The sequence below is a fragment of the Musca domestica genome, unplaced genomic scaffold, assembly GCF_030504385.1.
Source record: "Musca domestica strain aabys unplaced genomic scaffold, Musca_domestica.polishedcontigs.V.1.1 31, whole genome shotgun sequence".
Taxonomy (NCBI): domain Eukaryota; kingdom Metazoa; phylum Arthropoda; class Insecta; order Diptera; family Muscidae; genus Musca; species Musca domestica.
Window position 1 is genome coordinate 2,842,384 of NW_026712309.1, and position 239,815 is coordinate 3,082,198.

At 34.5% G+C, this 239,815-nt stretch overlaps 10 protein-coding genes across 15 annotated transcripts; 7 read left to right on the plus strand and 3 right to left on the minus strand.

The window, feature by feature from the left end:
* Positions 1-24,215: 24,215 nt before the first annotated feature.
* LOC131803614 (serine/threonine-protein kinase pakD-like) lies at positions 24,216-27,425 on the plus strand. The gene is made up of 2 exons (XM_059125009.1): positions 24,216-27,014; positions 27,079-27,425. The coding sequence occupies exon 1, from the start codon at positions 25,504-25,506 to the stop codon at positions 26,812-26,814; it is 1,311 nt and encodes a 436-aa protein (XP_058980992.1). The 5' UTR covers positions 24,216-25,503; the 3' UTR covers positions 26,815-27,014; positions 27,079-27,425.
* A 4,678-nt stretch (positions 27,426-32,103) lies between these two features.
* Positions 32,104-34,711, minus strand: LOC131803606 (uncharacterized). The gene is made up of 2 exons (XM_059124997.1): positions 32,876-34,711; positions 32,104-32,806 (listed from the first exon to the last, which is right to left on the minus strand). Exons 1-2 carry the CDS (start codon positions 34,673-34,675, stop codon positions 32,534-32,536), a joined length of 2,073 nt encoding a protein of 690 aa, XP_058980980.1. The 5' UTR covers positions 34,676-34,711; the 3' UTR covers positions 32,104-32,533.
* A 1,012-nt stretch (positions 34,712-35,723) lies between these two features.
* On the minus strand, positions 35,724-39,947 carry LOC131803607 (uncharacterized). The gene has a single exon (XM_059124998.1). It carries the CDS (start codon positions 39,692-39,694, stop codon positions 35,885-35,887), a length of 3,810 nt encoding a protein of 1,269 aa, XP_058980981.1. The 5' UTR covers positions 39,695-39,947; the 3' UTR covers positions 35,724-35,884.
* Positions 39,948-89,886: 49,939 nt separating this feature from the next.
* LOC101894487 (leucine-rich repeat neuronal protein 1) lies at positions 89,887-105,741 on the plus strand. Its single transcript, XM_059125006.1, has 6 exons — positions 89,887-90,284; positions 100,484-101,029; positions 101,099-101,286; positions 104,624-104,718; positions 104,792-104,904; positions 104,964-105,741. The coding sequence occupies exons 1-6, from the start codon at positions 90,105-90,107 to the stop codon at positions 105,408-105,410; spliced, it is 1,569 nt and encodes a 522-aa protein (XP_058980989.1). The 5' UTR covers positions 89,887-90,104; the 3' UTR covers positions 105,411-105,741.
* A 10,523-nt stretch (positions 105,742-116,264) lies between these two features.
* LOC101894323 (long-chain fatty acid transport protein 4) lies at positions 116,265-216,918 on the plus strand. 2 transcript variants are annotated; one of them, XM_005181256.4, is made up of 6 exons: positions 116,265-116,799; positions 188,976-189,118; positions 191,682-191,879; positions 211,794-212,417; positions 212,475-212,676; positions 215,310-216,918. In XM_005181256.4, the coding sequence occupies exons 1-6, from the start codon at positions 116,770-116,772 to the stop codon at positions 216,249-216,251; spliced, it is 2,139 nt and encodes a 712-aa protein (XP_005181313.2). In that variant the 5' UTR covers positions 116,265-116,769; the 3' UTR covers positions 216,252-216,918. The 2 variants fall into 2 exon arrangements, with proteins under 2 accessions (XP_005181313.2, XP_011291575.2); XM_011293273.3 differs by lacking the exon at positions 116,265-116,799 and adding an exon at positions 186,685-186,921.
* LOC109612159 (uncharacterized) lies at positions 147,485-151,337 on the plus strand. Of its 2 annotated transcripts, none has more exons than XM_020035937.2 (3): positions 147,485-147,654; positions 147,725-148,616; positions 150,937-151,337. In XM_020035937.2, exons 2-3 carry the CDS (start codon positions 147,876-147,878, stop codon positions 151,057-151,059), a joined length of 864 nt encoding a protein of 287 aa, XP_019891496.2. In that variant the 5' UTR covers positions 147,485-147,654; positions 147,725-147,875; the 3' UTR covers positions 151,060-151,337. The 2 variants fall into 2 exon arrangements, with proteins under 2 accessions (XP_019891496.2, XP_058980884.1); XM_059124901.1 differs by having other exon boundaries at positions 147,744-148,616.
* A 2,017-nt stretch (positions 216,919-218,935) lies between the features above and the next one.
* LOC101894153 (probable asparagine--tRNA ligase, mitochondrial) lies at positions 218,936-220,755 on the plus strand. The gene is made up of 4 exons (XM_005181255.4): positions 218,936-219,217; positions 219,276-219,483; positions 219,550-219,776; positions 219,836-220,755. Exons 1-4 carry the CDS (start codon positions 219,128-219,130, stop codon positions 220,694-220,696), a joined length of 1,386 nt encoding a protein of 461 aa, XP_005181312.2. The 5' UTR covers positions 218,936-219,127; the 3' UTR covers positions 220,697-220,755.
* A 1,896-nt stretch (positions 220,756-222,651) lies between these two features.
* Positions 222,652-230,572, minus strand: LOC101893857 (protein transport protein Sec31A). Of its 4 annotated transcripts, XM_020035938.2 has the most exons (13): positions 230,415-230,572; positions 229,979-230,228; positions 228,955-229,924; positions 228,650-228,893; positions 228,481-228,596; positions 227,986-228,045; positions 227,713-227,824; positions 226,211-227,643; positions 224,275-224,436; positions 223,910-224,023; positions 223,467-223,847; positions 223,330-223,401; positions 222,652-223,248 (listed from the first exon to the last, which is right to left on the minus strand). In XM_020035938.2, exons 2-13 carry the CDS (start codon positions 230,173-230,175, stop codon positions 223,060-223,062), a joined length of 4,050 nt encoding a protein of 1,349 aa, XP_019891497.2. In that variant the 5' UTR covers positions 230,176-230,228; positions 230,415-230,572; the 3' UTR covers positions 222,652-223,059. The 4 variants fall into 4 exon arrangements, with proteins under 4 accessions (XP_019891497.2, XP_019891499.2, XP_019891500.2 ...); XM_020035940.2 differs by lacking the exon at positions 227,986-228,045; XM_020035941.2 differs by lacking the exon at positions 224,275-224,436.
* A 7,558-nt stretch (positions 230,573-238,130) lies between these two features.
* LOC101893582 (far upstream element-binding protein 1) lies at positions 238,131-239,256 on the plus strand. The gene is made up of 2 exons (XM_059125012.1): positions 238,131-238,480; positions 238,609-239,256. Exons 1-2 carry the CDS (start codon positions 238,394-238,396, stop codon positions 239,137-239,139), a joined length of 618 nt encoding a protein of 205 aa, XP_058980995.1. The 5' UTR covers positions 238,131-238,393; the 3' UTR covers positions 239,140-239,256.
* A 66-nt stretch (positions 239,257-239,322) lies between these two features.
* Positions 239,323-239,815, plus strand: LOC131803615 (far upstream element-binding protein 2-like; the record flags this gene model as incomplete). The annotated part of the gene is given in 2 exon segments (XM_059125011.1): positions 239,323-239,738; positions 239,793-239,815. Coding segments are annotated over 2 exon segments (98 nt in total), but the record flags the coding sequence as incomplete, so codon positions are not given.

Below are 239,815 nucleotides of genomic sequence, written 5' to 3' on the forward strand. Positions count from 1 at the left end.
AAAAAACCCCGACGAAATGTCAATATTTAAGGAGTTATGAGCGTTTTTAAATAGGCTATTTTCCTCTTTAAATATCTGCCATAATTAAAACGATGCCTAAAACCCCGAAATGTCACATATTTAAGGAGTTATGAGCGTTTTTAAAATAGGCTATTTTTCTTTAAATATCTGCAATCAAAACGATGCTAAAAACCCGAAATGTCCAATATTTAAGGAGTTATGAGCGTTTTAAAATAGGCTATTTTTCCTCTTTAAATATCTGCAATCAAAACGATGCTAAAAACCCGAAATGTCAATATTTAAGGAGTTATGAGTGCGTTTAAAATAGGCTATTTTTCCTCTTTAAATATCTGCAATCAAACGATGCTAAAAACCCCAAAGGTCAATATTTAAGGAGTTATGAGCGTTTTAAAATAGGCTATTTTTCCTCTTTAAATATCTGCAATCAAAACGATGCTCAAAAACCCCGAAATGTCAATATTTAAGGAGTTATGAGCGTTTTAAAATAGGCTATTTTTCCTCTTTAAATAAATGCAATAAAACGATGCTAATAAAAACCCGAAATGTCAATATTAAAGGAGTTATGAGCGTTTTAAAATAGGCTATTTACTCTTTAAATATTGCAATCTCAAAACGATGCTAAAAAACCCGAAATGTCAATATTTAAGGAGTTATGAGCGTTGTAAAATAGGTATTTTTCCTCTTTAAATATCTGCAATCAAAAACGATGCTAAAAACCCCGAAATGTCAATATTTAAGGAGTTTATGAGCGTTTAAATAGGCTATTTTCCTCTTTAAATATGCAATCAAAACACGATGCTAAAAAACAAACCCGAAATGTCAATATTTAAGGAGTTATGAGCGTTTTAAAATAGGCTATTTTCCTCTTTAAATATCTGCAATCAAAACGATGCTAAAAACCCCGAAATGTCAATATTTAAGGAGTTATGAGCGTTTTAAAATAGGCTATTTTTCCTCTTTAATATCTGCAATCAAAAACGATGCTAAAAACCCCGAAATGTCAATATTTAAGGAGTTATGAGCGTTTAAAATAGGCTTATTTTTCCTCTTTAAATATCTGCAATCAAAACGATGCTAAAAAACCCCGAAATGCAATATTTAAGGAGTATGAGCGTTTTTAAAATAGGCTATTTTCCTCTTTAAATACTGCAATCAAAAACGATGCTAAAAACCCCGAAATGGAAGATTAATGTTTTTTTTTTTTTGGAGTATGAGATTTTAAAGGTATTTTTCCTCTTTAAATATCTGCAATCAAAACGATGCTAAAAACCACGAAATGTCAATATTTAAGGAGTTATGAGCGTTTTAAATAGCTATTTTTCCTCTTTAAATATCTGCAATCAAAACGATGCTAAAAACCCCGAAATGTCAATATTTAAGGAGTTATGAGCGTTTAAAATAGGCTATTTTTCCTCTTTAAATATCTGCAATCAAAACGATTGCTAAAAACCCCGAAATGTCAATATTTAAGGAGTTATGAGCGTTTTAAAATAGGCTATTTTCCTCTTTAAATATCTGCAATCAAAACGATGCTTAAAAACCCCGAAATGTCAATATTTAAGGAGTTATGAGCGTTTTAAAATAGGCTATTTTCCTCTTTAAATATCTGCAATCAAACCGATGCTAAAAACCCCGAAATGTCAATATTTAGGAGTTATGAGCGTTTTAAATAGGCTATTTTCCTCTTTAAATAACTGCAATCAAAACGATGCTAAAACCCGAAATGTCAATATTTAAGAGTTATGAGCGTTTTTTAAAATAGGCTTTTTTTCCTCTTTAAATATCTGCAATCAAAAACGATGCTAAAAACCCCGAAATGTCAATATTTAAGGAGTTATGAGCGTTTTAAAATAGGCTATTTTTCCTCTTTAATATCTGCAATCAAAACGATGCTAAAAAACCCGAAATGTCAATATTTAAGGAGTTATGAGCGTTTTAAAATAGGCTATTTTCCTCTTTAAATATCTGCAATCAAAACGATGCTAAAAACCCCGAAATGTCAATATTTAAGGAGTTATGAGCATTTTAAAATAGGCTATTTTTCCTCTTTAAATATCTGCAATCAAAACGATGCTAAAAACCCGAAATGTCAATATTTAAGGAGTTATGAGCGTTTTAAAATAGGCTATTTTCCCTTTAAATACTGCAATCAAAACGATGCTAAAAACCGAAATCCGAAATGTCATATTTAAGGAGTTATGAGCATTTTAAATAGGCTATTTTCCTCTTTAAATATCTGCAATCAAAACGATGCTAAAAAACCCGAAATGTCAATATTTAAGGAGTTATGAGCGTTTTAAAATAGGCTATTTTTCCTCTTTAAATATCTGCAATCAAAACGATGCTAAAAAACCCCGAAATGTCAATATTAAGGAGTTATGAGCGTTTAAATAGGCTATTTTTCCTCTTTAAATATCTGCAATCAAAAACGATGCTAAAAACCCGAAATGTCAATATTTAAGGAGTTATGAGCGTTTTAAAATAGGCTATTTTTCCTCTTTAAATATCTGCAATCAAAACGATGCTAAAAACCCGAAATGTCAATATTTAAGGAGTTATGAGCGTTTTAAAATAGGCTATTTTTTCCCTTCTTTAATATCTGCAATCAAAACGATGCTAAAAACCCCGAAATGTCAATATTTAAGGAGTTATGAGCGTTTTAAAATAGGCTATTTTTCCTCTTTAAATATCTGCAGCAAAAAAACGATGCTAAAAACCCCGAAATGTCAATATTTAAGGAGTTATGAGCATTTTAAAATAGGCTATTTTTCCTCTTTAAATATCTGCAATCAAAACGATGCTAAAAACCCCGAAATGTCAATATTTAAGGAGTTATGAGCGTTTTAAAAATAGGCTATTTTTCCTCTTTAAATATCTGCAAAAACAAACGATGCTAAAAACCCGAAATGTCAATATTTAAGGAGTTATGAGCGTTTTAAATAGGCTATTTTTCCTCTTTAAATATCTGCAATCAAAACGATGCTAAAAAACCCCGAAATGTCAATATTTAAGGAGTTATGAGCGTTTTAAATAGGCTATTTTTCCTCTTTAAATATCTGCAATCAAACGATGCTAAAAACCCCGAAATGTCAATATTAAGGAGTTATGAGCGTTTTAAAATAGGCTATTTTTCCTCTTTAAATATCTGCAATCAAAAACGATGCTAAAAACCCCGAAATGTCAATATTTAAGGAGTTATGAGCGTTTTAAAAAAGGCTATTTTTAATCTTTAAATATCTGCAATAAAAACGATGCTAAAACCCCGAAATGTCAATATTTAAGGAGTTATGAGCGTTTTAAAATAGGCTATTTTTCCTCTTTAAATATCTGCAATCAAACGATGCTAAAAACCCCGAAATGTCAATATTTAAGGAGTTATGAGCGTTTTAAAATAGGCTATTTTTCCTCTTTAAATATCTGCAATCAAAACGATGCTAAAACCCCGAAATGTCAATATTTAAGGAGTTATGAGCGTTTTAAAATAGGCTATTTCCTCTTTAAATATCTGCAATCAAAACGATGCTAAAAACCCGAAATGTCAATATTTAAGGAGTTATGAGCGGTTTTAAAATAGGCTATTTTTCTCTTTAAATATCTGCAATCAAAACGATGCTAAAAACCCCGAAATGTCAATATTTAAGGAGTTATGAGCGTTTTAAAATAGGCTATTTTTCCTCTTTAAATATCTGCAAATCAAGACGATGCTTAAAAACCCCGAAATGTCAATATTTAAGGAGTTATGAGCGTTTTAAAATAGGCTATTTTTCTTTAAATATCTGCAATCAAAAACGATGCTTAAAACCCCGAAATGTCAAATTTTAAGGAGTTATGAGCGTTTTAAATAGGCTCTATTTTCCTCTTTAAATATCTGCAATCAAAACGATGCTAAAAAACCCGAAAATGTCAATATTTAAGGAGTTATGAGCGTTTTAAAATAGGTATTTTTCCTCTTTAAAATATCTGCAATCAAAACGATGCTAAAAACCCCGAAAGTCAATATTTAAGGAGTTATGAGCGTTTTAAAATAGGCTATTTTTCTCTTTAAATATCTGCAATCAAAACGATGCTAAAAAACCCCGAAATGTCAATATTTAAGGAGTTATGAGCGTTTTAAAATAGGCTATTTTTCCTCTTTAAATATCTGCAATCAAAACGATGCTAAAAACCCCGAATGTCAATATTTAAGGAGTTATGAGCGTTTAAAATAGGCTATTTTTCCTCTTTAAATATCGCAATCAAAACGATGCTAAAAACCCGAAATGTCAATATTTAAGGAGTTATGAGCGTTTTAAAATAGGCTATTTTTCCTCTTTAAATATCTGCAATCAAAACGATGCTTAAAAAACCCGAAATGTCAATATTTAAGGAGTTATGAGCGTTTTAAAATAGGCTATTTTTCCTCTTTAAATATCTGCAATCAAAACGATGCTAAAAACCCGAAATGTCAATATTTAAGGAGTTATGAGCGTTTAAAATAGGCTATTTTTCCTCTTTAAATATTGCAATCAAAACGATGCTAAAACCCCGAAATGTCAATATTTAAGGAGTTATGAGCGTTTAAAATAGGCTATTTTTCTTTTAAATATCTGCATCAAAACGATGCTAAAAACCCCGAAATGTCAATATTTAAGGAGTTATGAGCTTTTTAAAATAGGCTATTTTTCTCTTTAAATCTGCAATCAAAACGATGCTAAAAACCCCGAAATGTCAATATTAAGGAGTTATGAGCCGTTTTAAAATAGGCTATTTTTCCTCTTTAAAATCTGCAATCAAAACGATGCTAAAAACCCCCGAAATGTCAATATTTAAGGAGTTATGAGCGTTTAAAATAGGCTATTTTTCCTCTTTAAATATCTGCAATCAAAACGATGCTAAAAACCCCGAAATGTCAAATTTAAGGAGTTATGAGCCTTTTTAAAATAGGCTACTTTTCCTCTTTAAATATCTGCAATTAAAAACGATGCTTAAAAACCCCGAAATGTCAATATTTAAGGAGTTATGAGCGTTTTTAAAATAGGCTATTTTCCTCTTTAAATATCTGCAATCAAACGATGCTAAAAACCCGAAATGTCATATTTAGGAGTTATGAGCGTTTTAAAATAGGCTATTTTATTCTTTAAATATCTGCAATCAAAACGATGCTAAAAACCCCGAAATGTCAATATTTAAGGAGTTATGAGCGTTTTAAAAAAGGATTTTTCCTCTTTAAATATCTGCAATTAAAACGATGCTAAAAACCCGAAATGTCAATATTTAAGGAGTTATGAGCGTTTTTAAAATAGGCTATTTTCCTCTTTAAATATCTGCAATCAAAACGATGCTAAAAACCCGAAATGTCAATATTTAAGGAGTTATGAGCGTTTAAAAATAGGCATTTTTCCTCTTTAATTCTGCAATCAAACGATGCTAAAAACCCCGCAAGTCAAATGTCAATATTTAAGGAGTTATGAGCGTTTTAAAATAGGCTATTTCTCTTTAAATATCTGCAATCAAAACGATTGCTAAAACCCCGAAATGTCAAAATTAAGGAGTTATGAGCGTTTTAAAATAGGCTATTTTTCCTCTTTACATATCTGCAATCAAAACGATGCTAAAAACCCCGAAATGTCAATATTTAAGGAGTTATGAGCGTTTTAAAATAGGCTATTTTTCCTCTTTAAATATCTGCAATCAAAACGATGCTAAAAACCCCGAAATGTCAATATTTAAGGAGTTATGAGCGTTTTAAAATAGGCTACTTTCCTCTTTAAATATCTGCAATTAAACGATGCTAAAAAACCCCGAAATGTCAATATTTAAGGAGTTATGAGCGTTTTAAAATAGGCTATTTTTCCTCTTTAAATATCTGCAACAAAACGATGCTAAAAACCCCGAAATGTCAATATTTAAGGAGTTATGAGCGTTTTAAAATAGGCTATTTTCCTCTTTAAATATCTGCAATCAAAACGATGCTAAAAACCCCGAAATGTCAATATTAAGGAGTTATGAGCGTTTTTAAAATAGGCTATTTTTCCTCTTAAATATCTGCAATCAAAACGATGCTAAAAACCCCGAAATGTCAATATTTAAGGAGTTATGAGCGTTTTAAAATAGGCTATTTTCCTCTTAAATATCTGCAATCAAAACGATGCTACTAAAAACCCCGAAATGTCAATATTAAGGAGTTATGAGCGTTTTAAAATAGGCTATTTTCCTCTTTAAATATCTGCAATCAAAACGATGCTAAAACCCCCGAAATGTCAATATTTAAGGAGTTATGAGCTTTTAAAATAGGCTATTTTCCTCTTTAAATATCTGCAATCAAAACGATGCTAAAAAACCCCGAAATGTCAATATTAAGGAGTTATGAGCGTTTTAAAATAGGCTATTTTTCCTCTTAAATATCTGCAATCAAAACGATGCGCTAAAAACCCCGAAATGTCAATATTAAGGAGTTATGAGCGTTTTAAAATAGGCTATTTTTCCTCTTTAAATATCTGCAATAAAAACGATGCTAAAAACCCCGAAATGTCAATATTTAAGGAGTTATGAGCGTTTTAAAATAGGCTATTTTTCCTCTTTAAATATCTGCAATCAATCAAACGATGCTAAAAACCCCGAAATGTCAATATTTAAGGAGTTATGAGTGTTTTTAAAATAGGCTATTTTTCCTCTTTAAATATCTGCAATCAAAACGATGCTAAAAAACCCGAAATGTCAATATTTAAGGAGTTATGAGCGTTTTAAAATAGGCTATTTTTCCTCTTTAAATAACTGCAATCAAAACGATGCTAAAAACCCCGAAATGTCAATATTTAAGGAGTTATGAGCGTTTTAAAATAGGCTATTTTTCCTCTTTAAATATCTGCAATCAAAACGATGCTAAAAACCCCGAAATGTCAATATTAAGAAGTATGAGCGTTTTAAAATAGGCTATTTTCCTCTTTAAATATCTGCAATCAAAACGATGCTCTAAAAAACCCCGAAATGTCAATATTAAGGAGTTATGAGCGCGTTTAAAATAGGCTATTTTTCCTCTTTAAATATCTGCAATTCAAAACGATGCTAAAAAACCCCGAAATGTCAAATTTAAGGAGTTATAAGCGTTTTAAAATAGGCTTTACTCTTTAAAATCTTCTGCAATTAAAACGATGCTAAAAACCCCGAAATGTCAAATTTAAGGAGTTATGAGCGTTTTTAAAATAGGCTATTTTTCCTCTTTAAATATCTGCAATCAAAACGATGCTAAAAAACCCCGAAATGTCAATATTTAAGGAGTTATGAGCGTTTTTAAAATAGGCTATTTTCCTCTTTAAATATCTGCAATCAAAAACGATGCTAAAACCCCGAAATGTCAAATTTAAGGAGTTATGAGCTTTTAAAAAGGATGATATAAAAAAGAAACTGCAATCAAACGATGCTAAAAAACCCCGAAATGTCAATATTTAAGGAGTTATGAGCGTTTTAAAATAGGCTATAAAGAAACTGCAATGCAATCGAAACGATGCTAAAAACCCCGAAATGTCAATATTAAGGAGTTATGAGCGTTTTAAAATGGCTATTTTTCCTCTTTAAATATCTGCAATCAAAACGATGCTAAAAACCCCGACAACAAACCGAAATGTCAATATTTAAGGAGTATGAGCGTTTTAAAAATATGGCTATAAAAGAAACTGCAATCAAAACGATGCTAAAAACCCCGAAATGTCAATATTTAAGGAGTTATGAGCGTTTAAAATAGGCTATTTTCCCTTTAAAATATCTGCAATCAAAACGATGCTAAAACCCCGAATGTCAATATTTAAGGAGTTATGAGCGTTTTAAAATAGGCTATTTTCCTCTTTAAATATCTGCAATCAAAACGATGCTATAAAAACCCCGAAATGTCAATATTTAAGGAGTTATGAGCGTTTTAAAATAGGCTTTTTCCTCTTTAAATATCTGCAATCAAAACGATGCTAAAAACCCCCGAAATGTCATATTTTAAGGAGTTATGAGCGTTTTAAAATAGGCTATTTTTCCTCTTTAAATATCTGCAATCAAAACGATGCTAAAAACCCCGACCGAAATGTCAATATTGAAGGAGTTATTAGCGTTTTAAAATAGGCTATTTTTCCTCTTTAAAATCTGCAATTAAAACGATGCTAAAAACCCCGAAATGTCAATATTTGGAGAGTTATAAGCGTTTAAAATAGGCTATTTTCCTCTTTAAATATCTGCAATCAAAACGATGCTAAAAACCCCGAAATGTCAATATTTAAGGAGTTATGAGCGTTTTAAAATAGGCTATTTTTCCTCTTTAAATATCTGCAATCAAAACGATGCTAAAAACCCCGAAATGTCAATATTTAAGGAGTTATGAGCGTTTAAAATAGGCTATTTTTCCTCTTTAAATATCTGCAATTAAAACGATGCTAAAACCCCGAAATGTCAATATTTAAGGAGTTATGAGCGTTTTAAAATAGGCTATTTTCCCTCTTTAAAATATCTGCATTAAAACGATGCTAAAAACCCCGAAATGTCAATATTTAAGGAGTTATGAGCGTTTTAAAATATCTATAATAAATGCAATCAAAACGATGCTAAAAACCCCGAAATGTCAATATTAAGGAGTATGAGCGTTTTAAAATAGGCTATAAAGAAACTCTGCAATCAAAACGATGCTAAAAACCCCGAAATGTCAATATTTAAGGAGTTATGAGCGTTTTAAATATGGGCTATTTTCCTCTTTAAATATCTGCAATCAAAACGATGCTAAAAACCCCGCCGAAATGTCAATATTAGGAGAGTTATGAGCGTTTTTAATAAAAAAGGCTATAAAGAAAACTGCAATCAAACGATGCTAAAAACCCGAAATGTCAATATTTAAGGAGTTATGAGCGTTTTAAAATAGGCTATTTTTCCTCTTTAAATATCTGCAATCAAAACGATGCTAAAAACCCCCGAAATGTCAATATTAAGGAGTTATGAGCGTTTTTTAAAATAGGCTATTTTTCCTCTTTAAATATCTGCAATCAAACGATGCTAAAAACCCCGAAATGTCAATATTTAAGGAGTTATGAGCGTTTCAAAAATAGGAATAAAAATCTGCAATCAAAACGATGCTAAAACCCCGAAATGTTATTTAAGGAGTTATGAGCGTTTTAAAATAGGCTATTTTCCTCTTTAAATATCTGCAATCAAAACGATGCTAAAAACCCGAAATGTCAAATTTAAGGAGTATGAGCGTTTTAAAATAGGCTATTTTCCTCTTTAAATATCTGCAATCAAAACGATGCTAAAAACCCCGAAATGTCAATATTTAAGGAGTTATGAGCGTTTAAAATAGGCTATTCCTCTTAAAAATCTGCAATCAAAACGATGCTAAAAACCCCGAAATGTCAATATTTAAGGAGTTAGTTATGAGCGTTTTAAAATAGGCTATTTCCTCTTTAAATATCTGCAATCAAAACGATGCTAAAAACCCCGAAATGTCAATATTTAAGGAGTTATGAGCGTTTTAAAATAGGCTATTTTTCCTCTTTAATATCTGCAATTAAAACGATGCTAAAAAAACCCCGAAATGTCAATATTTAAGGAGTTATGAGCGTTTTAAAAATATGCTTTAAAGAAACTGCAATCAAACGATGCTAAAAAACCCCGAAATGTTAATATTTAAGGAGTTATGAGCGTTTTAAAATAGGCTATTTTTCTCTTTAATATCTGCAATCAAAACGATGCTAAAAACCCCGAAATGTCAATATTTAAGGAGGAGTTATGAGCATTTAAAATGGCTATTAAGGAAAACTGCAATCAAAACGATGCTAAAAACCCCGAAATTGTCAAATTTAAGGAGTTATGAGCGTTTTAAATAGGCTATTTTCCTCTTTAAATATCTGCAATTAAAACGATGCTAAAAACCCCGAAATGTCAATATTTAAGGAGTTATGAGCGTTTTAAATAGGCTATTTTTCCTCTTTAAATATCTGCAATCAAAACGATGCTAAAAACCCCGAAATGTCAATATTTAAGGAGTTATGAGCGTTTTAAAATAGGCTATAAGAAACTGCAATCAAAACGATGCTAAAAACCCCGAAATGTCAATATTTAAGGAGTTATGAGCGTTTTAAAATAGGCTATTTTTCCTCTTAAATATCTGCAATTCAAAACGATGCTAAAAACCCCCGAAATGTCAATATTTAGGAGGATGAGCGTTTTAAAATAGGCTATTTTCCTCTTTAAATATCTGCAATCAAAACGATGCTAAAAACCCCGAAATGTCAATATTTAAGGAGTTATGAGCGTTTTAAAATAGGTATTTTTCCTCTTAAATATCTGCAATCAAAACGATGCTAAAAACCCCGAAATGTCAATATTAAGGAGTTATGAGCGTTTTAAAATAGGCTATAAAGAAACTGCAATCAAAACGATGCTAGAAACCCCGAAATGTCAATATTAAGGAGTTATGAGCGTTTTAAAATAGGCTATTTTCCTCTTTAAATATCTGCAATCAAAACGATGCTAAAAACCCCGAAACCCGAAATGTCAATATTTTAGGAGTTATGAGCGTTTTAAAATAGGCTATTTTCTCTTTAAATATCTGCAATCAAAACGATGCTTAAAACCCCCGAAATGTCAATATTTAAGAGAGTTATGAGCGTTTTTAAAATAGGCTATTTAAAGAAACTGCAATCGAAAACGATGCTAGAACCCCCGAAATGTTAATATTTAAGGAGTTATGAGCGTTTTAAAATAGGCTATTTCCTCTTTAAATATCTGCAATCAAAACGATGCTAAAAACCCCGAAATGTCAATATTTAAGGAGTTATGAGCTTTTTGGCATTTTCCTCTTTATTCAAAACGATGCTATTTGTTAGGGGAGAAGGCATAGCGTTTAAAATAGGCTATTTTTCCTCTTTAAATATCTGCAATCAAAACGATGCTAAAAACCCCGAAATGTCAATATTTAAGGAGTTATGAGGTTTTTAAAATAGGCTATTTTTCCTCTTAATATCTGCAATCAAAACGATGCTAAAAACCCGAAATGTCAATATTTAGGAGTTATGAGCATTTAAAAAGGGGGCTATAAAGAACTGCAATCAAAACGATGCTAAAAACCCCGAATGTCAATATTTAAGGAGTTATGAGCGTTTTTAAAATAGCTATAAAGAAACTGCAATCGAAACGATGCTAAAAACCCGAAATGTCAATATTTAGGAGTTATGAGCGTTTTTAAAATAGGCTATTTTCCTCTTTAAATATCTGCAATTAAAAACGATGCTTAAAACCCCCAAATGTCAATATTTAAGGAGTTATGAGCGTTTTAAAATAGGCTATTTTTCCTCTTTTAATATCTGCAATCAAAACGATGCTAAAAAAACCCCGAAATGTCAATATTTAAGGAGATGAGCGTTTTAAAAAGGCTATTTTTCTTTAAATTCTGCAATTAAAACGATGCTAAAAACCCCGAAATGTCAATATTTAAGGAGTATGAGCGTTTAAAAATAGGCTATTTTTCCTCTTTAAATATCTGCAACTAAAACGATGCTAAAAACCCCGAAATGTCAATATTTAAGGAGTTATGAGCGTTTTAAAATAGGCTATTTTTCCTCTTAAATATCTGCAATCAAAACGATGCTAAAACCCCGAAATGTCAATATTTAAGGAGTTATGAGCGTTTTAAAATATGCTATAAAGAAACTGCAATCGAAAACGATGCTAAAAACCCCGAAATGTCAATATTTAAGGAGTTATGAGCGTTTTAAAATAGGCTATTTTTCCTCTTAAATATCTGCAATAAACACGATGCTAAAACCCCGAAATGTCAATATTTAAGGAGTTATGAGCGTTTTAAAATAGGCTATTTTTCCTCTTTAAATATCTGCAACTACCACGAAATGTCAATATTTAAGGAGTTATGAGCGTTTTAAAATACGCTAAAAAGAAACTGCAATCAAAACGATGCTAAAAACCCGAAATGTCAATATTTAAGGAGTTATGAGCGTTTTTAAAATAGGCTATTTTTCCTCTTTAAATATCTGCAATTAAAACGATGCTAAAAAACCGAAATGTCAATATTTAAGGAGTATGAGCGTTTTAAAATAGGCTATTTTTCCTCTTTAAATCTCTGCAATCAAAACGATGCTAAAAACCCGAAATGTCAATATTTAAGGAGTTATGAGCGTTTAAAATAGGCTATTTTCCTCTTTAAATATCTGCAATCAAAACGATGCTAAAAACCTCGAAATGTCAATATTTAAGGAGTTATGAGCGTTTTTAAAATGGGCTAAAAGAAATCTGCAATCAAAACGATGTAAAAAACCCCGAAATGTCAATATATAAGGAGTTATGAGCGTTTTAAAATAGGCTATAAAGAAACTGCAATCAAAACGATGCTAAAAACCCCGAAATGTCAATATTTAAGGGAGTATGAGCGTTTTAAAATAGGCTATTTTCCTCTTTAAATATCTGCATTAAAACGATGCTAAAACCCCGAAATGTCAATATTTAAGGAGTTATGAGCGTTTTAAAATAGGCTATTTTTCCTCTTTAAATATCTGCAATCAAAACGATGCTAAAAACCCCGAAATGTCAATATTTAAGGAGTTATGAGCGTTTAAAAAGGCTATTTTTCCTCTTTAAATATCTGCAATTAAAACGATGCTAAAAACCCCGAAATGTCAATATTTAAGGAGTTATGAGCGTTTTAAAATAGGCTCTTTTTCCTCTTTAAATATCTGCAACTAAAACGATGCTAAAAACCCCGAAATGTCAATATTTAAAGAGTTATGAGCGTTTTAAAATAGGCTATTTTTCCTCTTTAAATATCTGCAATCAAAACGATGCTAAAAACCCGAAATGTCAATATTTAAGGAGTTATGAGCGTTTTAATAGCTATTTTCCTCTTTAAATATCTGCAATCAAAACGATGCTAAAAACCCCGAAATGTCAATATTTAAGGGAGTTATGAGCGTTTTAAAATATGCTATAAAAAAATGTCAATATTTAAGGAGTTATGAGCGTTTTAAATAGGCTATTTTTCCTCTTTAAATATCTGCAATTAAAACGATGCTAAAAAACCCCGAAATGTCAATATTTAAGGAGTTATGAGCGTTTTAAAAATAGGCTATTTTTCCTCTTTAAATATCTGCAACTAAAACGATGCTAAAACCCCGAAATGTCAATATTTAAGGAGTTATGAGCGGTTTTAAATAGGCTATTTTTCCTCTTTAAATATCTGCAATCAAAACGATGCTAAAAACCCCGAAATGTCAATATTTAAGGAGTTATGAGCGTTTTAAAATAGGCTATTTTTCCTTTAAATATCTGCAATCAAAACGATGCTAAAAAACCCCGAAATGTCAATATTTAAGGAGTTATGAGCGTTTTAAAATAGGCTATTTTTCCTCTTTAAATATCTGCAATCAAAACGATGCTAAAAAACCCCGAAATGTCAATATTAAGGAGTTATGAGCGTTTTTAAAATAGGCTATTTTTCCTCTTTAAATATCTGCAATCAAAACGATGCTAAAAACCCCGAAATGTCAATATTTAAGGAGTTATGAGCGTTTTTAAAATAGGCTATTTTTCCTCTTAAATATCTGCAATCAAAACGATGCTAAAAACCCGAAATGTCAATATTTAAGGAGTTATGAGCGTTTTAAAATAGGCTATTTTTCCCTTTAAATATCTGCAATCAAAACGATGCTAAAAACCCCGAAATGTCAATATTAAGGAGTTATGAGCGTTTTAAATAGGCTATTTTTCCTCTTTAAATATCTGCAATCAAAACGATGCTAAAAACCCGAAATGTCAATATTAAGGAGTTATGAGCGTTTTAAAAGGGCTATAACTTTAAAACTGCAATCAAAACGATGCTAAAAACCCCGAAATGTCAATATTTAGGAGTTATGAGCGTTTTAAAAATAGGCTATTTAAAGAAATGCAATCGAAACGATGCTAAAAACCCCGAAATGTCAATATTTAAGGAGTTATGAGCGTTTTAAAATAGGCTATTTTTCCTCTTTAATATCTGCAATTAAAACGATTGCTAAAAACCCCGAAATGTCAATATTTAAGGAGTTATGAGCGTTTTAAAATAGGCTATTTTTCCTCTTTAAATATCTGCAACAAAACGATGCTAAAAACCCGAAATGTCATATTAAGGAGTTATGAGCGTTTTAAAATAGGCTATTTTTCCTCTTTAAATATCTGCAATCAAAACGATGCTAAAAACCCCCGAATGTCAATATTAAGGAGTTTTATGAGCATTTTAAAAATGGGCTATTAAAGTAAACTCAATCGAAAACGATGCTAAAAACCCCGAAATGTCATATTTAAGGAGTTATGAGCGTTTTTAAAATAGGCTATTTTCCTCTTTAATATCTGCAATCAAAACGATGCTAAAAACCCCGAAATGTCAATATTTAAGGAGTTATGAGCGTTTTAAAATAGGCTATTTTTTCCTCTTTAAATATCTGCAATTAAAACGATGCTAAAAACCCCGAAATGTCAATTAAGTTATGGAGCGTTTAAAAAATAGGCTATTTTTCCTCTTTAAATATCTGCAATCAAAACGATGCTAAAAACCCCGAAATGTCAATATTTAAGGAGTTATGAGCGTTTTAAAATAGGCTATTTTTCCTCTTTAAATATCTGCAATCAAAACGATGCTAAAAACCCCAAATGTCAATATTTAAGGAGTTATGAGCGTTTTAAAATAGGCTATTTTTCCTCTTAAATATCTGCAATTAAAACGATGCTTAAAAACCCGAAATGTCAATATTTAAGGAGTATGAGCGTTTTAAAATAGGCTATTTTTTCTTAAATATCTGCAATTAAAACGATGCTAAAAACCCCGAAATGTCAATATTTAAGGGAGTTATGAGCGTTTTAAAATAGACTATTTTTCCTCTTAAATATCTGCAATCAAAACGATGCTAAAAACCCCGAAATGTCATATTTAAGGAGTTATGAGCGTTTTAAAATAGGCTATTTTCCCTTTAAATATCTGCAATCAAAACGATGCTAAAAACCCGAAATGTCAATATTTTAAGGAGTTATGAGCGTTTTTAAAATAGGCTATTTTTCCTTTGAATATCTGCAATCAAAACGATGCAAAAAACCCCGGAATGTCAATATTTAAGGAGTTATGAGCGTTTTAAAATAGGCTATTTTTCCTCTTTAAATATCTGCAATCAAAACGATGCTAAAAACCCCGAAATGTCAATATTTAAGGAGTTATGAGCATTTTAAAATGGGCTATAAAGAAATGCAATCAAAACGATGCTAAAAACCCCGAAATGTCAATATTAAGGAGTTATGAGCGTTTTAAAATATGCTATTAAGAAACTGCAATCAAAACGATGCTAAGAACCCCGAAATGTCAATATTTAAGGAGTTATGAGCGTTTTAAAATAGGCTATTTCCTCTTTAAATATCTGCAATTAAAACGATGCTTAAAAACCCCCCAAATGTCAATATTTAAGGAGTTATGAGCGTTTTAAAATAGGCTATTTTTCCTCTTTAAATATCTGCAATTAAAACGATGCTAAAAACCCCGAAATGTCAATATTTAAGGAGTTATGAGCGTTTTAAATAGGCTATTTTTCCTCTTTAAATATCTGCAACTAAAACGATGCTAAAAACGCCGAAATGTCAATATTTAAGGAGTTATGAGCGTTTTAAAATAGGCTATTTTCCTCTTTAAATATCTGCAATCAAAACGATGCTAAAAACCACCGAAATGTCAATATTTAAGGAGTTATGAGCGTTTTAAAATAGGCTATTTTTCCCCTTTAAATATCTGCAATCAAAACGATGCTAAAAACCCCGAAATGTCAATATTTAAGGAGTTATGAGCGTTTTAAAATATGCTATAAAGAAATTTCAATATTTAAGGAGTTATGAGCGTTTTAAAATAGGCTATTTTTCCTCTTTAAATATCTGCAATTAAAACGATGCTAAAAACCCCGAAATGTCAATATTTAAGGAGTTATGAGCGTTTTAAAATAGGCTATTTTTCCTCTTTAAATATCTGCAACTAAAACGATGCTAAAAACCCCGAAATGTCAATATTTAAGGAGTTATGAGCGTTTTAAAATATGCTATACAGAAATTTCAATATTTAAGGAGTTATGAGCGTTTTAAAATAGGCTATTTTTCCTCTTTAAATATCTGCAATCAAAACGATGCTAAAAACCCCGAAATGTCAATATTTAAGGAGTTATGAGCGTTTTAAAATAGGCTATTTTTCCCCTTTAAATACCTGCAATCAAAACGATGCTAAAAACCCCGAAATGTCAATATTTAAGGAGTTATGAGCGTTTTAAAATATGCTATAAAGAAACTGCAATCGAAACGATGCTAAAACCCCCAAATGTCAATATTTAAGGAGTTATGAGCGTTTTAAAATAGGCTATTTTCCTCTTTAAATATCTGCAATTAAAACGATGCTAAAAACCCCGAAATGTCAATATTTAAGGAGTTATGAGCGTTTTAAAATAGGCTATTTTTCCTCTTTAAATATCTGCAACTAAAACGATGCTAAAAACCCCGAAATGTCAATATTTAAGGAGTTATGAGCGTTTTAAAATAGGCTATTTTTCCTCTTTAAATATCTGCAATCAAAACGATGCTAAAAACCTCGAAATGTCAATATTTAAGGAGTTATGAGCAATTTAAATGGGCTATAAAGAACTGCAATCAAAACGATGCTAAAAACCCCGAAATGTCAATATTTAAGGAGTTATGAGCGTTTTAAAATATGCTATAAAGAAACTGCAATCGAAACGATGCTAAGAACCCCGAAATGTCAATATTTAAGGAGTTATGAGCGTTTTACAATGGGCTATTTTTCCTCTTTAAATATCTGCAACTAAAACGATGCTAAAAACCCCGAAATGTCAATATTTAAGGAGTTATGAGCGTTTTAAAATAGGCTATTTTTCCTCTTTAAATATCTGCAATCAAAACGATGCTAAAACCTCGAAATGTCAATATTTAAGGAGTTATGAGCGTTTTAAAATATGCTATAAAGAAACTGCATCGAAACGATGCTAAGAACCCCGAAATGTCAATATTTAAGGAGTTATGAGCGTTTTAAAATAGGCTATTTTTCCTCTTTAAATATCTGCAATCAAAACGATGCTAAAAACCCCGAAATGTCAATATTTAAGGAGTTATGAGCGTTTTAAATAGGCTATTTTTCCTCTTTAAATATCTGCAACCTAAACGATGCTAAAACCCCGAAATGTCAATATTTAAGGAGTTATAAGCGTTTTAAAATAGGCAATTTTTCCTCTTTAAATATCTGCAATCAAAACGATGCTAAAAACCCCGAAATGTCAATATTTAAGGAGTTATGAGCGTTTTAAAATAGGCTATTTTTCCTCTTTAAATATCTGCAATCAAAACGATGCTTAAAACCCCGAAATGTCAATATTTAAGGAGTTATGAGCGTTTTAAAATATGCTATAAAGAAACTGCAATCGAAACGATGCTAAGAACCCCGAAATGTCAATATTTAAGGAGTTATGAGCGTTTTGAAATAGGCTATTTTTCCTCTTTAAATATCTGCAATCAAAACGATGCAAAAAACCCCGGAATGTCAATATTTAAGGAGTTATGAGCGTTTTAAAATAGGCTATTTTTCCTCTTTAAATATCTGCAATCAAAACGATGCTAAAAACCTCGAAATGTCAATATTTAAGGAGTTATGAGCATTTTAAAATGGGCTATAAAGAAACTGCAATCAAAACGATGCTAAAAACCCCGAAATGTCAATATTTAAGGAGTTATGAGCGTTTTAAAATATGCTATAAAGAAACTGCAATCGAAACGATGCTAAGAACCCCGAAATGTCAATATTTAAGGAGTTATGAGCGTTTTAAAATAGGCTATTTTTCCTCTTTAAATATCTGCAATCAAAACGATGCTAAAAAACCTCGAAATGTCAATATTTAAGGAGTTATGAGCATTTTAAAATGGGCTATAAAGAAACTGCAATCAAAACGATGCTAAAAACCCCGAAATGTCAATATTTAAGGAGTTATGAGCGTTTTAAAATAGGCTATTTTTCCTCTTTAAATATCTGCAATTAAAACGATGCTAAAAACCCCGAAATGTCAATATTTAAGGAGTTATGAGCGTTTTAAAATAGGCTATTTTTCCTCCTTAAATATCTGCAATCAAAACGATGCTAAAAACCCCGAAATGTCAATATTTAAGGAGTTATGAGCGTTTTAAAATAGGCTATTTTTCCTCTTTAAATATCTGCAATTAAAACGATGCTAAAAAACCCCCAAATGTCAATATTTAAGGAGTTATGAGCGTTTTAAAATAGGCTATTTTTCCTCTTTAAATATCTGCAATCAAAACGATGCTAAAAACCCCGAAATGTCAATATTTAAGGAGTTATGAGCGTTTTAAAATAGGCTATTTTTCCTCTTTAAATATCTGCAATTAAAACGATGCCTAAAACCCCGAAATGTCAATATTTAAGGAGTTATGAGCGTTTTAAAATATGCTATTTTTCCTCTTTAAATATCTGCAATCAAAACGATGCTAAAAACCCCGAAATGTCAATATTTAAGGAGTTATGAGCGTTTTAAAATAGGATATGTTTCCTCTTTAAATATCTGCAATTAAAACGATGCTAAAAACCCCGAAATGTCAATATTTAAGGAGTTATGAGCGTTTTAAAATAGGCTATTTTTCCTCTTTAAATATCTGCAATCAAAACGATGCTAAAAACCCCGAAATGTCAATATTTAAGGAGTTATGAGCGTTTTAAAATAGGCTATTTTTCCTCTTTAAATATCTGCAATTAAAACGATGTTAAAATCCCCGAAATGTCAATATTTAAGGAGTTATAAGCGTTTTAAAATAGGCTATTTTTCCTCTTTAAATATCTGCAATTAAAACGATGCTAAAAACCCCGAAATGTCAATATTTAAGGAGTTATGAGCGTTTTAAAATAGGCTATTTTTCCTCTTTAAATATCTGCAATTAAAACGATGTTAAAATCCCCGAAATGTCAATATTTAAGGAGTTATAAGCGTTTTAAAATAGGCTATTTTTCCTCTTTAAATATCTGCAATTAAAACGATGCTAAAAACCCCCAAATGTCAATATTTAAGGAGTTATGAGCGTTTTAAAATAGGCTATTTTTCCTCTTTAAATATCTGCAATCAAAACGATGCTAAAAACCTCGAAATGTCAATATTTAAGGAGTTATGAGCATTTTAAAATGGGCTATAAAGAAACTGCAATCAAAACGATGCTAAAAACCCCGAAATGTCAATATTTAAGGAGTTATGAGCGTTTTAAAATATGCTATAAAGAAACTGCAATCGAAACGATGCTAAAAACCCCGAAATGTCAATATTTAAGGAGTTATGAGCATTTTAAAATGGGCTATAAAGAAACTGCAATCAAAACGATGCTAAAAACCCCGAAATGTCAATATTTAAGGAGTTATGAGCGTTTTAAAATAAGCTATTTTTCCTCTTTAAATATCTGCAATCAAACGATGCTAAAAACCCCGAAATGTCAACATTTAAGGAGTTATGAGCGTTTTAAAATAGGCTATTTTTCCTCTTTAAATATCTGCAATTAAAACGATGCTAAAAACCCCCAAATGTCAATATTTAAGGAGTTATGAGCGTTTTAAAATAGGCTATTTTTCCTCTTTAAATATCTGCAATCAAAACGATGCTAAAAACCCCGAAATGTCAATATTTAAGGAGTTATGAGCGTTTTAAAATAGGCTATTTTTCCTCTTTAAATATCTGCAATTAAAACGATGCTAAAAACCCCGAAATGTCAATATTTAAGGAGTTATGAGCGTTTTAAAATAGGCTATTTTTCCTCTTTAAATATCTGCAATCAAAACGATGCTAAAAACCCCGAAATGTCAATATTTAAGGAGTTATGAGCGTTTTAAAATAGGCTATGTTTCCTCTTTAAATATCTGCAATTAAAACGATGCTAAAAACCCCGAAATGTCAATATTAAGGAGTTATGAGCGTTTTAAAATAGGCTATTTTTCCTCTTTAAATATCTGCAATCAAAACGATGCTAAAAACCCCGAAATGTCAATATTTAAGGAGTTATGAGCGTTTTAAAATAGGCTATTTTTCCTCTTTAAATATCTGCAATTAAAACGATGCTAAAAACCCCGAAATGTCAATATTTAAGGAGTTATGAGCGTTTTAAAATAGGCTATTTTTCCTCTTTAAATATCTGCAATTAAAACGATGCTAAAAACCCCGAAATGTCAATATTTAAGGAGTTATGAGCGTTTTAAAATAGGCTATTTTTCGTCTTTAAATATCTGCAATTAAAACGATGTTAAAATCCCCGAAATGTCAATATTTAAGGAGTTATAAGCGTTTTAAAATAGGCTATTTTTCCTCTTTAAATATATGCAATCAAAACGATGCTAAAAACCCCGAAATGTCAATATTTAAGGAGTTATGAGCGTTTTAAAATAGGCTATTTTTCCTCTTTAAATATCTGCAATTAAAACGATGCTAAAAACCCCCAAATGTCAATATTTAAGGAGTTATGAGCGTTTTAAAATAGGCTATTTTTCCTCTTTAAATATCTGCAATCAAAACGATGCTAAAAACCCCGAAATGTCAATATTTAAGGAGTTATGAGCGTTTTAAAATAGGCTATTTTTCCTCTTTAAATATCTGCAATTAAAACGATGCTAAAAACCCCGAAATGTCATATTTAAGGAGTTATGAGCGTTTTAAAATAGGCTATTTTTCCTCTTTAAATATCTGCAATCAAAACGATGCAAAAAACCCCGAAATGTCAATATTTAAGGAGTTATGAGCGTTTTAAAATAGGCTATTTTTCCTCTTTAAATATCTGCAATCAAAACGATGCTAAAACCTCGAAATGTCAATATTTAAGGAGTTATGAGCATTTTAAAATGGGCTATAAAGAAACTGCAATCAAAACGATGCTAAAACCCCGAAATGTCAATATTTAAGGAGTTATGAGCGTTTTAAAATATGCTATAAAGAAACTGCAATCGAAACGATGCTATGAACCCCGAAATGTCAATATTTAAGGAGTTATGAGCGTTTTAAAATAGGCTATTTTTCCTCTTTAAATATCTGCAATCAAAACGATGCTAAAAACCCCGAAATGTCAATATTTAAGGAGTTATGAGCGTTTTAAAATAGGCTATTTTTCCTCTTTAATATCTGCAATTAAAACGATGCTAAAAACCCCGAAATGTCAATATTTAAGGAGTTATAAGCGTTTTAAAATAGGCTATTTTTCCTCTTTAAATATCTGCAATCAAAACGATGCTAAAAACCCCGAAATGTCAATATTTAAGGAGTTATGAGCGTTTTAAAATAGGCTATTTTTTCTCTTTAAATATCTGCAATTAAAACGATGCTAAAAACCCCGAAATGTCAATATTTAAGGAGTTATGAGCGTTTTAAAATAGGCTATTTTTCCTCTTTAAATATCTGCAATTAAAACGATGCTAAAAACCCCGAAATGTCAATATTTAAGGAGTTATGAGCGTTTTAAAATAGGCTATTTTTCCTCTTTAAATATCTGCAATTAAAACGATGTTAAAATCCCCGAAATGTCAATATTTAAGGAGTTATAAGCGTTTTAAAATAGGCTATTTTTCCTCTTTAAATATCTGCAATCAAAACGATGCTAAAAACCCCGAAATGTCAATATTTAAGGAGTTATGAGCGTTTTAAAATAGGCTATTTTTCCTCTTTAAATATCTGCAATTAAAACGATGCTAAAAACCCCCAAATGTCAATATTTAAGGAGTTATGAGCGTTTTAAAATAGGCTATTTTTCCTCTTTAAATATCTGCAATCAAAACGATGCTAAAAACCCCGAAATGTCAATATTTAAGGAGTTATGAGCGTTTTAAATAGGCTATTTTTCCTCTTTAAATATCTGCAATTAAAACGATGCTAAAAAACCCCGAAATGTCAATATTTAAGGAGTTATGAGCGTTTTAAAATAGGCTATTTTTCCTCTTTAAATATCTGCAATTAAAACGATGCTAAAAACCCCGAAATGTCAATATTTAAGGAGTTATGAGCGTTTTAAAATAGGCTATTTTTCCTCTTTTAAATATCTGCAATCAAACGATGCAAAAAACCCCGAAATGTCAATATTTAAGGAGTTATGAGCGTTTTAAAATAGGCTATTTTTCCTCTTTAAATATCTGCAATCAAAACGATGCTAAAACCTCGAAATGTCAATATTTAAGGAGTTATGAGCATTTTAAAATGGGCTATAAAGAAACTGCAATCAAAACGATGCTAAAAACCCCGAAATGTCAATATTTAAGGAGTTATGAGCGTTTTAAAATATGCTATAAAGAAACTGCAATCGAAACGATGCTAAGAACCCCGAAATGTCAATATTTAAGGAGTTATGAGCGTTTTAAAATAGGCTATTTTTCCTCTTTAAATATCTGCAATCAAAACGATGCTAAAAACCCCGAAATGTCAATATTTAAGGAGTTATGAGCGTTTTAAAATAGGCTATTTTTCCTCTTTAAATATCTGCAATTAAAACGATGCTAAAAACCCCGAAATGTCAATATTTAAGGAGTTATAAGCGTTTTAAAATAGGCTATTTTTCCTCTTTAAATATCTGCAATCAAAACGATGCTAAAAACCCCGAAATGTCAATATTTAAGGAGTTATGAGCGTTTTAAAATAGGCCATTTTTCCTCTTTAAATATCTGCCATCAAAACGATGCTAAAAACCCCGAAATGTCAATATTTAAGAAGTTATGAGCGTCTTAAAATAGGCTATTTTTCCTCTTTAAATATCTGCAATTAAAACGATGCTAAAAACCCCGAAATGTCAATATTTAAGGAGTTATGAGCGTTTTAAAATAGGCTATTTTTCCTCTTTAAATATCTGCAATCAAAACGATGCTACAGAACCCCGAAATGTCAATATTTAAGGAGTTATGAGCGTTTTAAAATAGGCTATTTTTCCTCTTTAAATATCTGCAATTAAAACGATGCTAAAAACCCCGAAATGTCAATATTTAAGGAGTTATGAGCGTTTTAAAATAGGCTATTTTTCCTCTTTAAATATCTGCAATCAAAACGATGCTAAAAACCCCGAAATGTCAATATTTAAGGAGTTATGAGCATTTTAAAATGGGCTATAAAGAAACTGCAATCAAAACGATGCTAAAAACCCCGAAATGTCAATATTTAAGGAGTTATGAGCGTTTTAAAATAGGCTATTTTTCCTCTTTAAATATCTGCAATCAAAACGATGCTAAAAACCCCGAAATGTCAACATTTAAGGAGTTATGAGCGTTTTAAAATAGGTTATTTTTCCTCTTTAAATATCTGCAATCAAAACGATGCTAAAAACCTCGAAATGTCAATATTTAAGGAGTTATGAGCATTTTAAAATGGGCTATAAAGAAACTGCAATCAAAACGATGCTAAAAACCCCGAAATGTCAATATTTAAGGAGTTATGAGCGTTTTAAAATATGCTATAAAGAAACTGCAATCGAAACGATGCTAAGAACCCCGAAATGTCAATATTTAAGGAGTTATGAGCGTTTTAAAATAGGCTATTTTTCCTCTTTAAATATCTGCAATCAAAACGATGTAAAAAAGCCCGAAATGTCAATATTTAAGGAGTTATGAGCGTTTTAAAATATGCTATAAAGAAACAGCAATCGAAACGATGCTAAGAACCCCGAAATGTCAATATTTAAGGAGTTATGAGCGTTTTAAAATAGGCTATTTTTCCTCTTTAAATATCTGCAATCAAAACGATGCTAAAAACCCCGAAATGTCAATATTTAAGGAGTTATGAGCATTTTAAAATGGGCTATAAAGAAACTGCAATCGAAACGATGCTAAGAACCCCGAAATGTCAATATTTAAGGAGTTATGAGCGTTTTAAAATAGGCTATTTTTCCTCTTTAAATATCTGCAATCAAAACGATGCTAAAAACCCCGAAATGTCAATATTTAAGAAGTTATGAGCGTTTTAAAATAGGCTATTTTTCCTCTTTAAATATCTGCAATCAAAACGATGCTAAAAACCCCGAAATGTCAATATTTAAGGAGTTATGAGCATTTTAAAATGGGCTATAAAGAAACTGCAATCAAAACGATGCAAAAAACCCCGAAATGTCAATAATTAAGGAGTTATGAGCGTTTTAAAATATGCTATAAGTAGATAGGGGTTGCTGATTGACGATATTAATAGCCAAAATTTAGCTAAAATTTAGTAATTAGTGTCACTATAGAGTAATTAGGGTCTGAAATGGGGATAATTTATGTGGATTTAGTAGCCGGGGGGAAATGCAGGTGTTCAATACGCATGTCAAAGGCAAGGCGTTGTTATTGTTATCCCTTTTATTTGTATTGATCGTGTCTGTGGCTTATTTTCCACGATGTTTGATTTGAACGTGATTTGTTTACGTGGTGTAAATGGGGATAATTTATGTGGATTCAGTAGCCGGGGTGAAATGGGGATAATTTATGCGGATTTAGTAACCGGGGGCAAATGCAGATGTTCAATACGCATTTCAAAGGCAAGGCGTTGTTATTGTTATCCCTTTTATTTGTATTGATCGTGTCTATGGCTTATTGTGCAAATGGGGGTCATTTATGTGGATTCAGTAGCCGAGGTGAAATGGGGATAATTAATGTGAAATGCAGTGTTCAATGCATTGCCTATGACTTATTTTTCATGATGTTTGATTTGTACGTGATTTGTTTGCGTGGTTTGTTTAAGCATAGAAAATGCAGGTGTGTAATATTTTTAGGGGATGATTGTGTGTAATGTTTAAGACGAACTGTATTAAGATGATCTTTTGACCGGGTGATGCAGGTGGTTATGTGTGTGTGTGATGGTGCCTATGACTTATTAACCACGGGGGCATTCTATTGCAGTTAATATCGTGTAGTGAGTTATTGCACGCATATTTTAGGGGATGTTTGTGTGTGTGTTGTTTGAGACGCACTCAGTGTCGAGATGACATTTTTTTAGGATGGCGCCTAATTTCTTTACATTACAAATGTGTGTTTGAATTATGATTTTTTTTTTTTATTTGGAATTTCCTTACTAACAATTTGTGTATTATATTTGACTTATGAATTAATTATCAATAAATTCGGAAAAAGGTTGACAATTATTCTAAAAATATTGTTTGAGTGATAGAATCTTGATATTCGTCAAGTGTAAGATGAATTTATTGGTGACAACCAAGGGTTTCTATAATGTATGCAGGTGTTAGTATTGAGACATACTTAAGGCTAATTTTTTGTTCTAGGGAATTTTTAAGATGTTGTGTTTGGGTAAAATAATATTCTTATAGAAGACAGTCAAAATTCCCGCGGTGTAAACCATTGTTGTATCAGCATCGATGTTTTGTGAAAAGTCTGTTTCTCATATTCACTTTCTGTTGAGACTTCGACTATAAAGTATCAAAATTTTTTTTTTACGCGTGAAAAAAAAGAAAAACCTTTTTAAAATGGAATCCGGAAAATTTGTATGCAAACTCTGCTCAAAGAAATCAGCTAGCCCTTCAGCTTATAAAAAACATCTAGAAACGCACAAAATGTGCAATATTTGCAAGAAATTTTTATTGCATTCCGCAGCTCTTAAGCTTCATTATGCTGTGGAACATTCTGAGCAAGGAACGAAACCACAGCAAAAAGAAAGAAATTTTTGGGAATATGAGGAACAACAGAATCAGTTTCGCAATGAGATGAGCATTTGGGTGCAGCATCACCTTAATAATAATTCACCAATGTCGAACGAACAAGACATTCCACAGGAATATAATAATCAAGACCACAATCAGTCAGGAAGATCGACGCAAAATCAAAATATCAACCATCACCAACAAAACCATCATCATCATCAACACCAACAACATTTCGAGCATCAACAACAACAACAATGGAATCAACAACAACAATGGAATCAACAACAACAATGGAATCAACCACAGCAACAACAATGGAATCAACCACAACAACAACAATGGAATCAACCACAACAACAAGAAGAACAACATTTAGATAATCAAATGCAAAATGAACCTTGCACAAAAAGAATAAAATATTGCATTTCATGCAATGATAATATTTTATTAGAAACATGGATCATGCATTGTAGATCAGAATTGCATAGAAATAAAAGCGAGAGAATAATTAAAGAAAACCTACAATCAACGAGTTCAGGCTTTGAAAAACGAATTGAGAAGTTCCAATATAAAATAAGCAATAATACTCTCGATTTCAATGAAGTAATTCGCAATTCTGAAAAATCGATTATCGCACTAATAGAAGACAAGTTAAGCACACATTATTTGATTAAATTCAATCTAAATGTTGTTGGCGAATATTTTAAAGAATCAGCAGAAAGTGATGCGTTTAATACCATATTCCACAACACCAAAACCACACAAATCACATTTTCTGATGATGTAGCGGAAATTTTAAAACAGCATTTTGATGAGTTGAAAAATAAGCTGTCGGAGTTCCAAGAACGTGACTCTGGATGGGCTCTATCCCAATTTAAAACACTCGAAATAAGCGTTAACAAATCTTCTCCACTGAAGGGATCGCAATATATACCAACACCAGCGACGCTTGCAAAGAAGAAAGCATGCATCAATATTTCGAATAATGATGTGTATTGTTTCAAATGGTGCATAATTGCCGCATTCGGAAATAGGCTTACGAATGCTGGTAAAACATCATCATATAATATCAGAAATATTGCAGATCCGATAATAATTGTTGAAGATGGATTTAGATTAAATTTTAGTGGTTGACAATTTCCATTAGAATTGAGATCAATAAAAATATTTGAAGAAAATAATCCAAATATAAGTGTTAACGTTTTTGGGTACGAGGAAAATGCTGTTGTTGGACCATATCGCGTCACTAATAAAGAGAAGCCTATACATATCAATTTGCTGTTGTTGGAAAACGAAACCAATTCGCACTACATACTAGTTAAGGATACATCAAGGTGAATAATGAAAATACAATACACATAAATATTTCTAATAACACATAAATATTTTTCTTTTTAGATTACTGTCATCACAACTTTCCTCAGGAGGAAATCATCTGAAAATATGTAATACATGTTTTTATTACACACCAGATTTGAGACTTTTTGAGGGACATAAGGAGAATTGTAGTGGTGTTATTACACATTTCCCCAAAGATGGTAAGAATAGATTAGCATTTGCAAACTACAAGAAGCAAATGGATGTTCCCTTTGTAGTGTACGCTGATTTTGAGTGTGTTTTAAAAGATACTGGGGGAGTGAGTAATACCATAAATAAGCATATTCCATGCGCTTTTGGTTTTAATGTAAAGTGTAGTTTTGATAGTAGTTTAGATAAATATTATTCTTATACCGGTGAAAATGCCGCTCAAATATTTATAGAAACGTTAGAAAGAGCAGGTAGGAATATTTATAATAATTATTTGAATGTAAACCGCCCAATGACACCATTGACATTAAATGAAAAAGAATCATTTTCTTCCGCGGTGTATTGCCATATATGTGATGACGAGTTAGGTACAGATAGAGTTCGTGATCATTGTCATATAACTGGACGGTATAGGGGAGCAGCTCACAATGAGTGTAATATAAATTACACAATTTCAAAATTCATCCCTATTTACTTCCACAATTTCTCTGCTTATGACTGTCATTTGTTTGTAACAAATTTGCTGAGTACAATTGAAGGGAAAACAAATATTATACCTCACAATAAAGAATTGTATACATCTTTATCACAAACAATAAAAATGAGTGATGGTAGATATGATACGCTTGAATATAGATTTTTAGATTCTTTCCGCTTTATGGCAGCCAGTTTAGACGCATTAGCTAGTTTCTGTGATGATTCAGACTTGACATCTATAAGGAAACATTTTTCGAACGATGATGAGTTTAAATTGATGAGGAAAAAGGGTATATTCTGTTATGAATACATCGACTCATTTGAAAAATTAGAGGAAACTGCTCTACCTCCTATTGAAGCATTTCATAGTAAATTAAATGATAAAAGTTGTAGCTTAGAAGAGTATGAACATGCAAAACAAGTTTGGAAAACATTTAAATGCAAGACAATACGTGATTACATGGAATTATATTTAAAAACAGACGTGCTTCTTCTAAACGATGTTTTTGAAAATTTTAGGAAATCATGTAAACGAATTCACAAACTAGATGCATGTCAATATTACACAGCTCCTGGTTTATCTTTTGATGCTATGCTTCGTCATACGAAAATAGACTTGGATTTGTTAACAGATTCAGACATGTTTAATTTATTTAAAAATGGTATAAGAGGTGGCCTTACACAATGCTCTAAAAGACATACCAAAGCAAATAACAAATATATGGAAGATTTCGACAGTAGTAATCCATCTAGCTATTTATTGTATATAGATGCTAATAATTTGTATGGTTGGGCTATGCAACAATACCTGCCAACAGGAGATTTTGCGTGGGTTGATCTCGACAAGACGCCTTTTGATGCTCAGACAATAAACAATTTTAAAGTAAATCAACAAACTGGATATGTGCTAGTAGTTGACTTAGATTATCCAGAGAATCTTCACGATAATCATAATGATTTACCCTTTTGTCCAGAAAATAAGAAGATTGGAGGTTCAAAGTATCCAAAACTTATAGCAGATTTTGCTTCAAAAACCAATTATCCAATACACTACATGAATCTAAAACAATGTTTAGAAAATGGTTTAGTCTTAAAAAAAGTTCATCGTGCTTTATCATTTACACAATCTCCATGGCTAGCCTCGTATATTAATAAAAATAATAAAGAAAGGCAAGAAGCAACTAACGATTTTCTTAGAAACTTTTTTAAGCTTCTAAATAATGCAGTTTTTGGTAAAACTATGGAGAATGTTGATAAACGAAGAGATATAAAGCTAGTAACGACTTGGCTTGATAAAGCACCAAATGTATTGGGTGCTAGATCTTTAATGTCTAGACCGAATTTCAGCAGTGCAACTGAATTTTGTACAGATTTTTGGGCTATTGAAATGAATCGGCTACAAGTAACATACAATAAGCCTACATATCTTGGTTTCTGTATATTAGAATTAGCCAAGTGGAAGATGTATGATTTCCACTATGAATACATGAAGAAGAAATTCGATGAGCGCGTAATTTTAAATTATATGGATACTGACTCTTTTATATATACAATATTTTCTGAAGATGTCTATGAAGAAATAAGACCCGACATTGATAGGTTCTTTGACACATCATCATACCCAGAAGATAATAAATATAATATACCCCGCCGTAATAAAAAGGTTATCGGTATGATGAAGGACGAAAACAGTGGGAAAATTATGACAGAATTTGTTGGACTAGGGCCTAAAATGTATTCATATACGGTAGATGATGGTCAAGAAGTAAAAAAAGCGAAAGGTGTCAAAAAATGTGTCATTGGGCGGTACACCATAAATAACTATAGAAACACCTTATACAATGAAACTAGTACTAGTGATTACATGATAAATTTTAAATCCAAATTACACCAAGTGTATACAACCAAGTTGTATAAAGTAGTTTTAAATTATAAAGATAGTAAAAGGAAAGTAAGATTAGATAAAGTAAACACCTATGCTTGGGGCCATTATGGTATTGAGGATGAGGATGATCTCAGTAATATACTGCAGAATTATGAATCGGAAATGGATATTGACACCAATTTAATTTAATATATTGTATTATTAAATAAACCAACAATTTGTTATTTATTTGTAAGCTATTTATTCCACATTTCCTTTTTCAAATAAAAAAAAAAAAAATAATAATAATAATAATAAATAAAACATTTATAAAGTAATTTTTAATGCTTTTTTATTTTATTGAAAGTTTATGACAGAGGTAAGTACAAAAAAAAAAAAGTATTAATAAAGAAAATAAATTAAATGAGAAAATCTTTAGATTATCTTTCGAACAATTCCAGTGAGTGGTGTATATTCAATTAATCGATCATGGAGTATTAAACAGTATGCTGATGTTTTCGATGGTATTGGTGTATTAGTTTCAAATTCCAGCTTAACATCTATAGGTCCGCTTTTAATGACTTCGTTTTGATAGCTAACATCAATTACTGCAATTGGCATGTTTTTAAACTTTTCCCATGATAGAATTGGTTCGGGTTCTTTTAAAAAGTAATTTTGTTGAAACTTTGCGTACATATCATATAGTACTGCATATCTGTTGTCCTCAAATTTTAAGTTCAAATCATCATACGGATATGTTTCGGAATTTAAATGAACCTTAACATTTACTAAATTAGAGTGAATGAATTTTCCATCATTTTCTAGAGCTAATATTACAAAGCGTGGTCTTTCACTATTTGTTGATAATTTAACATTCCAATGACATTTTGTTGAACCTGGAAATGTTGGATTAAAGTGACAGTCCCAGCTTCGAAACGCAATAGGGAGCGACTTTCCATTGTTAATTGTTTTCATAATTTGTAATTTAGATGCATCCGATAAATGTATATGAGGTATTCTCCATGTTATATTTGTGATTGTCAAATTTAATTTTTCTTTCGAGTCGGTAGAATAGCATGCATATTGATCAGTTGAACTCCGCAACATAATAAGATCATGTTTACTATGTAAAATGACTCTGTTGTAATCTTCCGCAAACCCCAACAGCCTTTTGAGTGGGACGCAAAAGTTGAATACACCCATGCTTAGATCTTCACCATTATTCCATCCTGCATTTCTCATTATGTTGCGTTCAGCACTCGATAGAGAAACAAAATTTTTTATTGTGCTCGATGCACCTAAATGGCGTGTGCGATCGACTTCAATACCATTTATTTCATATCGGATTTCATCAAAGAAATAGGCTACGCAGTTATTACGCAAACGAGCATTAGACGATAATTCTCCTCCTGGTAATGTTACCGAGCCTTCAACATATATATAACTTTCACTTGGTAATAGATATAAATCTTGATTTTGAATTGTAATTCTTATTTCATCATTGTTTTTGAAAGAACGGATGTATGGAACATAGCTATGATAATCTTTTTTAATAATAGTGTCATCTGAGAACGGTCTGTCTTCAATATTAAGTATTTCAGTCATTTTCCTTGAGACGTAGTTTAATAGATTTTAAAAACTGTTTGCTTTTATCCGTGAGTGGTAATGTTTTAGGGTTGATTGTTTTTATTGGAATGTTTAAATATTTGTGTTTATTCATATATTATTATAGATAATCATTTGATATTGGTCTCAAGTGTAATCGAAGGGTAATTTCTTCTCCTCTGAAATTTATTAGTCGTTGATTTTGATCAACGATCCACACTTTAAGCGAACTTATTTCTTTCGCATTCACAGGAAGATAAATTAAATTGCTTGGTATTTCATCCATTTTATATCCAGGGGAAACATTTATACCAAATTCGTGTAGAGTATGCACAGGCGCATTATTCATGTATGCTCCAGTTGTTATATTGCATTGAACTTGTATTGCGCTCACTCTTAAAATATTTACGGGGTAATGTGAAAAATGCTTTACACCAGGTCGTAAAACCCCACCATTAAAACCAAAAGCGTACAGATAGAACGTTCATTATTAAAATCAATAATATCATGGGATGAAAATATTTCAAGTTGTAATGTGTTGTTATTAGCTATAATATCTATAGTTTTTGTGTTGTCTTCGTTTTCGTATTCACTTTTAATGTAGTCGACAATATCCTCAAGTTCATAGGAACCAATAGGAACTTCTATTGTTTTATTTCCAATATGAAACAAATTGTTATCGAAATCGATATTTGGTATAGAATTGTATGAGTGGAAGTCAACTAATGAACACTCATAATCCTCATGTAATTGAATTGGTGGGAAATAATTAGCAGTTAAAGTTGAAGACTTTCCGGTTAGCGCAAGTGTAATTGACATATTGAAGGCTTATATAGAAATGAAAAGACATATGTTTGGTATTTATAAATTAAAAAATTTTATTATTCAAATCTTATGTATTGATGTAAATAGATATTACAATTGTTAGCGGGAGAATCAAATTCTAGAACTTGTTTGTTCGTTTGTCAGTTTAATTCTAATTTTATTGAACAAAATGTATTACTTAAGTGCTAGTACACAACAGAAATCTTAGGGGGGTTTAATCTTATGCATCTACTTAAGGCTACAAACACTTGACATTTCTAATTCTATGCATAGGCCTAATGCAACACACAATTGCTGTGATCTATATTTACTCCCCAGCTGAGCGCATGTTTATGGGAGAATATTCTTTATTATCAATGCGTCTCCAGCAGCATGAAGTGTTATCATCCCTTATGCTCTTATCTTTCATGCACACACATTTACAAGTACTCTAGAATGTTGGGTTAAAAATACATAAACATTTTATAGCCTAAATCACTTAACGATCTAATTTATTGCAGCAGTCTTTCATGTTCATAGTTTTATGAACATTTTCCCGGGCGGCAAATAATTTATTTAGACATCCTGGCCTCGGGGAAATTGAATTTCGGTTATGCGTTTTAATTTTTTCTGTCTTCTTATAAATAAAATAATTAGAATTATTATTACTATAATTACTAAAATAAAAGCTACGTGTGATGAGATGTGATGGAACTTCAAGCCTCGCAATTCCACATTTTCTTTCTTTAACTTGTCCACGAATTTCTTTAGCTCGTCAATTTCTTGATGATGATTGATAAGTATATTTCCAAGGGGTTTGATTGATTCTTTTTCGTCCGGACTTACATCCTTCAAAAGAAACGAATGGAATTCTGTGCTTATCTCGTTATGAACTCTATGCACAGCTACCAACGTTACTTTACCGATCCTCGCTGTACAGTCTGCATCCAGCGTGAGAATTCCTTGCTTTGGAAGTTCCATAATCGTCTGTTGTTTGTGAGAGCATTGCAAATGAGCTGTTGCACTTGAAAAGGTTTTAAAAAGCCAATTGCCATTTCGTTTCAATGGCATCCAATAAGGCATTCGTTCCACTTCGTCATAGGCGCAGTTTAGTTTTATGTGCGGTCTCAGAGGAGATAATTCACAATTATTTGTAGTTGCATCTCTCCATGGAAAATTCTCTTCGCACATTATCTCCTTACCCAACGTCTCTTTGCACTCATTCAGCATAGGCTGTGTTAAGAAATGAAAAGAATCCAGCTCAAAATTATATACAATGTACGGGGAATTCACCCGGGCTATCAATATCGTATTTCCTTCTTCAAATGGTATCGGAATTACTTTGTAAAACTGGGATGACTGCCGATTGAACAGCGGTATTTTTATATTAATTACCAGTTGGGACCCCACAAACGATCCGTGGCACGTCATCAAATGTAAGATCTCTTTTAATTCCATTCCCGTACGCTTTCCTGGCAGTACATATTTTTCAGGCAGAGCATCTCGTATTTTTACTATCTCTGCTTGTAATTGTTTGGGTGTTATCAGGACGGGATGAAACTTACCGCTGTTTACATCAATTAATGCATCAACAACTTCTTTTTGGACTTCGTCACATTCTTCCAAAAGCTCATGAATTTGTTTTGCTATTATAAAGAATCGTATGGATTCTCTATACACGAAGTAATTCTCATTCATTGTAGCACTTATGTTCTCAATTTTGCCTTTGATATCCGAAAAGTGCGAATTCACTTCCTCTGTGGTTTTCCTTAAAAGATTTACTGTAGCGTCGACTACAGATGTCTGTTGTTTTGCTAACTTCTTCAAATCCTTTTGGTTGGCTAATAGATTTTTCATATTGCTCTCCATAGCTACTCGATCGTCATCGTCCATTACCCCAAATGCCCAGTGTTGAAACGAACCTACAAATTTCAACGGAGCTCCTCTTTTTTGACGATTGTCTTCTCTGAGGAATAATCGATTGTTGGTCTTTATCTTATTAATCTTGAGTTCCATATTGTTAATCGTGGACCAACACTGCTCCTCAAAAGTTTGAAGTCGTGGGCATAAGCTTTTTGATGTTTTCAGCAATTCGGAAGCCAGGTCTAATGTTTCTAAATATGGTTTCAGCTCAAAGTACACAACCATATTCCATGATGAGGAAACCATGTGAATTTGAGACATGGGATCCAAATATACCGCAGCCGAACTATTCAGTTCATGTACAGATGATGCCTTGGTAGATATTAGTAAAAATAAGTTCAGCATCATTGCCCACGTTATTGGTTGTTTCCTTATTTTTCGCTCACATCTTGTCATATTAGTATGTGTAATTTCCGCCTGTTTTTCCTGTCTGGGCAATTCTTCAGATTCCTCGTCCATATGCTCCAATGGACATAATTTGTTAATTGGCCTCTTTATCACGCCGCCTTGTGTTTTAACTGTCACAATCCTTACAACTCCGTCCTTCCCTGGATGGACTTCTACCACCTTGGCCAGTGGCCATCGCGCCGCGTGCGTTTCTTCGTTTTTCAATATCACCACATTGCCTATTTCCACATTATTATTTTGTTTCTTCCATTTCATTCGGTTTTGTAATGTGGTTAGATACTCCTCTTTCCATCTGCTCCAAAAATGACTTTTAATTCGTTGTAGCAGTTTCCATCTATTAAGACATCCTAAGTTACCTTCATCGATAGTCGCCGGTGATTCTAACATCGGACGGCCAATTAAGAAATGTCCAGGTGTTAAAGTGTCAATTATTCTGTACCGCTTCCAAGTTCATGTAGCGGCCTCGAATTTAATACTGCTTCAATCTGAGATAGCACCGTACTCAACTCCTCGTAAGTCAATTTCGTATCACCAATTATTCTTTTTAGGTGATATTTCATGGACTTCACTGCTGCTTCCCAAATTCCTCCAACGTGAGGAGCTGCCGGCGGAATGAAATGCCAACTTATTTTTTCATTTTCCAAAATGGGAGCTAACTTCGTGTTGTTTTTAACGGCATCCAAAAAGTCTCTGTCAAGCTGCCTTGCTGCCCCTACGAAGTTCGTTCCGTTGTCTGAATATAAGTCGGTTGATTTTCCTCTTCTCGCGAAAAATCGCCTTAGCGCCGCCAGAAATGCTTCCGTTGTAAGTTCGCTGACAGCTTCCAAATGAACCGCCTTAGTTACCATGCATACGAACACCGCTACGTAACCCTTCATAGCCTTCACTCCTCTTGTTTTGGAGCACCGTATTTGTAGCGGACCCGCATAATCAATGCCACAGTGTTGAAAGGGTTGATTTATACTGACACGGTAAGCTGGTAAATTTCCCATCAATTGATTTCGCACTTCACCTCTAAAGCGCGTACATCTTGGACAACACCTAATGCAAAGTTTTATCCTATTTTTAGCTCCAATAATCCAATATTTTCGTCTTAGTATATTTTCCATAAGTCGATTTCCTCCATGCATCGTTTGAATATGACAATTTCGAATGATATTTCCCGCTAATCTTGACTTTTGAATAATTATTGGATGCTTTTGGTTATAGTTCAGCTCTGACAAAGCAAGTCTTCCACCAACCCGCATTATGCCATTTCGATCCAACTGTGGATGTAGTGAAGCTATTTTACTTTGATGATCCACCGTTCCCAATGTCTTCAATTTCCTTAGTTCCACTGGCCATTCTCTTTCTTGATGTAGTTTTATTATCTCCATCTCTGCTTCTTCCAACTCTTTTGCCGTCAAATGCTCATTTACTGCTCGCTTCTTTTTAGCCCTTTTATAAAACGCAGTAGATAAGCCATTACACGTATCTGTTTCTTAAATGACGAATACTTCATCATACTTTCATATAAGTGGTTTTCAGTCGAAAACTTTACTGTTGTTGCTACTGTTTGATTTATGTTGCTTTTTGGCCAATCTTGTTCATCTTTTTTCAGCCATTCGGGCCTTCCCACCACAATGTATTGTTTGTCAAAGTCTCCGGTGGGACACCCCTTGAACCCATATCTGCTGGATTCTCCTTTGACTTGACGTAGCCCCATTTCGCTTCGGGTATTCTCTCCAAAATATCCATCACCCTTGTTTTTATGAACTTATCCTTGTTTTTGGAGTTGTGAATCCATGCCAAGGAAATCATGGAATCACTCCAAGCAAAAGTTGGTGTTGCTGACTTCAATACTCCTTTGATCTTCTGTAGTAGTTTAGCCAATAGATGTGTTGCACAAAGTTCCAGCTTTGGAAGCGTCTTCCTATTTTTTACTGGATTTACCTTACTTTTTGCAGCTACTATGGTCACCTGCGAATTTACCTTAAGGTATACGACTGCTGCATAAGCCTTCTCGGAAGCATCTGCAAACCCATGTAACTGTGCAGTTTTGTCTTCCAATATTCCAAACCATCTTGGAATCCTTAAATTTTCTAAAGCAGGCAGACTGTATGTAAACTGCCGCCAATCTCCACTCAATTTCTCCTCCAATGGCACATCCCATTCTATTTGTTGTATCCATAACTGCTGTATAAATAGTTTTGCTGTTACCGTGACTGGCGTCAGCCAACCTAATGGATCGAATATTTGTGCCAGTCTTGACAATGCTATTCGTTTTGTCAACTTGTCTTCTTTTTTAATTTGCATACTAAATGTAAAGCAATCGATCTGTGGATTCCATTGTAATCCCAATGTTTTCAAGCATTCATCTTCTTCTATTCTCAGCACTTCATTTTCTTCATTCAATTTCACCGCACTCAATACTTCAGGAGAGTTTGATATCCATTTTCTTAAATGAAACCCATAATCCTCCAGTTGCAGCGTTATCTTCTTCTGCACCTCCCTGCATTCTTGTTTTGTATTCGCTCCTGTTAAAAGGTCGTCCATGTAGAAATCTTCTTTGATCCTCTGAGCGATTTCTTGATTCTGGCACCTATTTCCAATTTCTATGAGCGATCTTACAGCCAGAAATGGTGCTGATGCAGTGCCATATGTTACCGTAGTAAGTTTATATTGTTGGATAGGCTCCGACGGATTACTCCTCCACAACACATGTTGGTATTCCTGGTCTTCTTTTTCAACTTTAATCTGACGAAACATTTTCTCCACATCAGCTGAGATGACAAACTTCCACGATCTCCACTTTGTTACAATGTCAAATATATCTTTTTGAAGCCTTGGTCCCACGTGAAGTATGTCATTCAGCGACTTCCCATTTGAAGTTGTCGATGAAGCATCAAATACCACTCTAACTTTTGTGGTTAGACTTGTTTCACGTACCACTGCTTGGTGCGGCATATAATACAAAGCCTTCTTACTTGGATCCACCTTTACCATTTGGCCCATGGATATGAGCTCGTTCATTGTTTTCTCGTACTCTGACTTTAATTCCGCATTATTTTCTAATCTTTTTTCCAAGTTTATAAACCTCGCCATGGCTCTTTTATATGAATCTCCCAAATCTTTTTCTTCAATTAACGGCAAACGCACGACAAATCTTCCTGAATTGTCTCGGCGTGTTGTGTCTTCATATAACTTAAGGCAGTATTCGTCTTCTTCGGTCGTTTTTTCATCTTCTATTTCCTCTATTTCCCAGAACCTCTCAATTGTTGTTGTTGCTGCCGATTTCTTTATGTTCAATCCAGGATTTACTACTACTGTTCCAGATAAAATCCAACCCAACTTCGTATTTTGTCCCACAATTTGCTCATCGTGGCGAACTCCTTCTTCCAATATTTGTGAGTAAAGATCGGCTCCAATGACTAAATCGATTCTTTCCGGGCTGTTGAAATTTGGATCTGCCAAATTTACATTTCTCCATTTATCCACGTCATATTGAAACCTTCTGTCGGGATGTGCTGATGCAAGTGCTGGAAGGACTAGTGCTTCTGCCTTAATCATTATGTTGCTCAAAAATCTGGGTCGTAGTTCCAGTGCAACTTTAGATTTCGCCACGCCAACTAGGGTCTCTCCTAGACCTTGTAACCTCACTTCTGTCTTCTTCTTTGGTAGCTGCAACAGTTGAGCCGCGTCCTCTGATATGGATGTAATTTGTGATCCTTGGTCTATCAGCGCTTTGACTGTTACAAATTCTCCATGCAGTGATTTTATACGAACTTGGGCTGTTGCTAGCAGAACATTTGTTGTTGTATTGGTGGTCATTGCTTTCGTATGTCCTCTTCGCTCTAAATGCATCACTGTGATGTGATTCATTCCACACTTCTGGCATTTAATTTCATTGTAACATTTTTTATCCTTGTTGTGGCTTAAGCATCTGAGGCAGACCTGTGCTGATCTTGCCCAATTGTATCTTTCATTCGAAGATAACGCCGAAAATTTTCTGCACCATGCGATATCATGTCCGCTCATTTTACAGAACTTACATTGTTTTAATTCCGCTACCACTGCTGATTTTTCTTGGAGTTTGTACAGTCCTATGTTATTGTGTTTTCTGCCTACTGAAGCTTCCAAGGCTTGAAACTGCTGCTCCAGGAAGTCCATCACATCCTCAAGTTTTTGGATGTCCTTGGATTTCTTTACATTCTGCTCATAAAGAATAAGCCCATCCTTATCCAGTTTCCGTATAATTATTCGGGCTAAAATGGGATCCGCTTGCTCTAGGGGAATATCCATTGCTTTCAACGCCTGAATACTTTCATTTACATTGTCCAGCAAATTTCTTATGCTTATTGCTGACAGGCTGTTGATGTTTTGATGGTCCAGTATTCTATCTACCAATTTAGTGAATAAAATTCTCCTGTTGCCATATCTTTTTTCCAGTAATTCCCATGCTGCTTCATAATTTGCCTCGGTCACTTGAAGATGTTGCACCAAGCGAAATGCCTCTCCTTTTAGATTTGTCTTGAGGTAGTACAGTTTTTGAACTTTTGATAATTTGGAGTTTTCATCAATCATCTTTTTAAATAAATCGTGAAATGAACTCCACTCTTCCACATGACCACTAAAGGATGGTATTTGAACTCTTTTTAGTTCTACTTCCAGCGACTCCTCTTTAAGACCATCTATCCTTCTTATCATATCCTGCATTTTGCTCTCAAACTTTTCTTCAATTTCTTCAAATTCGAGATCTACCTCTTCCATTCCATGCACCGTTGAGAGCTCGAGATGCAATTTCCTAATTTCATCCATATGCTTCTCCCACGATGACTTCATGTACTCCAAAGCATATTTTGATAGTCCAGCTAAATCGCATTCAACGGCATCGGCGAGTTTGTTTACTTTTTTCCTGAATTGGTAGATGATTGCGCTTACTTTTATATTCGCCTGATTGCCCATTGGTGATGATTCTATATGGGTTTGTCTTTCTTCCTCATTTTCTCTTTTATTCTTCTCGAACATCAACATAAATTGTTGCATTTGTTGTTGCATTTCCTCTTGGAAGGCCTTTAACTGTTGATCGAGCATTAGCCCATGCACTTCGGGCTCTGCTTCTTTTATTACCCTTTGCGGTTCTCGCTCGACCTCTTCTTCCAAACTCGCTAGGAGTTCCTTTGCTTTTCCATAGTTCAAGTTGATGAGATCCCAAACATTTTCTTTGAAATAGGGATCAGTGTTTTCGCCATGCACTCTCAGCATTTCGTGGTTCGTAGTGGCTTCCTTCATTTTGCTTTCCAGGGATCGTAGTGTGTCACCCATGGCTGCTTTCCGAACCATGCCTGCTTGCAGTTTTTCCTTAATCCCAATTACTTCTTTAAGGAGTAGGCTTTGGAGCTTATACAAGTTATGTCTCGACGCCATTTTTCCTTGTTTTGTGAAGCAAGTAAAATTTGTAGTTTTAGCTTCTTTTCTTTAATGCCCCTGTGGCTTTTTTCAAAATTATTCTGTTTTATTTTTTTGCTTTTGTTGCCCCTATGGCTTTTTTTGATTTTTTCTTTGCCCCTATGGCTTTTTTTGTTTTTTCTTTGCCCCTATGGCTTTTTTTTTTTGTTTTTTATTTGCCCCTATGGCTTTTTTTTGTTTTGCCCCTATGGCTTTTTTTTTTTGTTTTTTATTTGCCCCTATGGCTTTTTTTGTTTTGCCCCTATGGCTTTTTTTTTTTGTTTTTTATTTGCCCCTATGGCTTTTTTTGTTTTGCCCCTATGGCTTTTTTTTCTGTTTTGTTTTTTTTTTTTTTACAAAAATATAATTCTCTTTTTTTTTTTTGAAATATATTTTTGTGGCCGCTGGTTTTTTTTTTTTGTCGAAGGACCAATGTTAGCGGGAGAATCAAATTCTAGAACTTGTTTGTTCGTTTGTCAGTTTAATTCTAATTTTATTGAACAAAATGTATTACTTAAGTGCTAGTACACAACAGAAATCTTAGGGGGGTTTAATCTTATGCATCTACTTAAGGCTACAAACACTTGACATTTCTAATTCTATGCATAGGCCTAATGCAACACACAATTGCTGTGATCTATATTTACTCCCCAGCTGAGCGCATGTTTATGGGAGAATATTCTTTATTATCAATGCGTCTCCAGCAGCATGAAGTGTTATCATCCCTTATGCTCTTATCTTTCATGCACACACATTTACAAGTACTCTAGAATGTTGGGTTAAAAATACATAAACATTTTATAGCCTAAATCACTTAACGATCTAATTTATTGCAGCAGTCTTTCATGTTCATAGTTTTATGAACAACAATATTTTCTTATAATAAGTCGTTTTTATTTATCCAAGAATTATGATTATTAGAGAACCCCAACCATTTCACATATGCTTTATCTCCCTTGGTCTTTAAAACTTTCTCCACAAGATAAGTATTAGGATATCGTGTACGTTTCAATTCTTCTTTGTAAAAACCACCTTTGATGGGATTACCTGCATAGTCTTCCAATAAATATGTGACTGGATTTGTCACTTGAATTGATTTTATTCGGAATATTTCTGTAGTATAATTCGGTGTATACCCTTTTTCAAAAACATTCTTATATTTACTTATTCGAACATAATCTCCTACACGATATTTAGATGGGGGGAATATTTTAATATGATTATAGACAGTATTAAGCAACATTGTTTCATTTCTCTTATTAACTTCTATGGGTGCCATGTGGATAGTGCGATGTATTCGTCTATTATATTGATCAACCAGTTTTTTATGAAGGTCAATCCATTGATATGTTCCATTATAGGAGAACTCTCGAAACATTATAGATTTTAAGGTACGGTTAAACCTCTCAACGACAGATGCTTTCATAACACTATATGTTGAATAATGATTAATTGAATATATTTTCATAAGTTTAGTAAAGTCTTTATTAAAAAATTCTTTGCCATCATCAGTTTGTAAATTTTTGGGTATTCTGCCACCATTCAAAATTTTTGTGAATGCTTTGCACACATCGTAAGCACCTTTTGTTTTAACTGCTTCCGTCCAGGCATATTTAGAGAAAGTATCAATAACTGTGAGCAAGTACTTCATTCCTTTATTAATTGTAGAATAATTTCCCATTTCCACTAAATCCGCTTGCCATAAATCGTCAATGCCTTTTGTTATAACTCTTCGGCGAGGAAATCGCTTTCTCGCTTGAGAATGAAGCTCATTTACAATTGCTCGTCTTTCCATTTATCAGTTTTTGAGAACTTGGTCAAGAATAATGTTTTGAGGTAATGACATTAGTGAACCAACGCCGTATTTGTTTCTAGAACCCCTGAGTTCTTTTCTTAATAGATCTATTTCTTTTCGCAAATTTCTTATTTCGGATGATACATCTCTTTTTATAATTTCTTTAACGTGTACGATTTGTGTTTGTAGGTAAGCTTTGTTGACTGCGTCGTTATTTTCCGACGGTTGGCCCAAATTTTTAATTTTCCTATTTTTGATATCGATGTTATAATGCTGGTCAATAGCAATGCCCAAAAATTTTGAGGCATTTTTTCTAAAAGTATTAGAGTTGGAGTAGTGACCGAATTTATCGACGCTCATTTCATAATTGATAATATTCTAAAAAAATCAGTGTATTATATTGGCTTCTCTTAACTCTTCAATAATTGATGTGATTTCGTTGTCCTGATTAGTATGCCCAGCATTTTTAGAAGCTATTAATAATTTTAAACGATTAACAAGTTCATTAGGATCATCCCAATATATATAGTTTGGTTTCTTGAGAATAACATTCATTAGGCCCTCGCCAGTGTGAGTAGATTGAAATAATTTTTTAATTATTTTTGTATATTTTGGGCCCCGGTTTCCTCTTATTTGTCCATTAGGTTCATTATTTTTTCGATGTACGCATGTATTTTCCAAAATTTTCTTGTAGGTATATATCTAATTCATATTTATCGTAACCACTTGGATTTTTATGAAACAGTAGGTTATATAAACCAGCTGTTAGAGCCCATGTTTGATTTCCAATTTTTATTTTATCATCAACAAAATATAGCTTGCTATTTCCAAAATTCCAATCACCTGCATCGTCTTTGTGTGGACCATATATTGTATCAAATGTATTTTTTTTCCAATAATGCATTCAAATTGTTATCGCCATTATCATATACTGTTTCTGGTTCTTCGTCGGAATAAAATGTATCATCAATGGAGTCATCTTGATCCTCGTGTTTAACACTGAACTTGGTTTCATCTTTCTCCTTTTTAGATTCATTTTTAATTATGTTCATTTTATTCTTGGTCTCAGCCAAATTTAAATGAGATAATTTTACAACATCTTTTAGTGGTTTTATTATTGGTTGAATGTGTACTCCAATCGCTTCCCCATCTCGTTCTCTCCCAGTTTGATTGATTGAAATTTTCTTTTTAAAACACTCCTCGATTTAATAAGTTCTTTTAAAACGTCGTCGTCCATTTTTCTAAACCGATGGTTTTCAAACTGATGGTTTTTAAAGTGGCGGTTTCTAAACCGATGGTTTTCAAACTGGTGGTTTCTAAACCGATGGTTTTCAAACTGGTGGTTTCTAAACCGATGGTTTTCAAACTGGTGGTTTTTAAACCGATGGTTTTCAAACTGGTGGTTTTAAACCGATGGTTTTCAAACTGGTGGTTTTTTAAACCGATGGTTTCCAAACTGGTGGTTTCTAAACCGATGGTTTCCAAACTGGTGGTTTCTAAACCGATGGTTTCCAAACTGGTGGTTTCTAAACCGATGGTTTTCAAACTGTTTTTTTTTTTTTTTTTTTTTTTTTTTTTTTTTAATGAAAGGCTGTAGCTTTCAATATAGCTGGACGGATTAAGCGCAATGACTGATTGAATCAAAGTATAATGGAATACTAAATATGTATAAACACATTAAATCCTTTTCTATATCGGCCATTCAAAATGCTGTCATCTTTGCTTATAACTAAAATCCATATTTATCCTTCCAGCATACTCGACAAATCTCGACAAACTTGTTGAAAGACATATCTCCTCCAACATGCTCATTAAAAATATGTTTCATATTAACATGGTCTTGTTTAAATATAATGAGAAAATTTGCATTGTCTCTTACAAGATGTTTTGGAATTCTTGTGTATGTTTGACATAAATAAAAAGAATCGATATTTTTGTGTCTCCCCATGCAAAAATATGCACGAATATTATTTTGTTTTTCACAAGCAACATCATCAAATATCATTATAGAGTTTTCTTCAGCATCATTTGGTTGTATAACATCAGCATTTTCGGAAAATGTGTAGAACCCCATTCCTTTTATAGGAGCTATGAGCTTTTCTAAATATTTATATTTTGGTTGATGAAGTGATTTTGAATATAAATAAATGTTTTCGAATTTTAATCCATTAGGACTTTCAATCAAACTAATCATAACATTTGTTTTTCCGCAGTTCGATGGACCAACTATTACAGCTCTTATAGAATTTGGTAGCAATTGACTATGTTTGGGTTTTCCGCTATTATGTCGTTTAAAATCAAAGTTTCTCACTTTGATATTTGTATCTTGTTCCATCAAACGCATTTTATTAACTGTACACTATTATATTTCATCATAAAACTTATATATTAAATTATTTTTTTTTTTATATATATTTTTTTTTTCTAGATTTTTTTTTGTTTTAAATATATAAAATGATTGTTTATTTGAAAAATAAATTCAATTGCAATCGAAACATACAAGGAAGAGGATTACTAAATAATACTATAAATTCACTTCCATTTGAGCTTCACTTGCCTGGTTATCAATATTGTGGGCCCGGAACAAAGTTGGAAAAAAGATTACAACGAGGTGATAAAGGAATAAACGGCTTAGACGATGCTTGCAAACTACATGACATTGAATATTCTAAAACAACTGATATAAATCTACGAAATAAAGCAGATCAAGAACTAGCTGAACGAGCTTGGGGTCGAGTTAAAGCGAAAGATAGTACTTGGGGAGAAAAAGTTAATGCTTATTTGGTCACCAACACTATGAAAGCTAAATCCAAACTTGGTATGGGTATAACGAAGAAAAACATATGCAAAAAGAACTTATTTTCTTCTGCAGTAAAAAATGCAACATCAGTATTAAAAAGAAGAAACCGCATGATATCAATGCAGCGATAAATATTGCTCAAAAAGAAATTGGAAAATCATTCAAGGGGAAAAAATCTAATGTTATTATTCCTAGAGTTATAAGAATACCGAAAATTGGTGGATTCTTACCAATAATACCAATTTTAACAGCCCTCAGCGCAGTGGGGGCATTGGCTACTGGTGGATCATCTATAATGAAAGCAATAAACTCAACAAAGGATGCAAAGAGACAGTTAGAAGAAAATATTCGTCATAATAAATCTATGGAAAACATAGCCATAGGCAAGGGACTCTACCTCAAACCATTTAAAAAAGGGATGGGTATTATATTCAAAAATAAACTATCGACAAAAAAGTAATATGTAAGCTACCCAATAGACCTCTAACAGATTTCGATATTAGAACGTTTGCAAGGAAATATATTCCGCATTTTAGAGGAGTATATATGCGTGACAAACTCCCCAAAAAACCACATATTATAGAATGCGGCATTGTTAATCTCGATTCGTATAAAGGTCCTGGGACCCATTGGGTAGCATACTATAAAAATTATAATAAAAAAGAATATTTTGATAGCTTCGGCAATCTTCAACCCCCTTTGGAAATACTGCAGTATCTCGGAACTGATGTAACTTATAATTATGTAAGAAAACAAAAATTCAATTCTTTCAACTGCGGACATTTGTGTTTGGAGTTCCTTTTAAACGTTCGTCTCTAAAGCTATGTAAAATTAATAAATGATAATGTAGAATAAAATTAATAAATGTTATATATAAAAAAAGAAAAAAAAACATCTTGTTTTATTTGTTTTATATTTTTAGCTTTTATTTATGTAATTGTAACATAAAAATGTGTATAAACCAGTAAGAACTACTAGACAAAATATAAGAAACATTATAATACTATCAATTGTTAAAGTACTCCGTATGGATGGGGTTATTGAATTTAAATTATTTACTTCTTTGGAATGATATTGCTCTGATATGACAATATTATGCATTCCGCACGTATCAAAGCCTGCTTCAGGTAGGATATTGTTAAATTCCTTTAGGTTCAATGGTATATTGTTGGTTGGAATTCCCCGCATTAAAGCACAGTTGCTAGACCAATGTTTGTGTTCTGCCAGTGGTGAATCTGTTTCTTTCCAACGACAAATTTCCACTCCACAAAAATAACAAGTAACTCTATCTGCTTGTCCTGTATAATAAAATCCAACCATTGCCATTTCTCTAGGTTTTGGATTTATTAGTGGCCAGGCATCGAATGTCTTCAACCGCTCCTCCTCTCTATAAAAACATTCCTCAAGGAAGTTTGACGAGTTTAAATTTTGATAGCTAGAGAAATGCATGCTTTTACTGAAACTTCTATTTTAATACTGATTTTGGGTAAAATATGAATTGCCTTTTATAGAAATAGAATAATACTCTTTTTTTTTTTTTTTTTTTCTTTTATTAAGCTACATATGGTGAATAAAATAGATCGTTCGGTAAAATATGTTTTAATTCTAGTTTAAAGGTGGTGGTATTAATCGCTTCATTCAATGGTTTCTTAGCAATTGAAAATCCTCCCTCACTCAGTTTCATTATGGCTTCATCTCCTAGAGAAATGAATCTTGCTGGTAGGTAGAATATAGAGTCCTCCAATTTTAAAACAATTTTCATTCCATATTTTGTTTGCGTTTTGTAGGCGCCGCTTATTAAATATTCCTTATTAGCTTCCATATCCTTCATACTTAGTATTTTCTTAAAGTTGAGAAAATTGAAAGAATTAACTAATTCAGTGCAGGAATTCATCTTATAACACTTGTTTTTAAACTGTATGATATTCATAGAATGTTGCATCTATTTATATGAATTGCTTATGTTTGACTCCACCCCCAATCCGACCCATCCATTAATATTGTTTAAACGTATTACCCAATAATTAAATAAAATGAGAAGACAAACCGTCTTCTCACTCTCATTTTATATTCCCTCATAATAAAAAAGACAACAATTATTTATTCATATTTCTTTTATTTTATTAACAAAACCAAATAATAATAATAATATTACCAGCCCCAAACCAAAGTAAAAAAAGTCATGATTTATTGTTTTATTCGTTATGTTTATTATTAGATTGGTTTATCATATTCTTATACGTATTTAAATCCTTTGCAACATCTTCCATTGCATCATCGCTTTCGGCTTCACTACATAAATCGATTATGTTATCTTTAATAACACCTTCCAGCTCATCATATTTTTCCTCCTTCACACATTCCTCCGCATCTTCAATTTCATTTGGGCAACTCTCCACTGATAATATTATTGGGTTTTCAGGGAGATGATCAGTGAAATATGAGTCTGTCGCTTCCAACTCATAAATGTTTTGCCCCTCAGGTATCCGTACCCTTAGACAATCTTCTATCAAGTCTTCTCTTGATGCATCCCATATATCTGCTTCTGGCGATCTTTTTTCTTCTTCCTCGCACCATGTTTCCTCAGATGTTCCTTCTTCACCAGCTCCCTCGGGGGATATTTTGTTGCTTGCCCCTTCATCTTCGGTAGGTGTTTCCATCTTAGACCAATCGATGTCATCCGACCAATCCATATTCTCTAAACATTGAACATCTTTATGGATAAGTACTCCTTTGACCACCAAATGGTTCTCCATTTCCGTTAAACTTTCCGGGCTGAACCATTCCTCCTCTTCAAACATCTGTGTTGCAAAATTGTCTTCCAAATTCTCCATAGATGACTCGTTCAAAACTTTTGAAGGCATGGTGTTGCTTATAATGATATCACTAAACTGATTGAACTCCTAAAAATGAATATTACTTTTATACACATAAGTCCTTTCTCTTGTGGATGTTTTTTTTTTTTTTTTTTAAGGAACCAATATAAATTAAATAAACATATCACACTATTATAGAAACCCTTGGTTGTCACCAATAAATTCATCTTACACTTGACGAATATCAAGATTCTATCACTCAAACAATATTTTTAGAATAATTGTCAACCTTTTTCCGAATTTATTGATAATTAATTCATAATTCAAATATACAAAAAAAAAATCTTAAGTAAATCCCACACAAATTGTTAGTAAGGAAATTCCAAATAAAAAAAATCATAATTCAAACACACATTTGTAATGTAAAGAAATTAGGCGCCATCCTAAAAAAGGTCATCTCGACACTGAGTGCGTCTCAAACAACACACACACAAACATCCCCTAAAATATGCATGCAATAACTCACTACACGATATTAACTGCAATAGAATGCCCCCGTGGTTAATAAGTCATAGGCACCATCACACACACACACACACACACATAACCACCTGCATCACCCGGTCAAAAGATCATCTTAATACAGTTCGTCTTAAACATTACACACAATCATCCCCTAAAAATATTACACACCTGCATTTTCTATACTCAAACAAACCACGCAAACAAATCACGTACAAATCAAACATCATGAAAAATAAGTCATAGGCAATGCATTGAACACTGCATTTCACATTAATTATCCCCATTTCACCTCGGCTACTAAATCCACAGACACGATCAATACAAATAAAAGGGATAACTATAACAACGCCTTGCCTTTGAAATGCGTATTGAACAACTGCATTTGCCCCCGGTTACTAAATCCGCATAAATTATCCCCATTTCACCCCGGCTACTGAATCCACATAAATTATCCCCATTTACACCACGTAAACAAATCACGTTCAAATCAAACATCGTGGAAAATAAGCCATAGACACGATCAATACAAATAAAAGGGATAACAACCACAACGCATTGCCTTTGACATGCGTATTGAACACCTGCATTTCCCCCCGGCTACTAAATCCGCATAAATTATCCCCATTTCAGACCCTAATTATTCTATAGTGACATTAATTACTAAATTTTAGCTAAATTTTGACTATAAAAATCGTCAACCACAACGCCTTGCCTTTGACATGCGTATTGAACACCTGCATTTCCCCCCGGCTACTAAATCCACATAAATTATCCCCATTTCAGACCCTAATTACTCTATAGTGACACTAATTACTAAATTTTAGCTAAATTTTGGCTATTAATATCGTCAATCAGCAACCCCTATCTACTGCTATAAAGAAACTGCAATCGAAACGATGCTAAGAACCCCGAAATGTTAATATTTAAGGAGTTATGAGCGTTTTAAAATAGGCTATTTTTCCTCTCTAAATATCTGCAATTGAAACGATGCTAAAAACCCCGAAATGTCAATATTTAAGGAGTTATGAGCGTTTTAAAATAGGCTATTTTTCCTCTTTAAATATCTGCAATTAAAACGATGCTAAAAACCCCGAAATGTCAATATTTAAGAAGTTATGAGCGTTTTAAAATAGGCTATTTTTCCTCTTTAAATATCTGCAATCAAAACGATGCTAAAAACCCCGAAATGTCAATATTTAAGGAGTTATGAGCATTTTAAAATGGGCTATAAAGAAACTGCAATCAAAACGATGCAAAAAACCCCGAAATGTCAATAATTAAGGAGTTATGAGCGTTTTAAAATATGCTATAAAGAAACTGCAATCGAAACGATGCTAAGAACCCCGAAATGTTAATATTTAAGGAGTTATGAGCGTTTTAAAATAGGCTATTTTTCCTCTCTAAATATCTGCAATTGAAACGATGCTAAAAACCCCGAAATGTCAGTATTTAAGGAGTTATGAGCGTTTTAAAATATGCTATAAAGAAACTGCAATCGAAACGATGCTAAGAACCCCGAAATGTTAATATTTAAGGAGTTATGAGCGTTTTAAAATAGGCTATTTTTCCTCTTTAAATATCTGCAATCAAAACGATGCTAAAAACCCCGAAATGTCAATATTTAAGGAGTTATGAGCGTTTTAAAATAGGCTATTTTTACTCTTTAAATATCTGCAATTAAAACGATGCTAAAAACCCCGAAATGTCAGTATTTAAGGAGTTATGAGCGTTTTAAAATATGCTATAAAGAAACTGCAATCGAAACGATGCTAAGAACCCCGAAATGTTAATATTTAAGGAGTTATGAGCGTTTTAAAATAGGCTATTTTTCCTCTTTAAATATCTGCAATCAAAACGATGCTAAAAACCCCGAAATGTCAATATTTAAGGAGTTATGAGCGTTTTAAAAATAGGCTATTTTTCCTCTTTAAATATCTGCAATTAAAACGATGCTAAAAACCCCGAAATGTCAGTATTTAAGGAGTTATGAGCGTTTTAAAATAGGCTATTTTTCCTCTCTAAATATCTGCAATCAAAACGATGCTAAAAACCCCGAAATGTCAATATTTAAGGAGTTATGAGCGTTTTAAAATAGGCTATTTTTCCTCTTTAAATATCTGCAATTAAAACGATGCTAAAAGCCCCGAAATGTCAGTATTTAAGGAGTTATGAGCGTTTTAAAAATATGCTATAAAGAAACTGCAATCGAAACGATGCTAAGAACCCCGAAATGTTAATATTTAAGGAGTTATGAGCGTTTTAAAATAGGCTATTTTTCCTCTTTAAATATCTGCAATCAAAACGATGCTAAAAACCCCGAAATGTCAATATTTAAGGAGTTATGAGCGTTTTAAAATAGGCTATTTTTCCTCTTTAAATATCTGCAATTAAAACGATGCTAAAAACCCCGAAATGTCAGTATTTAAGGAGTTATGAGCGTTTTAAAATATGCTATAAAGAAACTGCAATCGAAACGATGCTAAGAACCCCGAAATGTTAATATTTAAGGAGTTATGAGCGTTTTAAAATAGGCTATTTTTCCTCTCTAAATATCTGCAATCAAAACGATGCTAAAAACCCCGAAATGTCAATATTTAAGGAGTTATGAGCGTTTTAAAATAGGCTATTTTTCCTCTTTAAATATCTGCAATTAAAACGATGCTAAAAGCCCCGAAATGTCAGTATTTAAGGAGTTATGAGCGTTTTAAAATATGCTATAAAGAAACTGCAATCGAAACGATGCTAAGAACCCCGAAATGTTAATATTTAAGGAGTTATGAGCGTTTTAAAATAGGCTATTTTTCCTCTTTAAATATCTGCAATCAAAATGATGCTAAAAACCCCGAAATGTCAATATTTAAGGAGTTATGAGCGTTTTAAAATAGGCTATTTTTCCTCTTTAAATATCTGCAATCAATACGATGCTAAAAACCCCGAAATGTCAATATTTAAGGAGTTATGAGCGTTTTAAAATAGGCTATTTTTCCTCTTTAAATATCTGCAATTAAAACGATGCTAAAAAACCCCGAAATGTCAATATTTAAGGAGTTATGAGCGTTTTAAAATAGGCTATTTTTCCTCTTTAAATATCTGCAATTAAAACGATGCTAAAAACCCCGAAGTGTCAATATTTAAGGAGTTATAAGCGTTTTAAAATAGGCTATTTTTCCTCTTTAAATATCTGCAATTAAAACGATGCTAAAAACCCCGAAATGTCAATATTTAAGGAGTTATGAGCATTTTAAAATGGACTTTAAAGAAACTGCAATCAAAACGATGCTAAAGACCCCGAAATGTCAATATTTAAGGAGTTATGAGCGTTTTAAAATATGCTATAAAGAAACTGCAATCGAAACGATGCTAAGAACCCCGAAATGTTAATATTTAAGGAGTTATGAGCGTTTTAAAATAGGCTATTTTCCTCTTTAAATATCTGCAATTAAAACGATGCTAAAAACCCCGAAATGTCAATATTTAAGGAGTTATGAGCGTTTTAAAATAGGCTATTTTTCCTCTTTAAATATCTGCAATCAAAACGATGCTAAAAACCTCGAAATGTCAATATTTAAGGAGTTATGAGCATTTTAAAATGGACTTTAAGGAAACTGCAATCAAAACGATGCAAAAAACCCCGAAATGTCAATATTTAAGGAGATATGAGCGTTTTAAAATAGGCTATTTTTCCTCTTTAAATATCTGCAATCAAAACGATTCTAAAAACCCCGAAATGTCATATTTAAGGAGTTATGAGCTTTTTAAAATAGGCTATTTTTCCTCTTTAATATCTGCAATCAAAACGATGCTAAAAACCCCGAAATGTCAATATTTAAGGAGTTATGAGCATTTTAAAATGGGCTGTAAAGAAACTGCAATCGAAACGATGCTAAGACCCCGAAATGTTAATATTTAAGGAGTTATGAGCGTTTTAAAATAGGCTATTTTTCCTCTTTAAATATCTGCAATCAAACCGATGCTAAAAACCCTGAAATGTCAATATTTAAGGAGTTATGAGCGTTTTAAAATAGGCTATTTTTTCTCTTTAAATATCTGCAATCAAAACGATGCTAAAAACCCTGAAATGTCAATATTTAAGGAGTTATGAGCGTTTTAAAATAGGCTATTTTTCCTCTTTAAATATCTGCAATCAAAACGATGCTAAAAAACCCCGAAATGTCAATATTTAAGGAGTTATGAGCGTTTTAAAATGGGATATTTTTCCCCTTTAAATATCTGCAATCAAAACGATGCTAAAAACCCTGAAATGTCAATATTTAAGGAGTTATGTGCGTTTTAAAATAGGCTATTTTTCCTCTTTAAATATCTGCAATCAAAACGATGCTAAAAACCCCGAAATGTCAATATTTAAGGAGTTATGAGCGTTTTAAAATAGGCTATTTTTCCTCTTTAAATATCTGCAATCAAAACGATGCTAAAAACCCCGAAATGTCAATATTTAAGGAGTTATGAGCGTTTTAAAATAGGCTATTTTTCCTCTTTAAATATCTGCAATCAAAACGATGCTAAAAACCCCGAAATGTCAATATTTAAGGAGTTATGAGCATTTTAAAATGGGCTATAAAGAAACTGCAATCAAAACGATGCTAAAAACCCCGAAATGTCAATATTTAAGGAGTTATGAGCGTTTTAAAATAGGCTATTTTTCCTCTTTAAATATCTGCAATCAAAACGATGCTAAAAACCCCGAAATGTCAATATTTAAGGAGTTATGAGCATTTTAAAATGGGCTATAAAGAAACTGCAATCAAAACGATGCTAAAAACCCCGAAATGTCAATATTTAAGGAGTTATGAGCGTTTTAAAATAGGCTATTTTTCCTCTTTAAATATCTGCAATCAAAACGATGCTAAAAACCCCGAAATGTCAATATTTAAGGAGTTATGAGCATTTTAAAATGGGCTATAAAGAAACTGCAATCAAAACGATGCTAAAAAGCCCGAAATGTCAATATTTAAGGAGTTATGAGCGTTTTAAAATAGGCTATTTTTCCTCTTTAAATATCTGCAATCAAAACGATGCTAAAAACCCCGAAATGTCAATATTTAAGGAGTTATGAGCATTTTAAAATGGGCTATAAAGAAACTGCAATCAAAACGATGGTAAAAACCCCGAAATGTCAATATTTAAGGAGTTATGAGCGTTTTAAAATATGCTATAAAGAAACTGCAATCGAAACGATGCTAAGAACCACGAAATGTCAATATTTAAGGAGTTATGAGCGTTTTAAAATGGGCTATTTTTCCCCTTTAAATATCTGCAATCAAAACGATGCTAAAAACCCCGAAATGTCAATATTTAAGGAGTTATGAGCGTTTTAAAATAGGCTATAAAGAAACTGCAATCAAAACGATGCTAAAAAGTCCGAAATGTCAATAATTAAGGAGTTATGAGCGTTTTAAAATAGGCTATTTTTCCTCTTTAAATATCTGCAATCAAAACGATGCTAAAAACCCCGAAATGTCAATATTTAAGGAGTTATGAGCATTTTAAAATGGGCTATAAAGAAACTGCAATCAAAACGATGCTAAAAACCCCGAAATGTCAATATTTAAGGAGTTATGAGCGTTTTAAAATAGGCTATTTTTCCTCTTTAAATATCTGCAATCAAAACGATGCTAAAAACCCCGAAATGTCAATATTTAAGGAGTTATGAGCATTTTAAAATGGGCTATAAAGAAACTGCAATCAAAACGATGCTAAAAAACCCCGAAATGTCAATATTTAAGGAGTTATGAGCGTTTTAAAAATAGGCTATTTTTCCTCTTTAAATATCTGCAATCAAAACGATGCTAAAAACCCCGAAATGTCAATATTTAAGGAGTTATGAGCATTTTAAAATGGGCTATAAAGAAACTGCAATCAAAACGATGCTAAAAACCCCGAAATGTCAATATTTAAGGAGTTATGAGCGTTTTAAAATAGGCTATTTTTCCTCTTTAAATATCTGCAATCAAAACGATGCTAAAAACCCCGAAATGTCAATATTTAAGGAGTTATGAGCATTTTAAAATGGGCTATAAAGAAACTGCAATCAAAACGATGCTAAAAAGCCCGAAATGTCAATATTTAAGGAGTTATGAGCGTTTTAAAATAGGCTATTTTTCCTCTTTAAATATCTGCAATCAAAACGATGCTAAAAACCCCGAAATGTCAATATTTAAGGAGTTATGAGCATTTTAAAATGGGCTATAAAGAAACTGCAATCAAACGATGGTAAAAACCCCGAAATGTCAATATTTAAGGAGTTATGAGCGTTTTAAAATATGCTATAAAGAAACTGCAATCGAAACGATGCTAAGAACCACGAAATGTCAATATTTAAGGAGTTATGAGCGTTTTAAATGGGCTATTTTTCCCCTTTAAATATCTGCAATCAAAACGATGCTAAAAACCCCGAAATGTCAATATTTAAGGAGTTATGAGCGTTTTAAAATAGGCTATAAAGAAACTGCAATCAAAACGATGCTAAAAAGTCCGAAATGTCAATAATTAAGGAGTTATGAGCGTTTTAAAATAGGCTATTTTTCCTCTTTAAATATCTGCAATCAAAACGATGCTAAAAACCCCGAAATGTCAATATTTAAGGAGTTATGAGCATTTTAAAATGGGCTATAAAGAAACTGCAATCAAAACGATGCTAAAAACCCCGAAATGTCAATATTTAAGGAGTTATGAGCGTTTTAAAATAGGCTATTTTTCCTCTTTAAATATCTGCAATCAAAACGATGCTAAAAACCCCGAAATGTCAATAGTTAAGGAGTTATGAGCATTTTAAAATGGGCTATAAAGAAACTGCAATCAAAACGATGCTAAAAACCCCGAAATGTCAATATTTAAGGAGTTATGAGCGTTTTAAAATAGGCTATTTTTCCTCTTTAAATATCTGCAATCAAAACGATGCTAAAAACCTCGAAATGTCAATATTTAAGGAGTTATGAGCATTTTAAAATGGGCTATAAAGAAACTGCAATCAAAACGATGGTAAAAACCCCGAAATGTCAATATTTAAGGAGTTATGAGCGTTTTAAAATAGGCTATGTTTCCTCTTTAAATATCTGCAATCAAAACGATGCTAAAAACCCCGAAATGTCAATATTTAAGGAGTTATGAGCGTTTTAAAATAGGCTATTTTTCCTCTTTAAATATCTGCAATCAAAACGATGCTAAAAACCTCGAAATGTCAATATTTAAGGAGTTGTGAGCATTTTAAAATGGGCTATAAAGAAACTGCAATCAAAACGATGCTAAAAACCCCGAAATGTCAATATTTAAGGAGTTATGAGCGTTTTAAAATAGGCTATTTTTCCTCTTTAAATATCTGCAATCAAAACGATGCTAAAAACCCCGAAATGTCAATATTTAAGGAGTTATGAGCGTTTTAAAATAGGCTATTTTTCCTCTTTAAATATCTGCAATCAAAACGATGCTAAAAACCTCGAAATGTCAATATTTAAGGAGTTGTGAGCATTTTAAAATGGGCTATAAAGAAACTGCAATCAAAACGATGCTAAAAACCCCGAAATGTCAATATTTAAGGAGTTATGAGCGTTTTAAAATAGGCTATTTTTCCTCTTTAAATATATGCAATCAAAACGATGCTAAAAACCCCGAAATGTCAATATTTAAGGAGTTATGAGCGTTTAAAAATAGGCTATTTTTCCTCTATAAATATCTGCAATCAAAACGATGCTAAAAAGCTCGAGATGTCAATATTTAAGGAGTTATGAGCGTTTTAAAATAGGCTATTTTTCCTCTTTAAATATCTGCAATCAAACGATGCTAAAAACCCCGAAATGTCAATATTTAAGGAGTTATGAGCATTTTAAAATGGGCTGTAAAGAAACTGCAATCGAAACGATGCTAAGAACCCCGAAATGTTAATATTTAAGGAGTTATGAGCGTTTTAAAATAGGCTATTTTTCCTCTTTAAATATCTGCAATCAAACCGATGCTAAAAACCCCGAAATGTCAATATTTAAGGAGTTATGAGCGTTTTAAAATAGGCTATTTTTCCTCTTTAAATATCTGCAATCAAACGATGCTAAAAACCCTGAAATGTCAATATTTAAGGAGTTATGAGCGTTTTAAAATAGGCTATTTTTCCTCTTTAAATATCTGCATTCAAAACGATGCTAAAAACCCCGAAATGTAAATATTTAAGGAGTTATGAGCATTTTAAAATGGGCTATAAAGAAACTGCAATCAAAACGATGCTAAAAACCCCGAAATGTCAATATTTAAGGAGTTATGAGCATTTTAAAATGGGCTATAAAGAAACTGCAATCAAAACGATGCTAAAAACCCCGAAATGTCAATAGTTAAGGAGTTATGAGCGTTTTAAAATAGGCTATTTTTCCTCTTTAAATATCTGCAATCAAAACGATGCTAAAAACCCCGAAATGTCAATATTTAAGGAGTTATGAGCATTTTAAAATGGGCTATAAAGAAACTGCAATCAAAACGATGCTAAAAACCCCGAAATGTCAATATTTAAGGAGTTATGAGCGTTTTAAAATAGGCTATTTTTCCTCTTTAAATATCTGCAATCAAAACGATGCTAAAAACCCCGAAATGTCAATATTTAAGGAGTTATGAGCATTTTAAAATGGGCTATAAAGAAACTGCAATCAAAACGATGCTAAAAAGCCCGAAATGTCAATATTTAAGGAGTTATGAGCGTTTTAAAATAGGCTATTTTTCCTCTTTAAATATCTGCAATCAAAACGATGCTAAAAACCCCGAAATGTCAATATTTAAGGAGTTATGAGCATTTTAAAATGGGCTATAAAGAAACTGCAATCGAAACGATGCTAAAAAGCCCGAAATGTCAATATTTAAGGAGTTATGAGCGTTTAAAATAGGCTATTTTTCCTCTTTAAATATCTGCAATCAAAACGATGCTAAAAACCCCGAAATGTCAATATTTAAGGAGTTATGAGCATTTTAAAATGGGCTATAAAGAAACTGCAATCAAAACGATGGTAAAAACCCCGAAATGTCAATATTTAAGGAGTTATGAGCGTTTTAAAATATGCTATAAAGAAACTGCAATCGAAACGATGCTAAGAACCACGAAATGTCAATATTTAAGGAGTTATGAGCGTTTTAAAATGGGCTATTTTTCCCCTTTAAATATCTGCAATCAAAACGATGCTAAAAACCCCGAAATGTCAATATTTAAGGAGTTATGAGCGTTTTAAAATAGGCTATAAAGAAACTGCAATCGAAACGATGATAAGAACCACGAAATGTCAATATTTAAGGAGTTATGAGCGTTTTAAAATGGGCTATTTTTCCCCTTTAAATATCTGCAATCAAAACGATGCTAAAAACCCCGAAATGTCAATATTTAAGGAGTTATGAGCGTTTTAAATATGCTATAAAGAAACTGCAATCGAAACGATGCTAAGAACCACGAAATGTCAATATTTAAGGAGTTATGAGCGTTTTAAAATGGGCTATTTTTCCCCTTTAAATATCTGCAATCAAAACGATGCTAAAAACCCCGAAATGTCAATATTTAAGGAGTTATGAGCGTTTTAAAATGGGCTATTTTTCCCCTTTAAATATCTGCAATCAAAACGATGCTAAAAAGCCCGAAATGTCAATATTTAAGGAGTTATGAGCGTTTTAAAATAGGCTATTTTTCCTCTTTAAATATCTGCAATCCAAACGATGCTAAAAACCCTGAAATGTCAATATTTAAGGAGTTATGAGCGTTTTAAAATAGGCTATTTTTCCTCTTTAAATATCTGCAATCAAAACGATGCTAAAAAACCCCGAAATGTCAATATTTAAGGAGTTATGAGCGTTTTAAAAATCGGCTATTTTTCCTCTTTAAATATCTCCAATCAAAACGATGCTAAAAACCCCGAAATGTCAATATTTAAGGAGTTATGAGCGTTTTAAAATAGGCTATTTTTCCTCTTTAAATATCTCCAATCAAAACGATGCTAAAAACCCCGAAATGTCAATATTTAAGGAGTTATGAGCGTTTTAAAATAGGCTATTTTTCCTCTTTAAATATCTGCAATCAAAACGATGCTAAAAACCCCGAAATGTCAATATTTAAGGAGTTATGAGCGTTTTAAAATGGGCTATTTTTCCCCTTTAAATATCTGCAATCAAAACGATGCTAAAAACCCCGAAATGTCAATATTTAAGGAGTTATGAGCGTTTTAAAATATGCTATAAAGAAACTGCAATCGAAACGATGCTAAGAACCACGAAATGTCAATATTTAAGGAGTTATGAGCGTTTTAAAATGGGCTATTTTTCCCCTTTAAATATCTACAATCAAAACGATGCTAAAAACACCGAAATTTCAATATTTAAGGAGTTATGAGCGTTTTAAAATAGGCTATTTTTCCTCTTTAAATATCTGCAATCAAAACGATGCTAAAAATCCCGAAATGTCAATATTTAAGGAGTTATGAGCGTTTTAAAATGGGCTATTTTTCCCCTTTAAATATCTGCAATCAAAACGATGCTAAAAACCCCGAAATGTCAATATTTAAGGAGTTATGAGCGTTTTAAAATAGTCTATTTTTCCTCTTTAGATATCTGCAATCAAAACGATGCTAAAAACCCCGAAATGTCAATATTTAAGGAGTTATGGGCGTTTTAAAATGGGCTATTTTTTCCCCTTTAAATATCTGCAATCAAAACGATGCTAAAAACCCCGAAATGTCAATATTTAAGGAGTTATGAGCGTTTTAAAATAGGCTATTTTTCCTCTTTAAATATCTGCAATCAAAACGATGCTAAAAACCCCGAATGTCAATATTTAAGGAGTTATGAGCGTTTTAAAATGGGCTATTTTTCCCCTTTAAATATCTGCAATCAAAACGATGCTAAAAACCCCGAAATGTCAATATTTAAGGAGTTATGAGCGTTTTAAAATAGGCTATTTTTCCTCTTTAAATATCTGCAATCAAAACGATGCTAAAAACCCTGAAATGTCAATATTTAAGGAGTTATGAGCGTTTTAAAATAGGCTATTTTTCCTCTTTAAATATCTGCAATCAAACGATGCTAAAAACCCCGAAATGTCAATATTTAAGGAGTTATGAGCGTTTAAAATAGGCTATTTTTCCTCTTTAAATATCTGCAATCAAAACGATGCTAAAAACCCCGAAATGTCATAATTTAAGGAGTTATGAGCGTTTTAAAATAGGCTATTTTCCTCTTTAAATATCTCCAATCAAAACGATGCTAAAAACCCCGAAATGTCAATATTTAAGGAGTTATGAGCGTTTTAAAATAGCTATTTTCCTCTTTAAATATCTGCAATCAAAACGATGCTAAAAACCACGAAATGTCAATATTTAAGGAGTTATGAGCGTTTTAAAATAGGCTATTTTTCCTCTTTAAATATCTGCAATCAAAACGATGCTAAAAACCCCGAAATGTCAATATTAAGGAGTTATGTGCGTTTTAAAATAGACTATTTTTCCTCTTTAAAATATCTGCAATCAAAACGATGCTAAAAAACCCCGAAATGTCAATATTTAAGGAGTTATGAGCGTTTTAAAATGGGCTATTTTCCCCTTTAAATATCTGCAATCAAAACGATGCTAAAAACCCCGAAATGTCAATATTTAAGGAGTAATGAGCGTTTTAAAAATAGGCTATTTTTTCCCTCTTTAAATATCTGCAATCAAAACGATGCTAAAAACCCGAAATGTCAATATTTAAGGAGTTATGAGCGTTTTAAAATAGGCTATTTTTCCTCTTTAAATATCTGCAATCAAAACGATGCTAAAAACCCCGAAATGTCAATATTTAAGGAGTTATGAGCGTTTTAAAATAGGCTATTTTTCCTCTTTAAATATCTCCAATCAAAACGATGCTAAAAACCCCGAAATGTCAATATTTAAGGAGTTATGAGCGTTTTAAAATAGGCTATTTTTCCTCTTTAAATATCTGCAATCAAAACGATGCTAAAAAGCTCGAAATGTCAATATTTAAGGAGTTATGAGTGTTTTAAAATAGGCTATTTTTCCTCTTTAAATATCTGCAATCAAAACGATGCTAAAAACCCCGAATGTCAATATTTAAGGAGTTATGAGCGTTTTAAAATATGCTATAAAGAAACTGCAATCGAAACGATGCTAAGAACCCCGAAATGTTAATATTTAAGGAGTTATGAGCGTTTTAAAATAGGCTATTTTTCCTCTTTAAATATCTGCAATCAAAACGATGCTAAAAACCCCGAAATGTCAATATTTAAGGAGTTATGAGCGTTTTAAAATAGGCTATTTTTCCTCTTTAAATATCTGCAATCAAAACGATGCTAAAAAGCTCGAGATGTCAATATTTAAGGAGTTATGAGCGTTTTAAAATAGGCTATTTTTCCTCTTTAAATATCTGCAATCAAAACGATGCTAAAAAACCCCGAAATGTCAATATTTAAGGAGTTATGAGCGTTTTAAAATAGGCTATTTTTCCTCTTTAAATATCTGCAATCAAAACGATGCTAAAAACCCCGAAATGTCAATATTTAAGGAGTTATGAGCGTTTTAAAATAGGCTATTTTTCCTCTTTAAATATCTGCAATCAAAACGATGCTAAAAACCCCGAAATGTCAATATTTAAGGAGTTATGAGCGTTTTAAAATAGGCTATTTTTCCTCTTTAAATATCTCCAATCAAAACGATGCTAAAAAGCCCAAAATGTCATATTTAAGGAGTTATGAGCGTTTTAAAATAGGCTATTTTTCCTCTTTAAATATCTGCAATCAAAACGATGCTAAAAACCCTGAAATGTCAATATTTAAGGAGTTATGAGCGTTTTAAAATAGGCTATTTTTCCTCTTTAAATATCTGCAATCAAAACGATGCTAAAAATCCCGAAATGTCAATATTTAAGGAGTTATGAGCGTTTTAAAAATGGGCTATTTTTCCCCTTTAAATATCTGCAATCAAACGATGCTAAAAACCCCGAAATGTCAATATTTAAGGAGTTATGAGCGTTTTAAAATAGGCTATTTTCCTCTTTAGATATCTGCAATCAAAACGATGCTAAAAAACCCCGAAATGTCAATATTTAAGGAGTTATGGGCGTTTTAAAATGGGCTATTTTTCCCCTTTAAATATCTGCAATCAAACGATGCTAAAAACCCCGAAATGTCAATATTTAAGGAGTTATGAGCGTTTTAAAATAGGCTATTTTTCCTCTTTAAATATCTGCAATCAAAACGATGCTAAAACCCCGAAATGTCAATATTTAAGGAGTTATGAGCGTTTTAAAATGGGCTATTTTTCCCCTTTAAATATCTGCAATCAAAACGATGCTAAAAACCCCGAAATGTCAATATTTAAGGAGTTATGAGCGTTTTAAAATAGGCTATTTTTCCTCTTTAAATATCTGCAATCAAAACGATGCTAAAAACCCTGAAATGTCAATATTTAAGAGTTATGAGCGTTTTAAAATAGGCTATTTTTCCTCTTTAAATATCTGCAATCAAAACGATGCTAAAAACCCCGAAATGTCAATATTTAAGGAGTTATGAGCGTTTTAAAATAGGCTATTTTTCCTCTTTAAATATCTGCAATCAAAACGATGCTAAAAACCCCGAAATGTCATAATTTAAGGAGTTATGAGCGTTTTAAAATAGGCTATTTTTCCTCTTTAAATATCTCCAATCAAAACGATGCTGAAAACCCCGAAATGTCAATATTTAAGGAGTTATGAGCGTTTTAAAATAGGCTATTTTTCCTCTTTAAATATCTGCAATCAAAACGATGCTAAAAACCACGAAATGTCAATATTTAAGGAGTTATGAGCGTTTTAAAATAGGCTATTTTTCCTCTTTAAATATCTGCAATCAAAACGATGCTAAAAACCCCGAAATGTCAATATTTAAGGAGTTATGTGCGTTTTAAAATAGACTATTTTTCCTCTTTAAATATCTGCAATCAAAACGATGCTAAAAACCCCGAAATGTCAATATTTAAGGAGTTATGAGCGTTTTAAAATGGGCTATTTTCCCCTTTAAATATCTGCAATCAAAACGATGCTAAAAACCCCGAAATGTCAATATTTAAGGAGTAATGAGCGTTTTAAAATAGGCTATTTTTCCTCTTTAAATATCTGCAATCAAAACGATGCTAAAAACCCCGAAATGTCAATATTTAAGGAGTTATGAGCGTTTTAAAATAGGCTATTTTTCCTCTTTAAATATCTGCAATCAAAACGATGCTAAAAACCCCGAAATGTCAATATTTAAGGAGTTATGAGCGTTTAAAATAGGCTATTTTTCCTCTTTAAATATCTCCAATCAAAACGATGCTAAAAACCCCGAAATGTCAATATTTAAGGAGTTATGAGCGTTTTAAAATAGGCTATTTTTCCTCTTTAAATATCTGCAATCAAAACGATGCTAAAAAGCTCGAAATGTCAATATTTAAGGAGTTATGAGTGTTTTAAAATAGGCTATTTTTCCTCTTTAAATATCTGCAATCAAAACGATGCTAAAAACCCCGAAATGTCAATATTTAAGGAGTTATGAGCGTTTTAAAATATGCTATAAAGAAACTGCAATCGAAACGATGCTAAGAACCCCGAAATGTTAATATTTAAGGAGTTATGAGCGTTTTAAAATAGGCTATTTTTCCTCTTTAAATATCTGCAATCAAAAGGATGCTAAAAACCCCGAAATGTCAATATTTAAGGAGTTATGAGCGTTTTAAAATAGGCTATTTTTCCTCTTTAAATATCTGCAATCAAAACGATGCTAAAAAGCTCGAGATGTCAATATTTAAGGAGTTATGAGCGTTTTAAAATAGGCTATTTTTCCTCTTTAAATATCTGCAATCAAAACGATGCTAAAAACCCCGAAATGTCAATATTTAAGGAGTTATGAGCGTTTTAAAATAGGCTATTTTTCCTCTTAAATATCTGCAATCAAAACGATGCTAAAAACCCCGAAATGTCAATATTTAAGGAGTTATGAGCGTTTTAAAATAGGCTATTTTTTCCTCTTTAAATATCTGCAATCAAAACGATGCTAAAAACCCCGAAATGTCAATATTTAAGGAGTTATGAGCGTTTTAAAATAGGCTATTTTTCCTCTTTAAATATCTCCAATCAAAACGATGCTAAAAAGCCCAAAATGTCAATATTTAAGGAGTTATGAGCGTTTTAAAATAGGCTATTTTTCCTCTTTAAATATCTGCAATCAAACGATGCTAAAACCCTGAAATGTCAATATTTAAGGAGTTATGAGCGTTTTAAAATAGGCTATTTTTCCTCTTTAAATATCTGCAATCAAAACGATGCTAAAAACCCCGAAATGTCAATATTTAAGGAGTTATGAGCGTTTTAAAATAGGCTATTTTTCCTCTTTAAATATCTCCAATCAAAACGATGCTAAAAAGCCCAAAATGTCAATATTTAAGGAGTTATGAGCGTTTTAAAATAGGCTATTTTTCCTCTTTAAATATCTGCAATCAAAACGATGCTAAAAACCCCGAAATGTCAATATTTAAGGAGTTATGAGCGTTTTAAAATAGGCTATTTTTCCTCTTTAAATATCTGCAATCAAAACGATGCTAAAAACCCTGAAATGTCAATATTTAAGGAGTTATGTGCGTTTTAAAATAGGCTATTTTTCCTCTTAAATATCTGCAATCAAAACGATGCTAAAAACACCGAAATGTCAATATTTAAGGAGTTATGAGCGTTTTAAAATAGGCTATTTTTCCTCTTTAAATATCTGCAATCAAAACGATGCTAAAAACCCCGAAATGTCAATATTTAAGGAATTGTGAGCGTTTTAAAATAGGCTATTTTTCCTCTTTAAATATCTGCAATCAAAACGATGCTAAAAAGCTCGAAATGTCAATATTTAAGGAGTTATGAGTGTTTTAAATAGGCTATTTTTCCTCTTTAAATATCTGCAATCAAAACGATGCTAAAACCCCGAAATGTCAATATTTAAGGAGTTATGAGCGTTTTAAAATAGGCTATTTTTCCTCTTTAAATATCTCCAATCAAAACGATGCTAAAAACCCCGAAATGTCAATATTTAAGGAGTTATGAGCGTTTTAAAAATAGGCTATTTTTCCTCTTTAAATATCTGCAATCAAAACGATGCTAAAAACCCCGAAATGTCAATATTTAAGGAGTTATGAGCGTTTTAAAATAGGCTATTTTTCCTCTTTAAATATCTGCAATCAAAACGATGCTAAAAACCCTGAAATGTCATATTTAAGGAGTTATGAGCGTTTTAAAATAGGCTATTTTTCCTCTTTAAATATCTGCAATCAAAACGATGCTAAAAACCCCGAAATGTCAATATTTAAGGAGTTATGAGCGTTTTAAAATAGGCTATTTTTCCTCTTTAAATATCTCCAATCAAAACGATGCTAAAAACCCCGAAATGTCAATATTTAAGGAGTTATGAGCGTTTAAAATAGGCTATTTTTCCTCTTTAAATATCTGCAATCAAAACGATGCTAAAAACCCCGAAATGTCAATATTTAAGGAGTTATGAGCGTTTTAAAATAGGCTATTTTTCCTCTTTAAATATCTCCAATCAAAACGATGCTAAAAAACCCGAAATGTCAATATTTAAGGAGTTATGAGCGTTTTAAAATAGGCTATTTTTCCTCTTTAAATATCTGCAATCAAAACGATGCTAAAAACCCCGAAATGTCAATATTTAAGGAGTTATGAGCGTTTTAAAATAGGCTATTTTTCCTCTTTAAATATCTCCAATCAAAACGATGCTAAAAACCCCGAAATGTCAATATTTAAGGAGTTATGAGCGTTTTAAAATAGGCTATTTTTCCTCTTTAAATATCTGCAATCAAAACGATGCTAAAAACCCCGAAATGTCAATATTTAAGGAGTTATGAGCGTTTTAAAATAGGCTATTTTTCCTCTTTAAATATCTGCAATCAAACGATGCTAAAAACCCCGAAATGTCAATATTTAAGGAGTTATGAGCGTTTTAAATGGGCTATTTTTCCTCTTTAAATATCTGCAATCAAAACGATGCTAAAAACCCCGAAATGTCAATATTTAAGGAGTTATGAGCGTTTTAAAATAGGCTATTTTTTCCTCTTTAAATATCTGCAATCAAAACGATGCTAAAAACCCCGAAATGTCAATATTTAAGGAATTATGAGCGTTTTAAAATAGGCTATTTTTCCTCTTTAAATATCTGCAATCAAAACGATGCTAAAAAGCTCGAAATGTCAATATTTAAGGAGTTATGAGTGTTTTAAAATAGGCTATTTTTCCTCCTTAAATATCTCCAATCAAAACGATGCTAAAAACCCTGAAATGTCAATATTTAAGGAATTATGAGCGTTTTAAAATAGGCTATTTTTCCTCTTTAAATATCTGCAATCAAAACGATGCTAAAAAGCTCGAAATGTCAATATTTAAGGAGTTATGAGTGTTTTAAAATAGGCTATTTTTCCTCCTTAAATATCTCCAATCAAAACGATGCTAAAAACCCTGAAATGTCAATATTTAAGGAGTTATGAGCGTTTTAAAATATGCTATAAAGAAACTGCAATCAAAACGATGCTAAAAACCCTGAAATGTCAATATTTAAGGAGTTATGAGCGTCTTTAAATATCTGCAATCAAACCGATGCTAAAAACCCTGAAATGTCAATATTAAGGAGTTATGAGCGTTTTAAAATAGGCTATTTTCCTCTTTAAATATCTGCAATCAAAACGATGCTAAAAACCCTGAAATGTCAATATTTAAGGAGTTATGAGCGTTTTAAAATAGGCTATTTTTCCTCTTTAAATATCTGCAATCAAAACGATGCTAAAACCCCGAAATGTCAATATTTAAGGAGTTATGAGCATTTAAAATGGGCTATAAAGAAACTGCAATCAAAATGATGCTAAAAACCCCGAAATGTCAATATTTAAGGAGTTATGAGCGTTTTAAAATATGCTATAAAGAAACTGCAATCGAAATGATGCTAAAAACCCCGAAATGTTAATATTTAAGGAGTTATGAGCGTTTTAAAATAGGCTATTTTTCCTCTTTAAATATCTGCAATCAAAACGATGCTAAAACCCCGAAATGTCAATATTTAAGGAGTTATGAGCGTTTTAAAATAGGCTATTTTTCCTCTTTAAATATCTGCAATTAAAACGATGCTAAAAACCCCGAAATATCAATATTTAAGGAGTTATGAGCGTTTTAAAATGGGCTATTTTTCCTCTTTAAAGCTCTGCAATAAAAAACGTTGCCAAAAATCCCGCTTTAAATATCTACAATCAAAACGATGCTAAAAACTCCAAAATGTCAATATTTAAGGGGTTATGAGAATTTTAAAGTTGGATATTTTTATACCCTACACCACAAAGTAGTCAGGGTATTATGTCTTTGTGCATTTGTTTGTAACAGACAAAAGGAAACGAGATAGACCCATAGTTCCTTTTGATAATCTGCATAGAGTCACATTCTAAGTCGATTTATGCATGTCCGTCCGTCTGTCCATGTTTTTTGTAAACAAAGTACAGTTCGCATATATTGCCCTGTCCAGATGAAATTTTGCACAAATCAATTGTTTTTCCCAAGGACGAACCCTGTTGAAATTGGAGATAATCGGTCAAAATTTTGTTATAGCCCCATATACAACTTCGTCTGATTTACCTTTTATTGTGCACCAATCGCCTAATATAGGCCAAATGGGATGGAATTTGGCACTTATGGCCGAATTGAGTCTAGAATCTAGTATGTCAAATTTGGTGAAGATCGGTTCAGATATAGCTATAGTTCCCATATATACTGTTTATCCGAGTTGTTATATTTGTTATCCACAGCCGTAATATGCACTCCGTAACAACGATATTCAGGGAAATATATCAAATACAGCTCAGGAATATCTTTGCCATATATAACTTTATCCGATTTAAAATTAATTGTGCACCAAATGGGCAATACAAGTCCGAATTTAAAAGATACAAAGGCTTCGGCAAATTTAGTCTTTTGAACTTTAAATTATAATTATTATCATAGCGTGTATGATTGAATTCTCCCATAAAAACTTTTAATTGTTATGCGCAGCTCTACTAAATTAGCAAAGTGGTGTAGGGTATCATAAAGTCGGCCCCGCCCGACTTTAGGACTTTCTTTACTGGTTTTAATTGCAGTTTCTTAAATAGGAAAAATAGCCTATTTCAAAGTTCTCACAACTCCTTAAATATTGACATTTCGGGAAGTTGGTCCCCTGTGGAAGTCGGTCACCATTCATGTTGTTCTGTCGGGGAACATTTATGAATATTATCCAATTTGCGATTTTATTGAAAATACTATTTCCTATTCTTCAAATGCCCGCTATTAATTACATTTCCATTTTATTCGCTGTCTCTCTGTTTGTCTTCAATGTCCATCACAACATTGTTGGCATTTATGTCGTTCTACCTCTATGTCTGTCAGTTTATTTGTCTTTCTATTAGAAACAAAAAATACTCTATTTTTGTCGTAGAATCGGAAACCGATTTTATGCCAACCAAAACTGAAATGCAATACAAGACACAACGACAGCAACAAAACAAAGCGGACAAAATCTGCTTTGAATTAGTGACGCCACAACAAATGTTCTTCAAAATCTGTTCTTTTTTTTTTTTTTTTTTGAGTTCATTCATAAACTCTTTCGATGGTCGTTTCATGTGGTTTTGTTTTTCTGGTGTCGTTTCTTGGCTTCCTCTTCGATTGGTTGGCGGTTTAGTTTCATCCATTGATGTCATTAATTTGTAGTATTTTGTTGTCTAATGGCAAGTTGTGGCCACCATTTCATATTCACACATACATACATATATTTGTTTGTATTTAATTTCTGATTCAATATTAAACGAAACATCGTGTACACGTGCATCTTTGTTTATATATTTTGTGGTGAAATGTGACTTCGTGTATCCAAAATGAAGTCATCCCCATTGCCAATGGTTTTTTTAAATATCTTTAATGCCGGAAATTATTTCGGGAAGACGATCGAAAAGAAAACACATTTGAGTTAGATCAGTAGGTCAAGAAGATTATGCTTTTGTGCTAGAAATATACACATGCTTCTTAAAAATCCACAAGGTCAATAATTGTGGAGCTATGGCAAAACTATTTCAAAAATTTATTTTGAAAGAGCTTGAACAAAAATCACATCTTAAGAAGTTGTAGGATTCGTATGTTATAAGAAGAACATGAAATCTGAATTGTATTCTTTCTGTTCTTTTTTTTTTTTTTTTTTGATTTGTATGTGTGCTTTGTCCAATTTCACTTAGCTCTTAAAAATCACCCTTATTATTTTATAAAAGTTTGGAGGCACTAGAAAGTATAGTCGAATATTATTCATATTATCACTTGATCTAATTCTGATAGAAATATTACGATGTGCAAAATTTGGCCTGTGTATGGTACCTCTTTCGGTTTATATGAGACTAGCAAGTGCCCGCTACTTCGTTAACGAAAAGTACATCTTTAAATAAAAGATTCGTTCCAACACTTCGTGCTAGGACTTTTTATACCCTCCACCATAGTATGGAGGGTATATTAAGTTTCTCATTCCGTTTGTAACTGTTGACAATACTTTGCATATAACTACTTTAATTCAACATTATTATTTAATCAAATAATCCTTGAAGTCTTTCTTTGTCATAGAAAATAAATTTTATATTATTATAAAATATTGTCTCAATAAAAGCAATACTTTTCAATATTCCATTGCGCATTTATTCTGATTCAATAGGTTATGGGCCCAGCGCCATAACGGGGATATAAGGAAAAATCTGAAGGATTAATTTAAACAATAATTTGGTGAGAACAAATATATTCAATTTTTGGGTTGTGTGAGTTAAGATCTCGTGCTGAAGAACAAATAATGACATCGTATAATGGCCGTATTCCGTTATTCAACGGAAATAATTATTTGACCTGGAAGACACAGATGGAAGCTGTTTTGCACAAAAACAGACTGCTTAACATTGTGTTGGGAGTGGATAAAGCACCAAATATAGGCAGTCTCCCCAGAAATCCTACAAACGAACAACGAGCTGAATTTGAAGAAAAAATGGAAGTTTTACAAAGGTTTATCGAAAAGGATATGGATGCAAGAGCCGAGATTTTGATAGCATTGGAACCGAATATAGTGAACACGGTAAGGAATATAAAAACGTCAAGCGAAATGTGGAAGCATCTTCAAGATACATACGACCGCAAAACAACAAGAAAAAAAATTGAGTGTTATAGGAAACTGCTGAACTTGAAAATGTCGGATAATCAAACTATTTCTGAGTTTTTTATCGAGTTTGAAACGGGTTCATCATCAATATCGGAAATGGGGGTTGAACTCGATGAAGATCTGCAAGCTGTTGTAATTGTCGATGCGTTACCAGATAAATTTTCAGCCGTTAAGGCGGCTGTTGATACTGCTAACGAATTTCCAAAACTTGATGTCTTGAAGGCAAGGTTGCTTGAAATTGGCGAAAAAGTTGAAGTAAGCCAAGATGCTGCAATGAAAGCAAAGCATTTCAAGAAGAAGGCAGAAACGTATCCGAATTACAAACCAAATCTAATGGAAGGTAGGTACAAAAAGACAATAACATGTTTTCGGTGTAAGAAAAAAGGACACAAGGCTAAAGACTGCAGAGCGAAAATATCTATTGAATGGAACTCAAGATCCAGTGAAGACAAGGAAAATTCTTTGGGCGCTACAGTGGCGCATCATCACACATGTGCAATGATAAATCTCTTTCTCTTAATCTTGACACGAGCTATACTGGAAACGTCAAGTTAGCGGATGATAAAGGAATAGATATCAAAGGCATAGGGAAAGTGGCGATTTGTGTAAATGTTAGCGGAGAAAAGGCCATTTACTTAAATAACGTCTTATATGTACCAGATTTAAAGCACAATCTCTTGTCTACCAGTAAGGCCACTGATTCAGGTTGCAAAGTAGTAATGGAAGAAAATAAGGCATTTATTATGCGAAAGGGCAATATCCTGATAGAAGGCTGTAAGAAAAATAGCATATATACTGTCAACATATTTGAAAAGGAGATAGCCGCAAATTCTGTGAGTAAAAGTGCTGAAAATGAGTTTAAATTATGGCATGGGCGTTATGGTCATTTAAACTGCAAAGATCTGAGTAAGCTATCATCTTTTCAAATGGTGAAAGGATTACCTAGCTTGAAGACAATAAAAATTGATTGAGAAGCGTGCATTCGTGGAAAACAAACAAGAAAATCTTTTCCCCGAAAGAATGAAAAATCATCCACCGATGTGTTGCAACTTATTCATACAGACCTATGTGGTCCAATGAGGTGTGAGTCAATGGGAAGAAGCCTTTATTTTGCAACATTCATCGATGATTTCTCACGAAAAGTTTTTGTCTATTTTCTCAGACATAAAGATCAATATTTAGAGGCTTTTAAGGAATTTAAGGCAATTGTAGAAAATGAGACTGGAAAGAGAATTAAGATATTGCGAAGTGATAATGCCAAAGAATTAGTCAGCGAAAAATTTTCAAAGTTCTTGAAAGATTGTGGTATTCATCGTCAGCTTACTGTAGAATACACCCCACAGCAGAATGGAGTTGCCGAACGTATGAATCGGACGTTAGTCGAGATGGGTCGCTGTTATATGTTAGAGGCTGATCTACCGACTTCTTTGTGGGCTGAAATTATAAATACATCAGCATATATTAGAAATCGATGTCCAACAAATTTAAATAATGGAAAAACCCCTGAAGAATTGTGGACAGGTAAGAGACCGTGCGTGAAACATCTGCGGCAAATAGGATGTAAAGCATTTGCCCTAAATAAGAAGTCTAAATCCAAATGGGAAGCAAGAAGTAATGAGTATATATTAGTGGGATACTCAAATGAATCAAAGTCATATCGGTTGTGGAGACCGGGCACCAAAAATGTTATAAAGAGCTGTGATGTAAGATTCATCGAAAACGAGTTATTCAAGAATACAAAAAAAGCTGATACTGATTTATTTTATGAATTTGAAATCAAAACTCTTGACAATATTAATAATGAAATATCAAATGATGATGAGCAAGAATCAAACGACGGGCTTTTGGAACGTGATGATAAGGAGCTTGACATAGAAATTTCCAAAGAAAGAATCAATCAGAAGCCAGATAAACCTGATAACAATAACACCAAATCTGTTGGAACGAACAGTCAAGAACCACTTGAATCCATTAAACATCGACTAAGGTCATGGTCATTTAGGAAAAATAATGAATCGTCCCATATGGTTGATGAAAAAAGTATGGACCCAAGATCAATTAAAGAAGCATTATCATCAAACCATGCTGCCGAATGGAATGAAGCTATTAATGAAGAATACGCATCATTGATGAAAAACAAAACATGGACATTAAGTGACTTACCAGAAGGAAGAAAAGCTGTTGGTTGCAGATGGGTCTTTAAATCAAAAATTAGACCTGATGGAACAGTAGAAAAACGCAAAGCAAGACTGGTCGCCAAAGGATACTCCCAAGTTATGGGTATAGATTATGTGGATACGTTTGCTCCGGTTGTAAGACAGACATCATTGAGATTGATTTATGCTCTTTCAGCGGAGCATAATCTTCAACTACGGCAACTAGATGTATCTTCAGCATTTTTAAACGGAACATTAGACGAAGAAATCTACATGGAGCAGCCAGAGATGTTTGTAGAAGAGGCAACAAAACATAAGGTATGCAAGTTACAAAAATCTATCTATGGACTCAAACAATCTGGAAGACAATGGTTTAAATGTATTGATGCTATAATTTTAGAGTTTGGTTTAAACCGATCAAAGTATGACCAGTGTATGTATTACATCAACAATGCAGAATCTTGCATGATTGTTGCACTCTATGTTGACGATATAGTCATTGCGTGTAATAACAAGATATTGACAGAAAAATTTGTTAAGACACTTCAGTCAAAATTTAATATCCGAGACATGGGTATTCCAAAACATTGCATTGGTCTTGAAGTATATGTAAAGAAAAATGAAATTTCAATATCACAATCAGGATACATAAAACTGTTAGTAACGAAATATAATTTAGAGAAATGCAAACCAGTCAAGATGCCCATGATAGCTAATATGAAGTTAGAAAAGGAACCGCAAGTTGCAGGAGAAAAAGAAAAAGTTGACGAAAAGCAATATCAAGAATTAATAGGACATTTATTATACATATCACTGCACAGTAGGCCAGATATTACGTGTGCTGTTAATATGTTATCGCAATTTTCAACAGATCCGAGGAAACAACATTATTCTGCTGCTTTACAAGTAGTAAGATATCTTAGTACTACAAGAAATGCAGTTATTTCTTACAAGAAAACGTCAGCTCCTACCGAGGGTTTTTGTGATGCAAATTGGGCGCAAGATGTCAATGATAGAAAATCTCAATCTGGATTTTGTTTTATTCTAGCAGGAGGAGTGATCTCTTGGGAATCTAAAAAACAGAAAGTAGTTGCAACATCCAGTGCTGAGGCTGAATATGTAGCTCTTACGGAAGCGGCTAAAGAAGCCTCGTACTTGAGTTACCTGCTGGCAGAAATTGGTTTTCCTAATGAGGAATCCATAATAATAAACACCGATTCTCAAAGTGCACAAAAAATGGCAGATTTTGGTGCTCACCATTCTAGAACAAAACATATACACTACAAGTACCACTTCATAAAGGAGAAGATACAAGATGGGACTGTCAAGTTAAGCTATTTATCAACGAAAGAAATGATTGCGGATGCCCTTACAAAACCTGTACCCAAACCAAAACATATATTTTGTTTTACCAATATGGGCATTGTATACAATTGAAGAAATAATATGTTGAGGAGGCATGTTGAGAATACTTTGCATATAACTACTTTAATTCAACATTATTATTTAATCAAATAATCCTTGAAGTCTTTCTTTGTCATAGAAAATAAATTTTATATTATTATAAAATATTGTCTCAATAAAAGCAATACTTTTCAATATTCCATTGCGCATTTATTCTGATTCAATAGTAACACCTCGAATTATACATCTTAGACCCCACAAAGTGTATATATTCTTGATCAGCATAAAATTCTATGGCGATTTGGCGATGTCCGTCCATCTGTGGAAATCTTTTATTCATATGTGTATTATATCTGCAGGACTTTCGTTATTAAAAATGGGTCATATAATGGATACACCCATATAATGGCACCTCCCTTTTTCGGTATTTCGGTGATTTAAGCGACATTATTCGCCGGAATTGTTTCAAATATAGTATTTAAAGTTGATAATGGGTACTACAGCCTATGACAGAAAATTCTCTGTACAAGTCCACGTCTTCGTATAGCCCCCATACGACGGTATCTCCCAATATTCGGTACTTTGATGATTTTAGCGACGTTACTCACAAGAATTGCTTCAAATTTTGTATTTTAAGTTCGTAAAATTTAATGTAAGTCTATGACAGAAAATTATCTGTGCATGTCCATGTCGTCGTATAGACCCTAATATAACGGCTAAATTCGGTATTTTTATAATTTTAACAAAAAATGTTATTTTATTTTTTGGAAAATTGCCAAATTGGTCCAAATGGTGGAAAGTATTCAAAGATCGGCCCGGCCGAACTTACAGCTTTTTTCATGTAGTACTCAAATGGAAATTTTGTTCAGTTTGAAATAAAAACAGACTTAGTCCGCATACACGAAAAGTTTGTCCTTGGGAGTTATTATCATAGCAAAGGCCTAGCGTTTAGGAAACTGCAATCTTTTCAAGTTAAACGACATTTTTCTACCTAATGGAGGGATTTTCGATAGCAATACATATGAACCTACATACTTCCCCGCAATGGTCGTAGCCTCAATAACATGTAATTTGGCAAATTTATTATTATACAAAACTAGCTGAACCCGGTGCGCTTCGCTACCCTTTTGATTTTATATGCATTCAAAATTTTATTTACGAATATATGTTGGATAAAGAAAAACAAATTTAAAAATTAAAAAAAAAAATATTGCACTATTTTAATGCGTTAATAAACGAAATCATTACAAAAGCAGTAACATGACATGAATACACGAAGGGTTTGTCCCTTGTATTTATTTATTTCATAGCAAATACCAAGCGTGCAGGAAACTGCAATTTTTTTAAGTAGAGTGGCATTTCTATTGCAATTAGTGAATTCGAGATAGCAACATATTTCGCCGTAATAAGCATATTTCAAATAAATTGTTGTGTTGTTTTTTAGTGTTAGCCTAAGGCGTTGTGGGTCAATGGTTCTTATTAAAATCATATCCCAATCTGATCCGATTTAAATATAATTTAAAAAAAATTACTTTTACACCAAACTCCGCCACACCTTTCACATTTCATTGAAATTGGTGCGTCAAATATGTGAAATCGGCCGAGAATATATATATATGGGAGCTATATCCAAATCTTAACTTATTTCCAATTAATTTCTCACATTTATTATTATAACCAAATTCCGCCACACATTCTGAATTTCATTGGAATCGGTCATATATATCGTGTTTGGTGCATAACATGTATGAAATCGGCCGAAATATATATGTTAGCTATATCCAAACCTCAACTGATTTCAATATAATTTGGCAATTTTTGCTGGTGCCAGATTTTGTCTCTCTCGCTTTGGGTGCATCAAATATGTGAAATCGGCTGAGTATATATTTGGGAGCTATAATCACATCAGAGCGTATTTGAATATAATTTGTCAAATTTATTTTTGTACCAAATTTAGCCACTCATGCCGAATTTCGTTGGAATCGGAAATACGTATCGTGTTTTGTGCATCAAATATGTGAAATCGGCGGAAAATATATATGGGAGCTATATCCAAATCTGAACCGATTTTAATATAATTTGACTAATTTATTTTCTAATCAAAATCCCGTTACATATCCCAAATTTCTTTGGAATCGAACACACATATCGTGTATGGTGCATAAAATACATGAAATCGGTCGAAAATATATATGAGAGCTATATCCAAATCTGAACCGATTTTAGTATAATTTGACAAATGTATATTTGTTTTAATTTCCGCTACACATTCCAAATTTCATTGAAATTAGAGATACATAGCGTGTTTGGTGCATCAAATACATGAAATCGGTCGAAAATATATATGAGAGCTATATCCAAATCTGAACCGATTTCAATTTAATTTGACAAATTCCCAATTCCGTTACTTATTTTAAATTTCATTACAATTGGAAATACATGTCGTGTTTGGTCCACCAAATACATGAAATCGGACGAAAATGTATATGGGAGCTATATCCAAATCTGAACCGATTTCAATATAATTTGGGAAATCAATTTTTTAGATAAAATCTATCACACGTTTAAAATTTAATTGAAATTGGGGATACATAGCGTGTTTGGTGCATCAAATACTTGAAATCGGCCGAAAATATATATGGGAGCTATATCCAAATCTGAACCGATTTCAATATAATTTGACAAATTTATTTTCGGATTAAATCCCGTCACACATTCCAAATTTCATTGGAATCGAACATTCGTATTGTGTTTGAGGCATCAAATGAACGAAATCGGTCGAAAATATGTATGGGAGCTATATCCAAATCTGAACCGATTACAATATAATTTGGCAAACTTATTTTTGTTCCATATCCCGTTACGTATTCCAAATTTGGAGACTGTATCTGCAACCAATCAATAGATATGTGCGTATAAAATCTAAATTTTTGGGAGGTACCTCCGATTCTGATGCTATATCTCCAGTTCCAAGTGGAAATTCAAAAATGTATATAGCCTATGTTACTTTCAGGCGATGTTGCTGTATATATGGAAATTTTGCAGGAAAATCTATTCAGCGGTTTTCGAGTCCATAAATTACAAACAAACAAACAAACAAACATACAAACATTTTCCTCTTTTATAGATATAGATTGCGTTACTTATTACAAATTTCAATGGAATCAATCATACATATCGTGTTTTGTGCACAAAATAGATGAAATCGGCAGAAAATACATATGGGGGCTATATCCAAATCTGAATAGATTTTAATATAATTTGGCAAGTTTATTTTTGTCCCGAATTCGATTACACCGTCCAAATTTCTTTAAAATTGGGGATACATAGCATGTTCGGCGCATCAAAAATATTAAATCGTCCAAAAATATATATGGGAGCTATATCCAAATCTGAACCGATTTCAATATAATTTGGAATATTTATTTTTGTATCGATTTCCGTTACACATTCTAAATCTGGAGACTGTATATATAACCGATCAATTGATATATGCATTCAAAAACTAAATCTTCTGGAGGTGCCTCCGATTCTGATGCTATATCTCCAGTTCCAAGTGGAATTTTAAAAGTTTATATAGCCTATGTTATTTTCAGGCGATGATATAGTAGGTATATATGGACATTTTCAGGTAAAAATCATCACCATAATTTTAGTACCCATTTGCAAAACTGTCAATATTTCAATCCTAGACAGTTATCACAATACCCAATATGAAATTTAGTACCATTTAGTTTATGTCGTACAAATAAATGGTGCTGAGTCCTGTTGGAATGTCCAAGGTCTGCTGCCAAAATGTTTGCGTGCCCAAGGCTTTAATACACCCTCCAGAATATTTTCGCGATAATATTCAGTATTTATTCTGATGCTACGGTCGATTAATACGAGCGGAGAGCGACCATCCGCTGTTATGCCGGCCCACACACCATCACCATGGCCGGCGCTTGAATTCTGGTGGCCAACCGAGGGTGCACATTTTCTGCTGACCTCTTTAGCAAGTAAAAACGATCATTTAGTTGTTTACAAATTGCTGGACAAGGAATGTTTTCTCATCGGAGAAAACCAAATTCGGTAGTTCACCACTTTCGACCAAGCGAAGCAACTCTTTAACTCTATCACGCTTGTATTCCAGCACGAATAAATTTTTTTTTGGAAAATTCTCACTAAAATGCTTTTGTACGCTTTTAAGCAATATAATGAGCTATCACTGGAATAATTCTAACAGCTGTCGGACGAATGGCTTAGAAATGGCAGCAGTCTAAGGTTGGTTGCAGTTTTTTCATCTCACCCTGTATCCTATCTTAACACCATATCCCACCATTTCGGGATATATGAAATTTGAAGATAATCCAATGCTTGCTTCGCATTTTATGAAATATATAATTAATCAAAATTTTGCCATCTTATGGGGGAGGTACTAAATAGAGTTGTCCCATATATTCCATCTTCTAATCAGATTTTATATTAATGAAAGTATTGAAATGTGTCGAATTTGAGAGGTTCGGATGCTCATTTCACATTTTACGAACTTCATGGCTATTTACAATTTTGCCCCTTTGTGAGGGAGGTACCAGAAGAAGTGGGACGGTCTTAATAAAAAAATGGGAATGCGTGTAATTTGAAGGCAATCTGGTTATTATTTATCATCTTATAAGAATTACAATTACACCAAATTTTGAACCTTTGTGAGGAAATTACTTGATGGAATAGGTCGATATTATCCATTTTCGTACCTGACCTAGCAATGAATAAAATATTGAGATTTGCTCAGTTTGCACCAAATAAATTAAATTAAAATTAAATTATTTTCTTTGAAGTGTTTTACCTTTTGTGGGGGAAGTACCAGAAGACCGATATTGTCCATCTCTGAACTCGATCTAAGTTTGACAAAAACATTACGATATACCAAGTTTGGACCAAATCGGATACTCCCTTCCAGAGATATCGTGTACACCAGCCAGAGAGACAGACAGGCGGACGGACACACCTAGATCGACTCCAAATGTCCTAAAATGGATTTGGTCCAAAGAAACATAGGACCTTAAACCGATATTTCGATTAGGCACGTTTTAGGCGTATCAAATGATATATACTCTACGTAGCAATATGGCTGAGGTACAAGAAGGAGTGTATCAATATTGTACATCTCCAAACTTGATAAAAACAGTATAATATACCAGCCTTGGATCGAGCCGGCCGGGAACATCGTGCCAACAAACGGATGGTCGGTCAAATGTCCTAAAACGAATTTTGGCCAAAGAGACGTAGGTTTTAAAACCATTATTTCGATTAAAACTATTTGGCCGTATCAAATGAAAGGGTATTAAAACCACAATCACATCTGATGCTCATCAACTCCTACACGACCAATTGGCTGTCAAATTATTTTAAAACCTATAATTAAAACTTTTGTATCTGTCATAAAAACATTGTAAGTTTCATATAATTTTTTTTAAGATTTCTTCTTTGCCTACCTTAACGTAAAGAAATGCTAGAACATTGTTTGAAAATGTGTGAAAATCAAAAATGCCAACATGTAATTACGTGATGAAAACTTCTTGGTTTTCCTTGCAGAAGTCATAACGAGAGAGACATTGAAGTTGCGCGAGCAACTATTAAAAATAACGGAACTCTATTCATTTTCCTCCACTTGGCCATCAGTTGCCGTCGGAATTTGCATCTTTATGAAATTCTTTGCCATCCGCAAATTCTAAACAATAATCGACATCGATCGACAGGGCAATGTAAAAATAGCTCTAAACTGTGCAGCACCGCCACTTTATCGCGCCAGACATAATATTGCACATTTTTATTTTTTTGTTTAGAAAAATTTTTGCCAACGACTATGGGCCAACATAAATATTTTCACAGGCGGAAAATCATTTGAAAATGAATGCAATTGCGAAATTTTATTGACAAATCAAATAACAAATTAAAGGCTACTTTGCGCCACAAAATTACACACGCCCATACACACAGAAATGTATGAAACATTGTCTCCGAGCCAGCAAGTCATTCAAGAAGACTGCATTCTGAATATAATGTTGTAACGATGTGTTGATTGAATATTACAACATTTTTTTAGTTCAATGTTTGGTGATCATAATGACAATATGGCTCGGAACTAACAAAAAGGGAAATTAATATTTTTAAGGGTAAGAATTTTTTAATTTCCGTATTTTAGGCTATGAAGATATTCCGCATCTTATCTCCCAGTAAATTTATGTATTGCCTATATAGGGTATATATCATTTGGTAATATTTTTGTCAATCTTAAATCGGGTTCGGAGATGGGCAATATCGGTCCACTCCATCAAGTACCTCCACCACAAAATATTGAAATTTTCAAAAATATATATTTTTTGCTCAGAAAGAGAAACGATAATCCGATTTTGCTCAATTTTTGAAATTCCTAATACTTGCGTAGGAGCTAGGTCTGGTTCGAAAATAGATAATATCGGTCTACTCCTTCTGGTACCTCTTATAAAATGTGTTGTAAGAGCCCGATTATATTCAAATTTCACACATCCCAATATTTATATTAACCCAAGGACTGGCGTTAAGATGGAATATATCGGTCCACTCCTTCTGGTACCTTTCCCACAAAGAGGGCACAATTTTCAATACTTTTATCTGTCATAACTTGCGAAACAACTCAGCGATTCTTTACAACTTGCTATATCTAAATATATGTCTCTCAACCAGAATCCTAAGATGAATATTCCATATTCATATATTTCCCCATAAATTGGATATTTATAATGATATTTATATCATATTTATTTAGGTCCCATTCGAGATGGACTATATTGACCCATTTTATCAAAACCCACTCCATAGAGAGTCAAGAGTCTGAAAATTCATAACAGAAGTAAAAATATTTTCAAATAATCGAACATTGGCTGAGGGTATACCTATGTCGGCAAAACCGACCGATACTTTTCTACTTGTTATACACAAGTTTCGGCATTATGTTAGATGGTGCAAAAGACTTTTGGTTTTCTATAGGTGTGTCCGATAACACAAAAACTTTTAAAGAATTTGTACATGTGTTAAGTCGATATCTCATTTGTCTGGTAAATTTCTTAATAAAATTATTCTTTGGGAGAGTTATCACACATCAAATTCCATTTTTCCAATATCTTGTTATTGGTTCTCGTTAGACATATGAGACATGTTCAAAGTCCAGTGAAATGTTGGGAAAGGTCTATGAATAATAAACATTTTTAATGTCAAAAACAACACATGTGTCGATATTTTTCCCAAGACAATTTATTCGAGCAGGTGACACAACATATGAACTTATTTATTTAGGAATAAACTCAGCAATTTTTGTTAATCATATCATAAACAAGTAAAAAAGTATGTAAGTTCGCCGGGCCGAACATCTAATACCCTCCACCATTTCGAAAAAAATGAAAAATTTAAAATCCGAAAACAACCACTTAAATGAAAACCGTTACATGGGGACTATACGAAGACGTGGACCTGTATACGATTTTTTTGTCATAGGCTGTAGTGCCCATTACGAACTTCATATACGAAATTTGTTACAATTACAGTGAATAATGTCGCAAAAATCATGAAAATATGGAGTATCAGGAGGTACCGTCATATGAAGGCTATACGAAGACGTGGACCTGCACAGACAATTTTCTGTCTTAGGTTGTAGTACCCATTAGGATCTTCCAGTACGAAATTTGCAACAATTCCGGTGAATAATGTTGCTGAAATCGTCAAAATACCGAATGTAGGGAGGTACCGTTATATGGGGGCTATACGAAGACGGGGACTGCACATAACAATTTTTTTTTCATAGGCTGTAGTTCACATTACTACATCATGAAAATACCGAATATAGGGAGGTACCGTTATATGGGGGCTATACGAAAACGTGAACCGACATAGCCCATTTACGAACTTAACCTATCTACTGGTAAACTATGCATGTATGCAAAATTTTAGCCTTCTGTCTCAATTCGTTCGGAATATAGCGTGATTAAAACAGACAGACAGACAGACGGACATCGCTAGATCGTCTTAGAATTTTACGCTGATCCAGGATATATATACTTTGTAGGTTACAAACGGTATGACAAAGTTAATATACCTTCCATAGAATGGTGGAGGGTATAAAAAGGAATATAGTTGGAAGAAACCGACTATGAGATACCTTACACTACTACTTCTGGACATGTGACTTAAAAATATGATCATTCTTTGCATGATTTTTTCTATTTTGCTGAAATTAAGCTGGGTGTTTTAGTTCATGTTCCAAATTAAACTAAAGATGTATGTTCGGCCGGGCCGAACTTTGAATACCCTCCACCATTTGTAACGAATTTGGCAATTCTCAAAAACAATAAAATTCGTTAAAAATTCAGTGAAAATCTAAAAAATACCGAATGTAGCTATTATATTATGGTCTATACGACGACAGGTTCGTGTCGACATGCCTGCGCAGGTTCATTTGTCATAAGCCATTACAATATTCAAATGCGAAACTTGAAAAAAAAATCGGTTATAATGTCGATAAAATCAAAATATCGAATATCGGGAGGTACCGTTACATGGGGGCTATACAAAGACGTGGACCTGCACAGATTATTTTCTGTCTTAGGCTGTAGTATCCATTACGAACCTCAAATTCCAAATTTGAAACTATTCCGGTGAATAATGTCGCAAAAATCATTAAAATACCGAATATCGGGAGGTACCGTTACATGGGGGCTATACCAAAACGTGGACCTACATGGTCCATTTTCAATACCAACAGTCCTGCAGACATAACATACATTTGAGCAAAATTTTATCAATCTACTTTAATTCGTTCGGAAGCTAGAGTGATTTCCACAGACGGACAGACTGACGGACATCGCTAAATCGACATAGAATTTTATGCTGATCAAGAATATATATACTTTGTAGGGTCTAAAATGTGTATTTCGAGGTGTTACAAACGGAATGACAAACTTAATACACCCTCCATACTATGGTGGAGGGTATAAAAAATATTAAAATTGTTATACCCTAAGCCATATGGCGAGAGAGGGTATATATCATTTTATACTGATAATTATACCCTGCACCTTGGAAAGGAGGGTATATTAACTTTGTCATTCCGTTTGTAACAACCCTAAATATTCGACGTAGACCCCGTAAAGTATATATGTATTTATAATCAGCATAAAATTCTAAGTCGATTTAACGATGTCCGGCAGTCTGCAAAATATGGCAGAACAATTTGTATTGCGTCTAGGATGATTGGTATTGAAAATGAGATATATCGGTCCACGTTTTGCTATAGTCCCCACATAACGGTACCTCCCGATTTTTGGTATTTTGATAATTTTTGTCACATTTTTTGATTTGGATTTATCTAAAAATTGGTATTTGTTGGTCATAACGGGTTCTAGCTCCTGTATCGAAACATTGCATGTATAGGTCCACGTTTTGGTACAGCCCCCATATAACGGTTCCTCCCAATTTTTGGTATTTTGATGATTTTTGTCACATTTTTTCACGGTTTTGTCTAAAAATTGGTATTTGTTGGTCATACTGGGTTCTGGCTGCAGTCGTGAAACATTTTATGTATAGGTCTACGTTTTGGTATAGCTCCTATATAACAGTACCTCCAGATATTCTTTATTTTTTGCCACATTTTTTCGCGGATTTGTCTGAAAATTAGTGTTTGTAGGTCACAATGGGTTCTAGCTCGTGTGGCGAAATATTGTATGTATAGGTCCTCGTTTTAGTATAACCCCCATATTACGGTACCTCCCGATATTCGGTATTTTGATAAAAATTGGTATTTATAGTTTATAGTGGGTTCTAACCCTGTGACAAAACATTGAAAATCTAGTTCCACGTTTTGCTATAGCGCACATATAACGATACCCACCGATGTAATCCTAGTCCTATTTACCCAAGAAATTGTTTCATATTTGGTATTTTAGAAGATTTGATAGATGACAATCCTTGAAGTATAAACTTTTCTATAGAGGTTCCCGTTTTGGTAAAGGCTCACTCACTTTATGGTTTTTTGATAAGCTTAACTGCATCATCCAAACGGTTTTAGTGGTATATGAAGATTATGGTGAGACACGTTTGAATGCAGATACTTTTATATAAAAATGTTTTCTTTACCCTAAGGTAGAGGGTATTAAAAGTTCGTCCCGCCCGAACTTTTACTTACTTTTATACTACTTCACATAAATTCCCAATATAAACTTTTTTTTATTACGGCAGCTCTACTAAATTCGCATAGTGGTGTAGGGTATCATATAGTCGGCCCCGCCCGATTTTCGATCTTTCCTTACTGGGTTTTTGATGGATTTTACTGAATATTGTTCGATAACTTTTTGCAATAATTGTAATGAGAGAGAAACATCTCTTAGAAAAAGTTAATGAGTTATCGAATACTCCAAGTATTTATTATTTTTTTCTAATATTTTGTTTATGGTTCTCACAAAACAAATCCAATATCCAACGTCGAATGAAAAGTTGAGAAAGGTCTAGGAATGAAAAAAAAAAAACATTTTCAATGTCAAAAAAAAACAGCACATATGTACATGTGTACCTAGTTGTTATCAGCAATTTTTGTTCATCATACCATATGTTAAGAATCTAAAATATCTCAAAGTCGGAACGAGAAGGAACAGAGTCAACAGAAACAGACTATGATATGCGATACACCACCAAAAGTTCGACCAAATTTTATAAACAAGGCTTGAACGAGTTCCATTAAACTAAACAGTAAATGTAACTATTATTACGAAAATATAACAATATAGGCACAGGCCGCAGAACCCTTTACAAACTCTGAATGTTAAATTTTAAACAATTCTGTTGAGAAATTGGGCTAATGTGATCAGAACATCGGATAATATTTAGCGGGTAAAATATACCAAAACATAAATTCCGTCGGAAGCGCCAAAATTCAGTCCATTTGCGCTGATATTAGCCATTTGGTGAACAATAATTCTGATATCGAATAAAGATATGTATAGGAGCTATATCCAAATCTGAAACGATCTTGACAAAATTAGGCGATGATGCGAGACATAAAAGATTTATTCACATTTAAATGCTGGAGTGCTCTAATGATAGCCACTGGTGGTTTTCCAACCAAGTATAAAGAAATCACACTATCACGCTTGAATTCCATCACGAATAACTTTTCTTCTGCAAAAATTCTCACCAAAATGCTTTTGTACGCTTGTAAACAATATAATGAGCTGTCACTGGAATAATTTTAACAACTGTCGGACGAGTGACTTAGAAATGACAGCATTCTGAAGTTTTTTTGCAGTTTTTTCTTCTCAACCTGTATGTGGGAGCTATAGCTATATCTGAATCGATTTTCACCAAAATTCACTTTTAGACAAAATTTGGTCGGATGTGCCTAAATTCTGGACTTTATGTTGACAATTTGGTGCACAATTAACCCGAAATCGGTTGAAGATATGCATGGGAGCTATATCTAAATTTGAACCGAATATCACTAATATCAATAGGGTTCGTCCTTGGGCCAAAGTTTTATCTCGATTGGACAATAATTGACGGACGGACAGAAGGGCGAACGGACATGCATAAGTCGACTCAGAATGTGATTCTATGCTGATCATCACAAGGAACTATGGGTCTATCTCGCTTCCTTCTCTATGTTACAAACAACAGAAACACAACAACACAAAACAAAGACATAGCACCCCGACCAAAATGTGGTGTAAGGTATAACAAATAAAAAAATTAAGTTCGGCCGGGCCGTACTTTTACTAGGAAACCTTAGAACCCATTATGACCCACAAATACCAATTTTTACATCTACTTGTGGGAAAATGTGTGCAAAAATCATCAAAATACCAAAAATCGGGAGGTACCGTTATATTAGGGCTACACCAAAGCGTGGACCCATACATACAATATTTCACCACACGAACTAGGACCCTTCATGACCCACAAATACCAATTTTCAAACAAATCCGCAAAAAAAATGTGACAAAAATCATCAAAATACCGAATATTTGGAGGTACCGTTATACTAGGGCTATACCAAAGCGTGGACCCATACATACAATATTTCACCACACGAACTAGGACCCATTATGACCTACAAATACCAATTTTTAAACAAATCCGCGAAAAAATGTGACACAAATCATCAAAATACCTAATATTTGGAGGTACCGTTATATGGGAGCTATACCAAAACGTAGACCTATACATACAATGTTTCGCCACTGCAGCCAGAACCTATTATGACCTACAAATACCAATTTTTAAACAAATCCGCGAAAAAATGTGACACAAATCATCAAAATACCTAATATTGGGAGGTACCGTTATATGGAGGCTATACCAAAACGTGGACCAATATATCTTATTTTCAATACCAACCAACCTAGACGCAATACAAATTGTTCTACTAAATTTTGACGTTCTACGTCAAATAATCTGGGCTGTATTGTGATTTCAACAGATAGACAGACGGACTTCGTTAAATCGACTTAGGCTGATTATGAATATATATACTTTGTTAGGTCTACGGCGAACATTTAGGGATTTTACAAATGGAATGACAAAGTTAATATACCCTCATTTCCAATGTGGAGGTAAGTAAAAAGAAGCTAAATTCGGCGGGGCATAATACACTCCACCATTTTAAAGGAAATAGAAAAATTTCAAAAAAATCCGAAAACTACAACTTCAACGAAATCCGTTATATGGGGGCTATACGAAGACTTGGACCTGCATACAAAAATTTTTGTCATAGGCTGTAGTACCCATTAGGAACTTCCATTACGAAATTTGAATAATTGTATTGAAATAATTTTACTGAAATCGTCAAAATACCGACTATCGGGAGGTACCGTATTATAAGGGCTATACGAAGACGTGGACCTGCATATAACAATTTTTATCATAAGCTGTAGTACCCATAACAAACTTTAAATACCAAATTTGAAACAATTCCGAATATCGGGAGTTACCGTTATATGGGGGCTATACGAAGACGTGGACCTGCACAAACAATTTTCTGTCTTAGAATGTAGTAACCATTATGATTTTCCATTACGATATTTGAAACGATTCCGGTGAATAATGTTGCTGAAATCACCAAAATACCGAATATCGGGAGGTACCGTTATATGGTGGCTATCCGAGGACTTGGACCTGCATACAAAACTTTTTTGTCATAGGCTGTAGTACTTATTACGAACTTCAAATACGAAATTTGAAACGATTGCGGGGAATAATGTTTCTGAAATCATCAAAACACCGAATATTGGAAGGTACCGCTATATGGGGGCTATACGAAACCGGGGACCGACATGGCCCATTTACGAACTTAACCTGCCTACTGATAAATTATTCATGTATACAAAATTTTAGCCTTCTATCTCAATTCGTTCGAAAGATAGCGTGATTACAACAGACAGACGGACATCGCTAGATCGTCTTAGAATTTTACGCTGATTCAGAATATATATACTTTGTAGGGTCTATTATGAATATATCGAGGAGTTACAAACGGAATGACAAAGTTACTATACCCTTCTTTCCAAGGTGGAGGGTATAAAAATGGTGGATTTTGGGGTGAAGATCAGGCAGAAGCATTGCAAAAGCTGCCAATGCATCCAGAAAAAAGTACCGTTTGGTGTGGTTTACGGGCTGGCTCACAATGTGAATGGTGAGCGCTATCATGAGATGACATCTGACTTTTTTTGCCTACAATGCAAAAGGTTGACTTGTATGACATGCGGTTTCAACAAGACGGTGCCATATGCCACACAGCATAACAATTAAATATATATAGGCAGTTCTATCAAGTCAAATAAAAATGTCATGAATTTTTCGGAATTTTATCTGGTTTAATTTTTCTACAAATCTTAGATCTATAGTAAAATTGGAAATGTAGGTTCGTTTTTCATGATATGTCCACAAAAAAGATTCCGAATAAAGAAATAATCCAACCCAAACACATGTACGATATTTTTCTCGTCAAGTAATTTTTGGGTTTCTCATAATTCGGAGGATTTAGAAAAAATTTCTTCATTTCAAATTACAGATTTTTTATTTATATACCATAGTATGGAGGGTTTATTAAGTTTGTCATTCCGTTTGTAACACCTCGAAATATACATAGGTAGGTTGATAAAATTTTACTCAAATGTGTATTATATCTACAGGACTTTTGGTATTGAAAATGGGTCATGTAGTTCCACGTCTTCGTATAGCCCCCATATAACGGTACCCAGGATATTCAGTATTTTGATGATTTTAGCGTCATTATTTACCGGAATCGGTATTTGAAGTTAGTAGTAGATACTACGACTTAAGACAGAAATTGGGCAATGTAGGTCCACGTCTTCGCATAGCCGCCATATTACGGTACATCCCGATATTCGGTATTTTGATGATTTTAGCGACATTATTTACCGGAATTATTTAAAATTTTGTATTTGAAGTTCGTTATAGATACTTTGGCTTAAAACAGAAAATGGGCCATGTAGGTCCACGTCTTCGTATAGCCCCCATATAACGGTACCCTCCGATATTCGGTATTTTGATGATTTTAGCGACATTATTTACCGGAATTATTTAAAATTTTGTATTTGAAGTTCATAGTGGATACTATAGCCTGTGCAGTCCACGTTGTATAACCCCCATGGTACCTCCCTATATTTTGATGATTTTAGCTACATTATAAGCATATTTTTTCAAGTTTCGCATTTGAATATTGTAATAGCTTGTGACAAAGTTGCTTATGCAGGTCCACGTCGTCGTATGGACCTAATATACGGCTACATTCGGTGTTTTTAAGATTTTAACAGAATTTTTAACGGATTTAATTTTTTGAAAATTACCAAATTTGTACCAAATGGTGGAGGGTATTCAAAATTTGGCCTGGCCGAACTTACAGCTTTTTTATTTGTTTTTTTTTTTTTTTTTTTTTTTTTTTTGAGCGCCACCATTATGCTTAGGTGCCACTGACCATATTCTTAAATGGATCTGAATGCAATAATATAGTTTTTTTCTATTAACACCATGTAACCATGTAATCATTTGTTACATTTCTCTTCTTCTAGAGGTTGAGTTTTTTGTTCTACCACCCTTTAAGTCGTTTTTATACCCTACACAACATTGTGGTAAGGGTATTATGTCTTTGTGCATTTCTTTGTAACATAGAGAAGGAAGCGAAATAGACCCATAGTTACTCTTAAGGATCTTCATAGAATCACTTTCTGAGTCGATTTATGCATGTCAGCCCATCTGTCGGTCCGTCCGTCCGTCTGTCTGTCCATGTATTCTTGTGAACAAAATGCAGGTCGCATTTACTATCCGATTGAGATAAAATTTTGCACAAATCATTTGTTTGGCCCAAGGACGAACCCCTTTTGAAATTTGTGATAATGGGTTCAAATTTAGATATAGCTCCCATCTTCAACAGATTTCGGGTTCATTGTGCACCAAATGGCCAATATCAGTCCAAATGACCTGCATCATTCGACCGAATTCAGTCTAGAAACACGTACATCAAATTAGGCTAATATCGGCCAAAAGGGACTGATTTTTGGCACTTCTGACGGAAATCATTCTAGAAACAAGTACTTCAAGTTTGGTGAAAATCGGTTCAGATATAGCTATAGCTCGATAAAAATGTGTTTCATCCGATTTGGTGTTAAAGTCCCACACATGCATATATGCACTCCACAACAATGATATTTGATACCGGACATCAAATACAGATCGAAAATGCCTCTGCTAAATTTTATCGAGATCGGTTGACATTTGTATTTACCTTCGATATACATCTTCATTCGATTCTACGGTTATTGTCCACCATATATGTAATATCAGCCCAAATTGAAAATTTTTTCATATTCAACCGAATTTTACCATTTAGTGAAACTTCATACGGTATATCTATTGCTCCAATAAATATTTGTTAGTATAATCCTTATCGAAGTCATGTCATGCACTATACAGCAATGTTATTTGGTTCGCAGTTGGTATGATCTGGTATTTATGTCTAATTCCCAATATGAACTTTTCTGTTAGGGGAGCTCTACTAAATATGCATAGTAGTGTAGGGTATCATACAGTCGGCCTCGTCCGATTTTTGATCTTTCCTTACTGATTTATAATAACTTACTTTCTCAATAACTGTTCTCGTAGTAGTTCTAAAAATGATTCGAACCGAACAGATTACAAAAATTGTCATTCGTTTAGAAAATTTTGTGTGGGAAATTAAGAAGATATACACCAAGTTCACATGGTACGTGACCCGTTCCCTATATATTTTCTTACAAATCTTAGATACAGAGTACAAATATAATTGTAGGTTCGTTTGTGGTTCATGGTATGTGCACCATAGAATAATTCGGATAGCTTACAAGAAAATTCTTTATTTTGAATTAAAGATTTCTTAATTTTTCTCGTTGGGCGCCACAATTTTAAGTAGATACTAACGAATACTCTCTTAAACGGATTTAAATGTTATAATATTGTTATATTTCATTAACAGGTTAACATATGTTACATTCCTCTTTGAGGTTTCATTTTTTATGTGGTAGAGGCCATAAAAAGTTCCACATTGAAGCCCTTAAAATTGTTCTATATTTTATTTATTTATATTTCCCAAAATTTGACACACATTTTCCAAAACAAAGAACAACAGTCAACAATCTTTTCTCCCCAATTCTCTTACAGCAAACATTAAGAGTAACTCATTACAACTTTCTCTTGATAATTGGCATTGCACCTGATTTCGAGACCCGAAGGGAGAGTAGTGTTAACGATAAGATAACACAACAAAATGCTGCTGATAAGAGTTCCGACTCATTTCGTGGATATAATTCGTATCAAAGGAAATTTCTCAATTATTTAGTAGTTGCTGGTGGTAGGTGAAGTGAGTTCTGTGTTGTGTAGACTACAACATTTATTTGGCTTTAAGACACCAAGTGATCCCTCAAGACTCCGTATTTTAAAAAATCCATGACACTCTGTGAGTGAGTGCAACATATGGATAATTTACACCCGATTTCGAATCGTTTCGATATTTACGGCAACGTAAAACGCAAATAATTGTGAAATCGCTTTGAAGTGCTGGCCAAAAAGCCAAGTGTTTACCGATTTTTATACGACATTGATAAACTTTTATTAACTTTGGTTGTCTATTTTCCGCCCTTCTCTGTCAAATGAGGGGAAACGAGCAACAACAATAATCGAATCGAATCGATTGCAGTGTGTGTACTATCCCATAAATATGTGTGTTTGTGTGAATGTATGTCGTCTATATAGAAAAAAAAACACAAAAGTCTATGATAAGATCATTCAAGTAATGGCTTATTGATAAGAAATTCCCAACGGCATTAGCCGACGGCATGTTGAGTCATTATCGTGTTTTTTGTTTTTTGTGTCAAAATTATTGGTGTTGGTTTCGATTCTATCAGTTAAAAAAAGAACTAAGTACATGTGTATGTGTAACATTCGCTTAATAACAATTAAAAGAAAAACGTTAATTTTATATTAATTTTGGGTAAATCACCTTCTTTTCCTCCAATTCTTTACGACAGCACCAGGAAAAAAATAAATTTTTCTCTTCGTCTAAACAAAGCTAATCTTTGTACCTTGGAGTGATAGAATATATATCGAACAATGTATCATCCATGGAGCTTAATCGCCTTTGCGGCGTGTTGCCTCCTTGTGTGCAACTTCAACTTGTTGCAAGTACAAGCTGAAGGCACCACCCAAAAAGCCGTACCCTTGGCCAGTGAAAATTCCACATCGACAACGGTTAAACCGGCTACAACCAAGGCCCCCGTAACAACACCAACGGTAAGTCTGATAAGTTATTTTAAAAGGATTTGTTATGGTTAGGTGAGATCTATCAATCAGTTGGCGCCCAGTTTGGTGTTAATAAACATGACATAAACATACGACATTGAATAATTAACATATTGAAAACCAGTAGTAGGGAATATGTCAAAAGGCGGGTGAGGCCGACTATATGATACCCTACACTACTATGCGTATTTAGGAGCTCCCGTAACAAAAAAAAAGTATGAACCATATATGAATGAGTATCATGACTTAAGAGTAGTCACAATTTGGTAACTACATCAAACTCTGAATCGATTTTCAAAAAAATTTGACGGAGATTGTTGTACATCGAGTACCAAATAACATTGCTGTAACAGGATGAGATAAAAAACCAGTAAAGAAAGTCTTAAAGTCGAGCGGGGCCGACTTTATGATACCCTACACCACTTTGCTAATTTAGTTGAGCTGCGCATAACAATTAAAAGTTTTTATGGGAGAATTCAATCATACACGCTATGATTATTATTATAATTTAAAGTTCAAAGAACTAAATATGCCGAAGCATTTGTATCTTTTAAATTCTGAGTTGTATTGCCCATTTGGTGCACAATTAATCTAAAATCGGATATATATATCCGAATATATATGGGAGCTATATCCAAATCGAAACCGATCTCGATAAAATTTGGCAAAGATATTTCTGAGCTCTATTTGATATATTTCCCTGAATATCGTTGTTACGGAGTGCATATTACGGCTGTGGGTAACAAATACTAGAAACCTGATGAACAATATATATGGGAGCATAGCTGTATATGAACCGATCTTCGTCAAATTTGGCATACTAGCTTCTGGGCTCAATTCGGTCGAATGTGCCATTTGGGCAACTATTAGACGTTTGGTGCACAGTAAAAGGTAAATCGGACGAAGTTATATATGGGAACTATATCCAAATCTGAACCGATCTCGATAAAATTTAGCAAAGGTATTTCTTAGCTGTATTTTATATATTTGCCCAAATATTGTTGTTACAGAGTGCATATTACGGCTGCGGAGGACAAAAATAACAAATCGGATAAACAACATATATGGGAGCTATAGCTATATCTGAACCGATTTTCACTAAATTTGACATACTAGCTTCTAGACTCAATTCGTACGTATGTGCCAAATTTCATCCAATTTGGGCAAATATTAGACGTTTGGTGCACAATCCAATGTAAATCGGACGAAGTTATATGTGGGAGCTATATCCAAATCTGAACCGATCTCGATAAAATTTAGCAAATGTATTTCTGAGCAGTATTTGATAAATTTCACCAAATATTGTTGTTACAGAGTGCATATTACGTCTGCGGAAGACAAAAATAACAAATCGGATAAACAATATATATGGGAGCTATAGCTATATCTGAACCGCTCTTCACTAAATTTGACATACTTATTTTGAGGTCCAATCTGATTGTACACGCGAAATTCCATACTATTCGGTCTGATATTACACGTTTGGTGCACAATAAAAGGCAAATCGGACGAAGATATATATGGGAGCTATATCTAAATTTTGACCGATTATCTCCAATTTCAATAGGGTTCGTCCTTGGGCCAAACAAATGATTTGTGCAAAATTCCATACTATTCGGACTGATATTACACGTTTGGTGGACAATAAAAGGCAAATCGGACGAAGATATATATGGGAGCTATATCTAAATTTTGACCGATTATCTCCAATTTCAATAGGGTTCGTCCTTGGGCCAAACAAATGATTTGTGCAAAATTCCATACTATTCGGACTGATATTACACGTTTGGTGCACAATAAAAGGCAAATCGGACGAATATATATATGGGGGCTATATCTAAATTTTGACCGATTATCTCCAATTTCAATAGGGTTCGTCCTTCATCTGGATCGGGCAATAAATGCGACCTGTACTTTGTTTACAAAAATACATGGACAGACGGACGGACGGACAGACGGACGGACGGACATGCATAAATCGACTCAGAATGTGATTCTATGCAGATCATCAAAAGGAACTATGGGTCTATCTCGTTTCCTTTTGCCTGTTACAAACAAATGCACAAAGACATAATACCCTGACCACCTTGTGGTGTAGGGTATAAAAACTGCAACAAAGTCAAACGCCATAATTTTCACACTTTTTTTAAATTTTATTGAATGAAAGCAAAAAATGTCGGAAATAGCATACAATTTTAGAATAAGTTTAGATTTGTTCGCCTTTGACACGAATTATGGCCGTCAAACGATCAATGAAACCGTTACACGCTGCCCGAATGTTGCTCTGTGGTATTTTGGCCCATTCCCGGCGAAGCGCTTGCTTGAGGTGATCGACACTTTGGTATTTGTTAGTGACAGGAACCTCATTTTGTAACCATTCTTGGGTGGCGCGTGCTGAGTGCGGTGGTGCTGAGTCCTTTTGAAATGTCCAAGGTCTGCGGCAAAAATGTTTGCGTGCCCAAGGCTTTAATACATTATTCTGATACCACGGTCGATTAATACGAACGGAGAGGGATCATCGACTGTTATAGCGGCCCACATCATCACCATGGCCGGCGCTTGAGTTCTGGTGGCCAACCGAAGGTGCACATTTTCAGCTAACCTCTTTGGCAAGTAAACACGATAATTTTGGTTGTTTACAAACTGCTGGACAACGAATCTTTTCTCATCGGAGAAAACCATATTCGGCAGTTCACCACTTTCGACAAAGCGAAACAACTCTATAGCTCTCTTGAGTTTATTTTAATTCAGTTGCGGTATAAATTCTTGCACTTTTTGGAATTTCAATGGTTTTATCCCGAGCTCATTTTTCAATATTTGCCAAATTTGTAGTGCTTGCTTTTAGACGGAATTCGGTCGGATGTTGCAAAAATCCTGTCATTTGGACTGATATTGGCCATTTGGTGCAAAATTAATTCGAAATCGGTTGAAGATATACATGAGAGCTATATCCAAATCTGAAACGATCTTGACAAAATTTGGCAGAGGTATTTTTGAGCTGTATCCAAATATCATTGTTGAGGGACTTCAACACAAATCGGATATAACATATATGTATATAGGAGCTATAGCTCTAGATTAATTTCCGTGAGATATGCCAAAATTCAGGACTTTTGGACATATATTAGCCATTTGATGTACAATTCTATGAAAAAATACGCGTTTAAATAAAAACCGTTAAAATGGGGCTACAAGAAGACAAGGACCTGGATACGCATTTTTTGTCATAGTCCATAGTTGAATAATGTGAGGCATATGAAGTCCTGCATTTATATTTTCTGTCATAAGTTCATTATGAACTTCAGCGTCCATTATGAACTTCAAATACGAAATTTGAAACAATTTTGGTGAATGATGACTCAAAAAAATCATCAAATTAACAAATATCGCGAGGTATCGTAATTGGTGGCTATACGAAGGCGTGGACCCGCATACACAAAATTAAATATCTTTCAATACGAAATTTGAAAAGATTCCGGTATATAATGTCGTTTATATCATCAAAATACCGAATATTTAGAGGTACCGTTATGACAAAATACACATGTGTGCAAACTTTTAGCCTTTTACCTCAATTAGTTCGAAAGATAGCGTGTTTACAATAGACAAACAGACAGATAGTCAGGCGGACATCGCTAACTCGACTTAGAATTTTACGTTGATCAAGCATATATATACTTTGTTGAATCTGACATGAGTATTTCGAACAGTTACAAATGGAATGACGAATTTAATATACCTTCCATAATATGGGGGTATGAGGGAAGTTAATATACGCTCCATAAGCAATTAAATATAAGTCATATTGAAACAAGTAAAAACAAGTAACATAGCTCTAAGTTCGGCCGGGTCGAACTTTGAATATCCTCCATCATTTGGAACGAATTTGGCAATTCTCAAAAACAATCAAATCCGGTAAAAATTCGGTTAATATCTTAAAAATACCGAATGTAGCTATTATATTAGGCTCTATACGACGCCAAACTTAAAAAAATCGGTTATAATGATAGAATCAAAATATCGAATATCGGGAGGTACCGTTATATGGGGGCTATACGAAGACGTGGACCTGCACAGACAATTTTCTGTCGTAGGCTGTAGTATCCATTACGAACTTCAAATACCAAATTTGAAAGAATTCCGGTGAATAAATTCGCTAAAACCATCAAAATACCGAATATCGGGAGGTACCGTTATATAGGGGCTATGACAAAACGTGGACCTACATGAACCATTTTCAATACCAAAAGTCCTGCAGACATAACATACATTTAAGCAAAATTTTATCAATCTACTTCAATTCGTTCGGAAGCTAGAGTGATTTCCACAGACGGACAGACGGACGGACATCGCTACATCGACATAGAATTTTATGCTGATCAAGAATATATATACTTTTACAAACGGAATGACAACCTATGGTGGATGGTATAAAAAAACATTATGTCAGGCCAAACTTTTAATACCTTCCACTATTAGGTGAAGAAAACATTTTTATATAAAAGTATCTGATTTCAAACGTGTTTCACTTTAAACTACAAATACCAGTAAGACCGTTTGACAGTCAAACTTTCCAAAAACCATAAAATGGGTGAAACCGTTAAATGGAAGCTATACCAACACGGGAACCTATATAGACAACTTTATACTTCGAGGATGTGACTGGGATTATCAAAATACCGAATAGCGGTGGGTACAGTTATATGGGAACCGTTATATACATTGGGCGCCACCCCTGTACGTACTAAAGACTATTTCTTTAAACAGATTTGAATGTAAAAAAATATGCAAAGTTTGAAGAACGTTTTGAAGTTCTTCTCCATAAGTATTTTATTATTCAAAACTTCGGCAGTTTTTGGGGAAGTTGCAAGGTCGGGTATGTACAGGTCTATATTTACGATTTTCTCGCAAGACTTAAATAAAGTTGAGATGAGCGAAGTATCAACCAAATCGGATACTTCCTTCGATTTCTAAGCGGGATAGTTCGTCGATATTGTCCATGAGAAAAGGGGCCTAGGACTGACAAAAATATTACGATGTGCTACGTTTCTGTGAGACATAAAATTTTCACCAATTATAGGGGTTCCAAAAAAGGGAATTGAATTATTTTGCCCAACTACATCTGTAGCCAATGGCTGAGAGTGTAAAAACTACTTTAAATTAAGCAGAGCCAGATTTTTATACCCTCAATTAAATTATACACAAAATTATACTCGAAACAACGAGCCAGTTTCACTATTTACTCGAATTCGAGAGAGATTTTCGGAGGTAGGTTTTCCACAGATGGGCAAAGAGACAGATTTTTCGAATCGTTTTTTTCCTGTCCTATAATACATATAATTATGGGGCCTTAAATGCTTTTTTCGAGGAGAGGAATTATAGACTTCATATACCCTTAATAGTATGGAGGAGGGTATGGCACAAACAGAACGGTATTTCAATACTAAAGAAACTAGAAAAAAATGCCACTCTGTACTAGAGTCTTAGTGTGTCATATACACTCTTAAGGAATGCAGAATGCAACAATTGCAGAGGATATAACAGAGAAAAATACAAACAAGGAAATAATTGAGAAGAAGTCAAAAAGGGACTCTAAAATTTTCATTCCTTATTGTGCTCATAGTAGAACTAAACTGATTCTAAACCAGTAAAGAAAGGTGAAAAGTCTGGCGGGCCGACTATATGGTACCCTACAACTCTATGCATACATAGAAGTGCTACCAGTAACAAATGACGGCGATAATAGATCAACTACGAAACTTTTTATACCCTACACCACATAGTGGTAAGGGTATTATGGCTTGGTGCATTAGTTTGTAACAGGCAAAAGGAAACGAGATAGACCCATAGTTACTTTTGAGGAACTCCATAGAATCACTTTCTGAGTTGATTTATGCATGTCAGTCCGTCTGTCCGTCCGCCCGTATGTCCATGTATTCTTGTGATATAGCTATAGCTGCCAAATATATTGTTCATAAGATTTGTTATTATTGTCCTCTGCAGCCGTAATATGCACTCTGTAACAACAATATTTGAAGAAATAAGTCAAATACAGCTCAGAAATATCTTTGCTAACTTTTATCGAGATCGGTTCAGATTGCGTATTGTGGTTTTAGGCTATAGCTATATCTTGGCACTTAGGTCGGAAGTGCCACAATTCACTCCATTTGGGCTGATATTAGCCTTTTGGTGTACAATGAACATGAAATCGGATAAAGATATATGCGGGAGCTATATCCAAACCTGTACCGATCTTGATGAAATTTGAAACAGATATTGCTGGGCTGTATCTGATATCTGGTACCATATATCATTGGAAGGACTTAAACACCAAATTGAATGGCACATATACATATATGGGAGCTATAGCTACATCTGAACCAATTTTCACCAAATTTGATTTATATTTGCGAGCTATTCTAAATTTGTTTCGATCCTCACCAATAGGGTTCGTCCTTGGGCCAAACAAAAGTTGTTTGGAAAATTTCATCTCAACCGGATAATAAATGCGACTTACATTTTGTTCACAAAAATATATGGACAGACAGACAGACGTACGGACATACATAAATTGATTCCGAAAGCGATTCTATGAGGATAATAAATATAGGTATTATATAGTCGGCCCTACCTGATGTTCGGCCTTTCCGCACGTTTTTATCTTTAAATAGGTCCCTCCATTGCTGGAAAGTCGACATAAAGTTCCCTCAAATACATTTCGTCTTCGTAGAGCCCTCATATAACGGTACCTCCCGATATTCGGTATTTTAATGATTTTAGCGTCATTTTTCACCGGAATTGTTTCAAATTTGGTATTTGAAGTTCGTAATGGATACTACAGCCTAATACAGAAAATTGTTTGTGCAGGTCCACGTCTTCTTATAGCCCTCATACAACGGTACCTTCCGATATTCGATTTTTTTTAAGTTTCGCATTTCAATATTGCAATAAGCCATTGCAAATGTTACCTACGCAGGTCCATGTCGTCGTATAGACCCTAATATCACAGCTACATTAGGTATTTTTAAGGGTTTTTAATATTTATTGTTTATGAGAATTCCCAAATTCGTTGCAAGTGATGGAGGGTATTCAAAGTTCGGTCCGGCCGAACATACAGCTTTTTACTAATTGAGATGGTCCCTTCTATACTCGGACCACTTTTCACACATTAGTTTTACTTGCTTTTATAACTGTGTGGCATCATCACTATTTCGGTCAAAAAATCCAACAGTTTTGGGTCATCAATTTAAAAGAAATCGTAAGAGTAAGGCAACAATGTATCCATTGTTTTGAGTGTGTAAAAATACTAAACATAACTGATGTGACTCAGAATATAATAATTTTTTATCAGTACAAGAATTTCATTTAATGCTGTTATACTGGCCGATAAAAACGGTTCACAGCTAAATGATCGATGCCCCATTTAAAAAAATGTATTTTGACAACATAAAAGTTAGGAAATTCTGACTTAAGTTCAAAATAAAATATATATAAAATTAAGTGGGATATACAGGTCATAGGTGGCCAAGACAGATAGAAGAACGTACTAAATTTGGTACCATTTGGTACTATGTGAACGGATAGAACTAAAATCTTGACATTTGGTATACGAATTAAGTTGGGAAAGTAGGGTTGATATAAGGAGGTGGTTTTGGAAATGTGTACTAAGTGAAAGAAATGTGCAAAACGGTACTAAATGTGGTAGAATTTGGATGTGGGGAACCGAATGGAGGACGAATTCTGAAATATTAGTGTGTAGTTTTGAGATTTGAAGTTACAGGTACTAAGAAAGTACTAAGTGGTACTAAATTTAGTATAAGAGGATAGAAAAAATGTTGGAAATCTGAAATTCAGTATTAAGGTCACTTTTTGGGTTGACTTTTGAAGATGGATTTATAAAGACGTTCTAAAAAACGAAATTTAGTATTTGGGAAAGGATAGAGCTTGAAATCTGAAATTTGGAATGAGGGTATTTCATGTTGTGTACGATATAAAACCAAAGGGGTTTTAGAAATTCGTACAAGTGTATCAAAATTATTAAAATGCACTAAGTTCTCACTCACAAAAAGCATGGCTTTAACCTAAAATGTGTTTTTATCTCTTCCACCATACTATGGAGGGTATGTTAATATTAATATTTGGCATTCCGTTTGTAACTCCTCGAAATACTCATGTCAGACACAACAAAGTATATATATATATATATATATATATATATATATATATATATATATATATATATAAGTATATATATATATATATATATATATATATATATATATATATATATATATATATATATATATATATATATATATATATATATATATATATATATATATATATATATATATATATATATATATATATATATATATATATATATATATTCTTGATCAGCGAAAAGTTCTAAGTCGATTTCCGACTCTCTGTCTGTATGCCTATCTGTTGTAATCACGCTATCTTTTGAACGAATTGAGATAGAAGGCTAAAATTTTGCACAAATGTTTATTTTGCAAGTTCGTAAATGGGCCATGTAGGTCCACGTCTTCGTATAGCCTCCATATAACGATAAAATTTCAAAATTCGTTCCAAATGCTGGTGGGTATTCAAAGTTGGGCCCGGTCGAACTTACTGCTTTTTAACTTGTTAATATATATGAATTCCTGGCGCTTCGGTACTACTTAGGGGTTTGACGACTTCTAGCACTATTAGTAGAATTTTATGACAAACAATTTTGAAAAATATTTTGACTTGTTAAGTTTCCGTTTAAATTAAGTTTTAAGCCATATCTTAAAAAAGGACCAAAAAGAATCCTTTCTTGACTCGTTTGAGGGTTAAAGACCTCCCACTCGATGTATGTACAAAGATAGACATAATATCCGATTTAGCTCGTGCCGTTCAAAAGGGATTAAGTTAAAATACTTTTGTTACTGATATCTAAAATATTAACAAGTAAAAAACCAGTAAAGAAAGTCTTAAAGTCGGGCGGGGCCGACTTTATGATACCTGATTGCTAATTTAGTAGAGCTCGGCATAACAATTAAAAGTTTTTATGGGAGAATTCAATCATACACGCTAGGATTATAATTATAATTTAAAGTTCAATGGACTAAATATGCCGAAGCATTTGTATCTCTTAAATTCGGACTTGTATTGCCCATTTGGTACACAATTAATTTGAAATCGGATAAAGATATATATGGGAGCTATATCCAAATCTGAACAGATCTTGATAAAATTTGGCAAAGATATTTCTGAGTTGTATTTGATATATTTCCCTGAATATCGTTGTTATGGAGTGCATATTACGGCTGCGGAGGACAAAAATAACAAATCGGATGAACAATATATATGGGAGCTATAGCTATATCTGAACCGATTTCGATCAAATTTGGCATACTTATTTTGAGGCCTAATTTGGTTGTATATTTTGAGGCCTAATTCCATGTATTTCGGGTTAATATTAAACGTTTGGTGCACAATAAAAGTACGTTTACATAAAAAATCTCCACCCGGATTTACCCTGATAATTGACCAATCACAATAAATTTAAAGGTTTATATGGTGAGATTTATTGTGTTTGGTCAATTATCAGGGTTAAGCCGGGCAGAGATTTTTTATATAAACATAATTTTGGTACGGATTACCACGTTACTTTAGATTACAATCAAATATTTGTAAGAATTTCGAAAAGAAAATATAGAGAAAATAATTTTTACGTTTTTATACCCTCCATCATTTATTCGTATTTATTCATAGACAAATGATGACGACTTTTCACATTTCTTTTATTATGGAACAATTTTCACCTGACAAATATCCTACAGTTTTTGTTATTTTTAACGTATTAGAATTGAGTGACTTCCATATTCCCACTCAAACCCCGGATACCATATAGACGACATTTGCTGATACTTTTTTTTTGGAAGATAAGCGGCATTTCGTTGGCTATATCTTCATTTGTTTATGGCTTTACTTTCTTCTAAAATAATTTTTATTAATTTCTAAGTGCCTAAAAGTATGCTTTAAAATGGGGTAAAATCAATTTTCCTTCATAGCAATTGACCTCAACCAGCAGCAAACAACCATTCGTAGCGATTGCCCTAATCCCAAGAGAAGTTTTAATTAACTCCCCAAAGTATGCTTTAAATAAAATATCCATTGTTTGTTTCCTTTTCTTCTTCCAGCCAAAAATAAAAATTGCCGACAGTCCATTATGTAAGAGCAAATGCCATTGTGATCTGGAATATTTCCAAATCGATTGCAGCGGCAAATCGATGAATACACTATTCAGCCAGGAGGAATGGGACACTCTGCTGAATGGTGATGTGATTTTTACAACCATCAAGCTGAACAACAACAGCATCACTCATATACCCAGTCTGCCATCATATCCCGTTGAGAATTTGTATTTAAGTTTCAATCAAATCAATAACATTACCTTGGGAGCATTCCAAAATCTAACGAAATTGGCAAAACTCGATTTGTCGCATAACAATTTGACCAAGACAGCCCTACAACCGGATGTCTTTAAGGGTCCCTATGCAACGGATAAATATGAACCGCTAAACTCCCTGATTGAATTGGATTTGGCCCACAATGAATTGCATTCACTGCACGGCGATCTGTTTGAACATTTGCCCAATTTGGAAATTTTGATTTTATGTGAAAATGTTTTCCAAGTTATTGACACCCCAACGTTGGTGGCCTTGGCCAGTTTGTCATCGGTTAAGGTAAGTTTTGGGGAAGTGGCGGTTTTTTGGTTGGAGCAAAAGTTTTGATGTGATTACGTTTTGTTTTAGACCTTGGATATGTCTTTCATGGAATTGTCCGATCTGCCCGAAACCATTTTCCACAGTCCGAATAAATTGGAAACCCTATTGCTGTCTGGTAATTTATTCCGTGAAATTCCCGTGGCCTTGAAATGGGTAAAAAATCTCAAAAAATTGGTACTGGATGAAAATCTTTTCGGAGATATCGTTAAAGGAAAGTAAGTATTGTTCTCATACTCTTCATAAATATACATGTTTCCCAATCGGTCATACATACATACATATTCTTGATCAGAATAAAATTCTAAGGCGATCTGGCAATGTCTGAGTGAATTGAACTACAATTTTGTGATGGCATATACCGACCCACCATTTTGTCAAGCCCTGTAAACTGTATTTCCCGACTTTTCCAAAATAACGATACTCTAACCCACACTGTTCAACTGGCCAAAAATTACTTTTCTCTGTAAAATATACAAAACTAGCAATGCCCGCTACTTGGTCAGCGATAAATCCACTTAAAAAAATTAGATTCGTTCCAACAGTTCATAGTTGAGGGTATATTAAGTTTGTCATTCCGTTTGTAACACCTCGAAACATACGTTTTAGACCCCTCAAAGTATATATATTCTTGATCAGCATAAAATTCTGTGTCGATTTAGCGATTTCTGTCCGTCTATCCTTTAGTCCATCTGTGGAAATCACTCTAGCTTTCGAACGAAATTAAATAGGTTGATAAAACTTTACTCAAATGTATACTATGTCTGCAGGACTTTTGGTATTGAAAATGAGCCCTGTAGGTACACGTTTTGGTATAGCTCCCATATACCTCCCTATTTTCAGTATTTTGGTGATTTAAGCGACATTATTCACCGGAAATGTTTCAAATTTGGCACTTGAAGTTCGTAATGAATACTACAGCCTAAGACAGAAAATGGGCCATGTAGGTTCACGTCTTCGTATAGCCCCATATAACGGTACCTCTAGATATTCTGTATTTTGATGATTTTAGGCCCACGTTTTGGTATAGCTCCCATATACCTCCCTATTTTCAGTATTTTGGTGATTTAAGCGACATTATTCACCGGAATGGTTTCCAATTTGGTATTTGAAATTCGTAATGGACTATACAGCCTATGACAGAAAATTATCTGTGCAGGTCCACGTCGTAGTATAGACCCTAATATGACGGCTACATTCGGTATTTCACTCAACCACAGACACCAACTGTGGCATCCATATCAAATTTCAGGATTCCAGCAGTATCCCTTCACCTAATACGAAATTTAGTAGCATTTTCAAAACAATTTCCGTACCTCAACCTCAGATTCCAATACCGACCTTTATATCAATTTTCAAGATTTCAGCTCTGTTCTTTCACCCAATACCAAATTTAGTAATATTTAGTTCTTTTGTGTAATTATGATACACATTTCCAAAGCCACCTCCATATCTTAATTTCAGAATCCAACAGAGACCTCAATATCAGATTTGAGGGTTGCAACCTTATACCTTCGCCAAATACCAAATTTGGTACCATTTAGTACTTTTTATACAAATATAAGACGTATTTCCAAAACACAGATACCACCAGTAATCTAAATGTCTCTATCCCTTTACCTCATATCCAATACATACAATTATAGTACATATTTCCAAACCACCTCCATATCTCAATTGCGGATATCAACAGAGACCTCAATATCGAATTTGAGTGTTCCAACCTTTTCCTTCACCCAATACAAATTTTAGTACCATTGAGTACTTTTCTTACAATTATAGTACACATTTCCAAAACCACCTCCAAATCTAAATTCCAAATACCAACAGAGACCTCAATATCAAATTTGTGGGGTTCCAGCCCTATTTCTTCGCCTAATACAAAATTTAGTACCATTTAGAACTTTTCGTAAAAATATACGACGCATATTCAAACCACCGTCAAATCTCAAAAACAACATACCATCAGTAACATAAATATCAAATTTCAGAATTGTATCTCTATCCCTCCGCCCAATATCAAATATAGTACCACTCAGTACTTTTCATACAATTATAGTACACATTTCCGAAGCTCATCCCCCATAATAACAAATTTCAGATTTGGAGCACTATCTGTTCACTCAATTCCAAAATGTACCAAAAGTACTGTTTAGTACTTTTCGTGCATTTACAGTAGCCATTTCCAAAACCACCTCATTATCACAAACCAACCACCAACAGGGACCCGAATACAAAATCTCAAAACTTCAGCTTCATTCGTTCGCCCTAAACCTAACTATTCCAAATATAGTACCATTTAGTAGAGTTCGCACACTTAGTACACATTTAAAAAACCACCTTAATATATCAAACGTACTTTCCAATTTTGATTCTTATACCAAATTTCAAGATTTTAGCTCTATCCGTTCACATAATACCAAATGCTACCCTGTTAGAAGTTTAGTGCCATTTTAGAATTTTCGTAACCATAAAGCCGGAATTTCCAAAAACCCTTTGATACATCTATTCTGCACCCCACCGGTGACTCTCATTCCAAATTCTAGCTCATTTCGTTTGTCCAATACCAACTCATCACTTTTTAGTACATTTTAGTACCTTTCATATACTTTTAGTACGAATTTCCATCACACGCATACGCACCAAGACTGTCCCTAGTCAAAATTTGAAGATTATAGCGCCAGCCGTTTCGTCTGGGCGTTTATTCTCGTTTATATATAAAGATACTTCAAAAAGGAAAACCAGTAAAAAAGCAACCAAGTTCAGCCGAGCCGAACTTTTAATACCCTCCATCATTTGAAAAGAACTTGAAATTTTTCAAAAAAAGAAAAAATCCGAAAACCACCACTTGAATGAAAATCGTTATATTGGGACTATTCGAAGACGTGGACCTGCTTACGATTTTTTTTTTTTTTTTTTTTTTGATAGCCGTATTACCCATTGAGAACTTTAAATACGAAATTTCTTACAATTCAGGTGAAATATGTCGCAAAAATCATCAAAATACCGAGTATCGCGAGGTACCGTCACCTGGGGACTATACGAAGACGTGGACCTGCATACGAAATTTTTTGCCATAGGTTGTAGTACCCATTTAGATCTTCCAATACGCAATTTGAAACGTTTCCGGTAAATATCGGGAGGTACCATTATATGGTGGCTATACGAAAACGTGGACCGACATGAACCAGTTACGAACTTAACCTGCCTACTGGTAAACTATGCATGTATGCAAAATTTTAGCCGTCTATCTCAATTCGTTCGAAAGAAAGCGTTATTACAAAAGACAGAGAGACAGAAAGACGGACATCGCTAGATCGTCTTAGAATTTGACGCTGATCCAGAATATATATACTTTGTAGGTTCTATTATGAATATTTCGAGAAGTAACAAACGGAGTGACAAAGCTAATATACCCTCCATAGAATGCTGGAGGGTATAATAATAACCATTCCGGATGGGCTCGAGCGCCCACACTGAACATGTCCCATATTGGCCACCCTTAATCTTATTTTCCGTTTAGAAATAATTAATACGTCATTATTTTACTTTCAGTTTCACTGAAAACCTCAACACCGTGGAATATCTGAGTATTGCCTTCTTGCCGGATACTACCAAAATTGGACCAGGGGCCTTGAATGTTTTCACAAGTTAGTACCATCAATTACTTAAAAAAAAAAAAAAAAACAATATTCAATGAACGTTCTCTTACCTCTTACACAGATATGACAACATTAATTGCCTCTGACAATCCGCACTTGTCTTCGATACATGAACTGGCATTTACCAAGAACACTGCCAATCCAGAAATATTTGTCTATCCACCATTGAAACATGTAAGTATATTAATTTCGAATTATTTAACCTCAAATCTTACTAAACTCGTTCTTTACAGCTTTACCTCAACAACAATAACCTCTCCGTGGTGGAACGTAATTGGTTCCAACGTTGGGATCAAATTACCACCATCGACTTGCGTTTCAATCCCTGGACTTGCGATTGCAATAATCGTTATCTCATTCATACGTTGATCAAACAAATTAACACCACCTCCGCACCCTTGGCTCCTGAGGTGTTGTGTGCCACTCCCCCCGCCTGGAAGGGTAAATCATTGCTTCAACTCTCCACCGACAATAAGGAATTGATTTGTGAAAATACCAATCATCCCGGCAAGGATGGTGTCATTTTGATTAGTCTTTTGGTGGGTGTGCTCATCGGCATACCTTTGACATTGGGAGCATTGGTGATTTATCGTCGCGGTTGCTTTGGTCTCCTCAATCGCGTTAATCCCAGTGCTCCACGTTATAATCGTGCCAGTTTTACTGATGACTTCCATATATAAATGGGAACTTATTTGCAATGTAAACATTTTAAGCAGATAAACAAAATGACATTAACATTTGTAATTAAAAAAAATCATTCAAATAATCTTATGCCCTGTTCCAGAACCAAAAAAAACCTACTATTTCTGCAATTTTTTTCGATATCATAAAGGGAAAATCTGTTATCGAAGTAAGAACTTTTACATTATTGCGTTTCTGAAACAGACCATAAATGATCAAATTATGTTCACAGAATGAGACATATTCGAAACTTGTTGACAAAAAATATATGCATAGAGAAATCTGTAAATCAAATAAATAAAATACATACATAATTTTTTACGATATACATATCTACATTTTATTCTTCCCTAAACGAAATCATTTCGTCCATTTTACGAAAAAGGTAGAATGGGAACAACTGATGTTGAAAATACTGCTCTGTTCCAATAGCTGCATGGTACAAGGAAATAATGGTAACCCCATTTCAAATTAGCATTCCCAGCTCTGCATTTTCTGTAATTTACCTTGTCAAATTCTAATGCATGAAAAACAGTTCACATCTCTGATTTTGTGTGTATACAATGGATTTATGAATATAGATTTTGACAATGAGATGTTGTCAAGTGTATAAATTTGAAAAAATTGTAAACTAAACTAAAAATTGTAAACATGGCACTACATGACATATTTGACTAATATCTTATTTGTCTGTTTTGGATTATATTCTTACTTAATTTTTGTATCCTTTAAAAGGCGTGAAAATAATACAATTTTTGGTCGAATATAAATCTAAATTTTTTGCCAGCTGTACACCCATAAAATTTGAAACAATTCCGATGAATATTGTCGCAAAAATTATCAAAATGCCGAATATATATATATGGGGGCCATTTTCTATACCAAAAGTTCAACTGACGGATAGACGGACGGACATCGCTAAATCGACATAGAATTTTATGCTGATCAAGAATATATATCCTTTGTGGGGTCTAAAATGTATATTTCGAGGTGTTACAAACGGAATGACAAACTTAATATACCCTTCATACTATGGTGGAGAGTATAAAAACATTTAGTTCGGCTGGGCCGAACTTTTAATACCCTCCACCTAAGGGTAAAGGAATCATTTTTATATAAAAACAAGTAAAAAAGCAGTAAGTTCGGCAGGGCTGAACTATGAATACCCTCCACCATTTGGAACAAATTAAAAAAATTTCCGAAAATAAAATCCATTAAAAATTCTGTTAAAAACTTTAATATTATAAGGTGCCGATATATGAGGGGATATACGATATTGTGTACCTATATAGACAAATCTATGTCTGGTGGTAAAGTACTCAGAAATTCAGTTGAAAAATTTGGCTAAAATTATCAAAATACCGAATATAGGAAGGTACCGTTAAATGGAGGTAAAAATCATATCGTGGACCTGTATAGATAATTATCTTCCAGGGGAACAAGGAACTCCTTGTGTAGAATTTCAGAAGATTCCGTTGAAAAATGTGTCGAAAATCATCAAAATACCGAATATCGGAGAGTGCCGTTATATGGGGGCTATACGATATCGTGGACCTATATAGCCTATCTTCGAACAGGCAAGAGAGAGATCTGTGCAAAATTTTAGCATCCTACTTCAATTCGTTTTGACTGTAGCGTGATTACAAAAGACGTACAGAAGGAAGGACAGGGCTACATCGTCTTAGATTTTTACGCTGATAAAGAAAATATATGCTTTGTTGGGTCTAAAATGATTATTTCGATGTGTTACAAACGGAATGACGAACTTAATATACCCTCCATACTATGTATGGTGGAGGGTATAAAAAAATAAATATAGGAAATCGTGGAACTAAATATTCGATTTTCTGCCACCGGGCTAGGACCCATTATGAACTACAAATACAAATTTTTAGACAAATCCGTGAAAAAATGTTGCAAAAGTCATCAAAATATCAAATATGAAATTGAAAGATTGGACACTCTGGATCATATTTTCGAAGTAAAATCCGGGCACTTCATTCATCTTTCGCTTTATTTAAGTCAAAACTTTTTGCATATAATTTTGATTAATTCTGACAGGAAGCGGACAAAGCTTTAGAGCTATATTTCTATAGTTTTACGAAGCTTTTCTACCTCCTTATTGTACCATGGATATATCTCATTTTCAATACCAATCATCCTAGACACAATACAAATTATTGAGCCAAATGTTGAAGCTCTGCGTCAAATAACGTGGGCTGTATCGTGATTTCAACCGACGGATCGTTAAATCGACTTGGAATTTTATCCTGATCATGAATATATATATATACTTTATATATACAAAGTAAATATGACCTCTTTTTCAAGGTGGAGGGTATAAAAAATAATAACAATAATTGCAATAAATGATTTAAATGTGGAAGACCGTTTCAAGAAAACTTGATTAACCTCATTTTATTGCCACCAAAGAAATTCCTTTTAAAAAATTAGACAATGAATATCCCCTTATGAAACACGATATCGTCGTTTATTCGAACGGCCCCGGATTGAGAATTGTTCAAGAAGAGAAGATGCTGAAGTAAAGGAATGTATCAAATCCATCTATAAATTCCGTTTCTTTCATGTTTAAAATAATGTTACACTTGGTATTTTAAACAGACTAAAAAGTAAACATTTTATATTTACACCATATAAAACCAGTAAAGAAAGTCTTAAAATCGGGCGGGCCGACTTTATGATATCCTACACCACTTTGCTAATTTAGTAGAACTCCGCATAACAATTAAAAGTTTTTATGGGAGAATTCAATCATACACGCTATGAATATAAATATATTTTAAAGTTCAAAGGACTAAATATGCTGAAGCATTTGCATAATTTAAATTCGGACTTGTATTGCCAATTTGGTGCACAATTAATTTGAAATCGGATAAAGATATATATGGGAGGTATATCCAAATTGGAATCGATCCTCATAAAATTTGGCAATGATATTTCTGAGCTGTATTTGATATATTTCCCTGAATATCGTTGTTACGGAGTGCATATTACGGCTGTGGGTAACAAATCGGATGAACAGTATATATGGGAACTATAGCTATATCTGAACCGATCTTCAAATTAACACACTAGCTTCTAGACTGAATTCGGTCGTAAGTGCCAAATTCCATCCCGTTTGGACAAGTATTAGACGTTTGGTGTACAATAAAAGATAAATCGGATGAAGTTATATGTGGGAGCTATATCCAATTCTTAAATGATCTCGATAAAATTTAGCAAATGTATTTCTGAGCTGTATTTCATATATTTCCCCAAATATTGTTATATAACAAATCGGATGAACAATATATATGGGAGCTATAGCTGTATCTGAACCGATTCCGATCAAATTTGGCATACTTATGGGTCTATCTCGTTTCCTTTTGCTTGTTACAAACAAATGCACAAAGACATAATACCCTGACCACCTTGTGGTGTAGGGTATAAAAAGGTAAGGTAGAGCTACAAGCTGATTTCAATTTTTTTCTAAGTGTACTCGACTTCTGCCAATTTTGTGTATGTATTTATTGTTTTGAAAAGTAAAAAAAAATATTTTCAAAATCAATAACAGAAGACCTGACGCAGCCATGCATGCCAAGAGCATAACTGATCCTCCACCGTATTAAACTGTGTTAGTAATACAATTTTCATGGAAGGCTTCTCCCATGGTAAAATCGAGAAGGTAGAGTCGTTTCAAATAAGCATATCCATCCCTACATTTCCTGTAATTTACCATGTTTTCATTGCAAAGAAACCAGGTTCCCCTCTCTGATGTATGTGTATGTAATAGATTGTAACAATGAGTTGTTGTCAAATCAAAAATTTTGAAAAAATATTGTAAACATATGATTGCACGGCTTTACCTTACTCATTCTACCATGACTTCCCCTTAAGTACGCCATAATTTTGGTATTTTTCTTTTGCACCGAAAGTTTTGTTTATGCTTTCATCGACGTATAATATGTTTTCATAAAAAGTTGGTATTTTGGGCAAAATCCAACCGCTTGTCTTGATTCATATTTGAATGTGGCTTCTTGCGTGGGGTCCTTCCATGCAGACCCTTTTTGTGAATTACTCTCCTAGTTTGTCTGAGATCTGTGCTATGTTTCTGCTATTTCTACTGCACTTGAGTTCGAATTTGCTTCTACTTCCACCTGTGTCAGTGAGCCGTTTTTTTATACCCTCCACCATAGTATGGAGGGTATATTAAGTTTGTCACACCTCGAAATATACATTTTAGACTCCACAAAGTAGATATATTCTTGATCCATCTATCCGTCTGTGGAATATATAGCTATAGCTTCCGAACGAAATGAAGTAGGTTGATATAATTTTACTCAAATGTGTATTATGTCTGCAGGACTTTTGGTACTGAAAATGGGCTAGGTAGGTCCACGTTTTGGTATAGCCCCCATATAATGGTACCTCCCTTTTTTCGGCATTTTGATGATTTTAGCGATATTATTTACCGGAAATGTTTCAAATTTGTTATTTGAAGTTCGTAATGGGTACTAAAGCCTATGACAGAAATTTGTCTGTGCAGGTCAACGGCTTCATATTGCCCCCATATAACAGTAAATAGTCGGTATTTTGATGATTTTAGCGACATTATTCACCGGAATTGTTTCGAATGTGGTGTATGATTTTCGTAATGGATACTACAGCCTATGAGAAAAAATTGTCTGTACATGTCCACATCTTCGTATAGCCACAATACCTCCCTATATTCGGTATTTTGATGATTTTAAATTACATTATTCACCGATTTACATAGTATGGAGGGTATATTAAGTTCGTCACTCCGTTTGTAACTCATCGAAATAAATATTTTAGACCCAAAATATATATATTCTTGTTCAGCGTAAAATTCTACGACAATTTAGCCATGTCAGTCCATCTGTCGGTCTGTTGTAATCACGCTACAGTCTAAACGAATTAAGATAGGAAGATAAAATTTTGCACAGATCCCTCTTTTGTCTGCAGGCAGGTCAAGTTCGAAGATGGGCTACATCGGTCCACGATATCGTATAGCCCCCATATAACGGTACCCCCTGATATTCGGTATTTTGATGATTTTACCCACATTTTTCAACGGAATTGTCACACAAGGAGTACCTTGTGGGTTCTTTATACCTCGAAAGAGAATTATCCAAGATATCGTATATCCCCCATGTAACGGTACCTCCCGATATTCGGTATATTGATGATTTCAGCCACATTTTTCAATGGAATTGTCTGAAATTCCAAACGAGGAGTTCATTGTGAGTACTTTATCCCTCGGAAGAGAATTATCTATATTAGTCTACTATATCGTTAGCCCCCCATGTAACGGTACCCCCGATATTCTGTATTTTGATGGTTTTAGTTACATTTTTCAACGGAACTTACACAAGAGGTTTTTTGTGAGCAGTTTACTCCCTGACAGAGAATTCTCTATATAGGTTAACGATATCGTATATCCCCCATATAACGGTACCCCCGATATTCGGTATTTTGATGCTTTTAGCCATATTTTCCTATGGTATTGTCTGAAAATCCACACAAGGAGTTCTTTGTGAACACTTTAACCCCTGAAAGGCAATTGTCTATATAGGTCCACAATATCGTATATCCTCTCATATATCGGCACCTTCCGATATAAGATATTTTAAAGATATTAACAGAATTTTTAATGGATTTTATTTCTTGAAAAATTCTAATTCGGTGGAGTTTCTTCAAAGTTCGGCCCGGCCGAACTTACTGCTTTTTTACCTGTTTGTATTCAAGTTTCGCATTTGAATATTATAATGCTTTATGACAAAAGTTGCCTATTCAGGTCCACGTCGTCGTATAGACCCTAATATAACGGCTACATTCGGTATTTTTAAGATTTTAACAGAATTTTTAACTTTTTTTTTTAATGGGCAAAATCATTCCAAATGGTGGAGGGTGTTCAAAGAACGACGCGGCCTAAAATACAGCTTTTTGCTTGTTTTTTTTTCTTTTTTTTTGGTTTTTGGCGTTTTGTCAATAATTTTTTTCTGGAGGTTTACTGTGTAACTCGATTCGATAGTTCAATATTTCGGATGCAATTTTTTTCCTAGCAACAAACTTGAATACGCAAATAAATTACCTAGTTTCTATTTATCATATCCGAATATCGGATACACATACTATACTTACTACTTCGCATTTTTACTCATTTAACATCTACTGTAAAAAAAAATAATAAAAAAGTTGTTGAAATTCAATAAAAGCACTGAAATATTTAAGAATCTCATTGATTAATAGGTAAATATTTATTATTCTTTTATAAGAAAAATACTTCAAAAAAGGTCAACACGAAGGAAAGCCAATTTCAAATAATGCTCAATTCTTCATAAGTTAATCTGACAGGCTCCATGCGGGAGAGTCGTGTGATGCTTTTCCATTACATCCATTCACTGCACTTACATATGCGACCTGTATGATCGCATATCTAAAACCAGTAAGGAAAGCTCAAAAGTCGGGCGGGGCCGACTATATGATACCCTACACCACTATGCATATTTAGTAGAGCTCTCGTAAAAAGGTTTATACAGGGCATTTCAGAGCTCTATGAGATATTTGGTACAAAATCAAAATCTATCTAATTCTATCGTGCATTTTACGAACTATAGCTATCTCTGAACCGGGTTTCTCCAAATTTTACGTATTAGCTTCTAGACTGGTGATTTGGGCTGATATTGACCATTTAGTGCACATTTAACCCGAAATCGGATGAAGATATATATGAGAGCTATATCCAAATCTGATCCAAACCGATTTCGATAAAATTTAAAACAGCTATTCCTGTGCTCCATCTAATACCTGGTACCAAATATCACGGTTGTGGAGTGAATATTACGAATGTATGGGACTAAAACTCTAAATCGGATGAAACATATATATGGTTGCTATATCTATATCTGAACCGATTTTCACTAAATTTGATATACTTGCTTCTAGGCTGAATTTGGTCCGATGAACTAAAATTCAGTCCATTTGGACTTATATCGGCCATTTGGTGCACAATTAACCCGAAATCGGATGAAGATATATATGGGAGCTATATCCAAATCTGAACCGATTTCGATAAAATTACAAACAGCTGTTTCTGGGTTGTATCTTATATCTGGTACCAAATATCATTCTTGTGGAGTGCATATTACGAATGTGAGAGGTTTAAACACCAAATCGGATGAAAGATATATATGGGAGCTATAGCTATATCTGAACCGATTTTCTCCAAATTTGATATACTTGCTTCTAGGCCGAACTCGGTTGGGTGTGCCAAAATTCAGGTAATTTGGACTGATAGTGGACATTTGGTGCACATTTAACCCGAAATCGGATGAAGATATATATGGGAGCTATAGCTGTTTCTGAACCGATTTTCTCCAAATTTGTTGTATTTGCTTTAAGGCTAATCGCGGTCACATGTGCCAAAATTCGGGCCATTTGGGCTGATATTGTTCATTTGGTGGTCAATTAACCCGAAATCGGATGAAGATATATATGGGAGCTATATCCAAATCTGAACCGATTTCGATAAAATTTAAAACAGCTATTTCTGTGCTCCATCTAATACCTGGTACCAAATATCACGGTTGTGGAGTGCATATTACGAATGTGAGAGGCTTAAACACCAAATCGGATGAAAGATATATATGGGAGCTATAGCTATATCTGAACCGATTTTCTCCAAATTTGATATACTTGCTTCTAGGCCGAACTCGGTTGGGTGTGCCAAAATTCAGGTAATTTGGACTGATAGTGGATATTTGGTGCACATTTAACCCGAAATCGGATGAAGATATATATGGGAGCTATATCTAAATTTGATCCGATTCTCACCAATTTCAATAGGGTTCGTCTTTGGGCCAAAAAAATATTGTTTGGAAAATTTCATCTCAATCGGATAATAATTGCGACCTGCATTTTGTTCACAAGAATACATGGACAGACGGACTGACATGCATAAATCGACTCAGAAAGTGATTCTATGAAGGTTCTCAAAAGTAACTATGGGTCTATCTCGTTTCCTTCTCCATGTTACAAACAAATGCTCAAAGACATAATACCCTTACCACTATGTGGTGTAGGGTATAACAACAGAGAACATATTAGCAAAACGTGACGCGATTTAACGACATCCTCCCCTCAATAAAATATAAGGCTATAAAAAACATATTGTATACATGAGGCAGCTTTAATATTTAGGGGGTGATATCATATTGCAAAATACTTACAACCATTGAATTTATGTTGTGATTGAGCTTCCGGTTGAAAACCAGGTGCTCGTTTTTACTATTTGGATGTGGGTGAAACTAGCTCCTTTTATCCCTAGAATTCCAGACGTAGCATCGTTTGACACAGTTTTTAGTGACAAGCCAGTAAACCGGTCTTGACCGATTTGGCCAGTAAATTCCAGGATTATTGGTAGCTTGGAACTAATGTTCTCTAGCACGTAGTTAAATGCATCCTTGTTTAGCTGAAAATATATTCACGTTGAAACACAGGGTGAGATGGAAAAACTGCAACCAACTTCAGACTGCTGTCATTTCTTTCCAGCTCATTATATTGTTTACAAGCGTACGAAAGCATTTTAGAGTGAATTTTCCAAAAAAAAAAAGTTATTCGTGATGGAATTCAAGCGTGATAGTGTGATTTCTTTATATTTGGCTGGAAAACCACAAGTGGCTATCGTTAGAGCACTCCCGCATTTAAAAGTGAATAAATCTATTGCGTCTCGTACCATCGCTCGTTACCGTGATACTGGTAGCATAGCCCGACGTCAAGGAAATGGACGTAAGAAGACAGCAACATCAGCAGAAATGGTTCAAAAAGTAAAGAAACGACTTGATCGAAACCCGCGTCGCAGTGGCCGAAAAATGGCTCGTGAGCTGAACATATCGCAATAATCTATTCGGCAAATATTGAAAAATGAGCTCAGGGCAAAGCCATTGAAATTTCAAAAAGAAAATAGACTCAAACGAGCTAAAGAGTTGCTTCGCTTGGCCGATAGTCGTGAACTGCCGAATTTGTTTTTCTCCGATGAGGAAACATTCGTTGTCCAGCAGTCTGTAAACAAACAAAATGATCGTGTTTACTTGCGAAAGAAGTCAGCTGAAAATTTGCACCTTCGGTTGGCCACCAGAACTCAAGCGCCGGTCATGGTGATGGTGTGGGCCGCCATATCAGCCGATGGTCGCTCTCCGCTCGTATTAATCGACCGTAGCATCAGAATAAATGCCGAATATTACCGCGAAAATATTGTGGAGGGTGTATTGAAGCCTTGGGCACGCAAACATTTTGGCCGTAGACCTTGGACATTTCAATGGGACTCAGCATATACGCACTCAGCACTCGCCACCCAAGAATGGTTACAAAATGAGGTTACTCGCTTCATTTCTAGCGCACAAAAGACACCAAAATCTCTGGATACCGATCCGTTGGACTATTTTGTCTAGAGCAACATTAGGGCAGCATGTGACGGTTTCATTGGCCATTTGAAGGCCATAATTCGTGCTACAGGTGACCAATTCGAACAAATCTAAACTTATTCTAAAATTTGATGCTATTTCCGATATTTTTTGCTTTCATTCAATAAAACTTTAAATAATGAACTCGAAAATACTGCCAAAAGATATCCAATTAGCTTCAGCAGTCTGGTGTTGCACGGTTTGTCAGCCGTAGCTAAATAAAAGAAGCATTTCTGAATAGGAAGACAAAAAAGAGCAAAGGTGTGAGTACATAAGCAGCTTGAAGTTTTCACATGGCATATTTTGGTATATTATATAGGGATGTCAGAGCCGCACTAGAATCCTGCCTTATGTACCCACACCTCAAGTTCTTCACAAAATAATAATTAATAAATAAAAAAATAAAAAATTAGGAATATATATTTTTTCCTTTATTGATAACGATAAAATATTCCCCTAAAATATTTATAGAGGTCAGATATTTCACCCTAATCCATCATATCATTTCAAACAAACATTTGCATATTCCTTTTATCTCAATTGCCATGAAATGCCTCATAAATTCCAACAAACACCAAATAAGAGCAATAAAAGCTTTATCTCATTGTATTAAACGGCAAAAATAAACTTTTAAGCTGTTGCTGGACTTGGCACCCCAGCAATGTTTTATCGCTGCTGATGATCATCATCGGCAACAGCAATGAATGGCTTTATGATTTGATTGTTGACGATGATTGGTAGCGAAAGCTTTGCAACTCAACACAACGGGTTGGAACCACACGAACACACACACACATACACACAGTCAAACACCGGCGAGGCATAGCAATGCGCGTCTTGGCCACAAGATCCAACAAACAAGCTGGGGGACCAAAAGTCCATGTGTTAATCGTTCGCCAACTTTGCTGTGCAACAGACCGGCTAGCGCGCGTAATAAATATAAAAAACAAGCGACTTTAGAGCGATACTCTTTGTTGACGACTTCGTAATTGTGGTTTTAAATCGCCCATCAAAGAAAAGCCGCAAAATAGAGTTATTTTACAACAAAGCCAGCTGATGATCTTTGGTGTTTTTGTTTTTTATTTTTCTTTTGTTTGATGTGAAGTGAGGGGCCATAATTCATAAGTTTCGTTTACAAAGAAGGTCCACAATAGACTCTTACCTGGAAAATATTTCGGTTATTATTTAGCTTTTGTTTTGTTTTAATTGACCATTAACCAGGGATTTTTTTTTTAATTTGGTTCGACACCAATGCAAGTAAACGTTTAGTGCTCGAATATGGGAAAATAATAAACAAAAAATAAAAATAAATAAATGAAAAAAGTGCATGGATCATCAAATCATTGTTTAAAAGTTGTTGTTGAAAGTGAAATTGTAGAAAAAAAAAAAACAAAATCCAACGAATGAATCATAAAAACCAGTTAATTATCCCGTCCGGCTCTGGGTCATTTTGATTGATGCAGGCAATGTTGTAATATTTAATTACAAAATTATAAAAACAAAAAACAACGAAGACGAAACATAACAAATCGCCGGTTACCATAACCAAACCACTGATCGAACCATCGTCACCTAACTAACCATCCAACCCATACACAACACCAATCGATAGATGCGTGCCTTACCAAGTGATTGACCTTAAAAAGAGCAACGTAACAACGTGTATGTGTGTGTCTAATCGTCCATAAAACGTAATTGTGTGTGAGCAAACGTCGGATCACCTCCAAATTGGAAGCTGTAATTTCATAGAAAAGAAATTTTGCCATCGAAAGAGAAAATCCCGCTGTGGTTTCCAACGCCAACGAGCTTCAAAACCATTTTGTGATTGCATCTCCAACAGCTGCTGCTGCTACAACATCTGTTGCATTTCAAAATGACTTCAAGTGAAAATAAAGTTGAAGAGGTAAGTGTTCAGATGAAAAGCAAAATAAGCTGCACATATAATGCCATTGTCATTCCGGGCATTTTTTTGCATCAGAAAAAAGTGAAAGAAAGTAAATGTAAAACTGGATAACAATAGATGGATTTTGTTATTTTTTCAACTACTTTAGAGTAGGAAAAATTAGTTATAAGTCACTCTGAGGCATTTACACTATAATGGAGGGCAGTGAAATGAATTTACACTGAGAAAAAAATCTCCTGCCAAATTAATATTCTATAGATGTCCAATAACGCAAACCCTGAGGTCATGTGGAGTGTAATAGATTCATGGAGTGTATAAACTCTGATTTTATCTGCAGTGTTGTAGGACTGTGAAATCGCAAACACAATGTAGAATAAAAGACTTGGAGCCTTTAACCAAGCTACACCACATTGACAATATATTCGAGAAGAAGATGTACACACACACACTCGGTCGGGTCCGACTATACGATACCCTCTACACCACTATGCATATTTAGTAGATCTCCCGTAACAAAACAATTTATTTTAAGTAGATCATATCACCTATCAACATTTGGCTTTAGAGCAGTTACAGTTTGGTTTCAGAGGGAACTAATATATGGGAGGCATATATAATTCTGAATCGATTTTCACTAAATTTGACGGAGACATTTTAATCGTTTAGAGTGCATGGGCAGGATTCTATTAAAAAGTATATCACCCATTTGGGCTTATATTAGTCATTATTTGCACAACAAACCTGAAATCGGATTAAGAATATTTAGATGCTATATCCAAATCTTAGCCGATCTCGAAAAAATTTGGCAAAGGTATTTCCAAACATCCCCATATATATGTATCATCCGAATTGGGGTTAAGGCCCCCACATTCGTAATATGCAACCCACAAGATATTACCTTGTGGTGTAGGGTATAATCATTGATCATGGTGCGGTAACGATCTCCCATGGACCGTAACGCGAGCTCCGGACTCATTTTTGAAGAAATAAGGTTCGATGATGCCACCAGCGTGAAAACCGTACCATACGGTGCATTTTTCTGGATGTAATGGAGTCTGTAGGGTCTCTTGTGGATTGGTCTCACTCCATATGCGGCAATTTTGCTATTAACAAACCCGTTAAGTCAAAAATGTGCCTCATCGCTAAACACAATTTTGCGATAAAACAACGGATCATTTGCCAACTGCTCTAGAGCCTGATTTTCATAGTAAATTTGGATAATTTCGTAGTGTTGTTCAAGCGCGAGTCTATTCATGATGATTTGTCAGAGTCCTTTACTGTGACAAAATACTGGTCATTTGATCTGATGTAGGCCATTTGGTATACAATTAATCTGAAATCGGTTGAAGATATATGTGGAAGCTATATCCAAATCTGAACCGATCTTAATAATATTTGGCACAGGTGTTTCTGGGCTGTACCAAATATCATTGTTGTGAAATGCTAATTACGCATGTGAGGGACTTAAACATCAAATCGGATGAAAAATATATATGGGAGCTATATACAAACATATGATTGCATCACTTTACCTCCTTAATTCTACCATGATTTTTATAACAAATCTTTAAAATAAAATTGTTTACATCTGTTTGTTTACAAAACAACTGATTGTTGCACAGCCCAAGTTACTAGATAATTCTCACTGGGGAAATTTTTCCAATAAGAACTTACAAACTCTCAAATGTCTTTCTTACATATTGGACTTTTGGGTAAACGAACAGCTTCCAGCAAAAATTTGAACAAAACGAACACTCCTAATATGTCGTGACATGTCATGTTTATGTATCATTACATTTACAGTCACCGAGAATAAAACTTCTATCATGGCGCAATTACCAAGGTAATCTCATGCAATCACATAAGTACAAACAAGTAAAAAAGCAGTAAGTTCGACCCTCCACCATTTGGAACGAATTAGGACATTTTCAAAAAAAAAAAATAAAATCCATTAAAAAATCTATTAAAATCTTTAAAATACCTAACATCGGAAGGTGCCGGTATATGGGGGGATATACGATATTGTGGACCTATACAGACATACCTCTGTCTAGGGGTAAAGTACTCACGAAGAACTCCTTGTGTAGAATTTCAGACAATTCCGTTTAAAAATGTGGCTAAACTCATCAGAATACCGAATATCGGGGGTTTATACGATTTTATGGACCTATAGAGACAATTCATTTTCAGGGGGTAAAGTGCTCACAAAGAACCCCTTGTGGAGAATTTTACACAATTCCTTCGAAAAATGCGGTTAAAATCATCAAAATACCGAATATGGGGGGGGTTGCCGTAGTGGTAGAGTGGACCTATGGACCTATATAGACAATTTTCTGCCAAGGGTTAAAGTACTCAGAGAGAACTCCTCGGATTTTCAGACTACTCCATTAGAAAATGTGGCAAAATACGGGATATCGGGGGGTACCGTACCATCCCGGGGGCTATACGATATCGTGGACCGATATAGCCCATCTTCGAACTTGACCTGCCTGAGAAAGATATGTGCAAAATTTTAGCTTTCTATCTTAATTCGTTTTGACTGTAGCGTGATTACATCAGACGGACGGATATGGCTAAATCGTTTTAGAATTTTACGCTGATCAAGAATATATATACTTTGTTGGGTCTAAAATGATTATTTCGATGAGTTACAAACGGAATGACGAACTTAATATACTCTCCACACAATGTATGGTGGAGGGTATAACAACTTAAATATAAGCCTCATAAGTCGTGTAATGCTTGATTATGGAATGGCTGCTAGGACATGTATGTTTTGCTATAATACTGGTAGAAGATGACAATCAATCCCAAATTTTTAGTGGAATTGGCCTTAATTTTATTGCTGAAAATTGTCAGTGTCAGATGTCGGTTTGTACAGAATCCACATAACAGGTATTGAGAAATTTCTGCCAAGATTTTTAGCCGGCTATTGTGGGAATTTGATTCTTAAAGGCTGACTTAAAATAAAACGTCAATCGAGGACTGCACAAGAACCAAGAACACCGAGAATTTTCCTCACTCTTCCAGCCATATGGCTAGAGAGGATATATATCATTTGATACCGGCAAAACGTACCTTATCGAAATAACGATTTTAGACCTTAGGTCTCTTTGGACCAAATCCGTTTCAGGACATTTGGAGTCGATCTAGGATTATCCGCCCGCCCGTCAGTCCGTCTGTCTGGCTGGTGCGCACAATAACTTAATAACAATAATTATTAAAAAACTTCGATCGAGTTCGGAGATGGACAGTAAAGACCCCACTTCTTCTTGCATCTCCCCCACAAAAGGTCAACATTTTCATGGAAAATAATTTTCCGAATAGAAAAAAAAAGGATCACCCGATTTTTTTCAATTTTTTTCAATTTTTGCAAATTCCAATATTTGTATCAATGCTATGCCAGGTGCAAAAATGAACAAAATCGACACACTCAATCATGTACCTCCCACACAAAGGGTCTAGATTTTTAATAATTATAACCGTTATAAAATACGATATCCCTCATCCGTTTCTCTTCAATTTTCAGAAAATTCACTATTTTTGATAACAAAAGATCGGATGTGAAGGTGGGATATATCAGCCCACTCCTTCATGTACCTCCCCCACAAAGAGTCAAATTTCGGAATAACCATAAAGCTCATACAATTCGAAATAAACATCGGATACATTTTAAACTTCACACATTCTAATATTTCTACTAACACAAGATATGTTGTGAAGATGTGATATATTGGCTCATTCCTTCTGGTACCTCGACAACAACAGGTCAAAAACGCTCATAAATGCGAAGTAAGCAACCGATTCCCTTCAAATTTCACACATCCCAATATTTTTATTAACACAAGATCTGGCGTAAAGATGATAGATATCGACGGACCCCTTCTGGCACCTCCCCCACAATAAGTCACAATTTTCAATATTTATGTATCATAACTTAATTAAAAACCAGTAAAGAAAGTCCTAAAGTCGGGCGGGGCCGATTTTATGATACCCTCCACCACTTTGCTAATTTAGTTGAACTCCACTTAATAATTAAAAGTTTTTATTGGAGAATTCAATCATACACGCTATGATTATAATTATAATTTAAAATTCAAAGGACTAAATATGCCGAAGCATTTGCATCTTTTAAATTCGGACTTGTATTGCCCATTTGGTGCGAAATTAATTTGAAATCGGATAAAAATATATATGGGAACTATATCCAAATCTGAACCGATCTCGATCAAATTTGGCAAAGATATTTCTGAGCTGTATTTGATATATTTCCCTGAATATCGTTGTTACGGAGTGCATATTACGGCTGTGGGTAACAAATACAATAAATCGGATGAAAAATATATATGGGAGCTATAGCTATATCTGAACCGATTTCGATAAAATTTGGCATACTTATTTTCAGGCCTAATTTGGTTGTATGTGCAAAATTCCATACTATTCGGGCTGATATTACACGTTTGGTGCACAATAAAAGGCAAATCGGACGAAGATATATATGGGAGATATATCTACATTTTTACCGATTATCTCCAATTTCAATAGGGTTCGTCCTTGGGCCAAACAAATGTTGTTTGCAAAATTTCATCTCAATCGGATAATAAATGCGACCTGCATTTTGTTCACAAGAATACATGGACAGACGGACGGACTGACATGCATAAATCAACTAAGAAAGTGATTCTATGCAGATCATCAAAAGGAACTATGGGTCTATCTCGTTTCCTTTTGCCTGTTACAAACAAATGCACAAAGGCATAATACCCTGACCACCTTGTGGTGTAGGGTATAAAAACTAATAAATACAAGTAAAAAAGCTGTAAGTTCGGCCCGGCACATTCCACCATTTGGAATGCATTGTTGCAATTTTCAAAAAAACAAATTCGGTGAATAATGTAGCTAAAATCATCAATATAGGGAAGTATTATTAAATGGGGGCTATACCAAAATGTGGACCTGCACAGACAATTTTCTGCCTTAGGCTGCAGCATCCATTACGAACTTCAAATACTAAATTTGAAACAATTCCGGTAAATAATGTCGCTAAAATCCTCAAAATACCGAATATCGGGAAGTACCGTTGTATGGGGGCTATACGAAGACGTGGTCCTGCACAGTCATAGGCTGTAGCATTCATTAAGAACTCCAAATACCAAATTTGAAACAATTTCTTTGATTAATGTCGCTAAAATCAACAAAGTACCGAATATCGGGAGGTACCTATATATGAGGGCTATACGAAGACGTGGAGCCGCATGGCCCATTTTCAATATCAAAAGTTATGCAGACATAATATATATTTGAGTAAAATTTTATCAACCTCATTCGTTCGGAAGCTAGAGTTATTTCCACAGACGGACAGACGGGCAGACGAACGGACATCGCTAAATCGTCATAGAATTTAATGCCGATCAAGAATATATATACTTTGTGGGGTCTAAAATGTATGTATATATCGAGGTGTTACAAATGGAATGACAAACTTAATATACCCTCCATACTATGGTGAAGGGTATAAAGATGTGCATCGTTGGCATATTAAGAATTCTGCGAAGTCATATATATTTGATAAGATTTGCGCCATTTTCACTCAATTTTTTTAGCCACAATCTTCAAGTAAAGCGAATTTTATGTCAATTATAATTATTAGAACTAGACACATTAATAGACATATAATAATGCTGACTCACAAAGGTGCATTACAACGACATACCCTCTCTCCCTCTCTCTTTGTGGCCTATAACCTAACAGACATTCAAAATTTACATTTAATTTCCACTTATGCCGAGAACCATTAACAAATCCATATATCAGCAATCAAATTGATTTCTTAACAATAACATTTTCCTTTAGCCCCACTTGGAAAAACTTTGAACTGATAATTTAAAACTGTAAAGCAGGCAATGGATAGCTTGGCATTAACCGGAACATGAAGTCGATACTCTACCAAACCAATAATCAAAACAGAAACAATAATTAAAAAATGTTAACAACCGATTCAATATAACAACCAAACGTGATGTTCAGTATTTACATTGTAATCCATTTGAAAATTGGAAATGTAATTACAGTTAATCATAAAATTCAATTGAACTTTTGTTTGAAAAAAAAACAAAAAACAAAAATACTCTCTGAGGTTTATTGACATTCTCCGGGAAACAAACAATCTCCAGAAAATCATTACTTTTCTTTGGCAGTATTTTTTCTTTTTTAGAAGTTTTAATAAAACAATTTTCCTTTCTCTTTTTAACCAAAATATTGCCAAGATTAAGATATTTTAATAAAACAACAAAACCAACAAACTTACCAATTTCATGGAGTAAAAGTTAATCAAAACATGACATGAAAGGAAAGGAAAAGACGCCATATCTTTCCCATGATTTCTGTGAAATTATTTGCAATCAAATTCAAAGTCAACAGAAAGACCGACAGACAGACAGACCGACAACCATTGAGGCAGACTGATAGTCAACAACAACCACAGAAAAATTAACATCATCAGCCAAAGCCACAGCATTAACCGCATTATCATTTCAACACGAAGGGGGCCTAGTTGAGGCCAGGTATACTCAACCGGTTCAATCTGTTTTTGTTTTTGCCATGGAAATACAAGGCAGCCGCAAAGAAAAGCTCGCGCAGAAAACGAATGCAAGTTTCACTGTCACACAAAAATGTAATTATATTAGTCGTGTTTTTCTTTTTTGCTATTTTCAATGGATTTGAATAATTCGAAATATTTCAATAATCTCAATCCATAATTTATTGGTGATATATTGAATTATTTCGCTGAGTCCTAATTAGGTATTGGGAAAGTGTACCAGTAGTCGTCACTTTTAGGATTTTTGCTTCTTCCATCTTTCACCACTCTGAGAGAAATTTTTATACCCTCAGCCATATGGCTAGAGAGGACATATATCATTTGATATATACGTGTCTCATCGAAATAACGGTTTTAGACCCTAGGTCTATTTGGACCAAATACGTTTCAGGAAATTTGAAGTCGATTTAGCGATGTCCGTCCATCCATCTGTCTGTCTGCTGGTTGGTGCGCACGATAACTCTCGAAGGGAGTATCCGATTTGATCCAAACTTGGTACAACGCAATAATAATAATAATAATATCAAATATAGGCCGAGTTCGGAGATGGTCAATATCGGACCACACCTTCTGGTACATCCCACACAAAAGGTAGGAAATTTCAAAAAAAAATGTTTTACTGCACAGAAAGAGAAAGAAAAAGTGGCTTTAACTTTGTAAAACCTAATATTTGTATCAGTGCCAGGTTAGGAGCGAAAATGGACAATATCGGTCCACTCCATCAAGTACCTCCCCCACAGAGGATAAACATTTAGAATAATTATAACTCTTGTAAAATGAGATGTAAGAGTTCAATTGTCTTCAAATTACACACATTACAATATTTTTATTAACGTCTGGTGTGAAGATGGTATATATCGGTCCACTCCTTCTGGTACCTCCCCCACAAAGGGTTAAAATTCTGAATTTTCACGAATCTTATAAAACACGAAATTAACATCTGATTCCAGTCAGACTTGGTACATCATTATGTTTCCATAAACGCAAGATCTGGTATAAAGATGGTAGAGATCGGATCATTACTTCTGGTACCTCCCCCTCAAAGGGTCAAAGTTTTGAATAAACAAAACAATTATAAAATCCGAAATTAGCATCCGATTCTCTTTATATTTCACAAATCCCATTATATCTACTAACACTAGATCTGATGTGAAGTATGTATATGTCCACTCCTTCCGGTACCACCCCCACAAAGGGTCAACATTTGTAATATCCATGAAGCTCATAAAACGCGAAATTAAGATCCGATTCCATTCAGACTTTACACATCTCAATATTTCTATCAACGCAAGATCTGTTATAAAGAAGGTAGAGATCGGACCATTCCTTCTGGTACCTCCCCCACAAAGGGTCAAAATTTTGAATATTCATGAAGCTCATAAAACGCGAAATTAACATCCGATTCCATTCAGACTTTACACATCTCAATATTTCTATCAACGCCAGATCGGTTATAAAGAAAGTCGTGATCGGACCATTTCTTCTGGTACCTCCCCCACATAGGGTTCAAGATTTTGAAAAACAAAACGCTCAAAGAAAGCCAAATAAACATCCAACTCTCTTCAAATTTCACACATATAAGCATTTTTGCCAACACAAGATCTGTTGTGAACATAATATATATATCCGAATCCCGTGGGTACCTCACCCACAAAAGGCCACAATTTTCAATTCTTTTATCTGTTAAAGCTTGCAAAACAAGTCCGTGAAGAAAGTAACCAACATAGTCGAAACCTGGCACGTCATATTTATTTAGACCCGATACGAAATGGACAATATTGGCCCATTCCTTCGGAAGTTACTCCATAAACAGTCAACAATTTGAATAATCATAACAGAAGTCAAAATATATTTAAATAATCGAATATCGAATCGAAATAATCGGGTGTAAATCTGTAAGCTAAACCGACTGATATTTATACCCTACACCAGGTCAGGGTATTATGTCTTTGTGCATTTGTTTGTAACAGGCAAAAGGAAACGAGATAGACCCATAGTTCCTTTGATGATCTGCATAGAATCACATACTAAGTCTATTTATGCATGTCCGTCCGTCTATCCGTCCGTCTGTCCATGTATTTTTGTAAACAAAATACAGGTCGCATATATTGCCCGATTCAAATGAAATTTTGCACAAATAACTCGTTTGACCCAAGGACAAACCCTAATTGGAGAATTGGAGATAATTGGTCAAAATATAGGTATAGCTCCCATATATATTTTCGGCCGATTTGCCTTATATTGTGCACTAAACGTGTAATATCAGTGTAATTAGGACTGAAAATAAGTATGCCAAATTAGATCGAAATCGGTTCAGATATAGCTTTAGCTCCAATATATATTGTTCATTCGATCTGTTATTTTAGTCCTCCGCAGCCGTAATATGCACTCTGTAACAACAATATTTGGGGAAATATATCAAATACAGCTCAGAAATACCTTTGCTAAATTTTATCGAGATCGGTTCGGATTTGGATATAGCTCCCATATATATCAAATGGGCAATACAAGTTCAAATTTAAAAGATACAAATGCTGACTAAAACCGTTATTCTCTCGGAAAAAATGATCGAAGATCATTGTTTGTTTACAGAAAGAGAGCAGAGAACATTTCTATACTTAAGGTGAGAATACATAAAATGCTTTTTTGACTGTCTTCGGCTGGCTTCTTCGTAGTTTTTGACCTAGGTCGAATTTGGCCCTACGCTACCTTGTTATTTTCCGAAGAAACCAGCCAATGACTTAAGCCATTCAAAAAGCTTTTTATTTATGTTTAAATTTACTTATTTATGTTTAAATTTTAAAACTTCCGACTACTGGGACTTATGCCATGTTTACGTTAGAACTTTTTGTAGGATTAACCTACTTTGAGAGGATTTATTTGAAGTAAAAGTAATGGATATGACAATTTAAATCCAAATCCAGTAGGTTAACCCTCATATATATAAACGTACTTTTAGGAGCATTTACTCTTGAATTTCGCATTGGCAACATAAAGAGCAAGGACTTAATTGACTAGCGAAAATATCGGAAACCTCCTGAGTAGATTCTAAAGTAACTAATGTTATGCCCATTTTCATTTTCCAAACCCGGTGGCTATGCAAAACTCCGATACGTCTAAACATTATGTGGTTTTTACTTCTTTACTTCTTTTGTTTATCTTTCATGCAGATCATCAACCTCATTTTTTTTTTGTGTTTAAACTTGAAATATAATATTTACCTCATATTAATGTCATGCAAATTAGCATGGAATTAAATTCGCAAATAATAAAAAGATAATAAAACAAAATTATTCAATATTTTAATTTGTCCAAATAAATTTGCGTTAATCCAAAAATGTGAATGATAGCATTTTATTGGGAACATGTAATACACGTGTTTTAATTGGATTTCACATATCCAGATTTCAGGGAGTGGAAAAATTATCGGGAAAAATATCAAAGTCCAAGGGTTTATGGTAAAACGCCACAGCACAATTCGGAATTTAGAAAGTTAAACCAGGTGTGAATTTTTAGGCCAGTCTCGATATGACGATACGAAAGTGAATGCGAAAGAAAAAACCATTTCAATAATTTTATTTTAATACCATTACGTTTGTAACACCTCGAAATATACATTTTAGACCCCACAAAGTGCCATGTAGATCCACGTCTTCGTATAGCCCTCATACAACGGTACCTCCCGATATTCGGTATTTTGATGATTTTAGTTATATTATTCACCAATTTTGACCCTCCACCATAGTATGGAGGGTATTTTAAGTTTATATAGTAAATATATTCTTGATCAGCATAAGCTTCTATGTCGATTTAGCGATGTCCGTCTGTCTGTGGAAATCACTCTAGCTTCCGAACAATATGAAGTAGATTGATAAAAAATGTATATTATCAAATGTATATTATGTCTGCAGGACTTTTGGTATTGAAAATGGGCCATGTAGATCCATGTCTTCGTATAGCCCTCTTATAATGGTACATCCCGATATTCGGTATTTTGATGATGTTAGCGACATTATTCACCGGAATAATTTTAATTTTAGTATTTGAAATTCGTAAGGGATACTACAGCCTATGACAGAAAATTGTCTGTGCAGGTCCACGTTTTGGTACATCCCTCATATGATAGTACCTCCCTATATTAGGTATTTTAACGATTTTATTGTGAATATTGTAATGGTATTTTGAAGATTTTAAGAAAATTTTTATGAGCGTTCTGTTTTTCGAAATTTTGAACCCTTTGTGGGGGAAGTACCAGAAGAAGTGCGTCGATATATCCCATTTTCACGGTAGATCTTATGTTAGTAGAAATAATGGGATGTGCGAGATATGAAGAGAACCGGATGCTTATTTGGAATTTTATTATCCTTTTAGTTGTTCAAAATTTTGACCCTTTGTGGGGGAGGTACCAGAACAAATTCTCCGATCTCTACCATCTTTATAACAGATTTTGTGTTGATAAAAATATTGAGATTTACCATTTCTGAATGAAATCGGATGTTAATTTCGCGTTTTAGAAGCTTCATGGATATTCAAAATGCCTCCCCTTTGTGGGAGAGGTTCCAGAAGAATTGGACCGATATATCTCATCTTCACAGCAGATCTTTTGTTAGTAGAAATAATAGGATTTGTGAAATATGAAAAGAACCGGATGCTTATTTCGGATTCAATAATCGTTTTTGTTATTCGAAATTTTGACCCTTTAGTGGGGGAGACACTTGATAGAGTGAACCAATATTATCCATTTTCGCACCTGACCTAGAACTGATGCAAATATTTGTATTGGAAAAGTTAGAGCAAAATCAGATTATCCTTTCCCTTTCTGTACAGTAAAATATTTTCTTTGAAAATTTCTACCTTTTGTGGGGGAGATACCAGAAGGAGTGGACCGATATTGACCATCTCCGAACTCGATCTAGGCTTGATAATAATATTACGATGTATCTAGTTTGGACGAAATTGGGTACTCCCTTCGAGAGTTATCGTGCGCACCAGCCAGACAGAAAGACGGACGGACATCGCTAGATCGACTTCAAATGTCCTATAACGGATTTGGTGCAAAGGGACTTAGGGTCCAAGACCGTTATTTCGATGAGTAGTTCCTTCCCAAATGTGGACGTGCAGCTGCATTTATTTCCGACCAAAAATTTTGTTATTTTCACGCCTCTTAGAGGATATAAAAGTCGAGGAAACTAAGTATTAGAAAACTAAAATATTAGTCTGATAAGTCATGTAAGACTTAAGCTGGGAATAAATAAAGCGCTTATTGGCTGGCTTAAGTTATCGGCTGTCTTCTTCGGAAATGAACAAAGGAGCCTAGGGCCAAAATCGAACTAATTCAACCTAAAACTCCTTTGTTCATCTGCGAAGAAGCCAGCCGATGACTTAAGCCAGCCAAATATGCTCTTTACGTATTTCCAGCCTTAACTATAGAATGGTTTAAGTTTGTGTCGCCTAAATCGGTATAAAGACGCCTTGTAGAAAACTGTCGTTCTCATTGCCGAGTTCGTCAGAAAAGGGTTGCCATATTCAATTCAGCAAATGAGTCTACCTCTATTATTTTGCCATGGTAAAAAGTCTATTTTCATTTTCCCCCTAAAAACACAAAACATTTGTTTATGAATTGCATTTTTGCTGTGGCATTCGACGCAGTAAATTCATTATTCTATTTTGATTTACTTACATATTTAATTCACACTTAATAAATTTTAATAAAAATTCTTGATCAAAGGTCTAGCAGTGATGATAACAGTATTATATGTTTGTCTATATAACGAATCACTTAGCATTTTTATCAATGGAACATTATATGTCGCATGTACATGGCATATGTATGTCCATATGCACTTATCGCAACCTGGCTGTATGCTTAAATGTATTTATTTACTGGCCTACTGACAAAATATTTACTGTAATGTTGACAATGCTACCATTATTTTGTTTATTAAATATCTATAGGAAGTAAATATAAATTTAACAAAAAACATAAATAATATAAAGAATAATAAAATAAAATTTATTATTAATTTGTGGATAAATATTAATTATTTTGTTTATATATAAACATTTTTTAAACGTTATTTCAAAGTTCGTTTTATTTGCTAATAAACGTGAAATGGTTCCGGAATGTTTATGCTTAAACAGTTTTTATCGTTAATTGACCAATCACAATAAATATTACTGTAAAGAATGTACGTAAAATTTATTGTTATTTATACATTATAAAGGTTAATTGTTTTAACAAATGTGCATGTAAACGTGATATTACATATGGTGTCTAGGGATCCCTAAAGGTGAGAATATATAAAACGTTTTTTTGACTCGCTTAAGTCATAGGCTGGCTTCTTTGGAAAATAATAAAGGAGAGTAGGGCCAATATCGAACCTCAAACTCTTTCAACCTAAAACTCTTTTATTCAACTACGAAAAAGCCAGCCGATGACTTAAGCCAGTCAGGAAAACCTTTTATGTTGTCTCCCCTTAAGGTGCAAGCATATAAAGAGCTTTTTTACTGTCTTAAGTCATCTGCTGACTTCTTCGCAAAAGAACAAAAAAGTTTTAGGTGGACTTAGTTCGATTTCGGCCAAAAGTTTTTTTACTCACCCTACGCTCCATTGTTCTCTTACGCAGAAGCCAGCCTATTATATGTGGTTTTAATACCCACCCCAAGTTTTACCTATAAAGTACTTGCAGGAATAAAATGCAATTAAACCCTTCATCACGCTTTCTTCTATATTCTTAAGAGGCATGACGTATCGACAATTTTTGTAACTCCTAGAGATACTCATGTCAAACCCAACAAAGTATATATATTCTTGATCAGCGTAAAAATCTAAGACGATTTAGACCTGTCCGGTAACGGTATTTTGATGATTGAAGCCAAAATGGTCAATGAAATTGTTGAAAAACAAAAACAAACAGAGTTCCCTCTGAATACTTTACCCCCTGGAATCGTATAGCCCCATACAACGGTACCTTCCGATGTTCGGTATTTTGATGATTTTAGAAAAATTATTCACCTATTTTTCAAGTTTCCCATTTGAATATTGTAATAGCTTATAACAAAACTTACTTATACAGGTCCATGTCGTCGTATAGACCCTAAAATACCTATATTCGGTTTTTTAAGATTTTAACAGAATTTTTAGCGGATTTTATTGTTTTTGAGAATGGCCAAATTCGTTCCAAATGGAGGAGGGTGTTCAGAGTTCGGCCCGGCATAACTTACAGCTTTTTTACTTGTTTTTAATTTTCAAGTTCCTTCCAAGTAGTGGAGGGTATTGAAAATTCGGCCGGCCGAACTTAGGCGCTTCTTTACTTGCTTCCACCTTACTCTCTCCGTGTTTTTAGTATTCGAGAAGGCAGCCCATCTGTGCGAAACCCTTCCGGCGAGGGTTCTGTGTCTGTCTTTTTTCCAAGGGCAGTTGAAGGGAGTGTGAGAGCGACGTGATCAAGAAAACACTTTGGTAGTCGTGTGGGCTTCTTTTCAAATTTTCGCACTACCTTAAGTTTTACCCTGATTAATATTCTCCCTCTCTCCGTGATTTGAGTGAGCCTTTGGTTAATGAACTTTTAACAGAAGTCTGTGTAAATGTGTAATTAGGATGTTTAAGATTTTAAAGCGATAGCAAAGTAAACGCGTTACGCCATTTTTCATGCTACACTTCTTTGTTAAAAAAAAGTAGAACAGCTGTAATTTCTACTGGGCCGAACCTTGAACACCCTCCACCATTTGAAACGAATTTGTCCATTTTCCAAAAAATAAAATCCGTTAAAAATTCTGTCCAAATCTTAAAAATACCGGTCTAGGGTCTATACTTGCATAGTCAACTTTTGTCATAAGCCATTACAATATTCCAATGCGAATCTTGAAAAAAAAAAACAACCGTTGTATGTGGGATACACGATATCGTGGATCTATACAGATTTTTCTCTTCCAGGGAGTAAAGGGCTTGGAAAGAACTTCTAGTATGGATTTTCAGACAATTCCATTGGAAAATGTGGCAAAATCATCGAAATACCGAATATCGGTTGGTACCGTTGTATGGGGGCTATGCGATATCGTGGACCTATATAGATAATTCATTTTCAGGGTATAAAGTACTCACAAAGAACTCCTTGTGTAGAATTTCAAAAAATTCCATTGAAAAATATGGCTAAAATCATCAAAATACCGAATACCGGGGGGTGGGGGGTCGTTATATGGAGGCTATACGATATCGTGGAAATGCCTCACATGCGTAATATGCACTCCACAACAATGATATTTGATACAGGTCATCAGATACTGCTGGAAAATACCTCTGCCAAATTTTATTGAGATCACTTCCGATTTTTATATAGCATCAGAGATGGAAGTCCTTATTCTATTCTGCGACATACGACAAGGTAAATAACCGAAAATAATGAAAGAGATGGATATTATTACTTGAAATGACTTCATTTTACCATGGGTAAAATGATGAAAGTAAAGTCATTTCAAATAAAAAAAAAAACTTTAGTAAACACTTTTTCATAAAAAAGCCTAAAGGAGAGAATACATAGAAATATTTTTTGTCTGGCTTACGATATAGGCTTCGTAGACGAACAAAGGAGTTTTAGATTGACTTGCCATCTACATATGATTGCATGACTTTACCTCCTTAATTCTATCATCGTTTTTTTTTTTTGTGAGTCTTCCCTTTGAACATTATTCAAATATTTGTAGATTTGTATTTGCACAGATTGTTACATTGTATGGGATCTATGGTGCTTCAAGTGTATAAGCGGGATTTACCTTTTTTAATTTAAATCTTAATACAGTTTTTACCCAGTTATCTATGTAAATTACTAACAACTATCATGTCTTTCCAAAACATTCAATAGAATATAATAATAATATTGTATCCACTTCAAACAGCTCATCAAACTATAAGAGCTGAAAAACCAATCACCACACGTGTTTTTTCAATTCAAATGCATTTGAAACGGTGGCCCAGGGAATTAAATCGAATGAAAACACCATCAAATCCACTTGTAAAAACGTGTTACATTCAAAGCGTTTGCAACGGAAATACATGTGACTGCATCATTTTAAAATTTGTTCAATTACTGCCATAACAATTCGAAAAGGCTGTTGAATATAATTTATGCGAAAACGTAATCGAACACTCGAGGCAGCAAATTGAATATTAAATCGACAGTCATTGTGAAAAAAAAAAAACAGAAAAACTGTTTAAAAACAATTGTTCATTTACCTCATAAAATGTAATTCACCGGTTAATGCGGTTCTAATGAAGAACGTTTGTTACAAAATTCAAATAGCCTATAGTGAAGTTCACTTAAGGTTGAATAGACTTTCCGTTGCTTTACATTCGATATTTTTACATGTCAATATTTTGAGAGAGATAGAGAGTAAATTTTGATTTTTACGTTGAAGACCTCACAGGACTCCCTCGGATGTCAAATAAGGGGCCAAGGGCCCTTATTTTAAATCTGAATATTTTAATGAAGGGAGAGCGTTCAACCTATAGTCTGGAGCATAGGGAGTTAACAGACTAAGGTAAACCGGCAACAGTAAATATCAGCAGGTTATTCAATAAAGTGTATTCGTATACACAGCGCAGAGATGCAGAGTTCAATAAGCTAAAACTAAAAGTACCGCTGTCAACTATTCCTACGTTCTAAGAGATCAAGATCGATTTTGTACGACATGCAAGGGTTCAGATCATTGCATTCTATTGTATAATTTGTGATATTCACTGCGATCGAAGGGGATTGTATAGTTTATTATAAGATTTGCTATAGTTAAGTTAAGTGGTAGGTAATTCCGAGTACAACGAGATGCCATTTGGCAAATATTGAAAACTGAGCTCGGGGTAAAGCCATTGAAATTCTAAAAAGTGCAAGAACTTACACCGCAACAGTAAGAAAATAGACTCAAAAGAGCTAAACAGTTGCTTCGCTTGGCCGAAAGTGGTGAACAGCCGATTTGGGGTTTCTTCGATGAGAAAACATTCGTTGTCCAGCAGTTTGTAAACAAAAAACGATCGTGTTCACTTGCCAAAGAGGTCAGCTGAAAATGTGCACCTCCCGTTGGCCACCAGAACTCAAGCGCGGGCCATGGTGATAGTGTGGGCTGCCATAACAGCCGATGATAGCTCTTCGCTCGTATTAATCGACCGTGGCATCACAATAAATGTCGAATATTATCGCGAAAAAATTCTGGAGGATTATTAAAGCCATTTTGGCCGCAGACCTTGGGCATTCCAACAGGGCTCAGCACCATCACATTCAGCACGCACCGCCCAAGAATGGTAACAAAATGAGGTTCCTCGCTTCATTTACAGCGCACAATGACCACCAAAATCTCCGGATACGAATCCGTTGGACTATTGTGTCTGGAGTATTTTGGAAAGCAAGGTTGGCACTAAAAAATACCAAAGTGTCGATCTCACCTCAAGCAAACGCTTCGCCGGGAATGGCCCAAAATACCGCAGAGCAACATTCGGGCAGAGTGTGACGGTTTCATTGGCCGTTTGAAGGCCATAATTCGTGCCTAAGGTGTCCAATTGGAACAAATCTAAACTTATTCAAAAATTTGATGATATTTCCGACATTTTTTGCTTTATTTCAATAAAATTAAAAGAAATATGGCGTTTGATTTTGTTGCATTTTTACCTCACCCTATATACCTGCTATGTCGAACCAGCTAAATTAAGAAAATAGAAAAATGTCCGTCCTAGTTTAAAGTAATTTTACGAACTTCAAATACGATATTTAAGAAAATCGATAAAAACTATCGCTAAAGAGAACAAACTATCGTCTATCGGGGGGATATCGTGGACCTACATGGACAATTCTATTCCAGGGGATAAAGTACTCAGGAGGAACTCTTTGGTTTATTTTCAGACAATTCCACTGAAAATTTTGGCTACAATCATAAAAAACCGAATATAGGAGGGTACCGATATATGTGGCCTATAAGAAGACCTGAACCTGCGTAGATAATCTTCTCTCATAGGCTGTAGTATCCATTGCAAACTGTAAATACGAAATTTGAAACAATTTCGGTGAAGAATGTTCCTAAAATCATTAAAATACTGAATATAGGGAGATACCGTTTTATGGGCGATATACGATATCGTGGACCTATAAAGACAATACTGTATGGGGGTAAAGCACTCGAAAGGAGCGCCATTTGCGGATTTTAAGGCAATTTCATTTAAATTTGACTACAATCATCAAAATATCGAATGTCAGGAATTACCTTTATATGGAGCTATACGATATCGTGGACCGATATAGCCCATCTTCGATCTTGACCTGCCTGCAGACAAAAGACTGATCTGTGCCAAATTTTAGCTTGCTATCTTTATTTGTTTTGATCCCAGCATTATTACAACAGACGGACGGACGGATAGGGTTAATTCGTCATAGAATTTTACCCTGATATATTCTTGATCAGGGTAAACTTCTAAGATTAGCTTATACTTTGTTATGTCTAAAATCATTATTTCGTTGCGTTACAAACGAAATGACCAACTTAATATACCCTCCCTACTATGCATGGTGGAGGGTATAAAAAGTCCCCGTTTCACTAAACCTAACTCATTAATGTTCAGCAAAAATTCCATTAAATTATAGCAAACTACACTCACAATCACATACATATGTCTAAATATTTTAAGTATTCTAAAAAATTATATTCCACGGTTCAGTTCGGGTCAATTAAAATGCAATTTATTATTGAGTATTTTAGAAATATTGACATGGTGAATTAACAAAACAGTATCGTAGAAAATGAAATATTCTATTGGATTTCAGTGATTCCAAATCCTTACATACCTCAAATTAATTCTCAAATATTTCAAAAAAAAATCCTTATGTGGTAAAATTCTCCAATGTAAACATACTATAATCTACAATTTTATGAGTTTTAAATTCCTCCATTTTGTGACTCAATAAAAATGATAATTATATGAAATTCTTTCTGAATCTACAATTAGCGTTGCTTTCCATCCAGAAAACCTCTCAGCAATCTGTTTATTCATTCATTTGTGATCATTTGGAGTAATACCCTTTGAAGTGTACCAATATGTTAATTTTTGTTTTTATGTCATTTACTCAAAAATCTTCCAGAATTTTTAAAGCCAGATGAAGGTATTTAAGCAATGTTTAAAATTTTTTTGGTTAAATTGTAAACAAAAAGTGCCAAAGAAAATAAATAAATCAAGTTAGACTTTTGTTTGTCATATACCTGGGACAACAAAAACACCCCAAAAAAAAAAACAAACAAAACAAAAACAATCAATGCTGACAACGCATTTGAACTTGACATATGAATGAGACAAAAAATAAAAGTAAAACACAAAAGCCAAACTCAAATTGTTCACAAAAACAACATCATTCACAACACATCTCACAAAGTTCATAAATTATTTGCCGTCAAAATGCCAAACGAGTTTTAATCGCACAAAAAAAAACACAAACAAAAATTTTAAAACAACAAACCCAAAGCAAAGGTTATTTCCTTTCATCCAACCTAGCGAAAAATAACAACTAAATCGCTTAAAAAAATAAAGTTCATTATCAGGGAGTCACTCCCTCCACTTACGGAGAGGGTGAGAGAGACATGTATGGACTAATGATGTGTTGTCTTGGTTTCCACTAAAAAATATTCAACAACAATTATGGAAGATGTTAATTGATGCTGCTACAGATATGAGATATGAATATTAAAAAGGTTCACCACCATTTCAGGTGATTTTTGACACCAATTTTGTCAAGGCTAAAATGATCGGTGGAAGACCTGTAGGAAGTTTTGAATCCATACAAGACGTGCAAAAAATTAAGATAAGCATCTCTTATCGCATGTTAAAAATAGGTTTACATACAACATTTCTACACAAGTTAACCCTAATAATTGACAAATTACAATAATTTTGACTAAATAAAACATACAGGGTGAGATAAAAAAAATTGTAAGAAACTCAAACACCATAATTTTAACATTTTTATACCCTCCACCATACTATGGAGGGTATATTAATTTTGTCATTCCGTTTGTAACTCCTCGAAATATTCATGTCAGACCCAACAAAGTATATATATTCTTGATCAGCGTAAAATTCTAAGACGATTTAGCCATGTCCGTCTGTCTGTCTGTGTGTCTGTCTGTCCGTCTGTCTGTCTGTCTGTCTGTCTGTCTGTTGTAATCACGCTATCTTTCGAACAAATTGAGATAGAAGGCTAAAATTTTGCACACATGTATTTTTTCCCGGTAGGCAGGTTAAGTTCGTAAATGGGCCATGTAGGTCCAAGTTATCATATAGCCCCCATATAACGGTACCTCCCGATATTCGGTATTTTGATGATTTTAGCGACATTATTCACCGGAATTATTTCAAATTTGGCATTTGAAGTTTGTAATGGATGCTACAGCCTAAGACAGAAACTTATCTGTGCAGGTCCACGTCTTCCTGTAGCCCCCATATAACGGTACCCCCGATATTCGGTTTTTTGATGATTTTAGCGACATTGTTTACCGAAATCGTTTCAAATTTGGTATTTGAAGTTCGTAATGGATACTACATCCTAAACCAAAAAATGAGCCATGTAGGTCCACTTCCTATTAGGAGGTTTAAATCAAACTTCTTTACGAAATATTTGACTAGTATATTTTTTATTTTATACATTTTTAACATTTTCAATAGTGTTAATATTTAATATGTTTAAAATTTCTTATATTAGGACCTACATGGCTCATTTTTTGGTTTAGGATGTAGTATCCATCCACTTCTTCATATAGCCCCCATATAACGGTACCCCCCGATATTCGGTATTTTGATGATTTTAGCGACATTGTTTACCGGAATCGTTTCAAATTTGGTATTTGAAGTTCGTAATGGATACTTCATCCAAAGTCAAAGAATGAGCCATGTAGGTCCACGTCTTCATATAGCCCCCATATAACGGTACCCCCCGATATTCGGTATTTTAATGATTTTAGCGACATTATTTACAGGGATTGTTTCAAATTTCGTATGTGAAGTTCGTAATGGATACTTCAGCCCATGCCAGAAAATTGTCTGTGCAGGTCCACGTCTTCGTATAGCCCCCATATAACGGTACCCCCCATATTCGGTATTTTGACGATTTTAGCTACATTATAAACAGATTTTTCTTCAAGTTTCGCATTTAAATATTGTAATAATTTGTGACAAAAGTTGCCTATGCAGGCCCACGTCGTCGTATAAGCATTCGGTATTTTTAAGATTTTAACAGAATTTTTAACGGTTTTTTTTTTGGAAATTGCCAAATTTGTACCAAATGGTGGAGGGTATTAAAAGTTCGGCCCGGCCGAACTTACAGCTTTTTTACTTGTTATACCCTACAACACTATGTGTTGGGGGTATTATAAGTTTGATTGGGCCAAAAATTATGTAACACCTCGAAATATTGATTTCCCACATAGGAAAGTATATATGGATCTTCCTAGCTCGCCGAGCTGAGTCGATCTAGCTATGTATGTCCGTCCGTCCGTCTGTCCATGTTAATTTGTAATCACTCTACAGGTCGCAATTATAGCCCGATCTTCACGAAATTTAAAATGTAGGTGGGGTTAATGTCAGAATAGAACCCTATTTCTTTTGGAGATGATCGCCAAATGTTTAGGTGTTGAAATGGACCAAATACTGAAAAATGTCGGATTTTGCAGTAGCTATACAGGTCGCAATTATAGACCAATCGACGCGGAATTTCGCATGTAGCCAAAGTTTAGGGCGGGGAAGAAGCCTACTAATTTGAGTGGTCATCGGATAATATTTAGCGGCTAAAATAGACCATATCTTTTTTGTTGAAAAAATTCAAAACTTTTCATTAAACCGCGAATTTAAATCCCGGCGAAATCACAAAGCCATGACAAGGTTACTTCTGATCTTTACATTGATGTTAACATCCAAGAAATCAGATATATAGCAAAATTTGTGCGATATATATGTTTATCAAAGAAGATATGCTTGAAAAATCTCTTATATGTCGAGAACGGCTGAACTGATTTCGACAGTTCTCATTAATTCAGAATGGCCTCTTGGCAGGAAAGAAAACACGTCTAAAAAAATCGCATAAAAATATCTCTCTAAAGATGAAAATATTGATTTTGTAAAATTTTCTCATATTTTTTCATTTTTTGTCATATTTTTGGCATATTTTCATTTTGAATTAAACATTTGGTAATATTTCTACAGCTAACAAAACTAAGTAGTTAGGATATCAGGATATGATATACAGATCGCATTTATGACCCGATCCTTACGAAATTTTGCATGGGGATAAAATGAGGGTCAGAATAGAAGCCTACTTTTTTTGGAGATGATCGCCATATATTTAGCGGTTGAAATGGACCAACAAAACTGCAAAATGGTCAGCAGGTCGTAATTATCGCCCGATCCTCACGTACATTTGAATGGGGGTTACCGGTCATTGCAAAAGCCAAGCAGTTTTGGATGGCCATCCAAAAATATTCAATGTGTGAAATAGTTTGCCAACTTTTGTAGACAAAATACGAAAATGTCCATTCCAGTGACTTTTTGGAGAATTCACAAATACAGGAAAGACGCACTTCTGACTTTTTTTAACGCTGATTTCGTTGAAGAATGTAGTCAAATGTCTGTATCTCATATAGATGCGTTTTAGTCAAAAACCAATAATAAATGTTAATCTTTTGCCACTTCTGAGAAATATTGGTTCCAGATCTAGGAAGACCATTTAAGTGCAACATCTACAAATAAATTGGAAATGAGGAAATTAGTTTAAGTTGCTATTATTCGAAAATTAGAGAACGAAACCTGATGGTTTTCTTTTATAATTTGTCACAATATCTTGTGGAATTCTTTCGAGTATCTCGCCTATGTAAACTGTATCGTTTATTATAGTGTTGTAGGGTATTCAACGGTCGGCCCCGCTCGACTGTAGCCTTTGCTTACTTGTTTTTCAAATTTTATTGAATGAAAACATACAAGTAAAAAAACATTAATTTCGGCCGGGCCAAACTTTTAATACCCTCCACCTTAGGGTAAAGTTCCCTTTAGAATTAGAATCCATTATGACCCACGTATACCAATTTTTAGACATATTCCTGGGGAAAATGTGCCAAAAATCATCAAAATACCGAATATCGGGACATACGGCTATATAGGGCTATACAAAAACGTGGACCTATACTTACAGTGTTTCGCCAAAGGAGCTAGAACCCATTAAGACCAACAAATACCAATTTCTAGACAAATCCGCTAAGAAATGTGGCAAAAACCATTAAAATGCCGAATATCGGGAGGTACCTTTATATGGGGGCTATACCAAATCGTGGACCTATACATGCAATGTTTCGCCAAAGGAGCTAGAACCCATTATGAACTACAAATACCAATTTTCAGACAAATCCGTGAAAAAATGTGGCATAAATCATCAAAATACCGAATATCGGGAGGTACCGTTATATGCGGGTTGTACCAGAACATGGACCGATATATCTCATTTTCAATACCAACCATCCTAAACACAATACAAATTCCTCTGCTAAATTTTGGCGCTCTACGTCAAATAATGGGGGCTGTATCGTGAATTCAACAGACAGACGGACATCGTTAAATCGACTTAGAATTTTATACTGATTATGAATATATATACTTTATGGGGTCTACGACGAATATTTAAGGATGTTACAAACGGAATGACAAAGTATATACCCAAGGTGGAGGGTATAAAAATGTCGGATCAAATTTTAGAATAACTTTAGATTTGTTCGAATTGGTCACCTTTGGCACGAATTATGGCCTTTAAACGGCTAACGGTATTTTGGCTCATTCCCGGCGAAGCGCTTGCTTGAGGTGATCGACACTTTGGTATTTTTTAGTGCCTTCCTTGGTTTCCTGTTGAAATGTCCAAGGTCTGCGGACAAAATGTTTGCGTGCCCAAGGCTTTAATACACCCTCCAGAATATTTTCGCGATAATATTCGGCATTTATTCTGATGCGGAGCGGAGAGCGACCATCGGTTGTTATGGCGGCCCACACACCATCACCCTGTATGTTCACTTTCATCATGGGTTTCGTGGCATCTGTCCAAAAAATTATCTTTCCTCATATTTTTAATGACAGGATGTGTGGTATTTGGGGCATAGTATTGCTAATGTGATCCATATGATCGGTTTTTAAAGTCAATATGTAATTTTGTATAGAATCGGTTAAGGCTTTTTTAAGGAAATACCGCTGAAGCTTGTCTACTTCTTCAAACCAGCCAAAAATCCCATAGTTGTGCTTCGTAAGACTGCAGTGTTCTGCAAATGCTCTCAAAGATTTTCTATTTCTCCACCAATTAAATTTGAGGAATCCTTTCAATAGAATTCTTCCCTATTGATTTTATCTAAATCTTCGTCTTGATGTTTCTATTTTCGACGAAATATAAGTATATTTTGGAGTTTTTTACATTATACTTAAATAAAATACCTTCAGTCGAGAGGTTTTTCACCAAAATACGCATTCTGAGCAAATCGATAGGGAAACATAGGTATTTGATACATTTACACTGAAATACAGAGATGCATTTTTCCTAGTTCTTGGAAGTTAAATTCTAAACATTCTAAACACATAATCGGAGACACAACAGTCCAGTCCTTTATGAGTTGGTGTATTTACTTTGGTCTCAAAATTGTCGGCAAATTACCAACTATTTCCGTGTCTTGTTTCAGATATAATTAAACAATTTTTTTCCTAAATATTTAATGACAATAACAATTAGCGAAGAAAGCCAGCCACTTAAGTATGTCATTTTTGTTGTAATAACTTACCGTAAAAAGTAAATATTGTTCACAACATGAAGTAGAGTGGAACGAACCACTCATACAAGCTGCAAGTGGTATGACGTTGGTGTGCGAATTAGTCTTGCAATGAATTGCAATTAATATTTGTCGGATTGCATAGAGAGGGCATTTGCAATCAGCATTCTGTGCATTCAACATTGCAGTGTTAGACTCGAAGAAAAATGTTGGGAAGCAATGTTGTCTCAATAATTATAACACTGGGCCTCAATTCTCGTTCTGAAAAAATGTGAAGGGAAAAGTTAAATGAAAAATCTTATAAAGAAAATATTTATCATTTCATGTTTTCATCGAACAAGAATCCGAGTTATAATCACATACATTCAAGATATATCCAAATTTATCTTATAATACCATGGCTCAATCAGAAAGGTTGCTCAACATCAAGAAACTAGGAAAAATTCAACTCTGTACAGGAGTCTTATATTGTCAAATAGACTTTTAAATATGCAGTAATTGGTTTTGTTTATTTTACATTTTTTTTTTTTTTTTACAAAATGCTTACATTGGGGAAGACCTCGAAACATGAATGGAATGTTGGGGTTATTCCACAAAATTGGATATAAGATAGTAATACAGATTTATTTAAAAAAATGTAAAATTTGTTGCCCATTAGCGTCGAAAATGTGCATTTCTCCTGCAATTGAATTTAAAATAGTTTCAAATTATTTTATTTTTTATATTCAAAACAATACACACATATATAGAAACTGTGTTTATGGTTTGACAGAACAGCAAAAAAAATAAGAAATTAATTGTATTTGGGAGGTAACTTTATTCTACCTTCTTTAGTTATGTCTATTCCAGCGAATTTTAATTGCCAATTTCATTGAACATACGTCAAATAAATCTTCATAAAGGAGCCTTAAGGTGAGAATACATAAAAAGCTTTTTTTGACTGGCCTAAGTCATCGGCTGACTTTGCCTTTATCAAGAAGCCAGCCGCTTTATCAAGACGCCACCAGCAAAAAAAATATTTTATGTATTCTTACCTTAAGGCATGTTTCCCCATGTGAGGCTACATAAGCAGCCTAGGCACATTATTGTTCTGGCATCTCTTTATGATATGTCACAAAATATACCATGCGAAGACATCAACGTGCTTATGTACCGACACCTTAAGAGTTTTTATCCGGATTAACTAAATTAAATCCGGATTAATTAAGTTAAGAGTTTAAATTCATTTCAAATAAGCATACCTAACTCTGCATTTTCTTCAAGTTACCTTGTCAAATTAGGTTTCCATCTCTGATTTGTGTATTTACAGTGGATTTATAAATATCCAGAATGAGATGAAAGAACTGCAATCAACTTCAGATTGCTGTCAATTCTAAGCCACTCGTCCGACAGCTGTTAAAATTACTCCAGTAACGCCTAATTGTATTATTTACAATTTTCCAGAAAAAAAGTTATTCGTGATGGAATTCAAGCGTGATAGTTTGATTTCTTTATATTTGGCTGGAAAACCACGAAAGTGGCTATCGTTAGAGCACTCCACCATTTAAATGTGAATAAATCTTTAGTGTCTCGTACCATTGCTCGTTACCGTGATACTGGTAGCGTAGCCCGACGTCAAGGAAGTGGACGGAAGAAAACAGCAACATCAGCAGAAATGGTTCGAAAAATAAAGAAGCGACTTGATCGAAACCCGCGTCGCAGTGGCCGAAAAATGGCTCGTGAGCTGAACATATCGCAATATTCCATTCGGCAAATATTGTAAAATGAGCTCAGGGTAATTCCATTGAGATTCCAAAAAGTTCAAGAACTTACACCGCAACAGAAGAAAAATAGACTGAAAAGAGTTAAAGGGTTGCTTCGCTTGGCCGAAAGTGGTGAACTGCGAATTTGATTTTCTCCGATGAGCAAATATTCGTTGTTCAGCAGTTTGTAAACAAACAAAATTATCGTGTTTACTTGCCAAAGAGGTCAGCTGAAAATGTACACCTTCGGTTGGCCACCAGAACGCAAGCACCGGTCATGATGATGATGTGGGCCGCCATAATAGCCGATTGTCGCTCTCCGCTCGTATTAATCGACCATGGCATTAGAATAAATGCCGAATATTATAGCGAAAATATTCTGGAGGTTGTATTAAAGCCTTGGGGACGCAAAAATTTTGGCCGCAGACCTGGCACATTCCAACAGGACTCAGCACCATCGCACTCAGCACCAATAATAGTTACAAAATGAGGTTCCTCGCTTAATTTCCAGTGCACAATAGCCACCGAAATCTCCGTATACCAATTCGTTGGACTATTGTGTATGGAGTATTTAGAGAAGCAAGGTTAGCACTAAAAAATACCAGCGCTTCGCCGGAAATGGGCCAAAATACCGCAGAGCAACATTCCAGCATCGTGTGACGGTTTCATTGACCGTTTGAAGGCCATAATTTCTGCCAAAGTTGACCAATTCGAACAAATCTAAACTCATTCTAAAATGTGATGCTATTTCCGAATTTTTTTTGCTTTCATTCAATAAAATTTAAAAAAAAAAATGCGAAGACTTCAAGCTGCTTATGTGCCGACACCTTTAGAGCTTCTATCCGGGTTAATCGTGGTAAAATTAAGAGGGTAAAGTCATTTCAAATAAGCATACCTATCTCTAAATTTTCTGTAAATAATCTTGTCAAAATTGCGAAGTTATGTTTGCATAACTTTACCTTCTTGATTATACCAAGGTGTTAACCTTCTCCTTTAAAACGTAAACTTACTTTTAAAGTGAGAACACATAAAACCAGTTTTTTTATTAGGTTAAGTCATCGGTAGGATTCTTCGTAAAAGGACAAAGAAACGCAGGGTGAACAAGTACAAGTACAGTATGTCTAGGCGCCTAACTCACGTCTTTTGGAAACGCATGGGAAATACCAGAACACCCTCACCAACAAGTTTTTCCGTCTTTCAACTTTTCCGACCCTACAAAAGTTTCTTTGCCACACCCTGTATTTCATACCATTTTAAGTTGCAAGAACATTAAAAAATGAAATGCCTTTTCGCATTCTCCCAAACAGGCATTGCTTGGAAAATTTGATTGCATTTGGCGTCATGACAGATGCCAACTGTCATTCGATTAGTCACGTAATTGATACCAGAGCCGGCACATGCCATTTGTTTGTACAAATATGCCAATAAAACAAAACGTCAATTCAAAGACAACTAAACAAGTTTCTGATTTTTATTTATAAATATAGGTTCGAATTATTTTATGGGAATTCCAGAGAAATTATTTTATTTTATAATTTTTCCCAAGATATTAAGGTCAGAAGTCCAATGCAGTACTCTCAGTTGAATCATTTTAATTGTTTGTCTATCTGGTTCTAATATTGCAGTCATTAAATTGAGGTTAAAGGTCTAAGGTATGTAGTTCTGGGAATTAACTATGAAAATAATATCTAAGTTTTCAATAGCAGTCTTTCTTGCAACAAGTTGCAATATTTATTTGCTTGTAATTTTTTATAGTAGAATTAAGAAGGTAGAGTCATGCGATCATATTTTTTGAAAATTATTCATTTGAAATCCATTAAAGATACACAAATCAAAGATGGTGTCCTGTTTTCTATGCAGCGAAATTTGCCAAAGTAAATTTCAGGTTATTCTGACTTAAATAGTAAGTAAAAAACATTAAAGGGCTAAGTACATAAGAAGCTTGAAGTCATGGCTAGGCATATTAATGTCAAATTATATTGGAAAACGACGGCTGGATTTTAGTGCGGCTCTGTAATCCCTTTGTGAAATGTCACAAAATATGCCTAGCCATGACTTCAAGCTTCTTATATACTTAGCCCTTAAGTTCGGCCGAGCCTAACCGAGCCTAATTGAACAATTACCTCCACCATTGGAAAGAAAACATTTTTATTATTGCAAAATGGTCAGGCTTAATCCCTTTATTGTTGTTTTTATACTAACAACATGTTTATTAATGGAGAACGTAACGTTTACCAGAACGTAATGTTTACCAGGGGGTAAGGCAGGGTTCCCTTGTTTTTTGTCTGGGATATTCTCCCCAGAAGTTGTTTTAAAAATAACTTCTATGACAAAAAAAATTAAGTTCGCCATTCCGTTTGTAACTCATCGAAATAATCATTTTAGACCCAACAAAGTATATATATTCTTGATCAGCGTAAAATTCTAAGACGATTTAGCCATGTCCGTCCGTCTGTTGTAATCACGCTACAGTCTAAACGAATTAAGATAGGAAGCTAAAATTTTGCACAGATCTCTCTTTTGTCTGCAGGCAGGTTAAGTTCGAAGATGGGCTATATCGGTCCACGATATCGTATAGCCCCCATATAACGTTACCACCGATATTCGGTATTTTGATGATGTTAGCCACATTTTTCGATGGAATTGTCTGAAAATGCACACAAGTAATTCCTTGTGGGTACTTTATACCTCGGCAGAGAATTATCTATATAGGTCCACAATATCGTATAGCCCCCATATAACGGTGCCCCCACAGTATTCGGTATTTTGATGATTTTAGCCACATTTTTCAATGGAACTGTCTGAAATTCCACAAAAGGAGTCCCTTGTGGGCATTTTCAGAGAGAATTGTCTATACAGGTCCACGATCTCGTATAGCCCCCATATAACGTTACCCCCGATATTCGGTATTTTGATGATTTTACCCACATTTTTCATCGGAATTGTCTGAAAATCCACACAAGGAGTTCCTTGTGGGTACTTTATACCTCGTCAGAGAATTATCTATATAGGTCACCGATCTCGTATAGCCCCCATATAACGGTACCCCCGATATTCGGTATTTTGATGTTTTTAGACACATTTTTCCACGGAATGGTCACAAGGGGTTCTTTGTGAGCACTTTACCTCCCGACAGAGAATTCTCTATATAGGTTAACGATAACGTATAGCTCCCATATAACGGTACCCCGCGATATTCGGTATTTTGATGATTTTAGCCAGATTTTAGCCATGTATTTTTGTAAACAAAATGCAGGTCGCATTTATTATCCAATTAAGATTAAATTTTCCAAACAATATTTGTTTGCCCCAAGGACGAACCCTATTGAAATTGGCGATAATCGGTTAAAATTTAGATATAGCTCCCATATATATATATCTAACCGCTTTCTAGTCAATTATGATCCAAATTGCCAATATTATCCAAAATGACCTGCATTTTGGCACATCCGACGGAATTCAGTCTAGAAGCAAGTACATCAAATTTGGTGAAAATCGGTTGAGATATAGCTATAGCTCCCGTATATATGTTTCATCCGATTTGGTTTTTTAAGTCCCTCACATTCGTAATATGCACTCTACAAGAATGTTATTTGATACTAGATATCAAATACAGCCCAGAAATACATCTGCCCAATTTTACCAATATCGGTTCAGGCTTGGTATAGCTCCCATATATATCTTCAACCGATATCGTGTTATTTGTTCACCAAATGACCAATATCAGTCGAAAGGTCCTCAATTTTGGTACATCCGACCAAATTCAGTCTATAAGCAGGTACATCGAATTCTGAAAAAAAAATCGGATCAGATATAGCTATAGCTCCCATAGGATGAAACCCGATTTGTAACTCTAATTCGTAATATGTACTCCACGAGAATAATGTTTGGCATCAGAAAGCACATACAGTCCAGAAATGCCTCTGCTTAGTTGTATCAAGATCGGTTCAGATTTGGATATAGCTCCCCCATATATCTTCAACCGATTTCGGGTTGATTGTGGATATATATCAGTGCAAATGACCTGAATTTGGTGAAAATCGGCTATAGCTCCCATATATATGTTTCATCCGATATAGTGTTTAAGTCCCTCACATTCGTAATATACACTCCAGAAGAATGATATTGCGTACCAGATATCTTATAGAGCTCGGAATTACCTTTGATGAATTTTATCGGTTTAGATTTGAAAATAACTCCCATATATATCCTTAATCCGATTTCAGGTTTATTGTGCAAATAGGTTTAGTGATGTAGGACATCATATAAGCGGTCCGCCCGACTTTTGTCTTTTCCTTACTGGTTTTATATTCTTGCAGTTCTGAAACGGAGCTAATATTTTTTAATTAATTCGCCTCCTGTGTGACCAGTTCATAAACCTTGATCCCAATCATATAACTTATTTTAATCACTTCAGTTAACACATGTTCTATATTTATAACCAATCTAACACGCTTCAAATTCTGCAATAATATATTTCTTTTGTTTTAATTTAATTGTCATTCGATCGCTAATTTTTTTTAACTCGTCAAACATGTCAATGCAAATAACTTCAACAAATTAAAAATAATTTTGAAATGTTTTTCTTCTTGAGAGTAATTGTCACAAAACGTTTGCCATTAAAATTGTTGCCACAAAATAATGAAGAATTCTTTAGATAATCCCAACAATAACAATAATACAGAATTAACAACAAAACAAAAAGTAAGTAGAATTCTGAGTACTTATGTGCATAACTACACGTGGCTGAATAAGCGTTTTTTTCGCGTTTAAGTTAATATTTTTCACAATAGGTTTTGGCGCAGCATTAATCATTTTCGTATTTATAAGTCTAACACAAAAGCAGCACACGGAAGAGTCTTGAAAATCTCGGTCATTCGCATTTTCAAAGTCAGGCAGACAGACAGACAGCGATAATAGCAATAATGTCTGAACCAAATGAAACAAAGAAACCGGCAACAAAACCTGCATTGTCATCGGATTCGGACGTGTTTGTCAGTGCCATCTCAGATACAGCAGACTCTTCAAGCTCTCAACCTCATGTATGTAGCGATGAAATATCTTCAAGACCAGAAGATTTCAAAGAAACGGCAAAAGATGTGTTTTTGAGTCCGCTGTCCGACACAGACAGTTCCACAAATTCCACTCAAGCTGTTATAAGCTTACAAAATGTAAAAGAACCAATTGAGGGAACCTCTAACCAAAACCTTCCAACCACCACCCAGGAACAAGCCATACAAACCCAGGAAATTTCCCTAGACTCTATTATGTCAACATCTGACAATGATGAAGATCATGAAATGCCATCATCTCTCCACACTATTGTGTCCAAAAACTCTTCTCAGTCCCAAGAGAGCAACTTATCTTTGGATGTCAACGAACAATTTCATCGAAGAACAATTTATGGACATGAAGATCAAGATAATTCTTCAAATCTGCCAAAAGAGGTCGAGTTGCCTTCCCCTGTTATCTTTCCATTATCCTCACAGCAGATCTTAAATCAATACAGACGTGTCAATCTACCGCTGCGTTACAGCGTTGAATATTGCCGCATGGAACAACGATTCTCTCCGAGAACATTAGCCGAAATATACGATGATGAGCTGTTTAGTTATTATGACAAACATGGCGAATCCACGAAGATCAAAATGAATCATAAGGAGGGGGTAAAGTTGTTCGATTACTTTTAAAGCTCAAATTTACTAAATTTTAAACATGACTTCCAAACACACTAGTTGATCCCCAGTTCAGTGATTTTTAATGTCACTAGAATAGGATCGAGCATTTTTGGCCCGTTTTAGAGTGGGAGCACAATTCATTCGAAATCGAGCAGATTTTACTCTTACCGAGAACTCTTTCATACCGTTATTATGTTTGTATGTATATTTTCTCAATCAACAGCTGCAAACGAAACAAAACTAAACCCGCGCCTTTTTGTCTTTTTATACCCTCATCCATATGGCTACAGAAACGGCCAAAACGAAATAACAGTTTTAGACCCTAGGTCTCTTTGGACCAAATCCGCTCAGGACATTCGGAGTTGATCTAGCGATATCCGTCCATCTGTCTGTCTGGCTGGTGCGCACGATAACTCTCGAAATAATATTATTATCAAACTAAGATCGAGTTCAGATATGGTCAATATTGGTTCACTCCTTCTGGTACCTCCCTCACAAAATGTTGACATTTTCAATGAAATATTTTACTGCACAAAAAGAGAAAGGATAGTCCGATTTTGCTCTAACTTTACAAATCCTAATATTCTAGTTCAGGTGCGAAAATATATCGGTCTACTCCATCAAGTACCTCCCCCACAAAGGGTCAAAATTTTAAATAATTAAAACTCTTATAAAGTGTGATGTAAGAGTCCGATTGTCTTCAAATTTCACACATCCCAATATTTTTAATAACCCAAGGTCAGGTGTTAAGATGGAATATATCGGTCTACTCCTTCTGTTAGAGATCGGATCATTCCTTCTGGTACCTCCGCCACAAAGGGTTCAAATTTTGAATAATCAAAACAATCATAAAATCCGAAATTACGCTTATCAGAATATTTTTATTAACCCAAGGACTTGTGTAAAGATGGGGTATATCGGTCCATCTCTTCTGGTACATCCTCCACAAAAGGTGGGGGAATTGGCGAATTGGTCACCTTTGGCACGAATTATAGCCTTCAAACGGCCAATGAAACCGTCACACTCTGCCCAACTGTTGCTCTGCAGTACTTTGGGCCGTTATCGGCGAAGTGCTTGCTTGAGATCATCGACACTTTGGTATTTTTTAGTGCCAACCTTGCTTTCAAAAATACTCCATACACAATAGTCCAACGGGTTGGTATCCGGAGATTTTGGTGGCCATTGTGTGCTGGAAATGAAGCGAGGAGCCTCATTTTGTAATCATTCTTGGGTGGCGCGTGCTGCGTCCTGTTGGATTATCCAAGGTCTGTGGCCAAAATGTTTGCGCGCCCAAGGCTTTAATACACCTTCCAGAATATTTTAGCGATAATATTCGGCATTTATTCTGATGCCACGGTCGATTAACACGAGCGGAGAGCCACCATCGGCCGTTATGGCGGCCCACACCATCAACATGGCCGGCGCTTGAGTTCTGGTAGCCAACCGAAGGTGCACATTTTCAGCTGATAATATTCGGCATTTATTCTGATGCCACGGTCGATTAACACCATCGGCCGTTATGGCGGCCTACACCATCACCATGGCCGGCGCTTGAGTTCTGGTAGCCAACCGAAGGTGCACATTTTCAGCTGACCTCTTCGGCAAGTAAACACGATCATTTTGTTTGTTTACAAACTGCTGGACAACGAATGTTTTCTCATCGAAGAAAATCAAATCATCACTTTCGACCAAGCGAAGCAACTCTTTAGCTCGTTTAAGTCTATTTTCTTTCTGTTGCGGTGTAAGTTCTTGCACTTTTTGGAATGTCAATGGCTTTACCCCGAGCTCATTTTTCAATATTTGCCGAATGGAATATTGCGATATGTTGAGCTCACGAGCCATTTTTTGGCCACTGCGACGCGGATTTCGATCAAGTCACTTCTTTACGTTTGCGAACAACTTTGGCTGATATTACTGTTTCCTTCCGTCCACTTCCTTGACGTCGGTTATCACGGTAACGAGCGATGGTACGAGACACAAAAGATTTATTCACATTTAACTGCTGGAGTGCTCCAACGATAGCCACATGCGGTTTTCCAGCCAAATATAAAGAAATCACGCTTGAATTCCATCATTTCCAAATCCACCAAAATGCTTTTGTACGCTTTTAAACATAAAATTGGAATAATTTTAACAGCTGTCGGACGAGTGGCTTAGAAATGACAGCAATTTGAAGTTGGTTGCAGTTTTTTTCATTTCACCCTGTACAGTACAGGACACAGTGGTTCCATATAAACCTAAAGAATTTCCAAATCCTCCTGCTCATCCTCAACGTGTCTACTAACATCTTCCCATATTCTTTTTGCAGATTCTTTGTTGCTTCATTACCGGTTTGGCCATTGCTCTATTGGTTTTAACAGCATTTATGTTGACTCTGTTAGTGGAACCAATTGTTGAAATAATGAAATCAGCCAGAAGGTCGTTGAAATAAATCAAGACTACAAATCTCTTCAAATTCGCCAAGTATTCATTCATTCTGCTCAAATTATGTGGCTAATAAAAACAATGTAATTGCTTTAAATTTTATAACCATGTTAATTGAACTGGCCTTTGGCAAAAAACAAAGAACTTGTTATCTTCTCAATGACAACCTTGACACTGTTCTGAAATTATGCGTAGCCTGCAGAACAGCTGAACGTGTTTTATTATACGATTAAGGTTTTGATTCGCATCATTTAAGGTTTCGATATTTTATTAAAATTCTTAAGGGGTTTTGTTACTTATTTTTGTAAATCCTCCCTATATGACACCACTTCCCCTTTTCTCAGAAATGATAATAAACCTCATTCTCTCTTCCTTAATTGCAGGTATGTTTCCGATTGTTATATTTTATATAAACTACGGGTAAGTTATCCTGTTATCTTCATATTTAATAGCCCTATTATCCCTACAATTTGATGTAAGATAAGAGAAGCTACGTGACCACAGAACATGTTTCCCCGGATTCACCAAAACCAGAACCCGATTGACTATAATTACAGTTTGTAATAAAATGTTAACTGCCGCTGTGTGCAACATTTAGCGACAAGCGAATTCCAACAAGTTTAACAGCTAAAAAACAATCAGATGCTCTCGCTCATGTTCTAGACAACCTTGAGCCAGCTCATGTCACCAATAACAACTCTCAGTGTAAAATGTTGTTTTTTATTAGCTCCAACTGCCGATAGGTTGCAATAAAAGTTTGGCGATATCATCAACGAGTTGTCCGTTGTGTCCGAACTTTGTTGGTTGCAGAATGCATTAACCGCTTACTGGCGCGGCAGCAAATGAGTTCATTCAACTTGCAAAGAGTTGAAGGTAATCGAGTGGTATGCAAAGACTTCTTTTTTTGAAACATAACAACAGTATGGTCAATGGAAACGGCCATTCAGTTTACATGTGAAGTTATTAGGTTGGATCGTCAAATGACTACAAAAAATAAGTATTCCTGACAGTTAACCAGTAAGGAAGCGTCGGGCAGTACCGACTAAGAATTTATTTGAAGTAGATCATACCACCTATCAACATTTGGCCTAAGAGCAGTCATAGTTTGGTTTCAGAGGGAACTTATATGGGAGCCGTATCCAATTGTGAATCGATCGAACATTGCTATAGAGCACATGATATCATTTCGAGAAGGATTATTAAAAATATATATCGGAGCTGAGTTCCACAAAAGGGAAACGTACGTCCCGAAATTCACTCCAATTGGGCTGATATTTGCCATTATTTGCACAATAAACCGGAAATCGCAATAAGGATATATATGGGAGCTATTTCCAAATCTGAACCGATCTCCATAACATTTGGCAAATGTGTTTTCTATTTCAGCTCTATAAGCTCTAATCGGATGAAACATATGTATATGTGAGCTGGGGCTATATCTGAACCGATTTTCATCAAATTTGATGTACTTACTTCTAGTCTGAATTAGGTCGAAATCGGTTAAAGATATATATGGGTGTTGGGTATAAGAAGATGCTATTGCACAGTGAATAATTCCAACGTAAATTTCTCGTAAACATTATCAAGTGTTTATAGCACAGCGTTTACACGAGACAAATCAGAGTTGTATTTTTCTACCAGATACGCAATAGTTCGTTTATTATACCCTACGCCATAAATAGTATGGAGGGTATATTAAGTTCGTCATTCCGTTTGTAACTCATCGAAATAATACTTTTAGACATAACAAAGTATACATATTCTTGATCGGCGTAAAATTCTATAGCCTGTAAGGAGACCAAGTTCAAAGATGGGCTATATCGCTCCACGATATCGTATAGGCCCCATATAACGGTACCCTCCAATATTCAGCATTTTGATGATTGTAGCCAAATTGTCGAAAATCCACAAACGGAGTTCCCTCTGAATACCTTACCCCCTGGAAGAGTATTGTCTATATATGTAGGTCCACGATATTGTATATCCCCCATTTAACGGTACTTCCCTATATTCGATATTTTGATGGTTTTAACTACATTTTTCAATGGAATTGTCTACAAATTCACGTTAGAAGTTCTTTCTAAGCACTTTACCCCCCATGAAGAGAAGTGTCTATACAGGGTGAGATAAAGAAACTGCAACCAACTTCAGACTGCTTTCATTCCTAAGCCCCTCGTCCGACAGCTGTTAAAATTATTCCAGTGACAGCTTGATTATATTGTTTACAATCGCACAAAAGCATTTTGGTGAGAATTTTCCAGTAAATAAAGTAATTCGTGATGGAATTCAAGCGTGATAGTGTGATTTCTTTATATTTGGATGGAAAACCACAAGTGGCTATCGTTAGAGCACTCCAGCATTTAAATGTGAAAAAAAATCTTTTTTTTTACCGTGATACTGGTAGCGTAGCCCGAAGTCAAGGAAGTGGACGGAAGAAAACAGCAATATCAGCAGAAATGTTTCAAAAAGTAAAGAAGTGACTTGATCGAAACCCGCGTCGCAGTGGCCGAAAAAATGGCTTGTGATCTGAACATATCGCAATATTCCATTCGGCAAATAATGAAAATTGTGCTCGGGGTAAAGTCATTGAAATTCCAAAAAGTGCAAGAACCTACACCGCAACAGAAAGAAAATAGTCTCAAAAGAGCTAAAGAGTTGCTTCGCTTAGCCGAAAGTGGTGAACTGCCGAATTTTTTTTCCGAAGGGAATACATCCGTTGTCCGGCAGTTTGTAAACAAAGAAAATGGTCGGGTTTACTTGCCAAAGAGGTCAGCTGAAAATATGCACCTTCGTTGGCCACCAGAACTCAAGCGCCGGCCATGGTGAAGGTGTGGGCCGCCATAACAGCCGATGGTCGCTCTCCGCTCGTATTAATCGACCTTGGCATCAGAATAAATGCCTAATATTATCGCGAAAATATTCTGTAGGATGAACCCAAACATTTTGGCCGCAGACCTTGGACATTCCAACAGGACTCAGCACCATCGTACTCACCACGCGTTACCCAAGAATGGTTACATAATGAGATTCCTAGTTTCATTTCCAGCGCAAAATCTCCGGATACCAATCCATTGGACAATTATGTCTGGAGTATTTTGGAAAGCAAGGTTGGCACTAAAAAATACCAAAGTGTCGATCACCTCAAGCAAGCACTTCGCCGGCAATGGGCCAAAATACCGCAGAGCACCATTAGGGCAGCGTGTGCCGATTTCATTGGCCGTTTGAAGGCCATAATTCGTGCCACAGATAACCAATTCAAAAAAATCTTAACTTATTCCAAAATTTGATGCTATTTCCGACATTTTTTGCTTTCATTCAATAAAATTTCAAAAAAATGTAAAAATTATGGCATTTGACTTTGCTGTTTTTTATCTCACCCTGTATAAGTTATCATTGTCTCTGAACTTCTAATATCCCTTTTCTCGCTCTCTCTTCGCTCTTCGAATAACCACTCGACATCCTAATACATTGAACATTGGTTCTAAAAAAAACAAACAAACATCCAATTACAGCCACTGAAGTTCAGCGAAGCGATCAAAATTTATTTGAAATTATAGATAATTATACCATAAACGAACATTTTTGCAAATATCTACAAACATAAATCTGAACATGTCACGTTATCTAATCTATATATATAAAAGAAAGTTGTGTTAGTTACTACGCTTATAACTTAAGAACCGCTGGACTATTTTTAACGATTCATACAAATTCGGAATTGTCTCCTCTCCAAAAAGGATAATATCCAAAAAAATCGCGTAAAAATGTGTTATATTAACATTTTCATTTTGACTTTTGAAATGTACAATAGTAATGTTTTATTTTGCATAATTTTTTCCATTTTGACTTACTTTTTTCTAATGTACATTTGTAGTGTTTTTTTTTATTTTTATTTTTATTTTTTTTTTTTTTGAATTCAAATATTAATACCAATTTATTTAATTGACTTGATTTCTTGAGAAATGAAATTGATGGCGAGTTACATGGAAGTGTAGTACCGAATTATGTGGTGGCGAAACATAATAGATGATGTCGAAATAATTTAATAGAATCGAATTTTAAAATAGAAGTACATTCTATTGACAAACTATATAAGGATCTTTAAACATTTTCTGTACAAAATCAGCGAACAAGTTGAAGATTTTTTCAATGTGTTATTCTTCTTTTGTCAATTTTTTTTTCAATTTGTATTATCTAATTGAATTCAGTAAATTTTTTGTGAACAAAATAAAGAATAATTTTTCACTATATACAAATTTTCACCAAAAAATTAAATAAGTGGGAAATACGATGTTAACTGACATCTACCTTTCAACTCCAGGGCCGACATCGTGGTTCAGCTGGAAGATGCGAACACATTTTAACAAACGAAAATTACCGAAAAACCCTAATGGGGCTCATTTCAAAGCGTGGAACTACTTCTTTCCTGTCACAATAATCCGTCCAATGTACAATCAGAAAAATACCAAATATAAAGGGTGGAAAAAAGTAGAGCGAATGGGACTCTTAGTAAGAAAAGAATTTCTATCCTTGCAGAAATTCTTCCCAAACATTCGAGATACCTTTAATCGCTTTTGCAGGTCATGATATCGATCATAACTCACGGATAAGGGTACAACCCGATTTCATATTTATATAACCATCGTATGATTTAAGTTTTTTTGGTGTCTTGGTCACTTTTTTAATATTTTGGACATTATTTGGCATATTTGTTTCTAAGGAGGTAGAAAACCTCTTCGCATAAAGTTTGAAATTTTCAGAGTAGGGCCCATTTTGGTCTTGACCATATTCATTAATTGATTTGGCTAAAAATTGTATTTATGCTACCCTGGGGTAGGGAACCATCATACATATAATTGCCACACAGGAATTTATTTAAATAAAGTATCTCCAAGTCCACTTTCACATCTAATTGGTTGTCAGAAAAGAAAATTTTGTTTTCTATTGAATTTGTAACCCCCAAGAGAATATTGGTTGGGCCACGTTTTGGTATAACCCTTATATAAATGTATCCCTGATTTCAGCTGTGACTGTGGTCTTGGCCACGTTTTTCAACTGATTTGGCCATTATTTGCTGTATTTAGGCTACTTTGTGAGTAGAGAACCGTCTTACAGAAAAATGTCAACATACGTAAATATTTTCGTACAGTCCCCATATAGTCCCCAGGCCCGCCGATCTATAGTGATGTTTACCGATTGGCGGACAACAACGCGGGTATTGTTTAATCGTCATTGAATTTTACTATGAACAAGAACATAGACTTTTTGGGGACTCTAATGCGCAATTTGAGGTGCTATGGTAATGGGTGTAAAAGCGTAATTAACTTTGACTATTCAGAAATTATTTTGCCCTACTTCCATAGTTATTTATTTCTATTTAGTCGAATCAATATTTATATTAAAATTTGTTCACCTTTATGAGCTAGATTTGTGAAATATTATGCTATGCTAAATTTGCATTAAAGACTAAAACTACGGGCCGGCAACGCGGACAAATCCGATGAGAAATGTGACAAAAATCGTCAAAATAACGAATTTCGAGAGGAACCGTTATATGGGGACTATACCAAAACGTGGACCATTTTCAATACCAACTATCCAGTACACAGTACAAATTGTTCTGCTAAATTTTGAAGCTCTACGTCAAATAATGTGGGCTGTATCGTAATTTAAATAAACAGACATACAGACGGAGTCTATGACGAACATTTAGGGATGTTACAAACGGAATGAAAAAGTTAATATACCCTCCTTTCCAAGGTGGGGGATATAATAAGCATTAAAGACTAAAATTACGGGCCGGCAACGCGGACCGGGCCAGCTAGTATTTTTATAAAAACGAAATAAACAATAATTCGCATGCAACTTTAAGGCTGGCTTGTCAAAAATTATAGAGGCGAAATTGAAAATTTACACGTCAAATTATGATTAATTGCTGGAATGGAACTGGTAGCCCAAAGTAAAAAAACCTCAAGGGATCAAGTGCTTGTCAGCTTTATTAATGATTTTCCAAAAATGAAGACAATTTTTTTAGAATAATATATATATATATATATATATATATATATATATATATATATATATATATATATATATATATATATATATATATATATATATATATTTTTTTTTTTTTTTTTTTTTATATATATAAAAATCAAATGTTGTTCGTTTGTAATGGAATCAGTTGAGAACGGCTTTGCGAACGATTTGCATATTTTTTGGTACAAACGTTCGTCATACACCGAGTTAGGTTTTTAAAGAAAAAAAATGTTGACCACACCAACTTTTACGCGAACTATTTCGATTTATCTAAAATCCTTATATTTGGCAAATAATGAAGATATCGGTTTGATACTGTTGACCTTCCCTCCAACCCTAAGTATTTACTTGGGGGCTGAGGAACTGACCACGCCTACTTTTTAATCTGTATATATACAGATTGTTGTTCATTGGTAATTGAATCCATTGAGAACGGCTGGAACGATTTGGATGATAATTTTTTTAATATTCGTCCCACCCCGAGTTAGGTTTTTATGCAAAAAAGGGACCACACCCAATTTTACGCCCATTTTTTCGATTTACCCAAAATCCTAATATTTGCCAAAATCATGAAGATATCTGTTTCACAGTTAGTATACGACGTAATCTGGACTCCAACCCTGCGTATCTGTTTGGTGTCAGAGGAACTGACTACACCTACTTCTATATATATGTAAAAAAATTAAAAAAGTATATTAACGCATCAGTTGAAAAAGGCTGGGCCGATTTGACTTAAATTTTCTGTAGGTTATTTGAAATTATAGTGGAAACCTTTTAATGGAAGAAAATTTTGAGAAAAGCCTCTAAAAAATCGCGGAACTGAAAAAATTGACTGCTCTATTTTGATATGGAATTTTGTGTAGATTTTTTTTCAGAATGCCTTTGGAATTGAAAATTCTTATTGAAAAAAAAATCCGAAAAAATCGAGAAATTTTGCACATTTGCTATACACCTTAAATACCTTAAATTACAGGTAACGTTATACGGGGACTATGCGGGTTGGGAAATTTTTCGGTTGGTAAATAAAAATCCCAAAGGGCTTGGGTGTTGGGTTAGGGTCAGAATATAAGCTTATTGTTTTTGAAGATGTTCGCAAAATATTTAGGGGTTGAAATGGCCCAGTCCGCGTTGCCGACCCGTAGTTTTAGTCTTTAATGCATAGTTTTTAAAGCATAAAGCCACATAAGTAGCGCAATTGTTAGTATAAATGGACAAAATAGAAATAAATTTTTCAGCCAGAGGTTTTAATTTAAGAGGTTAAAACCAAAATAATATAGCACATATATTAGAAAGTATACATCAACTGTTTATAATAGATGCTACGCCCAAAGTAAACCAAATCGATTCGAAAATATAATCAAAACTCTCCAAATAGGTAAAATCAGGAGGTACTTTTATATGGACGCTACTCCGAAACATTGACATTTAAAAATTTGCGCAATGAGGTCTTCTACCCCCTTAGAAGCTAAGATGCCAAATAAGGACAAAATCAATTGAAAAATGTGAATTATTATGCTTCAAAAAGTAGGTATGCATTAAAGACTAAAACTACGGGCCGGCAACGCGGACTGGGCCAGCTGGTTTCCTTATAAAAATAAAACTTATATCTTTATTTCTAGAGTTATAATTTGAAATTCCATTTTATAAATAGAATAACATAAAGACATTTATGTAGATTTTAAACGTCTTATCGGCCAAACCACGCAATTTGCATATTTACGATTCCAGTTTTTTATTGTTTCAGAAAAAGTGGTATTCTCGTGACTTGTATTCAAATTATTCGAAAGATTACATTTTGTTAATTTCTTCTTCTGTATATGTTAAACTTTCTATAAAATCTTCAAGAACATAAAATTGCCTTTATGTTTGAAAAAATCTTTTAAAAAAATCTTTCAGAATTCCGAAATGATTTGTGATGTAATATGTATGAGATAAATGAACTCAAATATTATGTTGTTTTTATGCTCCGTTTTTTTCTGTTGTTCTTTTCTTGATGTGAAAGATCATTGAACTTTCCAAAGAAAAGATGAAACAGAATTTTAATTAGAAAATATTGCATAGCTCAAAACCGGTAAAGATGGGTATCACTTTGTAACTCATTTGTAAATTGTGCGATCATTAAATCTTCTAATTAGAAATACAAATAAAGGAAATGTAGACAAAGTCTGATTTTTTGTCAAAAAATAAATAAATTTAATTAATGCGTCTATCGATTCCACCAAAGATGAACGTTATTGATTTTTTGGCTTTTCCCTTTTACTTGAAAATCGAGTTTGTTTGTTTTGCCAATGAATTAATTAATTGTATTTTGACACAAACGGGACTGATATTTAGAGAATCTCCTTTATACCCGATATATAACGTTACCCGCTAAGTCTAGATTATTTCCTCTAAATTGTCAAATGTACACAAAATTGTTGACCGAATAAGTGATTTTATTTTACAGAATTACGATATTTAAACATGATCTCCTTTGAGACGTGGTAGAAGAGTGCAGGTAGCCGCATCGGACAATTAACTGTCAAAGCAATTTTCAAATTGAAAATTTTGAATGAGAAATTATTTAAATTTGTAAAAATTGTTGAAAAATCTACATCATAACAACCTCCGATTGGTGTCGGATAAGAAATCTTATAAAAATCTAATTTTTTGTTTGAAGAAAATTTATCTTTTGTATTGATATTTCGCAGTACTGATTTATTATACCCTCAGCTATATGGCTACAGAGGGTACAAGGTTGCCCATATTCGACAGACCTTTGTGCCCTTTGGGCCCATTCCAATCGACGAGACTTGTCCGCAGGCAATATTCTTTGCGTCAATTGAATTTTGTACGGGAACAAATGCAAATCAATGCGAATAATCCGTTGTAAAGTGGATCGAGCCATGCCCAACTGCTGAGAACGGCGTTTTTGGGATGTTCTTGGGGACCTCTCAACACTGGCTCGTACGGCAGCGATATTCTCGGCCGATCGCCTTGGTCGACTTTTATATGGCCTCTTCGGATTAGAAAGAGCCTTACCAGTCGAAAATTTTTCGTATAAACGCTTAATGGCGTTCTTAGAAGGCGCACGTTGAGTTTTCACAATTGACTTCTTGTAAATTTCAACTATTTCAGAGCGCTCGCGTGTCGTGTATTGGTTCATGGTAAAAATCTGCTTGGACTGACGCTTCAAACGCGGTATGTCATTAAGCGATGTGACATCTCTGTCAAAAGTTATGGCGTTTCCAGATGGGTCCGTCGAATATGGGCAACCCTGTATGTATCATTTGATACGGCCAAAACGTGCCTCATCGAAATGACGGTTTAGACCCAAGGTCATTTTGGACCAAATCCGTTTCAGGACATTTGGAGTCGATCTAACGATGTCCATCCGTATGTGTGACTGTCTGGTGAGCAAGATAACTCTTGAAGGAAGTATCCGATTTGATCCAAACTTGGTACATCGTAATATTTTTCTCAAACTTAGGAGATGGGCAAAATCGGTCCACTCCTTCTGACACTTCTCACACAAAATGTCAACCTTTTAAAAGAAAATAGTTTACTGCACAGAAAGAGAAAGGATACTCCGATTTTGCTCCAACTTTGCGAATCCTAATATTTGCATCAGTACTAGGTCAAGCGCGAAAAAGGGCAATATCGGTTCACTCCATCAAGTACCTCCCCCACACGGGATCAATATGTTGCAAAATTATAACTCTTATAAAATTTGATGTAAGATTCCAATTGTCTTCAAATTACACAGATAACATATTTTCAGTAACCCAAAGTCTGATGTGAAGATGGAATATATCGGTCAGCTCCTTCTGGTACCTCCCCCACTAAGGGTCAAAATTTTGAATATTCATGAAGTTCATTAAACACGAAATTAACATCCGATTCCATTCAGACTTGGGACATCTCAATATTTCTACCAACACAAGATCTGTTATAAAGATGGTACATATCGGACCATTTCTTCTGTTACTTCCCCCACATAGGGTTCAAGATTTTTGAAAACAAAACGCTCAAAGAATGCGAAATAATTCAATTGCACACATACAAACATTTTTACCAACAGAAGATCTGTTGTGAAGATGATACACAGGGTGAGATGAAAAAAACTGCAACAATGTCAAATGTCATAATTTTTACATTTTTTTTAAACTTTGGACTTTTTGAAACTTTGAATGAAAGCAAAATGTAGGAAATAGCATCAAATTTTAGAATAAGTTTAGATTTGTTGGAATTGGTCCCCTTTGGCACGAAATATGGCCTCCAAACGGCGGTATTTTGGCCCATTCCCAGCGAAGCGCTTGCTTGAGGTGACCGACACTTTGGTATTATTTAGTGCCAACCTTGCCAAAATACTCCAGACACAATAGTCCAACGGATTGGCATCCGGAGATTTTGATGGCCATTGTGCGCTTGAAGTGAAGCGAGGAACCTCATTTTGTAACAATTCTTGGGTGGCGCGTGCTGAGTGCGATGGTGCTGGGTCCTCTTGGAATGTCCAAGGTCTGCGGCCAAAATGTTTGGGTGTCCAAGGCTTTAATACACCCTCCAGAATATTTTCGCGATAATATTCGGCATTTATTCTGATGCCACGGTCGATGCATGCGAGCGGAGAGCGACCATCGGCTGTTATGGCGATGGTCGCTCGGGCTACGCTACCATTTTATTCACATTTAAATGCTGGAGTGCTCTAACGATAGCCACTTGCGGTTTTCCAGCCAAATATAAAGAAATCACTCTTGAATTCCATCACGAATACCTTTTTTTTCTGGAAAATTCTCACCAAAATGCTTTTGTAGGCTTGTAAACAATATAATGAGCTGTCACTGGAATAATTTTATAAGCTGTCGGACGAGTGGCTTAGAAATGACAGCAGCCTGAAGTTGGTTGCAGTTTTTTCATCTCATCCTGTATATCTGCCAACCCCTTCTTGTACCTCATCCACAAAGGGTCACAATTTCCAGTACTTATATCTGTCATAACTTGCGAAACAAGTCGGCGATTCTTTACAATTTGCTATACCTATATATATTTTATTAACCAGAAATCTGAAATTTATGATTTCGCTAGAAATTGAATATAAATGTTTTATTTCCTTCAAATTTTGCACATCCCAATATTATTATCTGTATTGGACGAAGTATGAAAATGGAATACTTCGATCCACATATATCCACATTTTCCAAAAATTTGTACACATCTCATATAAAGTATAGGAAGTAGTCGATATAGTCCAAATTTGGCACGTTGTGATATTTTAATCAGTCTTAAGTCAGATACGAGTTGGTCAATATTGGCCAACTGCTTCAGAACCTCGCTCATAATGGGCTTGACAGTTCATTGTCCCAGCAGCTGTGTTGATGCGACACCCTGTATTCTTCTACCATGGCAGTACCAATGTAAAAACCCAATGAGCCATTCCATAAAAGTAAGTTTACGTTCAAATATTTTTCGTGATTAACCCTGATAATTGGTCAATTACAAAACAATTTACTATGGAAAACATACGTTAAATTTATTGTAATTGGTCAATTATCAGGGTGAATCTGTGTAGAGATTTGGTATGTAAACGTACCTTAAGCAATAAATTCTAATGGGTTAATCCTGAAACAAATGTTGTATCTAAACACTCTTTTATAATCTGGAAACGCTCGAATTTTTCCACTGAGAAGTAATCGCAAATTATTATACCTCATTCAATAACCGTCCTTTCCCTCAAGAGAAGCCAGGTCTTATTGGTCAATAAATTAATTGTTATCTGGCGCGCCATCACAATTTACATATTTACGATTTGCCAAAAAAAAAATCCAGTTTCTTTAATCATTTCGAAAATTAACGTCTTTTTAATTTCTTCGAAAGATTACAACATTTTATTAATTTATTGTTTTGTATAAATTAAATTTTCGGTACAACTTTTAAATATCAAATATCAAAATATAAGCAATATCTTCAAATACTTAAAAATATAAAAATTATTTTAATTTAATATGCATGAGCTGAAGGCATTCCAATGTTATGTTGTGTTTATGCTCTGCAACACACCTCGGGCGTAGACCATCCATATTTTCTCTCTGCTTTTATCACCCATTGTTTAACTAGTGGACATTATTCTTCCATAAACTCTCACAAATGTACCCAAATCGAATTAAATTTGGGGGGTGAAGCGGTGAAAATTCCAAAATTTTCTTTCTATCGCGAATTGTTTTAATGCTGAAGATCTAGACATGTCCTCCTGACAATTGTATACGATACATTTTCAACTCCCTCTAGCAGGATATAAGGCGAAAACTCAATGATTACAGCCAAAGTTTAATATCATTTTAAATATATCTATCATTTGGACGTTTCAACTTCATGTATAGTATTGTAAGGTATCGACCATGGTAGAAGCATCAACGCTTGGCAAGATTAATATGTCAAAAATATTATTTTATTTATTATTATTATTATTTTTTTTTTTTTTTTTTTTTGTAAAAAATAAGAAGTTTTTTATATATTTTTTAAGGCACCAATTAGTTTGTTATAATATGTATTTTTGAATAATTTTTAACAATTATACCCTCCACCATACTATGGAGGGTATATTAATTTTGTCATTCCGTTTGTAACTCCTCGAAATATTCAAGTCAGACCCAACAAAGTATATATATTCTTGATCAGCGTAAAATTCTAAGACGATTTAGCCATGTCCGTCTGTCTGTCTGCGTGTCTGTCTGTCCGTCTGTTTGTCTGTCTGTTGTAATCACGCTATCTTTCGAACAAATTGAGAAAGAAGGCTAAAATTTTGCACACATGTATATTTTCCCAGTAGGCAGGTTAAGTTCGTAAATGGGCCACGTAGGTCCAAGTTATCATATAGCCCCCATATAACGGTACCTCCCGATATTCGGTACTTTGATGATTTTAGCGACATTATTCACCGGAATTATTTCAAATTTGGCATTTGAAGTTTGTAATGGATGCTACAGCCTAAGACAGAAAATTATCTGTGCAGGTCCACGTCTTCCTGTAGCCCCCATATAACGGTACCCCCCGATATTCGGTTTTTTGATGATTTTAGCGACATTGTTTACCGAAATCGTTTCAAATTTGGTATTTGAAGTTCGTAATGGATACTACATCCTAAATCAAAAAATGAGCCATGTAGGTCCACGTCTTCATATAGCCCCCATATAACGGTACCCCCGATATTCGGTATTTTGATGATTTTAGCGACATTGTTTACCCGAATCGTTTCAAATTTGGTATTTGAAGTTCGTAATGGATACTTCATCCAAAGTCAAAAAATGAGCCATGTAGATCCACGTCTTCATATAACCCCCATATAACGGTACCCCCCGATATTCGGTATTTTAATGATTTTAGCGACATTATTTACAGGGATTCTTTCAAATTTCGCATGTGAAGTTCGTAATGGATACTTCAGCCCATGCCAGAAAATTGTCTGTGCAGGTCCACGTCTTCGTATAGCCCCCATATAACGGTACCCCCCATATTCGGTACTTTGAAAATTTTAGCTACATTATAAACAGATTTTTCTTCAAGTTTCGCGTTTAAATATTGTAATAATTTATGACAAAAGTTGCCTATGCAGGCCCACGTCGTCGTATAAGCATTCGGTATTTTTAAGATTTAAACAGAATTTTTAACGGTTTTTTTTTTTTGGAAATTGCCAAATTTGTACCAAATGGTGGAGGGTATTAAAAGTTCGGCCCTGCCGAACTTACAGCTTTTTTACTTGTTTTTCATTCAAAATGTTCAGTTCCAAAATTGTTTTGACAGTTCATTGTCCCAGCAGCTGTGTCGATGCGACTACCTGCATTCTTCTACCATGGTATCGACCGCGTTCTATATGAAAGATTATTGAACTTTTTTAAATTGAAAATGAAACAGCATTTTAAAATAAAAAAATGTTAATTAGAAATTCGTACGAAGCCAATAACCAGTACAGATGGCATCACTTTGTAACTCATTTGTAAATTGTGTGGTCATAAAACATTAATTAGAACACAAATTAGGGATTTGCTCTCGAAACAAAGGTCGATTTTTTTCCAATAAATAAAAAAACGATGCCGTCAAGGAAGGCAATTCTTGATATCTGTTTTTCCCCTTCCCAAAAAAATCGCGGTCAAGCAAAATAATAATTCTCCCATCGAGACCAGTTTATTACCAGATTAAATGCTTAATCCAAATCAAGGCCGATTATTGGGTCGTGTAGAGGGCGAATTACCTTAATATTAGCCGTTACACTCCTTCGAACTATCAACATTTCTTCTTAAGCTAATAATATTCCGCCTCTGTTTATCTTTATTGATGCGAGTTTGTAAACATCTAAGAGAAAAAACAAAGCGCACGAGCATAGAAATAAAATTGCCATTACAATATTCAAACGTGAAACTTAAAAAATCGGTCATAATGTAGCTAAAATCATCAAAACACCGAATATCGGGGGTTCCGTTATAAGGGGGCTATTCGAGCACGTGGACCTGCACAGGCAATTTTCTGTCATAGGCTGTATTATTCATTACCAACTTCAAATACCAAATTTGGAACAATTCCGGTAAATAATGTGTCTAAAATCATCAAAATATCGAATATCGGGGTTCCGTTATATGGGGACTATACGAAGGCGTGGACCCGCACATACAATTTTCTGTCATAGGCTGTAGTATCCATTACGAAATTTAAATACCAAATCTGAAATAGTTCATGGTCCATTTTCAATACCAAAAGTCCTGCAGACATAATACACATTTGAGTAAAATTTTATCAACCTACTTCATTTCGTTCGGAAGCTAAAGGGATTTCCTATTTTTGGCCCTATGCTCCTTTGTTCTTTTCTGAAGAAGCCATCCGATGACTGAAGCCAGTCAAGTATTCTCACCTTTAGTTCCTTTCGACTTTAAATTATAACTGCTCTAACGATCATTGTTGGTATGTTTCAGTTCTCATAAATTCCCCATAAAAACGTTCATTTGTCACATGAAGCTCTACTATATATGCAGAGTGGTGTAGGGTATTGTAAAGTCGGCCCAGCCCGACTATGAACATTTGTTACTGGTTTTATTTATGGCGGGCAAATTGTTGAGAAATCAGCTGATTGCTTGGAAGTTTAAGCAGGGATTCCGTCTGTATACATTTCTCCGTTTTCTTGCAAAAGAGAATAAAACCGTCTTACACTCTCAGAAAGAAAGTGCTGGATAATTCCTGCAGGGAAGGTAAGTGGACTGATTGGACAAATATATTATGACAGATTGGATGAAATCAGTTGGATCAAATAGGACGACCTATTTAGTATGCTTTGATCCAGGTTATTAAACCAAATATATAATGCGATTACATACAAAATCTTCCCTCAGAATTAAACGTAATAATTGACCAATCACAATGCATTTAACATATATTTTTGACATTGTCAAATTTTTGTGATTGACTCATGATTGCGACTGTTGAGTGTACTATTATTGACTTGCAATTTAACACCACAACGATATCTAACAATGGCCCTTAAAGAGAATAGCAGAATGGGTGTGTTGCGCCTTTGTTCGTGTCCTGCGTTTACATGCAAAAAGTCAAAACATATTTAACTTCATATTGCAAGGCAGAACAATGCAAGGTGTGGTTGTTGTCTCTTTCATAGTCTGTTGTTTTATTGATAACAATTAATGCATCGCGAATACCAACGCTTTTATACTGCTTTACCTTTAAAAGGTCAAAACAGAATGAATGCGCTGAGCCATTTTACGTGTAAAATATGTTTGATAAAACAACATCCACAAGGAAACGTTCAGTAACAGTTGTTTTATCAATCATATTTAACGAGCTCATTCTATTTAGCTCTTCAAGGATAAAACAGAATGAAGGCGCTACACATTTTTTTCATTTCATCCACAAAAAATATTCACAGTATGACGAGTTTATCGACACCAAACTTCTTGTGGTATTATGGATGAGCTTAAAACTTGGACTGAAATATAAGGTTGAGTTGCTTCTTAGGTTCTGTTGTTAATTAGATTTGTCAAAAATTGCTCAAGCCATAACAGAATGACTGCGCCACGCATGTTTCATGACAAGCATTATCGACAAAAACAATCATATGAAAATAGCTTTATCGATACTGGACTTCCTTTCATAAATGTTGACGCGTGACACGTTCATTTTGCTGTAGCCACATCTATTTGGTCCTCCGATAAGACCAGCTAATTATTATTGTCAAAATGCATACAATTGTGAATTAAACGTATGAAAACGTAAAAAAAAAATAAAATGTGAGGATTTTTCAATAACAATAGTAGTTCTCGTTTTGCCTACACGACCTGATTTAATATTTTTCTCGTAACTGTCGTGAACAAAGACAATGGGGTATGTATTAAAGTGAGGCTACATAAGCAGCTTAGCATCATGGCTAGGCAAATTATAAGGGGAACGACGGCCGAATTTGAGTGCGGCTCTAGCATTCCTGTCGCATGATGTCACAAAATATGCAATGCGAACACTTCAAGCTGCTTACGTACCCACACCTTTAGATTTTGCGATAACAACAGCTGATCCAAACATATTGTTAAAATGCATGCAATGTGAATTAAACATGTAGTGTCAAATTTTCCACATGTAGAAGTTGTACACATCGTGTGATACATGTACGACAATTCCTTTGTGAAATACATGAGAAAAGTACATATGAACTTTTTCGATTACAGCGAGCCCTATTTTCATCGGAAAAATATAATTTTTTTGTGATGTGAAAATATATAAAATTCATTTTGCGGTAAAAAGACATCTAAAAAGTATTATAAAAAAAAACAATATTTTTGGAAAATACAATTTAATCTCAATGTAACCAAAGGATATAAATAACATATGCAACAGTGTGATAGCAAGAATTATGAGTCATATGAAATACCGCAATTTTGACATACACACAGAAAAACGTGACAGCAGATATGTAAAACCCTTATCGTCTGATAGCAGTTTTAATATGCGCTGCACGTAGCAAAATTATATTGAAGCAGAGTAATATTTTACAACTACCTAAGGCGCTGTCACCCGACATATGTTTCACATATATAACGTCCAATTTTCCGTGTGTAGAAGTTTTTCAATTTTCGATTAAAACATAGAATACGCTTCATCTCAAATATAAATCATATCTGAAAATTTGCATTAATAAAAAGTTTCTTATAAAATATAAAAATAACAATGTAATCAATGGGCATAAAAACAAGTAAAAAAGCATTAAGTTCGTTTGGGCAAAGAAAACATTTTTTATATAAAAGTATCTGAGTTCAAACGTGTTCCACTTTAAGCTACAAATACCAGTAAGACCGTTTGAATAATACCGAATATCGGTGGGTATCGTTATATGTGCGCTATAGGAAAACGTAGACCTGAATATTCAATGTTCTGCCACTGGAGCTAGAACCCATTTTGAACTACTAATACCAATTCTTAGACAATTCCGTGGAAAAATGTGGCAAAAATCATCAAACTACTGAATATCCGAAGGTATCATTATGTGAGGCTATGTTAAAACGTGGACCCATATAAACTATGTTCCGCCACAGGAGCTGGAACCCATTATGACCTACAAATACCAATTTTTAGACAAATCCATGAAAAATGTTGCGAAAATCATCGAAATGGGAGGTATAATATAATATGTATGATATAATATGTTTTCCCATCGGAGCTAGAATCCATTGTAAACTATCATTACCAACTTTTAGACAAACTCGTAAAAAATATATCGAAAATCATCAAAATACTGAATATCGTTAGGTACCGTTATATAGCAAATATACCAAAACGTAGACCGATATAGCTTATTTTCAATACCAACCATCCTAGACTCTTTCCGAAACCTTGGTATTCCCTGCCTTTCCCCTGTTAAACATTACCATATTTCTCCACTAATGAAAAAACGTTGTTTAAAAAACAACAATAAGGAATTAAGCCTAACTATTTTATAAAAACAAAATACTCCGGTATCCCGAACAAACATGCCAACACTGTTCGATTTATGTTTTGTTTGTAGTCCTTATTTTTTTCTTTTTTGTAATGAAAATGTAAAAACAAATAAACGGTCAGCGTACGAAAATAAACTATATCAAACGTTTGCAATCGTTTCGTTCTGTATTTTCTCGAAGTACGAAACGAAACAAAAACGATATTAGGATAACGGGACTTGTTTTTTATTTTTTACTGTTTGTGTAGATGAGAGGAAACAAAAGCAAAACTGAAATGTACTCGTCGTCTGGATGACGCAACATAGAAAACGAAACAAGTCAAAACTCATTGGAAACGTTTGCAAACGTTTCCCTGTATATTTACTCATTACAAATAAATTAACTTAAATGTATGCCTTTTTATTAATTTATTATATCTATTATTCAATGGAAAATGTGCAAAACAATACTTCGAATGGCAGTACTAAATATAGCAGTCATCAATTCGCACAGCAAACGTTTCCCGGCGATTCTTTGGCAAACGATACGGCTCGACAACTCACAGTTGATATACTTTTAGGCAATCGTATTATTTGTGTATTTCTGGCATTGAAGTGTATGCTCTTTTTTGGAGTACAAAACGATTGGAAATTTTTTTTTAAGTTTGTGACTTCGTGTTAGCATTACGTTATTCGTTTGTTTTCGTTCACTGTAAACTGCATTAAAATATTTCCGCTGTTAAGATATGCTTCGCCTATGCTGTTTTGATGGATCAGCTGTTATCCTACAACTTTTTTGTATTTCTTCTCTTGTGAGAGAGAAAGTCGTATTTATTCTCAGTAACTTCCATGGTAGAAGAATATAGGTAGACGCATCGACGCAGCTGCTGGGACAATGAACTGTCAAACCAATTTTGGAATTAAAAATGTTGAATGAAAAATTATTTAAATTTGTAAAAAAATGTTGAAAATGTATATCTTTACAACCCACGAATTGTGTCGTATAAGAAAACATATACAAATCTACTTATATTTGAAAAGAAATTTAAAAATTTGTGACATATCAATGCTCCCAAGCGTTGATGCATCTACCTGTATTTTTCTACCATGGTAACTTCTTACTGAGTACATTTGTTCTGGGAAAGTAAACGAACAGACCCAATTAGATCAGTATATATGCTCGTTTTGATAAAAAAAAACAACTCTGATTGAAGACAATTTGTTTTACGTAAACGCCCAGTAAGGTAGAGTAAATTAAAAATATTATTTTGCATTTCAACGGACTTAGTCACTATTTGCCATGAAACACATTTCTTTCATTCATTGTTAATCTGAACTGATTATAATTCAAGAACGTCAAGAACCTAAAAATGCTAAGTACTTTCTTTGCTGTTGGTCAATTTGCATTTCTATTGAAACAAAAAAAAAAAACACAAACATTGATAAGCGATTATTTGTGTGTTAGGGGGAGCGTAACACACCAGCGATAGCCGTCAATTCAAGTGGTTATTCAAAAAACAAACAAACAGTGCCTCCTCTAGTGAATGTTATTTATTTTTTTATTGATCCGCATTAAAATTTATTAGGTTCTATTTTTTGCTTCGTTTATACGAGTAGTAGCCAGGGAATATATGTCATATGCAAATAACAAATAACAGTGGAAAGAAACAATGTTTGGTGTTGGTTGCATTTGTGTTATCGTTATAATTCGGTTTGATAAGGTTTAGTATTTATAATTATTTATAAGTGGGTGTATGATGTGAGTTTGCTGATTTAGATTTGCATACATATCTATATGGCCCAAAGAGTGGTTTTGCAACGTTAACACATACCCTTGAATTTTAAGGTAACATTAATTTTTGGATACAATTTACTCATTTTGTGACGAAATGGCTCTGTAGAGATATGTAGGTATATTCAACATGATTTTGAAAAGTTCATTTGGGACTATATGGCAACATTTGAACCAAATAATCACTAGAAAATAATTAGATCTTTTGAGATTATGTGGTGACGTATGAACAATATAATCACTGCACATTATATCTATATGTAGACATTTGAACCAAATAAACACTAGAAGACGATGAATTCTTTTGAGATCATATGTTGATATTTGAGCCAAATAGTCATTTGGAGATTTTTAGGAAAATGCTTGTAATAGAATAAGTTTTTAAAAACGTTACATTTTATTTAATGCATTTATTAATTAACAAAAACAAAATAAAGCACAGTTCAATCTACAAACTATATTTAATTTAATTTAATACAACAACCAGCGAACGAAAACAAACGAAACGATTAACGTACCTCTCTCCCATAGACACAAACTTTAATTTTTATACCCTACAACACTATGTGTTGGGGGTATTATAAGTTTGATTGGGTCAAAAATTATGCAACACCACGAAATATTGGTTTCCCATATAGGAAAGTATATATGGATCTTCCTAGCTCGCCGAGCTGAGTCGATCTAGCTACGTATGTCCGTCCGTCCGTCTGTCCATGTTAATTTGTAATCACGCTACAGGTCGCAATTATGGCCCGATCCTTACGAAATTTTGCACGAAGGTGGGGGTTTGGGTCAGAATAGAACCCTATTGATTTTGGAGATTATCGCCAAATGTTTAGGGGTTGAAATGGACCAAATACTGAAAAAATGTCGGATTTTGCAGTAGCTTTACAGGTCGGAATTATAGATCAATCGACGCGGAATTTCGCATGTAGCTAGAGTTTAGGGCGGGGAAGAAGCCTACCAATTTGGGTGGTCATCGGATAATATTTAGCGGGTAAAATAGACCATATTTTTTTTGTTGAAAAATTCAAAATTTTTCATTAAACCGCGAATATTTTAAATCCCGGCGAAATCACAAAGCCATGACAAGGTTACTTCTGATCTTTACATTGATGTTAAGATCCAACAAATCGAATATATAGCAAAAAATGTGCGATATATATGTTTATCAAAGAAGATATACTTGAAAAATTCCTTATATGTCGAGAACGGCTGAACTGATTTCGACAGTTCTCATTAATTCAGAATGGCCTCTTGGCAGGAAAGAAAAAACGTCTAAAAATCGTATAAAAATGTCTCTCTAAAGATGAAAATAATGATTTTGTAAAATTTTCTCATATTTTTTCAATTTTGTCATATTTTTGGCATATTTTCATTTTGAATTAAACATTTGATAATATTTCTACAGCTAACAAAACTAAGTAGTTAGGATATCAGGATATCATATACAGATCGCATTTATGGCCCGATCCTAACGAAATTTTGCATGGAGAGGGTCAGAATAGAAGCCTACTCTTTTTGGAGATGATCGCCATATATTTAGGGGTTGAAATGGACCAAAAAACTGCAAAATTGTCAGCAGGTCGTAATTATCGCCCGACACTCACGCACATTTGAATGGGGGTTTCCGGACATTGCAAAAGCCAAGCAGTTTTGGATGGCCATCCAAAAATATTCAAGGTGCGAAATCGTTTGCCAACTTTTGTAGACAAAATACGAAAATGTCCATTCCTGTGACTTTTTGGAGAATTCACAAATACAGGAAAGACGCACTTCTGACTATTTCATTAACGCTGATTTCGTTGAAGAATATAGTCAAATGTCTGTATCTCATATAGATGCGTTTCAGTCAAAAACCAATAATAAATGTTAATCTTTTGCCACTTCTGAGAGATTATAGGTCTTTGGGAAATATTGGTTCCAGATCTAGGAAGAACATTTACCTGTAACATCTACCAATAAATTGGAAATGAGCAAATTATTTTAAGTTGCTATTATTCGAAAATTAGAGAACGGAAACTGATGGTTTTCTTTTATTATTTGTCACAATATCTTGTAGAATTCTTTCGGGTATCTCGCCTATATAAACTGTATCGTTTATTATAGTGTTGTAGGGTATTCAACGGTCGGCCCCGCTCGACTGTAGCCTTTGCTTACTTGTTTTTCTATTGAATATAATTTGCGACGTTCGTTTACGACGAGAGGCACACAAAATAAAACGTAAACAAACACCTCGTTTCTGGTTGTTTGAAACAAATTTGCCGCAACCTTTAAATGTCATGGCGAATCTATGTTTTTCGCCTTAGATGCCAATTTTGACATTTGAGGGTACAACAAAAGTTGCTTTGTTGTAGCAATTCGCCGATGCGGTTACCTGTTAGATCTACCTTGAACGAACCCAATTAGATCAGTATATATGCTCGTTTTGAAAAAAAAAAACAACTCTGATTGGGGACAATTTGTTTTACATAAACGCCCAGTAAGGTAGAGTAGATTAAAAATATTATTTTGCTTTTTAACGGACTTAGTCACTATTTGCCATGAAACACATTTCTTTCATTCATTGTTAATCGAAACTGATTATAACTCAAGAACGTCAAGAACCTAAAAATGCTAAGTACTTTCTTTGCTGTTGGTCAATTTGCATTTCTATTGAAACAAAAAAAAAACACAAACATTGATAAGCGATTATTTGTGTGTTAGGGGGAGGGTAAAACACCAGCGACAGCCGTCAATTCAAGTGGTTATTTAAAAAACAAACAGTGCCTCCTCTAGTGTATATTATTTATTTTTTTATTGATCCGCATTAAAATTTATTAGGTTCTATTTTTTGCTTCGTTTATACGAGTAGTAGCCAGGGAATATATGTCATATGCAAATAACAGTGGAAAGAAACAATGTTTGGTGTTGGTTGCATTTGTGTTATCGTTGTATTTCCATTTGATAAGGTTTGGTATTTAATATTTTTTATAAGTGGTTGTTTGATGTCTGTATACAAAATTAGATTTTATATATGCCTATGATTGTAATATGTGACCAAAAGGGTAGGTTTGCAACTTTTAGAAATACCATTATATTATAATGTAAGATTAAGTTTTGGAAAATTTTTTGAAGAAATGGCTCTGTAAAGATCTGTACAGGGTGAGATAAAATAACTGCAACAAAGTCAAACGCCATATTTTTACATTTTTTTTAACTTTATTGAAATGAAAGCAAAAAATGTCGGAAATAGCATCAAATTTTAGAGTAAGTTTAGATTTGTTCGAATTGGTCACCTTTGGCACGAATAATGGCCTTCAAACGGCCAATGAAACCGTCACACGCTGCTTGAATGTTGCTCTGCGGTATTTTGGCCGCTGATCGATACTTTGGTATTTTTTAGTGCCAACCTTGCTTTCCAAAATAATACAGACACAATAGTCCGACGGTTTGGTATCCGCAGATTTTGGTGACCATTGTGCGCTGGAAATGAAGCGAGAAACCTCATTTTGTAAACATTCTAGGGTGGCGCGTGCTGAGTCCTGTTGGAATGTCCAAGGTCTGCGGCCAAAATATTTGCGTGGCCAAGGCTTTAATATTTTTCGCGATAATATTCGGATTTTATTCTGATGCCACGGTCGATTAATGCGAGCGGAGAGTGACCATCGGCCAGCGCTTGAATTCTGGTGGCAAACCGAAGGTGCACATTTTCAGCCGACCTCTTAGGCAAGTAAACACGATCATTTTGTTTGTTTACAAACTGCTGGACAACGAATGTTTTCGCATCGGAGAAAACCATATTCGGCACTTCACCACTTTCCGCCAAGCGAGCAACTCTTTAGCTCATTTGAGTCTTGTTCTGTTGCGGTGTAAGTTCTTGCACTTTTTGGAATTTCAATGCCTTTACCCCGAGCTTATTTTTCAACATTTTCCGAATGGAATATTGCGATATGTTCAGCTCACAAGCCATTTTTCGGCCACTGCGACGCGGGTTTCAATCAAGTCGCTTCTTTACTTTTCCAACCATTTCTGCTGATGTTGCTGTTTCCTTCCGTCCACTTCCTTGACGAGACACAAACGATTTATTTACATTTAAACGCTGGAGGGCTCCAACGATAACCACTTGTGGTTTTCAAGCCAAATATAAAGAAATCACACTATCACGCTTGAATTCCATGACGAATAACTTTTTTTCTGGAAAATTCTCACCAAAATGCTTTTGTACGCTGTCACTGGAATAATTTTAACATCTACCGGACGAGTGGCTTAGTAATGACAGCATTCTGAAGTTTTTTGCAGTTTTTTCATCGCACCCTGTATGTGGCCCAAAGGTTTGGTTTGCGACTTTTAGAAATACCCTTAAATTTTAAGGTAAGGTTAAATTTTGGCCAAATTAGATACAAGATATATTGAACCTAATTTTAAAAAGTTAAATTTGTTACAATTTTTTTAGAAAACATATACTCAAGCTGTATTTTTGTCTCAAAAATATCAAACAAAACAAAAATTTGTTTCATATGCAACAATTTAATTTTAGTAGATAGGTCTCTTTACTCACAACTTTCCCAAACTTATACTACCTTGCCTTCATTGCACCGAGTATGATGGTATTTTTAATCACGATCAAGATAGAATTCACCTTTATTTGTCGCAGAGCTCTGAAATCTGGCTTTGCCTTCTTTCTACCTTCTAATAATTCTACCATGCATTTTCGAGTTGTTTTGAAAGGTTATTTGTTTCTTACAAATGACGTCCAAAAAAGTTAAAGCTTTGCTTGATTCAGAAAGTATTGTCGAGATAAGGTATTATGAATTATTTAGTTTCAGCTTTTTTGACTTGTATTTATTCAGTTATTCCTAAAACCTCTTATTCAAAACTTTGAAAATTTATTTCGTTTGTGCTGACAAACAGCATTGTCATGAGTGAAGACTATTAATTTTTGGAATTTGACATTTAAGAGTTATTTGCGTAGATATAAATGCACGTGTATTCATATTTTGTTCTCATTATTCCATTGGTTTCATGGAAAATTTTACCAATGACAAATGTGTTTTAATATAAATTTTAGAATCATTTAGTCTAACATTCCCCTATAAAAAGTACTAAATTTGAAAACACAACACAATTAATTGAATAATAATTTTAAAGTGCTTTTACAGTATTGAAAATTAACACATTGTGTTTAAGAAGACTAGTGGATAAGAATTAGGTGTTTACACGTTGCCCTGGCGCAGCTCTAAGGTGTTACACCAGATTTTCCCAATGAAAGGAGGCGTCAAAATTAGTTTATGACTGGTTAACTGTAATAGTACATATTTTTGGACAAGTCATCAAGATGATCGACTGAGGTAAAAGGATTACCTGTTTGTTGTACAATGTATACAGGGCATGGTAGAAGAATATAGGTAGATGCATCAACGCTTGAGAACATTGATATGTCAAAATTTTAAAATTGTTTTGTCAAAAATAAGTACTTTTTTATATATTTTCTTATACGATGCAAATCGGAGGTTGTTACAATATGCATTTCTCAACAATTTTTAATTTAATTTTTAATAATTTTTCATTCAACATTTTCAATTCCAAAATCGGTTTGACAGTTCATTGTCCCAGCAGCTGTGTCGAAGCGACTAACTGCATTCTTTTACCATGGTCATATGTTATAGAAAATACAACTCTGATTGAAAACAACTTGGCTTGTGTAACCCACATGATAGTACCTATTATATTTGTGGGAATTTTCTAAAATAAACTGGAATAACATCATTAGATTAAGCAAAGGAAACCTTGATTCTAAATTTAATTGCATTTACTATTTATTTCATTTGAAAACTAATTAAAAAACCTTGACTTACATACGTTCTTATTGTTAATATTATATAATTTTTAATGGGCGAATGTGAAAAAATAAAACGCGGGAAACACTGGCCAAATACAACGCCATTACTGCCAAAGCTCTATTAAAGAACTGCAATAAAACCTATAATTTTTTAATTAAACAATACCTCAACAACCTAGGAAGACATAGAGAGCTATTCTATTGAAATGCTCAATTAAAACTATTATTTTTTTTTAATTTGTTTATCATAAAATCAAACCGGTTTCAGTCTACAGTCTTCTGGGGAAATAATTAAACACATCACTCACAAACGGTTTTAGATACACACATCCGTACTTATGTCATATTTTGCGCACATACAAAAATATTCTTGTATTCTTGTTAAAATTTAAATACTCATAATCTAAAGTTTAAAAAAACAACAAAATTTAATGAACTTTGTGCTTGCATGTTTATTAAATTTAAATACACACACTTGTGGAAATATTTGTGATTAGATTATCTTGTGTTTTATAAAATTAAGTTAAGTCCAGAATTAATTTAACATGTCTCTAGATCGAAACATCTGTTGATAGATTTCACTGCATTCGGAAAATCACACAATTATTGGTTCCAGATCTAGGAAGAACATTTACCTGTAACATCTACCAATAAATTGGAAATGAGCAAATTATTTTAAGTTGCTATTATTCGAAAATTAGAGAACGGAAACTGATGGTTTTCTTTTATTATTTGTCACAATATCTTGTAGAATTCTTTCGGGTATCTCGCCTATATAAACTGTATCGTTTATTATAGTGTTGTAGGGTATTCAACGGTCGGCCCCGCTCGACTGTAGCCTTTGCTTACTTGTTTTTCTATTGAATATAATTTGCGACGTTCGTTTACGACGAGAGGCACACAAAATAAAACGTAAACAAACACCTCGTTTCTGGTTGTTTGAAACAAATTTGCCGCAACCTTTAAATGTCATGGCGAATCTATGTTTTTCGCCTTAGATGCCAATTTTGACATTTGAGGGTACAACAAAAGTTGCTTTGTTGTAGCAATTCGCCGATGCGGTTACCTGTTAGATCTACCTTGAACGAACCCAATTAGATCAGTATATATGCTCGTTTTGAAAAAAAAAACAACTCTGATTGGGGACAATTTGTTTTACATAAACGCCCAGTAAGGTAGAGTAGATTAAAAATATTATTTTGCTTTTTAACGGACTTAGTCACTATTTGCCATGAAACACATTTCTTTCATTCATTGTTAATCGAAACTGATTATAACTCAAGAACGTCAAGAACCTAAAAATGCTAAGTACTTTCTTTGCTGTTGGTCAATTTGCATTTCTATTGAAACAAAAAAAAACACAAACATTGATAAGCGATTATTTGTGTGTTAGGGGGAGGGTAAAACACCAGCGACAGCCGTCAATTCAAGTGGTTATTTAAAAAACAAACAGTGCCTCCTCTAGTGTATATTATTTATTTTTTTTATTGATCCGCATTAAAATTTATTAGGTTCTATTTTTTGCTTCGTTTATACGAGTAGTAGCCAGGGAATATATGTCATATGCAAATAACAGTGGAAAGAAACAATGTTTGGTGTTGGTTGCATTTGTGTTATCGTTGTATTTCCATTTGATAAGGTTTGGTATTTAATATTTTTTATAAGTGGTTGTTTGATGTCTGTATACAAAATTAGATTTTTATATATGCCTATGATTGTAATATGTGACCAAAAGGGTAGGTTTGCAACTTTTAGAAATACCATTATATTATAATGTAAGATTAAGTTTTGGAAAATTTTTTGAAGAAATGGCTCTGTAAAGATCTGTACAGGGTGAGATAAAATAACTGCAACAAAGTCAAACGCCATATTTTTACATTTTTTTTAACTTTATTGAAATGAAAGCAAAAAATGTCGGAAATAGCATCAAATTTTAGAGTAAGTTTAGATTTGTTCGAATTGGTCACCTTTGGCACGAATAATGGCCTTCAAACGGCCAATGAAACCGTCACACGCTGCTTGAATGTTGCTCTGCGGTATTTTGGCCGCTGATCGATACTTTGGTATTTTTTAGTGCCAACCTTGCTTTCCAAAATAATACAGACACAATAGTCCGACGGTTTGGTATCCGCAGATTTTGGTGACCATTGTGCGCTGGAAATGAAGCGAGAAACCTCATTTTGTAAACATTCTAGGGTGGCGCGTGCTGAGTCCTGTTGGAATGTCCAAGGTCTGCGGCCAAAATATTTGCGTGGCCAAGGCTTTAATATTTTTCGCGATAATATTCGGATTTTATTCTGATGCCACGGTCGATTAATGCGAGCGGAGAGTGACCATCGGCCAGCGCTTGAATTCTGGTGGCAAACCGAAGGTGCACATTTTCAGCCGACCTCTTAGGCAAGTAAACACGATCATTTTGTTTGTTTACAAACTGCTGGACAACGAATGTTTTCGCATCGGAGAAAACCATATTCGGCACTTCACCACTTTCCGCCAAGCGAGCAACTCTTTAGCTCATTTGAGTCTTGTTCTGTTGCGGTGTAAGTTCTTGCACTTTTTGGAATTTCAATGCCTTTACCCCGAGCTTATTTTTCAACATTTTCCGAATGGAATATTGCGATATGTTCAGCTCACAAGCCATTTTTCGGCCACTGCGACGCGGGTTTCAATCAAGTCGCTTCTTTACTTTTCCAACCATTTCTGCTGATGTTGCTGTTTCCTTCCGTCCACTTCCTTGACGAGACACAAACGATTTATTTACATTTAAACGCTGGAGGGCTCCAACGATAACCACTTGTGGTTTTCAAGCCAAATATAAAGAAATCACACTATCACGCTTGAATTCCATGACGAATAACTTTTTTTCTGGAAAATTCTCACCAAAATGCTTTTGTACGCTGTCACTGGAATAATTTTAACATCTACCGGACGAGTGGCTTAGTAATGACAGCATTCTGAAGTTTTTTGCAGTTTTTTCATCGCACCCTGTATGTGGCCCAAAGGTTTGGTTTGCGACTTTTAGAAATACCCTTAAATTTTAAGGTAAGGTTAAATTTTGGCCAAATTAGATACAAGATATATTGAACCTAATTTTAAAAAGTTAAATTTGTTACAATTTTTTTAGAAAACATATACTCAAGCTGTATTTTTGTCTCAAAAATATCAAACAAAACAAAAATTTGTTTCATATGCAACAATTTAATTTTAGTAGATAGGTCTCTTTACTCACAACTTTCCCAAACTTATACTACCTTGCCTTCATTGCACCGAGTATGATGGTATTTTTAATCACGATCAAGATAGAATTCACCTTTATTTGTCGCAGAGCTCTGAAATCTGGCTTTGCCTTCTTTCTACCTTCTAATAATTCTACCATGCATTTTCGAGTTGTTTTGAAAGGTTATTTGTTTCTTACAAATGACGTCCAAAAAAGTTAAAGCTTTGCTTGATTCAGAAAGTATTGTCGAGATAAGGTATTATGAATTATTTAGTTTCAGCTTTTTTGACTTGTATTTATTCAGTTATTCCTAAAACCTCTTATTCAAAACTTTGAAAATTTATTTCGTTTGTGCTGACAAACAGCATTGTCATGAGTGAAGACTATTAATTTTTGGAATTTGACATTTAAGAGTTATTTGCGTAGATATAAATGCACGTGTATTCATATTTTGTTCTCATTATTCCATTGGTTTCATGGAAAATTTTACCAATGACAAATGTGTTTTAATATAAATTTTAGAATCATTTAGTCTAACATTCCCCTATAAAAAGTACTAAATTTGAAAACACAACACAATTAATTGAATAATAATTTTAAAGTGCTTTTACAGTATTGAAAATTAACACATTGTGTTTAAGAAGACTAGTGGATAAGAATTAGGTGTTTACACGTTGCCCTGGCGCAGCACTAAGGTGTTACACCAGATTTTCCCAATGAAAGGAGGCGTCAAAATTAGTTTATGACTGGTTAACTGTAATAGTACATATTTTTGGACAAGTCATCAAGATGATCGACTGAGGTAAAAGGATTACCTGTTTGTTGTACAATGTATACAGGGCATGGTAGAAGAATATAGGTAGATGCATCAACGCTTGAGAACATTGATATGTCAAAATTTTAAAATTGTTTTGTCAAAAATAAGTACTTTTTTATATATTTTCTTATACGATGCAAATCGGAGGTTGTTACAATATGCATTTCTCAACAATTTTTAATTTAATTTTTAATAATTTTTCATTCAACATTTTCAATTCCAAAATCGGTTTGACAGTTCATTGTCCCAGCAGCTGTGTCGAAGCGACTAACTGCATTCTTTTACCATGGTCATATGTTATAGAAAATACAACTCTGATTGAAAACAACTTGGCTTGTGTAACCCACATGATAGTACCTATTATATTTGTGGGAATTTTCTAAAATAAACTGGAATAACATCATTAGATTAAGCAAAGGAAACCTTGATTCTAAATTTAATTGCATTTACTATTTATTTCATTTGAAAACTAATTAAAAAACCTTGACTTACATACGTTCTTATTGTTAATATTATATAATTTTTAATGGGCGAATGTGAAAAAATAAAACGCGGGAAACACTGGCCAAATACAACGCCATTACTGCCAAAGCTCTATTAAAGAACTGCAATAAAACCTATAATTTTTTAATTAAACAATACCTCAACAACCTAGGAAGACATAGAGAGCTATTCTATTGAAATGCTCAATTAAAACTATTATTTTTTTTTAATTTGTTTATCATAAAATCAAACCGGTTTCAGTCTACAGTCTTCTGGGGAAATAATTAAACACATCACTCACAAACGGTTTTAGATACACACATCCGTACTTATGTCATATTTTGCGCACATACAAAAATATTCTTGTATTCTTGTTAAAATTTAAATACTCATAATCTAAAGTTTAAAAAAACAACAAAATTTAATGAACTTTGTGCTTGCATGTTTATTAAATTTAAATACACACACTTGTGGAAATATTTGTGATTAGATTATCTTGTGTTTTATAAAATTAAGTTAAGTCCAGAATTAATTTAACATGTCTCTAGACCGAAACATCTGTTGATAGATTTCACTGCATTCGGAAAATCACACAATTATTTCATAATTTTTATTTGGTTGGTTTAACAATGTAATAGCGCGTTTATATTATTGAAGTTAAACCCACTAGATCTAGTTCTTTTAGGAGGATATACCATGGTAGAAGAATATAGGTAGACGCGTCGACACTGCTGGGACAATGAACTGTCAAACCAATTATGAATTGAAAATGTTGAATGAAAAAGTATTTGAATTTGTAAAAATTGTTGAAAACGCGAATTATAATAACCACCGAATGACGTAGTATAAGAAAACATATAAAACTTTACTTATATTTGAAAAAACATTTAAATTTTTTTACATATCAATGCTCCCAAGCGTTGATGCATCTACCTGTATTTTTCTGCCATTAGGATATACCTAATGGTCGTTTACGTATACATACACAATCAATCAAGTAAAATAGTATCAGTATCAGTTTTTTTATACCCTCCACCAAAAAAGGTATGGAGGGTATATTAACTTTGTCATTCCGTTTGTAACTCATCGAAATAATCATTTTAGACCCAACAAAGTATATATATTCTTGATCAGCGTAAAATTCTAAGACGATTTAGCCCTGTCCGTCCGTCTGTCCGTCTGTTGTAATCACGCTACAGTCTAAACGAATTAAGATAGGTAGCTAAAATTTTGCACAGATCTCTCTTTTGTCTGCAGGCAGGTCAAGTTCGAAGATGGGCTATATCGGTCCACGATATCGTATAGCCCCCATATAACGGTACCCCCCGATATTCGGTATTTTGATGATTTTTCCCACATTTTTGAACGGAATTGTCTGAAAATCCACACAAGGAGTTCCTTGTGGGTACTTTATACCTCGGCAGAGAATTATCTATATAGGTTCACAATATCGTATAGCCCCCATATAACGGTACCCCCCGATATTCGGTATTTTGATGATTTTAGCCACATTTTTGAACGGAATTGTCTGAAAATCCACACAAGGAGTTCCTTGTGGGTACTTTATACCTCGGCAGAGAATTGTCGATATAGGTCTACGATATCGTATAGCCTCCATGTAACGGTACCCCCCGTTATTCGGTATTTTGATGATTTTACCCACATTTTTCAACGGAATTGTCTGAAAATCCACACAAGGAGTTCCTTGTGGGTACTTTATACCTCGGCAGAGAATTATCTATATAGGTCCACAATATCGTATAGCCCCCATATAACGGTACCCCCACGTTATGCGGTATTTTCATGATTTTAGCCACATTTTTCAACGGAATTGTCTGAAAATCCACAAAAGGAGTCCCTTGTGGGCATTTTACCTCCTCAAAATGAAGTGTCTATGTAGGTCCACGATATCGTATATCCCCCATATAACTGTAACCTCCGATATTCGGTATTTTGATGATGTTAGCCACGCTTTTCGATGGAATTATCTTAAAATCAACACGATATCGTATATCCCCCATATAACTGTAACCTCCGATATTCGGTATTTTGATGATGTTAGCCACACTTTTCGATGGAATTGTCTTAAAATCAACACAAGGGGTTCTTTGTGAGCACTTTACCCACCGACAGAGAATTCTCTATATAGGTTACCGATAACGTATAGCTCCCATATAACGGTACCCCGCGATATTCGGTATTTTGATGATTATAGCCACATTTTCCAATCGTATTGTCTGAAAATCCACACACGAAGTTCCTTGTGAGTACTTTACACGCAGACATAGATTTGTCTTTATAGGTCCACAATATCGTATATCCCCCCATATATCGGCACCTTCCTATATTAGATATTTTAAGGATTTTAAAAGAATTTTTATTGGATTTTATTTTTTTGAAAATTTTCTAATTCGTTCCAAATGGTGGAGGGTATTCAAAGTTCGGCCCGGCCGAACTTACTGCTTTTTTACTTGTTATGAGCTACATGGATATTCAAAAAGTTTAACCTTTGCGGGGGAGGTACCAGATGGAGTGGACCGATATATCAGATCTTCACTACAAATCTTGTGTTAGTAGAAATAATGGGATGTGTGAAATATAAAGAGAACCGGATGCTTAATTCGCGTTTTATGACCCTCATGGATATTCAAAATTTTGACCCTTTGTAGGGGAGGTACCAGAAGGAATGGTCCGATCTCTACCGTTTTTATAACAGATCCTGTGTTGTTGGAAATATACAGATGTGCCAAGTCTAAATGGAATCGGATGTTCATTTCGCGTTTTATGAACTTAATTGATATTCAAAATTTTTGACCTTTTGTGGGGGATGTACCAGTAGGAGTGGAGCGATATATTCCATCTTAGCACCAGATCTTGAGTTTATAAAAATATTGGGATGTGTGAAATTTTGAGACAATCGGATTCTTCCATAACATTTTTTAAGAATTATAAATATTCAAAATGTTGATCTTTTGTGGGAGAGGTACTGGATGGAGTGGACCGATATTATCCATTTTTTGCACCTGACCGAAAACTGAGGCAAATGTTAGGATTTGCAAAGTTGGAGCAAAATCGGACTATTGCCTCTTTCTGTGCAGATAATATATTTTTTGAAAATTTCGACCAGTAGGAGGTGGCTGATGTATTCCGTTTTAACACCAGACCTTGGGTTAATAAAATTATTAAGATGTATGAAATTTGAAGACAATCGGACTCTTACATCATATTTTATAAGAGTTGTAATTATTGAAAATCTTGACCCCTTGTGGGGGAGGTACTTGATGGAGTGGACCGATATTATCCATTTTTGCACCTGACCTAGCACTGACGCAAATATTAGTAATTGCAAAGTTGGAGCGGATTATCGTTTCTCTTTCTGTGCCGAAAATATATTTTTTAAAAAATTTCGATCATTTGTGGGGGACCTATTGGATTGGACCGATATTGTCCATCTCCGAGCTTGATCTAATTTTGACAAAAATATTACGATTAAGCAAGTTTGGACCAAATCGGATACTCCCTTCGAGAGTTATCGTGCGCACCAGCCAGCCAGATAGACAGACGGACGGAGATCGCTAGATCGATACCAAATGACCTGAAACGGATTTGGTACAAAGAGACCAAAGGTCTAAAACCGTTATTTCGACTAGGCACGTTTTGACTGTATCAAATGATATATACCCTCTCTAGGGTATAAAAAGCAGCAACTTCAGCCGCCCTAAACTTTGAATACCCTCCACCATTTGGAACGAGTATGGAAATTTTAAAAAACATAAAATCCGTTAAAAATTCTGTTAAAATCTTAAAAATTCCGAATATAGTCGTTACATTGGATATGTGGACATTACAATATTCAAATATGAAATTTGAAAAAAAAGGTGAATTATGTAGCTAAAATCATCAAAATACCGAATATAGGGAGGTGGCGTTATATCGGAGCTATGCGAAGACCTGGACCTGCATAGACAATTTTCTATAAAGGCCGTAGTACCCATGGTACAATGATATCAAGGTAGGGCTATGATACTATATGATATGATATGATTTTAATTTTTTATTTTCTTGGTCTAATACGTCATCTTTATTTGTTTATGTATGTGTTTTCTTTTTAATAACAAAAAATTTGTTCAGAAAAAAATCAAATTCGGGTGTTTTCAAAATGTTAATTTCAACGCATGCATCGACAAAATCTAGAGTTTTTGTAGCGAAATAATCCTTTAGAGATATATAGTACATGATTTTGAAAAGAAGTGTTGACCTTTCATTCAGTTATCGCGGTTTTCTTTTGATTTTTTATTGTTTTGATACTAATTCTGACATTACAAGCCAAACAGGTAGACCTCTATACTTGCAATTTTTTCAAAGTTGACCTACCTTCTCTTCATTGTACCATGGTAGTACCTATTAAGAACTTCAAATACGAAATTTTAAACAATTTCGGTGAATATTGTAAATAAAATCGTCAAAATACCGAATATGGGGAGGTACTGATATATGGGCTTATACCTGGACCTGGCCAATTTTTTGTCAAAGACTGTAGTACTCATTACGAATTCTAAATACGAAATTTGAAACAACTCTGGTAAATAATATCCCAAAAATCATCAAAACACCGAATATCGGGTTACCGTTAAATGGGGGCTATACGATATCGTGGATCGATATCGCCCATCTTCGAACTTGACCTGCCTGCAAACAAAAGACAGATTTGTGCAAAATTTTAGCTTCCTATCTTAATTCGTTTTGACTCTAGCTTAATTACAAAAGACGGACGGGGGATGAGTGCTATTTCGACTTAGAATTTTACGCTGATCAAGAATATATATACTTTCTTAGGTTTAAAATTATTATTTCGATGAGTTACAAACTGACTCTTTTTATCCTCCACCATACACGGTGTTCGTCATACCATTTATGGTGGAGGATAAGAAGAGTATTTCCATTACCGATTTGGCAAATGAGGTTACCTCTTTAATTCTGCCATGAGATTTTTTGCATCAAACATTTTTATGTTTTATATTAAAAGTCGGTTGAATGCATATAATGTAACGGTTTTCCCTTTACTGTTTCTAGACATGCGCTCTCCATCCAAGTTGCTAACTCTCCCTTGTAACACTTTCCAATTAGGCAAACTGTCAAAGTATGTCTTTACCAGAGTTGTAAAATTTAGTATGAATTGTATTGCCATAGTGTTGTTGCATTCATTGAAATAAAACATTTGTGAATACGTCGTCACTTTCATAACAAAAACATTGGAATTTTGTGTTATACCAGTGATAAATACTATATTAACAAAATAATATTTAATTATATTTTTATCAAAATATAACAACAATAACAATTGCACGCTGTCTACTATTAATTAAAACTCATTGTGAAATCTTCAAACAGCTGGGGAAAAAGGAGCTCATAGGATACACACTCGCACGCACTTACATACGACTCCCTCCCTTCCATTCCATTGCCCATAAAGTGGGTTAAACAAACAAATACTTGGCCACAAACAAACCACAGCGAGTAGGAAAGAAACAACAAACAAAACACCAAGTCTTCGTAAAATGATAATCAGAAATTTTTTATTTCGCTCAAGCAGCATTAACTATTATCTACCGATACGCCGTTCGCCACATACCATATTGTGACATCACTTAACTGCACGTCGTTATCGTAAAAAATTTCGTCCTGCACCACAGACAACGACATCAAATCACAACAATAACAATTACGGTTATTACAGTGGTCAGCCCTATTACATATCAGTAAGTTGCAAACAATGATGGGATTATGTTTTTTTGATTAGGACATACAAGTATACCTGAGTTAAAATGAACAAGCAAGTACATCAAATTTGGTGAAAATCACTCCAGATATGGCTATAGCTCCCATATATATGTTTCATCCTCTTCCATATTTTATTGATCGGTTCAGATTTGGATATAGCTTCCATATATTTATTCAACCGATATTGCGTTAATTGTTCACCAAATTTCCATTATCAGTGCGAATGACCTGAATTTTGGTAAGCAAGTACTTCACATTTTGGTGAAAATCGGTGCAGATATAGCTATATCTCCTACATATATGTATCATCCAATTTTAAGTCCCCCACATGCGTAATATGCACTCCACAACAACAATCTTTGGTAGCAGATATCAGATATAGCTCGAATATACATTTGCCAAATTTTATCGAGATCGGTTCAGATTTTTTTACACCTTCGATATACATCTCCATCAGATTTTACGGTTATTGTGAACCATATATGTTATATCAGCCTCATATTCAACCGAATTTTTCCATTTGGTGAAACTCGGTGTCGGTATATACAGGGTGAGATGAAAAAAACTGCAAGAAAGTCAAACGACATAATTTTTAAATTTTTTTAAAATGTTATTAAATAAAAACAAATAATTTCGGAAGCAGCATCAAATTTTAGAATAATTTTAGATTGGTTGGTCACCTTTGGCACGAATTATGGCCTTCAAGCGGCCAATGAAACCGTCACATGCTGCCCGAATGTTGCTCTGCGGTATTTTGGCGTATTCCCGTCGAAGCGTTTGCTTGAGGTGATCGACACTTTGGTATTTTTTTTATTTGCTTTCCAAAATACTCCAGACACAATAATCCAACGGATTGGTATCCGGAGACTTTGGTGGCCATTGTGTGCCATTGTGTAACCATTCTTGGGTGGTGCGTGCTGAGTCCTGAGTTTGCGTGCCCAAGACTTTAATACACCCTCCAGAATATTTTCGCGATAATATTCGGCATTTATTCTGATGCTACGGTCGATTAATACGAGTGTAGAGCTATCATCGGCTGTTCTGGCAGCCCACACCATCACCATGGCCGGCGCTTGAGTTCTGAAGGTGCACATTTTCAGCTAACCTCTTTGGCAAGCAAACACGATCATTTTGTTCGTTTACAAACTGCTGGACAACGAATGTTTTCTCATCGGAGAAAACGAAATTCGGCATTTCACCACTTTCGGCCCAGCGAAGCAACTCTTTAGCTATTTTGAATCTATTTTCTTCTTTCTGTTGCGGTGTAAGTTCTTGCGCTTTTTGGAATTTCAATGGCTTTAGCCCGAGTTTATTTTCCAATATTTGCCGGATGGAATATTGCGATATGTTCAGATCACAAGCCATTTTTCGGCCACTGCGACGCTGCGTCGGGTAACGAGCGATTGTACGAGACACAAAAGATTTATTCACATTTAAATGCTGGAGTGCTCTAACGATAGCCACTTGTTGTTTCCAGCCAAATATAAAAAGATCACTATTTTTTCTGGAAAATTCTGTTACTGGAATAATTTTAACAACTGTCGGACGAGTGGCTTAGAAATGACAGCAGTCTGAAGTTGATTGCAGATTTTTCATCTCACCCTGTATGTATGCATATAGTTATAGAATGCATGTATGTCATAGACCTAGGGCTCAATTCTTTAAAAAAAACTCTTTAGGCTACGTTTCTTTGTTTCTTTTGAAACATTTTATGACGATGATCATGGTAAAATGAACGCGTTGTGGCATTGCCCTCAATGTAAATGTAGCCTTATAAAAATTTGGTAAACGAAATATTTTCATCTCATATTTAAACCCTTAAGAAAACAAATTTGTTTATATTAAAAGAGAAACCTTTTGCCCTATAATAAAATTAATTCCATCTTACAAACATATCCACAACCAATTTTGAATTGTAGACATAACTGATTTCATTATTTTAATGACAATCCCTCAATTTGTCCCAACTCTTAAATATTTTGAACTCACCACAAAATTTTCTTATTTGTATTTCTTTTCTTACCACCCTTAGCACGGACAACAACCTCCGCCACCACAATTGAATGGCAATGGTAGCGATAACAGCAAATCATCGCCGGTTGTTATCGACATTGATGTGAAGCGAAACGGTGTTGCCGACAATGACAACAAAACCCTAGTTAACAGCGATCGTGGGTAAGTTGACTCGTTTTCCCCTTCGATTCGTTTCAAAAAATGAGATACATAATTACCTATTCACGCCAATAACAACGAATTAAAATATTTATTTATAAACAACAGTAATTTGCATGCAAGACAATATCTTTTGTTTTTTCTCTATTAACAAGTAATTGGTAAGGAAAATAATTTGTTTTGTTCGATTTTTGAGAGACTAGCTGAGAGAATTGTAAACACAAGAGAATGAGCGTGTGAAAAAAACGCGGAGAATAAGTTTGTGAAATAGAAGGGTTGCCATATGAAGTGCTGGCGTTGGGGTTCGACCAAAAATGCGGAATATTTTTAGTACTATAACAAAAACTTGCCATAACATAATTAAAACTTTTATATTTTAATTCATTTAATTAATATATAATTCCATCCGAGTTGAAATGTAAATCGCTTTAAACTTATAGATAAAGATTTTTTCTCCACATATGGTAAATTAGAATATTTTCTAAACAATTGCCATATAATTGAAAAGAATACATACATTAAATATATATAGTGATGTGGAGTATCCTCATGGTACAATAAAAAAGTAAGGAGCAACCAGCTGATTACAATTTTTTTCTTAGTGTGCCAGACTTCTGCCACTTTTGTGTAGGTATTTATTGTTTTGAAAAATAAAAACAAACAATTTTCATAATCAATGATTGGAAGAAAATTACATTCTTTCATATTTTTGAAAGTAAATCCACGTAAAACATGTTTTAAAAATGAGAAGAAATATTAAATAAATGAAAACAACTTGTAGCATACAATTTTTATTGATTCTGACAGGAAGCGGGAATAGCCTCGGAGCTGAATTTCTGTAATTTTACAAAGCTTTTCTACCTCCTTATTGTGCCTTTGTTATCATATAGTCGACCTATGCGTCATCTTTTTTGATCCTTCTGATTGCGAATTTGTCTGGAGAAAAACGGGAGGTCACGTTTTTAAAAATTGCATGTGAGTCTTCCTCTACATTACTTTAGAATCATATTCGACGATTTCCTGATGGTATATAAAGACGCATGTCTCAATCATTTATTGGGCTATTTTTCCTAATTTGTGAATCACCTATAAAAGGAGGGTATATAAACCTTGTAAATTCGTTTGTAACATCCCTAAATATTCTTCGTAGATATCATAAAATATACAGGATGAGATAAAAAAAAAACTGCAACAAAGTCAAACGCCATAATTTTTACATTTTTTGTTTTTAATTTTATTGGATGAAAGCAAAAATGTTCGAATTGGTCACCTTTGGCACGAATTATGACCTTCAAACGGCCAATGAAACCGTCACGCGCTGCTCTGCGGTATTTTGGTCCATTCCCGCCAAACCGCTTGCTTGAGGTGACGAAACTTTGGTATTTTTAGTGTCAACCTTGCTTTCCAAAATACTCCAGACACAATAGTCCAACGGATTGGTATCCGGAGATTTTTGTGGCCAATGTGAGCTAGAAATTGTGGTTTTCCAGCCAAATATAAAGAGATCACACTATCACGTTGGAATTCCATAACGAATAACTTTTTTTCTTACCAAAATGCTTTTGTACGCTTGTAAACAATGTAATGAGCTGTCACTGGAACAATTTTAACAGCTGTCGGGCGAGTGGCTTGGAAACGGCAGCAGTCTGAAGTAGGTTGCAGTTTTCATCTCACCCTGTATTTACCGGAATTATTTCATATTTAAAGTTCGTAATGGGTACTGCAGCCTATGACAAAATGTTTTGTATTCAAGTCCACGTATTCGTATATCTCCCATATAACGGTGCCTCCCGATATTCGGTATTTTCATGATTTTAGCGACATTATTTACCGGAATTATTTCAAATTTCGTATTTGAAGTTCGTAATGGGTACTACAGCCTATGACAAAAATTTCTTCGTATAGCCCCCTTATAACGATACTTCCCTATAGTCGGTATTTTGATGATTTCAGCAATATTATTCACCGGAATCGTTTCAAATTTCGTCTTGGAAAATCTAAATATGTACTACAACCTATGGAAAAATATTTCGTATTTAAGTGGTAGTTTTGGTTTTTTTTTTTTTTTTTTTTTTGTTAAATTTTTCAAGTTCCTTTCAAATGGTGGAGAGTATTAGAAATTCGGTCCAGCCGAACTTAGCTGTTTTATTATTACTTGTTTAGACTAAGCATTTTTCAAGTGTTAGATGCTCGAATACAATAATAAATAACGGAAAAAATAGTCACATTTTAGAGGACTTATTGATTGAATTTTTATTGCTTTAGCTTTTGTTCCGATCGTACAAGCAAGTTAATCATTTTTTATTACCAAGAAGACTCGAAATAATACAGTGTTTTGTTGATGTTCAACGTGAAACGACAACGTCACGATTGTGTTTTGACGCCCGTTCTTATTGTGTTTATGTATTTCTCTCACGCTCTCTCTCTCTCAATGCCTTTGTCTCTCATAATAAACTCAAAATCATTTCATTTTTGTTTTATCAGCTGACTCATTTCGCAGTCAGATACATTCAGTTCGAGTTTTGTTTGATATTGCAAAGTTTGATATTCTTCTATTTTATTCCAGCTCTTCAGTCTTTCTGCGCGTTGTGAGCTGTGTGGTTGGTGTCGGCATTTTAACCGCGATTGTTACGCTTATCTGGTACTACATGGGTTGGACATTCGGATTACCTGCCCTCCTCGTCGCTTTGTTGGTGATATTGCTCACCAAACCGGGCTGGCGATGGTTTTACATAGCCGGTGCAACAGCTAAACGAGATATTACGTGAGTTATACTAAAAAAATTGTTTAAACAAAATAAGAGAAAAAACAAACTTGTATTTATTTTTTCCGTTATGGTTGTTGTTACTTTCCCAACGGAGTAACCAAAAATTACAAGATCTAAACAATGTTAGTTGAATTGGTGGTGGTTGTAGCATCTGCTGAAAAATGCTTATCCAGAAATGGGGACACATGTGTTGTGATTGTGTGTGTGTGAGTGTGCTTTTAAAGGTTCATAGTTTATTATAACTTGCTGATTTATTTATTTTTACTTTACCTTATTCGTAGACTTTGTCAATGAATTTTGAATTTTACGAAAACAAAACAGCAAAATGTGTTAATGCGATGAATCGTAATAAGCAACGAACAAAATTTGAAAATCAGAACGTCTTACTTGAATCGCTTAGTGCTAATGGAACAAACATATAAAAAGGAAAAGCAAATGAATTCCGTATAACGTTCAATGCAAACAACATTTCTGGTTTGTTTATTTACTTGCTTCCTCTTCTTTTTGCACAGGCCATTAGTATAATAAGCAAAGACACAGCTAAAAATTAAAAAAAAAAAAACTGTTTGTTTGTCAAAAACAATCCCCAACGCTATCAACAAGAAACGTCTTTTCTTGATCTCCAGCAGATCGGTCACGCACTCTAACCTTGTAAACAACAAAGAAGATCATAGGTTTAATTTGTAGGATACAACAAAAACAACGATCGGGCAGATAAAAGACCAACCAACAAAATTATTTACTTTCTCATGTCATTATTTAGATATTTGTCTTCCTCTTTTTTTAAATTAACCAACAAAATACAACACGTTTGTTCGATAGTAGTGAAAGTTTTTTCCCCATTATGAGATAAGAGAGATAATTGTAACCGTATTCCGCCATCAGCTGTTCGTAGCATTCGTTCTTATCAAATGAGTAAGGTTAGTAAAACATAGAGATTATTGTAAAAACTAAAACTGTTATACGGGTTATGAGGGTTGTATGAAAATGAAACTTGTTTCCGTATAAACGATAATTTTATTTACACTTATATCTGCAGTTATATCAATAAGAGGAAGTAAAAAGGGCTTCCTAGTATATCAACCAGCAACTTTGAAAAATCTTAAACCCCCAGTTTAGATGGAAAAGGCGGGAAGCATTCATACAAAAATTTGAAAATGAAGAATAACATTTTGTCATAACATTTGTCGATAAACTAAATTATTAGGGTTTTACGTGCTACATCCGGTTATTTATATCGAAAGAGATTTCCCATAATAATTCAGCTTTTTATCATAGACAAAATATTTGTGTATCAATATTTAACATAACAGATTTATATCTTCCCCCTACAACATTATGATTACGTTACGAAATCTAATCGAGTGGATAAGAATGAGAAATGACAAGTATCTCTCATAAAATAGGGTTGCCAGATATAAATTCGCATATGAAATACAACTCTGAGGCTATGTCCGGTTTCTATCAAAATTAGATGCAACAAGTTGTTCCCATTCATTTGCAATTTTTTCTCAATTTTAGAATGAGTTAATATATTAATAGGCATTATTTTCTTTCAATAATAATATATTTTCACTGAAGTCTTACAAAACAAAATTGACTCTATTTAATTTTTTATTAAATTATTCTTATAATATTGAAAAAGAAACCTACATATATATGGGAGCTGTAGCTATATCTGAACCGAATTTCACCGAATTCGAAGTACTTGCTTCTAGACTGAATTCGATCGACTGTACACAAAATTCAGGACTTTTGGACTGATATTAGTCATTTGGTGCAATATTAACCCGAAATCGGTTGAAGATATATGTGGGAGCTATATCTAAATCTGAACCGATCTTGATAAAATTTCGCAGGGCTATTTCTTGGCTGTATCTGATATCTGGTACTAAATATCATTATTGTGGGGTGCTTACTACGTATCGGAGGGACTTAAAACCTCAAATCGGATGAAACATATATAAGAGCTATATCCAAATCTGAACCGATTTTCACTAAATTTGATGCACTTGCTTCTAGACTGAATTTGGTAGGATGTGCCAAAATTCCGCTCATTTGGACTTATATTGGTCATTTGGTGCACAATTAAGCCGAAATCGGTTAAAGACATATGGGAGCTATATCTAAATCTAATCCGATCATCGCCAATTCGGTTCGTCCTTGGGCCAAACAAATCAATCGAATAATAAATGCGACCTGCATTTTTTCACAAGAATACATGGACGGACGGACATGCATAAATCGACCCAGAAAGTGGTTTTATGAAGATTCTCAAAGGTAACTATGGGTCTATCTCGCTTCCTTCTCCATGTTACAAACAAATGCACTAAGACATCATACCATACCACTTACCACTATGTGGTGTAGGGTATAAAAATACATATTTTCAAACATTTGTTGTCTCTATATTTGCTTTTTTCCTACACCATTTTTGGCTATTTATTGCATTCCCTGTTTCTTGAGTATATATTTGTAAACAAACACCAGCTAAGCGGCATTGGGGCAGCGGGATGTATCTAAACGCACAAGGTTAACACAGTGATCTATTAACCCCAGTGGGCTGATCTTCATTAATATAAATGCGTTATTACCCCTTTTAATGCCATGTTTACGTTAGAACTTTTTGTAGGGTTAACCTACATTGAAAGAATTTATTTGAAGTTTAAGTAATGAAGATGACAGTTTTAATTCAAATCCAGTGGGTTAAAAAGAACTAGTAAAAATTGAAAATCGTTTGTGGACCCAAATTATACAGGAAATCAGTGTCTCTGGACATGGACTTGCTTAAAATGCTATTGATCAATATTAAAAATTCTGATTTCAAATGAGCAGCTTCTTGATTTAAAATGACTGCTAGAATGAAACCTAGAATTCGTTTCAAATAACTCTTTGTTTTCTATTCTACTTTGAGTAAAAATTTAATTCTGAACTTTGAACGTCATGCATAAATTTTTTAGTTTTGAGTTTAAGTGGCCGAATATAATCACATACCCAGGTCCAAACTTGCTGATAAGATTGTTTTAAGAGTTTCGTAGTTAGTTAACACTAACAAAAGGCGTATATTTGACTTTTAATGAATATTCTTGAAAACATTAACCATGCAAAACATTGATTAACGAAACGATTATCGTTAATTATTTTATTCTTAAAAAAAAACCACACAATATCAAAGAAGATTTTCTTTCAAAGAAAAAACAAAACAATTAATGTTTAATTTCGGAATTTAAGTTTCTATTTTCTATACATGGTAAATACAACATCGTCTCATGGTTAGTTGAATTCTACAAGTTTCGATTTGATGTATGCTGAATCTGTGTCACGAAATAAGTTATCACATTATTTTCAGTCACTGTAAGGTCACTTAAAGAGCTTTGTGGACGAAGATAACAAAAAATTTTTGGCCATTGGTTTGTAACAACTAATGACCAGTTTTTTTTTTAACCAACTCAGTCACTGAACTCAAAACTGCATTTTTTGAATTAGAAGAAAAAAAAAACCTTTTGAATTGAAACCCATAAGAAGGCCTTTCGGTTTCATTAAAGCAACATATAATTTTAAGTCGAATAAAAATACTTTCGATTTCATTAAAGAAACAGATAATTTTAGGATGAATATAAATGATTTATTTTCGTAAAACGCTTAAAATAGACGTCCTATGATATTTGCCACATGTCCTTTATTTAAATTTAGGTTTATACAAAGAAATAATAATTTAAAGAAATAAATTTAAACTATTCAATGGGAAATCATAATAAAGCACCCAATTTTTTTCAATTCTCACACTCTATTATCAATTAGACAGATGGCAATCATGATTATATTCATGAATAAACAATGAGAATTTTACATAAATTGATTGTACATCAAATAAAAAATTGTAGAGTGTGGGAACATGGTATTATTAAGATTATTTTCAAAAAAATGCATTTGCCAATTTATATCATTGTAAATATCTACAGTATGTCACATATTACTTTACAAACTCTAAACAAATCATATTTTTAAATTGTTGTTGCATCGAAAAAAGGGTGATGTACGAGGCTGTACTAATTATTATACTTTTCCAAACAAAATACAGCATTCTTTTACTCCCTAAAAGAACTGAAAACATATCGTAACACAAAAGAGGGTTTACAATACCATTTTTAGAAGATATATGAAAGAGAGCAATACAAAGCTTAACTAGCATCGTGTTCCACGATATCGAAAGAAAATTTGTGCGAACGAAAGCTAGTCACTCACTTTCGTATCCGAATGCGTTGCACTAACATTCCTTCGTTCTTTCGCATAGCCTTACGTGACTCAGTGTTGCTAAATATACCTTTGAAAAATTACTAGGGAAATTTAAAAAAAGCGCCAAAACGGCAGATTTAAACGTGAAAAGCTGTAAAAAATACAACCATACGTCAGCTGGCTCTGTCTAAACTGACAGTTCAGTTGCAAAAAATAAAAACAAATTGTAAATAAACAAACAAAATAATATTCCGAGTTTCCCAGTGAATGTGTTCAATTTATTTGTGTTAAAAAAAATTAATATTTCTGTTGAATAATATTTTATAGATGACGTGGAGGAGCTTCAAAATGTACCACGGAGGCATTTAAGAGGTGCTTAGAATTTGTTTGTTGTTTCAAGCTCCGTCAGACACTCAACTCGGTATAAACCGCCACCTGTTTCTTGATTCCTTTTTTATTTTCCGTTATTTTCTTTATTGTGCGAGACATTAGATCAGCCCAAGTCTGTAAATAATAATGCCGGTCAGGCAAATAGATCGTAAACCTAGTTTTCTGACTTACTTTTTTCCGCCCTGCAATTGTGCAAGAAGAAGGACCCATGATATTGAACTTAACAGTACGTTTACATATAAATGGGTTAACCCACTAGATTTGTATTAAAATTGTCATATCGATTACTAATAATTTAAATAAATCCTCTTGAAGTAGGTTAACCCTGCAAAAAGTTCTAACGTAAACATGGCATAAAACATATTTTTTTCCAGTGGTCTTCTTCAAAGGTTTGCCTGCTACTTCCAAATATTGGCATCCATCCCAATCACTCACAAATGTGTGCCATCCCTAACAAATGAGAGCATTTATCGAAAAAAATAAATTATGACAATTCAAAATAGAATAATTTAATGAAATTTTAAAATTTTTCACGAAGACTGAAAATTATGAATGCACGATATAATGTTAAATGGCGTATGTGCATTCAAACGAAAGTAAATATTCTACATTCATAAATCATTGGATATTTACAAATCAAAGTTTAATACAGAAAACTACAGAAAATACTGATCTAGATATGCTTATTTAAAATGAGGCAACCTTCTTAATTCTATAATAGGTGGGAAACTGAATACAAAACTTTTTATGCCAGAATCAAAATTAAGCTTCTCCACAAATTTAGTAAATAACGTGTAAATCATGTAAGTTATTTCTACTTTATTTATAATAATAATTTAAAAAAAAAAACAAAACCTGGAAATTAATGTATTGAAAAATGGTTTTAATTTGAATTCACATTTTAGCCTTAAATTCTAGAAATATCTTCGTCTCAGAATATCATTTAAATAAACATGAATTTAAAAAACATAGACAATCTACATGCCAACCAAGGTCGTTGGTACACCAAAGCGCTAGAAGCAATAACCGAAATCTTGTTTAGAGTTTTGGCCATACTTAATACGACAAAACTGGAAACCAGTTTGACATACTTTCAATAGTTGTTTCCGTTCGACAGCATTCGAATTGCAGTAAAATCATTAAGCAAATGTTTTTGGTATTTAAAAGGCCGAAAGAAAATAAGATCTTTTTGAGGCTTTAGCTATCAACTATGGAGCCGTTGTTCATTTTTTCAACAGCTAATAATTCTAACTTTCGATTTATGTAATACCAAAAACGCTGGCAGACAACTACTCTAACTACCAAGCGCCGTTGAAATAAAGACATTCGTTAGTCTTTGGACAGAATAGGAACAAATAATATTTAACTTTTTTATTTTAACTTACAACTTGTTTAGTTAAACGCAATCTAGTTATTATCAAATGCATCCAGAAGAATTGTGAGTTGAAATTGCGTATACTACTTGTAAAATCAATTTAGAAGTTTATTTTCGCTAAATAATGCGAAGGAGATGAGTTGTTTTGCGCCAAAGCAAATATGAGGGACACATAAAAGCCCGCACACTAGTTAGTTTCAATCCTACATTTTTGTTTTCAATTTTAATTCTCCCCCATTCCCATTCTCCCCACAAATAAAAAAAATAAAATACTGTATTATAGAATAACTACTGCTTCAATTATGAATATCCAATCATAAACAATAGAGCCATAATTTGCCAAGATGGCAACGCGTCGATGGGCCTTTTTGTACCTTGTGTAAGCTATTTTTTGTGCAAATTTGAAGAGCCATAATTTGCGAAGATGGCAACGCTGATGGGTCTTTTTCGTACCTTGTGTAACCAATTTTTGTTGCAAATTCGAAGAGCATTTTTTTTCATAAAAATTAAACAACTTAAATAAATTTACAATACTATGATTCGAACATATGTTTTGTTTGTTGTTAAGTTTGTGGGGCAACATAGAAATTTGAAAATACGATCATGAACGCTTTTTATTCCGTTTGCAAAATCCCAAAATCTTCGTGGTAGGCCCCATAACGACCACATTATTTGACGTAGAGCTTCAAAATTTTGCAGAACAATTAGTATTGTGTCTAGAATGGCTGGTATTGAAAATGAGATATATCGTTCCACGGTAACGGTACCTCCCGAAGATTTTCGCCACATTTTTTACGGATTTGTCTAAAAGTTGGTATTTGTAGGTCTTAGTGACTTCTAGCTTTGGTAGCAGAACATTCTTTGTACAGTTCTACACTTTTCTATAGCGGCCATATAACGGTACCTCCCGATATTTATTTTTTTTTTGCCAACTTTTTCCACGGATTTCTCTAAAAATTGGTATTTGTAGGTCATAATGGGTTTTAGCTCCATTGTATGTATAGGTCCACGTTTTCGTACTGCTTCCATGTAACGGTACCTCCCGATATTCGGTATTTTGATGATTTTCGACACATATTTTCACGGATTTGTCTAAAAATTGGTATATGTAAGTGGTAATGGGTTCTAGTTCCGGTGGTGGAACATAGTACATATAAGTCCCCACATAATGCTACCTCCGGATATTCAGTATTTTGAATTTATTCTTTGTACAGTTCTACACTTTTCTATAGCGGCCATATAACGGTACCTCCCGATATTTATTTTTTTTTTTGCCAACTTTTTCCACGGATTTCTCTAAAAATTGGTATTTGTAGGTCATAATGGGTTTTAGCTCCATTGTATGTATAGGTCCACGTTTTCGTACTGCTTCCATTTAACGGTACCTCCCGATATTCGGTATTTTGATGATTTTCGACACATATTTTCACGGATTTGTCTAAAAATTGGTATATGTAAGTGGTAATGGGTTCTAGTTCCGGTGGTGGAACATAGTACATATAAGTCCCCACATAATGCTACCTCCGGATATTCAGTATTTTGAATTTATTTGCCACTTTTTTCCACGGTTTTGTCTAAAAATTGGTATTTGTAGTTCAAAATGGGTTTTATCTTCGGTGGCAGAACATTGAATATTTAGGTCCAAGTTTTTCTAAAGCGTACATATAACGATACCCACCGATATTCGGTATTTTGATAATTCTAGTCACATTTACAAACATTTTTTTTTTTTTTTTTTCAAATTTGGTATTTAAGAAAATTTGGTAGATAACAATCCTGAAGTATAAAATTGTCTATAGAGGTTCCCGTTTTTGTATGGCCCCCATATAACGGCCTCATTTACTTTATGGTTCTTTAAAAAATTCAACAGCATTATCCAAACGGTCTTTGTAGTTTAAAGTGGAACACGATGGAATTCAAATTCTTTTATAAAAAAAAATTCATTGCCCAAAGGTGGAGGGTATTAAAAGTTCGGCCGGCCGAACTTAATATTTTTTACTAGATTTCTTTTTATAAAAATACAGTTTGAAAGAACTCGTACTAGAGAAAGAAAAACCGCACAGAATCGACTAGGCTGAATGTAAACCTGATAGAACTAAGAAGGTAACAATCATATTTTAAAAATACATTTGATGACATCTAATAGCCACAAGGAACCTGTTTTCTATACAAGTTTTTGGTAATTTACAGAAACTGCAAAGCAATTTATGGTTATTTGAAATGGGGTTACCTTCTTAATACGCCACATAGGTAAAAATTATTTATCTGGTCGATATTGAGGACAAGGTACAAAGAAAATGAACATGTATGCCTATGACTATAGAAATAATTGTAACATTTTGTAAAACAATGAATCGAAGCAGGGTTGTTTCTTTGTTTTGATTTCATCATACAAGTTGTCAGTTACTGATTATTGATTTTTATCGTAGCTGTCGAAATGCTGTCCATGACATAACTTTTATTATTTTTCTTCAATACAAACGTTCACTCAATTTTTCAATGATACCAAATTCATTTTCAATTGATTATCAAATGAATGTGGATGAGCACTACATGAAAATCACTTTCAAATACGATCATATCACTTTCAATTTTTGTCCATTACAAAGTTCAATAGTCCCAATGGCGATTAATAAACAATGATAAGATTCGATGCATGTAAATCTCTTGGATTTTGACCAGTCTACTGCAACGCACATAATACGATTTGAAAAGAATATGATTTATGACAAATGAATTTATTTATCTAATCATAAAAAATGATTTTTTCACCACCTGCAAACACATTTTTGTTGCAAAGTGCTCAAGTCAAGGCATTACTTTCCATGTTGGGCAGACGTAAATGGTCTCTGCACTATGGATTTGTGTTAGCATTCTTAGGATGATAAGAAAATTTGCTCAATAAACGCTGTTATTTGTCATAAATCGATTAAAGATATGTTTAATGGCTATCAAGAATCGAGTTAAATAACAGATAAGAAATTATTTGGGTTGAGTGGATTATTTTTGTAAATGAGTCCATTTTCTTTGGTACTATTTTAGAAATTGCTAGCATATTAATTGAAATCGTTTCCGGTTAATAATATCGCTAAAATCATCAAAATACCGAATGAAGGCAGGTACCGTTATATGGTGGCTATACAACACACGATCAATTTCATGAAAACGTCAAAAAACCTATCAATTTTTTAAATTTAATAGTAGTTATTTCATAAAACCTCTCAATGAATTTAATGAAAATGAGGCAACGCAAAACAAAATTCAACAATTCCATAATTAAGTCTTACATGACTTATCAGACTTATAATTTAGTTTTCTTTTTTAGATTATATTCTTCCTTGACTTTTATAATCTCTAAAAGGCGTGAAAATATCAAAATATTTGGTCGGAAATTAATGCTAAAATCTTGCCAGCTGTACGTCCATATTTAAGGAAGAACTACAAAATATAAATTTGCCAATGACGGAACATAAAATAAAAAAAATCTATTCGTTTGAAGAATTACAACGATCACATGAAAATTTCGATTTTAATAAAAAAAATATGATCACTTGAAGTCTACGAATGCCTGCAACAATATTTTCATATACATTGGAATTTTTTCACGATTCACAAAATTCACTCGATCTCAAATGTCAATTCCAAACGTCGAATAATATCCACTGAATTTATAAATAAGATTTACGTGACGTATACGCTATGGAATTGACTATTTTGGCACATACTGCCATAGTTGCATTTTTAGGAGCAAAAAACAGTGTTGTATGCCAAAATATTTCGATTTAATATTTGATGTTAAATAAATCCAAGTTTTGAGTTAATTTAATTTTTGTATGGTAAATCATCGTTCTTCCAGGTTCAGGAACGGAGCCTATATCAACCTCCATTTTCTTTGATTTGATTTGATTCATTTAGAGATGTGACGCATTTGAAAATACGACACATGTGCATTCAAACGTCACAACTCGATTTGATCTTTAAACACTTTTCTAATCTATCCCGTATTCTTTATTTATCGGCTACACTTCAATTCAAGTTTTGTGTTTACATCATTCAAAAATTTTGCAAGAGTTGAATATCTAGATTAAAAAAAAATAATTAAAAAACTGGCCGGTTTAATTTCATATAAAAACTCGTTTTCATAACTTTCTGTTATCTGTGTTTTGGGCTTTTATAATTTTTCTTTATATCATGTGCAAGTCATTTTGGACTTTGTTAGCCATTTATATGTGCGTGGATGACTTTCTAAACGTATATTAACAGTGTATCAATACAGTACTTAAACCGAGATTGTATTAAAAAAGTAACTACCAAATGTATCTGTAGTAACTTTTTGCATATTAATACTTTGCAATCATTTAGGAATTTTTATATGCATTATGCAATGTAATACAGTGAATAATGGAGAAGACCATATTTTACTGGAAATTCTTTGGATTGCTGCGAACTGGGAAACTCCAGCTTCAAAATTGCTGAAACATTATAAAATGGAAACGTAAACGAGTTGCTATCGTATTTTGTGTTGCAATCAATATTTTTCAACTTTAGTGATTGCTTATGCAATGGCAATCTATCCCCCCTTATGTTGCTGGAAGTTACTTTCACTAAACACTTTATCAATTGTAAAACGGTGTCCCTTCCGCCATTTTGTTTTTCTATTATTTTAATTTTTTAAGTATTTTAAAGTAAGACTGTGAGTCAGCCTCCCTTTTGTTTAGGGAAATGCCATGCGACTGCCTTGCATTCAATTTGCATCTACCTTTGTTGGCTTTCCTTGCGTACTAACAACAACAGTGTTGGAAAAGGGAACAAAATACATTGTAAATATTTTCAGGGATCTAAAGGTCGTTATGGTATATTTACATTGGATAACAATGCTATTATTTTTGGACATAGTTTACTGTCATTCATTTACATTGTAACCTGCTGGAATATCTACTATATCAGAAGTATAACAATTATTAGCATTTCTTCGTTATTCTACAAAACTCCTACGTTTAACGTCTAAAATTTTAATCGTTCAAAACTAGATATGTGCATTTATTTAATATGTTAACCAAAAAGGCAGTTGGTGTATTTTTATTGTCAATGCACACTTAACATTGTTAATGAACTTTTAAAATTTATTTATTTGAACAGCGACGTACACAAATTCAATTTCTTTAAAAATATGTACATGATCGTCATGTGCAAGAGTTTAGCGCTAATTAATGAAATATTTATTTTTGCTTTTGTATTTGCGTAATTGTCTAAGGCCAATACAAAATTGAAATTTATAAGAGATTCTTTAAATACTTTTTAATATTAATACTACAATCATACAAAATTTTCAATTCCGAAATTGGTTTGACAGTGCATTGTCTCAGCAGCTGTGTCGATGCGACTACCTGTATTCTTCTACCATGGGAACATGGTAGAATAAAGAAGATAATGTAAAATACAATCATATATTTACAATTATTAAATATAAGTGCACTGTATATACACAAATCAGAGATGGGAACCTATTTTCTATGCAATTCAATTTGACAAAGCAAATTACAAAAAATGCAGAGATCGATATGCTTTGATGAAATGACTTTACCTTCTTAATTTTACCATTAGTGTCTAAGAAATATAATTTAAACCAAAATTTATGTCGCATGTTCAGGAAAACAATTTTAACACTTTGAATTCATATGGAAAATTATTTTTGTAAATAATGTTATGATCAGCTATTTTTAATGGGTATAAGATCAATGTGCCCTGTTTTCGACCATGAAATATCATAAGAGCCCCTTCAAGAACAGCTGATCATCACACTAGCTGCCAAAATACATATTTTCATTTGAACTTGCCTTAAAACACCTTAAAGCGCATGACGACTCATCTCCTTCACCTAAGAAGTAAATACTTGTGTGTGTTTTCAATGGACACATGAACTAAGTCACCATTGCATTTTTAACAGAATTTGATATTATAATATTTTTTAAATTTCCTCTTCTCATTCTACTATAATTTCGATTATTTTCTTTAGTCTCTAAAACGATCAAATTTCCCTCCTTTAAAGTCATGTCATATCTGAAATGAATTTCAAAATCAAATGAACCTTGAGGTAATACCAACAATTGGCAACACCAGCGTATTTTCAGTTGTTGTTTTTGTTTAGAACATTGTTCTTTCTGTAGGTCAGTAGTAGCTACTGCCTAGCTGGCTACAGTAGAATTATCGAATTATCTATAAAGTATGAGCTTTGCATACATAATGTTACTATTGACCCTGAAAATTATTGTCGGATATAAACATTATGACTCAGTTCATATAATTCATCCATTACAAACAGAATAGATCATTATGTATAAGATATTGCCTACAAAAATGACAAAGAAAGCTTTTTTTGCATAGAAAATTTCAAATTTCTTTTTAGACAAAGGTGTTTTAGAACAGTAAAGGAGCTTTATTGCATTTTCACTAATGGATCATATATTTTGTTGCACACTTTTTTAAACAATGACTTTAATTCCGTATAACACATATTTGTATGCAAATAAGCTTTGTTTATACAAAAACCATGTCGATCCAAAGATTTTTCGCACAAAGTCAAAACATGGGATCATTGACATGTCGACGACACAAACGCGTATTTATGTGCACTAGATATCCAAACACTTCCATACGTAAAGCATATAGCTATGTTTATTAATTAAAACAATTACGAGGTAGTTTGTACGTGAACACGATCCAATACACCACACCATATACTTAGTTACCGAATTTACTTCCTAGTTATAAACAAAACCAGTGACGATGATCGGTTTACCTTGACTTTGAAATTGGTGTTTGTGCTCTTTGGCGCGCACAAACACCAGGCCAGTCATTAACCAAGCCAAGCTGTCAGTCAAGCAGGCCCATCATTCTTCCACTTTTACACGCACCAAGGCATGCCAAAGTAAGACAATAGTCGGTCACTCGGAAGCATAGAAAAGCACATGCACACACACACACAATAGCTCATTAATATGCCCATGGCAAAGTCGTTCAAAACATGGTTTCAATTTAAATTTCATTTTCATTTGGGCTTTTGTCATAGTTTTAGTTATAAACAATGACATCGTTATAATGGTCAAAGTTATTAAATTAAAAATTTAATTTATTAAATATATTACAAATTTGTGAAATAGTTTTAACAACCAATTATTTGTAGCTTCCCGTATTTCACAAGAAATCCCCAATAGATTTGTGCATGGTAGAAGAATGCAGGTAGATGCATCAACGCTTGGGAACGTTGATATGTCAACAAATTTTAAATGTCTTTTCAAACATAAGTTGATTTTTATATGTTTTCCTATACGACGTCATTCGGAGGTTATTATAACATGCGTTTTCAACAATTTTTACAAATTTCAATAGTTTTTCATTCAACATTTTCAATTCCAAAATTTGTTTGACAGTTCATTGTCCCAACAGCTGTGACTATGCGTCCACCTACATTCTTCTACCATGGATTTGTGTAACTTTTACGCCTAATATACATACCTAGAGATCCCTACAACGAATTGACGTTTAAACCATCAATAGATAGAAATCATAAAATCTAGGTCAATTTATATGGTAGAAGAATACAGATTGTCGTATCAACACAGCTGCTGAGACAATGAATGTCAAACAAATTTTCGACTTAAAATGTTGAATGAAAATTTATTGAAAATTGTACGAATTGTTGAAAAATGCATATCATAAAAACCTTCCATTTGTGTCGTATGAGAAAACACATAAAAATCAACTTATTTTTGTCAAAACATTTTAACATGTTTAACCCTTTCAGTGTTTTTGTCAAATATATTTGACATTTAAAAGTACTCTCTTTCTTTGCCATTTTTTGTTTTTCTTACGAACCGTTATTTTTTATATTTTTTAATAACAGACACGTTCGCTATTTAAAAATATTGCAGTTCTATTCTATTAGTTTCGTTTTCGAATTTCTGAGCACATTTTAGTAAATTAGTACGGAATTTCAGATTTTTATCTCGACAAAAATGTTCATTAACACTGAAAGGGTTAACATATCAATGTTCCCAAGCGTTGATGCAACCATTGCATCAGTCGTGTCCGTTAAAAAGTCTGTTGAAAACTTAAAAATACCAAACAAGTAAAAAAACATTAAGTTCAACCGGGCCAAACTTTTAATACCCTCCACCTTAGGGTAAAAGAAACATTAGAAGAAATGTGGCAAAAACCATTAAAATGCCGATTATGGGGAGGTACCGTTATATGGGGGCTATACCAAAACGTGGACCTATAATTACAATGTTTCGCCACCGGAGCTGGAACCCATTATGACCAACAAATGCCGATTTTCAGACAAATCCGTGAAAAAATGTGGTAAAAAACTAAAATACTAAATATCGGGAGGTACCTTTATATGGGAGCTATACCACAACGTGGACCTATACATGCAATGTTTTGCCATACGCTCAGGGACCCGCTATGACCTACAAATACCAATTTTAAGACAAATCCGTGAAAAAATGTGGCATAAATCATCAAAATACCGAATATCGGGAGGTACCGTTATATGGGGACTATACCAAATTATGGACCCATACATGCAATGTTCCGCCACCGGAGCTGGAAGCCATTATGACCCACAAATACCAATTTTTAGACAAATCGGTGAAAAAATGTGGTAAAAAAAACTAATATACTAAATATCGGGAGGTACCTTTATAAGGGGGCTATACCACAACGTGGACCTATACATGCAATGTTTTGCCACACGCTCAGGGACCCGCTATGACCTACAAATACCAATTTTAAGACAAATCCGTGAAAAAATGTGGCATAAATCATCAAAATACCGAATATCGGGAGGTACCGTTATATGGGGACTATACCAGAACGTGGATCGATATATCTCATTTTCAATACCAACCATCCTAGACACAATGCAAATAGCTCTGCTAAATTTTGGAGCTCTACGTCAAATAATGTGGGCTGTATCGTGATTTCAACAGACAGACGGACAGACAGACAGACAGACGGACATCGTTAAATCGACTTAGAATTTTATGCTGATTATGAATATATATACTTTATGGGGTCTAAAACGAATATTTAGGGATGTTACAAACGGAATGACAAAGTTAATATACCCTCCTTTCCAAGGTGGAGGGTATAATGAAGCCGTTATATTAGGGTCTATACGACGACGTGGATATGCATAGGCAATCAAGCTTTTGTCGTAAGCCATTACATTATTCAAATGCGAAACTTGTAAACATTTTTGAATAAGGTAGCTAAAATCATAAAAATACCGAATATCGGGAGCTGACGTTATATGGGGGCTATGCGAAGACCTGGACCTGCACAGATAATTTTCTGTCATAGGCTGTAGCATCCATTACAAACTTCAAATACTAAATTTAAAACAATTCCGGTGAATAATGTTGCTAAAATCATCAAAATAACGAATATCAAGAGGTACCGTTATATGAGGGCTATACGAAGACGTGGACCTGCACAGGCAATTTTCTGCCAAAGACTGTAGTATCCATTACAAACTTCAAATACCAAATTTGAAACATTTCCGGTAAATAATGTCGCTCAAATTACCAAAATGTCGAAAATAGGGAGTTACAATTATATGGGGCTATACCAAAACGTGGACCTACTAATGGGTCATTTTCAATACCAAAAGTCCTTAAGGCATAATATACAATAGAGTAAAATTGTATCAACCTATTTCGTTTCGTTCGAAAGCTTGAGTGATTTCCACAGACGGACGGGCGTATGGTCATCGCTAATCGACATAGAATGTTGTGCTGCTTAATATACCCTCCATACTACGATGAAGGGTATAAAAACATATCGTGTGATAGAGCCTTAGAGACACTTGTCAAACATTTTTTCTGTCGATACAAACATCTTGAAAATATTGCCTCTTTTGTTTGCAGTTTTCTTCAACTCGTGGACAAAATGCGCACCTCGGATGAGAAAGAAAACAAAATTTACTTTGGTTTGAATGTACATACGCCATTCAACATTGTAGTTTTCATTCATAACTTTCAGTCTTCCCAAATTTTTTTTAAATTTCATTAAAGTTTTCTATTTTCAATTTTTAAATGTCATAATTTATTTTTTCGATAAATGCTCTCATTTGTTAAGGACGGCACACATTTCATCTTAGTTCTGAGAGCGATTTGAATGGAACAAAGAACAAAAATCTTTGTTGGCTCAGCTAATTTTGTGTTGGGAATTAAGTAGATATTTCTTAAATAATGGTCGAACAAGAAATAGAGAGCGAATCACGTACCATGTGAACTTAGCATTATGTAGAAATTGACAAGGTTGAGTTCGCTGACAAAGGGTTGCCATATTCGATTTAGCAAATGACTCTAAATCGATTGTTTTGCCATGGATAGAATAAAGCTACCGACTTACTTCATTAAGACTAAGGTGTGAATATTTTTATTGTTTTAATAAATATAAAATAAATTTAAATTCATTCTTAAGATTATAACGTTTAAATTTATGTGGAAGTCGATTTTGAAAATAAAACTTAAACCACCCAATGGTCGTGCTCATGGTAGAAGAATACAGGTAGTCGCATCGACACAGTTGCTGGGACAATGAGCTGTCAAAGAAAATTTGTCATTTAATGTTTTTTAATATTTACATTCTACACGTTGAACTTTGTTCAAAAAATGGTTAATTATAAATTATACTATTTATTACAATAAATGCAAAACGTCATAGTTTAAATACAAAGTCCATTTCCTATGAATGCAATTGAAGCGAATCACTGCTTAAGCGACGGCAAATAATCGAAATATAACACCATCAGTAAAAAGTAAACGCGAACTTCCCCGGAATAGCAACCACATACGTATTTTTCCTATGATTGACTTGCTTAATTGTATAACTACCGATTACTGCCGGTAATTTAATATTTCAGACCACAAACACTATTTCAGCAATACATGTATTTGATTTATGTTATAACACAATTTACATCAGCTGATCTTTCTGTTTTTTGTTTTGTATTTTATTGGCGGTTATATCTTATTTTTTGCCTACTTGACCCACTAATTGAATGTTTGTCGGTGGTGACTGCTCCCAAGATGTTGCAGCAGTCTTTACAAAGAATTGTATTACAGTAAATGCTGTTTTGGGGGGAGGGATATTTCTCTCACAAACTAAAACTAAATTACATATTTACCATTTATAGTGCTATCTCTTTCTTCTATCTCTTAATCTTTGTTCCCGATGAGATTGTTGATTCCGGTGTAGTCGGCTTCCATAGTAAGAAGAATGCATCTAATTGTGCTTTTGTTGCACAATTAAATGTTCAATAGCTAGACAGGTTGAATAATGTCATTCGTTTTCATTCATACAATCTTTACGAGAGACTAAGGAGATGAGGTTACGAGCACGCGTATACAGTAGGAGGCAAACATGTGTAATAACATTGTGTTTTTGCAATATTTCGAGGCAAACTCTACCTTAATATTGCAATGTTTATATTGAACAACATCATGATTCAACGTGTATTTGTACCTAATTTTCGTTGAGTGAATTAGGACACTAGAGTTTCCCAAAAGACACATTTTGACAGATCTATTCCTGAGAGTATAAGGCATTATCAGACGGCATGGTAGAATAATACAAGTATCCGCATCGACACAGCTGCTGGGACAATGAACTGTCAAACCAATTTTGGAATTAAACATTTTGAATGATAAATTATTGACTACAACTTATTTGAAAATTGCATAACCTAACAACCCCAGATCTGTGTCATGTAAGAAACCTCCCTATTTTCCGTATTTTTACGGTTTAGGCGACATTATTCACCGGAAATGTTTCAAATTTGGTATTTGAAGTTTATAATGGATACTACAGCCTATGGCAGAAAATTGTCCGTGCAGGTCCACGCCTTCGTATGGCCTCCATATAACGGCACGATATTCGTTATTTTGATGATTTTAGCGACATTATTTACTGAAATTGGTTCAAATTTGGTATTTGAAGTTCGCAATGAATACTAAAGCCTAAGACAGAAAATTGTCTGTGCAGGTCCACGCCTTCGTATAGCCCCCAAATAAGGGTACCTCCCGATATTCCTTATTTTGCTGATTTTAGCAACATTATTCACCGGAATTGTTTCAAATTTCGTATTTGAAGTTCGTAATGAATACTGCAGACTATGAGAGAAAATTATCCGTACAGGTATTTTGATGATTTTAGCTACATTATTCACCGAATATTTTTTCTAGTTTCGCATTTGAATATTGTAATGGCTTATGACAAAAGTTGTCTATGCAAGTCCACGTCGTCGTATAGACCTTAATATAACGGCTACATTTTGTATTTTTGAAATCTTAACAGAATTTTTAACGGATTTTATTTTTTGAAAATTGCCAAATTCGTTCCAAGCGCTGGAGGGTATTCAAAGTTCGGCCCAGCCAAACTTACAGCTTTTTAACTTGTTAATTATCAGATGATTTTCCCTCTTGTGTACGCAATTAGAAATAATTTTTATTTTATATTTTTTTTAATAAGAAATTTTTAAAATAGGAAATTCTTCCTTTTTATTTATTTTTTATTTGTAATAGAATACGAAAATTTGCGTGTATTGTTTCAATATAGGGGCTACAAACTATTTCGTTGAGACAAATCAATTAATTTCCTCTAGGAGTCAATTAATCCCTATTTACACGTACAAAGTTTGCTGAGAAGAAAAGCTAGTTTCGTCAAATTTTTTTCGCTACTCTCTTCCAAAAATGTCACAAATGCTATGTTCTAGAACCTGTAAGAATCTACTAGATTTGCAATTTTTGTTCGATATCATAAAAGGATAATCGGTTATCGTAGTAAAAACAATCACATTCTTGCTCCTCCTGCAATATACGAAAAGTTATGCAAATAAATAAAGTAAAAATAAATATTTTTATAAAAAAATAAAATTTAAATACATTTTATGGACTTGAACTTTCGTCCATCAGTGTTTGTTTGTCATACGAGATACTTACAACTTATCGTATGTTCTTTTATATCATCCCACCCTTGGGCGGGAGGTTAGCTGGGTGTAGGTGTTTTATTGTATTCAATAATTAAATTTTGATGTATGACACATCAGGAGAGACATACAAGTCCGAGCTTTGTACTCAAACTCTTAAACGTACATGCAGATACATGTGTCCAATTATTTGTATCTTTGTACGATTTACGTTGCATGATTACGGTAAACGGATATAGAAGCTTGTAAATACACACAAGTCAATAGCTCTATTATTGACATGGTGAACTTGCCGGTCATGTTAAATGATAATTAAAATAAAAATAGCATGTATTTATAACATATTTTAAGCATTTTTCAATCGGTTCGTACATAACCGAAACTATTTCTTTTTTTTTTTTTTTTCAAAATAAAAAAAAAAATTAAATTAAAAAATTTTAAACTTCATATAGTTTATTATTGCCAGAACCTGCAAGGAACTACTAGTTTTGCAAATTTTGATAACGTAAAGAGTAAATCCTTTGTCGCAGTAACAATTTCTGTTCTGGAACAGACCATACATGGTAGAATAATACAGGTATTTTTCAAAAAATTTTTAAATGTTTTTTTTTATTCGAAAATAAATAGATTTTTATATGTTTTCTGAACGACGAGGTTTTTATGATATGGATTTTTTTAACAATTTTAACAAATTTGAATAGTTTTTCATTCAAAATTTTAATTTCGAAATTGGTTTGACAGTTCATTGTCCCAGCAGCTGTGTCGATGCGACTACCTCTATTCTTCTCCAATAAGACCATATGATGATAAAACCAGGTTTACATTTTTCTTGTTAATTGTATCTTATTAAACAAAACTAATTAGAAATGTATCACTTAGTTAATGTGAAAAATCTCTCTTTTTATCGTTACAGTGCCCTCTATGCTTATATCAAGCTATTGCATCTCATCAAGAAATATGAAAAGAAAAATATGACAATTGCCGATATATTCCATACGAATGTATCGAAAAATCCCGACAAAATTGTAATTCTCAGCGAAACTCAATCATGGACATTCCGTCAATTAAATGAATATTCGAATCGCATTGCCAATGTTTTCCATAGCCATGGCTATAAGAAGGGTGATGTTGTTGCTTTGCTAATGGAAAATCGAGCTGAATTTGTTGGTACCTGGTTGGGTCTGTCGAAAATTGGTGTTATTACCCCTCTGATCAATACAAATCTTCGAGGACCATCTCTAGTGCATAGCATAACAGTGGCGAAATGTTCAGCCCTTATCTATGGTGAAAGTTTTACCGAAGCTGTTGAATTCATTTTGAAAGATTTACCGTCAAATGTGGCTTTGTACCAGTACAACAATGAAGCCCGGACACCAGTAAGTGGTAATGCCAAAGATTTGACCACTTTATTGGAAACGGCATGTAAGGATAAAATACCCGCCTCCGCCGAACGTCCATCCCATCATGACAAATTGGTATATATCTATACATCTGGCACTACAGGTTTACCCAAAGCTGCTGTTATCTCTCACTCACGGTAAGTATGATGCTGGATGGCTGTTTTTCATTTGCTCATTAAATTTTCATGTTGCAGCTATTTGTTCATCGCCGCCGGTATCCACTTCACATTGCGTTTCCAAGAGAAGGATATTTTCTATACCCCATTACCTTTGTATCACACCGCTGGCGGTATTATGAGCATGGGTCAAGGTCTACTGTTTGGTTCCACTGTCTCCATTCGTAAGAAGTTTTCGGCTTCCGGATACTTTGCTGATTGTGTCAAATTTAACGCTACCGTAAGTACTTGTAAAATTTCGTAGATAAAGAAAATTATGACAAATGAAGAATTTGGACTTTGACGTTTGATTTGTGACTCATATCAAAAATCAAAAATCGGTGAAGTGTAAATGCCACTTTTGGTTATGCTAAGTTCATATTGCACTCTCAGAACTAAGATGAAATGTGTGCCATCCCTAACAAATGAGAGCATTTGTCGAAAAAATAAACTATGACATTTAAAAATAGAAAAAATTTTAAAAAATGTTGGGAAGATCGAAAATTATGAATGAAAACTGCAATGTTCAATGGCGTAACGAAAATAAATTTTGTAAAAGTAAATTTTGTTTTCTCTCTTATCCGAGGTACGCCTTTTGTCCACGAGTTTAAATTTCCACAGAAAACTGGAAACAAAGGTGGCAATATTTTCAAAATGTTTGTTTCGGCAGAAAAAATGTTTGACAAGTGTCTCTGAATGACTTATCTAAATGAGCTATTCAGGCTAAAACATATTAAAGCTTAAATCGTGACTTCGCCGTGAAAATACAACACTTTTGCCACTTGTAGTTGAAAACAGTGGTGTATTTTCACACTTCATTCACGATGTAGTCACTTAAACTTTGATCTGCTTCACCATTTAAGGGAAAGGCGACGAATCGCTTTGAAAAGAAAACTGTGGCTCTGGTATTCGTTTACAAAATAAATGAAGCCTGCCAACAGCTATAATACAGATGTCGATGAGACACAGCTTCTGGGACAAAGAACTGTCAAACAAATTTTGGAATTGACAATTTTGAATGAAAAATTATTGAAATTTGTAAAACCTGTTGAAAATGCATCCTGTATTCTTCTACCATGAGTTGTTCTGTAATATGTAGCTCTATTAAGGGATGAAGCTGCATTATTAGGTGTGTCTGCTTAATTTTCCAGCAGGAATTGTCCAGCAACTTCTTTCTTAGAGAAAAGGTAGTTTTATTCTCTTTGGCAAGGAAAATGCGAAAAGTAAACAGACGGTATTCCTGCAGAAGCTTGCAACTAATCAGCTGATTTGTCAAAACAAACCAATTTGTCCCCTATAAGGAGAATTAAAACAAAGGGAGCAATACTAATTTTACAAGTTTTTTAAATAAAAATGTTGGAAATAGTCTTTTATTTTCTAATTACATATTAACATTTACGTTTTTCATATTTTGTAAATTTGTTCTCCAAAAACTATTAGTCTTGCTAATTCCAAAAAAATATTTTCAAATTGAAAGCACAAAAAGAAATAAACAAACAATAGAAAACATCTGATTGAATGTCGATTAATGAGAAGAAGAAGAGTTGCAAGTGATTGCAAGAAGGGTTAACAGACGACTTCCAGTAACAATTAGTAACAATTGTTACAAATTTGGCCTTCGAGGACATTTCCGATTGAAAGCACCAACAGTTATTTCATGTAACGCGACCACAAGGAGACGTTCGGTGTCGTTAAAGCCGTCTTCTTGTGGCTGTCGCGAAACACGATATAACGGATGACGTGTCTATTGTCTCATGACCATAAAGGAAGCCCGAGGCGACGTGTTATTCGAATTTAAGGCCTCGGAAAACTTCAGTGTCGATAAATTCCTCCTAGTACGGTTGATGTTTTATCAACGCGAGACGTGAAAACCCGAGAGGCAAGTTCATTCTGTTATGAGAGTAAAGGTTAGCGTTGACTTAAGCCAGTCAAAAAGCGTTTTATGTATTGTCACCTTAAAATAACACCCACAGAATGACTGCTTTATCAACATGGAACTCCGGTCTTTGTTTTCGATCCATGACGCATGGCAGGACATTGACCAAACGACGCTTTAAACGTTACAAGCAACAACAGATAGACATCCAGTGCCAATCAAGTGGTTGTGGTTTTATGGATGACGCTCCACGTTTTATGGACGTTAGTTCAAATCATGGGCTAAATTTGAAATTCTTTAGTTGTTTGACATTAAAAATCGATGTCGATAAGTTCTGCCACAAAAATCCGCTTATGTGTTTTAGCTTTTGGATTTTTTGCATTGCTTTACGGCCAAAGCAGAATGAACGCTTTACGATTTGTCCATTCAAGAAAAAGCACAAAGAAACGTCTCTGATATTCCATTTATGATTGTTGTGTTATCGATGACGCGGGACATGAAAAACGCATGGCGCTTAATTCTTTGGGCGTCATCACGTGATATAAAAAAGCATGTAATGCTTTTATTCTTTTATTCGTTTTTGTAAAAAAACCTTAGTTTTAACGGATCTGTCACATTATTAATCAATTTGCTCGTATTCGAGAATATTGATTGAAAGCGTTGACTTCTACATAATCCCTGTGATAAGAACCACTGTAGAATTAAGTAGGTAACCTCAAGCAATCATGTGTTTATTTTTTCAAAATATTCCTTAGATATTATCTGATTGTCAAAATGTATACTCATAAATCCATTGTATATACAAAAATTACAGATCTGAACCAGTTTTATGCAGCTAAATTTGAAAAGTACAGAAACTGCAAAGTTGGACATGTTTTCTTAAAATGATGTTACCTCCTTAATTCTAACTTGATAAGAATGTTGAAAGTTAACATTTCGATGCTTTTTCTTGCCTATTTTCTTTCTAATAAACATTTCCACATTTTTTTTACTTGCAGGTTGCTCATTATATTGGTGAAATGGCTCGTTACATCCTGGCAACTCCACCATCAGAGAACGATCGCAAACATCGTGTTCGTCTTGTCTTCGGCAATGGCTTACGTCCCCAGATTTGGCCACAATTTGTTGAACGTTTCGGCATCAAACAAGTTGGTGAATTCTATGGTGCCACCGAAGGCAATGCTAATATCATGAATCACGATAATACGGTGGGCGCTATCGGCTTCGTTTCACGTATTCTGCCACAGGTTTATCCAATTTCCATTATTCGCGCTGATCCAGACACAGGTGAACCCATACGCGGTCCTGATGGCCTTTGCCAGTTGTGCAAACCCAATGAACCGGGTGTATTCATTGGTAAAATTATTAAAGGCAATCCATCGAGAGAGTTCTTGGGTTATGTCGATGAAAAGGCATCTGCTAAGAAAGTTGTGTGTGATGTTTTCAAAAAGGGAGATATGGCTTTCATTTCCGGCGATTTACTGATGGCCGACGAGAAGGGTTACCTGTACTTTAAGGATCGTACTGGCGATACATTCCGTTGGAAGGGTGAAAACGTCTCCACCAGTGAAGTTGAAGCTCAAGTCAGCAATGTGGCCGGCTACAAGGATACTGTCGTCTATGGTGTAACCATACCCAATACAGAAGGTCGTGCCGGTATGGCTGCCATTTACGATCCCGAACGTCAAGTCGATTTAGACAAATTTTCAGAGAATTTGGCTAAAGTCTTGCCTGCCTATGCCCGGCCATTGTTTTTGCGTTTCCTGACCAAGGTCGATTTGACAGGCACATTCAAATTGCGCAAAGTCGACCTGCAAAAGGAAGGCTACGATCCCAGTGTCATCAGTGATGCCATGTACTATCAAACGCCCAAAGGCAAATACGAGCCACTAACCAAAGAAATCTATGACAAGATCTTGAACCACGAAATGAGATTCTAGATATATTCCAATTGCACCGAGCCGGTCGATCATCGTCGTAGACTGTAATTGCCTGGAGAAAACTAATCTAAAACAAAAAAATGTATTTTGTTTTGTTGTTATTTAATTGTTAGACGAATTTGTTAGCCGTTGAAGAGTGCGCAACATGTTGTTGGCCGCCTAATTCCTTTTGTTAATTTAGAACGGAAATGGAATAAATACTGTCAAATATTTATGTTAGTGATCTAAACTGTGTGGGGAAGAGACTATTATAAATGTAGTTTTACGATTTTTTTTATTATTTACAATGTAAACTAATTATATTAGTTATTCGTATCAATTAAGTTAAGCATTTATTTTGTTAACGTCCGCTGTTGTTAACAAAACAGAAGTGTATATTATATTCTATGATATTTTTTTTTTTTGTTTTGCTTTAATTTTTATTTCTTTATTTCAATTGTGATTATTTGAAAAAGTGCTAAAATTTCGTAAATCCTTTTTAAGTTCGCAATATATCTTGTTATTGCCTTTTTATGACACAAAAACATGTACAGTTTTGGCTAAAATATATTCAATCGATAAAAATAAAAAACTTTGTATTTTACAGTCTTTTTTTACAAATATATTCGCAAAATATGAGAAATCTGCTGATCATAAAGATCAAATAAATTTTACTTCATTAAAATTATACGAACTTGTTTTATTCATTGTGTTTTAAACATCTGATTCTACCGTCAGGCAAAACCTGTAAGGAAAAGTCAAAAGTCGGGCAGGGCCGACTATACGATACCCAACACCACTATGCATATTTAATAGACGGTACATATTTTAATTTTTTGTACCAAAATTCGGATGTGCCAAAATCCAGGTCATTTGGACTGATATTGGCCATATGGTGCACAATTAACCCGATGGCGGTTGAAGTTATATATGGGAGCTACATCCAAATCTGATCCGATCTCGATATAATATGACAGAGGTATCCATAAGTTATCTGGTACCAAATATCATTCAAGTGGAGTGTATATTACGCATGTGAGGGACTTAAAACCCCAAATCGGATGTAACTTATATATATGGGAGCTAAAGCTATATCTGAACCGATTTTCACCAAATTTGATGTAATTCATTCTAGACTGAACTCGATCAGATGTGTCAAAATTCAGATCATTTGGACTGATATTGGCCCTTTGGTGCACAATTAGCTCGAAATCGGTTGAAGATATATATGGGAGCCATATCCAAATCTGAACCGATGCTCACCAATTTCAATAGAGTTCGTCCTTGGGCCTGACAAATACACTAGGGCCCCGACTTGCGCCGTCCCGATTTGCGTCGTTTCAAGTTGCATCGGTCTGAGCTACATGTGGTTAGCAAATTTTCAAATTGCGTGAAATAAGGAGAATTCCCTTTTCTTTATGGCGCTATATGTACATACATATGTAAATGAATTTAATTTTTGTATGGTTTTTCTTAATTCATTGTTTTGTTATTTCTTTATAAAAATTACAAACATTTTTTGAAGTAAATGGAATAATTAAAAATGTATTCATACTTGTTTTTTTTTTTTTTTTTTGAATATTTTTCCAAGAAAATTAAATATCTATGCATTGTGTATATGTATAGAAAAAGGTGATTCGACTTGCGTCGTTTTGAATTGCGTCCCAATTCTCCGGTCCCCATTAACGACGCTAGTCGGGACTCTAATGTATTGTTTGGAAATTTTCATCTCAATCGGATAATAAATGCGACCTGCATTTTGTTCACAAAAATAAATGGACAGACGGACGGGCGCACGGACTGACACGCACAAATCGACTCAGAAAGTGATTCTATGAAGATCCTCAAAAGTAACTATGGGGTTATCTCGCTTCCTTCTCCATGTTACAAACAAATGCACAAAGACATACCACTATGTGGTGTAGGGTATAAAAATGAGGTGACTTTCCAACTTTCAAAAGTAATTCGAGTTGCCATCGATACAACTGATGTGACAATGAACTGTCAAACCGATTTTGGAATTGAAAATGTTGAATGAAAAATTATTGAAATTTGTAAAAATTGTTGGAAAATGAATATTATGACAATCTCCGTTTGCGTCGTATAAGAAAACGAACTTATTTTTGACTAATTTTTTTTAAAAATTTTGACATATCAATGTTACCAATATATAATAACTTACCTTGTCAAATTTAACTGCATTAAAAATAGGTTACCATCTCTGATTTGTGTATATCATCATTTTGATCATTTTGACAATGAGATGTCGAAGGTATAATTTTGAAAAAAATGTAAACATATGATTGCATGGCTTTACCTTCTTGGTTCTACAATGTTCTAAACAATAAATACAAGAAATTGGCAAAAGTCAGACTCACTTGTATCTTACCTTTTTATTGTACCATGATCCCAACCGTAAAAAATGTTACTAATTTTGGTGAAATTTTATCAACTGTGCAAAATAAAGAGCCGCCGACGAAAAAAATGTTCCGCTTCGTTATCTGCTCACCGTTTAGGCAACTTATTTTTTAATTCCCAACTTTCTGAATTATTACTCAAAGAATTATTATATATATGTAGTATTTCTCATGGTCTGCGGTTTATTTTTGCGAAGGCAAAATTTATAAAAATCCGGGAATATAAAATTTTAGCCGCCGCCGCCGGGAATTTCACATCGGCTTCTTTAGCAACTAGTTCCGCGCTCTTTAGTGAAGATGTTCAATTTTCTCATGTCTCATTCGTAAACAACAGAGTACCCCGAGTCTTTGCTTTCTGTTTATTTTTTATCATGTATTCCTTTGTGGCCTTCATATTCGTTTCGTTTCGTAACTGCCCGATCCCCCGTTCTCTTGTAGTATTTCTCACTTGAAAACGTGCGGTTTATTTTTGCGAATGAAATGTTATTAATTAAAAGATTTGGTAGCACATTTCAACGAATAAACACAATTTGCCAAGCCAAGCAACCTGGGGATTCACTAGGAGTTAGAGTATGTATATACATTTAGGATTTGTGCTACTAACCTCTCGCTATCGTAACGCTCAAAGGGATGGATCAAGAATATACGACGACTAAAGAACAACATATTCTTGGACATTAATGATGGTTCAACAACGCAAAAATTTCAAATTGTAGTACCCAAAAATGATGCCACGAAAGCATTGACAGCGGGCAGTCTAATTAAAGCCACTGGTAAAGTGCAACTTGCGCCACATGGTCATTATGAATTACATGCCGATGAAGTAGAAACATTGGGTAAGAGTAAAAGTAATCTTATGAGCTTACGTGAACCGGCCCTAATGTTTATATGTTTTGCTATAGCTGATGGTCACTTAACGGAGGGATTTCCTTTTTCACCAAAGCAACATCATGCGCCAGAGTATGTAAGGGATTACCTGCATTTACGTTCTCGTGTTGATTACATTGCTGCCGCAATGCGACTCAGACATAAAGCACAAAAGGCTCTGCATGATTTTATGGACAACAATGAATTTGTACAAATTCACACCCCCATAATTACCACAAATGATTGCGAAGGTGCTGGAGAGGTATAACTGTATGAATTGATTTAAAAAATTCATTAAATATTCCCATTAATTATATCTAGGTTTTTACAGTACGCCCTGACTCGGAGTCGTTACTTAATCAAATGTCACGCCCTGATGTCCCCAAAGAAAATAGTTACTTTGATTCGAAAGTATACCTCACGGTCTCGGGACAATTGCATTTAGAATCTATGTCCTATGGCTTGGGAAACACATATTGCTTTGGTCCAGCATTCAGAGCGGAAAACACTAAATCTCCTTTACATCTCTCCGAATTCTATATGTTTGAAGCTGAAATGACATACATTGAAGATTTATCCAGCCTTTGTACGTTTATGGAGAAAATGATCAAATCTATTTCGCAACAAATACTGGAGACAAGCTCATTGGATTTAGAATTTTGCCAAAAGAACGCTTTGGGCGACAAACAAGTTTTAGGGTGGCTAGATAAAAGTTGGATAACACTGAACTACAAAGAGGCTTTGGATATAATTGTAAGGAATAAGGATAAATTTAAAACTGCCATAACACCCGATGAGGGGTTCTCGAAAGAGCAAGAACTGTTTTTAGTGGAACATTGTAAGGCCCCTGTATTCGTCATAGACTGGCCTTCGGCGCAGAAACCGTTCTATATGAAACAATCCCGCACAGATGATTCCATTGTGCATGCCTTGGATCTGCTCATGCCCTCCGTGGGCGAGTTATGTGGCGGTAGTTTACGTGAATGCGATGAATCCCGGCTACGTAACCATCCCCATTTACCAAATGGACTTGAATGGTATTTGGAGTTACGTAAATATGGTGGTTTGCCGACTGCTGGTTTTGGTATGGGGTTTGAACGTTATTTGCAATTGTTGTCTGGTATTAAAAATATACGTGATGTCATACCTTTTCCGCGATATCCGCATAGTTGTAAAATGTAATTGTTATTTAATTTTAAGCAGAATTACCTTTGTAATTTTTAATAAAGTTGATCAAAGAAGTTTCCTCCTCTCGAATTAAGTTAAACTCAGGAATGGACAGGTTAATTAATACTCTTGCCCCATTAGTTGATGTAGCAGCATATCAACTTTTCTTTTTTTTTAGTCGAACTGTATGTATAGGTTGAGAAGGACTCAAATCAGAAGGTATACTCATGGATTAGGCTTCCCGATATTCCCAATTTGGAGTTCCACCTAATTCAAATGTTATCCTGATAGTTCTTTATTTTTTACCCAAGACTTAAGCGTGCTTGAGACTATGAAGAATCACTAAATGGCGAGTTAAAAAAAAACTGCAACAAGTTCCAACGCCATAATTTTTACATTTTTTTTAATTTATTGAATGAATGCAAAAAATGTCGGAAATAACATCAAATTTTAGAATAAGTTTAGATTTGTTCGAATTGGTCACCTTTGGCACGAATTGTGGCCTTCAAACGGCCAATGAAACCGTCACACGCTGCCCGAATGTTGCTCTGCGATATTTTGGCCCATTCCTTTCAAAGCACTTGCTTGAGGTGATCGACACTTTGGTATTTTTTAGTTCCAACCTTGCTTTCCAAAATATACAATAGTCCAACGAATTGGTATCCGTAAATTTTGGTGGCCATTGTGCGCTGGAAATGAAGCGAGGAACGTCATTTTGTAACCATTCTTGGGAGGCGCGTGCTAAGTGCGATGGCGCTGAGTCCTGTTGGAATGTCCAAAGGTCTGCGGCCAAAATGTTTGCGTGTCCAAGGCTTTAATACACCCTCCAGAATATTTTCGCGATAAATATTTAGCATTTATTCTGTTGTCACGGTCGATAAATACGAGCGGAGAGAGATCATCGTCTGCCAACCGAAGGTGCACATTTTCAGCTGACCTCTTCGGCAAGTAAACACGATCATTTTGTTTGTTTACAATCTGCTGGACAAAGAATATTTTCTCATCGGAGAAAACCAAATTCGGCAGTTCACCACTTTCGGCCAAGCGAAGCAACTCTTTAGCTCTTTTGAGTCTATTTTCTTTCTGTTGCGGCGTTCTTGCACTTTTTGGAATTTAAATGGCTTTATCCCGAACTCATTTTTCAATATTTGCCGAATGGAATATTGCGATATGTTCAGCTTACGAGGCATTTTTCGGCCACTGTCAAGTCGCTTCTTTACTTTTCGAACCATTTCTGCTGATGTTGCTGTTTTCTTCCGTCCACTTCCTTGACGTCGGGCTACGCTACCAGTATTACGGTAACGAGCGATGGTACGAGACACAAATGTTTTATTCACATTTAAATGCTGGAGTGCTTTAACGATTGCCACTTGAGGTTTTCCGGCCAAATATAAAGAAATCACATTATCACGCTTGAATTCCATCACGAGTAACTTTTTCACCAAAATGCTTTTGTACGCTTGTAAACAATATAATGAGCTGTCACTGGAATAACTTTAACAGCTGTCGGACGAGTGGCTTAGAAATGACAACAGTCTGAAGTTGGTTGCAGTTTTTTCATCTCACGCTGTATTTCTGTTAAGAGAATCAGAAGTAAAATTTGATTGTCTATTCTTTTAACAGAAATGGTGAGTCAGTCATGGAGTTTATCTGTTTCCCCCTTAAGATCTGGGACACATTTTCATATATCATCTCCACTTATCGCATACGTTTGAACTATTAGTGATAAATTTTAAAACTGTAGCTTCAGTAGTTTAAATTGGAAATACTTAATGTCTAAATCACTTTGTAAAACCACAGGTAAGGTGAAGTATTGCGAGAACGAATTGTCCACTTTCGGGGTTGATTACAAATTAAAAATATTTCATAAAGATCATCGGAGGCTAAGCCGTTGGTTCCAGTAATTTAAAGTTATTTTGGTACTAAACATAAATGATACAATTTTCATGATTAGAAAAAAAAGAAAGTAATCCTGAACTTAGAAGTTAATATATTTATTATCATATTTTCGTTCACATTATTTGTTTTAAACAATAATTGTATATGGGGATCTCAAAAACATTATGATAATGACATTCAAATGATAGAACTAAAAACACCAGAAACGTCGAGACAGTGTAACGGGGATAATGAACGACACAATTTTTAAATAATCATTTCTGAGAAACATCGAAAAATAAAGCCACTTGTTGCTTTGTTTCTTTACACAAATTACAAACGTTACGTTGAGTTTTGTGTAAAATTTAAGGGAATTTAAAATGCACACAAAAAATAAACTATTATAACAGAACATATAAAGGTATGAATGCATATGTAATTATACAAAAAATAATATTATGGAATAGTATTGCAAATTAAAAGTCGTTTCGCATTTAATCTTATCGTAGATACACTTGCAAATCAGACGCCGACTGAATTAGCACCTTAAGACCGGGCATAAAACCAGCACACTGGGAGAAGTCTGAGCCAAATGCAATTTGAGTATGTACTTGCAAGGCATTGCCATAGTCACCAATTTGAATGAATTGTATAATTTGATTCAAAGCATCAATGGTTGCGGAATGGAGCTGCAAAAAATGAAATGGATCGAATTTAACACTAACCAACAAGGAAACTACAATCTCAAGTGTGGCATCATTTTAACTTACCCTATTATCTCTTAGACAATCGTAAAGATTCTCCAATCGTTTGGTTACGTCAACAAACTTACGTTTAGTACGCTAGAAAAAAAATGCGCAAACGTAAACATATGTATGCATGACATGTGTTTAAAATAAATATTTACCGGATCATTAGTGGCATTCAAACAGTTTGTCTTCAATTCCTCCAGTACAGTTTGTAGATAAATATATTCTTCTGGTAGTGGCGGTTTTTGTTTGGGTGGTTCTGGTTGGCGTTGAGATGGTAAAGTTGCTTGTTGTTGCTGATTCGGGTCATTGTAGCCACCTACCACGGATTGGGTTGGCTGTGTTTGCCATTGCGGCACTTGTTGTTGTTGTTGCAGTGACTGCTGTTGGGGTATAGCAGATGTTTGGAAATTCATATTTTGTTGTGGCGGCATATTATTATTTTGCATAGCTGTGGCTGGATTATAATATGAACCCATTTGCGGAGGCTGTGCTGGATTCAATACATTCAATGGTTGATTTGGTGGTGGCATACCTCCCTAATAAAATAAATAGAAACATAAATAATTACTTCTCCAAGTATACATTTCTTTATACCAACCTGTTGATACTGAGCATTAGGATCCATGTAACCATTTTGATTTTGATTGGGATCAACACCAAACAGGGGATGAGTTATAGGAACTGGGGCTGATGGGGCTTCTGGTTTCTTGGGCTAAAAAATAATATTTCATCAATACAAGAAATCTAAACAAAATTTTTTCTCAAACAAGAATAAACAAAAGGAAAAGGTTGGTCTTCCATAAAATTGTATTAGGAAACAGATGGACAGAAGGGAAGCATTTTTAACAATTGTTAGCCAGCGAAAGACGTAATATTTTTGCCATACACAAATCAGTACAAAACATTATAACAGAAAGTATTGAACGTGTGCAGGTTGTTTGAGGCTCTTTTTTCATCATATACCTGATACTTATTTGAGGATTCGCTGTGAACTTGAGTAGTATTCGTAGCATAAGGTATATCATAATCATTGTTCTTCTCATGATTTATGACTTTTTGCCATTTACGAGTACCTGCATGTGTGGCTGACATTTCATTTGCACGGTTTTGGGAAAAATACGGATTCTATTTGAGGTTATTCGTTTGTTTGAAGAAAAGAGATTACCAATAAATAAAAGAACCAAAAAGAGATAGAAATAAAAAGATATAAAGAATGGAAAGGAATAAATAAAAAAATCATTTGAGTTTATGTTAGAGAAAACGATATATATATACAGGGTGAGATGAAAAAACTGCAACCAATTTCAGACTGCTGTCATTTCTAAGCCACTCGTCCAAACAGCTGTTAAAATTATTCCAGTGACAGCTCATTATATTGTTTACAAGCGTACAAAAGCATTTTGGTGAGAATTTCCCAGAAAAAAAGTTATTCGTAATGGAATTGAAGCGTGATAGTGTGATTTCTTTATATTTGGCTGAAAACCCACAGAGCAACCCTGCATTTAAATGTGAATAAATATTTTGTGTAAATTTAGCGTAGCCCGACGTCAAGGAAGTGGACGGAGGAAAACAGCAACATCAGCAGAAATGGTTCGAAAAGTAAAGAAGCGACTTGATTGAAACCGCGCGCAGTGGCCGAAAAATGGCTCGTGAGCTGAAAATATCGTAATATTTCATTCGGGAAATATTGAAAAATGAGCTCGGGGTAAAGCCATTGAAATTCCAAAAAGTGCAAGAACTTACACTGCAACTGAAAAAAATAGACTCAAAAGAGCTAAAGAGTTGCTTCGCTTGGCCGAAAGTGGTGATCTGTCGAATTTGGTTCTCTCCGATGAGAAAACATTCGTTGCCCAGCAGTTTGTAAACTAACAAAATTATCGTGTTTACTTGCCAATGTGCAGCTTCGGTTCGCAACCAGAACTCAAGCGCCGACCATGGTGATGGTGTGGGCCGCCATAATAGCCGAAAGTCGCTCTCCGCTTGTATTAATCGACCGTGGCGTCAGAATAAATGCCGAATATCATCGCGAAAATATTCTGGAGGGTGTATTAAAGCCTTGGACACGCAAATATTTTGGCCGCAGACCATGGACATTCGAAGAGGACTCAGCACCATCGCACACAGCACGCGCCACCCAAGAATGGTTACTAAATGAAGGTTACTGAATGAAGGACTCATTGAAGGCCATAATTTGTGCCAAAGGTGACAAATTCGAACAAATCTAAACTTATTCTAAAATTTGATGCTGTTTCCGACATTTTTTGCTTTCATTCAATAAAATTTAATAAAAATAAAGTAAAAATTATGGCGTTTGACTTTGTTGCAGCTTTTTTATCTCACCCTGAAAATGTAAGCGATTTATTGAAACATGAATTCGGTCACTCCCTCCGGAACGGAAATGCTAAACAAAGAACTCCATTTAATAAGATTGCGTAGTGCAGCTACCTGATTTGTCTGAATATAAGAATAGAAACGAACCAGTTACATGAATCCTACTGTATGAAAGTCTTTAGAGAATATGGGATATGTCAAAACAAAAAGGATACAGAAGCGATGTATTTGTTTCAGAACATAGACAAATTTCATACTTAATCCTGCCAAGTGCTATAAACTTTCTAACACCCTAAGGCTGTTCTAACCATTTCTTTTTTCATTTTCATTTTCTTTTCATTGATATTTTTTAAGCTCTACCATGAATCTTCAAAAATGTCACAATATCTCACCCCTTTGGGTAAACCCTTTAGGAAATGCCATTACTAATTCTGTAGGTCAGTCAATGAGCTCTTTTATCTATGAATGCAGATGGCTAAGAAGGCCATCCAATTTATGAATGGTTGTTAATATCAATTCTTTTCTTAAAATAGAGAACATTCTAATGATAAAATATGTCTTATCTTACCGGTCTTGACGATTTCAATGCTGGTGGATCATTCCATCCAGGTGGTGGTGTGGGATTGCGTTGAATATTTTGCATTGGTGGTGGTGGAATAGCAGCAGTTGCTGTGTCCATGGGTCCAGCTCCAGGCATATAGGCATTATTACTGAAAGGCGTTGAATTAAATGATGGTTGCATTATTTGTGGTGCTGGTGCAGCAGCATTAAATGGTGTTGTATTAAATGTAGATGGTGCTTGAATGGGTGCCGCGGTTGGTTGAAGAACTGGTGGTGGAGCTTGATATGTATTGCCGTAACCTCCCATAGGCCCAGCAGGAGCCACCGATGGATCCAACACATATTTGGCTCTGGAAATTAGACCGCCACCACTTGTACTACCACCTTGAGATGAAGACGTACTTAATGGACGTGGAGGTTGGGGTAAATTATCATTAGTGGGTGGTTTGACGGGTGTTGGAATTGCGGCACTAGGATTATATAATGTGGGTACTGGTGCAGCATTGGGTGGTGGTGCTGCCTGATTAAACGCACCTCCAGCCATTGGACTGCCAACAGGATTTGAATTCCATGTATTTGTGGAGGCATATTGGTTGGCATTATTGGAAGTTGCCAAATAACTCATGTTTTGATTTTGATGAGAAAACGAACCTCTAGGCTGTAGGCGTTGTTGATGGACATTTTGTTGACCCATCATTTGATTACCATATTGCGGCTGTTGCAATTGTTTTGGCTGCGGTTGAACAATATTAACAATACGTTGTTTCAAATCATCTAATTCTGGATGGGTGGATGATGCTTTTATTTCCATAATATAAGTCAAAGCGGCCGTAAAAGCACCTTGAGCCACCAGAAGGCCACCATACTCCTTTATAAAGTCAGCAACCTTTGTATTTAACTCAACAGCTATGCCTTGTTCTTCCAATGATTTATTCATAAGCATTACCACCTCGGCCAATTCTTGCAGTTCTGTGGTACTCAATTTATAATTTGGATTATTATTTTCCAACTGCTTCAAACTATACCAAGCTGTTACCAGCTTATCAATGTTACCAGCACATATGTAACAGAGCATAGCATTGCGTATGTAGTCCAGACTGGAAACACTCTCATTTAAAAGACGATCACCTAACTTTTCACAGATGTCTACCAGTTTACGTTCACTGTGGCGGAGGGCAGCCACCAACGCTTCCTTCCACGAATCGATGGTACATCGTGTTACAAAATCCATCCAATCGCGTGTCACTAATGCCGAAATTACATTGGACAGTTCACTTTGTTGTTCTTGCAAATAACGATTTTGTGTTTTTGTAAGAAATTCAATACCAGCTGTCGAGGCTATTATAAATGCTTCGGGTATACGTTTTGAATTCAAACATAACTGAACGGCAGCCTCAAGGTTACCGGTGAGCAGTGCTTCAGTAATTAGACTATCGGCATCTACAAAAAAATATATTGGAAAAATTAGAACAAAATATTGATCGATCGGTAGACGTTTGTTTTACTTACGCTCTCCGCTAGGTATTTTAAATTGAGGTTTCTTTGTCAACTCTTCATCACTTGCAACAGTTTTCTGTGAAGCAGCAATTCCATCGAATATTGCATTATTGTCAAGTTGTTGCTAAAACAGAAATTGAAAAAATTATAACTTATATTCCTTAATATTCAAGAAGTAGCAATTTTCGAGCAATTGCTTTATTCAAGCTTTTTAATATAAAAACCAATATATATCGATCCACAAAAATATTTACATTTTTAATGGAACCTAAGCTTACCGCTTACCATAAAACTATTTGTGCTGCCATCAGTACTTTGATCACATTCAACATCCGTTGAATCACTCTTTTAATTTTGTATAGCATGAGTATTTGTATCACAGTAAAAATTGGAAAGAAATGAAATGGATTTATTTACATTAAGCTTGTTGTGTGTCGGTGTCTTTTCTTTATCAAACTAAAATTATCAACACTCAATTCTCTATATTTTTTATAAATTGATAAAGAAGAGAGGAGCTGGCAGGCACGCATAGATGCTGTTTACACAAATAGTAAGGGTTTGTGATAAGAAACTAATTGAAAACATAATGCATACATAAATGACTGCACAAGAACTAATACTGAAAGTATCAACGTGGTAAGAAAGTGCTTATCAGTTTTAGAAAAAATAAAAAAGTAATTAAACAGACATAAGGGAGCAAACATTCTTTTCGTTCTTTTTTAAATGATAACTAAAGATCTGTTGATACAAATATTACTGAAATGAAAACTCAATACTTACATGTGTCAATTGGGCCATACGATTATTTAATTGATCCATATCTTGACTTTGTTGATTAGCATCTTCTTCGGGCAAATATTTGGAGAATTTACCATCAGTATCCTCCTTATTGAAACCTAAGTTTAACATAGTGAATTAGATATTTCTTGACGTAAAGCTTATGACTTACCTAATAAATTTAGAATTTCTTCTTTAGGATTACGTTCAAAGTTGGCCTTAATAAAGTACCATAAATAACGACCATTCTGATCGGGCATTTCGTCGGCCTTTTTTCGACAGTAATCAACAAAATTGGACTCCTCCAAAGACTTTTCCAAAGCCTGAGCCCTTTCGACAAGAACAGGCTCAGTGGTTACTTGGGAAATATTTATAGTTTTTGTTTTGTTATTGAAAGATACTAGTTTGCCACCAAACTAAAAAGAGACTTCCATGTTATAAATGAAATGAAATATAATCAATCTTATAGATACTTACGCCAAATGTTACCCCACTCGGTTTTTTTATCCACTTGGGTGCATATTTCAAATCCTGATATACAATTGGAGCCGCCTGTTGGGGTATGGGAGCCTGGGCAAACTGATCCATACCCGGAAATGAATCGGCAATTTTATTGGACGTCTGCACTTGCTGTTGAACACCACCAAATAGTGAATAAATGGAAACGTTGCCATCTAGGCTAGAGCTGGAAATTAAAGCAGGATTACGTGGACACCATTGTACGTCTGAGTACCACGTTGCTGTTGTGGCTACTTCAGACAGTATTTCACCTTCAGCAGATTGTGTGTTTGGATTCCAGCAATAGATGCGATTATCTTTACCACATGATACCATTAAATCAATATCTCGTGGACACCAAGACATACCCAAGACACCACGTTGATGTATCTGCATTGTCTTAGCCGGGGCCGTGGCATAACGCAAATCCCATAATTGTACCACCGGCGCCTGATCATCCTCGGAGGCTAACCATACTTGTGTGGCTGCTTCCGGATGCCACTGTATAGCATGCCAACGTACTCTGGATTGAGTATCAGAAAGTTTTATAATTTGTTCGCTTTTACGTAAATCCCAAATAACACATCTTGAACTAAATACCGATGCCAGAATATGTTGCACTTGACGATTCCAAGCAACATTCTTTACATCCTCGAAAGGTTGAGTTTTGGTGCCAGGATTCATATGTGTTGAGGTATTATTTAAATCCCATATGAAAATCTCCGACTCTGAAGCACAGGATGCCAAAAGATTGTTTTGGAATGGATTAAAATCCAAACCACTTACCGGACCGGTATGTTTATCTTGTCTTGCAATTAAACCATCTTCGTTTGCCAACATTTTTGAAGGCGAGTAGATCATAACATGACCACCCTCACAACCGCCCACAATCAAACCATTGCTGTGTGTAGCTCCAAAGCCGGTAGGACTCCAAATAATTTTCTGAAATCTTAAAAAAAAAGTGTCATCATTCCTAAAATTTCCATATATATTTTTTATATACCTATATTGGCTAGGTGTTGATGCTTTGAGTTCCAAATCATAGCTGGGATCACCAAAATTTGTCGAATAAATTTCCAATGTTGAATTTGCATTAGAATCAAATTGTTGAGCTGCAGTTCCGGCTGCCAGATAAATAGGATTCTGTGGCAATGGTGACCATGCAATGTTCACAGTTTTCTGTAACTCTTTGATTTTCATCTTGGCACAGCGATTTCAAATTATCCCAACAAAATCTATAGGCCAAAAGCCACCTAAAAGCAATAAAAAATTTCTAAAATTGTGTCAACCGAACGATCTGTGTTTATTTGCTGGGACCAATTAAAAATGCCCCCGTCATCAACTTTTCTAACTTCTTGTTCTCTCTCACAGCACTACTCTTTCTGCCTAAAGGTTTAATTTCAAGCTATACTTTAAAACCGTTTTTCCACAAGTAATACCTTTACGATTGTTTTCTTAATAATTAATTGTTTTTTTTTTTTTTTTAATTTATTTGATAAATTTATCTTGATTTATGAAACAAATTTATGCCGACGTATATTTTTTCGTTGATTGTTCTCAATAAGGGACACGTAAGTCGACTAGTAGACTTTTGAATTATGAGCAGACAATGCTGTGGAACGGTTTTTTTTTGGAGGCGGCACTCCAATTGTCACTGTGCTTTGTGTGCCGGTTGCCACATTTGTAAAGTTCTATCAAGATTTTGTAACTTAATTTTTAATCATGGTACATTGAAATAACGGTAACCTCAATTCAAATTAGCATTCCCAGCTCAGCATTATCTGTTGTTGTTGTTGTTGTTGTTGTTGTAGCAGTAGTACATGTGTGTGTTTGTGTTCTGCTAATCTGGTTCCAGCTCCAGGTTTAGAAATTCGGCTACTTTAACGGGCTGTAGCCAGAGATCCTCTGGAGTGAGTTGGGTAGGTTTGGCTGAGCAATTAAAAAGGTGTAGCGTATTGTGCGGGCCTGTATCACACGCCGGGCAGGCGTCACGCACATCTTCATCAATTCGTGCCCAATACGAATTGAGGCGACTACACCATCCTGAACGTAATTGCGCCAAAACTACCCTGGTTTGTCTGGGCAGCTGACGTTCTTCGGCTGCAATGGATGGGGGGTGGACTCCGAGGACGGCATTCACTTTATAACTGCTAATAGCATCCGCGACTGCATCGGTGTGAATGCCACTCAGACCTGCCTGATAGGCTTCTTGATCTAGAGGCTCTCTCTTGTAGCGCTGGACCTCCCTCTCTAGATCATGTATGTCCTTCCTGACGCGCCTGGGTGGGGGAGAGTTATCCACCATGTGATGGTTGGGATGGCTCTCACGGTAACACCCAAGCAGGTACTGCAACGAAAGCATATGATTATGCTGACGTAAGGGAAGGACTTTCGCCTCCTCATGTAGATGGTCCACTGGTGTCATGAGGAGGCACCCTGTCGCAGTTCTCAGGGCAGCGTTCTGGCAGGTCTGGATATTCTTCCACTGCGTAGCACTAGTATTCGCAGACTGGAGCCGCATAGTTGACCACAGACCGACCTATCGCGTTATAAGAGGTCAACAAGGTTTCTTTGTCCGCACCCCAAGAGCTGCCGGCTAGCGCCTTGAGGACCTTGTTCCTACTTTTCATCTTGTCGCAGATAGCTGTGGCTTGCGCGGACGACTTGAACATGCTGTCGAACGTTACCCCAAGAATCTTGGGGTAGTTCGTGGTCGGTATTAAATTCCCCTCGACCTGAACATTCAGCTGTGTTCTCATCTCCGCAGGCCATGTGGTAAAGAGTGTGGCCGTTGATTTCGTGGCGGATATTTTCATATTCCTCGCGTGGAAGTATGCGGCAAGCTCCGCGAGATAGGGGTTCAACCTTTCGCATATGTCATCGACCACTGGACCCGACGCCATGATCGTACAATCATCCGCATACGTTACGATCTCAATGCCGTCTGGAGGGCGAGGAATTCCGGAAAGGTAGAGGTTAAACAGTTCCGGAGATATCACCCCACCTTGGGGAACTCCCTGTTTCACTCTACGGGCTTTGGACTTCTTGTTCCGGAATTCCACGTACGACTGGCGTCCACACATATAGTTGATTATCCAACGTTTCAAACTTGGCCGGAGGGTAGTTCTCTGTACGTCCTCAAACAGTGTGGCATGATTGACCGTATCAAATGCCTTTGATAGGTCAAGGGCTACCAACACTGTTCTGTCACACGGCCTGTTCTGGTTTAGTCCTCTACTAATATGTGTGGAAATGGCGTGTAATGCTGTTGTGGTACTATGTTGTGGACGGAATCCATGCTGGTGGTTGGCAACTGCATAGCTTCCTCTAATGCTGGGGAGGAGTAAAGCCTCAAGAGTCTTTGCTACTGGCGACAAAAGCGAAATCGGCCTGTACGATTCGCCTTTACTGGCATCCTTGCCTGGCTTCAGTAGCGGGACCACCCGGCCCATTTTCCAGGTTTCAGGCACTATGTGGGTGGCTAGCGACAAATTGAGAACTTTTGTTAAGTACTCGACTCCCGGCGTATCCAGCTGCTTCAACATTACCATTGAGATTTCGTCCGGGCCCAACGCTTTGGATGACTTAGCGTTACGGATGACATTTGCAACATCACCCATCGTAAACTGTGGTGGTTCCTCCTCGGCGGGAAGAGATCTGATACGACGTAGTACTCTTCGCTTCGCCCTATCACTCTCGGGGTGCTCGACAAATTGTCGGTTAAAATATTCCGCGCACCTCTTCGGATCAGTCACCGTTACGTCGTTAAAAGTGACTGAGGTCCTATCATCCTTTTTTCCAGGGTTCGAGAGCGACTTAACCGTTACCCACAGCTTACTCATATCGGTTCCAATGTTGCAGCACTTCAGATGGTCTAGCCACTTTTTCCTCTTATGCTCCTGTACCAACCGGTTGACTTCCACTGTCAAATCACTGATTCTAGGATCAGTAGGGTTGGTACGACGGAGATCATCACGCTCGTTTGCTAATCCCGCTGCCTCTGCTGGGAAGTTTGGTCTTATCTCGGGTATTCGACCAGCAGGTATATAGCGAGCGGCTGCAGCTCTGATGATGTTTCGGAAAATCCTTTCTGCTACCCGAACATCAGAAGGGTTGGGCAGTTCTCTGAAGCGGCGGTTGGTGAATTCTCTGAACTCTGGCCAGTGAGCTTTCCCATGGTTAAGGAAAGTGCGGCGTTCAGAGGTTATGAAATCGGGCGACCTGCTTATGGAGACGATTATCGGGAGATGGTCTGAGCCAAGAGAAATGACGGGTTGCCAAGTCACGTCATTTATCAGACCGGGTGACACTATGGTTAAATCTGGCGAACTGTGACACTCTCCTCTTATTCGGGTGGGGGCATCCTCGTTAACCGTGCAGAATGTGGAGCAGTCAATCTGCTCTGCCAGCGCTGATCCCCTCTGGTCATTACCTAGGACGGAATGCCACAACTCATGGTGGGCATTAAAATCCCCTAGTACCAGGCGGTTATTGCCTACCAATAATGGGCTAATATCAGGCAAATAACGTGGTTCACAGCTATTAATCGGCGGGATATACACATTAAGCACCTCTACCTCGGCAGTTCCACACTTGACTGCTACCCCCATACATTCCATGTATGGGTCACTAGAGACTAGCTCAAGCGAGATAGGTCTGTACTGAACAGAATGGTGTAACAGGAACGCTAATCCCCCACCTCCACTTCTGGTGCGATCCTTCCTTAGTACGTTGTAACCATAACAACGTTGTAGGCTGCAATTTTCATTCAGCTTGGTTTCCTGCACCGCTGCGATCTTAATATTCCTCCGACTCATAAATTCCACTATCTCATCTATTTTGCCTCGAAGTCCGTTGCAATTGAATTGCAAGAATTATGCACAATCCGGAGTTGGAACAGCAACATGTGGCGTTAGGTGCTGCGGTGTTGGTTGCTGTTCTGGAGACTGCGGTGGAGTGCCATACTCCGACGACGTCTCTGACGAGGACGACGAAGAAGAGGACTCGCTGGGGACTACGTTACTGCAGCAAGTCGCAACATAGTCCCTTTCGCTGTAGTCTCGCAAACGCCTTAATCCGGAACAGTTCTTGAAGTGCACCCACTCTCTGCATCCATTACATCGCACCGAGACAGATCTGTGGTGGATGACGTTCTGACAAACCGAGTAGAACCAAGGTCCGGGGTTTTCCTCAATCCCGGCACGGACCAATAAAATCCGGAGCAAGCATTCCGGGATATGCTGCTCCCAATGCAGAAAAATAAACAAACACAAACATGTACATACTGGGTTGGCAGCCGCTGGCCGAAACTGGAATCTTGTTGTTTCGGGTCAATCCGGTATCGTAGAACCCGCTGCCGTGGGATTGAGCATTATCTGTAATTTACCTTGTCAAATTTTAAGGCATAAAAAAAAAAACGGTTCCCATCTCTGATTTTGTGTGTATACAAGGGATTTATCATGGCCGAAGAATACCGGTAGATGCATCCATGGTACAATGATATCAAGGTAGGGCTAAGATACCATATGATTCTAATTTTTTTTATTTTCTTGGCCTAATATGTCCTCTTTATTTGTTTATGTATGTGTTTTCTTTTCAATAACAAAAAATTGTTCAGAAAATATTCAAATTCGGATGTTTTCAAAATGTTTATTTCAACGTATGCATCGAGTTTTTGTAGCGAAGTAATCCTTTAGAGATATATAGTACATCATTTTGAAAAGAAGTGTTGACCTTTCATTCAGTTATCGCGGTTTTCAATTATTTATTCAAAATAAATGCAACAAGTTGTTTGATTTTTTATTGTTTTGATACTAATTTTGTCATTACATGCCAAACAGGTAGACCTCTATACTTGCAATTTTTTCAAAGTTGACCTACCTTCTCTTCATTGTACCATGGATGCATCAACGCTTGGGATCATTGATATGTCAAAAAAATTTAATGTTTTTTCAAATATAAGTAGATTTTTATATGTTTTCTTATACTACGTCATTCGGAGGCTATTATAATTCGCGTTTTTCAATAATTTTTACAAATTTAAAAAATTTTTCATTCAACATTTTAAATTCCAAAATTGGTTTGACAGTTCATTGTCCCAGCAGCTGTGTCGACGCGTGTACCTATATTCTTCTACCATGGGATTTATGAATATAGATTTTGACCATGTCAAATGTATAAATTTGAAGAAAATGCAAACATATGATTACATGATTTTACATTCTTAAGGGCTAAGTACATAAGAAGCTTGAAGTCATGGCTAGGCATATTTTGTGACTTTTCACAAAGGGATTACAGAGCCGCACTAAAATCCTGCCGTCGTTTTCCATTATAATTTGACATTTTCCATTATAATTTGACATTAATATGCCAAGCCATGACTTCAAGCGTTTTATGTACTTGAACCCTTAGGCTGTAAGTACATAAGAAGCTTGAAGTCATGGCTAGGCAAATTTTGTGACATTTCATAAAGGGATTACAGAGCCGCACAAAAATCCTGCCGTCGTTTTCCATTATAATTTGACATTAATATGCCTAGCCATGACTTCAAGCTTTTTATGTACTTGCACCTTTAGTTCTACCCATGGTTCAATAAAAGGTAAGGTAGAGCTCCCAGCTGATTACAATTTTTAAGTGTGCCCGACTTCTGCCAATTTTGTGTATGTATTTGTTGTTTTGAAAAATAAAAACAAAATATTTTCAAAATCAATGATAGGAAGAAACTTAAAATGCGGGGAACCCATTAATAATATTAACGAGATTCGGCATGGAATAGAAGAATTGAACAGTTAGGACCATATTTTTGGGAAAACATCCAAGTATTTCATTCATCTTTCGCTCTATTTGACTCATTTTAGAAATGGACAAAAAATATGAAATAAATGAAAACAACTAGTTGCCTATAATTTTGAATAATTCTGACAGGAAGCGGGCATAGCAGCAGGGTTGTATTTCTGTAGTTTACGAAGCTGTTCTTCCTCCTTATTGTACCACGGTTCTACCATGCTTTTAACCATGGTAAATTGACTATGGTTAAGCTTTCTTATTTCTACAATAAAAAAAAGTGTGCAGAGCTACTAGCTGATTACATGGTACAATAAAATCAAGGTAGGGTTATGATATCATATGATTTTATTTATTTTTATTTTCTTGGTTTAATATGCCAAATTTATTTGTTTACTTGTGTGCATGGTAGAAGAATACAGGTAGTCGCTTCGACACAGCTGCTGGGACAATGAACTGTCAAACTGATTTTGGAATTGAAAATGTTGAATGAAAATGCATTTTATAACAACCTCCGATTTTCATCGTATAAGAAAACATTTTTAAATCTACTTATTTTTGACAGATAAATTGTTTGACATACTAATTTTTCCAAGCTTTTATGTATCTACCAATATTCTTCTACCATGCTTGTGTGGATGGATTTATCAATATACATTTTGCCAATGCGATGTTGTCAAATGAATAATTTTGAAAAAATTTAAACATGTGATTGCATGGGTATACTTTTTTTATAATATTACACTGAAGTTCATTGTGTTTTTTTTTTCGTCTTATAATAAAAAATTTCGCTGTTATGCTTACCAAAACGCCAAAGGCTATGGTGCGGAAACTTTTTTCGCGGTTAAGGAACAGTGAAAACACATTAGGTAATATGGTCGTATATTACTTTTTTGTTGTTGCAAAATCGTCAGGCAAAATCCCATTATTGTTGTTTTTATAAAAACAACGTTTGTTTATGAGTGGAGGACGATGGTAATGTTTACCAGGGGGTAAGGCAGGGAATACCTAGGTTTCGGAAAAAGCCACCAATCTTCATCAGTTCCCTTGTTTCTTGTCTGGGATATTCTCCCCAGAAGTTATTTAAAAAATAACTTCTATGACAAAAAACATTTTTTACCCAAGTGACGAGATCGTAAGCTCAATAGAAGAGGAACAAAAGAATTACATAAAACTAAAATTCTTTTGGAAAATCTTCAAAATCTTACAACCGCACTTATAAACATTTACATCTTTCTCCACTTGTTATGCTTTCGTTCAACCTGAACGAAGTAACATAACCATGTAAGTTTGTTTTGTCTGTTACAACAAAAACCCCTTCGTCGACCGTGCCTGTGTCTATTAATAGAACAGTGTTTGGCTTGCTTGTTTGGGATACCATAGTATCCCCTTACCCCCTGGTAAACATTACCATCGTTCTCCACTCATAAACAAACGTTGTTTTTATAAAAACAACAATACTGGGATTTTGCCTGACGATTTTGCAACAACAAAATACTATGGTATCCCAAACAAGCAAGCCAAACTCTGTCGTATATTACATGTTTCCTAAAATTGTAAAATGTAGAATGGGATGTCGCTTTCCCATGATTTTCCAGCGATTGCTTGAAGGGTTGAGAGATTTGGACCTACAGCTAACAACAAAAATGTACATTTTAGAAATTGAAATAGTTTATTTAAAATTAACTGTTTTGTTTACATTTTTGGATATATAACTCTGACACTTGTATTATGTACAAAAATAATTTGTATGTGGTTGTTGTTACTTTTGTTGTACAACAACACTTTCTGTTACCTGTATTATTCTACGATGGTGTTTTAGTAAGCAAAGCACAAAGACAAAATTCTGGTTCTGTGAAAATGTGAAGTAAACTATTTTATATGGGACAGAATTAATAAATTAAAAAATTATAAAAAAAAAATATTTCGAATTCACTTTTTCATAGAACAAGAATTCTCCCCTGACCTTAAATGTTCTGTAAAAATGTGAAATGGTAAATTTTACAAAAGGAAAAGGTTTCAAAAATATATTTTGAATTAAGAAGGGAACAGGAACAGTTCTACACAAGGTCCCTTTTTAACTATTAAAGTGACATTTTGCACAATATCATATTTTTTTGAAATTTTGTTTACAATTTGTATACAAATTTATGCTCTGTTCCAGAACTTGCAAGAATCTACTTGTTTTGAAATTTTGTCGATATCATAAAAGGAAGATCGGTTATCGTAGTAAAAATGTTTACTTTCTTGCAGTTCTGGAATAGACCATTAATTTGAATTAAACGACCAAATTTTAAAAAGGGGGCTTCACACTTTGTCATTTTTCAATAATTACTTGCATAGTATGTTTCCGACATTTGGTATTTGTGTTGTGGTAGCACTGCTCTCGCGTAGGGCTTGTTTCGTGTGTATTTTTTTCTCCGTAAGAAAAACTTGGAAAATAGTTTGAAAATAAATTTATTATCAAAAAAAATTAATTTTACTCTAAAGTAGTTTGATATAGCTCGTATAGGCATTTGTAAATACATTTGTCAGAATTAATTTCTAAAAAAGTTGTCCACATTTGTGTTTTTCTGGCGGCGTATAGAAGTCGATTTTTTGCACTTCTAAACGTGTTTTCAAAAAGTTACAAATCATGGGTGATTTTGGTGGTTCTACAGCAGCACATAATAACTTAAATCAATCTCAAGCATTTGCGGCGGCTTTGCAACGTGCCAAACAGGTACATTCCAATTTGCGATCTTAAAAATCTGCGAATTGGTTATTTGATCTATGAGACGCATGTAGAAAGAGAGAGGGGTATATGTTAATGTTTCTTGCGCCTCATGTCAGTTTTTTTCTCTTTTTTAGATAGCCGCTAAAATTCAACCAAATGCACCCCCTTCCGGCGGAGCCCCGGCCGGCTTTAAACGTTCACATGACGATTCCGACGGAGGCCCAGACGTAAAACGTTTTACAAGCCCAGACGGAAGTGAAAGCGGACACAATAGCAATTCCAACATGAGCGGGGGTGCCAATAATCCTAATATGTCTCAAGCATTAGTCCAAGCTGCGGCTGTAGCTGCTCGAATTGCTGCAACTGCTGGAAACACCTGCGAGGAACAAATACGTTTACCCGACAGTGTAATGAATGCTTTCTACGGACGAGGAAGTAGTGACACCATAACGCATGTACAAGGCGAATCTGGATGCAAAATACAAATGGGACAGGAAGGTGACCGTGTTATTACGTTGAGAGGTTCCAGAGATTCTGTGACAAACGGCCGTGAGCTTATTCAGCAACTGGCAAATCGTAATGGTGGTGGTAATGTAGAGGTTGTTTTGACAATTAATATGCCACCTCCGGGGCCAACTGGTTTCCCTCCATATCAAGAAATATGATACCAGGAACAAAAGTTGGTTTAGTAATTGGTAAAGGTGGCGACACCATAAAACAGTTACAGGAGAAAACTGGAGCCAAAATGGTTATTATTCAGGATGGGCCCAATCAAGAACTAATAGTAAGTTTAAAATGAAAATTTCAAATCATTGTTGATGGTATTAAAAAAATATATACTTGTATAGAAACCATTGCGTATTTCTGGCGAGCCTCAGAAGATCGAAATGGCAAACAATTGGTTTTGGATTTGATAGCTCAAAAGGATGCCCAGAACCAGCAAGCAGCAAATGCTCGTCCTGGAATGGGTGGTATGGGTTCAAACAATGGACCCAGCGGTGGTGGTGGAGGCAACTATAATAACTTTGGAGCGAATGGTGGTGGAGAATCGTTGGAAGTTTTTGTGCCAAAAAATAGCTGTTGGTGTCGTTATTGGTAAAGGTGGAGACATGATTCGTAAGATACAACAGGAATGCGGATGCAAGTTACAATTTATACAAGGAAAGCACGATGAACCTGGCGATCGCAGATGTCTTATACAGGGTTCAAGACAGCAGTGGACGATGCAAAACGAATGATTGATGGTCTAATTGAAAATGTTATGGTAACTTATTACAGACGAAGAGAGTTCTTGGACAATTTGAACATGTATTTACAGCAACGAAATCGTAATGGTAATGG

What these genes read in the sequence shown, in the direction of transcription:
- LOC131803614 (XM_059125009.1), top strand. Translation starts at nt 25,504, where the DNA reads ATGGAATCCGGAAAATTTGTATGCAAACTCTGCTCAAAGAAATCAGCT.
- LOC131803606 (XM_059124997.1), bottom strand. Translation starts at nt 34,675, where the DNA reads ATGTTAGAATCACCGGCGACTATCGATGAAGGTAACTTAGGATGTCTT. An exon ending in GTACAGCGAGGATCGGTAAA is followed by an intron (nt 32,807 to 32,875) that starts GTAACGTTGGTA and finishes TTTCTTTTGAAG; the next exon opens with GATGTAAGTCCGGACGAAAA.
- LOC131803607 (XM_059124998.1), bottom strand. Translation starts at nt 39,694, where the DNA reads ATGGCGTCGAGACATAACTTGTATAAGCTCCAAAGCCTACTCCTTAAA.
- LOC101894487 (XM_059125006.1), top strand. Translation starts at nt 90,105, where the DNA reads ATGTATCATCCATGGAGCTTAATCGCCTTTGCGGCGTGTTGCCTCCTT. An exon ending in CCAGTTTGTCATCGGTTAAG is followed by an intron (nt 101,030 to 101,098) that starts GTAAGTTTTGGG and finishes GTTTTGTTTTAG; the next exon opens with ACCTTGGATATGTCTTTCAT. An exon ending in GGCCTTGAATGTTTTCACAA is followed by an intron (nt 104,719 to 104,791) that starts GTTAGTACCATC and finishes CCTCTTACACAG; the next exon opens with ATATGACAACATTAATTGCC.
- LOC101894323 (XM_005181256.4), top strand. Translation starts at nt 116,770, where the DNA reads ATGACTTCAAGTGAAAATAAAGTTGAAGAG. An exon ending in GTGAAAATAAAGTTGAAGAG is followed by an intron (nt 116,800 to 188,975) that starts GTAAGTGTTCAG and finishes TACCACCCTTAG; the next exon opens with CACGGACAACAACCTCCGCC. An exon ending in CTAGTTAACAGCGATCGTGG is followed by an intron (nt 189,119 to 191,681) that starts GTAAGTTGACTC and finishes ATTTTATTCCAG; the next exon opens with CTCTTCAGTCTTTCTGCGCG.
- LOC109612159 (XM_020035937.2), top strand. Translation starts at nt 147,876, where the DNA reads ATGTCTGAACCAAATGAAACAAAGAAACCGGCAACAAAACCTGCATTG. An exon ending in AAATGAATCATAAGGAGGGG is followed by an intron (nt 148,617 to 150,936) that starts GTAAAGTTGTTC and finishes TTCTTTTTGCAG; the next exon opens with ATTCTTTGTTGCTTCATTAC.
- LOC101894153 (XM_005181255.4), top strand. Translation starts at nt 219,128, where the DNA reads ATGTTATTAATTAAAAGATTTGGTAGCACATTTCAACGAATAAACACA. An exon ending in CGATGAAGTAGAAACATTGG is followed by an intron (nt 219,484 to 219,549) that starts GTAAGAGTAAAA and finishes GTTTTGCTATAG; the next exon opens with CTGATGGTCACTTAACGGAG. An exon ending in ATTGCGAAGGTGCTGGAGAG is followed by an intron (nt 219,777 to 219,835) that starts GTATAACTGTAT and finishes AATTATATCTAG; the next exon opens with GTTTTTACAGTACGCCCTGA.
- LOC101893857 (XM_020035938.2), bottom strand. Translation starts at nt 230,175, where the DNA reads ATGAAAATCAAAGAGTTACAGAAAACTGTGAACATTGCATGGTCACCA. An exon ending in AATCCTCAAATAAGTATCAG is followed by an intron (nt 224,024 to 224,274) that starts GTATATGATGAA and finishes ATTATTTTTTAG; the next exon opens with CCCAAGAAACCAGAAGCCCC. An exon ending in ATTGTCTAAGAGATAATAGG is followed by an intron (nt 223,249 to 223,329) that starts GTAAGTTAAAAT and finishes CATTTTTTGCAG; the next exon opens with CTCCATTCCGCAACCATTGA.
- LOC101893582 (XM_059125012.1), top strand. Translation starts at nt 238,394, where the DNA reads ATGGGTGATTTTGGTGGTTCTACAGCAGCACATAATAACTTAAATCAA. An exon ending in CTTTGCAACGTGCCAAACAG is followed by an intron (nt 238,481 to 238,608) that starts GTACATTCCAAT and finishes TCTCTTTTTTAG; the next exon opens with ATAGCCGCTAAAATTCAACC.